General features: G+C 35.1%; 2 protein-coding genes, 1 long non-coding RNA gene and 1 other non-coding gene across 8 annotated transcripts in view; 2 read left to right on the top strand and 2 right to left on the bottom strand.

Moving 5' to 3' along the window:
• Positions 1-20,269: 20,269 nt before the first annotated feature.
• On the bottom strand, positions 20,270-151,817 carry LOC109700680 (aldehyde dehydrogenase 1A1). 5 transcript variants are annotated; one of them, XM_074052047.1, is made up of 15 exons: positions 151,639-151,817; positions 79,443-79,478; positions 75,814-75,893; positions 62,669-62,773; positions 53,335-53,475; positions 51,501-51,630; positions 49,875-49,936; positions 47,967-48,095; positions 46,502-46,615; positions 40,907-41,009; positions 38,917-39,101; positions 33,455-33,619; positions 29,704-29,861; positions 25,456-25,530; positions 20,270-20,866 (listed from the first exon to the last, which is right to left on the bottom strand). In XM_074052047.1, exons 1-15 carry the CDS (start codon positions 151,688-151,690, stop codon positions 20,794-20,796), a joined length of 1,608 nt encoding a protein of 535 aa, XP_073908148.1. In that variant the 5' UTR covers positions 151,691-151,817; the 3' UTR covers positions 20,270-20,793. The 5 variants fall into 5 exon arrangements, with proteins under 5 accessions (XP_073908148.1, XP_073908149.1, XP_020041546.2 ...); XM_074052048.1 differs by lacking the exon at positions 151,639-151,817 and adding an exon at positions 94,109-94,127; XM_020185957.2 differs by lacking the exon at positions 79,443-79,478 and having other exon boundaries at positions 151,639-151,816.
• Positions 151,818-214,133: 62,316 nt separating this feature from the next.
• LOC141415927 (U6 spliceosomal RNA) lies at positions 214,134-214,239 on the top strand. The gene has a single exon (XR_012440877.1). It is a non-coding gene; the product is annotated as a U6 spliceosomal RNA (small nuclear RNA).
• A 5,479-nt stretch (positions 214,240-219,718) lies between these two features.
• LOC141415662 (uncharacterized) lies at positions 219,719-226,958 on the bottom strand. Its single transcript, XR_012440644.1, has 2 exons — positions 226,802-226,958; positions 219,719-220,474 (listed from the first exon to the last, which is right to left on the bottom strand). It is a non-coding gene; the product is annotated as an uncharacterized lncRNA (long non-coding RNA).
• A 61,110-nt stretch (positions 226,959-288,068) lies between these two features.
• Anxa1 (annexin A1) overlaps positions 288,069-288,358 on the top strand; it is a 16,311-nt gene continuing 16,021 nt past the window's right edge. The window contains exon 1 of the mRNA XM_020185956.2: positions 288,069-288,222. The gene's annotated coding sequence lies outside the window, so the exon portion shown is untranslated. The remainder of the gene's footprint in view (positions 288,223-288,358) is intronic.

The following is a 288,358-nucleotide window of genomic DNA, read 5'->3' on the forward strand; positions in this document are numbered from 1 at the left end:
TTCTTCTTACTTTTTCTTTCTTTCTTTTCCTTCCTCCGTCTCCCTCCTTCCCTCCTCCCCACGTACTTTTATGCTTTCTTTAACAAGTATTATTGAGATGCTAGAAATACAACATTGAATAAAACTTTTAAAAAATTCTTGTCTTTCTGTGACTTACATGGAACACAAAGGTAAATAACATTTAAAAGGCAAATGAGCCAGGTGCTGGTGGCTCATGTCTGCAATCCTAGCTACTTATGAGGCTGAGATAAGGAAGATTTGGGTTCAAGGCCAATCCAGGCCAAGAAACAAAGAAAATTAGTGAGATTCCATCTCAACCAATAGCTGAGCACAGTGGCATGTACCTGTTATTCCAAGCTACAAGGGAGGCTGAGATTGGGAGGATTGTGATTCCAGGCCAGCCAGGCAATGGAAAAAAAGCTGAGTGTGGTTGTGTGGCCTGTCATCCCACAATGGAAGGGAATGGAGTTGGTAGTTGGAAGGAAGCCTAAAATAGGAGGATTGAAGTCTTCTGGCCTGGGCAAAGTTTAAGAATCTATGTCCAAAATAACCAGAACAAAAAGTCCTGGAGGTGTGTTTCAAGGAGTAGAAAGCCTGTGTGAAGCCCTGTGTTCAAACCCCAGTATCATTTACTGAGCAATAAAAAGAAAAAAGAAATAGCTTATCAAGTAAAGTGCTAGCTTTCCATCACTGTGACATAGAAGAGGCTTATTTTGGCTCATAGTTTTAAGTTCCAGTCATAGTCACTTGGTCCTGTTGCTTTGGACCTGCAGTAGCATAGTATACCATGGAGGTGATCTGTTCACTTCATGATGGCCAGGATGCAAAGAGTGAGAGGGAAGGACTGGGTTCCCATTCCAATATTCTGTCCAAGGGCACACCCACAATGACCTAACTTTTCTCCACTAGGCCCAAACCACTTAGCGGTTTCACTGCTTCCCAGTAGAGCCATAAGCAAATGACCAAGTATTTATCATATGGGCTTTTGAGGAACATTTAAAATTCAAACCACAAGTATTACAGAAGGTGATAAATCACATGAAGAAAGCCTGAGCAAAGTGAGAGGTATCAGAAGGATGAGGGTAATGTTGTAATTATATTTGGGTTGTCTGAATAGGCTTTACTGAGATGTTGACATTAGAGTAGACTTGAAGGAATTGAAAAATCTCAGTTGTGGATATACTGAGGAAATTGATCCAGGAAAATAAAGCAGTGAGTGCAAAGGTCTTGGGGTGCATTTGTACCTGGCTTTGTTGAGGACCAGCAGGAGGCCTTCATCACTGGAGAAAAATAATCCTGGGAATGTAGTAGGAAAACAAGTGCAGGTGAGAAACTTCAGAGGGTATTGAGGAAAATAGTAACATGATCAAGTTTACATTTTAAGGAGATCATTTTGTTTGCTGAGTTGAGGATAGCCTGGGTGAGGAGGAAGGTAGAGTAGGAATTCCAGGTAAGGGATTATTGCAACTATCCCAAACAGAGATGAAGGTAACTTGACTAAAATACCAATGCTCTTTGACTTATGATAGGTTTACACATAATAAATTGAAAATATCATGAGTTAAGACTGTGTTGAATCTACCAAATCTACCTAATCCACCAAACATCACACCTTAGCAACATAGTATACTATAGAGTATGGATTGTTTTCTTCATGATCATGTAGCTCACTGGGAGCTGCAGCTAGCTTCTGCTGCCAGCAATTACAAGAGAGACCATCCTAGCACATATAGCTAGCCTGGAGAAAGTCCAAAATTCAAAATTCCAAGTACAGTTTCTATTGATTACATATGGATTTTGCACCATTTTAAAGTCAAAAATTTCTAAATGGATGCATTATATGCAAGAGATTGCTGTATCAAAGAGATAAAATAGACTGGATTCTGAAAAAAAACATCTGGAGGTAGATCAAGTTAGCCTTTCTGTTAGAAATCTGAGAAATAAGAGAAAGGGAAGAGTGTACCAATATTGTAGGTCAAATACATATGGAGGCAGGGATGGAAATCAAGAATTGAGTTTGGATATGTTTGATTTCATTCGTCAGAGGTGCTGATTAGGTCTGCAGTGGTCTAGAGTTTAGGTGGTATCAGTCAGCTCAACTTTAAGGTGTCTATTTGCCTGAGAAACTTCAGGATCATTTTTGTATATGTCTTCTCTGAATGTCTCTTCCCATTGGGTTAACTCTCAGGTGAGTTGTCATCCTTTCTGGTGTTTCACTGGACTTATTGGTCTTTATTATAACTATAGAACTATAATAATCATTTACCTTTCTGTTGTGGGTTGAATTGCATCCCATCCTAATATTTAGAGGCTGAAGTCCTAATCTACAGTTCTTCAGAAAGTGACATGACATACAAATAGAGTCATTGAAAATGTAATTGGTTAAGATGAAGTCATTAGGTTGGCATTGGTTCAATACAAATGTGTTCTTAGAAGGCAGAGACTTCTACAAGCCAAGGAAAGCAAAAGATTGCCAATTAAAACCAGAAGCTAGAGGAGGAGTCTCAACGGATTCTCCCTCACAGTCCTCAGAAGGAACTTTGATCTTGGATTTCTGGCCTCTACTTCTATGTGACAATAAATTTATGTTGTTTAGTCCTGTGGTTTGTGCTGTTTTCTTACTGCATGGCTTGAAAATAAATGCAGGGTCAGGTGAGTGTAGCATACTGAGCTACAGAAAGGACTAGGAACTTGGGGTTTCTGGCATGAGGGTAAGTATTGGAGATGTAGGGTAAATAAAGTTTTTCTTGTTGTGGAGACAAAAAGCTTCTTAGGAAATATAAGTTATCTGAATCAGCTCTCAATGTAGGTGGTAGTTTACCTTCTCCTCTGTTATAATCTGATGTAATCTTCCTTGATTGATAAAATTCTCAGGATGAAAATTCATAATAACTGAATTCCCTTTGGAAGGTTTGCCTTAGGCAGCAAGAGGAGTTCAGAGAAAGTCTTTGCCTATGCTAGGGTTTGCATACATCTTCCCCAAAGGTCCTCATTATAAAGACTTTCTTCCCAGAATGGTGCTATTGGGAAATGGTGGAACATTTACCAGTTAGGACATTGTGGTACGTACAGACGTTTTTAGGGACATGACCTCAAAAGACATTCTGGGTCTTCAGTATCTTCCTGTCACTCTCTTCTGTTTCCTTCTTTATTATGAAAGTGGTTTACTCCACTTCATGCTCCTACCATGATGTGCTTTCTTCATTAGAGGACCACAGTAGAATGTTCACAACAAGAAGCCAAACTCACCCCATTCTCTATATGTATCAAGTATTTTTGTAACAGTGGAGGAACGATGGCTAGTGTAGCCTGCACCCACTCTTCCTCAAGAGCCATCAGTTCAAGGTAATCAGCACAAAGCATCACCACATGAACACCTTTACATGGCTGAGTACTTATGCTCTTTTTCCATGGGGTGCTTATTCAGAGATTTTTAGAATAAGTGAGTATGTAAAATAGTTGGAAATTCAGTGAAGATGAGTATAACAGTAGCATTAATGATAATAAAACTTTTGTGAAGTCAATGAAAGAAGCAGTGGATGTTTCTGGCTATTATTCATTAAGAAAATTTTCATGAGGAAGGTCAGACTTGCATAGAGAGTGAAAAACTTAGTATTTAAAGAAAAAACTGATTTTGGTTGCTTTTAAAACCTAAGAGAGTGGCACAATTCATAGGAGTTAGAAGAAACAAATTTTAAAGACCTTGTAAATTCTGCAATGTGAGCTATAAGCTGGGGAGTTCTTTGTTAAACAATGTTCAAAGATATATTAACATAGGTCCAATGCCAATGGTCAAGCCAGAAATCCATACAGTCAATAGATTTGAAGCTCTATTCCTTAAAGCTGCCCATCTAGTAGCTTTATTTGTCTAAGTGTTTCCCTGGCTTTTAAGGAAACTATTGGTCTGGTGACCTTTACGATGATGGTAGTAACTTCCTAGAAAACATCACTTTTTTTTCTAAAGAACAGTAATAACTTCCTCTACATACGGGGGATTTGGATGCTCATAACCCTCTTCCTTCTGAGTGGCTGCATGGCCTGCAGCAGCAAAGCCCATAGTCAAAATCAGTGTAGCCATTTAGTTACAGAGTCATCTTGGAGTCTTATGGCAGCAGATAGAGGAGTGTTCTTTTAATCATCTAGGTTCCTATCTGCCTTTCCTAAAGTGATGTTTCTTTACCCTTTTGCCTTAGTCGTATCATCTTCCTTCTTCCCATTTAAGACCCTGTTACCTTTGACCCTGTTGTAAATTTGTCTCCTTGCCCTTTTAACTCCCCCAGTTTTTAAAACCTAAGAGAGTGACACATACACATATACATGCTTATGATCTAACTCAAAGGCTCCTACCTGACTGGGTCTTAGGATCACCTGGGATGTATTTGAGACCAAAGCTGAGGTCCAGTGGCTATTCACTGATGGTCATTGCTTTCTGTTTATTCTCAGCTATTTCCCTCACACAGGGAAGTTTAGGTCAAGCAGTGCTACTAGCCGGACTAGACCTTGGCTTTCTCAAACATAACTAGTCTTTGCATCAAGGTTACATAGCTAGTCTTTTGCTTTGCACTTATTTTTCTACTGTAGGTTATCATTAATCTATAGTTTTTATTAGCTCAACACAATTGCCTTCAAATTGGCCTTATTATTAACCTTTATATATTACCCAATCAACTCACCCTCCCTTTTTCTATCCAACATATGCACACATGAACAAGCAAATGTCTTATAGTTTTAATATTCCAATTTCTTGCTATACTTCCATGATGGATGTTTAAGACTGAACATGTAGCGCCTATGCTGTCAAAAATTGACCTTTCCTTCCTATTGGTAGGAAGAGGCTCCTTTAGGGGCTATTTGTTGAGTCTTATGAGGGCCCTTTTGGCTCCTAACCTCTAGGGTCTTGGTGTCTCTCAATGGGAAATCAAGTGACTCACTGGAGCTTCTGGGCCCTTCTCTTTTGGAAGGGCCTGTTATCCTTTGAGTCCTGGCTGAACTTACAGCATGTACTTCTGCATATATTCATTTGCCATTTGTCCCTCCTCTTTTGAGAATTACCCATTTAATTCCTGTGTCCATTTCTTCATTAGGATGTTGATTATTTGGGGGTGAGTTTTTCAGTCTCCTGTAGATTCTGGTTATTAGTCCCCTATCTGATAAATGGATGGCAAATACTTTCTCCCATCCCTTGGGCAGTCTCTTAAATCTAGTGAATGTTTTGATGAGAAGAAGCTTTCTAGTTGAATGCAGTCTCAATTGTTCATTCTTTTTCTTAGGTTCTGGGCCTTTTGAGTTCTATTTAGGAAGTCATTCCCTATGCTTACTAAAATTCCAATGAGTTTCTTCACGGAGACAGAAAACTCAGTCTTAAAATTCATATGGAAACACAAAAGACCTTAATTAGCCAAAACAATTCTGAGCAAAATGTTCAGTGCTGGAGATATCACAACTCCCAACTTCAAACTATATTACAGAGCCATAAAAATTCCATTTTTCTTTATGACTGAGTAATATTCCATGGTGTGTGTGAGTGTGTATATAGTATTTATTCATTAGTTCTGACATCTCTGCTGTTTCCACAGTGTCTATTGTGAAGACAGCTGCAGTAAACATAGGTCTTATGGTATCTCTTTTATCTGTTGATTTACACTCTTTTGGATATTTGGTCAAGAGTGGTATGGCAGAGTCATAGGTAAGTCCATTTTTAGCACTTTGAAGAAGCTCCATACTGATTTCCATAGTGGTTGTACTACTTTACATTCCCACCAGGAGTATATGAGAGTTCCTTTTTCTCCCACTCCAGCTCATTTATTAAAACCACAGTTTACATTTCCATTCTGGAACTTCATTCATGTAGCATTACACATACTATTTAGAATTTTAACCCCTTGAAAGACCCAAATATATTGTATTCTGAGAAGCTCAGAGTATTTATGTGTAGTTAAGTTCTACCAGAAACAGACATAATCTGATTGACTAGCAATCTGGACAAATATTTACCAAAAACTTTATATTTTCATTGGCAAAAGATTTCCCATAGTCACATGATCCACAAATTATCTAGGATTATATAATAGTATTAATTTTATGTTAGTGGTTGCTTATGTGCAATCAATAAGAATATGATGATTATAATTTGTGTTCATATATGAAAATAGAATAATGAAACCTGTTGGAATTTTTCTGAGGAGCAGTGGAAAGGAAATAGGGTAGAATGGTGGGTGGGGTGAATCTAATTAAGATATTTTGTAAGTACACATGTAAATATCACAATGTATCTCCCTATACAACTATTACATGCTAATAAAAAAGAAAATAAATACTTTAAAAAATAATAGAAATCCCTGAGAGACTTATACCATGTAGACACACCACATAACATTTTTGGGGTAGTGGGACTCAGGAAAAGCCAGAGGACTTTCCAATCATGGAGAAAACTAAAGCAAAATGTCCAGGAAACTTCTTTTTTTCCCAACCATGGAGAGAGCTTTGTCTGGTAGTCTCATGGGCCCAACAAAAACTCTACATTCAGTATAGATTAACCAAAAGACATTACAGACCTATCTGCCAATATTAAACAAGTCTTATCTACCCTTAAGTTTTTTCTTAAGCATTTGGGACATGTTTGTTTGATAATCAATGAGTGCTTTATTTTCTTAGGCAATGTGATAGCCTGTAAACATACCTACAAACATGCACATGTAGACATATAATTTATACATTATACACTTGCATACATATAAAAACATACTTAAAACAAAAGCTTATTATCCATGGGTGCAGAATATCATAGCAATGTGTAAGGGGATGAGTAGCCAAGCATAAGTAAGCAGTAAGTAAGCACAAGTAAGCAGTCAGAAGTTTATAAACCAAAAAGAACCCAACCTGCTATATTCATGGATATTGGCTAAGCCCAAGCACAGGAGAGAGAGAGAGAGAGAGAGAGAGAGAGAGAGAGAGAGAGAGAGAGAGAGAGAGAGAGAGAGAGAAGAGGGTCTGAGAAAAACTTTTGCTTTATTTTATTTGATGGTAGTGATTTTGAATTTTTTTCTCTTCAATAAGTCTTTCTATTTAGGGGATACATAATTGTTTCTTACTCTTTATTTCCTATTGAAGTCTCTGTGTCACATAAAAGTTAAATAAATATAGATGCATTTCACTTGCCAATTTGTCTTTTGTTATAGGGGCTCCAGTTAGTGAACCTAAGGAGGCAGAAGCACAAAGCAGGTTCTATAGATACTCTTACCTATTTATACTACTTTACATTTCTTTGTTCTTAGCCCTTATCCCCAGTGAAAATATTGGATACTTATTTGTCTACTACTTTATTATCTCTATCCCTCTCCTTTGAGCCTGTGTTCAGTAAGAGCCTGAAACATTTCAGTTTTCTTCTTTACCTAGTATGGTGACTGGCTTGTGCATCTTCATGTGTTATAAGTATTTCACTTGATCACATTGAAATTTCTTGGCCTTTAAATTGGGTATTATCTTTAACTCCACATTACAAACTGGGAGTTTTGGACTTAACTTGGTCAAGTTCATAAAATGACAACTGGTGGAACTAGAATTTGAACTCAAGCCTACTTTGCCATCTTTAGAGTTTTAATTGAAATAAAATCAATCTCTTGATGAGGAAATTTTATCAAGTGACTTGCTGCCAGTTGGTTTTGTCCCATTGTACTGTTTTAAAAGTAGCAATGGTCACAAGTAACTGGGCAGCTGGGTATGGTAGTGTGGGCCTAGAAACCTCATTATTCAGAAGGCTAGGGAGGAATATTCTTTTGAATATAGTGTTTCTGGGTGTGGAGGTTTGACTAAAGATGAGACAACCAGAAGAATGTTAAGAAATAGGGAAAATAATAAGAGAAAAAAGTGGAATTGATAATTTAATAAATAAATAAATACATTAAAGAAATAAGTAAATAGTTGTTGGAGTGACAGCATATAAGCACAGAGGAAATTCAATGTGTCATCCTTAGCAACCTGTCTGCTCTTATTCAGGACTCTGATGAAAGGAGAAGAAAGCTACAAAACTCCTGAGCTCCTGTCCCTCTATTCTCTTTGCTGATTTTGACAAACATTGGCTGGCCCAGATACAGCAAAACAGTGTGTGTGTGTGTGTGTGTATGTGTGTGTGTGTGTGTATGTGTATTTTAAGAGGTATTGGAGTAAGTCTTGGTACATTTTTGAAATCTAGTGAAGGGAGTTCCCTTTGAAGTTATCTAAACCAGGGTTTGAATGTGAGCTTCATAATTATTAGGCTTGTGCCTTGAAATAACTTGTTCTTGAATTTCAGTTTCAATAGCAGAATAGGTGTACCATTGAAGGAAGGTGGGCCTTTGAAAAATTAATAGAACTTGACATTCTATGTACTGAATCATATCTTATAGATACAAAAACTTGCTATTCCCTGAAAGAAAAAATTAGGTTGATGGAAGTTTTCATGAGAAGAGAACTTCTCCCATTTAAGACAGCAGTAACCTTTGGATAATAAAATCTGCCTATGCTCATGTCCCTTATATGACATGCCATAGTTTGGTATTGTACATGCACACATCCTTTCCTATATTTCAACTCATCTCTAGATTACTTATAATAACTAATACAATGTAAGTGACAAATAGTTGCATTGTTTACATAATAATGATGAGATATATTCAGAAGAAAGCAGGAAGTAAAAGAAAAGCTGTGTAATTATATTCTTTAAGTCTCATTGACTTTCTATACTCAACATATTATTATTATTATTATTTTAGCTTTACCAATTGTCTGACTGGATTACCTGGACCACGTGCCTAACACTATAGCAATCCTCAAGGCAAGGAAGGTAAGAACTCTGATTGGCAAGATCTGGTTTAAAGGCCTATCCCTGACATTAGAGGAGGGAACTGATTTTCCCAAAACATAGAGTGAAAATAGAGAAATTTTTGACGTTTTGAACCTTGCTAACTTCACTTAAGATGATGTTCTCCAGTTCCATTCATTTACCGGCAAATGACAAAATTTCATTCTTCTTTATGGCTGAATAAAATTCCATTGTACATGAATATCACATTTTCATTATCTATTCATCAGTAGTGGGGCTTCATGACTACTTCCATAGCTTAGCTGTTGTAATAATTTTGCAATAAATATGGGTGTGCAGATGCCCCTATAGTAACCTGACTTACATTCCTTTGATTACTAGCTAGGTTCAGAAAGCCGAAAGGCCACATATTTTCTGACATACGTGAAATATAGACTGAATACAAATACAAGCAATAGTACAAAAAACAAGTTAAGGGGAGGTCACATACAAGACAGGGAGGGTAAAAGAAGGAAATTAAGAAGGTTAATATGGTTCATGTACTTCCTATACAAGAATGAATATAGAATTTTTAAACCTGGTGGTATCACCATAATAAGGGGACTAAGGTAGAAAGGAGAAAAAAAAATTTGGTTTATAATACATATACACAGGGACGCACCCTGTATAGCCATTTTAAATAAACAAAAATATTGGTTTTTACATGAATGGAGAACAGGAAAGCAAAATAAGTCCTATTTGGGAGATTGGTACCAGTGGAAGGGGGAAGGATGTAAGAAAAGGGTGTAGGAGGGTGAATATGGTGAAAATATTATGTACACAAGTATGTACATGGAAAAATGAGACCTGTTGCAACTATTCCAGGAATGGGGGGGAGGGACGATAAAGGAGAAGGGTAGATGGGACGAATTCCACCAATATATATCGTAAGAACTTTTGTAAATATCACAATATACCCCTAGTGCAACATTAATAAAAAATAAATAAAATAAAACATAGAGAAACTCATGCTAAGCTGATGAAACAGAATGACTACCAATAATGAGGGTACCAGAATTGCTCGACTTGCTTCCACCCTGAAGCTTCATTATTTTATGCTTAGATACTGTGATACCAGGAAAAGTCTCAGTTGATAGTTCAGTGTTCCTAGGTCCTGGTCATGACATTGTCTCTCACTAGCTATGTGAGAGCAGCCACCCAACCTGAACTCTCAAAGCCTCCATATCTATAGAATGATAGGTCTGTCCAAAAACGTGCACTACATATGAATAAATGAAAAAAAAAGGGCACTAAATCTATTTCCATTGTATACCATGTTTGCTCAGAATGATGTTGTGTGTTTCTAGAGAGAGGAGTTTGACTTCATGGTCACTATATTCTGATTTCCTCCATTAGACTATGGCAGACAACTTGTCACAACCAAAAAGTCCTCAAAAGTTCATTGAAATGGAGTTGATTTATAGAAATGCAATCTCAGTGCTTCCCTTTTACCTGCTGGGTATAATTGTATCACAGCTGCCTACATTTCTTTGCTTCTAAAAATGCTTATTGAGCAGGGGAAGATCAGATGGGACTTTAATAAGCCCAGCAAAACCACTTTCTTTAAATTCCACCATCTGCCTTTGGGAAAATCATACCTATTTTTTTTCCCTCTAGAACGTGACTCAAATTGGAGGAAAAAAAAAAGTGATAAAGCAACTTTGAAGAGAATATTCTGCAATCCTTTAATATCCTCTGTACAATCATTTTCTGCCAATTCTTGCACTTTGAGATCACAGGATCCTTGACAACCTAAGAGCACTTAGTGCCAATAAAGTCAGGACTGCCTTTTTGTTTGATGTTGTTTGGAACATGCAATTATTCCACAGACAGGTTGTAGCCAAACATTTTCATTTGCCCCTAGTGCTTTCTGTGTGGGGGCAGGATAGGGCAGACATCTCAGTTTCTGTTATATACAAAAGCCCCAGATCTACCAAGTCAGGAGCTTTAACTTTCAGGATGTTTCATGCTATAAATCTTGTTTGGAAGGCTCTTTATTAATGATTATTTTATTTCCAATATTTGCTTGTATGAAAGAGTCAAAATTTCTATAGCCTTCCACCTCCATCTCCATTCATAGGTTCTTTTAATGCCTTTGTCCATCTGATAAATGACAGAAAAGGATTTGGAGTCAGATTTTCAGGCCCCTATAGGGCACAGGGAACACTAGGATTAATGTACAAGCTGTGCTTTCCAACCTACTCCTTCCTTACATTCTTGTTCTGTCTCTACACTCCCCTGCTCCATGCTCTGCTTAATACTGAAAATGGGAGGAGAACAAACCAGCATGAGTATTTCAAACTATGACCTTTTGAATGGAAAGAAGAACATATAAAAACAGGAAACAGCCAAGATGCCCCAGCACTGACGAATGGATTAAGAAAATGTGGTATCTATACACAATGGAATTTTATGCAGCCATGAAGAAGAACGAAATGTTATCATTCGCTGGTAAATGGATGGAATTGGAGAACATCATTCTGAGTGAGGTTAGCCTGGCTCAAAAGACCAAAAATCGTATGTTCTCCCTCATATGTGGACATTAGATCAAGGGCAAACACAACAAGGGGATTGGACTATGAGCACATGATAAAAGCGAGAGCACACAAGGGAGGGGTGAGGATAGGTAAGACACCTAAAAAACTAGCTAGCATATGTTGCCCTTAATGCAGAGAAACTAAAGCAGATACCTTAAAGCAACTGAGGCCAATAGGAAAAGGGGACCAGGAACTAGAGAAAAGGTTAGATTAAAAAGAATTAACCTAGAAGGTAACACCCACGCACAGGAAATCAATGTGAGTCAATGCCCTGTATAGCTATCCTTATCTCAACCAGCAAAACCCCTTGTTCCTTCCTATTATTGCTTATACTCTCTCTACAACAAAATTAGAGATAAGGGCAAAATAGTTTCTGCTGGGTATTGAGGGGGGGAGCGGGAGGGGGTGGAGTGGGTGGTAAGGGAGGGGGTGGAGTGAGTGGTAAGGGAGGGGGTGGGGGCAGGGGGGAGAAATAAACCAAGCCTTGTATGCACATATGAATAATAAAAGAAAAATGAAAAAAAAATAAAATAAAATAAAAACAGGGCACCCTTTGGGAGTGATGTTGTGTGGTTTTTATTCCAGAAGTAGTGAGAGTGCTATCACTTACCTGCTCCAAGCAACTTCCCTTTGAAATGTCAACTTTCCTCTGTCTGTAAACAACACCTTCGTTCTTCCTTTCTCGAACCTCCATCTCTCGCTTTTCCTGGCATTGAACTGCGGTCTTTGCCATAGATGCTTCTCTGATGCATTCTAACAGCCTGAAGTAGTAAAACTACTGTGCTGAATTATTTATATGCTAAGATAGTTACTTACATTGATTAAATGCTTACATTGATTAAGTCTTATAACCTTCTGAATTTGTCACTTTTATGTCCTCATTTCACTGATGAGAAGGGAAACTATGGTTGTTGTTTTACCCGAGGATTGCCCTTATTAACGACAAAGGAAGACTTGACTCTGCAGCAAGTGTGCATGGTGTCACATCTAGCCCTGTTATGCAATGTCTCTGTGGCATTTCTTCATGATTGACATGCCTCTGCCTGTATTAAGAAAAGTGTGATTCTGATCAGATTGGATTCTTGTCTATCTACAGCCTGTGCAATGATGGGAAAAATGAGAAGTCCAGTGTATCTTGCTGTTCTTAGTCTCCACTCCTTGGTCATTGGCATCCATAATTTTCATTGTCCCTAGATTAAGAGAGTAGGGAAGATCAAATGTCAGAGACATGGCAAATCCAACGAATATATTTTATACATAAAGCAATTTTTGGAAGTGTGACCAAGTGTGTACAAAAAACAGGATGCCAGAGACCAAGATTTAAGAACATAGATTTACTCTGAGTCTTAGGCTCTGTGCAAGATCTAAGATATAAAACCAATTATGTCCTCAAGTCTCAGGTTGTCAATTGTTAATCTAACATATGAGTAACAAAGGACTATAGCTGAAAACAATAAATTCTAAGTGAGTGATTGATAGAGTATGCTACAGGACATGTAAGAGAGCCAATCAACTTAAAGAAGGATAGAGAAAAAGGACGGTCTTTAGTATTAAGGTCACTGTGGACTTGTGTTTTAACCCCCAACAATGTTATTAATATAATTAAATAGATTTCTTCTTCCTTCTTTAGTATAAGTGCTTGCAATCTCCTTATTTTTTCATTTCTTATTTCCCTAAATTCCACCCCGATTTTTCCATTGGATATAATTTAATTATAAAGAAATTATTAAATCTAAGGATTTTCTCTTTTCTTTTATACTTTTGTCCTCAAGATTTGGTTTGCTTGAAAAGTGTTTACTTGTTTACTGGAGGAGATGAATCCAAACAATATCCTTTGATCTTAGGGAGACAGCATAGAGAAGTTAAAGAGTTTGGGATTGCTGTAGAGGCACCATACTCACTTCATTTGGTCTAGGATAAACAATATGCTTGTGAAGATCATTGTTTTCATTGTAGAGGGCACTTGTGTGCTTTTCTGACTGGTATAGCTAATGTCTAAGAGAAATGACAGCTGCCCCATGTGCCCTTTTATGAGAATGAGCATTTAACAGACATGAAAGGACTTCTTTAACAGGACATTTTTGAGGGGTTTACCTCATGACCACTGGCTATGAATCATTTTGTCAGCAAGTGGTCAATAAAGCATTACAGATTTAAGTGAGAGATCTGGACTTAAATATACAAAAGAGAAGAAAAACAAAACATACTCAAAGTCTGAAAAAAATTACTTTTCTTGAAACATCAAAGCAAAGAACAAAATTCAGTTTTACTTGTAATATTCAAGGGGTAATGGTGAGAGGGACAAGGTATTCCATGAACGGGCAGCATGAGAGGGTCACATGATGCTGGAAATGTTCCATAACTTGGCTATAATGATGTCACTGCTTTGGTCATGAAATTCCACTAGTTTTGCAAGATGTTACCATTGGGGAAAACTGGTAAGAGGGTACATAGCTTCCTTTTCTATTATTTCAAATAATGACCATTGTAAATCCATAACTATTTAAGATTTCACCCTCAATAAATTTACTCTTCATTTAAGGTTCCTCTTTGTTTCATTTTATCACCTGATTTTGAATACAAGATTTCCACCAGTATTCCCCAAACTGCCTATCCAGCTTTCTATTCCAGTTAAGTAGGAATTTCATCATATGAACCTGGAGCTTTCCCTCTTTTTCCTCTCATTGCCAGCTTACAATATCCTTCCTGCTTCATCTGTACCTGTTTTAGGTTTATCAGATGCCAAAGGCCAGGCCAAATGCTTCCTATTTCATGAAAATCACTCTAAAGTATTTAGCTCCTTCTAAACAATTGGAAATTTTTTTCAACCAAACTTATGATACTCTGTGCCTTCTGCCTTTTATTACCACAATTTTATATACATTCCTTGTGTTCTCTATTACATAAGCATTTTTAGAGTGGGACTTTTCAGTTATATGTGATGCAAATAACATCTGAATGTCACATACAGCCTTGCTTGCATAGGCCAAAACTTAAAACTCATTTTTTCTTTTGTAGTTCTCAGTTTTATCCACATTATTTTAACTCTTCACTGAATATTAAATACATATAATGGATTTTTATTTTTGAAGTTTAGCTCAATTTTATTTTGTAAATAAATGATCAGGGATACTTTGCAAATAATTTAAAGTAATTTGCATTATTTTAAGGCTTACCTATCAGTTAAGCTTTGCCATTTTTAGGCAAAATTAATATCTCCTAATAAATAAAATATATAAAAATGAAATACAAAAGTAGGCATGTCACACAGTTATGGCTGCTTATGCCTGTTACTTCCGCTATTTAGGAGGCAGTGATTGAAGGGAGCAGGATTCAAGTCCACTACTAATAAAAAACAGTTAGGAAGACCCGTTTCAATGAAAAGCTGATGTTGTGGTCACTCAGGTAGGTGCAACTCCCTGAGTTCAAATCTCACTACCAACTAGAAAAAAAAATGTAGACATTGCATAATTTTTCCTTTTTTTAGACAAAATGAGAAAAATATAATTTAAAAGACACACACAAATAAAATGTACCATGGATGTTGCATATTTAGTCAATTGCCAGTTCAGTGGCTTGTAGCCACTCATGAAACAAAGGCTGTAAAATAGAACTAAGAGTTAGAAAACAAAGGATATTGCCCAGACTCTGCCAGTGGTATTTTAGTGACCTTTAAAGTGTGGCTTGATTTCTCCACGCCTCTGTAAAATGAAGTTACTGGGCTAGAAGAATATCAGGTTCTTTTCCAGCTCTGACATCTGTGGTTACATGAATGCAGGATGACTGCACAGTGGGCACAAATGCTAAGCCATGTGCCTTTCAGTCCCTTAATCCTTCCCATTGAATTCATGTGGGCTGAGTCTCTGAATCAATCAACCAGTGTTCAACATCATTTTGGGTTCCCGTGCTACATTTGAAAGCAGCCTCTTCTATTTTTGGTTCACTTAGCCTGCTGTCTCTGACTATTAGATTAAAGATTAATCATGATGACCAGTAACCTGGTGAAAGGCAGTTGAGTTCATTTAATTAGAACAAACTCTACTTTGGCATTATGTGTATTTACATTTCTAGCTTCACCTCAACTGTTTGGCTCACAGTCTTTTCTACCCTGTTCATTTTTTGATAGTGAATATCAGCCATTATCTGAAGAGGGTGGTTAAAAAGAGTAAAAGATGAAAAGGATGGGCAAAGCATCACAATTATACTGGGGTTTTAACTGATATTAGTCTAATAAGTCAAAGCAAAACTGAAAGAGTATGTACATAAAAACACAAAGTCCAGGAAAAGAAGAGGTGCATACAGGAAATTATGTTTTATGGAAATAAACATCAGGTCAAAATATTCTTTAAGTAGATTGGTAACATGCATTAAGGCACTTGTTATATGGTAGTTATCATTATTAATTTCTTTTTACACATAAATAAATCAGAACTTAGGAAGATGGAGAAATTTATCCCACATCTAAAGGTCAGTGAGTGAAGAACTTGGAACAGAGACCAGATTTCTGGGCTGTAAAGGCCCATGTGATTAACATGGCCTAAAAGTAGAACATTTATTGCTTCCAAAATATCAATAGCCACCATGATCTGCAGAATGATTGCTTTGTGAGAAAGGTTTAATAATTGACTTAAGATCATACCACTAGTGAGAGTAGGAACCAGAATTTATCCTCTGTTTGACATCAAAGATCAACATGTTTTTAGCATAATTATATTTTGAAAGGAAAGATACAATTTCGATGGGACTAAAGAATTTGTAAATGATTATAAGGTGACTCCCCAGACATCATCAGGCAGAAGGTATCCTGTTTTAATAACAGTATTCAATTAAGTATGCTGGAAAATGAAATGAGAAGGGACAATATTCAAGTACATGGAAAGAGCAGACACTATTATCCTCAAAAGAACATACCTGTTTTTTACCTCTACAATTGTCCAAGGGAGAAAGCTCTTTTGTGTGCATATGTGTTTGTGTGTGTGTGTTTTGTTTTGGGGTTTTTTTTTTTTAGTAGTACTAGGGTTTGTTTCAGGGCCTCACACTTGCTAATCAACTGATCTGGAGCCACACCTCCACCCCAAGGAACATTTTTTTTTTAGTTTATATAATGGAATTTGAGATTAAGTCTTTTTGCTTACTGGAGCCACACCTCCAGCTCAAACACATTTTTTTAACCTTATGTAAATATTCTTGTCTGGTTTATCATGAAGAATGATAATTAATAATCCAATATTGAAATGAAGTGTTCTTTTCCTTAAAACCATCAATCCCTTTGGCTGATAATTGTTTACTCAATAACCTTGAGTTTGGCATATTTTCTCTATCTCCATTCCAGGCCAAGACAGTATAACTAATTGTACTGAACGTTTAGTGTAGTTATAAGTTGTATCCCCATTATTAAAGCATAGTAAGACAAAAGAAAAGCATTAATTTTTGGTTCATTGGTTAAAGTATCATAAAGGAGATTTAGTAGGGCAAATAGAGAAGATTGCTAGTATATTGGATATTAGGTGTTAGAATTTTGTCAGTGTTAAATTGCCTGGATTAGATAATTCCAGTATGATTTTGTAAAAGAATGACCTTATTTCTAGAAACCTATATTGAAATATTTGGGGCTAAAAGGACGTGATGTCTAAAAAATGTGTCTCAAGAGGGAAAAATAGATCTATATAGAGAATGGGAGTGATAAAATACAGAGAAGAGAATAGTAAAAATTAGTAAGTAAAGTTTGTATGAAAAAAAACAATTTCCAGCTTAAATCAGTTTTGAGTTTTAATATTCAGGGTATTTGTCCAGTTATAAAGAATATTTAAAAATGACTTGACAAAAACCCTCTAAGGAAAAATCGTAAACTTGAGTGAAATCATTTCAAAGTGGCACCATGTCAAACTTGTATGAAACGTGCATTTTTTTAAAAAGCTAAATTCTTGTGAAAATTTTCAGTGCATTGAGCACTGAATAGTTTCTACACTGTTTCTTTAGTATAAATATTTTATGAGGTGCTATAGCTGACTTTCTAGTGATTTGGGAATTACCCTACGTATTTATGTGCTAAACTATTTTCCTCTGGGATAAACCTGCTACACTGAATCTAAGAACAAGTTAAGAGACATGACCAAGAGCTGTCTCAAGCCTCCACAGAAAATTCTGTGGCCTTTTCTTCATTTCTCTTCAGAGAAAGGGCTTCTGGAATCTTCCACAGGATGCTAGAATGTTGGGGTGATAAGTGAGTGGTTTCTCTTTTAATTTGTGCCATGACTCAGAATTTTTTTTTTTTTTTTTTTTTGCAGAATGCTACAGTCTTTGTATGCTACAATAAAAAACCTCCACTTCCTCTTAGTAGTCACTGAATTTGAGTTTGTAGGGAATTTGACAATCATATCTAATTTTCCTTCCTACGTATTTTTTCATCCTCAAAATGGGAAAGCTCAGATGTATCTCTGAGGGGGTAAAAAAAAAGCCAGGGTAAATTAGCACATAAAGTCTAATGGAAAATTTGTTTCACATGGAAATGTACCCTGGTGAATTTTGTATACTCTGAGAAAGCCATCAGAAGGTATGTATTTTGTTGATGTTACTCATGTACTATTGTACTTTCAAAGGTCCAGGTAACATAAAAAATACATGCAATTCTTAGGGAAAGGGTCTTTTAATTTATCACTTTTTCTTTAATTATGTTAAGAAATGACTATAACTCTCTATCATGAGTTGGTTCTTAGTTGATAGCAAGAATTTAAGAGAAACATTTCCTCCTTATTTTTCCTTGGCTACTTCAAAATAAACCCAGACTTATGTATTCTGAAAAAATATCAAATAAGAAAAAAAAAAGAGAAAGGCAAAAAAAGAGAGGAAAATCCCAGTAGACTAGACGTTTAGAATCTGTATGTGAGAACTAACATTGTCCTTATCTGAAGAGTAAGTTCTAATTTCTATTGTTTAGTTTGATATTTCTTGAAATGAAAATACTTTCTACCATGTGGACAGTTGAGGATAGTGAGATTATATTTATGACTTCAAAATTAAATTATTCATAAAAATTCCTTATACTGGACTAATAAGAAGTCCGTTAACTTTTCCAAGTCTTAAGAATTATTAGCAAAATACCTTTCATACAAATAATGAAATATTATAATATCCAGAAGCTTGGGATGAGCCAATATAAACCAGACATTTTTTCAAATATTTGCACTTGCTTCTGGGTTTTGTCTTTTTCTGTGCTCAGCTCTCCTTGTTATACATTAAAAGATGTTCTGGTGGGATGCCATTACAATATTAACCTGTCTACCTAACAATTTATTTGATCATGATTTTAAACACATATTTTAAAAATGTAGGCACTGTTTGGTTTTAGGACAACTCAACATTTCTCTGTATTTGTATATTTTTCCTTCTCAACATCCAAAGGCCTTCCAGTTATACCTAAGGTTTTAGTTCTTCCAGTTTTCAAAATGCTAATTATGCCCCAAATTATACAAGGCAGCTCAAATTGCAAATCTTATAGGTTCACACAAATTTGAGAAACTCAAAATTGGAGTTGAAATTCTTTCAGGTCTGAGAAGCTAATGGATTTAATTCATTATTACATTGTTATACTTGACTATAGTAGCTAATACAGTGTAATAATACCATTGCCAATATGAGATCTGTCATTATAGAAGGATAAACTAAATTCTTTATATAAAATCTTAATCCTAAATAGCTATCCTAAAGATCACTAAGCTTAAATTTTAAACTGTTGAAATAAGAATATTTTGAATGTGTACAGTAATTAAGTATTCTCTCAATTTTACTTGGGTCCTACATGGGAACATGACAAAAAAAATGAGAAGGTCTTTGTTTTAGGGCATAATGGAAGCATGGTGCAGTTAGTTTTATACACAGGACATTATTCGGCTCCTCCCCTTTGATCTCAGAGTTCTCCTTGGAACACTAAGGACTGCTTCATTGCATAGAACAGCATCTTCCCACACTAGTTTCTTATAAGAAAAATGAATTAGAAAGATAATAAGAACAGGGATTGCTTGCTTGGGTAATTGGTCTTAATTGAGGAGAATTTCAGGAAAAAAAAAAACCTACCTGTTTTTGAGAAAAAGACTATAGTTTATTGTCATATCCTCATTTAAGCTAAGTAATTGATATCCTAAATGATTATCAGGAAATTCATTTTAGTCTAACAAAGCAATCCAGTTCTATGAATAAGTAAATTTTAAGTCAATTCAATATTTTAAATATTAAAATAAAACACAGAATAGCATTGATAAAAAAGATAGTTTTTACCCATCTTTATAATTTTTATATTCTCTTTTCTAGTATTTAATATAGAAAAAGATATTGCCTGCTATGTTATTTTGGTACTTAATAGCTACATTGAAGCATTAAGTATTGCCCTCCTTGCTTTATTCACTGAAAATCCTCTTACCACTAAGGCTGATGTCCCGTCAAATCTCCTTCATGAAATCATTTCCAATTGCCTCAGTCATACTTCTTTACTATCCCTTGGACACATTACGGTATTTAGAAAGTTCATTTTTATTTTATACCCCCTTCTTTTTGGGTGGCGGGGATTGTGTCTCTGTTCTTCAGTAAATTTACAGTTGAAATAACAGAGTAGTCACTATTCGCCTGTTTTCTATACTACCTTTGCCTAAAACTTTGTAGGAACTCAACAGAAGCTTAGGAAGGACTGTTCCTATGTGTCTCAAATGCATGCAATTAATTTCATGAATTGCTTCAGAAAACAAATTTATTCCATGAACCATTTGAAAATAGGTGGATTAAATATTTATTTTTAAATTTATCTCTATGTTTAGTCTAACAGTACTTTTGAGTGACGGAGATAGATGGTAAATTGCCATAGCCACAATGTTCAACGAAAACAATTAAAACCAAACAAGAATCATGCAGGATTGTTTTTATTAAGCTTTTTATGCAGATTACAGCTAAGTATTTCATTTGACAAGCAGACATGACATCCCTGGAAACATTTCACATTTCAGATACATTACAGCTACTGGGGACAGAGCTACTTACTCTGCAATTAGCATGTAAATTAACTACTTTAAGGAGTCATTATGTTTACCTAAAGGGTTACATGACTAATGACCCTCTTCTGTAAAAAGATTATTCTGGATGAGGACCTATTAAAAAGAAAGCAGATAATTCTATGACAGATCTATAGAGATCTTGCATTCAAATCCATCGCTTTTATTTAGCATAGGAATTGGGCTCACATATCAAAAGGTAAATGATTCTTTCAGAGTAAGCTATGTGATTTCTAGGTGTGGTATTAATACTAATGATTAGCTTATGTTTAAAAGCTTAAGAAAAGAAAATTTTTGTATTTAAATACCACTATGTTAGTGACTGTAGGAGATGCTTAGCCATTGAAGAAGAATCTTCTCTCTACTTTGTGGGATGTTTTTAGGAGTTCTTCTGAGAGATTTTCATTGTGACTGTTTTGATCTCTGTGTATTCCTGGAGACCTTCTTCTCCCCTAGAAAGAAGGAAGATCATTACCTATAAACACCATTGCTCACAGCAGTGCAAGTGTACTGCAGTCTGATTTGGTACCTATTTGTTCTTGCTTATCTAGCTAGGGACAATGGAGAACGTTTTCTGTGTGTAGAGGATTTCATACAGTAGCTAGGTGATCATAAATTGTCTAATTGGTTTAAATTTCATTGTGGAAAAAATTCTTAAACTGTCTTTCATTTAAAGTAATTATGTACTCTTAGTTGATTTCTCAGAAATTGTCCATTTTTAACTATACTTTACTTGATTATTAAAGTTCTAACTAGTCAAAAGACAGTTCAGCCAAATAGAGTTCTATCAATTCTGAGTTTGGTAAGTAGCAACACATAATCACTCAAGAGTAAGTAATCGAGCAAATCATGAACTGAAGTGGAACTTATATTTATCTCCATTAGTGGGTAGAAAATTACCACACACTTACACTTTCCTTCTAAGGTGTCCTAAGTTTTTCAGCTGTAGTTTTGACAATGTCACTTTTTTTCTTTTGGTGGGACTGGAATGAGGGATTTTGTGCTAGTACATCAGGAACTCTACTGCTTGAGGCAAACCTCTAGTTCCACAATGTTATTTGATTCTTGGCAATAAAACAAACAAACAAACAAAAAACAACCCTGACCCTTATTGGTAGAGTTTTCTTTCTTTTTGGATTGTTTGTATGTTTTCTTTGGAGGTTCACCTACATTCAGACTTTTGAGATTTTGCAGATGTTGGGTTTTGTCCTTTAAGTGACATCACCTATCCCTCACCACTTGTTTATAACTTGTAAATCCATGCAAATGACCAGCAATTAACATAAGAAAATCTGTTTGCATCCTGATATTTTGTTTTCAGGATTTTACTTCTGACCAGTTTTGGAAACTATGGTTTACTCTTTATTGAAGAGAAAACTAGAAAGATTGGGCTCAGATATCATCTGTATTATTTTGATGAGAAGATCAAATTGCACACATATAAGATTATTCTTAAAATCACAATTCCTATGCACATGGAGGTTTACAGAGAATAAGATCTTGATCCTTTTCTGACCCTAATTTCTTGTGATGTAGACAGGTACACAGAAGACTTTTTCTCCTGAGAAACCTAATCCACTTACACTGATTATTTTCTTGGTCAATTAAGCTTTTGAAAATACCTTTTGAAAGCTTCAATGAGCATGTTCTCCAAATAATTAAAGGTCTAGACTCAGCTGTCTGAAATCCATTAAAAGGTAATATTTAAATAGTATTTTATCTCACAAAGGTAGATAAATTAATCTATGATTTTTCATTAATAGGTTTTCCATTGTGCTTTGGGTCACAAGGGCACTGGACACTCTCAGGAGAGTTTGTCACACTCAGGCTGTAAAAATCTTTACTTTAAGATTTCTGTGCACATGTTATACCTACGATTGAACAGATGAACATCTGCTTACATTTCTCTTTATCTTATTGAGTCTATGAGTTACCAGTTCTGTGCTTCTAAAGTCTTTCCTGTACCAATCATATGGGACCTTTTCCAAGTACTGATTCTGATTCAGAACTTCTAGAGTGAGGTTTGAGACTGCATTTCTAATAAACTTCCACATGGTACTCATGCTTCTCCTTTATCATCCACACTGGAAGTAAAAAGATGCTAGTAACAAGTTATGTCTATTTTTTCCCTTTGTACCTAGAAATTAACCTTGACTTAGTTAAGCAGGCACAGAGAACATATTTGCTGAAATGAATTGGCAAATATAGTCAAACAAAAAATTCATTTGATTTCTTGCTATAAGCTTGTGGTTTACAATTCTTCCTTGCACCCCCTTTTTGAAAGAGACAGGAGAAAAAAAAATCTGAGACATTCCAAGAATCATTTAAATTTGAAATGTCCTATGAGTCAAGTCTCAAGTGACTAAAGTTAACTTCAGTGAAAATGAGTACAAATACACAAAGGGAGTGATTTCTGCCATTTATCCCACTCTAGTGCCAACACTTTGATCAGAGATTCAGAAATCAAGACTCAGGCACTCCAAGTTACCACTGAACACAGTGGAGTCTGCATACCACCAGTTTTTGGCTCTGTCAGTATTCTTCTAATTTCAATTCTGCTTTTCTCACTTTGTGGACAAATTTTAACTTAACTGTTGAGGGAGTTCATTTGAATTTATTGCTTTAATAATGCCCTTCATATTTCTTGCAACAAATGATTTAATTATCCAATTTGGCAAGTTTATTAGGTAGAATGTAACAGTAGCATTCTCAGCTGGAATTTTTGAAGTAAAGATTACAGTATGATATTTTCCTTTGTATTTTAAAGAAGAAAATTATCTATATCCATATTATGGATTTTAAGGGAATTACAAATGGTTGATTCCTGCCTTAGTTCATCTATTCATTTCCTTTGTTTCAACCTTTGACAAAATTTGACAAAATTATACTAAAAATTGACATGTTTTTGTCTACTTTAATTTTTAAAGAACGTTCCCATGGATGCATGTTAGATAACTTAGCCAGCAGTGAATTAACTGGCCTTCAGAGTAATCTAAACTTTGAATAGCTTTCTGTACAAAGTAATTAGTTTTGACAAGGAATTCTCCAGTAACAGGCACTATAAGAAGAAGAAATGAGGGAAGATCAAAACATTTTTGAGTCCTTACTTTGTAAGAGTTAAAATGTTAGAGATAACACTTTGTGTGTCATTTAACTCTCACAACCATCCTAAGAGGGACACTGATATTTCCATTTTAAATACTAGAAATAGGAGCTCAGAAGTCAGATGACTTGAACCAGGCCACATGGCTAGTTAATGGTGGAGTTGGGATTAAGTGCTGGTCAGTCTCACATTGTGTTTTTTCTGCTATCTGTGCACTCTGCATCAGTTGATCTTCCACATCTGTTTATGGCCTCAGCAACATTCTTAAGGTATCTTGGCTTTTCACTATGCCACTAATAAGAGTCCAGTCAATTTTCTTAGATTTAGGACTTCCCAATATGCACTATGTTTAATTTTGAAATAATACTTCTCAATAAACTGTTACCTCTTCAGCACTCCAAGTGTAATGTCCTTTTCAAGAATGTCCAACTTACCAACATCCTACACTAACTTTATGTCTTAGATGAAGTCCTAACCTTTTGTAAGCTTTTCTGTTACTCTGTCAAATGTCATTTAATTTTTATCCACTGAATTCTTACTAGAGTCAGAACCATAGAATCTAAAGCATGAAAAGCATCTCAAAGACCTACTTTCTTCTATTCTTATTCTTATACAAACTTTGACCTTGTTTAGCAGATGAAAATTGTGAGAGTTAAAGAAATGCTGCATTCAGTGACCCACTCTGTTGATACTCAGATTCTCTGTCCTTCAATAATTTGCTCTTCAATCTAACTACTTCCTTTTAACTTCATGAGGCATGAACTCCTACTGTATTACTTCTTATTTCATACTGTAGGTAACTATTTTACACTATATGTCTTTTTTTAAAAAAAATATATTCCTTCTACCAACACAATTATATGGAGGATGAGACACAGTTCTAGGTCTCTGGGACTCCTAGGATGTCATCCATAACAAGTACATAGTGACTATCTATTCAGAAAGTGGATAGAAAATTTTATGTTCCCTCTAGTTCTTTGCCTCTCCAAATATATTCATTTTACTGCAATTTTGCAAATTCATTAAGACAGATGACAAAGCTTATGGCTATATAATGCATCCATAAATTTGGAAACTGAGATTTATTTTACTTGCCATTAACAAAATGGGAAGTTTTTTTATTCCATAATTTGTATATGATATTTCATTTTTCTTAATGAGTTTTTATTTATTAACAAGTGTAAGAAAATTTTAAGACCTGAAATTGTTAAAAATACTAGAAGAAAGTTAACTACATATAGTTAGTTCCCCTACTTTCTGGGTATACATATGTATGCATATATTTTTAAAAGTCTATGTATATATTGGTTTGAAAAACCAAAGACTCATGAAGGCATTTTATATAAATATTCTCAATCTAGTCACAAGTATAAAAACATGTATTCCTCAGTCAAGTTTTTCTCTTAGATTATACTTTAGTACCCAAAATAATTCATTTAGGTAACTTAAAATTTTAGAGTCTACTCAATATATTTCAACAAATCAGAATCATTCACCTTAATGCTAAAGCTGCTTGGGATTAGGACACTAATTTAGTTATTTAAGAGGCATATTCAGATAACTAAAGGGCTCTTACATTTGCATGCTTCATATAGTCTGTAATGTAGAGGTTATACCACCTTTCTGAAAATGATTCCCAGATGAATTACTTTCATAAATACAACAAGGAATCCTAAATGTAGGCAATAATTCAAATACCAATGTATAGTGGTGGTTCCTTATAAGTATTAGGAGCTTAATACATTTTATTTCTCTTTGCTATTACATTTCTGTACTTATGAAGAACATGAAACATTTAATAAGCTATTTGGTGGTATGAATTTCCAAGAAAGAACAGAGGCAGGTTTTATTTAAGGTGGTGAACATAGATTAATTCCCTATAAGTAACAACCACTTTCACCAAAATAAGCATTTAATTTAAGAGAAAGTTATTCTTACAGTTCTCGTCCATTTCCAGACATCTTAAATCCACCAAATGGGGACTGGGCAGATACCAAGCTGTAGCAATTTACCCTGGAAAAAAAAAAGAAATATATCATAGGTAATACTTAGGAAATAACTTATGTCAAGAACTGTGAGTTTTAGAAATTCAGAGAACTCTTTAAGAACTCAATTCATTTCAGTATAATGTAGTCATTGAGATAAAAATTAGCCAATAAATTAGAACACAAAATTATATACATATATTTATACATATACACATAAAATCTAGAAATAGGTAGATGATACAAATCTGTATGGGATAGTCATTTGGGTAGTACAGCGTGTCTCTAAGCAGTAGTATTGAATTATAAAAGAGAGAATAGTCAGAAGGAAAGATATGATTTGCTAGAGATTGAAATTTGCTGTATGGGTATTCTTTAATGCCTATATTTAATAATCTTTGTAAGTTTCTTGAGGTTTATTTACTTATCAGGCTAGAATCAATTGTAATTACAGTGTATATTGTAATATTTGATTCATTTTTCATTAATTGGATCAAAAAATTTATGAAACAAAGGTCTTGGCAAGAATTGTACTTTGTTTATCAGATGTCATAAAGTATTTAAAGATGTTTATCTGTAGAAGTGTAATTAGAAAATGGGAATAAAATTATAGACAACTTTTCACTAGAAGATCAAGACAACAGCAGGGATTAGAATGCAGTTTTCTTTTTTTTTTTAATTTTATTATTCATATGTGCATACAAGGCTTGGGTCATTTCTCCCCCCTGCCCCTACCCCCTCCCTTACCACCTACTCCGCCCCCTCCCTCTCCCCGTCACCCCCTCAATACCCAGCAGAAACTATATTGCCCTTATCTCTAATTTTGTTGAAGAAAGAGTATATAAGCCATAATAGGAAGGAACAAGTGTTTTTGCTGGTTGAGATAAGGATAGCTATACAGGGAGTTGACTCACATTAATTTCCTGTAGAATGCAGTTTTCATGCCATGAATAATTTGTTTAGCTTTAAATTTCCAGTGACTAAAGTTCTCTGCAAAATCTAATTATGTACATAATTCTCATTATATTCCAAAGGAAAATAAAATAAAGGAGAAAATAACACTGTGTTTTTACATTTTTCCTTCTCTACATTCTTTTACAATAGGTAGACTGTAAGGTGACCCCCAGATAAATTGTATTATGCTTGGAAGAGTTTGTTCATACTTTGATTTTTAGGTAACATTCAGATGTTTCCTAAGAGAAAATATTTACTATCTCTATTCCCACTGTTCCCACATTCTCATGAGGCCACACAGTTCTTACCCATGCCTTCCACACTAGAGGGATAGTTCTTTGAATAAATTTATACCTATAGAAGGAAATTTTCTAGGCTTTGTATAACTGTTCTTTCAATTGAAAATAAGATCTCTACTTTGAAATTATAGGTAAAATCTCAGCAACTCTGTAATTCAATAGTTCTCCTTTAAATCCAAAGCAGTTATTAGATCTGAGATGATGCTAGAACATTATTATGCTCTAGAATATAAAGCAATAGGAAGATAGTGATACCCTCTGTTTCAATAATATAGAAATACTTAATAGCATTGTCAAGCACTCAGTCAAATAATGTACCAATGACTTTCTTGTTTGATGTCTTATTAAGCATTGTTTAATTTTCTGTTACTCAAAAATCAAAATCCTAAAACTTCAGTTTGATCAAATGTACAGAAAATAAGTTTTATCTTTTGATTCCACATTGAAAATGACATTGTTTTAGTATACATTAACAGAAAACTGAGAAATAGTCACTCTGTGAGTTAGAATTGTTATCAGGACTGGGTGTGGTGGTACGTGCATGTAATCCTAACCACTAGAGAGGCAGAGATAGGAGGAGCATGCTTGGTTCAGGCAAACCATGAGTCAGTATCTGAAAATTAAATTAAACCAATATGGTCTGGGAGCAAGGTTTAAGTGTTAAAGATTGTGTTTAACAAGGATGAAACCCTGAGTTCAATTCCTGCTTCCCCAAAATACTTTCTAGCCTCTCTAAGTATGTGTTTCCTTACCTGTAAAGTAAAGATGATGATAGTTAGTGGGGTTGTTTCTAGCCTCTGTAAGATGGTGCACAGAATGTGCTTGTTGAAGTTCTCAGTGCATAGTAAGTCTTTAGTAAATGGAGATATTGTATGCAAGGCAAATACTAATATTTTAGTATTTTGTTAATACTTTTATCATAGAAAAATTCTTTATTGACCCCTACATATGCTATTCAAGAACATGAATGATTTCATTTAACAGTCTCTGAAGGAAAGCATCTCATTATAAAAAGAAAGAATCTCTGGTCCTTAGGGGACTGAGGGAACCGAGGAGTTCTGACAGGATAAAAATCGTGGAGAAAACAGTCTAGGAACTGGGGTTAGGCAGGGAACACAAGAATTTGAGAGGCACAGCTTCAGAATTTATATCTTGTAAAGTAAACATAAAAATCAAAGATATAACCTCTGTAAAAAATTAGAGGAACAAACTTCTCAAAATTCAATATGTTCTACTAAGTTATAACAACATCTCTAACAATTCCAGGAAAGTAAGAATCTGATATTACGTTAGCCAGGTTCAGAAAGCAAAAGGTTGCATGTTGTTCTCTCTTATATGTGGAATATGGGCCCAATACAAATGCAAGCTATATTGTATGTACATATAAATACATGCAGAACATGTACCCAAAAGTGGCACTGATAGAGGAGAGGAAGGGAAGAGGAAAAGAAGGAAAGAAAGATAATGAATAATAATAATGACATATCTGTGTAGGAACAAGACAAAACAAAACACACTGAAAGTGTTGAACCACATAGTATGGAGGAAAGGAGTAAGGAAGTGGAAGGGGAGTTAGACTAACTAAAGTACAATACACCTGAAAGTATGATACCAAGACAAAAATCCTACTCAACAATGAATAGACTTCTGTACAATGATGGACAAGAATGTAAAACAGATCATGCCTAAGGGAAGGAAACTAATGGAAGGAGGAAGGTAAATGAAGAAAGTAAACTCCCTGTATAGCTATCCTTATCTCAACTAGCAAAAACCCTTGGTCCTTCCTATTATTACTTAGACTATTTCTTCAACAAAATTAGTGATAAGGGCAAAATAGTTTCTGCCTGGTAGCAAGGGGGTGGAGGGATGAGGGAGGGGGCGGGAGGAAAGGGAGAGGGTGGAGAAATGACCCAAACATTGTATGCATATATGAATAAAAGAAAAAAAAAGAAAGTAAAGAAGATGAATATGGTTGATGTACTTTCTTTACAAGGCTGAATATGGAACGTTCAAAACTGTTGAAATCACCATAAGAAGGGGACTGAGGTAGAAAAGATAATAATGGAGAAGGATGAGCTAATTCTGGGCATAATACACCAGAAATGTTACAATGAAACTCCTGCATAACCATCATAAACATACAAAAATGTCTTTTTTAAAAAATGAAGGTAAAACCCCCTGCCTGGGGCTGTTAGCAGTGGGAAGGGGCTGAGTATAAGGATAGGGTGAAGGAGGAAGAATATGGTGGAAGGAGTATATATACATGTATGAAAATGGAACAAAGACCTGTTGAAGTTGTTCTAAAAAGAGGCAGGGGAATGAAGGAGAAAGATGGAGGGAATGAATCTAATGTATATTTTAAGTATGTTTGTAAGCATCAAAATATAACCCTGGTATAGTTAGAAGTAAGTAAATACATATATGCCTAAATAAATAAAGCAAAGTACACTGTAAACATGTATAATGGAATCTCCTTGCATTGCTAATGTTTGTTATTTCAAAAATAAAATAAAATGTAATAAAGATTTAAAAAAAATTAAATGCTTGCATACATAAGGTTCTCAAATAAATGTTATCATATCTAATTAAACTTGATTAAAATAACTTTTAGCTCCTTTGAACATAGAATAGTGCCAGGTGCCTAGACTTACTAGTAATAGCTATATTGTGTAATTCAAATATCTACAAAATATTTTGGCTAACTAATTTCAAAAGGCTAGATAGAGTTAAAGAAACTTCTTCCAATATAGTAGTTATTTATCATTGGGACTATTTTTTGTTGCTGTTGTTGTTTTACTTTTTAGGCAGCAAATACTTTTTCTTTTTTTTTTTTTTTAAATGAGGTCACGAAATTTCATCAAAAAATTCGAGGCCAGAAAAGTTCAAGAGAAGTTAAACTATTGATGTGGCTCACATCCAGAGGCATCTATACCTTCAGTTTCACTTACCACACTGTTCCAGCCTGCAGAGCAGCGGAGACTGTCACAGCTTTGTCAAGGTCTCTGGTAAAGACTCCTGCTGCTAAGCCATAAGTAGTATTGTTTGCTCTCTTGATCACTTCATCTAAAGATTTGAACTTCATGATTTGCTGCACTGGTCCAAATATCTATACAATAAGAAATGAATGAAATAAATAAAAATAGGCCAATACTGAACATATTGAATGTTATTGTAGATCTTCCCCCCATAGACTTTTCTAAATTGGTTAAGATTTTATTCACAGCTCAGGCCTACATGTAAGAATTAAACTATGTAGCTGTAGAAAACAAATGGTGAAAACAGTAATGGTCATATGTTCTCTTTGAAATAAGAGAATATACCAGTAAATAAGGAGATACTTATTTTCTAGCTGTGAGAATTAAGATTCCAAGAACTTATGATTGTACATCAAATCATTAACTTCACAATTTCTTAGAAACATTTGAAAATTTCTTCTTAGCTATCCTCATCTTCCAAGTACCTACATAAAGCAATGCTTTACTGGATAGACAAGTAAGCAATGACTAATATTTATGTTTTAATTATCTGTGTTCCGTTGATTGAAATATCAACTCTGGTACTGTACTGATATCTTTTTATAATTAGCCAAGTTAGGTAAAATAACAATGGAGTTTTATTCAGATTTTACTTTGTAGACCAACCTTATATAACTTACATATGCCAACAGAATAACTTCTTATTGGAAGAGTTTAATTCTGAACCATACTATATTAACCAAAGCGTGAGTTCACCAGCAATGGCTATAATCACAGGACAAGAAACAAAATTCACAAATTGCTTATTCTAATGGAAGCCACTGTCACTCTTGCCAGACTCTAGTTATTATAGCCTGAACTCAACTCATTCTGTTTTTCACCCTAAATAGAAGGAAAAAAACTGGATTTTCTTTTAAAATTAAGCTCCTGTATTTCAATAAACCCTTATTAGAACCAATAAAAGAGATGCTCTTCTGAGTTAACAAAATATTATGGGAAATGTGAATGAAGGTAGGAAAAAATCAGAAATGACAAACATAATTATATTATTTTACTTAACTTGGCTAATTATAAAAATATTCTAGTACAGTAGAAGTGTTGATATTTCAATCAATGGAACCCAGATAATTAAGTTTGCTATTTGTTGTTGTTGATGGTGGTACTGGGGTTTGATCTCAAGGCCTTGCACTTGTTCAGCAGAAACTCTCACTTGAGCCATGCCCCCAGACCTTTTCTTTATTTTTCAGATAGCATTTCATGCTTTTTGCCCTGGACTGTCCCCAGACTATAATCCTTCTACCACTATCTCTCTCCTGGCTGAGATTACAGGCATGTACGATTACACTCATCTTTTATTTGAGGTAGGGTTTCACTAGTATTTTTACCTTGACCAGCCTTGCCTTACAATTCTCTCAGCTCCACCTCCCACATAGCTGGGATTACTGTAAGAATTATAGGAGCACAGTAACGTTTCCTTGAGTTATGATCATTTTCCCCTACTCCTTTCTATCAGGTATTAGTCAAGATGTATAAGAACTGAAGCTCTAACCAAATACAAATTTACCAATAAATGAAAATAATATAATTCAGTAGACTGAATTGATGTAGAGGAACTATGTTGAATATCTACATAAATCAGCTTTTATTTTGTTTTCCTATTTATTTTTTTCTATTTGCAAATCTGAATATGCCTTTTCCCCATGATTTGATGACATTTGGGGGAAAAGAAAATAGCCTCAAGGTTGGTTATTGTGATTGATGCCTGTAACCCCAGCTACTTAGGAGAGAGGATTGTAGTTTGAGGCCAGCTCTGGCAAAAAGTTACCAAGACCCGATCTCAACCAGTAAGTTGGCATGGTAGGTCATATGTGTAATACCAGCTACATAGAAGGTATAGGTAGGATCACAGCCTGAATTCAGACTCAGGCCAAAATGTGAGACCTCATCCACAGATTAATTAATGCAAAAAGGAGTAAGGGTGTGGCTTAAATGGTAGAGTGCCTGCCTAGCAGTTAAAAAGATGAGGTTCTGAGTTCAAACCCAAGCACTGTCAAAATAAAGAACCTGTTGTATTATAGACAAGAAGTACAAGTTTACTGAATGAAATGATTCTGATCCAGTATCTTTAAGCTGTCAGTGTCTCAGTGTCTTATTTTTATTTATGTTTTGGTGGTACTGGGGCTTAAACTCAAGGCCTCACCCTTGCCAGGCAAGCTCTCTACCACTCAAGCCACTCCACAGGCCCTTTTTGTGTTGGGTATTTTTGAGATAATGGCTCATAAACTAATTGTCCAAGTTGGCCTCAAACCATGATCCTCTTGATCTCTGCCTCTTGAGTAGCTAGGATTTCAGGTGTGACACACCAGCACCTGGATTTGAGTGTATATAGCAACTTCACAGAACAAAGCCAGAGCATTGACTTCTGCATTTATTAAAATCCTTCTGCATTTATTAAAATTCTTCAGACGGGTGACGATGGCTCATACCTGTAATCCTAGCTATGCAGGATGCAGAGATCAGGAAGATCACAGTTCAAAGCCAACCCAGGGAAATGGTTTGTGAGACCCTATCTCAAAAAACCCTTCACAAAAACAGGGCTGTTGGAATAGCTCAAAGTGAAGGCCCTGAGTTCAAGCCCCAGTATGGCCAAAAAAAAAGGACTTCTGTGTCCATGAGGTAGAATATTTACTGTGTCTTTATGCACACTGAATCTTCCTAGGTATATGTCATAACTCCATATGACATCTTCCTTAATTTTACTAAGTCTGACCTTACCCATAACAGATGATGTGTTAAAATATAATTCTGTTTATATATTATATATTAAGTATATAAGTAATTCTGTTTAAATATAAATATTCATCTCTTATATCATTCCCCATCCTCCATGTGCTTTGGGTCCCAGATTTTTCCAACTGTTAATTTTATGTAATATTGAATATTTTATATGAATATGTGTGTGTGTATGTGATGTGTACCAAATTTCTATATTGGGATATGGAAAATTAGGAAGTTTAAGTGATGAAAAAATATAGGGTAAAGAACATAGTGTTAGGTTACGAGTGACTTAAGAGATGAATATTATTGTCAAATATATGGGGGATTCTTATGTAGAAAACAGTCACAGGGCAAATATGGCACCCATAATAGGATGTGTATATTTGTTTATTTATTTATTTGCAGTAAAAGAACATAAAATCTACCCTCAGGAATTTTAAGAAGATGATACACTCATTAATTATAATCATCATATTGTACAGTATAGTTCTTGAACTTTGTCTTCCTAAATTTGTTTCCTTTAACCAATATCTCCTCCATCCTCATCTCCACAGAACCTTGGTAGCTTCCATTGCACTCTATGCTCCTATGAGTTTGATGGGTTCCTGTTCTACATATAATTGGAACAGAGGTTCAGTTGTGCCTCTGTGTGCCTGGCATATTTCATGTAGCAAAATGTCTTCATGCTTACCTGTGTTGTCACAAATGGCAAGATACTTTTCTATTACTTTCAGGCTGTGAAAGAAGGAAGCCCCTAAAGATTGTTAAGCATACTGCTTTGTATTTGAGACTTGATCACAAATAACTTAAGCCTTTCTCTACAGCAGAAATGAGGAGTACCATCTACTAAGAAAGATGTTCAAAGAGCTGAGAATGTCAGAGGCACAGCTGGTGCACACAGACAACGCATGGCAGCGAAAGGAACAGAACTGAAGGACACCATTACCTCCTCCTTGGCAATGCGCATCTCATCTGTCACATTGGAGAAGACCGTGGGCTGGACAAAGTAGCCTTTGTTCCCCCAGGGTCCTCCTCCACATTCCAGTGTGGCCCCTTCTTTCTTCCCACTCTCAATGAGATTAAGTATTTTTTCATATTGTTCCTTGTCAATCTATTTTAAAAATATTACATGAAAAAGAAAAAATATTAGTAATTTATAAAGTTGAAGTATTGGGTCTGTTAATGAAGGCCTAAAAATGTTAGGATATTGCTGTTAAATCTAATGATGAATCAAAACAACTGAGAGAGGTTTAGATTCATTCTTGGGGACATTTACTTCTCAGGAATTTTCAGGAAAGAAACCTTGAAAATATTTATATTAAGTAGCTAGTATCATGGAAGAAAATCATATTGGAACTGCAAACACAAATGAACCCTTTGCACAACTGTCATTTATTACTCTGGAAGAAAAGTTCGACAATGGTTTTGCACACTTGCCTGGAAATTATTGTCCTAGCTGAAATAAAATGAGTAAAAGGAGAAAAAGAGACCTTTGACTGTGGTTAAATAACACATGGATATGTTTAGACTTTAAGAAGACTCCATACTTAGCATCCCAGAAGCAACCCCTCTGGTCTGATCTATGTCCTTGGACACCGTATTCTGAAAATGGATCAAGCACATCTTTCTCACTTCAGGTCAGCATGCTTGATTCAGATTTGTAAGCAGTTCTGTTTACTACCTTTCAACCCCATTAAATGGACCACATCTGAACTTATGACAAGTATTGCAGGAGTTAAACATTTTAAATAATATTTTTATAAGGAGGGATAAAAAAGGGTCAGAGTTTTGGTTGGGAATTACCAGGAGCACATACCTCTCCTCCATTACCCTGTAACAAGGGGACTCTGTCTTATCTCAGTTCGTAAAATGGGAGTTTGAATGATTGAGTGGTTGGGTATCATCACTGTGTACTGCCTGTCTCAGGTATAGATTGAAGTAAAAACAGGAGCTCCATGAACTAAGAAGAGGTCTGAGGTTCTTGCCAGTTTAATTTGTCTCCTTCTCATTACTCAAAAAATTGGAATTCTTTATCATTTTCTTAGACTCTGCAAATTTCCCCATCTTTGAGGATGAAGAAAAATCTTCCATAAATTTATTTCTGGCCTCACACAACTCAGATCTTATCTAATTAAATGATTAAATAATATCTGAAATCAGAAATTATTTTACAAAGTTTGGCACAATAATTGGTGCCATGTTTCTCTAGGCCCTTCAGTGCATAATACTCAACAGTACATTCCACAAAGAAAACCTCTTCACTTCCAGCTGTTTAAAGAAGTTGTGCTATTGGTTTAAAAGAAGAAATATTTTTATAACATATTAATATGATCAGACTTAAGGGGTGATGTTAGATAGATTTTGCCTTGTTAAAACATTCTAGAAAATAGTTGAGGGGTTCTTGTACCTCAATGAAAAGTTTCCTTGTCTGGTGCAAGATATTAATCAGACTATAACCTCAAAATCATGATTCTCTGGTTATTTTAAGATATGGCTCCCAAGTCATATTGTTTCCCTATTTGAGACCAGAGTGCACACTGGGGAACAATCTAATCCTTACATGAGTGCTGAAGAAAAAATGCTGAAAAGATTTATATGTTGGAAATGTATATAATCACTGACTTCTAAAAATATGAGACTTTGTATATGATTGCCTTGCTACTGAGAGTGTGCAACTATAGTAAGTAGTTCTGGCATCATCTGGTGGCAAAATGTGCTTCCCAGGTCCCTCCCTAGAACTAAAGAATCCTGGTGTGTTTCAAATGCACAGGAGAGATGAAGAACACCATGCCAGAACATGGGAACACTGACAGAATGTCTCATCCATACTTACGGGCGTGTTTACTTTGACCTGATAATTTTGATTCATTATAAATACTATGGAGGGGATGAACCAATTTGGGTTATAATACATACATACATGGAAATGTCACAATGAAACTGCCTGTATAACTATCTTAAACAAACAAAAATATTTTCTTTCAACAGTGGAGAGCAGGAAGTTAAAACGGGTCCTGTCTGCGGATCGGTACCAGTGGGAGGGAGGAGGATATAAGAAAAGGGTGTAGGAGAGTGAATAAAGTGGAAATATTATGTACTTATGTTTGAAATGGAAAAATGAGACCTGTTGAAACTATTCCAGGAATGGGGGGGAGGGAGGGGTAAAGGACAATGATTGTAAGACCTTTTGCAAATGTGTTAATATACTCCCAAATATACTAAACACTAATACTTAATTTTTCTTGGTAAATTACTTAGTTTGAAATAAATTATTTTCATTCTGATCTCCATTTAATAAAATTTACTTTAGATTAAAAAGGACAAAATTTCAGGTAGATTAAAGATGAACTTGTCTTTCTTTATAGGCCTCAAACCTTGTTCAGTAAAGCTTGCAGGTAGCAGGAGCTCTTTACTACTACATGAGTCACTGGTTCATGGGTTGGTCTTTGAATTATAATGAGTCATGGTGTTGTAGCAGTCTTAAAGTATATATTTTAATGTGAAGATTCTCTGATTCTTTAGGTTTGATGGGTTGGAAATGAAGGTAAATCAAAAAACAAATACCCAGACACAACCAGTTGTATAAACCATAGATCAATAGGAGCCCTGAGAGTAGATTTATAAAGTCATTCATCTATGTAATTGTCACTAAGGTTTAGAGGCATGTAATTTTCATTTACTTCATAAATATTCAGGCATACACATTAAACCAAGAATCCTGATGGATTTATTATATGATTTTACTGCACAAGTAAGATTGATATCACTGTGCTCATTTCAAAGATGGGGAAATATAGTCTGAGGGAGGTTTTGTTTTAAATCTAGCCTATAATTTAAAACCCATCTCTCCATACCATAACAAGATCTTACTCAACTGATGTCAATACATTTATGTGTATATAATCACTTCTTTTTCAAATGAAGATACTGATTTGAAGCCAAATAGGAAAATCACTTCACAAATATGTACATATAAATATACATATAATACAAATATCAATAACATACACATATTAATGTTGCTTTAACACGCAAATAGTTTAAGTTTGCAATCTTTAAAATAAGAAAAAAATGTTTATTTAAAAATTATTTTTCCTATATAAATATTTCAGGCGTTATTCCTCCTGAATAACTGTTTTCTTTGATATTAATGAAGAAGATCCTATAACTACATTTTATAAGCCTGTTAACCATCAGGGGATAAAGCACTAGGCTAAAGCTTAATGAATGAGTATTTCTTTTCTATAAGCTATTCTTATGACAACAGATGAAAAATTGTAAGGTTAGAGAAGCCCTGGGGACTTTTTGGTCTTTTGTTTCTCAGTTCTAAAATACCTATTTATCCTGCTTATTTAGTCCAACCTGTGATAAAAAAAGATATATGCACTTACACAGATTAAAGTCTTACATTAATCTGTTGGATCACTGGATTACTTACTTACTTTAGAATCCTATGAATAGGGAATTTTAAGTCTACTTTAACCTTTTCCTTTTAGGAATAATGTTGCATTTTAGCTCAATTTTTGAGTTTGTGGCTTGATTGTAGATTTTCTAGTGCAGGAAAACATTGGCAAACCAAGTATATTAGATACCTTAGATATTCTCTTCTCTCTCTCTCTCTCTCTCTCTCTCTCTCTCTCTCTGTGTATATATATATATATATATATATATATTATATATAATGAGAAAAATGCTTCAGGTTTATATAGATAAATATTTAGAGAAAGAAATAAAACAAAAAAGTTAGAATTAACATTCTTTTTTTGACTATGAGATCAAGTTAGATTGGAATGGAATATATTTGTTGGTATTTATTTGAGAAGTTACCAAATACAATAAAAACTGGCAACTACTTGTATGTACTCATTAAACTCAAGGACAAATCCAAAATATAATGAGATTAAGATAAAACAATTTATTATTTTATTTGACAATTATATTAGGACTTGTAGGTTTTAATACTTGAAATTGCCAATATCCTGATGTTTTACCACTCGATACTTGGGATGAGCAGGAAAATCCAGGACAGTCTTCTGAATTATCTGGATGGTAAGGTCCATGAATCAGGGTTCATGTCCTCTCTGTTCTTTTTGGCATTGCTGGGTACCTAGGTACCTAGCTGATAGCAGTGTCCACTCAATTTTGGTTAATCTCATTTATTTTTTATTTGACAATTATATTAGGACTTGTAGGTTTTAATTCTTGAAATTGCCAATATCCTGATGTTTTACCACTCGATACTTGGGATGAGCAGGAAAATCCAGGACAGTCTTCTGAATTATCTGGATGGTAAGGTCCATGAATCAGGGTTCATGTCCTCTCTGTTCTTTTTGGCATTGCTGGGTACCTAGGTACCTAGCTGATAGCAGTGTCCACTCAATTTTGGTTAATCTCATTTATTTTTTGTTTAGTGAGCAAGTCAATGAAGTTTGATTTTAAATCAATAACATGGAGCCATATACAAAGTGTAACAGTATGAAAGAATAAAGACTACAAGCTTGATGTCTAGTCTCTACAGCATAAATTCTCAGCAGTGTCTTCCAGACATTTTAGGCCAGTTAATTCTTTGTTATTGGATTTCTCTGTACATTTTGAGGTGCTTAGCAGCATCTGTGGTTTCTATTCATAAGAGACAAGTGTAAACACACCTCTCCACCAACTTGTAACAACTTAAAATTCTCTCAACATGGCCAAATGTCCCTTAGGTAAGGGGAACAAAACTGCCCCTAGTTGAAGGTCACTGCTTTAGAGCAGGATTGAAAGGGCAGGAGGACACTCAGAACCAAAAGTCCCAGAGCTCAAATGATAGGCCATGAACAAGGAACTATGCAAGGCAGAGGGAAAACTATCCTTTGAATAAAAGAGAGACACTCTTATTGATAATTGTTCTAAGTACCCAGAAGAATCCTAGGAGCCCCAGCAGAATGAAAGAGCTTTAACAAATTAATTAAGAAGTTTGTCAGAATCCTGAAAACCAGGACCTCTGAGAATGCTTATCCTACCATTAGAGGGTCCATGAGGACTTTGCAGAGGATTTGGGGTGTTCTTGTTGTCTACACCCTGTGTATTGGCAGTTGAGAGGAAATGACAGAAATGTGCATGAACTTGCTAGTGGACAAAGAGTTGTATGTAGGAATCGAAAGGTGTTCAGATTGAGGAAGACAAAAAATTGATAGTGTTTGTTAATTTTTTTCACTTCTTTAATTCCCAGAATGACTCCTAAACCCTTTCTAACATGAAAAATGCGCAACTCCATGTGCAAGAATAGAATGATATCTTTACCATGGGGAATTAGATGGTTTAAACACCAAATTGGTAAAGTACTGTTAGGAAGATGCACAAATTAGTCCTAAAAAGGATACTTTATTCTTGCCCACTGAAATACTATTCTGTCTGCTACATACTCACCTGAGGGCCTTGAGTTATTCCTGGAGTCAGAGGATTTCCAAGAACATATTTCTTAGCCCGCTCAACACTCCTTCGCACAAATTCATCATAAATCGATTCTTCTACAAAAAGCCTGGATGCAGCCACACAACACTGACCCTGGTGATAGAATAGCCCTTGGTGTGCCAATTCAACAGCATTGTCCACTGCAAGGAAAATATTCTCATTAAAGAAGAAATATTTTCTTTTCTTTTTAAATTTTTTTTCTTATTCAATACTGGGGTTTGAATTTAGAGTCTTCTACTTGCTAAGCATGAATTCCACCACTTGAACCATGCCCCCATCCCAAAAGAAGAAATACTTTTTAAAGCTTATATATTTTATATGTATTTCTCAGAGGCAATTATCATGATATAAAAAATGAATCATATAGTCAGAGATGAGCTCAATATAGGTGATATCTTAAACACCTGATGAGGAATTAATTTTTACAATCCTGTATTTACTGTGGGAATAATAGCAACAAAACTAGCATTTAAAAGTGGTGATTATTATTGCAACTTTAATATGGATATTTCTAAGAATGTGGATTTAATTATAAGACCAACTATCACTTTAATTAATTTTTATAAGCATCTCAATTTGTAGTTAATGGAGGCATTTATATTCCATTAGTCCAAAAACACTTCATATACTTACAACAAATAGATAACTAAACACATATATTTTCTGTACACTGTGTTTCTTTTAGTCCTAAGGTTTTAGTTAGATAACAAAAATCTGAACTCCCCATTTCCTTAATTTTAAAACATTCTTAAATACTTTAACCAAGTGATATTTCTGAAAAAAAAAAAAAACAACAAAATCCAACCACAATATACTAATATATAGAATCACTGGCTTGCCTTATGATCTTATTCTAGGACAGACATTTTCAAATCTATCTAAAACATATGCTGTAGTATTTCATAAGTGCTTATAAAATCTTACTTTAGTTTAGATGACACAGTTTACCTGGGTTGCTTTGTTAGGATCTCATTGATCCCAATGAAGAGTAAAGTTTTCTTTGCATTTTATTTTTCTAGATAGTGAAGATTCCATTCAGCCTTAAAGCAACTGAATATGAATTTGTGAACTAAATATAGCAGTTTAAGTTGTGGAAGCAGTTTATAGATAAGCTAAACAAATTAGGTATTTTGTAATGTTTATAGAATATTCAACCTAGGTAGTATGGTCGAAACTTAAATTAAGGATACAATAGTAAGAGAGGCAAATTGTATGAACCATTTGTGTTTATGCCTCATATCAATAATACAACCATTTAAGAGAGTTAGAGGAATGTTTGGCTATCTGATTCTGATAATGAATTCTGATTTAGGGAGTAATTTTAGGATTATACTTGATAATATAATTGGAATGCATCTATAATATTATATAGAGGGTCTGATCATAATTATGGATGAAATATATGCAAACTCTCAACTACTCTTGACAGGAAATAAAGGAAAATTTTAAGTAGCTTAAATTTTATCATGGTCATCTTACTTAGTATGCACAAGATGCATAATGAAGAAAGATGGAAAATGTGAAGTTACTGTCTCCCACTTAGCTTCAGTTCAACATGTCTGAAGAATGTCATCACAGTAATCACAATTAAAATTAAATACAAGAAATGATTAAAAGTACATATTATGGCCTCTAAATGCAAAATATTAGTGTTTTCTAGGATTTGGATTAGGAAGTAGCAATATATTTTCAGGACAATTTAAAAGATGTTCAACAATAATTACAGGCACAAATCATTCATGGAATTGACCTGCTTTCCCCATTGTGATCTTAACTGATGCTTTCACTTTAGAACATACTACTTTGTTAAACATTTTACAAATATTAGTATTAGTTCCTTACACTCTGAAGTAAACCTGTTTATAAAAATTCAAGCTCACTACATGGCATTATCAGATATCAAACAGGAAGAAGGGGGAAAAGTTAACAAAAGGGTAATACGCACTGTCAGCATCAGCAAACACGATGCAGGGGCTCTTCCCCCCGAGCTCCAGGGTGACTCTCTTCAGATTGCTTTTCCCTGCAGCTTCTTTGATCATTTTGCCAACCTGAAATGGAGCATTGCAAAGGAGGAGGCTTAGTCTGCTCTCATGAAAACACATTCTTTTATTATTTTAAATTTATATGATGTTTGTGCCACTATTAAATTTCATTTGGTGAAAACACTAAATGGCATTTTACCCTACAAAGTATGCAGACATGAGATGTAAGATGCTCTCACAGGCAAGAGAGCAGAGATACAGAACATGATAGCTGTTTTTGTGTGCATAGCTAGACAGGTTATTTATTGTTTTCATCAGAGCATCATCTATGGATTGATCAGACATATCATGACCCAAACACAATTCATCTATCTGACATTTCATCCTTCTATTGATGTCCAGAAAACTCTGTATATGCAAACTGACATACTCTCCTAAATCTCATCTCTCTTCTTGTTATATGCCTCCCTAACCTGAACTATCTCCAGGTCCGGCCCTTATTTGGGTTCCAGCTCATATCTTAGCTCCTCCTTGAATCCATCTTTGATGACTCTGGAGAGAAATGACCCTTTCTTTTCCTGGTGTCCCAGAAAACCACTTGAAAACTCTTTCAGAGTCTTCCTTGCATTGTAACATTTGCATATGTATGATTTCCCCAAACAGATTTGTCACCTCCTTGATAGTATGTCAATGTCCTAAGATTGCATTCATCTCCTCAGTAATTTTATCCCAATGACTGACAGCTCTGTCCCCCTCTCCCTCTCCCTCCCTCCCCCTCTCTCCCTCTCTGTCTCTGTCTGTCTCTGTCTCTGTCTCTCTGTCTCTCTGTCTCTCTCTCTCTCTCTCTCTCTCTCCCTCCCTATACTCTATCTACAATTCTTTAGAACTGTGGAGTAAGAAGAAAGAAATTGGTTCAGAGTTCTGTACTATTACTGCAGTGAGCTGGAATCCTATTGTTCTAGTTTCTTCTTTAATTCTAGTTGTTTCCTTACAGAATAAGACATTGCTTTCATTTTTTTTTCTTTTTGATTACTTCTCATAAACATTATTTTCTATTGAAGTTTTTATTTTTCCAGTTTTAAAACTTGGCTTGTTTTAACAATTATTTCTTCTTTATTATATTTATTAATTCATTAATCCACTAAAATGATCCTTATCTTTTTTTATTAAAGATAATCATTTCATTTTTTCTTTTTCTTTTATTCTCTGGGTTTCTTTTCCTACTCAACATGATGGATTTTGATGAAAACATTTTTATTCCAAATGAAGAAAAAGATGATTTTTAAATTTTATGTGGGTAGTAAGCTAACTGCTGTTGTGCATTCTTTTTTCCCTACCTTCCTTCTTCCATTCCTCCATTTCTTTCTTTCTTTGACATTATCTTTCTGTATAGCCCTAGCTGGCCTCAAATTTATGATCCTCCTGCTTCTGCTGACCAAGTACTGGGATTATAGATGTGTACCATGACACCCAGCCTCTACAAAATATTTTATGACTATTTTCATTTGAGGAGATCAAGAATTTTCAATTTTCTACATAAAGATTTTTTTTTTGTCCTCTACCTTTTGCATTTTCTAGTTTCTTCCTGTGTCTTTTTTTTTTTTTTTTTTTTTTTTTTTTTGCATTTCCTATATTTTAAACTTAGTTTTACTGGAGAAATTCTAGTAAACTAAATAACTTTTGTCTTGGGGAATGAATTAAGTATATTTTTTAGAAGGTAGACGTCAAAAAAAACCCAGGAAAACTGATTAGAAGTATGAGTGAGGAAGATTATATCTCAATTGGTGCAAATTGAGATGGCAAATAAGGGGCTTGCTTGAATCTTATCCAAATCTGGCTAAATCCAAAAAAAGGGGGAACATTAATTTTTATCCCAAGGTTTCATTCCCTTACTCTGTAAATAGCAAAGTTTTATCATTTTTCTCAGAGGTCTGAGATGAAGGTAAAGGTAAGAACAATTAAGACTATGGGTGAACAGTATGTTTCATGCTATTTTATTGCTGTATAGAGCAGAAAGAGCAAATGCTTGTAAAAATGTTTTAACCTATGCAATGTGGTTAGATTCCTATTTTAAAGCAACTTAATGAGACATTAAAATTCTTAACTTGATAGAATGGCTTCACTTTTACAATGACCATGAGGAATGGAATCTGTTGTTTGCCCCTTAAATGGCATTTGGCAAGTTCCCTAATTTAAGCCAAGCAAAAAATTTGAAGCTGAAAGAGAACCAAAAATGAGTTCTTAGGTGCATTTGTGTTTGTACTAAGGCTAGTTTTTTTTTTTTCTGTGTGACTTCTAAAATTATGCTGTTCACATTTACTTCTATAGCATTCATTTAGAGGTAGTTGTACTGACTTCTAAAGTAAGAATGAACAAGCAGCCTTCAAGAACACTCAGTCAAAATGAACCAAGCCTTGTATGCACATATGAATAATAAAAGAAAAATGAAAAAAAAAAAACAAAGAATGATGAGTGATGAGGAGGCTGTATGATTGGTATTATTCTCTGATGTTTCCCCTTATTCTTCTTTTTGGGCAAGGCTGACTTTATTGATTAATTATTTGGGGAGTGAGGCAAAACAAGCTTGTTTATGTGGAAAAACAGAGTTGCTAGTGCTAGAAGCTAATTAACCCCATCATCAGCTTCAAGCCCAGAGGTGGACAACTGAGAAGCTCTGAAGCTGAAACTTCAGGGCCCCTCATTTGCATGGCCCTTTCCTTCAAAAGTTCACCTTCTACCTAAGTTATAGTCCTTTTCCTAATCAGGGCCCACCACAGTTTGTAAACCTGGAGTCTCACAAAATTTGAAGTGACCCTCCTTGAGTTTTGAGTTCAGAAGCATTCCAAGTTCTTTAAGAAGCCAGTGGGAAAGACAGACACAAAAACAAATAATATTAATACATAGAGTTTGGAGCTGTAATAGAGGTATTATAGCTTAATTACCTCATCCCCACCCCAATTCACAAGTCCATGTCCTAACTCCCAAAGTGACTGCATTTGGAGATAGAATTTTTAGGGAAATAGTTAAATTAAATGAGATTTTAAGAATAGGCCCCAATCCAATAGGATGGCTATCCTTAAAGGAAAAGGAAGAGGCACCAGAGATGCAGAATCAGACACAGAAGACCATGTGAGAGCATAGGGAGAAAGTGGCTATCTACAAGCTAGGAAGAGAGTCCTCACCAGAAACTGAATTTGCTGACACTGTGATCATGAACTTTCAGCCCCCAGGACTGTGAGAAAATAAATTTTTGTTTTCTTTTTTTGTATGTGTCATTTTTCGGTGTGTGTATGTGAAACTGGGGTTTGAACTCAAGGCTTTGTGCTTGCCAAGCAAGTACTCTAGCACTTGAACCACACCTCCAAAAAAAAAAAAAAAGAACACTCAGTCAAGGATCTGATGAACTTTCCCAATTATATATGATATATATAAATGGGCATGAACTTTCCCAATTATATATGATATAATATATATCATATATATAGGAACACAGATGGGAAGACTTTAAAATCAGGAGGTTCTTAGAACAGCAGATATAAGGGGCAAGCTAGAAAGGGAACACATGGGAGTCATGCTAGAGTAGCTTCTGGCCATGCATGAGTAAAACGTGGGAAAATAAAAAGATTCATGGAATTATCAAGAGGTGATAGGGCATAGGGATAATGTCTCATTATCTCAATTTTGTATGCAACTAAAATATATAATTACAGTGGATAATAGAATTATAAAATAATCAAATTTCCCTCAACTCACTGTCTAGAATGTTCTTTGTGATTTTTCAATCGCCAAGAAGTTAAACAACAAGCATTCCTTAAAACCCAGAGCAAGTTCTAGCATCCCTCTGGAAATTAGCATTTCTTTTCATGAGCCCCTTCTTAGCACTTGGTATGTATCTTATCACACCCTGCTTTGTTTCTTATTTGCATAGCCAACTTTATACAGTGAAATTATGTTCAGTCCTCATTTTCTATGCTACATACCAAATGAGAGGTATGCATCACCTTTTATTTTAAACATCTAACAATGCCATAACCTCAAGAATGTCTTTGCTTGATAGAGTATTTTATCACTTTTTTTTGGTTTATAATAAAAAAGTCATTCTCTTTCTTCTCTCTCTCTCTCTCTCTCTCTCCCTCCCTCTACCCTCTCTTTCTCCTTCCCTCTCTTTCCTGTTCCTCCTCACAGTGCCCATGGTTAGAGTACTGATTTTTATTTTATTTTATTTTTTTTTTCATTTTTCTTTTATTATTCATATGTACATACAAGGCTTGGTTCATTTCTCCCCTCTGCCCCCACCCCCTCCCTTACCACCCACTCCACCCCCTCCCGCTTCCCCCCTCAATACCCCGCAGAAACTATTTTGCCCTTATCTCTAATTTTGTTGTAGAGAGAGTATAAGCAATAATAGGAAGGAACAAGGGGTTTTGCTGGTTGAGATAAGGATAGCTATACAGGGCATTGACTCACATTGATTTCCTGTGCGTGGGTGTTACCTTCTAGGTTCATTCTTTTTGATCTAACCTTTTCTCTAGTTCCTGGTCCCCTTTTCCTAGTGGCCTCAGTTGCTTTAAGGTATCTGCTTTAGTTTCTCTGCATTAAGGGCAACAAATGCTAGCTAGTTTTTTAGGTGTCTTACCTATCCTCACCCCTCCCTTGTGTGCTCTCGCTTTTATCATGTGCTCATAGTCCAATCCCCTTGTTGTGTTTGCCCTTGATCTAATGTCCACATATGAGGGAGAACATACGATTTTTGGTCTTTTGAGCCAGGCTAACCTCACTCAGAATGATGTTCTCCAATTCCATCCATTTACCAGCAAATGATAACATTTCGTTCTTCTTCATGGCTGCATAAAATTCCATTGTGTATAGATACCACATTTTCTTAATCCATTCGTCAGTGCTGGGGCATCTTGGCTGTTTCCATAACTTGGCTATTGTGAATAGTGCCGCAATAAACATGGATGTGCAGGTGCCTCTGGAGTAACAGTCTTTTGGGTATATCCCCAAGAGTGGTATTGCTGAGAGTACTGATTTTTAACTTTTTGTCTGGCCCAGTTGATCCAGAAAGAACAGTTAGGGGAGACCATCAGTAACACTGAGGGAAGCTGAGGTTCTGGCTCCTTTTCAGGATGTCTAGTGAAAGTGGAGCCCCAAATAAGGAGTTAAGGATGAGGCTCTGATATTTAATTTTTATAATCTATACGATACAGTTGCACTCATTCATACAAATCACTGTGGTCTAATTTATATTTTCCATCATAAACTTTTCCAATCATATGACAGAGATTTAGCAGTTATATTTCTCAAGAGAGAATGCAATGAACACACTAAAAACAGCTCACTCTAATCCTTCTGACTTTGGAGGAAGTATTTCATTTCATCCAAACCACATCTGCTTATGCTGTATAAACATATCTGAAGGGTAGAATAAGGAAGTAATCATTAAGAAGAACTTTTGTTTTAAGGAAGTGTCGGCTTAAAAATAGTTACATAGAACATGCTTCTGATGGTTAGAGATGTCAGCATTCTTAACTGCCAGCCTGAGTCAATGACATTACCTCTGTTGATCCCGTGAAGGCCACTTTGTCAATGTCCATGTGAGAAGAGATGGCTGCCCCTGCAGTCGGCCCATAACCAGGGACGATGTTCACCACGCCAGGAGGAAACCCTGCCTGTAGGTTACAACAGAACTCAAAATTTAATTCAAATAAGAGGAAAGAATGGGATTGAGGCTGCTTCTTTATGCTAGCCTTGAGATTTACTCTAGCAAGAAAAATGTGCCTATGTGTCATTATTCTTTATTGCTTATTATTTCATTTGTTAACCTACATAAAGCCTCACTGCATAATTGAGAGCACATTTTTCCATAAGATTGTGAATAATTGAATCACTGCTCCAGTGATAGCTGCATCAAATTTCATAATAGCAACTAAAAAGATAGTAATAGTGTGGGGGCATGGCTCAAGTAGTACAACACTTGCCTAGCAAGTGTTAGGCCTTGGGTTCAGTCCCTAGTATCCACCAAAAAATATAGTATACATAAAAGTGGTTGGAAAATTGTTTCCAAAGGAGAATGTTAGTGTGTATTATTATTATCAGTAAAAGAAAGAGACTAAAGCCATCTCCCAATATCAGTTTGTGTTTGTTGTTTGCTCAGTGCATAACGACTAAGTTGCAAATCCCAATTGACATTATTCAATCAGTAAAATATCAGGTAAGCAGGGTTATTCTATGTAGAATGGAAGTTCCCAGATTTACATTAATCCAAGGCCCATAAAATTTTATGTTATTTGTATCAAATTGCCTCACTTTCACATCTCTTTTGCCTATTCTTAAGTTGACATGAAAAAAATGTTTACAATATACAGGTTCACAGCTTCTAAATTTTAAGTTTCTAATGATTAACACTTGAGTATTGGTAAGATATGAAAGATAAAAGCAAGGAATTTTTTCCAAGAAAAGATATGTTCATCCAGCTTGGAGAGTTACTGAAATAATTTTCACGTGCTGTTTGCTACTTTGAACACAAGAAAAATGTAGAGAAAACCATAATGGAAAAGTGAATATAAATATATCCACCCATAGAGACTCTGTGTTTAAAAAGACATGGCTCAATATTACAAACAAGCATATTGGCACAATGGCCTCTACCTTCAGATAGATTAAAAATTTCTTTAATTAATTTTAAACAGATTTACAGAAGCCCTCAGTGGCAGTTACAAACCAACTCAATATTTCGACATTTGAAAGAATGCTTCTTCATTTTACTATGAATATATTTTCATGAGAGTTGAACAAAAGAAATAATTGGTCACAAGGTGACTGATCGCAAGACTTTGAGTCTGATGGAGACTCTTTTGAGTTGACTGCCAGAAACCCCAGCCAGCTGTCCTTCTACATGCATCCCCACGACAGGAAGGGCATCATTTGTGGACAACACAGTTTGTAATAGCACTAAATGAAGTCCTCTTATTATAAATTAGGACTCAAATTCATGTGTGTGTTTTGATTTAGGAAACTTACCTCTTTTATTAAAGATGCCACGTGAAGAGCAGTGAGGGGAGTTTGCTCTGCTGGTTTGACAATCACCGTGTTTCCACAGCTAAGAGCAGGCCCTAACTTCCAAATGAGCATAACCAGCGGGAAATTCCACTAGAAAGCAATATTTAATGAGAATCTTTGAATTGCTCCAAGCCACATTTGCTAATGTAAGTTCTACATTTACAAAACCCTCCATCGTAGATGTGAAATATCAATTCTGTAGTTTTCTGAGCTTACCTAGTACATCCCATTTAAGTACATTGCTAAAAGCAATAAGTAAATGATAACAAGCTCTTTGTAACCTAGATAGAAGTGAGCAGAAAAGAGCCTCATATTTAATCAAATGATGCGATTTTGAATTCTTATTCTACCAAGGGGAAAATCACTGTTTGTTTTTGCATACAATTAAGCATAATATATTATTTATGTTCAAAAAGTATGAATAAGCTCCTTTCCCTCTAAGTCATGCATTACATTCACACAACAATATTATTAACAGCATTTGTAGCTATGACACCTTTTTTGTGGCTCTGGGTATTGAACAGAGCCTGGCACTTTGTGTTCTATGTGCCTATGTGCTCTCCCCCTGAGTTACACCCTCAGCCCAGGAATAATCTTGTTAAAGAAAAGATGTCTGCAGAGTCTGGAGGCAAAGTACTTGGGTTCAGAACTCAGCAAAATCACTTGCTGAGTGACTGTGAAGTCAGACAAGTGACTTGTTTTCTGTGCATAATTTCATTATCTGAAAATCCTGGTAATAGTCCTCGCTACCTGAGATGGCTGTCCAGGGTTAATCAAGAAAGCAGGGGCTGGACATAATGCTTTAGAACATGTATCTAGCATGCATAATCCTCTTGGTTTTATCTCTAGCACTGTGCTATGTCTTTTTTTATCTTTTAACATAAAGATTAATTACATTAAAAATGTTGATATTGGTACACTTCAGTCTCATTGGAATAAAAGATATGTCATTTCCTCATTTAAACATTTTAGGGCACTTCACCATGTTTATATTTAAAGTATGTTAGCCATCTTTAGAAAGTAACCTTTTTGTTAAGCTTAAAAGGAAGTATTCACAATTCCATTTAAAAATACCATTTTCTCATGTGGTATCTGTACACAATGGAATTTTATGCAGCCATGAAGAAGAACGAAATGTTATCATTCGCTGGTAAATGAGTGAGGTTAGCCTGGCCCAAAAGACCAAAAATCGTATGTTCTCCCTCATATGCGGACATTAGATCAAGGGCAAACACAACAAGGGGATTGGACTTTGAGCACATGAAATGACCCAAACATTGTATGCACATATGAATAAAATAAAAGTTTTTAAAAAAACACCATTTTCTCACAGAGGAATTTTGTGTATCAGAGCCTGCTAACTAAAGGTACAATATATTCGAAACAATGCTCTAAGTATTTCTGGTATCATTTTTTCCACTATAATTAGCAAATATCTTTCAGGATTTGAAATGTCTAGTTGCTACTGTTGCCCATGGTGAGAAGTCTTAACCAGGAGTCAAAGAATATTGGAGAGTAATAAGTGTTCTGCAGCAGAAGAGATGGTATTGAACATTCTGTCATATTTTTAAAAGAGTATACAATGCAACTTTTCAAAAACAACCCATAGTGTAAAAGGCTAAGATTTGTTGATGCCATAATATTGAAACACTCTTCAAGACATATACCATGGTATAGATGGATTTCTGGACTCCTTAATTTATATCCATGTAGTTGGGTCACAGGAAGACCAGTTTCAATAACACATACATTTTGAAGCTTTCTGCACATATGTAAGCATCCATTTGTGTTGGAGAGAGCTTCATAACCAAATGGAATAGAATTAGAGAATTTTTCCCTCCACTGGAATTATATAGGAGAATAACTTACAGGAATGATTTGGCCACAAACACCAATAGGTTCACGTCTTGTATAAGTGAAAACATCTCCATCTGGAAAATAAAATACAATGCAATCCTATAAAGGCAAATGTGTTTACATTCAAAGGAGGATGGTTTAAAGTTGATGTGAGAGGAATATGGGAACAGTCATTTTTAAAAAAGAGGAAAGAACATATCTCCAACATTTACAAAATAAAAAAATTAAGACCTCAAATACTAGGTTTGAAGTACAGAAACCATAAAACAGAGTTAGGTAAAATTAAAGATTCAAGATTGAATAATAAATGAAAGATAACTCTCTCATTGCTATGAGGACTGTTTGTATACCACTGTTATTCTTAAACTTTTATAGAAAATTAATGAGAAAGAATGTAGGACCATCTCTGGATAAGAGAACAACCACAGTCAAGTGTTGTTCCAGCCACTCAAAGTGCTCTGAGTAACATAATCTTTGTAAAAAGAAAATGTAATTTGAAAATAGTAATATATCACTATGAGCAATAAGCCTAGCTAAGCATTTGTTCTAAAATGCTTTTTTTCTTTTGTCTACCTAACAAAAACCAAACTTTCTAAATCCATGAAAACTAATGCCTACAGTGAAAGACATTTCCTTCTCATCTGGATATGACTGAGTCATTTGCCTCCATTTGATGTGGTCATCCTTAGAGCTTTGTTCTCTGTGTTCCATTCTGTTCTAGTTCCCACAGAAGCTCTATCACAGGAAGAATGCTCTCTCTGAAGATCCTAGGTACTTTAAATGATTTTTTTTACAGGTTGTACGAAGACAAATTATACAACTGCTAAAATAGCCATACTTCTTAATACCACTATTGTCTCATTTTTCTTTTTTTTTTTTTTTAACTTTCTAGCTCTCCCTTCTAACTTACAGGGAGCTCCAATTGTATCAGAAATACATTTCAGGATCACTCCTGAAGTATATTTCTAAAGTAAACACATTTGTAGTAGTTAAAATTTATCCTTACTGTTTGCAAAATTGATATTTTTTCATACAAAATATTTTTCATATGTCTGTTATATAGTGTGCATATCCCACTAAATAATGCATACATAAACATTTATATACAGAGATTCTTAACCCAGGTTATAAACATAGTCTCTTTTTGCTTTGAAGCTATTTGAAACAAATCAATATGAATTAGTTTAATTAGTCTGGTCTATACTGACTTTGAACAGGCACAGATGAGCATAACAGACTCATACTGGAACATGCAAACAGACTTAAATAATTACATTACAGAAAGGGTATAAATGTCACTATGGAAATGAAACCCAAATAAATAATTTCAGAGACCAGCTTTGAAAAGTTTGGGCCTTTAGAGAGACAATTGCCTGGAATCAGTGATTGTAGCTATAAGAACGATTTTACAGTAATATTTTCTAAAATATCCAGGGCTATCACTATATGATTATGCTGGAATAACTTTAAAAATCAGTTGTTGAATCTTGACAGAACTTCCAAGTTCAGGACTGTGTCAAGAAAAGAACAGTTTTGCCTAATTTGGTTAACATCTTTAAAAGAAAGAATTTGAAATTATTCAACTTCATAATCAACTCATGTCTGTACCCACCCTGGTCATTTCCTAAGTCTACTTACCGCTTGGTATGGTGTAGCCATGGACCTTGTCAGCCCAGCCTGCACAGTAGCGTAATGTTTTTATGCACCCTCCTAAATCCATCAGGTATGCATGGGAAAAAAGTTTTCCAGCATTCATTGACTCCATTGTCTGAAAAACAGATCAATCCAAAATCTAAAATTCCACAAAAGTTTGGATTGAAAATATTTACTCAATATTTTGAATAGTCACATGCTAGAGAATTTTGAAAATAGAATTTTAAATCATCATGTCTATTCTCTTCTTCTTCTTTTTTTAAATGAGTCAAAATGACTTGTTTATGGTTACATAATAAGGCCCTAGTGGAATGAGTAGTGAGAGTCATGTGTCTAAACCATGGCATTCTTTCTTTGAGCAGCTGAGTATCTTTCAGCTAACCAATGTCCTAGGAGCTGGTGACAACTGGATATATAACTAGATGGTGAAAATGGTACTTAGTTTCTTTGATCAGACCAGAGTTCCAACAAGATTTCACTTGTAATCTGACTATGGTGAGAATTTAGTGCTAGTGACAAGTAACCTCAATAATCATTTTTAGTTTCATTGTCCAGCTGGATATAACCAATCTATTCATACAATCTTTTATGAACAAATTTTCTTCTGCAGAATTTTCAAGTAGCAACTTCCTAATTTAAGCACTATTACTATAATTATCATTTGAACAATTAAATTGGAAGTTTAACATTTTCTCATCTTGTAGTGCAACAATTGTATAATGACCTTTTTCTTCTTTTCCTTCTTTTCTTATGTACAGCTTTAAAGAACTTTTAGGGTTTAGTATTCTGCTGGGTGGTCACCCAGTGGGACTGAACAGGAGACTAATTACTAAAGCTGTTCCATCTCTATGATACACTGTCCACCATACTTAAATTTAAGCAAACATGATTTTTGTGTAGCTACACTCCCACATAGAATAAGGGTGTTTGTGGGAGGGTGCTGTTTACCAAGATAGTCAACACTGTATGCTCTAAAAATCAGACAAATAAGAGAAGCCAAGTTTTAGTGAAATCTTCTTTCTTCTTATAGGACATTTTTGTTAGTACAGTTTTAGTGCATACAGCTTTTGGTTTTATATTTTCTCATATTTCAAATTATGCTGTGTCTTTGAATAATAAATGGTTCTTTATCCATAATTGCTAATTTTTAAATAAAATGAAGACCTCCTTGTTACTGCCACTCTAAGCTTCTAATGGTAACAAAAATTTATTCTGAAATTCAATTTGAATATTAGCTTTGCTAAATTAGTTTTATTGTAATGCCTGGCTGAGAAGTTTAGGAGGAAATGCTCTCTCCTACCCATGTTATGTGCTGACTTGTCTAGCTGATATCTGCCAAAATTAAAGAAAAAACAGTAAAGATAAGAACAAATTTTCTATGAGTGTAATAGCAGTTGAATTTAATTTCTTTGGCTTTTTCACCTGTGAAACAGACAGACCAGATCATTTAATTATGAACACTGTGAACAGTGAACAGACACATTTCTGGAAAGCAAAAAGTGGCTGTTTGTAGATACTTTGCTAAGCTAAACAAGGGAGAAATGAAACTTATTTTAAAGAAATATTTTGAACACTTTTAACAAACCTAATCAGATTTTCCACTAAAAGAATTCAGGGGTCAAGTAAGTTTGAGAAACCCAGAACATTATTCTAGGAGATCCACACAGCATCTGACTTTGTGGGCAGTTTTGAGAACTTCTAGAGTAGAGGAAGATAATTCATCTTTTTTTGTGCTCATTAGAACCAAATCAACTCGGCAATTCAAACAGTGAATGATTTTGAAAGATCTCTGTATGTATCCAGTTTGGGTAATACTCACTGCTAGCAGCAGACGATCTCTTTCAATTAAGTCAGCCAGCTTAAAGAGCAGGCGTCCCCTCTCTGAAGCATCCATAGTACGCCATGGAGAACCAATCTGGAAAGCCTGTCTTGCAGCCTTCACTGCCTTGTCAACATCTGCCTGTAAGTCACAGGGAACTCAGTTCAGTAGGTCTAACCCATTGGATTGGCAAATACAAAGGCAATAACCCTAGAAAATAAGATTCTATGCATTCCATCATAGTATGTTGGAGTGACTCTTGGGTAATCTTTAGATAAGCACCACACACCTGTCAAATATTTGATTTGCTAGAATATTATCAAATTTAATAGTTGATATTACATCCTACTTCAAAAGGATATATTGAGTTAATTAACCTTATTTCAAGTAATGTTTTAAAACTTTACACATATCTATGTCTCAATAATCTAATGGGTCAAGTATGTCTCCCATTTTACAGATAAATAAACTGAAACAAGAGAGTGAGGGGATTGATCTAAGGTTAATAACCTAAGAATGGCTGAACTGAGTTTAAAATGGAGCAGGTCTGAATATAGATCCATGCCCTCCTTTACACATTCTACTCCTCTGGTGATTGGGTGACAGTACTTCTATGCAAAGTTCAACATCACAGATAGTGACTACTTTCTGTGGTCTCTGGAGACTCTACAATCTGTCCACTCTCATGAAGAGCTTATTGAAGACTGACTAAGAACTTTTCTTTGTTGTTGAAGGATAAGCATTATAAGCATGCACTCATTCCTTATGTATAGAGGGAAAATGCCATAAAGGTAGTGAGTAGAACTAATCTACAGAAAGTCTGCATGCAATAAGCCATCTTTTCCCAAATGGAGGCAAAATTGTTTTTCAACCCTTGATTAGGTAACAGAGCCATTTTCTTCTATTAATGCGATTATATTTAAAACTCCAGTGATTTAAGCAAAGGTCCAATAATAGAGTAAATTTACACTCACATTAATGTGTAGCGTCTTTGGTTTTAATTCTTCTCTGTGTTTTCTAAACCAGGCAGTCTTTAGTTCTTTCCTAATTTACCCAGTTTCCAGACTCTGTCCTGGCAACTCCACTCTCCTATAGATCTTTGTTAAGACTCTTCTCATCTTCTACAGAATGTATCTACTACAAGTATCACCACTTCTTTCATTACGACTTCACATGGTATTATTTTCCCCATTAAGTCAGTTGTAAATATCTTAAAGGTAAATAACATTAGAATATTTTCTTTATACATAGGACTGACCATTGCATGGAACTCCATAAATCATAATGACATCAAAGGACGTCAGGTTGCAACTTCTTTAAGGACACATAATTACCTTTGAGAATTAGGGAAGGAGGAAGGAAATTACCCTAATGTTTTGATGTTGCTCACAATTAGGCTGAAACCCAACCAAGGAAGATATATCCTCAATTGATATCTTCCTCTTCAGAGTGCATTCAATTAAGAAGACCCAAACTTGTAAGTCTGTGAATTAAAATGCTAATAAATACGTTGCTTTTATAGTACAGATGCTCCTAGATTTATGACAGGATTACATTCTGATAAACCCTTGATAAGTTGAAAATGTATTTAATACACTTGACTCATCAAACAACATGATTTAGCCTAGCCTGTCTTACTTGTGTTCAGAACACTAAAAACCTATTTTGTAATAAAGTGCTTGCTATCTCATTTAATTTGTTGATTACAGTACTTTGTGGAGTACAGGATCCGTTTTTTTATCCATGTGATTGTGTGACTGTTTAGAAACCTTGCCCAGCATCACAGGAGAATACAGTGCTGCATATTCTGTCCTCAGTAATGACCGAAACTCAGTATAGTTTCTACTGAATGTGTATTGCTTTTGTGTCTTATTAATGTTGGGAAATTATAAGTTCAAGTATAGTAAATCAGGAACAATCTGTATTTATCACCAAACAAATATTAACTGGTGCAAGAAGGGTTTTTCGGAAGTATAATCTGACCTGATTTAGTGGTAATGTTTACAGATTTTGAGCAAGATTCATTCACTACAATATATCACATACTGGTTTATTTAACTGTCAAACTTTTGGGAGAATGATGGGTGTATACAATATGTGCACTTATTTCTTGCTTTCATGAGAATTACACATATAATACATATTTTGGACATTCAGTTAATCACATACATTGCTTATATTTGAACACTGTTTTATGCCACAAGTTGTAACCTTTTCCAAAATAAATTCAGAGAGCACTGTTTGAGAATAAAAAGCGAACCACAAGAATCTGAGATTGCCAGCAGGGTCTGTGGATACCATGGCTTATAAAATAAATGCAGCTCTGTGTTTAAACAGATGTGTGTGAAACAGCTTTCATTTGGATCCTTCTGCTCAGTGTTCTGCCATTGGCCTTAGCCAAATATGGGCTAATATAGGCATCCTGACCTCCCAAAGGGATGTGGAAAAACTGGCTTGAAGACAAGTAACTCTGCCATATGAAAAACACATCTCTAGAGAATGTTGCTATAAACAAAGATGTTCTGGTTATGTCTTTTGGATCCTCTCCTTTTTATGTTTAATTTTGCAGGAGCAGAAATAGTGCAATGATAGTTAATTTATAGTTTTGGAACAAAACAACTCAGATTTGAATTCATATTCCTCTTTGTTAGCTATGTAAGCTTTGAAGCATCCAACCATCCATCCATTTATCTAAAGATTTCATACATACTCCTCTGTACAGCATTCTCTTATCATGAGTCTGCTAGTGATAGAATAGTGAAATATTCAATTAAATGGGTAGGGCATAAACGAAATCATCACTCCATTATATTACAAACTGAAAACCACATTCAGCCCTCAGTATCTAAGAGGAACTAATTTCAGGATGCCCTTGTAGGAAGCCTAATCTTATGAATGTGCAACTCTTTTATACAAATTCACACATAATTTGTATATAACCTCCACACATCTCTCCATATGCTTTGAATCATCTCTAGATTACTTATAATACTTAGTGCTCTGTAAATGTTAGGTAAATAATTGTTATAATGTATTGTTTAGGGAATAATAACAAGAAAAAATATCTGCACATTCAGTATACATACAAACTAATTATATAGTCTATATGAACCACAACCTAGCATTTTTGACCCCTTGTTGGTTGAAGCCACATACGTGGAACTCATGGGTATAGAGGGCCTATGCATTCTAAAGTGACATATTTATGTTGTGTCACAATTTCTTTAAGGTTCAGTTTGCTGATATCTAAAATCAGAGTAAGCTGCCTCCAGTGATGTATTTAAGACTAAATACAGTAACCCTTGACACACAATTTCTATGTGACAGACATCATGTTAAGTACACATTAGATGAAGACAACTATTGTTGTCCTAGAAGACTAAACAATGTTGAAATAACTCTGAGTAATTCTGTATTTTAACACTTTCTTTCAGTTTTCACAGCCTTCTACTATTGCAAGCCCTCATTATTTCATAGAGTCAACAGGCTTCCAAGTTCGTGCTCTTCCTCCCCAACTGTTCTTCCTATTGCTAACAGGTTAATCTTCCTCATACAGTTTTATCTTATCTGTTTCCCTTTTAATGTTCAACTCTTGTACATAGTTTTCAAGGTCTAACACTTTTGGGCCCCACCTGCCAAAACTTTATATTCACAATTTTTCTGCTCCCTCTAACCCCACATTTCCCACCTTAGCTCCTATAATTCTCTTTGCAGAGAATATTATATCAGCACACCCCTTTACCTTCAAAACACTACGCATTTTATAAGATTCGGCTCAAGGATCACAGTCTACTTAAATACAAGCTAGATGATAGCTACTAGTTAAGAGCCTTCAAAACCTCAGCCAACTGATAGCTACTAGATAAGAGCCTTCAACACCCCAGCCAACAAGATGAGTTATTTAAAGCTCCAAGTAACTACTATATGAGCCTTGTTTTACAGATGAGTAGGTCTCACATATGTAAAGCTTCTGAGCTAGAAGAACCAGAATTTAATCCCACATTTGACCTTCAAATTTACTTCATATAGATCTGCAAGGATGTCCTAATAATGGTTTTTTTTTGCAATGAATATTTTCTGTTATCTGTATTGTAAGCTATAATATTTCTTTTTAACTTTTTTATTTTTTATTATTGTGTTGGGAGTACATTGTGACATTACAAAAGTTCTTACAATATATCAAATATATCATACTTGAATTCACCCCATCCATCATTCTCCTTTATCCCCAAATCCTCCATACCTGTAGTAGTTTCAACAGGTCTCATTTTTCCATTTACGTACATGTGTATACAGTGTTTGCACCATATTCAACCTCTTCCACTCTTTACCCAAATCTTTCCCCTTCCCACTAGTACCAACCCCCCAGACAGGGCCTGTTCTGTCCTCTTCTTCTCTGATTTTGTGAGAGAAAAATAAATGACATTTTTGTTTAAAATATCTACATAGGGAGTTTCTTTGTGACATTTCCATGTATGTATGTATTATAACCTGGATTAGTTCATCTCTTCTATTTTTCTCCTTTCTACTTTAGTCCCTTTCTATGGTGATTTCAACAGATTTAAAAATCTATATTCATTCTTGTAAGAAAGTAGATCAGCTGTATTCACCTTCTTAACTTCTTTTACTCTCCTTCTCTCATAAGTGATCTCCCTTTAGCATTATTTGTTTTTTATAACATTGCTTATACATGTATTCTTGCCTATAATAGGCAACTAATAAAAATTTAATAATTCCATTAGATAGTGCCATATATAATTTACTTATATTGTGTAATCAGTCATATTTAACTGATTCCATCAGGTAATAAAACTTTTACATTCCTCAAAATTATTAGGCACATGAAAGTATTCTTTTTTTTGTTTAATTTTAAGATTATCATTACTTAGATTTTCATTCAAAGACTGACATTTCCAGTGATATAATTTTTTAATTAATCAGAAAACAATTTGCTTCTTTTGCTACCATCAATAGTTCTGTGGCCTATGGCATTTAAAGTGTTCCTGTTTTGAAGTAAAGGCCCACAAGCTGAATATCTGAAGAAATTTGAATGATGATAAAATATCTAATGCCTCTTAAGCCTATTAAGGAAGGACTGAACTTTTTAGTCATTTCCAGATGGTACATTTCCATATTAAATTCATTTAATGAATGAATGGAGAAATAGCTATCAGACCAGTTTTATTTTACACCTGTCATAAGCATTTACTTTAATGGACATTTACTTTTATCCCTACCAATTATTTGTTAGGTCATGCTTTAGTATTAAAAGCAGTTTCAGGATTAGTCAATAGAGTCTAAAAGAGCCACTCAAGTGAAAAGAAAACAGTTCCCACCCACATCTGTGCTTTGCTTTGTAACCTCTATTTGTTCTTGCCCCTCCCCCTTTCTTTATGATACCACTGAAAGGCAGGATACAGCCCATTGTTAGTTACATTCTACTCAAAAATTAAATCTCTAAAACCTTTTGGCTCATTATCTAAAGAGTCAGTTCCAGCATATTAGGTTTACTGTAACTATGTAATTGACTAGATTTGTACCTTTCAATACGCAATGTTAGTTTACTCTACGTTTGTCTGTTGGGAAAATTCTTTGAACAGCAATTCTTTAAAGACAAAGGTTTTTGCATAACTCTCCAACAGAACATAACTATAGGAATGCTGGATGTTAAATAAACCATTGATTACCATGGACAGTTTTATATCACCAACAACTTAGAGTGATCAAATGTCCAGCCAACTTTATGATCACTGTACCTTGCTTGACGTACAGCTTTGATTTCTTCTATGGGCAGGAGTAATTGCCATAAGCACAGAGCAATCAATGAAAAACATTTCTAAAGCTTCTGGTATGATCACCAGCTTTCCTTTACTGCACTTTCAGAAGAGGATAAATCTCATACCTATACCAAGAAAAGTCCTCAGGTTGTCTGACAAACTTTCAACTGGAACCCAGGCATATAGATTTGTTTAAATCTGATGAAATAATCCCACTGGCAAAGCAAGATGCTCACCTAGGAAATTAAAGAAAAGCTCAATATTCAAGTTTCTAAAGCTAAAACATCATGAATATATTTTTCTTTTGTTAATTGCTGACTACAAACAGATCTGCAGTCCTCTTTTTCAGTGGCACTTATTTCTATGTAGAGAAAGAGTAGGTAGCTCTCAGGGGCTTAGCTTACTTTGTCACACCTAAGTCTTTATTGTGTGTGTGGCTTGCTAGAACCACTCAAGTAAGTAGAGGGCCATTTGAGGTAAAGTAATGTTATGTGGTATCTGGAAGCCTCTGATAAGAGGTATTCATTCCTCTTTTTTGAATGTAAGAACACATTTTTCTCTTATTTCTGGGAATACCTCTTAGAACACAGGCTTCTGTGTCCCTATAGCACTTTGATAGGGATGATCAGTATTTTTCTGCCCAAGTTTGGCCTTCTAACAATTCATGAAAGTACAGAGTGATTGTCACAGCAGTTTCCAATCAAAAACTATTTAGCTGTTAAAAATCCATGGCTCTCATCACACGTGTACAGCTAACTGATTTTTGACAAAGCCATCAAAAACAGACATTGAAGAAAAGACAGCCTTTTCAATAAATGATGCTGGGAAAACTGACTATCTACATGCAGAAGAATAAAACTAGAACCCTACCTTCTACTATACTCAAAAACATCTTAAATGGATCAAAGATCTAAATGAAAAACCTCAAATTACTAGATTAAAACAGAATAGAATTTTTAAGACATTGGTTTAGGTAATTTTTTTGTTTGATAAAACCTGAAGAGCACAAGCAGGAAAAAGAAGTAAGTTTATATCAAACTAATAACCTGTGCAATAAATTGGTGAAGAGATAGCTTACAGAATGGGAGAACATTTTTGCAGACTATTCATATGATAAGGAATTAGCATATATGATAGATAAGAAACTGAAACAACAGCAAAAAAGCACAATCCAATTAAGAATAGGTAAATTAGAGCCAGCTGTGTTTATATACCTCTGTGGTCCCTACAACTATGGAAATGGAGATAGGAGAAGTGTGGTCTGAGACTGATAAGAGTAAAAGCCTGAAAAACAAACTGAAAGTAGGTTCAAGTGGTAAAGCACTTGCCTAGCAATCACATGACTCTGAGTTCAATCCCCAGTACTTCCAAAAAAAAAAAAAAGGTAAATGATCTGAATAGACATTTCTTAAAAGAAAGTAATGCAAATGGAAACAGTATATGAAAAATTTGTTTAGTGCCACCGGGTATCAGAAAAAATACAAATCAAAACTACATTTGATTAATGTTTCACCTCATTAGTCCAAATGGTTATTATCAAAAAAGAAAAACATAACAAATGCTGATGAAGATGTGGAGAAAAAGTAACACTTAAACTCTTTTGGTGAAAATGTAAATTAGTTTTTATGGAGAGTAGCACAAAATTTCCTCAAAAAGCTGAAAAGACAACCAGCATGTAACCCAGTGATCTCATTTTTGAGTATATAAACCAAGGAAATGAAATCAGGTAATCAAAGAGACACCTGCACAGAACTATTTGCATTAGCAATATATAGAATCAACCAAGGTGTCTATCAGAAAATTACCTAATAAAGACAATATGGTACATGTGCACAATGGAATGTGACTGAGAATGAAAGTCTGTCATTTGAAACTGGAGGATACTGTGTTAAATGAAATAACACAGACACTGAAAGACAAACACTGCATAAGTGGAAGTAAAAGTTTGAATCTCAAATAAGAAAGTATAATAGTGAAGACTAGAGGGTAGGAAGTGGAGAAGAAAGGGATAATGGAGGGAGGTTAAGTATTAAGCATTTTATGAAAAACTAGAAGAGAGAAATCCATGGACGCTAAACATAAAGAACTAAGGAATGTGTGAAGAGATGGAAATTCTAATCACCATGATCTGACCATTCGAAATTGTATACATATATTGAATTATCACATTTTATCCCATAAAATCCATTCCTTGAAGGAATGGATAGTGGACAGGAACATGTGTTTGTTACAATTAGCTAAAACATCTTGTCATGAATGGTTTCAGTTGTGAATTTTGCTGACTTCCTCTTCCAACAATAGTCTTTTTCTTTTTTTTACTTTTTACATTGTTCAATTATTTTATTTTATATTTTTTATTCTTATTCATTTATTCACATGTGCCTACATTATTTGGGTCATTTCTCCCCACTGCCCTCCTCCCCCATTCTCTCCCCCCTCCCCTCCTCACTTCCAGGCAGAACCTGTCCTGCCCTTATCTTTAATTTTGTTGAAGAAAAGACATAAGCATAATAAGGAAGACATAGCATTTTTGCTAGTTGAGTTAAGGACAGCTATACAGAGAGATCCCTAGCATTGCTTTCATGTACAAATGTGTTACTACAATCTTTTTGATGTAGCAAAAATGTTTTATGTCTTTATATCTTACAATGCTGAGATTTAAAGCAATAAAGAGCAGAAAAATTATTTCAAATTAGACTTGGAAATACAAACATATTATTACATATAGTTCAGATCAAAGTTCTGAAGCCTTTTGTTCTCCTCACCTCAGGCTATTTAATACCACCCTGTCTAACTTTTATAATAATCACTAGATGAAGTAATAACCCTGCCAGTTTCAGGCTTTGTCTAGGGTTAGGAGAATGACATTTCAATGCTGATTTCATGACTTATTAACAATATCAATTTGAATAAATTACTCAACCTTCTATATTTTCATTTTATTGTCATTTATAAATACAACTAAAAATAGTATCATCTTCATATAGTTGCCTTAAGTATTAAATTAAAACAGCATTTACACAAATTTGGCTTTCATTTTTGTTATTATTAGCAAGAGTGTATCAACTTTCAATTAGATATTCAATTTAAGTCATTTTAAAACTCAATTTTAAAGGTATTGATTCAGTGATTTTTAATTAAACAACTTGGTAGTACATTATTTTTAAAGTCTTATATTGACTTATAATTTATTGTAACCACATAAAAAGGCAATTTTATTTAAGCAAAGGCTTTGTTCCTTTTTAAATCTGTGATCAATTCCTTCTCACACAGATTATTGATATAATAAATCAAGACATTATTTAAATTGAAAAACAATCAAGGAAAATACTATGAAAAGATAACCACATCACTAGAGACAGGCTCATTTTCATCACATGGCTACTTGGTGTGCATGACCAAGGATGAATTAGAAAATTTTCTCAGCCTGCCTGAGGAGCCATATTTTCATGACATGTCTTCTTGAACTTAGAGTGGAGATTGAGAGCTCAGAATGATGAGATCCAAAGAACATGCAAAGAACATGCATGACAGGGAAGCAGCATTTAGAAATTCACCTTATCCCCTTCTTCTATCTGGCAGATTTCCTCCTCAGTGGCAGGATTGAGGACAGGGAACTTCTTGCCGCTCACTGAATTGTGCCATTCGTTATTTATGAAGATCTGTAGGGAAAGAGAGAGTAGATAATAAAAGTATTTAAGCACGCAAAAAATTTTGGAAATTACTATAAACTTGCACTGAAGAATTATACAACATGTCTAAATGTTTCATGTCCTTACCTCTCAAAATCATTTGGCTGTTTCTGAACATTTTACATATAAACACACACATATACACACAAGCACAAGTACACAGAACCCTATAAAAGCAGGATGTTTATTTTGTCATGAAGATATGCAGTCATTTCAATACAAGAAAATTTAGCCTGTTGATAAAACTGTTTTCTTCTTCAAACAGCTGTGAATTTGGGTCAAGAGCAGAGAGGCTTTGGTAGGTTCGATCTTTATAAATTATTGCTCACATTTTCCACCATGGATCTGAACATGTTTATTTGTGGTTACTGGTGATTGGGCATCACAACTGATTAATTTCTGATGCTTTGTTTTACTCGTGTAAGGAAGGCTTTGGTTAGGATTATAAAAGAAGCCTGATTAGGAAAATTGGCTCCTGGCATGTTTTTCATTGCTGACTTAAAGGCATGCAGTTCATTTTTCTTTTAGAAAAAGGATCTCATAGTTTATCTTCAATGAGATCAATTACTAGATTTCTTAGGGAAACCTATGAGAAAGAGATGCATCTAAAGAGACATGGAGGGTCCAGAAAATTTGGAATTTTGTTCTGTGTGCAGTAGAAAGGAACAGAAAAATTTAAAAACCATCAGTGTCATTTATAAAGTCTCAGTTTCAACTTTCAGAGTCTTGAATATGCATTTCATTAAGAAACCAAGATTTGAAATTCAGTTACTTTTTACTAAGAAAAAGATTTTACAAAACCAAATTTAAAAGTATTCCATTTAATTGTTACATGTATGAAAATCTATTGACTAAGAGGATGAAATCTGATGTTTTGCTTTTACTCTTACTGTTTTTTAAACAAATGGCTTTATACATCTTAAGTTATTTCCCATTTTCTAAAAAAAAGAAATATCCTTTTTATGATGAATACAACTATCCTCTGTTTATTATTTCTTTATTATTTAGTCTTTGTTCTTCTTTTTCTTTTTTATTGAAGTATGGAAATAATCTTAAATATACATTCTGTTGTATATATTGCAAATTTTTGTTTGTTAGGCTTTTGATAATGTGAAGTAATTTGTTTAATTTTGAATCATAGGGACTTGTGTCTGCTAGGCAGGCACTTACTCCTTGAGCCATACCTCTAACCATTTTGCTTTAGTTATTTTGGGATAGGGTCTTGTGTCTTTGTCTGGGCTTGCCTGAACCGCATTCCTACTATTTGTGTTTCCCACATAGCTAGGATGACAGGCCCATGCCACCATTCCCAGCTATTGTTTGAGATGGAGTCTCACAAACTTTTTGTGTGGAATGGCCTCAAACTGCAACCCTCCTGATCTCTATCTCCTGAGTAGATAGAATTGTAGGTGTGAGCCACTGCCCCCACCCACTACATATAGTTTAAAAGAAAGGGTGACTTATGCTCTGGATTTGTACCATGTATCTTTATTCAGATACCTCCTCCTCACTTGATTTTTAAGAATAACTTATTAATAGATTAATCCTGGGGGAGAATTTATTCAAACACCACTCCCTACAGTTTACCTTCATTGTTATGCTAAATGCAAATCACTTGGCAATTAAAAATTCCCCAGTGATGGCTATCAGGATTATATATTCTGCACAAGTACACTATGATATTTGATATTTGATGTAAAACGGGTAAAGGACAAGCCTCCTTGTTTGTCTATTCACACTAATATGATTACTCATACAAGAACAGCATCATTCTCTGTATGCTAAAGAGTTAAAAACAATTGTAGTGCTATCCTAGAATTGATAGAAAAAAGATGTAGATAGGAGTAAAGAAAGGAAGAAAGGTTCCAAAGGAGTTCAGATGCAGAGACCAGATGTGGAAAGGTACATATATGGGGGTAAAAGAAAAATGGAATTCCTAGAAAATCTTTGTTTCTCTAGTAAAGCAATTGAACACAGATGAAGATCATAAAATTTATCAAGTTATTCCCCCAGAGGAAAAAAACATTGGCACTTTAGTTTAATTTTAAGAAAGATAAATTCAGATGAAAGTATTGACTTGTCCAATATCTCTTAGAGTGAATCCTCACACCATGATCAGAAGCACACTTTGAAGAATCCCATATTTATTCTTAAAGAATCCCATATTTATTCTTGAAGAATATTTTCTTTTATGCAACATAAAAGCCTTTAATGCTTAGTATTTTTGTTCCCTAAGGATGGTTGGGAAATAGTTTAATCATTGTGCCCCAAACTCAGATCACTGTCATCTTTAGCTTTCTGCTGCTCTCACCCCAAACTAAAACTCTAAAAACTTGCTCATCAAATCCTCCCTCCTTCTGTGTCTCTTGTCTCTTTCTTTGCCTTTCAGTAATCTCTCTCACAAGCACACACACACACACACACACACACACACACACACACACATTTTCTCTTTTCTGTTAATGACACATGTAATCCCTAGCTGCCTTTTCTGGGACACTTTGTTCTTTACTACTATAAAAAATTTCTCCCTGTTTTCTCTGCTTTCTACCTTCGGCTAATTAAAATTAATTTTCATCCTGCTACTGGAATCTCCCTTAACCACCCAAGTTCAGCTGTTGTCTACACCTACCTCTCCTTCAGACACTTTATGCTTCTCCTTTGTCAAATTCCATGGCACTTGAGATGGTTTCTAATCTGGCTCCAACAAGCTTTCCAACCTCTGGTCCTAGAGTTCTGCTATTTTGGCCTTACTCTACTTCTTCAAATACCATGCTCTTCTCTGCTCCAAACGTTTGTTTATACCATTCCTCAAACTAGAGTTTCCTTATTTTCTTCTTATACTTCAAACTCTAGCTTAATATGTCATCTCCTCATGATGATTTCACTAGTTGCTCCATTTCTATGTAATTTCTTTTTTCCAAAACATGCTACTATTCTATTAAATTATTTATTATATTGTACATTGTGTCAAAAGTAGATTATTATACATCAGCCCATGAAAATTCAAACAAATAAGCAATGACAAAACTAAAGAAATGGTATCTGCCCTATATCATTCAATCAGCCTGTGAAAACTTGCATCAGATTTACTCACATTTATTACTGTCTACCCTCTCTTCAAACTCTAAAGACTGACTGTATTACCTCTCAAATTTCTACCCCCCCATACTAAAGAGTATAAGTCTCATCATGCCAGAGATATAATAGTTTAATTTAATAATTTATTCAATTTAATAATTTAATTTAAAATATCAAATAAATACACCACTCCAAATTGATTGTGTTTTACTAGGCTTGTAGCGAGACTTTTCAGCTTCTGCCTAAGTCCTCTTATCCTTAGGTTTGTGATAATTTGTGGCTTTAAGTTCTCAGTAATATGGCCTTAATAGATAATAGTTTATTTTACTTCTTCATATACAATTCTTTTGGTGAAAGAATCATTGCAGTATGTATGCACCATTTCATTTTACTATCAGGAGCATGCATTTGAACTATACAGAAAACTTTTCCTATAGATTAAAGTCAGTGAATATTTTGTAAATGATAATTAACTAAAATAATAATATGAATTCATCTGGCAGCCTACAGGCAACTGAAGAGATCAGCTATAGATAATCCCAAATCACCAGCCGCTGCTCTGCATCATTCAATTTTATCCTTTAATAACACTGTGAATCCACCTTTTATTTGAATTTCTGCTGATGTTTATATAATCTAGAATGGTCAGTTTTGCCTCATTGGAAATTTTTTATCAAATAATGCATACTCTGAAGATACTGTGGAAAAACAAGAGATGAGTTTACCATGGTCCTGCTCGTGAGAGTTTATAATTTAAGAAAAGAGTGTATTCGTATTAAGATCAGCCAGTGCTCACTAAAGTTCTAGAATCCAATAGCCAAAGCATTGCTTTATTCAATATGTTACATAGTAAGACTCATGGAATGGAAATATATGATCAAGAAGAATGTACCCTGGAAGGATGGGATTTCTAAAAACAAGCTAAAAAGGATAGATCAATCTTGAGGTATTTGTAACACAGTAAAGAGATTAGCTCCAAATTGAGAGTTCCAGTGGAAATGACATGTGGTGGATCTTGAAATTCAGTGAGAAGTTTGAGCTATGTCCTGGATCAAATTTAAGAATGGCAATGAAAGTATCAAAAATTGACTTATGAAGAAAAATCCAGGAGAATAACAAAGAGAGTAACACAGAGACTTAATTAGTAGGCCAGGAATGAAGTTACAAGGTTTAGAGTAGGTACCAGTATCTATTGAAAAGAAAGGCACTGAAGTCTTTAAGTTATGAATTAAATACATTATCACAAAAAGACCGTTTAGAATTAAGACAGAACTCAGCATAGGTAATATGATTACTGAGGTAACCCTAAGAGTCAGGTATTGTACCACCCCTTTCTTTCCCTTAAGTATTAAGAATTTATTAGTAAGAACTACCTTAATTATCTTCTTTTACTAATGTAATTTTCTTAGATTTACATCTGGTATTTGCCTTCTAGCTACCAGTGTGACTAAATGAATTTAAATAATCACCCTTCTGTAATTACATTAAATGGTTATATGGAGAGATCTAGCTCAATGAATGTTTATTATAGTAATTATTAACTCTGTTTTAGGCCTACTGAAATGATCTGTCACAAAGACAACCACATTTTCCCATTTACCACTTGCCTTTAGCAAGTTTAGAGGAAACGTATGATGTTATTAAAATAAAATATTCTTGGGTCCCATCAGCTATTACATCAACTATATTCTAACTGTGAATCTTAGACTCAGGATACTTTTGAGTAATATATATGTACGGTAAATATTAACTTTAAGTTCACAATATTGATTGGAAATTATAGCTGTGTTTACATAATTCAAGCACTTGAAATTCAAGTACTTTTTATATGAGGAAATAATCAATGGAAATGTTAAAGCATTTCAAAAATTTATAGATATGTCATAAATTTGTAGATATGTCATATTTAAAGAGATGCACCATGTTACCTTTGATAAACAAGTAACTGTTTCCTGGATGCGGTCTAGTGTCCATGTCATAAATTGCCTTTCCAGAGAAAAAGTTATTATATCTTAATGTATTTGGTATAAAGCTATAATTCCAAATAAATAATTTCTTCAAAATACTTCTGGCTTAAATCAAGTTGTATTTTACTCATTAGCAAAATAAAAACCAATTAGCCTTATCTGCTAACATGGATTTGGAGCCTGTTGGCTAAAACAGAGAATCCCTTACTCCCTCCAACAAGATCCCCTAAATTATTTCAGCTCTACAGGCAGCAACTGGACTTGCAGCCCTTGAGTCTTATGAGGGAAATCAATACTTTCTTGATGGCAGAGAGCTTTTGGATCACATTTTCAAAGCCCAAAGGATTTCTTTTAAAATATTCCAAGAAATAAAGACAGTGATGATTTGTCCCTACTTTATGTCATGTGTGTGGATTTCCAACCTTGAAAGTCAAGCTCAAGCATGGAGAACAGTGAGTGATTGTACAAATGTGTAAGGACTGCTATGTATTTTAAGTGTGTACATTTTTGCTCAGCCTTAGGAATCTACAAAAGTACTAAAGGGCATGGGAAATGGGAGAGGGTGAAGAAAGAGCTGAAAGAAAGGAATGAAGAAGTGGTAAGAGAGAGATTGAACACAAGTCAGGTCAGGTGTTAAACATATAAAAGAATCAAAACTGGACCTCTGAGAACTACTTTTCAACCCAAACCCTGAGGCAGCAAAGCAAAATGTTGAGACTCATGGTAGAAATATATAAAAGGAAATTAAGGAGGAAATAACAGATGGGAGAAAAATATTTAACTGTAGTCAAAGCAATAAAAATAAAATGAGTTAACAAAACAAAAATAGAAGAAATAAAATTTTCCTCCCATTTCTCTTTTATATTGCAATGTGACTTTAGTAGTATGAGAGTATACTCTTTTTCTTATTAAAAAATCTCATAAGCCTTTTCAATTGATTCAGGGAAAAAGAAGAGACATCACAACAACTTCTGTGTATCATATGTGCCCTGTATGAAAGAGTTAGACTAAATAAGCACTAGTAAATTCTGTATTTTGTTAATATTTAACATTATCAAGACCCAGTTATACAATAGCTTGCTTTTAAGCCCCCTTAAACCACAATTCATTTGTTATCTGTATTCCTTTGACTTCTAAAAATGTATAGGGCCTGTGGAAATAGTCTGATGATGAGACCTGGGAGAGAAGTATCAATTCAGGCAAAGTTTTGAGAACTGTGATATTTGTATGGATCTCCAGGGAACATATTCCTTTAAAAGTTCTAACATCATAATAAATCCAGTACAGATATTATAATATCAGAAGACCAAATATTAGCAACATTTTACCTCTCTCCCAAGCAATGTTATTCAGTTTGTGGGAACATAAACACACACACATAAACACATTCAAAAAATAATAATGTCATGAAATCCAGGGTTATACAAATGCCTCCTTATTTGCAGGGGGAAGGTTCCAAGACTCCAAATGAATTCCTAAAGTCACTTGTAGTATTGAATACTATATATACTATGTTTTCCCCATACATACATACATATGATAAACTTTAATTTATAAATTAAGTAAAGGAACAGATTAACAATAATAATAAAATGGAACAATAACACTACACTATAATTAGTTATATGAATATATTCTCTCAAAGAGAGAGAGAAAATATCCTGTTTTCACCTTTTATTTAAATGACTCACATTTTTACTTTTCTTTTGTATATACAAATTATTAGCATCATTACTCTTTCACTTTGTGACCATTATAAGGGTTACTTGAACACAAGCATTGGGGCACTGCAATTGTCTATCTTTTAACCTAGGTGGCTCTTAAGTGACTGAGGGGCAGGAGGCTATACAGCATGGATAGCTCAACAAGGAGACAACTCACTTCTCAGGCGGGACAAGATAGAATTATGCAGGATTTCTTCACACTATTCTGAATGTAGTAGTTTTAAATTAAAACATGAATTTTTTATTTTTCCATATTTTCTGACATTAGTTGACCTCAGGTAACTGAAACTGTGGAAGTGAAAACTGGGGCTCAGAGGGGCACACTGTATTTAACTTCTTGTTTTTTTGTTATATTTTATGAAAATATGCTTAATTATGATGCAATCATTATTCACATTCTTTTAGACATGGTTCTGTTCATGTTCCCTCTTCTGTCTGGTAAATGTGTAATGTCCCCTCATCACAATTGTGATAGAGTCATGCAAATGTGAACCACCAGCACTACCACCTCAAGTAGTGCTGTATAAGATAAATGCATCTCCATTTTTATCAATATGTGATCTCCAAAGCATTCCTTTTTGCTGATTAGTATTAAATCATTCTATAAATTATCTGTGTCACTTCAGAGGCATCACTTCAACATTGGGTTATTCTTCAAATGAGTTATTTCTCACAATCCTGAGGGCGTTTCTCACTCAGCCTCTCGTTGTGGCAAGCAGTTAGAGAAAAATTCAGTAGAGAAGTCCAGGTTTTAAAAGTTATGTGAACACATAACACATTTTAGTCCTTATGATAATGAGACTAATAAGTTCTCTTAGAATGTTTGTTATTTACTTTAGGATTTCTGTTAATTAGGTTTTTAGGTGTGAGATTAGAGAAATATCATTTTTAGTAGTTAGAAGAAAAATGATATTGCATGGAAAAGTGACAGATCTGAAATGACAAGACTCAGTATCCAGTCCATTCTGCTTTTGCTCCTTAAAAGCTGAATGAACTTGAGCAAATCAGGTTCCTGAACTTTGGAATATTACCATACTAACATCTTTTCTGGCTGCTTATCATGGGTTAATTATGAACCTCAAATGAGATAAATAGATGGTATCAGTGTTGAACTGTGTCAAGTAGTACAAGTATAAATTTCACTCACATTGAGAACTGAATCATGTTGTAATTCTAGGAACCATCTTGAGAAAAAGAGTTCAAGAAGGGACCACATAGTCACTGAGTACTAGTACAAATTACCTCAAATATCCCTGTGAGTTCATTTTCAAAATCATTTCATAAGGTAGTGGCTATTATTCCAAATTTACAGTTAGGGTAACTCAAATTCAGGAAGATTAGAAGCTTGGCCAAGGTCATATTTTTAAGCAAGTATAAAAACTTCAAGTATAAAACTTGAATCAAGTTGATCTTGTTAAAACTACTGTACCTTGCAGGTATTCAGCTATTCCTTCAACTGTTTCTAAGCCCCATAAAAACAAAATATTACTTTAGTCAGAAGTTAAAAATATTTCTCAAATGAAAACAGTACTATAGCACAATCAACTTGAACTTGATCACAAGTGCTGCCCTGTTTTAAGCACCCCTCAGTGGCTTCCTTCAAATAAACTCCATCAGCCAATGTGTTCTCACTGTGTCTCTAGTCTAATCTACACATTATTTCTCTTATTTATTTTACTCCAATCATGGTAGACTTCTGACAGTCTTTGAACACAACAAGCTCTTGTCACAGGGTCTTTGTCTGTATTGTTATCTCTTGATCTTTGTTCTTACCCAGTCTATATGGTTATCTTCTTCTGTGTATCTCTCAGGCTTACCTCAAATGTCCTTTACCTAAATGGATTCTTCCTAATACTCTCATCAAAAGTAAGCACTTCACAAAGTTTTCAGCTATCAATTTCTTTTCTTTCACACCTATCATAATTTCTGATTATTTTCTGATTGCTTTTGTTCTGCCCTCCCCATCCCCCCCCCCCCACACACATTCTCTAGGAATACAATCTCCATGAGACAGGGCTCAGACTAGCCTTTGTGCATGATTTAGCACAGAACAATCACTCAATAACTTTATTAAATAAATGAAAAGGAAAAAGTAGGGGAAAGGGAAAGTTAAGTGAAGGGAGGGTATTTGAAAATGAATGTGGCCTAAATTTGCCTGATGTAAGAATTTAAAAAGAGGTAATGCTATGGAAAACAAAGTAAAATAAAACAAAGAAACAAACGAAAAACCCTCAATACTGCAATGTGTGTCTTGTATATCCAGTGATTCATAACTCTGCTTTATTGAAAATATATTTTAACACGGAAAGTTTAAAAAAATCAGAAATGCAGGGAAGCAATTGCCTCCTCTAATCAAAATGCAATCCGTAGATGTTGAACAAATGTAGTTCACATGGAAACTGTGCACTTAAATCAGTCTTATGCCTCAACAGCCTCTCCCAACACAAACAAATCTTCCTTTTTTTGTTTTCAGTATTGGGATTTGACATCAGGGTCTTATGCTTGCTAAGCAAGTGCTCTACCATTTGAGCCACACTTAGTCCACCCCATCTTTCATTCAAAGCAGAAAGACTTCATTCCAACCTTCCCTATCCTTCTCCTTTTTTCTCTAAATTGATGGCAGACATTCTTCTGTTGGCCTAGAGACAACTGAGCAGCAACTGGAAAGAGTCATGGTCATGTACCCTCCAGTAATCAGAAATGGGCAAATGGAAGTCAGAATAGAAATTGTCACAACACTCTGATTTTATGTCCCAATGTAATAATGTTGACCTTAAGCAAGTTACTTGTTCATATGAGGATTCAGCCTGCTAGCATTAAAATCTAATTTTGTCACTTACTAACTGTGTAACCTCAGGCAAGTTTTTTTAGCCACTCTGTTCCTCAGTTCCCTCATCCTTAAAATGGAAATAGTCACCTCCTCACAGGGTTATTGTAAGTGAGTGAATTAAATAATTGTGAAGAACTTAAAGCAGTCACTGGTAGAATAAATTCAGTAAATTTTAGCTACAAATATTTCCTGTGTTTGTGTATGCAAATATGCAAAATATATATATATGTGTGTATAAAATGTCATTAGCTATGAAATTTTTGGCAAGAACAAACTATTATTTAATAATCAAGTGAAACATTTTGAGATTTGAACCCTATCTGAGAAAGCTTCTCTGATTAAATTTCCTAGTTGTCTTTTTTTTAAGGTATGTGAAAAGAAAATGGAAAATAAAGTTACCAAATCCTGTAAGAGAAAATTCTTGATCCCTGAAATCCTGGATAAACCCTTAGAACTTCACTCCAGTGCAGTCTTTGTCAGGTGGGACATGACTGTGCAAGACAGAGGGAAAGAAAATCTAGGGGAAGAAAATGAGGTGAGAGGCACCCTTGTGGGAAACAGGTTTAGGAAAGGTCAGGTAAAAGGAAAACTTCTGGGGAAACTGGAAAAGATTCAGATAAACAAATAGGACCAGGATAGCTAATGTTAGTCAATCACTTCCCCTATGCTAGGCAGTTTCAAGCACTTATGGCCATTAAATTCATTTAATATTTCTACCCACCTTAGGAAATGAGTACCTTGATAATCCCCACTTTATTTGTGAGGAAAGAGAGGTAGATCTTGGTAGTATAGTTTGCCAAATGGTCATATAACTTTCAAAGAGCTCTTCATGTAAAGACTCAATACAAAGGATGAGTTGGCAGATGTGGGATTCATTTATAATTGGAAAGGGGAATAATGAGGATAGGGATGGGATCCAAGTTCATGTGGATTTATGATGTTATTGAAGTTTTAAATACCAAAAGCTTTTGTATCATTTTATAAAACATTTCTTAAACTCTAATCTCGGTTTCATCTACCTCAACAAAGAAATAAACTGAGTGTATTAGAAAGTACGTTATAAAAAGATACGCATCAATGAGTTCTTTTGTTTGGATGAAAAGCATTCTCAAGTTTAAGAGTGTGTAGCTCTTCTATTGTAGTTGTACTTTTTTGTTTCCTCATTCACCCCTGCTTGTCTCTTCCCTCTCTCTTGTTCCAATGATCAATATTCTTCTAGCATTGGTAAAGAAGGGCATTAAAACAGTAGGAAAACTACTAAGTTTAGGAGCTGGTCAGCAAAGGTAATTCCTCAGACTGCTATAAAACCTTTACTTATTTAGTGTTCAACCAGAAAACTTAGTTAATAACCATGATTTTTTTCAAATCCTTTTACAAGTGAGAATCCAATACAATCCTTCATTGGGACACAGTAAAAACAAAATGCAAAGGCATTTAGAAAAGTTCACCCATTTAGATTTAATTACATACATAACTGGTGTCCTCCCAAGTGTGAAAATGTTGTAACCAGTAAGTCAGACAATCAAATGCTGTCTTAGCAGAACAGATTAATATGGAAGATGCAAGAGAAATCAAAATTTGCTGAGTTGCATTGCTTATTTTTACCTGGAAAAGTGAATATGCAAAGACCAAATGCCTGTTCTTTGAATCTTTTCTTCTTTAAAATACAGGTCATTCATTTTCCCTAGAAAGGTGTTCTTGGGCAATGAGTGAAGTGAACAGATTTCAATCATAAAAATAGCTTTCTGTATTAGTGGATACTAGTTATGTGCTTGCGTTGAGATTTTAAGGAACATCTCATTTGTCTGGTACTGTTACTTACGTGTTTACTAAATAACTTAATAAAATTTAATTCAGTAGAAAGACTATTTCACATTAAAGTCTCGTTGAAATATGCATTGGAAGAAAGACTTTGCAAATTGCCACAAAGTCAAGTTAAAGAAAGGGTGAGGGGGCTTCTGGATTACCAAAATATTTTCCAAGGTAGTATCATAGAAAAATAAACCCTTTCTAATAATTATAATGAAATGATCTAAGCATTGTCAATTATGTTGATCTACATAAAGTATATTTTTAAATTTACCTACATTGAAATGAAATTTCTTGAAAATGGCAAATTGGAATAAGAAAGTAGGGGAGATTGGGATTTGTGATCTTTTGATCATGCCTTAGCCAAATGTAAATAGTTTGAGAATAGGGACTCATCACATTTTTCATGTTTGAGTTTGAAAAAAAATGGTAAAGTATTTTCCTTCTAGTACAGCTTTGTGAAATAATACCTTATTAGACTTCAAACCCTTTGATAACCATGTTAAAGGCAAAATTTCATCTCTGCTCACACTGTCCTAAGGAAAGCAGCCAATCGGCTGAGCAGCTTCCTCATTTATTGTACTTAGGAAAATGCAACTGGCCTTAGGATTTAAAAAACATTCACAGTTATTGTAAGAAAAATATATGCAACACAGAGAACTTGTACTCAGTTTAATGCTCTTGTTTTTTCATTGGTTAATTCAGAAAGCAAAATGACTCTCTCTTGAGTTGCAATAGCTCATTTTTTACTTTATTACTCTTCTGCAAAATACTTTAAGACTAAATTTAAGTGGTTTCAGTTAGACTGTTTCTGTTTGTTTTAGTTTTTGTTTTGGAGTTCTGGGGTGTGTGAGGAAAAAGGCACTTAACTATGAAATAGGCCAAGTTCAGAGAAACTCTCACAACAACGGCACCAGGATCCATTTCCTACTTCTCCTTAGCTGCTGATTTTGAAGTCCAGGACTGGCTTTTGTTCTTATTGCTCTAAATATTTATCAGTTGACAATTAATTACACTCCTGCTCTCATAGCAAAAAATTGGCTGAAGAAATAAATATGCATGGTTTATTTTCCAAAAAATGCAAAATAATACAAGTCCATTGAAGTTTTATGAAATAGCTTTCATCCAATTATAATACTTAAGTCCTCTGATGTTAACACACATTTTATTAAAAATATAAGAAAGTTTTATTTCAGTGTTCTATTTTTCTCCTTTAAAAAATATCCCATTTGTTTGACTCTTTCTAGTAAGTTCCTCCAGTGAATATTTGCTTCAATTTCACATAGGCTGGCTGTACTGAAGTTAATAGAACTTCTTACCAAAGTCCACTGACTTCTGGTAGGTGGACCTTTCACACCGAACAGAACTCCTTTCACTTGGAGATATTTTAAAGAAATAAATTTATGAAAAGTTGTCTGATACGATATAGAATTTACTATTTGATCAGCACACTAAACTCAGACCTGCATTTTACAAACCTTTTATTTTTGTATTTACAAAGTGCTCTTTACAGAGTTTAATTAATTTGACATTTTATGCTTTAAATAAATGTTCTCTTCACAAACCCGAGGCAAAGCAAGACATACAAATTATACTAACCTTAGTATATTGAATCTTCAAATTGGTGAGTGGGGTAGGTAAGTCTGGCTTTCCAGAGGACAGCATTTCTGATTCGGTTCCTGGAACACAGGTGACAGGCTCAGCAATTTGGTTCTGATAGAGCACTTGGCTTTATTTGTTCCTTTTTATCTGCACAGGGCTAAAGTTTATTTGCATATTGGGATATGATTGGCTGAACAGACTTGGAGCAGAACAGAAAAGACACTACTTATTTGTAACACCTAGGGCAGGAAGCCTTTGCCTTTAAACTTAAATCCTTAAGAATCCAGCACTCCAGCACTGAAGTTGCATCTGGAGACAGTGCACTATTTACAGATGAATTAATTTACAAAGCCAAAACCTGTGATAAGGATATACTGCACAGCTGTTCTGGCCACTAAAGCCAGTTATTATTTTTTTTGGCTTTTTATACTTTTTATGCTACTATGTAACTTTCAGTTCTCTGACAGACTTGGAATCAGAGAATTTGAGAATTAAAAAAAAAAAAAATGTCTGTAAGAGCACTTGTTCTCAGTAGCTGCTGGGGAGAAGACCCTAGTCAGGATGTCCTTAGGATATGGTTGTCAGAAAATCAATCTCCCAGAAAATCAGGGAGAAAATCTGCTGCTAGCAGAAGAAGGGCCATCTATCTATATCATACTCTAAATCAACTATAAGAAATTCGATCAGGTGTATTTTCTCTGCTGGGTAAGTAAGCATAATACGAATACAGCAGCCCTAACCTGTATTTTTTATACGGGAGCAGAAAAGTCAGCAAGTCTTTGAGGGACTCAGAGTACACTGTCATACACAGCCACCACAACTAGCTCTGTGGCAAAGTCATCTGTGAAAATTCATCTAAAATGAAAGTAACCGTTGGTTTTGGAAAGTGATGGTATTTATCAGTCATTATTATAGACAATTGTACAAAGAAAGAATTAAAAGAGCACCCCAGATAACTTAAATTCTTAATGTTTCAAGCTGGAAAATTTCATAAAGAACAATTTTAAGCTGTAGGACTCCCATTTTCAGTACAATGATTTATTGTGTTGAAGCTGCAGCAAAAGCTACAAAAAGAACAAGATAAAATTCTTTGGATGCTCTGATTAACAATAACAATTTCTTCCTAATGAAATGGCCAGCTCCCTGAATATGGGACTCAGATGGTGAAACTAAGAATCTGGTGTTGGATCCTCAGTTTCTCTTTCTACACTTACCTGGTATTCCCATTTTATAAACATGGGGAGGGTAAGCAGCTTGCTTAGCATCACAGAGCTAATAAGTAAAAGGCCAAACATCTCATTTCAGGACAGTCTGCCTCTAAAATCTGAGCTCTTTTTTTTCCCTCTCTGCCCTCTTCTTCATAAGAGGATTCCCAGATATGTTCAAGAATCAGCTTCTCTAGTTCTCGAAGTAAACAGTGACTCACACAGACATTTAAGCTTAACCTTTTATTCGTCTAAGTCAGGGATTGGCAAACTTTTCTGTAAAGGACAGATAATAAATATTTTCATCTTTCTGGGCCAGATGGTTTCTGTTGTAACTTACACTACTTTGCTTAAAGAAACTATAGACAATAGGTAAATCACTGAGTGTATGTGGTTTTCAATAAAATTTCATTTGCAAAAACCAGGAGGCAGGGAAGTTCTGGCAAGAATCTGACCTCTAGATTTTAAAGCAATACCATTCAAGCATACTTGGCCACACTGCATCTCTTGTTTGAAGACCAGATAGAAAGTCCTGTGCTCTTTCAACGTTTCTCTCTCTCAATTCCTTTCTTTTTAGAACATCTAATTGTTTCTCTTTCACAAATGTGTTTTGAGTTAAATGCACAATTACACAAGAGCTGTTACATAACATGCAGAGCTGTGTTCTGGCCATGTCCAAACAGCTGTGTTTTGTTGCTTTCTTCTGCTCCCAGCTACACAGTTTGTGGACTCAAACACTGGTTTATTTGATGTCACAGCAATGAAAGCACAAGGCTTCGTAGCACGCTTGGTATGTCATCTCATTATTTGGAGGAGCCCATCCTTGATTGGATTTTGTTGGAGAATTATGTAAGAATGGTCTCTTTAAACCAGGCATTACTGAATGTAAAGGAAACAGCTTTAGAGACAGGTTACCACACCTGCCCGTTTAATTTCAACAAATATTTACTGAGTATCATTTGTGTATTAATCATTCTTCAGCCTTTACTTCACTTGAAGGACAGACCTTTTCTGTGCAGAAACCACAAGGACCAAGATGTATATTTCAGAGGTATCAGCTGGTCCCACAGATTATTGTATATAATAGTAGATTGCTGGGAATGAGTGAAAGACTTTTTTCCATACTTCCCTTATAGTGGGAAAAATAACTTTGGTGATAACAAGGGGGTTGTGGAGGCACACTTCACAACTGAACCTGGAGTTGTGTGTTTTTAATTGTATGTCAGGCTTATGCAGCAGGGGAGGGTTGGGGCTGGTACTCTAACTTGGACTCTTTGACAAAGGATATTTAATCTTCTTTTCCTTCTTAGGGAAAAGCTAAATTTCACAAACACACATGAGGGAGAAATAAGAAACATAATAGTTTATTCAACTCTTGAATGTGACTTCTTCCAACACTTTGTGAGATCTGTCATTATAGCAAAAAATATATAGAACATAGCTTCATGGCTTCTACCACTACTGAAACCACTCTCATTGTGTGACAAACCTCTCTAGAACTCCTGACTAGATAAGTCTCAGTTCCTGACTAGATAAAAGGAACCTAATTTCCTACTCACATGAGCAACTGAAAAATTTAAATGATCAAATTTCTCTTGAAAACTTGATTGAATGATGAAATAAAAGTAGCCTCTACAATGGAATTAATGCTACCTTCCCTCAAAATGCCTCCAATGTGTTGGTATAAAGATAGGACCTTGGCATGTAGTATATCATGAAGGTAGAGCCTTCATGAATAGGACCCCAGAAAGTTCTCTTGCCATTTTCTGCACATGAAGACACAAGGAGAAGACAGCAATCTACAATGCTTAGGAGGGCCCTCACTGAACAGGACCATGTTGGTACCCTGATGTTCCACTCTCCAGAACTGTGACAAATACATTTCTGTTCTTTAAGCCATGTATCTAGTCTCTGGAATTTTTGTCAAAGCAGCCCAAATGGACTAAGATGTTTTCTCTCACATTTTCTGATTTCAAAGTCTTTGACAATTCGCTGAAGCTGAGTTTCATGTGTAGCCACAGCCCACATCCTGTTGACCCTTCTCTGTTGCCTTAAGCATGGCTGATGAGTCTGCCTGATATTTAATCCAGCAGTGTACATGTCTCTATATTTTTGATGACTATACTTTTATCAGGTACCATATCATTCTTATAAAAACTGAGTTTTAATACTGACTATCAGGTTTTAATATTTTGGAAAAAGTAGAACTTGTTTGTGGTGAGATAACCTGTGCTTGATTGATAAACTGATTTTAAAAACAGAAGTAGAAATTTAATGTGTGTGTGTATGTGTTAGTGAGCTAATTTCTGTCCATCTTCCACTCTTCTCAACTTACCAAATTTCACCAACTCTTATTCCCCCTGTTTCTCACATATCCTATCATCGCTTTATGTTATTGAGATATGGTAGAGCCTTTCTTACCTGATACAATCAGGACACTTGATTTTAGTGAGGTATCTAAAAGAAAGAGTATATTTAAGTTTCTGTAAGATAATAGTTTTTCGTTTAAGTATGTTTTTCTAAACCTTGCGGGTGATATCAGCCAGTGAGTCTGGCTCTAAAATTTTAAGAGAATAACTGTGTATATTTTAGACCACCAAGCTTAAAATAACTGTTGTAGTGACCTCAGGAAACTAATACAATAAAGCTCAAGTTCAGAGATGTGCAAAATTACATTCTGTCGTTGGTCATGTACAGGTCATTCTGCATATATTTAGATTTATTATTAATGTGTAAGTATTATGTTCAAATAAATATAAGCTTCCAGTTTGTAACTTGGAATTAAAACAAAAAACCCTAAAGTGCTTTGTATACAGATTTACTTGCACGAAAAATGAGTATTATATTGCAAAAAATACAATAATTAATGATGTTTGTGAATGATACTAGTTTTTTTAATACATATTTTTACTTGGACAATATCAAACTTTTGGTTTGCATTTGCTTGCTTGAATTTGTTCCCACATTTGACAGTTTTACAGACCCAGAACTGTGGCCACAATTCAAATTTTTCCAGGTTCTGTCTTTACATTTTAGCTGCTTGTTGGATCCATAAGTTAAATGTCACACCTACTCTTGTAGCTGGGTTTGCGAACTTTCAAGCTATTATTTTTTTTTTATGGAAACAGTACAGTGCTATACAAATTAAAACATGCATGCAAAAACCCAGATTTTTAATTTCTTTAACATGAGAAGACCTGAAGAATGATGTTAACTTTTTAACTGACTGGATTCACACAGTGAATTTAAAACAACTAAATAGAGATTCTGATTCAATAAAGCAGGTTTGAGCCCCATTACAGGTATGGATCTGCAGCTTCTCAGGTAACTGTAAAGTGTGGTCTGCTGTCATCTGCGTTCCTGAGACTGAGGAGTAGAAGGAGGTTCTCAAGTCTGGAGTAACATCCACAACACTTGGAAGTGTTTTAGAAATACAGAGCCTCAGGCCCCACCTTACACCTACTGGATCAGAAACTGTTGTGGGCTCAGCCACCTGTGGAATAGTCAAGTACACTGGTTCTTGACCAAGTTTGAGAACTACTGTAGTACCACACAGACCCCTTCCCAGCTCTTATTTATTCTAGCTTTCTTTCACTCAATTAAACTATGTACCTTATCCTTTACTTTACATTTTATGATTGTATAAATGAATTCATTATTATTTTTCCAAACTTAATCTTTTTCTTGAATTTCCTGCTTCTGATTATGACAAGACAACACCAACCAAACTCAAGAACTGGCAATTTTTTGCTGCTTTTCCTGTGAAACTGTTAATTTTATTTAATGAAACAGCAGTTACTTTTAAACTTTCAGTGTCCTGATATTTTAGGTCTGGGTTTTAAAGAGCATAAAACTGAAGTGTTTTTTAATTCTATCTAGGTTGTTTCACCTTTAACATGCATTTATGTTTAATGTGTATTTAACATATATGCATATTTCATTCTTTATGTCTATTTATGTCCATTGTGATTAGAGAGGTACTTTGTGCTTTGTGTTTGTCCTAATGTCAGTTAGGGTTAGGTTTGGTTGCCCATGATGGAAAACCCAAAGCAAATATTCCAGGTGGAGATGTATTTCTTTCTCAGATAAAGAAGGATTTTAAGTCGATCATCCAGGGCAGACAGGGTGTCAGGGAGGAGATACACAGAGGCTTCTTCCAGCTCACTCCTCCAGTGACTCTTGGCCTCTTTGTAAGAGAAGGTTGCTACATTTCAATGCCTCACACTCAAATTCCAGGATGCAGAATGGAGAAAGGGGGAGAAAAATGACAAAGAACTAGGTACCATTACATTTTGAGAAGCCTTCCTTGAAGAGTAGAATTCCTTGAACAGAGGTTAGTCACAACTTCACACTTACCTGTAAGGGAAAATAAAGATTTAAAACTTTTCGTAAGCATTTGGGCTAGTATATTAAGTCATAGCTAGTATGTAAGGGAGGGCAGGAAGGAAGCTTCTTGGTCCTTCTTCCTCTTGCCTATCTCCTATTCCATTGGTCGTGACTTCTTTATTCCTCCTTTTTCACCTCTTACTGTTTGGAAGAAATACTGTACGTGTTTGCTTATTGTCCTCATTTTCTTTAACCCAGTCACGAATATGTTTCAATTTCATCACTGTCTTTTCTCTTAAGAAGAACCCTTCAGCATAGATTCTTTTGTTCTGCTCTCATGGTGTAATTGTCCATTATACAATTTTGTTCCATCTTGATTGATGTCCCCAAATTAGTCACAAAGCATACCATTATTATTTTATTCAGTCAATTTTTATTTTACTATACCTATTTAAGAAATTTGTCTATTATTTAATATTTGCCCTCAGTCCTCCCTTCTGGATTGAATTTTCTTCTTTGAGAGGGTGTTGCAAGCTCATATTATCAGTAATTTTTTAAAAATTTTTTATTTGGTTCAGGTGATATAATTTACTTTTATCTTTTCTTTTTTTCAGGTATATTGAGGAATACTTGACAAAATTTGTATGTATTTAAGATGTACATTATACTTTGATATAACATACATCATGAAATTACTACAATGAAAATAATTAGCATGTTTTTATTATTTTATTTCTTTGCTTTGTGTATTAGCTTGGGAATTATACATGGTCCTTATTATTTTTAATGATTATTTTAGAAATGTCATGCATTTTTTCACTTATTGAAGTCTAAAATTAATGAGTACTTTAATTCTTTTCTTTGGCTAATCTGAATATTTCAGCACATTTTAAATATCATTTACATTCTTCCCACAGCTTCCTCATCCTGCATAACTGAATCTGTGTACCTTCGACCAAATTTCTCCATTTCTCCCAGTTACCAGCCTCTGGCAACCAATATTCTACTCTCTGAATTTATGTATTCAATTTTATTAGATTCCACAAATGAGTGAGGTCATACATTATTTATTTGTCTTTGTGTTTCAAGCTTATTTCACTTTGCCTAATGTCTTCCAGATTTATCCATGTGTTTGCAAATGGCAAGGCTCCTATCTTCTTAAAGGCTGAGTGATATTCCATTATGTAATGGAATATATATCATATTTACATTATATATATATCATATTTTCTTTATTTCCTCAACTGTTGAGAGACACTTAGATTTTTGTCCTCTCTGGGCTATTGTGAATAGTGCTGCAATGAACATGAGAGTGCAGGTGTCTCTTCAGTATACTGACTTTATTCCCTTTGGAGGTACTCAGAAGAGGCATTGCTAGATCAAATGGTAGCTGTCAGTAATATTTGTAAAGGTTTTGTGCTTGAACTTTGGCAATATCTATCCATAAGTATTTCATACTTTTCATGCTACCATAAATGACACTTTTAATTTCAATTTTATATTGCTTGTTTAAAGTAAATGTGATCACTCAATTTTTGTACATTGATCTTATGTCCTGAAATCTTCCCAAAGTCACTTATTTAACTTGGGATTTTTTAACAACTATTCCTACATTAATAAGCATAATTAGAAAATGGAAACTGTTTTATTCTTTCCTGTCTAATCTGAGTGCCTAAATTTCATTTTCTTTCCTGATCACATTGTCTAGACTCTTCAATACAATGTTGAATGTGATTGGTGAGAGGTAAATATCCTTGTCTTGTTTCTGAACATAGAAAAAAGCCTTAATCTCACTATTGTAATGTTGATTATTGATTTTTCCCTTACATTCCCTTTATCAGGTAGAGGATATTCTCATTCATAATTTGCTAAGGTACTTTTGTTGTTCAAAAATGGGGGGTAAATTTTGCCATTTTTTTCCTTATGAATTGAGATAATTGAGATAATCATATGGTGAATTGCAATGATTTTCAAAAACTAAATCAACTTTCCGTTTCTGGGATGAATTACACTTGATCATGAAGTAGTATCCTTTTGTATATGTTCTGGATTTGATTGTGATTTTTTTTTTTTTAGCCAGTGTCTTGCTATGTAGCTAGAATATCCTGCAACTTACTATATAGCTCAGGCAAGCACTGAACTCACCATTCTCCTGCTTCAGTCTCCTGAGCACTGGGATTGCAGGTGTGTACCACTGTACCTGGCTCTTGATTGCTAAGATTTTGTTAGGAATTTTTGCATCTTGTTCCAGAAGTTTTGTAGTTTTCTTGTCTTTTCTTTTTGTCTTGCTTTTATTCAACTTTTCCTTACATTCTTTCTTTCTTTTTAAAAACATCATGACAATCTAGGTTTCAGAGAATGAATTCAAAGAATTCCTTTCACTTTAATTTTCTTGAGGAATTTGGGTAGAATTGGTTGCTAGAACTTCATATACTTTGTATCTGAAATGTCCTCTTGAAGAGCCATGTGCTGAAGCTTGACACTAGAAACTTTAACAATACGATCTAGTGGGAGATCTTAGGTCACTGGGAGTATGCCCACAAAGAGGAGTGTGAGATATTGGACTCTTCCTCTTCTTGCCTTTCTTTTACTTTCTGCCTCATGAGATGAACTGGTTTCTTTGCACTGCATGACCATCGTGATGTATTGTTGCTAATACAGGCCCAAGGCAATGGGACCAACCAACCATGATCATGAATCACCAAAACTGTGAACCCAAATAAACTTTTTCTTCTTTTAACTCAATTATCTCAGCTATTTTGTTCCAGTAATTGAAACCTAATTAATACACACTGGAAGGCAAATATTGTCTATTTTGACTTGGAAGTAGAAATAAGTTGTTTTATTTTCCTTTAAATGAATTTGCTATTACAATACTCCTACTATCTCAAGCTTTTCCAGACTACTGTGAGCCCTTGGGTTCTAGGATCACAGTAGGAGTTTCTCTTCATAACCACTGTCCCCTCTGTATGCTGTGGTACTACAGGGTTGTAGACATGCAGCACAGCAGCATTACAGATTCTCAGTTTTACCTTCTGTGGTCAGGAAGGTTGCCCAATAATGGGATTCTTTTTCAGTACCTCTTTCTAGCCTAGAATCTGGCCAAATAGTGCCTCACTGTCAAGATTTTAAGAGACTTGTTTATATAAACATTTTGTCCAGTTATTCTAGCTGTTCTTTAATGGAGACTCCAGTCCAAATTATTTGTTCTGCCATCACTAAAATCAGAAGTTGCGAAAACATTACTGTTTTATTCTGAAATTTTTTTGATTAAATATTTAGATTAAGTGGCAATTGTATATTATCACATTGCTTGTCTTAGTCATTTATAAGTGTTCTCCATGACTTTTCATGGTATTAGCATTTTTACTGTAATATATGTACTGTGATTTTTATTCTTTTTTGGGATACATTATGATACAGAAATCTGGATTTTGCAATCTTTATTAGTTTTGCAATTGCTTTTTCTTTAGCTCCATTAAACATATAGTGGACTTTCTTACTCTAACCTCCATGTTCTTGAGTCTATTTCAAAATTCCTGCATCTTAGTGTTTTGCACTCTAACCTAGATACATTTCTCAAATCTGTACTTAGTTACTTGTTTTCAATTCAGCTATTTTAATCTGCTTCTTAGATCATCCATTGCATTTTAAATTTCAATGACTTCTTTTCTAGAGCCTTATTTTATCTTAAAAAATTATGTTTTACTCACTGTTGTCTTAATCAGTGATTTAAGTTAAACAAACAGTTTCAAGTCATTGTTCAACTAAAAAATTCAAGATAATTATGAGTTGTATTAGATCTTTGTGCATAAATGATAAGAAGAAAGTCTAAAGTTCTTGAGATGAATATTAATGAAATCTCATACTAACTTATCTATTTAAACAGTTTGACTCTGGAAGTCTCTTCCCCCATTTCCTGCATGGGGAGCATGAAATGTTTCTCTTTTTTTTCATATCTCTCCACTTTTGCCCTGTCATACTAAATTCATCTCTTAATAAAATTTATTATTTTTAATACAAAAATAAATAAATAGTATTACTTAGCAAAACATATACAAGTTCATTTGAAAGAAGATTCTTTTCACAAAACACAGCAATAGTCTCCAAAGTATGATTGTCTTAAAACCCTCATTTGTTTAAATAGCATTTCCAAGAATGTGTTAGAGAATTGAGCAAGATTACACATTTTAATACAGATTTCTGTATGAGAAAGGAGAATCATGGTGAGATTTTCTAAATGTTCTTTACTTACTATGTTATCAGAACTAAATGTAAGATATGAAATTATGTCTGTTAACTTCTTACTGTGCAATGAAGAAGTATTTTTTATTCCTATTTTTCTGACAGCCCTTTCATGGTCATGTGGGAGGAGCTGTCCTTTAAAGTCTAAGTTCTGGAACACTGACAATAAGTATTAGCCTTGTTTATGAAATCTCAATGAAAGAAGAATGTTTTTCCTCCCAGAAACTAGGGTGAGGATATGACCAGGCTGCTTCCCTATCCAGTCATTTGGAGCACAAATTTTTCTAACACATTCCTTAGTGGGCATAAGTCATTAAAAGGTATAGGGTCTTAGCTCCCACCTGCTCTTCAAGCAACCTAGAGTGCTCTTTTTACTTGACTGTTAAAATCTTTATCTATCAAGGCTAAAAATTCTCAAGGGTAGGAAGAGTTTGTTTACCTCTGAATTTTTAGTTTCCTCTTTGTTCTTTTGTCTTCTGGAGATTTCTATTCATTTCTTATGGGAAAGCATTTGATATCTATTTACGCATACATCATATGCATTGGATAACTACTTATGATATTTTTACCTTGCATTTTTAGTTATGTTGTAGGAGAAGAATTCTCACGTAATCTACCCTGTCATACTGAATTAAATGGAGATTATTTTTTTGATCAGAAAAGCAAAAACAAAAACCTTGATTGGTTCATTAAAGTACTAGATATTTATGATTTGTTCATTTTTAGTTTTATAAACTTTTTCTTATGAATAGCAATCAATAGCTGAAGATGTTCTTAGTATCTTACATTAGAGTTATTTTGCTTAATTATTGCTTACATGCATAGATGAATGTTTGTTGAAACATCTATGTAGATTTGAGTTTGTTCCCTTTCAGCTGTTTCCTTTCATGGATATTCTTTGGTTTTTGGGTTTTTTTTTTGTTTTTTTTGTGGCACCAAGGTTTGAATTCAGGATCTCACACTTGCTAGACAGGTGCTCTACCATTTGAGCCACTCCACTATCCCTTTTTTGCATTGAGTATTTTCAAGATAGGGTCTTCTGAACTATTCTCCTGGACTGCCTTCTAACCTCAGTCCACCTGATTACAGGTGGACTTGTGAGTAGCTAGGATTATAGGCATGAGCCACCAGTGCTTGGCTTCATGGATACTATTGGTCAATTCAATATTAAAAGTTTCAAAAATCATGTGTTTGTTATTGCTTCAATATGAAGTGTGATACTAGCATTTAAGGTTATAAGTTAAGCCTAATTCAAGTTCAAGTTCAAATTTACTAGTATTCAAACATTTTTGGTTATGTCTAGAGATAATTTCACATTGCCTATTGGAAGTACTTTTAAGGAGGGGTTAGCATTTTCTTGAGAATGACATTTTCTAAGTGACAATAACAGCAATATAGTGAAATTGGGCTTCTGACAATGCTTTGTCAGAAATGAAGTACAGTCTAATCACAACTGGCCAATTGTTATTGAGTTCATTCCTCATCCAGTGCCCCCTCCCCCAAACATTGTCTCTGATCATAATGGTAGGACATGAATAGGCTGAAAATAATTAATGAAAAAGTCCTTAATTAATGAAAAGTCACTCTTCTGTCAGGCGTCAGTGGCTCACGCCTGTAATCCTGGCTACTCAGGAGACAGAGATCAGGAGGATCATGGTTCGAAGGCAGCCTGGACAAATAGTTGGCGAGAACCTATGTAGAAAATACCTGACACAAAAAGGGCTGGAGTAATGGCTCAAGGTGTTGACCCTGAGTTCAAGTCCCAGTACCACACACACAAAAAAAAGAACAGTCATTCTTCCACATACACAGAAAGAATTTGAGAAGTTTTCTATTTATCTTTGCTACCCATATGGTAAAGAAAAATGAAAAGGGAAAAGACAGAAAGTCTTGCCACAGTGACTTAAGGAAATGAAAAAACACAGAAAGAACTTTATCACTGGTGTATTTCAAAAAGAAAGAGAAATAGGGACCACAGAAATGCCTGGAAACAGTAACCAGGGAGAGAATGTAGCAGCCAGGATGCAGAGATATTGGCAGCATAGTGGCCACCAAGAGAGGCTGTGGGATCAACTTAAAGATACTGTAAATGGCAGAGGTGAGGTGCTGTCAGAGGATCTTATGGACAGCAAAAGCCCTTGTAAGAATTCTCACTAAAAGGGATGGATCAGGAAAGCAGAAGCAGATGGAGCATAATGCAAATTGTTAGTTGCCAGGTCCACCAAAGCCAAGGAGGGCATTGAGAGAAACCATTTCTTAGGAAAGCATCTGGGAGCTGGGTAAGAGTGGGGCTGTGACACATGGTGGATGTACCAAATGCTCTTGAATAATTTACTTTTAAGTAGTTCATTTTATAATTAATTATAATTTTATGGTTTTATGCTATGTGAACTTCACCTCAATGACCATTTGTAACAACCTGAGGTCTATCCTAAATAAGGGATGATTCTGTGATGGTGCTGTAGACCTTGCAACACCAAGAATGTAAAAGGCCTAATAGATATAGTTGAGTTCTTTTTATTGTTTTGTTTTGATTTTGGTTTGAACTCAAGGTTTCTCATTTGCTAGGCAGGCACACTACCACTTGACCATGTCCCCCAGAACTTTTGAACTTATTTAGTTATTGTTCAGATAAGATCTCACACTTTTTGTCTGAGACCAGCCATGGACAGGATGGCCCTACCTATGCCTCCCTCACAACTGGAATTACAGGTATGAGGCACCACTCCCAGCTGATCCTTTGAGATAAGTGCTCCCAAACATTTTCCCTGGACAAGTCTCCAACCGTAATCTTCCATATAGCTCCCTCCAGAGTAGCTGGGAGTATAGACATGTGCCACTATGCCCCACCAAGACATGGTTTTATTATTTTGAAGCTGACCTAGGAATAAATAAATGCCCTGGGGAAATATGAATTTCGTAACACTTAAGATGTCTTACTCCCATCCACTATAGTTTCAGTTGTAGTTCTTAGATACTGTGACAACATAAATAACTATTAGCATTTATTAGATAGCACTCCAAGAGTAATTGTAAAAAGGCAACTTTTGTATATTTTTCAGACTGCTTCTGAATATTTTTTTGAAAAATAAGAGAAAACTCATGTTTTCCCTTTTTCAAAGACGAAAGCAAAAGTTGGTACTACTTCAAAATATTAGTAAATTGTCCTGATTAGTTCTATAAAGGGTTTAGACAGCATTCTGAGAATCCAGAATTCATTTCCCTCTAAAGTAAAACTACTGCGGGTTTTCAGTACGGAATAGTAATTTATCAAGTAGAGTTTAAACATTTCAAAAACAAATGGTGTGTGAACATAGGAAATAGCTTATTTCTGGCTATAATATCATGGTTCATCCTGGACCCAGATTTCAAAGACTGCTTTTAACCTACTGGAAGACAGTTCTGCAAGAATATAACCTGCCTAGCCAGAAAATCAATGGCATATTGTTTTTCCTTATATTACTGTACGAAGACCAATTTCTCAAATACGTGGTCATAAACTCTACAAACACACGTAAGTTCCTAACAGTATCTGTGGGCAGTCCTTGTTTGTACAAGGAAATCAGATTCAATAGTTCAAAGTCCTGGATGAACTCTGGAAAGTTCATTTAGTATTAAGTAGTTTTTGTTTTCCAAGAGATTTTTTTTGAAATATGAAATTAGGCCTGCAATTTAATCCCTTTAAACTGCAAAATTCTAGGAAATACTTAGGTAATGTCAAAAATATTTTTTCAGACTTTAATCATTATGTACATAGATTCTCCTCTGCTCTATAAAACTGTGGATTATCTCTTCCTCATCACTTGACTCAAATGTACCACTTCAGGGGAATTGAAATTGACATTATGTAACCATCTTCCTTCAGCTACTATTTGAGTAGATTTAAAAAACTGACTCTAGTAGAAGTAGTTTTTATGTGCTCAATATCTGTGCTATCATTGGTAGTGTGCATGGAAAAATTATTTTACCCCAGTTGTCACACAGACAGAAGCTCTGGGAGTTTTCCCTTCAGAAGAAAAAACAGGAAATTGAGAAAATTGGGTAAATAGAATCATTGTTTCTAAATAAAGAATCAAGGTCCTAGAAACCTCAACCCTTCACAGTTCCTTTCAAGCTTCTGGCTTAGAAAGGCATTTCTCTTAATAAATCTGTGCTAAATCCTGCTGTGTTCTGGACTCATCCAACAGTGAAGATTCTAGTTCATCTGCCAGGCATTAGGCATGCCTTCATTTTCAACTGTTGCAATACTGTCATTACTCAAATTCAGATGTTCAAAGCATTATGTTGACCACCACAAAACTGAAACAATAGCACTGAGAGATATTTATAGCTATTATAAGCAGAATTCTGCTCTAGGAGCTTTAAAAATCTAGGTGGAAAGTACAAGACTTTCCCTACTATACAGATGAGAATACTAATGTTTGGTGAGGTCAATAATATCCTCAGTGTCCTACTGCTTTCCTAACCCCTTCTAACTATTCCATTTAGTCCCTACTTTTTTGAGCTTGTCATCTGTGATAGAAGTTTCTAAATTTTATCTTGATAAATCTCTTAATCCAGTTCCCACATTTGTTATTGCTCATCCTTCCAGAAGCCTCTAAATTGAAGGAATACCCTATCTTGCCCAGCTTAGTGCCAAATGTGGTAGAAAGAGAATTTTTTTACACATCATAGACTCTTCCATACTTATTTTTAAATTCTGTGAAATATTGACATTGATGCTAAAAGGAAGAAACAAACTTTGAGTATAGACCACCCAGTATCTATTTGATGGTGTGCAAAGGATTTATTGCTTCCTGAACCTTGGTTCAACCCGAGTTGGCAGAGATAGAATGCCCCCATTATACTTAAGAACTAGGACCTACAAGTAGCACACCTGGCTCAAAGAATGTTTAAAAAGTCATTAATTAGCATCAAAGTTTTTCATTTGGAAAAAGGGATAAATGCTTAATAAGAGACTAGATAGAGGTTTTTGGCTAATATTCAATGGTACCTCCCACAAAGATTCATATTTATTTGTCCTGTGAGGCAAGGAGAGATGACCTTCCTTCATGATAGTATTTTTAACTTGAGAAAGTTTTGTCTCAAATTTTTAATTTGAAGTTAAATTATACTATTATCACATCATCATTCTGCCAACTTTGTTCTCATATTCCAGATAATTACATACATAGAGGTTTAATGATTGGAAAAAATTTACACTTGCTCCTCTTATCTTCTAGCAAAATGGGGAAAAACATCTCTGCATATCTCTCATAATTCAGTCTAAATGTAGAAAGCCCTGAATATATTTTATGGACTTTTCTTCCAAGCACCAACCATTAATATGTCACTCTGTTATCTCCACTGTCAGAATTACATTCTTTTTGTCTCTTTGTAGTGTGGATGAGATTGGCATCGTTCTGTCAGATAGAGAACTATTATTCCACATGAGGGAGAGATTTCCATTTTACATCAAAACCTGACACCTTCATTTCTCATAGCTTCAGTAGGGAGGATGACACATGACTGCTCAGCAAATGTTTCTGGAAGTGTAGTGTGCCATTTCTTGGTGGCACTGCAGGTACTGACTGCACCGCTTCTAGATTTTCTTTCTTTTTCCCACTAGCAGGAAGCATGATGAAGTAGGAATTTAGTTCTATCCCACAAAGAGAGTTTCTAGGGAACGATAATGGTGTGGCAAGAATCTGGTCTATGAATGATTCCCATGAGTAGGACTTCCTTGCAAATGTGAAGTGAACTTATAGGGACTTTCATAGGTTACAGGTATAGATGCCTTTTATCATTTAGTCACTGGATGTGTGGACATCACGTAGAATAGTTTAGTCTGATCCTTACAAATCCACCTATGCTGTGAGTAGGTGCCTCAGTTAAACTACGTCATAGTTATAGGACACATGAGGCAGTAAACATGTGACAATTGCAGGCATGTCCACATTTGGCACAATGTTGTCTTCTCGTTTAACTACAATTTAGCATGTATGAATTCTTTCATTCCTCCCTATGATGGTGGTCAAGTATCTTTTTATTATTTAATTCATATGTATGCATATACCTACATGTATCCATATATTCATTATTAGTATCTAAATATCTATATCTTACACAAACATAAACACACAATATAATTTCAACAAGACTTCTGATGTATTGTTTTTTGCTCTCCTTAATATTTTAGTGTAGAGATTAGCAAACTTTTTCTGTTGGGGTGAGGTAGGAAATGTTTTCAGATTGTTGTGAACCACATGATCTCTGTTGGAGTGTTGATATTGTAGAGGAAAAGTAACCTCTATAAATTAGAAGTTTATACATGAATGAATGTAAAACTTTATTTGAAAGAACATCTTTGAGATTGGATTTGATTCAGAGGTTGCCGTTTGTCAAATCATGACTTAGTTTATACACTAATGTGGATATCATGGATAATTATTTCAGTTCACTTCTCTCTGTGCTCAAGAACTTTCTGCCTCATCTGTTGTGACAATCTATTTATTGTTGTTGTCATTGTTATTATTATTATTCCTCAATTAATCTGGTTTCTTCATTTTTGGCACCAGTTGTTAAGTACACTTGGAAAAATTAGGCTGATTGGTAGCATTTCACATTTTTATTTGAATATCACTGGACCAATATTCATTTCTGTGTTCATCCCTAGTCAATCCTCTATATCTTCATTCCTCTTCAAAATCTTTCAGTTAGATGATGACAAACTGTTCTCCAGAACGGTGACTAAGATTCCACTTATTTCACATCCTTGTTCAGACTTGCTACAGCAGACTTGAATTTCTGCAGGTCAGTGGGAGTGAAACAGGGCAGTGCTTTCCCACCTTCAGGGGAGATGCCACTCATCTCACACGCGAATGGTGCTCCTTTACAGTAAGCAGTATTTGACTTAAGCAACCCTGGTATGAAATATGGCTTTAATTTAAAGTGGCTTGATTATTCATGAATTTGAGAATCTTCAAGTTTTTTTAATCTATAAAGTGTATGTTCATGACTTTTGCCCATGTTTCAACTCTTTATATCATTTGCACACTCTTCCTTTGTAAATTTTGTTTGTTTTAAACATCTCTTTTTAATTTGTGTCTTGAAGTTTAATGCTTCTTAGGGTGTCCCTTGATAAATTCCTTATTTTTATGAGAGCAATTATGTAACTTTTCTTTTATGGTAAATACCTTTTATTGTATTTTGAAATTTAAATATATTACTATTTGTTCTGAGAGCAGAAAAACTTGCTTTAAGTTGTCTTCTAAAATTTTCACAGGTTTACCATTCACATTTAAGTTTTTTATACACCTAGAATTGACTTTGTCTTTTTGTTATCCAAGCAGTGTTTATGCACTAAATCCTTTTTTTTTTCTCCTCTATTCTTAAACATAAATTAATATTCAATGCATACATAAATTCGTTCAGCTTTTTTATTAGATTCAACTTCATCTTTGCCAAAATGTGTACATTTAGAACACATAACACGTAAACATGTTTGTATACAGATTCTTTTATTTCAAGAGTTATCATAACTATTTTCCCTTTTTTTCTTCTTTTTTTTTTGTATGGAACTAGGATTTGAACTCAGTGCAATAGGCTTGCTAGGTGGGTGATCTGTCACTTGCACAATATCCCCAAGACTTTAGGACTTTTCTGATTTACTTATTTTTCATATAGGATCTGAATTTTTACACGGGGCTGGCCTTGGACCTTGGTCTATCTCTCTATCCATTGCCATATTAAACATATATTTTTTTCTTGTTCTTTTTTTCTGTGCTAAGAATTCCATACAGAGTTTTGTACATGTTAAGCAAGCACTGTACCATCTTATATTTCTTGACTTTTTGAGGTAGGTCTCACTATGTAGCCCAAGTTGGTCTCTAACTCATGAATCTCTTCCCTCATTCTCCAGTACTGGGATTATAGGAATGCTTCAGCACACCTGGATCACCACTTTTATATTGATGTTTTGATGTTTTCATGAAGATTTGAATGAGTTATTCATGTGTTATAGACCTACACTACATGATAAATAGTTGGATTTTTTTCCACAATTGTTCATTTTAAGCCTGTTCTTTTAATTCCATCACAAGAGACAAATCACTCTGGATTAATCTTGAGTATGAGAGTAGAGGTGATGGAGTCATTTTCCAGCTATATTCTGGCATAGAGTTGGCACCATCTCTCTGAAGCCACTACCATTTCATTTATACCTCTGGGAACTGCAGATTGAATTACTACACTGCTTGGAGTTACCACAAAGACAGGCTTCAAAGATGAGGATTTAAGTTTCTATCCCATTCACAGCAGTGGCCAGCAGGGATGCTGAGCACAGAGAATCTCCCTCATCCTGCTGTGACACTGAGCTCAACTGGTGTTTAGATGAAGGAGCAGCACGTGTTATGTGGGCTTCTTACATCAAGCTAGGAACCTGATTCCCGAGTTCTGCAAGGGACACGCAGGGCCTCAGCTTCCTCACATTGATTATTCACCAGAGTGCAATAAACCATAAGATTTTATTTACTCACACATCTTACAAGTCACTGAGTCAGCTCATTTTGCATACATCCTCTCTTGTAGTTGTCTTCTTTCATCTAGAGATGAGTTCCTCTTAGTACAGCTCCCCATCTCCATTCTTATCTGATATTCAACTTCTCTATCCAAATAGTTTCAATTCTAAACACAAAAATTCAGCCCAAATTTTGTTATCAAACAAATTAAAATTGAATTTATTGAATCAATGAGTTACAAAAGAGAATTGACCTCAGACTTAACTCTGGGTTCAAGAGTTCAAATGCCTCCAGGATTCTTCCTCTCCCTTGTTTATTCTTGCCTTTGCTTTCTTCAGCATTGGCCTGGAATTCTTGCCTGTCTTCCTACTCGTGTTTAATAATTGTGATTATGTCTATCCTAGACCCTGAGTAACTCGAGGGCAGGAATCATTTTTTAATCATCTTTACTTTCACCCCTACACTTTGTACTGCTCTGGCTAAAGCTCAAATAAACACATGTTGGTTGATTACATGAGTACATGAAAAACACCCCAGATACTTGTGCTAAAAGATTATTGAAAGTATGGTGTTTCCAACCAACTGAATCTAGTTCCTCAAAGAATAATTTAGGGCAAGGAAATTCATCAAATAATGTGACTCAACAGGGTGGCAGAAATATGTTGGCACAGTAATTTATTTGCAATTCTGAAGACATTCTGTGGTTTGGAAGCATTTTCAAACAGTGGAGTGAAATGTTATATAACAATCTAAGAGATTAGAGACCTGAATAATGTGGTATATTAAAAGTATGTCCTTCTGGGACTTGGATCCCCTGGCTGCTCTGTATTTCTGCCTACTTATATGTGAGCAGTGCTCTAAGACTCAACATCTCAGATAAACTAAGGTATTAAATGTTCTTGAAATAATATGTTTGAAAAGGCATTCTAATCTCTTTCCTGATGTTTTCCTCTCATGAACATCCAGCAAATGGTTATTAACTAACAGAAGATAAAAATTACAATCCATCACATTTAGAACTATCTTACCATGGGGATTTCTTTCTCAGAACAAGTTACCTCTTGACTACTCAAGTCATTACCAAAGTGGTTAATGTCTTCATTTCAAAGTGGACTGTCTTCACCAAGCTCAAGAGTCACAGAATTCTAGATGGCCCAATTCACATATAGGATAAGATAGTCACATGTCATTCACTGTTTGTACTGCGCTTGGGTGCTTACAAGTCAAGCTTGAATTAAAGTTTGGTTCAAACAACACCTATCGCAAAAATGTTCTTCGAGTGTACCACCACAGCAACCAAATATAAACAAGTCTTCAGGTGTATATACGGAGTGCATGCTCTGTTACAAAAGTTCATACATAAGGGCCTCTTGAGTTGTGAAGAGGTACAAGGTTATCAGAATGTCATGGGAAATGGCAGAGGTGAGGATTTTTATTTTATAGGTTATATAACCACAACTGTGGAAATTAGTTTTTGTTCTTAATCGTATCAAATAATGCTGACTCTCTATGCAAGAAATTAAAGGTCAAACCAATCTGTAGATTAAAACCAGAGCAAACTACATTTCCTCAGATTAAAGACACAATCTCTTTCAATAGATATTGTATGAAATCATGTGCACATTTGTGACTTTTGCTTAAAATATTAAATTGGTATCAAGAGGACAGTAGCACACAGGGCTCCATGAGACCAAACTAGTGGTACCATCTATCAGAAATATAGCAGTTCAGATGTGCTCTCTACTTACAGTAAAAGAATCTTCTTTTTCCTAATTATATGTGTATATTCTAAACTAGTGGGTTTATCCTATTTAAAGTTTTCATCACATAAGGGCTTAAGGTACATTGGAGATCATTCAGTTTTCTGTTTCATGAGAGCTGTGGAAACTATTCTAAAATTGGGGGAGGGGGATAAAGGAGAAAGATGGAGAGGGTGAATTTAACCAAGATACATTGTAAGCACTTTTGTAAATGCCACATTGTACTCCCAGCACAACAATAATACAATAATAAAAATTAAATTAAATTATAAAAAACTCCAGCTTGGTAGCTAGGACTTGGGCCAAGTAGAAACATATTAATGTCTTGCCATTAGACTTAGCCTACCTGTAATGATAATTGCACTATAAGTTTGGAACAATTTTCATAAATTCCTTGTTTCTCACTTAGCAATTTTAAATTTCTGTGGTAACTTTATAATTTTCAGAATTGAAGGACAAATAATCAGCAATTTGTAGGTGTTCTAAGTGCCGAGAGTGATGAAACAGTGTGCAAGTAACCAAATAGGATATTTTAGTGACCCACATAACAGGGGTCCACTTTGAACTATGAATTAATGGTTTTTATTTTTCCTTTTCATTTCACTAGAAAGTTGTTTTGCCCATTTTCCTTGCTTCACATCCTGACTAAATCTGAAAGAAGATTCCAATCTACATTTTTTGCTCTTTAATGATTAGATTTCTTGATATAGTCTCAAGAAGTTCTTTGATCTTGTACCGAAGCCTGCTACTCACAGAGGGAGTTATTGTGTATACTGGAGTTGGGGAGAAAGTGGGCTTTGAATAACCCTACTCCTGTTCTGTTACTGCTCAGATCTTTATCTTGCATCCCTTAGTGTTTTGTAAACTTGTTTCAGCCTTTGCCAGCATAGCTGACTGATAGCTTAAATATATGAAGGAGCATGTGTTTATGAATAATGGAGAGTGTCTTTTATGCATCTTTGACTTCTTTGTGATGAACATTTATTAATAGTTAGCCTAACCTGTTTTGAAAGACATGAAAAGATTATAATGAAGGATTAAGAGAACAACAACTCTTAAAACAAAATCTAGACCATTTTAAAAGATATTACTGGAGCAGAGGCTTCACAGAGAAGTTCGTTTTTGAACTCAGTGATAGATTTGCTCTCTCAAGTTCTTCCTGGTAGGAAAGTGGCTCCCTTTGTTTTTTCCTGGCACTTGAAGTTTCTCTCAATATAACAAATTCAGGTTAGTTCTTCAGTGAATCTTACATAGGAAGAGCAAAAGGGAAATAAATATAGAAAACAAGTTATGTTTTTCAGGGGAAATGTATGACTCTCCTTCCAAATTCCTGACATTTGGCACAGTCTTGACCCAGTTACTGTTTCATACAACTTGAATGAAAGATTAAGCTAATGACTAAAGTTTCAGAATGACCTGGATAACAAATACACATGGCTAACATGCAAGGAGGTGCTTTATTTTAATTTGCAAACTCCAGTCCCCAATAAGGCCTAATTTCATAACTATTTTGCTTTACTTCTTTGTTTCCTTGACCAGACCTTTGATGAACTGAAGATATCACCATCTTAAAATGCTCACTCTCCAGCTGCCTCTTGACCCAGTGAGGACACAGGCTCACTGGGTCAAGGCTGATCTGGAGACTCAAACCTGGGATATGTTCACATCCTTTCAAGCCATGCTCTAAGGTACAACCAGAGCAATCTTCTAAAATAGCAAAAGGATCCCTCATTTCTTTGCTTAAAACTTTTCACAACTTTCTACTGTATTTGTAAAGTGAAGTCTTAAATCTCTCACAAAGCCTACAATTTAAAAAATATCTTATATAATTTATTTTTTGGCAGCACTAGGGCTTGAACTCAGGACCTCACACTGGGCAGGTGATCAACCCCAGCGCTGATAATTTTGAAAATATGACTTACATAAACCTTTTTAATTGAAAAATCAAAAAATCAGTTCAAGTATTTATCAAACCAAAGTATAATGATATCAGTCTCGTGGGTGTGACCCACTGAAAGGAACAAACTTCTCAGGAAGAATGCTAGGGCTGTGGTGCGTGCTCTGCTCAGGATTTTTTTTTTCAAATCTGGCAGCCATGACCATGATTGAATAATGAACCATTGGGTTTAAAAGTCTTACAAAGAGAATTTAATAAATAAAATTCTCATCAATGTTGTGATTTCTTAGGAATAGAAGCAGATTCAAAAATCATAAGCCTGTTTCAATTTTCTACTTTCACCTGACATGTAGGAATGAGGCAGAGGATCAACTTTATATATCTTTTTTCCATCTCTGAGGTGTTTGAAAATATACATTTTGCTCTGTGTTTTGAGAGATTGAAACATTATAGTTTATGTGGCTGTTGTGAACTAAATCAAGTTATTAAAAATCTTTGAGAGGGAAAATACTCATCCGTAATTTAGATATCTTCTTTGGATTAGATAATAGCTTAATAGAAACTTTGGAGAATACATTATAGGAATTATAAAGTAATCAAATAATAATTCATTAATCATGACCTCAAGATATAACACATGCATCTGTGAAATTTTATCTAGTTACTGGCATTGGAAGAAAATGGGGGAGGGTTAAAAAAAATCTAATGTCTTCCATAGAGGTCAGTGTTTGCAATAGGTGACCAAAGTAAATTAATTCCTGAGGTATGTTACTTTTTTGTAATTATGGGGAATGTGATTGCTTTCTTGATTTCTTCTTCAACAAGTTCATTATTAGTGTATAAAAATGTTGCTTATTTTTACATGTTGATTTTGTATCCTGTAACTTCACTACATTCATTTTCTAGTTCTATTTTTGTGTGAAGTCTTTAGGTTTTTCTCTAATATTTAAAAATGATACCTGCAAATGGGGAAGTTTTATCTTCCTCCTGTTCTATTTGGATGTCCTTAATTTCTTTCTCTTATCTATTGCTCTGATTAAAACTTCCATTAGTATACTGAACAAGAGTTGTAGAAGTGAACATGCTTCTCTTGTCCTGATCTTACAGGAGAAAAATTCAACTCTTTGCCTATTCCATATAATATTAGCTGTGGTTTTGCCACATATAACCTTTATTGTGTGGAGGTATGTTCCTTCAATGCCTAATTAATTGAGGGTTTTTATTGCTAAGGAATGTTAAATTTTATCAAATGCTTTCTTTTGCATCTAATAAGATGATCATGTTTTTTGCCCTTCACTTACATTTTTGTGAGGTGTTATGTTTAATGATTAGAATAGGCTGAATTGTCATTGCAAGTGATGTTTTTCACAATTCATTAGTAGCAGCAATTCAGAAAATCCTAAAATAAAACAAAAATACTGAACAAAGTTGATAATCCTGATACAAGTCTGGAGTCAGGGTCCCATGTCCAGCCCTCCAAAAGTTAGGAGTCAGGGTCGGAGGTCCAGACCACCAAAAATCAGAAATTTTGGATTAGACAAGAGATGGGCTTTCACTCAAGTCCTCTATGCTTCCAGATATTCAACAAGCTTCAGGCTATATGTGCCTGCTGTGCATGCTTTTCAATATATGATTCTCAAACTGCTTATGAGGTACTTATGTGCCATAAAACATAAAATCCCGACTCTTTCCATTCCCACACCATTTTTAGATAAAATTATTAATTTTGCCCTTGCATTGTTAAAAGCAAAGAAAGCTTTAACTTTCCCTGTAGCAATCCTTGTTTCAAAGTCAAGATTCAGATAACATCATGATTTTTACATGCTGGCAAGGTGAGCAGTTAATTGGCAAATAAATTATTTTTGGTCTTAGGCCTCACAGAAATGGCACTGCATTTTCATGCAGAAGCAGGGAGGGTTGATTACATAATGATGTAATATATGATAACAAGGAATAGCTGCTTAGTGGGGAAAACCTTTCTCCTAAATAACATTGAGAAAAGTCATGTCCAAAGTGCTTTGTCATTGTGTAGTTATTGAGGTTAAGTTTGTTTGATGCTAAAGTTCATAGTTAAAAGTTACTCTTTAAAAAGACTCCCTTCGCAATCCATTTTTGTGCTTTGTGATAAGATGTTATTGATATAAATTAATTTCATAAGGAAAGCTTTTTAGCCTTAAGAGAAAGCTAACAGATATTCAGAAATTTGCTAGAAAGCTACTATTGCTTTTTCTATACTCATACTAGATTATATAATACAAAAGGAAATCAGTCAAAATAATAACTTAATAGGTTTTATTGAGCATTTACAATGCTCTAGATACTGTGCTTAAGAATTATTTATAAGCAAAGAAAATTTTGTAATAACATCTTTGAATATCCCGCGAGCCGTGGCCTTTCTAATCCTTTCTCCACAAAGTCACATAAATCCTTCTGAAACACAAATCTAGTTGTCACATCACTGCTAACACTAAAATCTGCTCAGTGACTCCCACTGCTCTCTGGATAAAATTCAAGTTCCTTAGCATACTATGTTAAACTTGATGTATGTTGTAGGTCTGGCTTACCTCCCAGCCTCATCTCCCTACTTCTTTCCTGAAAATACTAAACTTCATAGTGCTCCTGTATTTCCCTGATTAGAACTTCAAGTCTATGAGAATGTATTTTCCAAATTAGAATATATTTTATCTACCTATAAAGCTCTTCATTGCTATCTTCTCTTTTCTTTTCTGCCATCTTCCTTCTCTTTCCTCATTTATTGTTACTACTTCAGATCTCAGTTTTGATATGTCTTTATTCTAGGAAACCCTCACAATCCCTTAAATCTAGGGTCAATGTGCTTTCTTCAGGCTCCTAATGACTTCCAGCCAAGGAACTTTCCACACATTGGTATCCACAATCCTGTCACAACCATTTAGTGATTATAGAACTGTATCTTGCTAGCACTGTCTGCCCAGAAATCCATATAGTAGGTGTGTTCAATAAATAATTATTGTGAAATATATGAATAATCTGCATCATGGTCCTTGGGAGTGATGCAAGAAACTACTCCTTTGTGTATTTGGTTTGTCATAGATTTTTCAAATTAAGTGTTTATGCATGTATTTCCCTGATTTTAATTTTAACACAAAATTTTTATAATATTGGATGTTTTAAAAAATATCACATGACAGTTTTTTGGGTTCATTTAAGCACAAATAAAATGTGCACATGGACCTTCTACTCATTTTCTTTGTGGTACAGCCTGGTATTGGGATTGGTGACTGTCATCTGGGCTTTTCTTTCCACAGTAACTTATGTTTTTTAAAAATAATATTATTGTTGTACATTGTGACATTTACAAAAGTGCTTATGGTATATCTCAGTCAAATCCATCCTTCCATTATTCTTCTTTATCTCCTCTTCCCACTTAGAATAGTTTCAGCTAATTTTTCCATTCTCATGCATGAGTATATAATATTTCTACCATATTCACCCTCTTTCACCCTTTCCTTCTGTCTGCTCCCCTCTCACTGGTACCAACAGTGAACCAGGTCCAGACAGGTTCTTGTCTGGACCTGTTTTACCTTCTTGTCCTTCATTTTTGAAATAAGACATTTTTGTTTAAGATAGCTATACAGGGAGTTTCATTACATTTCCCAAATTGGTTTATCCTGTCCACTTTTCTTCTTTTTACTTTAATCCCTCTCTTCTGGTGATTTCAACAGGTTTAAATATTCTATGTTAATTCTTGTATAGAAAGTACATCTCATTGCAGGTTTTAAAAATACTTCTTATGAAGTCAGAATACACTAAATGGTTAATTGTCATGATTCAGAAGTCTAAAGAGTTCTCCAAGAGATTTGTGGGCAGGAAAATATAGAATGATTTAGACACTCTCTGGCAGTAGCATTGGAAGTGTGAAGAGATTGTTTAACATAACCAAAGAGTAAATCCTGGTGAGGAGCAGGACTATAAAAAGTAACTGTGCTTCCATTTTTAGGCACCTTCTTTCAGTCCATCCTTGTGTGCCAGGTACATGCTGTCTTTTGCTTTGCAGCCTAGGATAGAGTTACACCCTCTGCCTTGCATTTCATTCCCTTGACTGTTTACATAATCCCTCTGACTGTGCCTATCAATTTACAGGCCAAAAGGATTCCCATCATAAGTGCACTAAGGCATATACTTGGCTGCATCACACAAATGTGCCTTACCTGGATTATGTCTGGCAGTGCAAGCCCCTAATTGATGATAATTTTGTTGTATTATGTAGCAGAAAACTCCTTAGAGACCATGTGGGGGGCGGGAATACCTGCTGTGTAGAGAAGTCAAACCTGTTAAGCAAAATCACCCTTAACATCTGTCTTCTTTCGACAATTTGTTAGTTTAGAAGTGCATGCTCATATAGGATACTTAAAACTTATCTTCAGAAATAAAATATTTCTGGGGCCAGCCCCCTTTGAAACATCATATCTATAATTTGTAAAATACTTTCAGAGGAAAGATTGTTCATTTTTTTCCAGATGATGGAGCTTATTAGATTCCTAAATATTCCTAAGCATAAGAAAGGCTACCATGTTAACTGATTAAAAATGTATCACTTGAAAAGTAATAGAAATTTCCAGAAGCAAAGTGAGAAAGAAGCTATTCTATGAGTAGAAGGAACTGAGTAAATCTTGGCTGCAACAATAAAACAATTGTGATGATGTCATAGTTGGTTTATGCATGTGGAAATTTACCATCTAATAAAAAACAAAGTACTGTTCATTAGAACATCTGAAGGTGCCAAGAGAACTGCTTACTGTTTCATGGGCATTCTTTAGATGAAGTTTTTGATACCAAGAAGAAGAGAAGAATGGTATTTGAGTACATAACTGTGGCTTGGTACATCAACATTGTCCCTCAAGAGAATTTTTACTTCTAAAACAGAAGCACAGATCTGGTCATGAAGATTTTGTTGGGCATTTTTAGTAATCAAATGTGCCCTTTTGTAGGATCCCTGTTGCTGGAAGCAGATATTGCTTTATGAAATCAGAGGGCCACTATTTCCAAAATTACCTTCAAAACCAAGAAATATTTAATAAAATTACAATTACTTACTATACTTTTTTCCATTATTATAATCTGCAATTCCATGCTGTCATTAATTTCTTCTATTTAAGTAAAGTCTTGGAAAAACTGTGTTTTCAAGTATTACCCAAACAAGGGTTCAATTTAGATATAAGATGAGCCTGATATTTACACAAAAGTAGGGTCATGGACAATTGGATGTGGACTAATAGCTGGGACACAAGCATTCTAGACTGGTTCTACCTCTGACTCTGATTTGGAACAATTCTGCATTGCCTTTTACTGTTATGTTGTCGGTTCTCTTACCGAGAATTACCTGGAGGATTTGTTAAAATACAAATTTCTGCTTACCACCCTCATAAGTTCTAATTTAATAGGTTGGGGTAGAGCTGAAGAATTTTGGTTTTGTTAAAAGATATTACTAATCTTCTATATGGGCCATACTTTTAGGAAAGAGGGAAATGCACACATCTTTCAACATATTTCTCTTTGCTTAAGAAGGACGCAAAGGGGTTATAATGGAGTGTAGCAAGGAAGAAGGTGTTATCCTACATTTGCATGACAATGTAGGAGAAGTGTAATTTGAAGGGAAATAGTCAACTTTCATGAAAAGAGGAGGAGGGAGTAAGGGGCATCCTTTTGGACCAAACTCCCAACAATCTCAGTTAATTTTAACAAAAAAAGGAGGTGAGATATGAGTTTCTCCCTAAGCAAAGAATGCAAGGTTGTCCAGAAAAAAAGGAAGAATGAACAGCAACTTCCAAGCATATTCTGTAGCTCTTCTTTCCTTCCCTTGCCAATATTATATCCTAGGTCTCAAAAATCCAAATTAATACATAAATGTAAAAAGGCAAACCTTTTACATTCATGCTGCTGGTAGGACTTATGAAGGTCTTTCCTTACATACAAAGTGACAACACTCATCAGCTTTGTGTTCAGAAAAGGACAAAGTTGGATATGTTACTCAGCCATGAAGAAGAATGAAATCTTATCATTCTCAAGTAAATGGATGGAACTGGAGAACATCATTCTGAGTGAGGTTAGCCAGCCTCAGAAGACCAAAAATCACATGTTCTCCCTCACAGGTGGGCTTTAGATCTAGGGCAAACATAGCAGTGTTGTTGGACTTGGGTCACATGATAAGGGGAGAGCACATATGGGAGGAATGGGGATAAGTAGGGAACCCAAAACTTGAAAGTGTTTGGTGTCCCCACTACAGAGGAGATAATACAGTAACCTTAAGGCAACAGAGGTCAATATGAGAAGGGGATCAGGAACTAGTGAAAAGGTCAGTTAGAGAAGTATCAACTTGGGTTGTAACACATTTGTACATGGAAGCAATGCTAGGAATCTTTCTGTATAGCTATCCTTATCTCAATTAGCAAAAACATTTTGTCTTTCTTATTATTGCTCATATATTCTCTTCAACAAAATTCAAGATAAGGGCAGAACAGGTTCTGCCTGGAAGTGAAGGGGGGGGGGTGGGAGGAGAGGTAAGGGGTGGGGAGGAGGGAGGAGAAATGACCCAAACAATGTTTGCACATGTGAATAAAAAAAAAGTTGGATATGTTTTTTAACTGAGTGAAAGAACTATTGTGCTTTAAACAACAAATTTAACCTCAAACACAAATTAACTTGTTTCTTGTGATCAATATAAACACATACTCACATTCCTGTTGCTAAGTAAGGCATAAACTTATAAAAACATATTTTACAGTATGCACACTGAAACATAAAAATATTTAGTTAGCTCCCAAACTTACAAGAAATACCAAGGTGGAGCTCCCTTTTTTATATTCTAGAGCCCAAATCCCATTGTCACTATTGTCATGAAGAAAAGTACCTGAAACAGTTTTTCTATGCCTTAACTGATGTATTATATATTATAAGCAGCATTATGCACAACAAAAATAGTATAAAGTTATCAGGTGTATCAATAAATATCCTGAAATGGGATTTGTCTTATAAAATCTATTTTCTTTTCAGAGATAAGTCTGCTGCTTCTTAAAATTTGCACATCATTTTCACTGCAAAGGATTGAAATTCCTCTTCATGACATTACCAGAAAGTCCAACATATTTATAGTGGCATGAACTACACTGGTGGAATAAATATTACAATGCCTCCTTATTCAGAGGACAAAATGAGTAGGAACAGAACAAGGCATCTGATGTTTCTGAGTAAAATTGCATGAGCACTCTAATTTTTAACAGGAGGAGAACAATTTGTGAATGTAGAAACATCATTGGCTTATGTCATTTACTCATAAAGTCATTTAAGTTCATGTCAAGTCCAGACATAAAGTAGACCATATAACAGAACAGATTTTGCAATCTGAAGTGATTCAGTAAATGAAGACTTCCAATTTTGGTGATCAATAGACCCCCCATTACTTTAGACAATTCTCACTGATTCATCTTTTGCAGGAAAATTTGTATAAACCACCTAGATGATGAGGAAATTGTAATTTTCTTAAACTACATACTTTTAAAAGAACATAATTTTAAAGGAAAATAATTTTATATGATTTTCTGTTACAAAGATTTTATTTTTCCCCCTCATACCAAAGTGTGAATTGCTTGAAGACATTTTTAGAATAGAAAAAGAAAATTTCAATTAATATAAGCATGAATAATGAAAATATTTAATTTCTCAAACATTATTTCATATAGAATGAATACAAACTTTAAGGCCAATTGAGCAAAAGTACATAAAGAATTTAAATGATATTTATTCATGACTTAGAGAGAAGGAAAGTTCTTATAATTGATTTTGCTTGTTACTTAATGGTGGCTGAAAGCATAATATAATAGTGCAAATCTCCAAGTTATTCCCTTATCAAGACAATAAAGCTTACCTCTAAAGGGTGACCATTCTCCAGAACATTTGGGAAATACATAAAAGTAGAAAATATAATGCAATATAATTTACAATAACTAATTATTTTAATGGTTAGTCTTACTTTGAAACACTTCTGTTATTCCAGGTACTTGGAAAGTGTGTGTTGGAATATGAATATTCAGAGTTGTGTTTATAATTTCATTTTTAAGTTATAACTTAAAATATAGGTACATACACACACGTATATAATATCCAATTCATTTTTCCAAATCCCTTTTTCTCATCAAAAAGTTCCTCTTACTAACAAAGAAATGAACTGACTTTCCCCATTTCTTCCTTAAAAGTAAAAACATTACTAACTTCAGTCAAGTTAGAAGAGGAATCAAAACTATGAATTGATGAAACTATGAAAACTATGTTTCATTTTAATAAGGCAGCATTTCAGTTCTGCATGTTTTAAACCAGAAATTATGAATGTGACTATCATAGATAATAGTCATTTTTAAAAAAGGGTGACAGTCAGAGTAAGTTAATAAACAAGTAGAAGAAGTTACTATTTCAGCAATTTGGTATCTATGAGTATATACAATCTTTTATATAAACCTATGTGTTTTGTTGCAGTCTTACCAGTCACATTTGATAATTAATTTATTTCTTTACCTGAGCATAATTTTTTAAAAGATCATTATATTTTCAGGTAAAATACCTTAAAATTCATAATCATAACTGATAAGTAATAAATATTTGGAAATTTTTATAGTGGCTTTATAATCTAACCATACCATCTGAAACAGTACTCACAGGTCACACATGGGCACTGTATATGTGAAATATTGAAGAACTAATGTTTTAATTTTACTTTAAAAATGTTAAATACACTTGACATAATTTTCCCAACTATAAATTTTATGCACCTTACTTTGATGAATTATTTCCGATAAAAATTTAGTCCTTGGATTGAAATTCGATTTAAGTCTGTGCTAAACACTGGATCTAAACTGCCTTTGGAGGCCACAATGTACAGTTGTAAAGGCTTTTTACTGCAAAAAGGCTTCCTACAAAAAGGTACAGGTGTCCCTACTCATCTGGCCCTGGGCATGGCAAGGGTTTGCATTTGCCCGAAAAAAGGTGCTTCTTTTTTGTTTTTTCTTATTACAGTGTTGTACTGGGGGTACATTGTGACATTTACAAAGGTTACATAATATATCATAGCTGAACTCACCCCCTCCATCATTCTCCTTCTAACAGATATAAAGACAGCACATTAGCTAGTTTACCCTGCATGTTTCTAACGAAATGAAATATCAAACATATGATACTATGAAAACATTCTCAGGATGTTGTTTTTTGCTCATATCACACACTCCAAGTAGAGTGTATTAATCTTTCCAAGTGATATGCAGAGAGAGTTCTCCTGTCACCTTACATTTGCCAAAGGTTTCATTATTCTCCCAACTTTCACATGTGTGTTATCAAAGTTCTCATAGCAATAGTAGGAGATAAGTAAAGCAGGTATTGTCCTCACTTTACAGTCAAGAAACTGGAATTGAATTTCCTCTTTGGATTGGTTGGAAGGCCGAATTATCACATTTTCTCTTGCAAGCAAAGTTACAACTCATAATTTGTGAGGCAGTTCCAAAGACCTGTCAGCACATCTAAAAACAAATGCAACACTTATACGCTAATAAAGGACCCAACAAAATGCTTCACTGAATTTTGGTTTCCAATAAAAAAATTTTTATCATGTGTTATTAACATTTGTTTTAAAAGAACTACAAAATTAATGACAATATAGTGTCTTTCAAAATCTATTTAAATTATTGCTTCTGTATAACTTACTTAAGCAAGACTATCAAAAAAGTTTTCTTTTGAAAATTGTCCTGAAAATACTATCTTTGAGAAGCAATTTTGCTCTATAGTCAATTAAAATCCATTTTTGTCAATAATAAACAATGCTTTTAATGACATTAGTTTTATTTAAAGAGAAGGAAAAACAAGATAGCCCATGCTTTTTTGAATCTAGAAGGCTCTGAGGAGAATATTTTCCACATAAGTCTTTAATATTCCTTTGGGAAGAGTATTAGTAGTTTCTTATTCAATGCAGATTTCTTAAGCAGCTGACATTTATTTTGTTTCCTACCACCTGATCTTGGTGTCTTAAAATCTGTTTTTCATTTGTTTTACATTTATTCATGTTCTAATGGCTTTCAGTGATTTTCAATTAGAATTTTCTTAAGGAGTAGGATTTAAAATCTTTTCTCTTGCACAATGTCTTTTGGAGGTGTCTATGTACTTGAAAAATCCCTGCATTTTCTAAACAATAATGACTCATTTATATTGATTATATGGTTAACAGCTATTCATTTTTCTTTGTTGTGCTAGAAATGGACCCCAGGGTTCCAGGCATGCTAAACAAGTGCTTTACCCCTGAGCTACATTCCTAGCCCACAGCTACCAATTTTTAATCATTAAATTAGAGGGTTAGAGTTCACTTGAATCCATTGAGTGGCAAATATATTTAATTATATTAAATGTTACACTCCTTTTTGAAATTTTTATGAGTAATATCTGTGTATATTAAAATGCAGATCATGCATAACACACATCTATTTTAAAGAATGGAATGTCTTATCTTTATAATAAAAACTGAGTACATCTTCCCTTAAAAATAAAGTTTCATTTTGGGGTGTCAAACCAAATTACAAATGTCAGATTATCAAGGTTTTTGATGTAATAGATCCACAAGTTTTACAACTATTCCATTCTCATATTTTTCAAACTACTGTGGAAGTTATCCGAAGAGATTATTGAGACACACCCTCACTTAGACTTGAAAGGAGATTTTAATAATGCCTGACAAAAGGGGGAATTTAGTTTAAAAGTAAAAAATAAGAGTTCACCCACCACTATCACCCACACCACTCATTCTGTAAATCATGTAATAGACTTTGTCATTTTGACATATAGCACATTTCTCTTCTGCCATCACCTTTGAATTAATCGGATTGTGTGAGGGATGGAAAGAGGAGTGAAGGTTGGACTTCTCACTGGCCCCCATTGCTGTTTGTATCACTGGACATTTTGAAGTCAGGTGGATGTTAACCTAATAAGGGAAGCCCCACTGGTTTCCTGTCTCTTCCAGACAATAAAATGGCATAATTGTGTCTGTGCCTCTCTTTTCAATTATTCCTCTATAAACACAGTTCCGAAACTAAATACAGATTCTAATTAACTTGATTAGACTAATGAGAGAGACGATAAGTACTAGAACATGAAGATTAAGAAATTAATTCTAATTTTAAGTCTCAACGATATTGAGTACAAAGGAAAAAAATGTTAAAAGGACAAAGTGGGCCTCTGCTTCCTATGTGATAAATAAACAGTGGTTTTAGTACCTATGAATGAATGTTCTTGACTTTGTACAAGAATTTCAGCACTAAAAGAGAGTGGCCCAGGTTTCAGTATGTTTTTCAGTCTGCTGAATTGATTCTGTGATTCTGCATTTATTATTGTCTTGGAGACTGGAGGGTGAGGGTCATAGGAACAGGGAATAATTTATTTGAAACTTTGTCCTCAGGGGGAAAAAAGTATTTCACACAACTCTGTATCTGTTAAATTATAGAAGTTTTAGAAAGACCAAGTATTACAGCAAGGTATTAAAGAGTTTATGCTTTATGAAACTGTTATTCTAATTTAATCACTTGAGGATACTGTTTATTAAAAATATGTGCACTAGTCAAATCCCTCATGAACATTCTTATACTATGTTCTCATAATTTACTACTTGTGAAAAACTGATACAATGGGCTCTCAATTTTTATACTGTTTCTATTTTTCACTAATGGCTTGAATTCTCAGTTATTTACTGTGAAATCAAATTTTTAGAGAAAAGGTACCCTTTAAGTTTAGTTGTAAATACGTGTTTATATTTCTAATCTTTGTGATTGCATAAAGGATTTAAGGTAGCAAATAAAATAAAAAGTCATTATTATAATAAAATATAGAGCAACTTTACTATAATTTAAAAATCAAAACCAAGTAAACATCAAACTTAGCTCAAGTTTGTCTGAAACCCAAAGTGAAAATGGAGATAAAGCAGTTATGTGACTCATTATTACAAAAGATGGAATGTCATTTGTTCCTGAAGAAAGCAATATTTTGAAGAAATGTGGTTTTGAAGCCAGTGGAATAGAAATTCATATTGTGGAACACTAAGTAATAATCTCTTCAGGGTTTACAGATTTATAGTATATGTTTGATACATTGATAGAGAAAAGCTGAATTGCTCTTCCAAATGTCATAGAGAAGAGAATTTTGGTGAAATGACATAAACCCATTAACAGTTCCTAATTTCTTTTGGTTGTTTTTCTAATCCCTACCTTTCTCTCCCTTCATTAGAGATCTTTGGGAACTTTAGGATCCCTTTCCAGCACACCAAGAGGGCTGTTACATGAAAGCAAGTTTCTGATACAATTCAGCATATGCAAATTCCTTACCAAGTAAGTACAGCAACATTCAAACAACCTGTTCTTTAAACTTGTTGAAATTCCAGCTATATGCCCTTCACGGATCAACAAGCACTTTGCAAAAAGGTTTCTCAGGAGACCATGTGAGAACAGTCTTGAGGAAGGATCTAGTTATAATTAGAGTTCACTACTGTGCCCATGCCATGGGGGAAGGGCAGGAGTCCTAGAACGGGAGCACAACTTCATCAGGTCCTCACTTGTCTTTACAATTAAAAAAATGTTTCAAACATCTCTCTCTTCCAACCCAGATCAAGATAGTCATTATTTGAAGTTATTGTACTCAAAATTACTTTTAAGTTATGGAGCACTAATTAGGGTTTTTCAAATGCTCCAACAAGTGCTGAGGAGTATGTTGCTAATTCAAATACTTCAAAAGATGACCCATCTTCACATTTATCCGTTCACAGATCATATTGTCTATGCTGAAGTATTTAAGGTAAATTTTAGGCAACATGCAAGAATTGTTTTAATCTCTGTGTGAAAAGACGTGAAGTTTTTCTGCCTCAAATATATGCTATAAAATTTCTTCTTTATTAATATATACAAACTACTTAATTTGTAACAATGAAAACAAATGTTCTTTTGTTCAGTACCTCGATATAGTGTTTTGTCTTTAAAATTATATCTTACATACCATTTAACGTATCCACTGAAACTTTGTAAATTGAAATACCATTGTGACTTGCACTTCCATTATACAAAAGAAGACAGAAGGACCCCCTGGCAAAGTGAAGTGTCCAGAGCCATGCACCCAATCTTGGTAGAATTGGTATTCTTAGCCTTGAAATTTTTCATTGAGTAATTTTTCTACATGATTTTTTTATAAGGGATTCTTTTATGTGTCCAGAAAAATCTAGAAGAAGAACACATTCATATTCTTTTATTTGCTTTTCTTCTAACTTTTTGATAAAATGACTTAAAAACGTTCTCTATGACTGGGTGGGAGCATACTTTTTAAGTCCTTTAGTGACTGACCCCTTAAAAAAGTTCTTTATTACAGAATTTAACTATAATTTGAGTAGTATTTTTATTTAGCAAAATCTGAGTGGTAGCCTGTGCTTCACAAAAATTACAAGATATTCATCACACAATAAACCTACTTTTTAATACAAATGGGAAATCTTGTCCATTTATTTCATACTTGAGATTTAGAAAATGGTACATTTCAAAGAATATTCTTAAACTTATTTTTGGTAGATGATTAGGTTGACGATATTTCATTTCCTAAGGCATTTCTTCTCCACCCTCAATACCATCTTCATAATAGAATTAGTTCCTCCTAAAGAAATAGTATTGCTTCATGAATATGGTACTAAATATGAGTCAGATAGATGAATTTGTTTTGTTCCATGCTTGCCCAATATTTGCTAAATGACTGCCTAGTTTCAGTAAATGCATTAAACATGGATCAAACCATCTGAAAAGAGGCAACTTATGAATGAGACCCTCATAGTTTATTTTTATGAAATATAACATAGGGACAACAAAGTTAAATTCTTTTGTGTTTTGTTTTCCTTATAAAGTCTTCAGTTGTCAAGGCTGTCATCACCTCCTTTGAGCATCCTGTGCTTACACGCACCCTCGTACCCCATCCAATTGGGCACACACTTTTCTGCTTACGTCTGTTGCTACATTTACTGTGTATATCATTTGCCTAATTCTATGCCTCTCTCACAAGACCACAGTCCATGGAGAATAAGAACATTTTATTAGTCTTTGTAGATCCAGTCCAAAAGAGGGGTAGATTTTCAAAGATTTTTCTAAATACGTGAAGGATAGCAACTGAATGAGATTCAATGGAATGGGGGATATATTTACCTATCTATCTTTCAGGGTTGTTGTAAACATCAAAACTGGTTAAGTGCAATAAATTAAATTAAACCTTTCAAGTTATGTGCCATGTACAGTTTCTCTGAGAATGCATAGCTTTAACAAATGATTGGGGATTAACATTAAACAAAAAATTTTTAAAGCTATCTTGAATTTGGACCCAATTATAAGAAGTTTGTAACCTTGTGCAGACTAAATGCAAAGGCCCTCATGTCAAGTCACCCTCCTTGATGTGGCTTTTGCTAAGGTTAATAAGAACTGTGGATATCTCAGGGTGCCAAAACATAAGAAGATATGACAAAAAAACAAACATAAAGTGCTGGCTGCCTTGGGCTCACTGAGATTTGAGTCAAACAAGGCAGACTTGTCGCTGGGCTCTTTGGAGGTGAAATGAAGCGATGAACTGATGCTGGGCACAGAAGGCGCCAGGTCCTGACAGGCTAAGGTGTGACCTGCTGAATCCTAACCATCCCAGACATCTTTAGAACAAGTGGGCTGGGTGATGGCCAAGGGCAGGCAAGGTTGCAAGGGGGGAAGGAGGTATATGCAGAGCCCGCAGAGAGTAGAAAAAGAAAGGGCAAGTGAGATTACTGGTCATCTGGTGTCTTAGATCACATGCAAAGCAAACGCCAAGCACAACAGCAAACACAAGCTTTGAGCATTATTTCTCCAAAGAGTATTTACCTTTTACTCTGTCTGCTTTGATCTCCCAGACTTGGTTAAATATGAATTTGTTAATGTTGTGTTTCTGACATTCTTTTATTTCCTTTTTTGTAATTGTTATTATTATTTCTATTTAAAAAAATTTTTTTTAATACGTTACTTGCTTTGACACTACAACTGACTCTGAGGAAAGAGAAAAGAGTGAGGACAGAAGAGGAATTTGCAGTACAGTTTTAAAAAAGCTTATTTAATAGAAAAAAATAACAAGGTATTTATAAGTACACTATTAAATATAATATGTTATGTATAATGTATTATTAAATATAATATGTAATTTCTTAAATATATTATTAAATATCATACTTGCATATAATCATAAATACTATTTTCCATTTTAGAAACACTTTCTAAGCACTTATTTATAAAAATGACATGTCATTTTTATAAGCCACCTTTTTTTAAAATGAAAAACTACCAGTAGTAACACTAAAATTCATTTTATTTGATGGCTAAGGCATACAAACATATCTAGATATTTAAGTATATCATTGTACATGATTATATTAAGGGGAAGTGAAAAATGCCTTTTTTACTAATTTCTTTACACTTTATACAAATTTTTTGTTTATTTGATTTTTTCCTCAATTAAAATAGGGACTGTAGTTTGTTTCTTCTTAAATTATCAGGACCCAGCAAATGTTTGGGCATAATAGTTTCTTTCTATTTTTACTTTCAGTAGTACTGGTGATTGAACTCAGGACTTTGGGCTTGCTAGGCAGATACTCTACCATGTTAGTCACTCTGACAGCTTTTTTTACTTTGGTTATGTTTGAGATAGGCTCTTGCTTTTATGTACAGGTTGGACCTGGACTGTGATCCTCTTATGTGTGCTTCCCCACATAGCTGAAGTGAGAGCGGCACACCACCCAGCTATTGATTGAGATGGGGTCTCGAAAATGTTTTATCTAGGCTGGCTATCTCCACCTCCTGAGAAGTTAAGGATTACAGGCTTGAACCACTGTTTCTGCCTATAATAGTTTTTTAAATCAAGATGTATAATGAATTAAAAATTTAGAAAGGAATAAAATTAAAGAATCATGTATATCACATTGAAGTACATAATTTTAGGATGATAATTTTAATTTTTAAACATATCACAAGCCTGTCATTTTTCACACACTGAAACTAGTCATAGAAGTATAAAATGCATGAAAAGAAAGATGTTTTTATGTCAATGAACTTTAGTTTTTAGAGCAGTAAACTTTACTTTATAGCAGCAAAATGGATTGGAAACTGCAGAGAGATCCCATGTACCTTATTTCTCTTCACATGTGCAACTTAACTATAAACACCTCACACCACAGTGGTGCGTTTGTTCCATTGATGAAACTGCATTGACATAGCTACCACCATGGTGCATAGTTTATAGCAGGGCTTACTCCTGGTTGTTGTACATTCTGTGGGTTTGGCCAAATGTATAATGACACATATCTACCTTGTAGTAAAATACACATGTTTTCACTGCCTTAAAATTTGGTGTGCTCTGACTATTCTTCCCATCCCCGCAATCACTGACAACCACCTATCTTTTTATTGTCTCCATCATCTTGCCTTTCCAGGATGTCATATGGTTGTAATCAAACAGTATGCATCCTTTTCAAGCTGGCTTCTTTCACTGAGCAATATGTGTTTAAACTTTTTTCCATTTCTTTTAATGGTTTAATAACATTTTTTAGCACTTAATAATATCCTGTTGTCTAGACATATGAAGTTCATCAATTCATGTACTGTTTTTACTTGAAATTCTGTCAGATTTTCCTTTATATATTTTGATTCTCTGTTTTTAAGAGCACACACAGTGATGAATGTATGTGCTCCGGAAGTACTGATCCATTATTATACAATGTTTCTCATTATCCATGATAACTTTCCATGCTCTGAAGTGTGATCTGCCTGAGTTAAATTATCTATTCTTTTTTATTTTAATAAACTGTTCAACCTATTACTTACTTTATTTTCAATTTATATGCCTTTAAATTTAGAATAGATTTCCTGCAGACCATTTGTTTTTAGTATATTCACAGAGTGTGCCCCTATCATAAAAACCTAGCATTAGAAGATTAACATCACTCCACAAAAAAACTACACATAGTAGCACTCACTTTCCATTCCTTCTCTCTCAAGCCCCTGGTGAACACTAATTTATTTTATGTCTCTGTAGATTTGCCTGTTCTAACAGTTCATATAAATGGAGTCATGCAATAAGTAGCTTTTCTTTTCTTTCATATAATAAATTCAATATTCATTCCTTTTAAAATAATTTTTTTTTTGCTAAATAATATCCTACTGTGCGGGCATATTACATTTTCTTACCAAATCTGACCTTCATTCAAATCCAGATTTTGATCTTCATTTCCTTTGTTACCATGAATAAATTTTATGAAAAAATATTAAATTAATTGCCTCACTGCCAATGCAATAGCGTATATACATATATATAATACTCCATGTGCACACATCATATGTTTTAATGGATATTATATATTAAATATATACATGTATATGGATACATATGTATATGCATATACATTAAATTTTACAGGGCTGTTATAAAGATTAAGTATAACAATATGTGCAAGACACAGTATCTGGCCTGTGTGATAAGTACTTATATCAGAAGTTCAGTCAGAAAATCAAAGACTGCAGCAATTATTATTAAAACAGAGAAAATTTAGTATGGGGAATGAGTAAGGTAGTGAAAAAGGAACACTAAGGGAAAAGAGAAATTAAACACAGAAAGCAGCTACACCCACAGTGCTAAGAGAAAACAATAAGTGTTTGTGTGTGTGTGTGTGTGTGTGTGAGTAAGAGGGTAAGGGCAGCCTATAAACTGGAATGAGGGACCACAGATCTGAGATCCAGACTTCTGTGTTTTATGGAGCTGTTTCTCCTGCTGTTGGGGATAAGAGTTATTGATAACACAGATCCTTAAAGTATAGTAAGCACATAGCACAGAGACTATCTTTCTTCCTTACTCCTGACTTCTATTCTCTCTCGCTAGTGCATCCTATTGACAGAACCTAGAAAGACACAATCTTAAAAAGGGGAAATGTCTTCTTCAGTCTGAATGAGGATAAAATGAATGTTTGAGATTGAAAAAAAATAGTTAAATAAACTGACACAGGCCACCCCTTTGACTGTTATATACTACATACAACCCTCTGCATAATTTTGAACTTCCATGAAGTAAAAGTTAAGCTTTTTCCTAAAATGATACCACAATTATCCTTTCTTTTCCCTTTTGTCTAGAATGAAGAAAACATAAAAGTTCCAACTTGTGTCTGTGTCTAGAAAGAATCATGGTATCTACTTCTGGGTGATGTTGATTATTGACCAAATTCTGTCACATTTTCACATCTAGTAAGTCTTATATTAAAAAATAAGAGAAAAAAGAAAAGAGATAAAAATAAAATAGCAGCAGTATATTAATACAAATCCAGTCACCCAACATTAACCACAGAAGATTGCTACCAGGAGTCCGTATGGTTACCAAAATCCACCAATATTCAAGTTCCTTACATAAAGTAGTATAGCATTTGCATATACCCTATGTACATCCTCTTGTGTAGTTAAAAACATCTCTAGATTACTTATAATACTTAATAAAGTATAAGTGTTATATGAATGGTCATTAAACTGTATTATTTAAGGAATAAGAGAAAAGTCTGTACATGTTCAGTACAGATGCATTTTTCTGAATATATTTGATCTATAGTTATTAAATCTGCTGAGAATGAAGCTGCAGAAATAGGGGGCCAATAGGTACCAAGCAAGGAGAAAAGTATGCATAGTTGGTAAAGTCTTCTTTCTGAGAATATTCATGAGGTCATGGTTAACATTTGTAACTTCATTCTTGCTGTACCTATTCCATGAATTTTTCTTCAGCTGACTGGGTTTCTTTACTAGTGGTCTTATCTAAAGACCACTGAAGGGTATGAATCTCCATGACCTAACATTTATAGCTGCTGTGGTATTTTATTAACTTTTATTGTTGCACATGAAAATGTGAATAGGTGCTCAGAGAATCACTGCCTTTCTCACTGTTTAGAAGCTAATCAAGTCTCTTATGAAAACAAATTTCAACTGCCAAGTCCAGACAAAATCTCGGTCAAGTGTTGGTTGAGTGTTGCAGGAGCCATAAAGTGGCCAGACAATAGCTCTACAACTTGAAGTTTAATGGAACCTTTGGTGCCTATGAATGACTTCCTTCCCTGGGGTCTTACTGTATACAAACCAAGCTTAAGTTTTCATTCTGCAGTCATAAGGAATCGCCTTTGATTAAGAGAAAGCAATCAACCAGGAGTAGATGTCAATGAAGACAAAGGCATTGAGCCACCTTCTCATGTGTGTGTCTTAAAAAAATGCTTACTTGATGATTAAATGTTCACCCAAACTTAGGGTTTGATGGGCCCCAGAACATCTAGTCACATGCAGCTGTCCAAGTTGCAAGATTATTATGTCTCATGCAGAAGGGTTCAATGTCTGTAACCATCAAAAGCATGTTAGTAACTTTTTAAAAGAAGGAGAATAATAAATAATCTCAAAAAGAACAGATTTTCTCCCAAATTTGTTCCTCCTACCAGTACTTCCCAGAGATTCCTCCTGGTCATGTGGTGCTCCTGCTTACTACAGACATTTAGGACAATTGTTCAGAACTGCTGCTCTGGATCTTCAAGTGAAAGGGCAGCTTACACTCTGCCTGGACTTGCTGCAGAGCCTTCTCTTCTGTCATCCCCACTCAAATATGGCAGTTTTAGAGAAGACTCAGTACAGTAAATAGAGATGACAGCTGATAATCAGATCTCTAAAAAAGGACAATGACAGCTTTTTGCTAGTAGTATCAGGGGGATGCAGTAAGGTGTGCTCTGACCATGCTGAAGGAAAAGAAGTTCATGAGAGGAAGGAAGGCTGAGGCCAGGTGACTGGCTATTGTTAATGAACCAAAACAAATAGGAAGAGCACATTCCTTCCCTCAGTCTCCCTCTAACACCCAATTGATGGAATTCCATTATACCCAACATTTATAAAAGAATATTAGTCTGGCTTGTTCAACACAAAAATAATACTCCAAAAATATGGAAAATATGAAAAATATGGAAAAGAATGAAATAAAAATTACTTATTATCTGCCAGCTTTTAATTCTGCTATTTCTAATGACCTTATTTTATACAGAAATGCACACACATATACAGCTTCTTATTTGGAAAGAGTGGCATCTTATTTCACATGAAATTTTTGTGGATAGTTTTTATAGTTAATAACCTCATATACTTTTGACATCTTTATTTGTCATTGTATAATCCACAGTCTTAAGGTTAATGTACACATAGGATTTTATTGCATAGGTATACTAAAATGTTTTTAATCATACTCTTATTTTGGAAAGCTTTAAATAGTTTAAGTAACTTACATTAACAGACAATACTGTGATAAATATCTTTATTGGAAATTCTTTACAAACATTTATTGATATGCTAAATTTGGGGAAAATATACATTCAACCCTTATTATATTGCATTTGAATCCTAAGAGATATTTGCTCTCTATATAATCCTCTTGAAAGTAGTGTTTTGTGTATGAAGAAATTCATTGAGTGACAGTTTAGATGCAACCTTCCTCCTTTGCTTGCTCTCTCCTTCCCTCCCTCCCTGCCTCCATCCTTCCCTTTCTTCCTTACTTTCTTTAACATCTCTCTCTCTTTCTCTCTTTCAGGATGTTATGTGTTCACACGAAGACATTACTGATATTATTTCTTCTAGAGAAGAAATTATGACTAAAATGTATGTGGGGAGAGATTTTTTGAGTGTGGGTAGTGATAAGAGCAGCTGGGTTGGAGACTGAAGGAAATGGCAAAGACATTTAACATGGCTATAAATGGAATTTCTCAGTGCAAAAAAAAATCCTTAGAATTTCTAATGCTAGAAGAATAAATTTGAGTTGAATGTATTCTTTCCTTACAGATACAAATTTTAAAACCATCTGTCCTCTTTTGAAACTTTGAAGTTTGAGCTTAGGTAAGTCAAAATGAAAGAGTTTAGGGTACTGTTGTGTTGCCAAACAACATTGCTAATCTAACATCTCCAAATCAAGTGCTGTGAAACATTTGACCACCATAAATATGTTTCCAAAGCAAGTAAGTCAGCATCAACTAGTTCAAGAGGGGTTGTAGGTAGCCCAGAAAAATCCCCAATGAGGATGAAATTATCTTCAGGGTATTTTGCCTTTCTTTTGTAATGCAAACTCCAATACCTCCATTCACGAATCCCCCAATCAGATATAGTCAAGAAGCTAAAATGTGTCCTGTTCCAGCCTATGAAGGTACTCATAATAAATGAGATCATCACCTTAATATTCAGATACTAGGGTCCCTCGTCCTTATTCATAGGGCAGAAGTCCATGGTTGGTGTCAACTAACTGGGAAGCAGGTGTCTCGTGTGGCTCACCACATAAGACTGAAGAGGAAAAAGAAGATGAGAAAGTGTGCCTGTGTTCTTGTTCTTGGAAATGTTCTATTTAAATTTAAGACTTTCTTTTCTTTCTTTTTTCAAATGTCAGTTTCATCTGGAGTGAGGATTTTTTGTTGTTATTTTGGTTTTGTCCCCAAAGAACTGCTTTGAAATGGGGTGGTTGAGAAATAGGTTTAGAAAAAAAACCCATTTTGAAAGCATAAAAAAGTTTAGTACTAAGAATAATATGTTTCATAAAAAAAAAAGACATGGAGTGGTTGAAAAATAAGAACTTGTCATTCTCTATTTAATGAGACTGGCCAAAGTGGAACATCAGAGAATTACAAGGAAATGTTATAAAATTATTAATTGATCCTGTTTTCCGCCTATGAAGATGTATGTTTATTTAAAAGTCAAAACCTTAAGACTTGATTCCCTTTACAGTTAAGAGGGAGGATTGACAAAGACAAATGACTCAGATGAAAGTTTTCTCTGACATGGGACCTGACGAAAGGGAGAGTCTCGGCATGGATAATGATATTTATACATATACATTGATTTATAAATGAACCGTTTGAATGAAGATGTCAGAACCAACTAATTATTGGTCTAGAAAGTTGTTATGGGACTTAGATAAATAAAGAAAGTCTGTTAGCTACCATAAGAATTAAGTTAAATGTGGAAAATACTTTGGGATATAGTCTTTCTGAAGGTAGGACGCTTTAATTGTTATAGTTTGCTTACTGGAATGTCTGTAACCATTTTCTATAATGTATAAATTATATTATTTAAGCTAGTTATAAATATAGGTATGTACATTGCATTTGACATAATAGTCTGATGATTTTTTAGTGAGTAATTGGGGAATATTTGCCATGAAATTTTGAATCTTATAGATTAGAAACATTTCAAGAGAGAAATGAGAGAAATGAGGGCTCTGAAACTTATTTAATGCTAACCTGACTATGAAGTTTGGAAATATAAAGGATATAGCTTTCAGTTCATTTAAGATGTATACTTTTTCAAATTGCTAATTGCCTCAAATAAATAACTATTCTCTAATTTTTGTAGTTGAATTTTGTAACACTGTAATGGTCTAAAAGTAGTACCTAGTGATTGTTTAAAATATGGAATCATTAGAAGCAGTTAAGGAAAAGAAAAATTCTTTGTTCATATAATTTAAAGATGTCAATGGTTAATTTCCTTCCAGTTTTAATGCTATCATTATAAAATAACCTTTTTTCTAGTAATAATTTTTTATATTTCTTATATTCAGACTATCATTACTATATATTTCTATGGAGGAACTATATATTAATAACTATATATAAAATATTATGTATAATATATATTAATACATAAAATACCATATATTTAAAATGCATTTATAACATATGGATAATACTACTCTTTATTTAATTTAAAGGAAGTAATGATTCATTCTTTATACAATTGCAATACTTTGCTAATAGTTCTGTTTGTGATAATTTTGTATGTCACAAATAACAAAGAATCCATTTTGGTGTTTATTATATACTTTTGTCTCATTGTGGACAGGATCACTTAAGAATAACAATCTAAAGATAGTTCGTAGTGATGTAGTACTTGGTTTGATGGTAGTTTTTAATTATGTTTATCGTGCTTAAGCACTCACTTATTTTTCTTTGGAAAATATTATTTTTGTTTTATAATGTAGTTGTCATTAAGAATATGGGCCAAATTCTAAATTTTTTCTTAAAACATGCACTTAATAATCTTTTCTTTTCTTTCAAGATATAGAATTAATACTTTGTAAGAAATTCAAGAACCTTATAGTAGTTCAAAGTAATATGTTTGAAGAGGAATCATAATCTTTTTTAATCAAATAGTCACTCCTGGTTTGGGAAGTTTATTTGGCAACTATGCTTTAAAACATTACAACTGTTCAAATTGTGGTCATTTTTCCTAAGAGCCAATATATATTACTTCAAAATGAGAATACTGGAAAAATAATACAGAACAAATGTAAAACATTACTGTGAGTCTCAAAAAACCACTTAAAATTTGACCTTAACATTGGTAAAAAAAAAAATCAATGTCGTATACGGAAAAATGATAATTTCTGAGCTAAACTGTTTGTTCTACAAATGCACTTCCTACTGCATCTAGTATTCCTCACTATTACTTAGACTTCACTTTTACTTGATTTTTCTGAGAATACTAATCTGGTACCTGAATAGATAAGCATATAAAGAAACAATGCCTACGATCATATCATCCTATAGTGAAACATGCATTCCATTAGAGTTTAATCAATCAAAAGCACTCAGGAGCTCAGCAAAGTGGTTCACTGACAGCATTCAGTCTACTTTTGCTGTTTGTAAGATATGTGATCTTAAGAAAATTACTACACCTCTCTGTGGTTTAATTTCTCATGTATAAAATGGAAATAACAAGAGTATCTACTGTTGCAAGAATTAAATGAGTTTATATATTTAAAACACTAAGAACATTGTCTGGCACATAGTAAGGATTTTATGTTAATTGTAAGTGAATATTCTTGTTGCTACTGACTTAGCACTTTTCTGTGGACTAGGGGCACTTTGAAAACACCTTAACAGTGCTTTAAAAAAAACTTAAAATATAATGAAAGTTATAATAATTACACTTAAGACACAATAGTGAGAAATATAAAGTATTAAGTTAATATTCATCTTTTTTTATGATGATACTTTTATACATATTTCCCATCTTCAATACAGATATGGCCTTCACAACTTCTAATTTACTATCAACAAATCATTGTTAGCTCTGTGGTGTTGGGAAAGTTATTTAACCATTCTTTGACTCATTTTTCTCATGTATAAAATGGAGGAATTGGTGATGGTACTGTAAGGAGTGAATGATCTAATAAATGTTTGGGACTTAGAGCAGTGCTCCATGAGGATTAGCTATTATTGCCAGCATCAGCATCAGCAACTATATTTTATATTTCATTTTAGGCTATGGTCTTTACAACTTCAATTCAGTGACAAAAAATATTCACTGGTGGTCTAAACTCAATGAGACACTACAAGAAAGATTATAAGCTAAAATGATAAAATGGCTTCCATGAACATTCTTAATATTAAGTACCTTCCATTAGCCAGTGTTTACTATTGCAAGGTGTAATAGTAAGGAGAGAGAGAGAATGTTGGTGAAGAAAGACAGACAGAGACAAATATATAGAGAGGAGTCCTATAACAAAGGAACTTGTGTCCTAACAGGGAGGAATCAATCAATTAAGCTAATAACCAATAGGATAACTTATTATGATCGTAATATGGAAAAAATAAAAGATTAAGAGTCACAGCAGAGAAGTTCCCAGCTAGGTTAGACAAATGCTTTCTGCAAAGGTGACATTTGAATTGAGACCTAATTACTAAAAGAAAATATAGATCTCTAAAACATCAGAGATACTGCTAAATATGAACAAAAAATTCATACAAATGTTTACTGCTAAGAGAGTATTAATTGATAAAACTCAAACAAGTGATATCGACTTTAACAATATATAAATGAGTTTTTTCTCACCTACTAAAGTAGATATTTTGATTGGTACACAAAACAAAAAACTGAAGTCCACATTGCATATATGAGATATAGCTTTTAAAAATGATTTAGAAAATTTATAATGAAAGGCTGGATAATATACTACTAAGAACATCTAGCAAGTCTGAAAAGCACTTAAGAAGATTGGAAAGGAAATATTTTAATACTAAATGTTACAAGTCATGGTGTAGATGAAATGGATACCTCAATAAAAAGAACACATCTGATTGTAAGTATACGTGAAAGCATTCACCCAAGTCAGTCTTCTCTTAGACAACAGGAAAAACCTCATTGTGTTATAAAAAGTAGAAATAATTCAAACAATATTCCATGAACACAGCTTAATAAACTAAAAAGGAACAAAATTCTTTCCATTCAGAAATTATTATAATTCTTTCTATTCATAATTATTGAATCGAAGGGGAAATATAAATAAAATAGCAGCACTACAAATCAATAATGAAGATATATATGTCAGAATCTATGAGAACCAGCTAAAGAAATGCTGATCAGATAATTTCACTAACTACAAAGAAAAGATAATAGCAAATTTATATTATAAAACAAATATAAAAATGGTTTCAAAATGAATGATTATACAAAAATGGAAACTATGGTATTATATTATGTATGAATATTGATGTAAAAATCTTAAAGTGTTAGCAAATAGGATCATATAGTGCACATTAAAAAAGTAGTATTTCACAACCAGATGAGGTTAGTTTTTGGAATGCAAGAATGCTTCAAGATTAAGATAATTATAGTTAAATCCAAAGAGCACAATCATATAAAAATTTCTAAAGGAATTGACAATACTAAACACTCACTCCTGAGTAAAGACAGATTCTCAAATAATACAGATGTATGTTATAATTCATACTAAAAGTTAGCAAATATTGCCTACATTATTTTATGACACTCAAAAGACTAATCTATGATCCATCAACACTTTGGCTTTAGCTTCTTATTTATAATATGTTGTGTCTTTCCAAAACTTATGGATTGAAGCCTTAACATCCAATGTAAGTATATTTGGAGACAGAACCTTTAAGAAGATTATTTTGGTTAGCTGAGATCATAAGTGAAGATCTAATTCAACAGGATTGGTGTCCTTTTCGGAAGAGAAAGGCATTTGAGTAGTAATCAGACACAAAAAATATACCATAGAAGAATGTAGCAAGAAGTCTGTTTGTAAGGAGAGAGACTTAACACAAAGCAAACTGCTGGCAACTTGATTTTGGATTTCTACTGTCCAGAGCTGTGTAAGCATAAATTTCTGTTGTTTATGTCGTTTAGTCCATGGTACTCTATTATGACAGACCTAAGCTAATAAACAAAAAATACAAGGATAAGAATAACAAGTTAAATAGCATCACAAGACAGTGATAGACAAATCACTACATGGATAGTGTTGTGCAGGGTGAGTCACCTGGCAATTGCTACACAAAGTGAGTGCTATAGATTGAGAGAAAAGAAATGTGTGGCCCTCAGTAAGATCCTGGTTTGGGCAATGAGTGGTAAGGACGATATGGAGAAGAAATGAGGAATTTTGAGTATGAATTGGGCATTAGATAATATTAAGGATATGTTATTAATTTTGTTAAATGTGGAAAAATTTGTAGAAAATTTTTGCTTAAGGTGAATACTGAGGTACTTATATTTGGGATGTCAAATATTATACTTTAAACATCAAATGTATAAAAGTAGTAAGAATAACAAGGTTACAGAATATTTGATAGCATATTTACACTGGGCAGAAATGTTCGCAAAGCTGGACCTGTTCCTTCCTTCCTATCATAGTCCACTCTCCTTCCAACTTAGCCCCTTCTGAGCATGTTCCACCAGTGCAGATCGCAGAGGCTTTTGTCAACACACTCGGTAGTGACTTTTGGACTTTGGAGCTGTAAAGGAAAATTATGTGGCATATAAATGCAGATTCCAGGAATGTCAAAGAATTCACTCAGTCAAGCTAACCTGTGATAGGCCAACAGAAATTCTCAGGCACTCTTTTACCCCATACCTGTTACAATTCCACAGAAAATAAGCACACAAAAATAAGGAGTTCTCCTTCCAGGAAGATAAGAGTAATGATAAAGAAATGGAACCTTCTACATTTAACAGTTATAAACTTCAGGTAAAATACAAAGCAACTACTGAAGCACTGAAAGTGAAAAAAAACTGGGCAGGTTATGGGCAGCAGGGATATCATTACAGCTTCCATTGTAAAAGTAGGTGCTTAGGCCAGCTAAAACTCCAAGAGAAAGCATGCCAGCTTCCTACCTAGAGGAATGAGGGAGAGATCACTGCAATGACGGTTGTTAGAGAGTGAAAGGAGAATGTAGAAAATCAGCCGGAAGAGGAGAGCCTCAAATTCTATATATAAACTATGCTGAAGTCTCTGGCTGATCCTTGGCTGTGCATACAACAGGGCAGGCTGAAAGGAGGCCTAAGTGAGATCTGAGCTGCTGACCAGCACAGTAAAGACAGAGACTTTAAGGTGATTTTGGTCAGGTTAACTTCCTGATAGAATATAAGCAGCAATATTCTTAAGAGGAACAGAGTAGAATAGAATAAAGTAAAATAGAACAGCACAGCCTACAATTAAACAGAATAAGAGTAGAATAGAATGCAGTAAATAAAATACGGTACAATACAGTTTGCATCTGTGATGCTCTTTTTCTTTAAACTATTGAATTCAGTTCTTCATTTTCAGACCTTCAGAATTCTTCAGAAATGTGAAGAGCATTTCTAGAGCCTTTTGGCAGTTGTTCTACATTTTGCAAAAAATGTTAAGTGTAGAAGGTTCCACTTCTTTTGGAGACACTAAGTGAGTTACATATTGCCAAGGAAAATTCAATATTAGAATGTCTGATTAATTTACTTTACCATCAAAAATGTTTTCTAAAAGACATTTGATGCTTAAAGAACATTTGTGATGTTTTTCTTTGAAACAAGTATCAACACTGCTTTCTTTGAGATAGAAAGCTGTACTTTGCCATGCAAAACCAAAACTGAAATGTTAGTTTCATTCAAGTGGTCTATAAAGCTGCAATACTATGTGCTGTTATAATTATTCTTCTTTAAAGGAACTATGCCTTTCTGACAAAGTGGTTATGACTTCCTTTAATTGCTGGTAAAATTTTAGTTGGCAAAGTAATTCTCCATAATTAAACGTTGCAATAGGTTCTATCCCAGAAATACTGAAATAGAAAACAAACTCTAATTTTTTTAACTGTTTTTAATTTCAAGTCACATATTTTGTTAATCATTTTACTTATTATATTTGAGAGCATAATTTGTCTTTATTCTAATAAACTTGTGTTTTATTTTGTGTTTTTACCTTGGAAATCTCTGGCATGTAAGAAACTAAAATATTATTGACGTGAACAATTTAAGAACATTTAGACTGATGATTCTGGGGCAGGCACAGTGGAGAATCCAGTAATCCTGATATGTAGCCATGAGTTATTTCCCTATATTATGTTGTCTCCTCTAATGATTTGTGTAGACACAAAATTAAAGTTATCTTTGGTTCTTAAATTCAAAAAATATTTTGATTTTCTGAAATAAAAAAACATAGTAAGATAAAATACTCACTAACGCCCCTCACTAAAATACTCACTAAGAGGAAATGTGTAACATCTGGGCACATATTGAAGACAGTGAAGAGAGTCTTGATAGGATAAGTTCTAGAGAGTTAAATACAAACAAAAAATAACTAAGTCCCCTTTGTTTGCTTCCCTAACATGCACCCAATCATTCCAGTCCCCAGTGTTTATTCATCCACTTTACAAATATTTATGGCTCTCCAAAGAGGTCTGAGATGTTGCTCTAGGTTCCAAGTTAATAAGTATTGATGTTTTCTGTCTCTAGTTCAGCTGAATGTGAAGCTAAGAGAACTGTGGGATGCTAGAAGGAAGAGGAAGGAAGAACAACAGATATTATTGGACCATGGATTATCCCCTTCTACTGTTCCCCAAAGTAATAAATTTCCCCTCATTTGTTTTGCTTTAATTATTTTAATTATTTTGGACATTTGCTTTGATTTATGTTTCTCCCTTTATCCTCCCTGTGTCCAAAATTATTCTCTTGAAAATTACTAACAACTATGGTCCATATAATTGGGCTTAAGTATACCAACATGATTTTTTTATACTTGAAATCTTTTATCACTGTGGTTTAAGTCAAGCATCAACATGCCAATATATTTTTTAACTTTGTCATTAGATTTACTGTCTTAAAAATCTAAATTTGATTTAATGTAGAGTTTGCTTACTTCAGAGAGTTTGTTTTTATAAACATGCCGGGTTTTGGTAAGGGAGGGGTTATATCCAAACAAACTTTATTGTCAGCTCCTGCCATCAAGGAATACAGAAAGGAGGAAAATAACAATTGCCTGTCAAAGAGAAGTTACCCTTTCTCCTCACTCTAGGAAGAGTTTGGTAATTCACTTTGATGAGCATGGAAATATATTTGAATGTATGAAGCAACCTAAGTCTTCAAGAAAACTCTCTCTCTCTCTCTCTCTCATTCAAGTTTTCCTTATTTTACAAATAATTACATATATATATTTATGATACAAAATGTTATGGTTTGATATATGTATACATTGTGGAAAGAGTATATGTAGATAATCACCATATCCATCAATAACTACCATATCCATCACCTTATATATTTATATTTTGAAATGTTAACATTAAAATGTAATATTTTAGTGATTTTCAAATATACAATGCATTAACTATGGTCACCTTTGTATGCAATAGATCTTGAAAAATTATTCTTCTGACTGGAACTTTCTACTCTTTGGTGAACTTCTCCCTATGCCCTCTCATTGGCCTTTGGTAGCTGTCATTATATTCTCTACTTTCATGAAAATTTTTAGATTACACATATTAATCATGCAGTACTTGTCTTTCAGTGTCTGGCTTATTTCACTTAGTTTAATTTCCTCCAGGCTCACTCTCTCTCTCTTGCCCTTTCTCCCCCTCCTTCTCTCCCTGTTCCTCCTTCCCTCCCTCTTTTTCTCTGTCTCTGCTCCTCTCTCTTTCTGTTCTTCCTTCTTTCCTTCCTTCCTTCCTTTCTTCCTCTCTTTTCTTTCTCTTAAGGGTCTCACTCAGTATGCATGCTAGCCTCAAGTTTTCTGTTTAGCCCAGACTGGTCTCAAACTAGCAACCCTCCTGCTTCAGTCTCCTGAATGCTTTATCTGTATGTTGTTCTTTGGATATGAAGTATTCTCTCAAACACTCATGTATTAAAGGCTCAGCCTCTAGCTGGGGGGACTATTGAGAAGAAATTGGATCATAAGGGCATTAACCTCATAGCTGAACAAGCTATTAGGAGGTGAAACTTAGTTAGAGGAGTAGATCACTGGGAGCATGCCTTTGAAAGATATATCTTCTTCATGGTCTCTTCCCTTTCCTTTCTCCCCTCTCTCTGTTCCCTTGCTGCCACGAGGTGAACAACTTTCCTCCACTACGCCTTCAGCCAGCCATGGAATGAAACCTCTGAAACTATGAGACAAAATAAATCTTCCCTCGTTGAAGTTTATTTTTGTCACAGTGACAAACCTAACTAATACACTATTCATGTTACACACAATTAGTTTGATTCTGTATCTTGACCATTGTGGATAGAGTGAATAAAGAACATGGGTGTGTAGATATCTCTGAGATACTGATTTCAGTTCTTTTGTATATATACCCAGAAACAGAATTGCTGGGTAAATAGGGTAAAAATACCGTAATTTAATTTTTACTTTTTGTTGACACTTCATACTGTTCTCCATATGGCTATACTCACTTACATTCTAACATGTTGTTTTTGTGGAATTTTGCTAGCTCTTCTATTCCCCAAAAGCATTCCTTTATTAAGTGATAAGCCACTTACTCATTTAGAATGTTGAATATTAGACTTTGTTTTAAAATTATTTTGATATTATTCTAATTGTTTGAAGAGTATCAGATATTATATATTATGTTTTAATGGAAAATTTGTCCATATTAGTCCATATGGCTAATAAGTAAAATTCTTGGATAATTTGATTCAATTATAGGGACTTTCCAAAAAAGAAAGAAAATGGAAAGATCCGTCTTCAAAATATTCTAAACAATTTTCAGCCTGAATGGAAGTTAATATATTTAACTTTAAGTTCACATGAGGCAACAAATATAACTTGACAATGTATATAATAAAGACCTATCACTCTCAAGGTCATAGAAGACCAATAGAAATTACTTCATGAGATTTCAAATTTGGGGGACTATAAAATATTCCTCCTAGAAGTGAATAAAAGACATAAAGCCTGTTCCTGCATCAATGGTAAATATACATAACCTGGTATTCTGGAACATTAACTAGGAAGAATGCATGAATAAGTATGAAACTGTGTTTGTAATGAGTACAGATTGGTAATATCATCAAATTAAGATCAATTATAATCTTTTCAAAATAATCTTATATGACTATTGCTATGATCTGAATGATTGTGTCATTCCAAAATTTATATGCTGAACCCTAACCTGCTACATGATGGTATTAAGAGGTAGGGAGTTTGGGGGAATGATTAGTGTCCTTATAAAAGGGATTGGGGAGAATGGTTTTCTCCTTTAGTGATGTATAAATACAGCTTTCATCTGTTTCATCAGATGCAGCAAGAAGGCACTATCTCTGAAAGACAGCAAACCCTCAACAGACACTTAATCTGCCAATCTCTTGATATTGGATTTTCCAGTCTTCAGAATTATGAGAAATGTATTTCTGTTGCTTATAAGTTACTTGGTGTGAGTTATTTTGTTATAACATCGGGAAAGGGTTAAAGCTACTGAGCTTTCCAAACAATTGCTATTATAAAATTTTCATTGCTCTATTGTGTATATATAAATTTGAGAAAAGACCTGTGACTACTGGTGAGTAAGATATGGAAGAAATGATGCTATGCTAAATGACTTCCAAGATAAAGTCATGCAAAACTTCCACTTTGTTCTGTCTGCCTCAGATGCCTTTGGAACCCAGTCACCATGTTGTGCAGAAGTCTAGACCACATGGAGAGGTCACATGTGAACATTCCGTTTAAGATGCCCAGCTTTGGTTTCAGCTCACAGACATCACCAACCTCCAGACATGGGGGTAAACATGACTTTAGATTACTCCAACTCCCTGCCTTTGAGTATTCCAGCTGGCATGTCAAACACCGCACAAAGGAGACTAGCTATACCCATTGTGTCTTGACCAACTTTTCTGACAAACATAAAACCAAGACACATGACAAATTACTATTATTTTTTTGAGCCACTGAGCAAATTGGAGAAAATCACTATGCAATTTGTAACTTAGATTTAGGGTGAGATCTCAACTGGTTGGTGGTCTGAGTGAAAAGCCTTCCTGAGCATAACTGAAAGAGAGGAAAAATTCATTGGGGTGATTAGTTAATGAGAATTCATACAGGAAGAGCAGTGAGTTTAGGTGACTTAAGAAACCTGTTTTGGAGGAAGATAACATATCTTTACTTCTTATTTCCTAAATAGAAATAACTAGCAAGGGATATAATCATAAGATATTTTGTATAAGAAAATTGATCATGTTATATATTGAAGAGGAAATGTTGAAGGTGTATGTATGTGGGTGTTTATAAGAGAGAGAGAGAGAGAGAGAGAGAGAGATTATGAAAAGATCCCCTGAGAAGGTAGAGAAATGGGGAGTAGAAAGACTACAAATAAAAGCAATTTCTTAACAGTGAGGTCAAATATTTCTAGTAGAAGATCTCTTTGTTGGTACATAAGCTGAGTAGCTATTTCTGATAATTCTACTTTCTTTGTGAAACTTTTATAAGCCTATTTGCTTATAAATAAAAATAAAATTGTAGAAAAGTGTAGAAAAGTGACAAATATTTGTGGAAATGGGATAAGAAACCTGAGATCCTTTAAAAAGGATGAAAAGAAGTGCTGAAGTTTAAGGAGTCTCTGTATTTCTGAGGTCTCAACATAAATTCTTTTATTTCTGAATGACTTTCCCTAGGAGCCACATTTCTAATGGTCTCTCTTTTAGGTTATCCCCCATATGCTAACATTTGCACATCTGTGGCTTATTTTGTTTAATTAAACTAAAAGATTTGCTATCATAGAACTTCATAAAAATGTGGTTGAAATCGTAAATTGATTTAAATTGAATACTTCATCCCCCAACCACGAATTGTATATCCAGTTAATAGCTAAGTGTTTTGTTTCTGCTCAGGTTTGACCTGATGACCTGTCACTGCCTTTGAATAGCTATAAGCAAGATCAAATCCTTCTCCCAGAAAGAGGTACTGAATAGTCTTATGTAAACCTCTATTACTTGTGCTTCACTGATCCCGGAAGAATCTGGGTGTTTTCTGCTCCTCTTGGCCAATGCAAGCTTATGCAATTCCTGTTATCATGTTAATATAAAACCTCAAACTGTACAGAGGGTACCAATCATCGCAGACCTCAGGCTGCAACTTACATTTAGCTTCTTTTGTTTATTATTTTCATATTATTGGTGTACTGGAGTACATTTTGACATTTACAAAAGTTCTTACAATATATCATAATTGAATTCATCCCTTCCATCATTCTCCTTTATCTTTCTGACCCCCATTTTTCCATATCCATAAATGATAAATATATAATATTTCCACTATATTCAATCTCCTACACCCTTTCCTTGTATTCTCCCCACTCTGACTGGTACCAAATCCCCAGATAGGACATGTTTTACCTTTCTGTTCTCTGTTTTCTTTTTTTAAAGGCATTTTTGTTTAAGATAGCTGTACAGAGAGTTTTATTGTAACATTTCCATCTATATATGTATTATAACCTGAATTGTTCATCCCCTCTATTTTTCCATTAGTCCCTTTCGTATAGTGACTTCAGCAGGTTAAAAAATTCTATATTTATTATTGTATAGAAAGTACATCAACCATATTACCTTCTTAACTTCCTTCTATTTTCCTCCCTCTCCTGTTAGTGATCTCCCCTTAGCATTACCTGTTTTTCCTAATACTGCTGGTATTTGTATTATGTCTATCTCCCACATATGAGAAAAAATATGTGAGCTTTGTCTTTCTGAGCCTGGATGACTTCACATTATGTCCTTCAATTTTATCCATTTACCCTCATATCACATGGTTTCATTCTTCCTTATAACTGAATAAAATTCCATATATACATACATATATATATATATAAAAACATTTTCTTAATTCATTCATCAGTTGTAGGGCATCTGGGTTGTTTCCATGGGTTGGCTGTTAATAACAATGCTGCCATTATGCAACCAAAAAGCTTCTGCACAATAAAAGAAGTGGTCACCAGATTGAAGGGGCAGCCCAAAGAATGGGAAAAGATCTTTGGCAGCTATACATCTGATAAGAGATTAATAGGCAGAATATATAGAAAGCTCAAAAACTAAACCCCCAAAAAATCAATGACACAATAAAGAAATGGGCAAATGAACTGAGCAGAGCTTTTCCAAAGGAAGAAGTCCAAATGGCTAAAAAACACATGAAGAAATGCTCAGCACCCTTGGCCATAAAGGAAATGCAAGTCAAAACCACATTAAGATTCACTCCTGTCTGAATGGCTATCATCAAGAACACAAACAACAAATGTTGGCAAGGATGCAGGGGAAAAAGGAACTTTCATGTGCTGTTCGTGGGAATATAAAGTTGTGCAACCACTGTGGAAACAGTATGGAGACTCCTCAAAAACTAAAAATAGAACTGCCATATAATCCAGTTATACCACTCCCAAAGGAATGTAAGTCAGGATGGACTTGGCTTCTTCTCATTAATCTTTTTACATGTTATACTGAACATCAGTGGTTGCTAATAACTAATACTGGTGGACTGGCTCTTTTCTAAAATATAGTTTATTTTTCTTAATTGATCTATATAGATTATCTTGGCAAAATTCCTCCCCTCTAATATTTTTGAGGGCTGTTGTGCTTTCAAATTCTCTCCATGATACAGAATATTAAGCATAGGCCAATGAATGTCATGCATTTTTTAATAAGTAAAGAATTTTATTTATGTAACTTAATGTGACTTTGAAACTAGGACAAAATGAAAAACGGATAAACAAAAATGTTCTTTCTTGAAATTCTATTACACGCTGGCTAGAATTGCCCTGCCCAGAAGCAGACTACCAGGCACAGAATTACGTGCAGACAGCTTCCACGTGGATGACCTTTACAAGCAACCCACGCTTCACTGGGCATACTCACCTCGAAAAGAAGGAAAGCTGTTTCTGAAAGCCAGGGGCTACCCAGTACTGCTATGAGAACTTCACACTGCTAAGTAGCTGGCATGGCAAACACAGGTAGCCCATGGAGTTCTCCTACTGAATATAACTTCAGAAAAAGATTAAACTAGACCCACTCTATGACTTTGAGCATAGCAAAGACAAAGACCTTTTGGTTTCATGTCTTAACCTACAAAAGTAAGGACATTATCCAAACCAAAAAAAGACCAAACAAGATCAGGAAACACTATGCTATCACTAATTATAGCTTTGGTTGTCCTCTAATGTTTTCTCTTGCTTATGTAATAATTATGAACCTGCCCAATCATAGAAGTGTCCTTACTTCCTGATAGCAGCAACCAAGTCAGAATAAATTCACTGCCCTCTTGAAATCTACTCAAAATTTCTAATCATATTCATGAATCTTCAAAGTTCTTTTTTTTGCATGCTTCTGCTGACATGCCCCTGTGGTTTCCCCAACTACATGGTCTCCCTCATTGCAACAAATCAACAAAAGCAATTGTGTTTTAATATATGAATGTTCATAAAAATCTTTGACTGGAAAGATTTGACAAATCAAAAGCACAAAGTTTGCGGTGGGCCAAAGGAAAGAAAGGATATACACCCGAAAAGATAGTCATTTGCAATATTTGCAGAATATTGAGTTAGCGGCACTAGAAATCCTTCTAAGTGCACAGAGGAAGGGTGATATGCAAAGAGAGAGATACATTATCAGAAACACCTTATGAAGAAAAGAGTTGAGAACTGGGGAATATAGCTCAGTGGTAGAGCATTGCCCTACTGTGCATATGATCATGGATTTGATCTCTAGTACCACCAAAGAAAAGGCTTCAGAAAACAGTCACAGACCACAATGGGATATTGGAAGCTGCAAGTGGTGGGAATTGGGATAATTGTCCGTGCATTTATGCATTTTTCCAGTCAGAAGAATTTACTCAGTGTCAGCTATGTTCTGGGCCCTAGGATTGTACTGACAAAAAAAAGAAAGAAAGAAACTGTATCATTATTCATGGATCCCAGTTTAGTATTGCGAGTGGGACTGAAACTTACTCAAATAATTGCAGGGTTCAGACTTGTCACTGTGTCCAGTGCTCTGCAGGAAAGAAAGATCCATAAGGGTATGGGAAATTATATGAAAGAGAGGAAACCACTGATGACTTCCCTGAGTAAGGAGCTTTGGGATAAGATCTGGAGAATAAGTAAGAGCTAACTAGATGAAGAGAAGAATAAGAGTATCCAGGCTGAAAGGACATTTATGAAGATCTTAGTGTAGAAGAGAATAAAATGAGAACAAAAGTATGATGTTGCTGTTTGTTGCTGTTATCTGTAATGGCAGTGGCACTGGGGGTCTTCTGTAGAAGAGAGTGGGAAAGTAAAGAAGGATATAATATGTAGGATACTATAGTGCAGGGGTTGACAAAGTATAGCTCATGAGTCAAAACTGGCCTATCACTTATATTTATTTATGGTTTTTTTGGAATACATATTGCCTGTGGCTGTTTTTTCAAAGCAGTGTTTAATGGTTGTAATAAGTCCTATATGATGCACAAATCCTAATATATTTAACTATCTTTAGAGAAAAAAATTGCTGACCTCTTATATAGGTTATTCTAGGAGTTGTGTCCTCATTGAAAGAGCAATGGAATGCCATCAATGGAAATGATGCATTGAATGGGGTTGGAAACATGTAGATAGACCAATTATGAGGCAGTGGGGCAGGAGACAAGGTGAGAGATGAAAATATTTTAGGTAGTATCTTATTGTGGTTTTCATGTGATTCCCTCATAATTAGTGATGCGGAGCATCTTTTCATGTGAGTATGGTTCATTTATATAGCTTATTTGGAGAAATGTCTATTTGAATACTCTCCTTATGTTATAAATTTGGTTTGTTTTTCTCAATATCGAGTTGTAGGATTTCTTTATGTTCTGGATTTTAACAACTTAACAGATACCATTTGCAAACATTTTCTCCCATTCTGTAATTTGCATTTTCACTCTGTCGGTATTGTCCTTTGCTGCACATGGGTTAAAGTTTATTTATTTTTTTCTTTTGTACTCCAAGCTTTTGGCAACATAGGAAAGAAATGATTGACAAATTCAATCACATGAAGTCCCCCCCCTTTATTTTCTTGTAAAAATTTTATAGTTTTAGCTGTTACATTTGTGTTCTTGGTCTATTTTGGGCGATTCTTTGTATATAGTGTAAAATAAGGAGCCAACATCATTCTTTTGCATGTAGATATGCATTTTCCCAGCAGTGTTTGCTGAAGATTTCAGGCTACTCTTTCCCTCTTTTGGTCTTGTTACACTTGTCTAAAATAATTTGACTCTATATGAGAGTTTATTTCTAGAATACTATTCCACTGGTCTGTATTTCTGTTTTATGCCAGTACAACACTGTTTTGATTATTGTTGCTTTGTAATAAGCTTTGAAAATAGGAACTATGAAATCTCTAAATGTGTTCCTTTACAAAATTGCTTTGTCTACTTGGGTTCCTTGAAATCTCAAATGAATTGTCACTATGAACTTTTCCATTTCTGCAAGTAGAATCATTGGGATTTTGGAAGAGATTGATTTAAACCATTAGATTACTTTGGGTAGTATTGACATATTAGCAATGTTAAATCTTCCAATCCATGAGCAGGGACTGTCTTTCCTTTTATTTGTGTCCTCTTTTATTTCATTCAGGAACATTTTATGGCTTGCAGCACAAAACTCTTTCACTTCACTGACTAGGTTTACTCGAGTATTTTATTCTGTTAGATGCTATTGTAAATAAAGTAGTTTTCATAATAATCTTTTCAGAGTGTTCTTCGTTAATGTAGACCAACACAACTGAGTTTTGCATGTTAATTTTGTATCTTACAACTAGCTAAATTCATTTGATAATCCTAACTGCTTGAAGATGCAAGTTGCAGGATTTACTATATGCAAAATAATATCTTTTAGTAGAGATAATTTTATTTATTTATTTCAAATGAATATGTCTTTTTTTTTCTTTTGCTTGCCTAATTACTCATTAGAATTTCTAGTACTATGTTAAGTAATTGTGACAAAAGTAGGCATTCTTGATTTTGATTTGTATTTCCTTTATGGCTAGAGTTGGTGAGCATTTTTTCATGTATTTTGGCCATTTGAATTTCTTCTTTTGAGAAAGTTCTGCTTAGTTCAGTTGCCCATTTCTTAATTGCTTCATTGATTTTAGGAGAGTTTAGTTTCTTAAGTTCCCTGTATATTCTGCTTATCAGTCCTTTGTCTGATGTATAGCTGGCAGATATTTTCTCCCACTCTGTGGGTGGTCTCCTCAGTTTAGAGACCATTTCTTTTCTTGTGCAGAAGCTTTCTAATTTTATGCAATCTCATTTGTCCATCATTTCTCTTAGTTGCTGAGCTGCTGGGGTTCTATTGAGGAAGTCCTTGCCTATACCTATTGCTTCCAGAATGTTTCCTGCTCCTTCCTGTACTAATTTCAGGGTTTCAGGTCTGATATTAAGGTCCTCGATCCATTTTGAGTTGATACTAGTACAGGGTGATAGACATGGATCTAGTTTCAGTTTCTTGCAGATGGATAACTACTTTTCCCAGCAACATTTGTTGAAAACGCTTTTTTTTCTCCATCGTATATTTTTGGCACCATTGTACAAAATGAGGTGGGTGTAGTTGTGTGGATTCATATCCGGGTCCTCTATTCTGTTCCACTGGTCTTCATGTCTGTTTTTGTGCCAGTACCACACTGTTTTTATTGCTATTGCTTTGTAATATAGTTTGAAGTTGAGTATTGTGATACCTCCAGCATTGCTCTTTTTGCTGAGTATTGCCTTGGCTATTCACGGTCTCTTGTGTTTCCAAGTGAACTTTAGAGTAGATTTTTCAGTCTCTTTGATAAAAGTCATTGGGATTTTGATGGGAATTGCATTAAACATGTAGATTGCTTTTGGTAGTATAGCCATTTTTACTATGTTGATTCTACCAATCAATGAGCATGGGAGATCTCTCCACCTTCTATAGTCTTCCTCGATCTCTTTCTTCAGGGGTTTGTAGTTCTCCTTGTAGAGGTCATTCACATCCTTTGTTAAGTTTACTCCTAAGTATTTGATTTTTTTTTGAGGTTATTGTAAATGGAATTTTTTCCATATATTCCTTCTCAGTTTGTTCATTCCACCTCACCCCTGTTAGAATAGCCATCAACAAAAACACCACCAACAACATGTGTTGGTGAGGATGTGGGGAATAAAGAACCTTCGTATTCTGCTGGTGGGAATGCAAACTGGTGCAACCACTCTGGAAGAAAATTTGGAGGCTTCTTAAAAATCTAAACATAGATCTACCATATGATTCAGTAATCCCACTCCTGGGGATATACCCAAAGGAATGCAACACAGGTAATTCCAAAGGCATCTGCACACCTATGTTTACTGCAGCACTATTCACATAGCCAAGTTATGGAAACAGCCAAGATGCCCCACTACTGGTGAATGGATAAAGAAAATGTGATATTTATATACAATGAAATTTTACTTAGCCATGAAGAAGAATTAAATCTTATCATTTTCAAGTAAGTGGATGGAACTGGAGAACATCATTCTGAGCGAGGTTAGCCAGGCTCAGAAGATCAAAAATCGTATGTTCTCCCTCATATGTGGACTTTAGATCTAAGCAAATACAGCAATGTGGTTGGACTTGGATCACATGACAAGGGGAAAGCACATATGGGAGATATGGGAATAGGCAGAAAACCCAAAACATAAAAGCATTTGATGTCTTGACTCCATAGGAGCTAATACAGAAACCTTAAACCAACAGAGGTCAACATGAGAAGAGGATCAGGAACCAGTGTAAAGACTAGTTGGCGATAAATCAACTTGGATTGTAACACATTTGTACATGAAGTAATGCTAGGAATCTCTCTGTATAGCTATCCTAACTCAACTAGCAAAACCACTTTGTCTTCCTTATTATGCTTATGTCTTTTCTTCAACAAAATTAAAGATAAGGGCAGAACAGGCTCTGCCTGGAAGCAATGGGAGGAGAGGGGAGATGGTGAGGGAGGAGGGGGAAGAGGGTGGGAGAGGGAGGCAGAGGGGAGAGATGACTCAAATAATGTATGCACATGTGAACAAATGAATAATAATAAAAAAAGTAGGCATTCTTGTTTTACTCCTCATTTTGAATGGAAAGCTTTCAGTGTTTTACTAGTGAGTTTGATGATAGCTATGCACTTCTCAAATATGACCTTTAGTTTGTTGAGGTAGCTTTCTTCTATTCCTAATTTCTTGAGAGGTTTTAACATGAAAAGATATTAAACATTGTCAGTATCTTTTTAATACAAAATGATATGATCATGCAGTTTTTGTCCTGCATTTGTTAATGTGGTGTATAATCCTTTTAATGTGCCACTGAGTTTATTTTGTCAGTACTGTGTAGAGGACTTTTACACAAATATTCATCAGGGATATTGGTCTATAGTTTTCTTGTAATACCTTTGTCAGATTTTGATCAGGATAGTTTTGATTGGGTTGGAAGAGCATAAGAAGGACTGTTATGATGGGGTTATCTTTTTCATTTTGGAGACCATGTTTGTTAAATGCCAAATGGTACTGCTAACATGACATATTATTTTATAGTTTTAATTTTTTTGCCTTTGATTCTTTGTAAGCTAAAAAGTTGTGCTTATAAAGAAAACTCAAACATTATTGAGGAAGGAAGGTATGAAGTAGAGGTCTCCCTGAAAGGCATTCACATGTTCCTTTCCCCTTCTATCCAGAGTATCTTGAGTAACAATTTCCACTAAGTAGTTTTATAGAACACATATAAGATTTTAAGTAAATAGAAATTATATAGTATTTTTGTCAATATTTCTATTATTATTTCTTAATTTGTTTTTGCACTATAATGAACAGTAAAAGGCCTATAAGTGAATTTAAGGGTTTTTGTAATAATCAGAGCCCAAAGTAACATTTTGTTAATAATCTTTAGCATAATATTGTCAGACTTGTGAAGAAAATTTAACTATATTTCAGTATTGATATTAAGCTCACAAGAGAAAATGGAGGTTTGTAGAAAGAACATTGAGCCAAAATAAGCTAATGATTTTAAAAATTAGAAGATTTTGGTCCAGATTATTTCTAGTATTCTTATGAAGTATGAAATTGTAAACTTGCACAGCATTGGCACTCCTAATTTTGGTTAAGAATATACACTATTTGGAAAATGCTAAATACCCATTTGTACTCAATTCTTAGGCAAAATAAGGAACAAAAATGGGCACATCAGAATTTCCCTGTAAGTTCATTTCTTGTTTTCCTTTAAAGTATTACTTTTCAACAATAAATAATCTCCAAAAGGTAGTGACACCAGTTTAGATATCTACTTCTTTAAAATAGGAAATTAAGAATCTGTGTAGAAATCATTATGGGAAATACATGCAAAAGAAAAATTAAAGATAGAGAAAACTCATAAGAATAAGCTCATAAGAACAAGCATAAAGGAGAACAAATTATTAGGGTAACAGTTGTAGGGGAATGAAACTGTGGAATCCTTTGGTTTGTGGCAAAGAACTGTTGCTCTTTCTCATGGCAAGTATGGAAAGCTGACATCTGTTAAAGAAAAAATATTTCATCCTGGACCAAAAGAAATACAAGATCTGTTTTTATTATAATAACTTTCAACGGGTGCAATAAGAGGATCTGTGAACAATTCAAGTGATAATGATTTTATCTAATGAAAGGCTCATTGTCACCAAAGGACATGTGGTGCTAGATTATGGCAGAGAATGGCCAAACTCACCTAATTGTCAGTAGATGCTTTCTTAAAACATGTTTCTATGTTGGCCATTTTGTAGACTGAGAAGAGTGTGAAGTACTGAGAATAGTGCAAAGTGACATAACATGGTCTTGTTTTAGAAGTGTGCTGGCTCATCTGAGAAGATAAAAACACAAGCACAAGGAGACAGGTAATCACAATGTCATATATTCTGTGTCACACTGCATGACCGAGAGCTGGGAACTTATTATAATTAGGAAAGAATTCCGAAAGGAGAGTTATTTTTGTTCTGGGACGCATAAGGAAGGGGCACTTCAGATAAGTTTAGAATCAGTCAAGTGGGCGTGAAGGACAGGAAGTTGGCCAATATTGCCAGAATTTTGTAACTTACAGATTAAAGGCAAAAAAAAGAGTTCTTGTCCCAAGATTGAGCAATCTTGAGCTAAGTGCTTTTTAGAGTTTATCCTATTTATTTATTTACTTATTGGGTTACCTATAACCACTTTTTTTTCCTTTATTGTTGTGCTGGATGAGGGTACACTGTGGCATTTACACAGGTTCTTACAATGTATCAAATATATCCTACTTGAATTCACTCCCTCCACCTCTCTCTTTTATTTCCTCCCAAGCTGTTCCTGGAATAGTTTCAACAGTTACCATTTTTGCATTTACATACATGTGTACACATTTTTTGCACTCTGTTCACCCTCCTATCCTCTTTCCCCACCACCTCTCCCTTCCCATCAGATTGTTGAATGTATTAGAATAAAGATAAACCATATTGAGAAGTTTAATCTGGAAAACTATATTCAACAAATTTCACTTAACTGCATGTAAATTTAAATGCTAAAGGGGGGTACATGTGTATTAAAAATTTATACTTCTCAATCTATCATCCACTATTTTTCAAATAATTTAACACTGACTGGTAATATTATATATATTATTTATATGTATGTATGTGTATATATATGTATGTGTATTTATATCACTCACTGGCCATGAGGGTGGAGACTCTTTTGTCTATTGCTATATCCTTAATGCCTAAGACAGGACATTTGACAAATAAGGTGAAGAAATTTGAATCTGTATAAATTAATCTATATCAAAAGACCAGAGGCTTGAGACAAGGGGAACAATTTCACGCAATCAAGATGATAAATCTTGACCTTCCATAGTGCGAGAAGAGGAAAAGGAGAAACATTCAATATTTTGAAGAATAAATACACTAGACATGGTATTTTCCTGAATATGGGGAGGGATTTAAAAGAGGCTCCAAGACTATGTGTATGGCAGGATGATAGTAGCATTCGGCTAGATGACAGGTTAAGCTTTTTGACACAAAGTGTCTGAATTGAGGAACAGTTGGAGGTATGTGATTAGAATTCAGGAGACAGATCAGGGTTGAAAATTTTGCTTTATGGTAGGGATGATAGCTGAAGCTTGAATCTAGATAAATTCTCTGTGGTATAAACTCTAGATGCAAGAAGGAAGAGGACAGAGAACTGAAACTTGTAGTTATTTAAGACATCTTCAAAGTTAGCTTTTTAGGCTGAGGTGTGGCTCAAGTGGTAGAGTACCTGCCTAACAAACACAGGGTCCTGAGTTCAAACCCTAGTATCATCAAATAAATAAATAAGTAAGTAAAATAAAGAAGGGGATAAAGAAAATAGGTACAAAATTAGCTTTTTAAAATTGCCTCCTCAGACTTTTTTTCTGCTTTGATGTCAGATTTTTTTTGTCATTGAGTTGTTTAAGTTTTTTGTAAATTCAGGATAATACTCTCTTATCTACTTTAGACTTTTCAACTATTTTCTCCTGTTATATTGATTGTCTCTGTTATGATGATTATTTCCTTTGCTGAGAAGAGGCTTTTAGTGTGAGGTAATCTCATTTGTCTATTTTTGCCCTTGTTGCCTGAGCTTTTGTGATTTTATTACTAATGTAATATATCCTGTTCTCTGTACATGGGATTTATAATTCCTAAATATAGGACGTTGATTAGAATGTATGGGCCAAGTAAAACAGGTTTGCCTGACATATTTAATTATAGTCATTCTTAGTGTAATCCCGATCAAGAAGAGATTCTTCTGTCCTTATCCCTTCAATTAGTAGATTATACAGTCTCAGTCAGGATGTTATCAGTCCTATGAGAAGAAAGTGAAATAATTTGTTAGAGATGGATGTTTTAGCAAGGTGTTTTATACTAGACCACTCTTATTAGTAAGTTCTTATTTATTCATTTATCGTATCATTACAGAGCCCCTGTTACTGTGTAGGCAATCAATGTAGAATGAGATTAAGCAAATTAAATAAGTCAAAATTTTGAGGGAAATTTTATCAAATAGGAAAGGGCTTAAGATTATCACCAATGAAAGAAGGAACACTAACAGCTAAATGGAAATGTCACAAGGAAATTCCCTCTGTAGTTATCTTAAACAAACAAAAATGTCATTTTTTTTCTTTTACAAAATCAGAGAACAGGAGGACTGAACAGCTCCTGTCTGGGGAGGGGGGGTATGAATGGTACCAGTGGGAGGGGAGTGAGTATTTGGGGAAAGGGTATAGGAGAGTGAATACCGTGTATTGTATGTAAATGAAAAAATAATATCTGTTGAAACTATTTCAGAAATGGAGAAAGGGAGGAAAAAGAATGATGGAGGGGATGAATTAAAGTATAATATATTTGATTTTTTTGATATATTGAAAGTTTTTATTTTTTTAAATTGTTTATTCATTTATTCATACGTGTATACATTTTGGGGGCCATCTCTCTCCCCTGCCCCCCTCCCCCCTCTCCTGTTCCCCCACCTTCCTCACTTCCAGGCAGAACCTGTTCTGCCCTCTTCTCCAATTTTGTTGAAGAGAAAGCATAATGATAGTAAGAAAAACATAGCATTTTTGTTAGCTTGAGATAAAGACAGCCATACAGAGAGGGGCACATTAAACACTTTCAAGTTTTAGGTTTCCTCCTTTCCCTGTTCCCCCCGTATGTGGCCTCCCCTTAGGGTGTGACCCATGCCCAATGATACCACTGCAATTATTTTAGAGCTATAATCTGCATATGAGGGAGAACAAATGATTTTTGGCCTTCTGAACCTCGTTAACTTTGCTTAAGATAACGTTGTCCAGTTCTATCCATTTACTTGCAAATGACAAAATTTCGTTCTTCTTTGTGGCTGAGTAAAATTCCATTGTGTATAAATATCACATTTTCTTAATCCATTCATCAGTAGTGAGGCATTTTGGCTGTTTCCATAACTTGGCTGTTGTGAATAAATGCCACAATGTATTCCTAGCACAATAATAAAAAAAGAAGGAGGCAGGGAAGAAACTAACTAGTATGTTGACTAAAAAAGTGCTTTATTTTTAAAGAGAAGCATAGAGATGGGAGACACTTTGTGGTAGAGTGGTTATTTGTATACATTGACTGGGGAAGGGGAAAAGACATGGCAAATATGACCCTGGAAATATCTAGTATGAATAGTATCTGTTCCATCTCACTCCTATTAGAATAGCTACCATCAAGAACACAAACAACAAATGCTAGTGAGGATGTGGGGGAAAAGGAACCCTAATACAGTGCTGGTGGGAATGTGAACTAGTGCAATCACTATGGAAAAATACTATGAAGCCTCCTCAAAAAACTAAAAATAGATTTGCCGTATGATCCAGCAATACCACTCCTAGGTGTGTAAACAAAGGTATGTGAGTAATGTGAAAACAAAGACATTTCACACCCATGTTAGCTGCAGCATTATTCACAATAGCAAAGCTATGGAAACAACCAAGTTGCCCCCCATTACTGAAAAATGGATTAAGAAAATATGATATTTATATACAATGGAATATTACTCAGCTACAAAGAAGAATGAAATTTTGTCATTCCCAGGTAAATGGATGGAACTGGAAAACATCATATTCAGTGAAGCTAGCCAGGCTCAGAAGGCCAAAAGCCATGTGTTCTCTCTCCTATGTGAAAAATAGAACTAATACAAATGCAGCAATATTAAGAAACACTGGTCACACTAAGGGGAGGTCAACTACGGGAGGTGTAGGGTAAAAGAAGGAAATGAAGAACTTGAATATGGGTGATATATTCTCTATACAAGAATGAATATAAAAATCTTAAACCATTTGAAACCACCATGGACTAGGTAGAATGAAGAAAATTAAAGGAGATAAACCAATTGGAGTTATAATACATTTATACATAGAAGTAGCTACATTTATCTCAAACAAGCAAAAATGTCATTTTTTTCTTTTCTTGTCTATAAAATTGGAGAACAGGAAAGTGGAACAGTTACTGCCTTGTGGGGGGGAGGGGGAATCAGTAGGAGGGAGGAGATGATGGGAAAATGAGGTAGGAGGGTGAATACAGTGCAAAAATGTGTACAAATGTATGTAAATGCAGAAAATGATACCTGTTGAAACTACTCCAGGAATTGTGGGGTTAAAGGAGAGTAATAGAGGGGGTAAATTCAAGTATTATATATTGTAAGCACCTTTGTAAATGCCACAATGTACCCCCACCCAGCACAACAATAAAGGAAAAAAAACAGAAGAAAAGAAAAAATGAATGAGTAATGAAATTTATAGCCTGTTCATCTATAGGAAATAACAGTGAGGAACAGATTTGAAACTAAGATTGATTAGAGCAATGGCTTTCAAACTTTCTTGGTTAGGTCATGGTAAACTATTTTCCTTTTCCATGCTATATACAACAGGAGACATACACTTATGTATGCACAAGCATACACACTGTTAAAAGGCAGAATCACAACAAACCTGTTTTAACATCTGTAAAATCACTTCATGTGTGATTTTAGAATCAAGCAGCTGTCCAGACCACCAATTGTTCAGAATGTCCCACTCTACTAGAGTGGAATGTTATATCTATAGCCAGAGAAATGGATGGGATGTACAGGAAATGGAAGTGAGGTACAGATAGACTGATTGGATATGGATATAACTCTTGTCTATCTTATTTGAATATAACTTGGAAAGTTGACCACTTATGATTGACTGAAACTCAGCTACTTGTTAAATGAGTAGGCTAGAATCTACTTATAGATCAAATTAGGTTAAATATTTTGATCAAACTTATCATACATACAGAGGCAGCTTTAGACCAAACTTAACACACATTTGCTAAAACAAAAGTTTCACATTAATATTTACATTTACCACATATGATGTGTTGATATATTTTCCATTCTGTTTTACTTCATTTTTTTCTAAACTGCTGATGATGGCCTACTAATGAGCTAAACTCACATCTTTGAAAACAGTGGACTAAATAAAATAACCACATGTGATTATCTGTCAGTCTTACTTCTTCTCAATAGACCAAGGGATTTCCAGAACTTGGTACTGAAGTGTACAGTAATATTTGAGATATGTGCATTTCTTAAACTACTGAATTAATAATTAGTTGTACTGAGCAGTACAACTTTGTATTAAGAAGTTATGCTTATTTTCAGGTACTATTTACTTTTAGAAATCAAAATCACAATTTTGAAAAAAGAATATACAAAATGAAAATTTAAAATAAAGGATGTCCTCTATAAATTTATGTTTCTGTTCATAGAACTTATGTTTCTGTTTAAGAATGACCAAAACATCAATGAGAGCTTGTAGTACTGATTATCGCTTTAGGTTTCAGTTTACACGGTAATAGTGACATTAGAAAAATTAGTTCAGCCTGGCGCCGGTGGCTTATGCCTGTAATCCTAGCTACTTAAGAGGCAGAGATCAGAAGGATCACAGCTCTAAGCCAGCCTGGCCAAATAGTACTGCCAGCCCTTATCTCGAAAAACCTTTCACAGAAACAGGGCTAGTGAAATCGTTCAAGGTGAAAGCCCTGAGTTCAAACCCCAGTACTCAAAAAAAAAAAAAAAAAAAGACTCTGACTGAAAAACAAAACAAGATATATAGAGTTTAAAAAACTACAGGTTTATTTCTAGGGCCTTTATTATTAACATTGACTAGTATTGTATTTTTTTTTTCAATCTACTCTGCTAACCTGTTGGATTTTGAAATAATAGGAGTATAGGTTATTATATAGAAGTCACAAATAAATAAGAGTGTAGGTTATTATATAGAAGTTCAGGATGAATTCCTAGAACACATGTATGTTTTGTTATTATGTCTCAATTGTGTTCTTTAGAAAGTGGCTACTGTAAACTGAATGCTATAGAATAAAAGTGATATTTTTATATTCTGTGTAACAAATTCCTGGAGAAAAATAATAAGACAGGAGTCAAAAAATGTAAACTTTAAATTGAAGTGAGGAAACATAAATTAATAACCCAAGACATATAAAATACACTTTAACAGTTTTTCATTAATTCAAATTATTGAATTGTATTTTCTACATAATATCTAATAAACTTGTACTTCCTGTGGTAGGCCTTATATGATGATGACATTTGATTGCCTTGCTCTCAATTCTATTATGTGGCAGAGACCAGAATAAGTCTTCAGTGGCACTTACAAAAACTATTAATCTTTGTTAAAGACAATTTATGAGAATGTTCATCATTATTTGTGAGGTTATGAATGGAAATTTAGAAGGGAGTCTGTGGATTCCTGCTCAAATTTAAAGCCTGGCCCCAAATTTAAGAAGCTGTGTAAATTTGTTAGAGTTATACATCATGTCACCTTCCTAACAAAAATGTATAACCTGAACCTAATAATGAAATAAACCCACATATAATGACAATGTAACAAAAACCACCCTATGTTACTCTAAATTACTGAAGTCATGAAAGACAAGGGAACCTGTAGAGCTGTTGTAGATTGAAAGAGTTTACAGAAATATAACAGCTAAAGGCAATGTGTTTTTGTTCTGATATTATTAACATTATTGAACAATTTGAAGAAGATAATATTATTTTATCAATGACAATGTCCTGATTTTAATGGTCATACTGCAGTTATGTAAGAAAATGCCTTTGTCTTTGGAAATATACTCCAAAATATTTAGAGGTAAGTTTTCAACTTACTTATAAAAGGTTGGAGAAAGAGTATGATGTTATTAAAACCATTACTATTTGAAAAAACGGTTATAAGAATATGAGTTCTTTGTAACAATTTCACAAAAATACCATTGGGCCAAAGGTAACTCATCTAAAAATAAGCATAATTATAAAGATTTCAAAAAGCTCTTCAAAATGATTGAATGAGTTAACTTATTAATGCCATGAGTTCTCCTCAAAAATGGCAGGTATTGGAAAAAATTCTGGAAAAAAAATGAACTAAATTGGTTTCTTCTTTGTAACGGGAGTACTAACAAAAACAAAAATCCCCAAAAAATTTTGACACGGCTAAATCGCCAGTGTCAATCCTACCCTTTGCAGGCTTCAACTGCACGCCTGTTTTCTTCTCTGAGATGTGGCTCAAAGAAGAGCTTCATTGTAAATAGACACCAGTTTCATCAAAATAAAAAAAAATGATCAAAGGTATAGGCTTGTTTTTTTTTTTTTTGGTACTAGGGATTGAACTCAGGGCCTCACGCATGTGAGGCAAGCACTAAACAACTGAGTTATAGCCCCAGATCAGGCACAGGGTTCTTAATCAACCACTTTAAAAATTTTAAAACACAAGAGTAAATTTTTTTGGTGACTCTTCATCCACAGTCTTAGCTTTGCTAATTAGCTAACTGTGTGGAAGTGTAGCAACTAATCAACCACCAAGGAAGTTTGTGGATTTTAGCTTCTTTTTCTTTATGATGTTTTTCTTTAACTGAAAGAAAGTTTACCCTTGCTTACTGCAAAATACTCATATGTTGGGGAAAATTACAAATTGAATGAAATTGAGTTCTTTAAAAAATACAATTCCACTAATAGGTAGGAGCCAATTTCTTTCACAAAAACATTCATTATAGGAAGAGATTATATTATTTCCTAAGTAGGAAAAATAAAAAACATGACTTTTACAAAGTGCACATTTTAAGTATGGGAAATTTGAAGCAGAAATAGTATCATTATAAAATAGAATAGAGGTTTTTTTGTGACTCAGAAAAGTAATTAAAATAATAAAGAGCTATCTTCTGGGAATGGGTGAGTCCTTCCTAAAAGAGAAGAACTAGATATCTTCTTGAGTTCTGTCCAAGCCCTCATCCAAATCATTAAGTGCAGTCACAGTAATTGGTCTGAGGTCAAGTATTCTTTGAAATTGTCTTTAGAATGGAAGAGTGACTTTTAAGAAAATTTCAAATATTCAAACACTGAAAATTTTAACTAAGAGGTAAAAAAAGACCTTTGGATTGCTCAACTCTAAAATGTTTAGAAAAAATACAGAAAGATTAAATTGAAAATACATCTTCTTCAATTAAAAAATAAGAGATATTTGAGAAAGAATGTCGACTTGTTCACTTTTCTAATTATACCAAAGCATCAGGTAAATGAGAAACACGTAGTAAATAAGTTAGAAATACATTATGATGTTATGAACTGAGGAAGAATACCACTGTACTGAAAATTATAGTTTTGTCATTTGAGAATATCAGTTATATTTTTACTATAAGAACATACACATAATATAAAACTTACTTGCTGCCCATTTTTTTAAGTACAGTTCCATGGTTGTGAGTATATCTACAATGTCGTATAGCTACTGCATGTCACCTGGAATTTTTCACCCTCACATACAATTAGGATTTATTTGATAAGCCATAACACATATAGATGAAAATTAGAGAAAAAATTCATTAATGCTGCCTTCACTTTCTTTTGAAAAGTGGTACCCCTGGTATGTTGTTTATTATTTATAAAGTTAATGAACATTTGGTGAACTCCTTGAGGTTTTTAAAGATTTTTGTTTATTGTGCCTTCACTTTTAATGTGTTCACTACTAATTTTTCACACAATATGAAATTTATCAAAATGATAAGTATGTACTTGAAAGAAAATGCTTGTTTTACAGAAATTAAGACTGAGTAAAATGTTTAACACAATGTAGAATATGCTACAAGTGTCGCCTACTTGAAGATACAACTAATTGTGTGATTTCGACAACAGATTGTTAGTTCCTTATGAGTGAAATGTCACATGCTATTAAATTAAAGTTTATATTTCATCACATCAAGTGAAAGATATAAGAAATCATTCTTCCTTTCAAACCAAATCCCAAGTAAAGAAAAGTTGTAAAACTTTGTTGATACTTTATATTTTTAAGAAGTAGATTTCTTTGTGTGTTGTACAATAAAAATACTTTCCACCAATATGAATATTCTATGTTAAATGGCTGCATGGATAAAATTCACCATGTGTGTTTTAAAATTATATTTTTTTTCATTATTACATTTTTAATATAACAACAACATTAATAATAGGAACAAGTATCATAATTAAAAGCCTATTATAAGTCATCACTTGACAGATACTTTTCTAGAAGTTGGAGCAAACTGCAAATGAGAAAGAAAAAGCAGATTTATAGAGGACATGTGAATTATCCAGAGTCACTCGGCTAACATCATCACCTTCTATATCCCTATTTCTTCTTAATGCCAGCATATCTATTACACACATATGGCAAGATATGCTTATTAGTCCTATTTGTAATTTTCTTGTTAATTAGTAAATTCAAGGGCCAAGCCCATATTTTTATGCCTTCTATAGGGACTATTCATATTACAGTGTATCTTACATGCATCAGACCTATTTCCTGGGAAGGATTACATCTCACTTTGTACCTTCAAATAATATTGAGGGTTGTAATACTGACTATCAGAACACAAGTTATATTATAAAGATAGATTAGTAAATAAGTATAGTAAGTATAGAAGTGGGCATGTTGATAAAACCTGATTTATAAAAGCATGATTTGAATATTGAAGTAGATTAATATTTTATTAATATTGTTCTATATGCTTATTATAAAAATTCAGCCATCCCTTCAGAGGTTGGCTACAAGAAATAAATAGTATTAAAAAGTACGTTAAAATGTGTAGTTCTTTGACGCACACAATAAACATTAGGTGCCATGAATGCTATTGTGGAATGGATTTTCCTCTTAACCAACAGGAATGCAGGGCAATTCTCATTACCTTCTCCTAAGAAGGCTTTCAAATCGTACACTTCCAGGCAGTGATCTATGGTCTATAACATGGGTGCTTGCACACATTGTTTGAAGTGGCAGCTTAATGTCAATAAACTAATTCAATACAGGGGTTAGCTATGTTAGAGGAGTTACTTCATAGAAAAACAGTAGGAGTGAAATATTTTTTCAGTAGTTAAACATGACATGATTACATGCCAGTTAGCAAAACTTCATCCAGAGGATCAGAAAATTCCTATGGTCTAACGCCTTTGTCAGATGGTTTGACACATGACTTTCAAAGTTTAGATGTTTAGAAACCTATGGTATTTTTAAAAAACATGACAATATAACACAGGACCTGAAGATAACTGGTTAAGAGACTATTTGGGTTCATTATTATTTTGAAGACTTGCTTTCTTCCCTATATGAGAATGTTCTGCCTACCAAAGATAATTTGGGGGCTCTCACATTAAAAGCTGATTTTGAAACATCAAATAGGCACCAGGTCAAAAATGAAAAAAAAAATTATGTAATAAGTTGCAGACACCCTGACAGGAAGATTGGCAAAAACCCAAGACCCCTGAGTATTTACCTAGTAACATATAAAAAAGCCCACACCATCCAGAGGGAGAGAAATGCTCTTAACAAAGATAGGAATGCTTTCTCAAACTAAGTCATAACTATAATACTACAAATTAACTTCTGGTTGTAGTAATATTGATCTGTCCAGTTGATGAAGTCTCCAGAGGAACTTACCAAACTCATCTGAGTAAGTGGATCCAAATCCCCTTTATTTTTCATTATTTACATCTTCCCTCACATACACTCAGTGCTGTGAGCCCAGAGGGGGTGAGCAATTTCCTGGAGCCAAAGACTTACAGCACTTTCACTATGAAACTCCCAGGAAAGTTACATTCCTGTGCTTCTCCTTCCTCCTCCCTCCTTCCTTCCCTGCTTCTTGCTACATATCACATCTTTCAGTGGTACCTCTGTTTATCACCAGCAATTTAAAAATGATGTTGTCTCATCGTTAAGTGAAGTTAACCAGACTCGGAAGGCCAATAGCTGCATATTCCCTCTCATTTGTGGAATATAGACCTAATACAAATACAGCAATATGAAATACTAGTCACACTAAGGGGAGGTCACATATGAGAAGGGTAGGAAAACTAAGAACTTGAATAGGGTTGATATACTGATTATACAAGAATGAATATAAAATCTTAAACTGACTGAAGCTACCATACAAAAGGGACTAAGATAGAATGAAGAAAATTACAGGAGATGAACCAATCGGGGTTATAATACATACATACATGGAAATATCACAAGGAAACTTCCTGTGTAGCTACCTTTATCTCAAGCTAAAATGTCATGCTTTTCTTTTTATCTTTTCTCTTTTTCCTCTTATAAAATCAAAGAACAGGAGGGCAGAAGAAGTCCTGCCCAGAGGGGAGGGCTGACACCATTGGGTGTGGGGGTGGAGTTGTGGGGGAAAGGAGGTAGGAGGAGGAGTACAGTGAAAAAAATGCATACAGATGTAAGTAAATGCAAAAATGATACATGCTGAAACTACTCCAGGAAACTGTGAAGGGAGATAAAGGAGAATAGTTGAGGAGGTGAATTCATGTGTGATATATTTGATACATTGTAAGAACCTCTGTAAATGCCACAAAGTCCCCCCACCCATCACAATAAGAAGGGGAGAAAAAATGTTATCTTTCTATCTCTCTTCTCTCCCTCTGCTTTACCAATCATCATCAATTATCCTCTTCTTCCTCCTTCACAACACTTTATTCCTGATTTGATTTCATACCTCTCGTTTCACTCCGGAATTTCCCAGCTTCCTCTACTGGTTGCAGAAGCATCTCTGTTCATTTCTCTAGCTCCCAAATGCCTCATATAGCTCAAGACACTCTGCTGGAGTTCTGTGGTCCACCCCTCACCCCACCTTTCAGGGCAGGATGTTCTCTCCTGGCCTTTCCCTCATAGACAGGCTAGGTTCTGGGCCCTGCTGTTGCTATGGCTGGGACAATCCCTGTTTCTTAGGACTCACTTAGCTTGGCCAAAATATTTTTCTGTGTTTATATTCCCCTGCCAGATTCCTCACAATTATAGGCAAGATTTCTGGACACAGGTAAGCCTTCCAAGTTTTGCTGTAATTGAGCTGAGTGGATTTGTTGGGACTGATGGTTAGACTTTCAAGTTGTTTTATCCTAAGTAAGTTTCTCGACCTGGAATGTCTCTCAGTCACATGGAAAAGCTTTTCAAAAGGCAGCTATCACTAGAGGCTTTGATTTAATTGGTCCATGTGGACATGGGTATTGTTTAACAGTTCTCAAGGGAGTTTTAACTGTGTGACTAGTTTTAATAATCAGAACAAAAACTATCAACCTATCTATGCTCTTCTCACCTGGCTCTTTTTTGAAGACATTGGGCTTCCCCTCAACAATGAAGCCTTACATCCCCTGTCCTCAGCCAAATTTCACCCCACAATCACAGAAACTGAGTGTGCCTTCAGAGCTTTCCAAGAAAGTTGCTAAGAAATTTGGCAGCCTGATGAAGCCTAATGAACTACCAAAGAGAATTGGGTGGGGGAGGGACTTTAAGAACTCAGGCTCAAAAAACAAGGTGGGGGGGAAGACAGAAAAAAATAAAATAAATGAATAAAAATGAAAAAAAAAAAAAAAAGAACTCAGGCTCAAAACCAGTCCAAGGTGAATTGTATTGTTCCTGAGGTTTGTGGTTGAGCTGTAAACTATTTCTGGAGACTGGTGAAATAATCTTTTGGGTGAAATTAACCCTGTATGTCATACTATGGTTCTGTTCTAATTTTCCTTCTAGCTTTTATTACAAGAATTGGCAATGATCTTAGAAATCTTCTAGTCTGACATGATGATTTTATATATGAGGAATCTGAAGCTCAGAGAGATTTCTAATTTTTTTTTATGGCATTGGTATTTGAACTCATCTCCCTGAGCTTGATAAGCATGTACTCTACCACTTGAGCCATGGTCCAAGCCCCTTTGTGCTGGACTGCCTTCTAACTACCATTCCTCTTGAGCCTTCAGAGCATTCAGAGTACCTAGGATTATACACACGAAGCACCACTCCCAGCCTGAAAAACTCCTTTTTAGTGGAATTTTCATGGCTGAATCAGGAATGGTAGGAAACACAGTCATCTCATCATTATGAGGATCCAATATCCAGGAACCACATACCCATGTCACCCACTCAGTACTCTTTTTTTAGAAATGATGTTGATCTGTCATTGTGAAAATTGGCAGTTTTTGATGCATGGCCAAGACATTGAATTTCATAAAACAGCCAGAAGTAGAGGTAGATAATTCATATTAAAATTAAAAAACATAGGGAATATATAGAAAAAATGACAAGCTGTCCAAGCATCATCAAAACAGGATAATCTATTATTGGCAAGAGTGTGAGTTGAAGACAGTCAGAATTTGCTTAATGCTATATCTGATACATGGTAAGAGTGAAATAGATTGTAGTAATCATTATTAATGGAAAAGTTCCACTAAATGAGCATGCTACAAAGCATGGTGTACAATAAAGTCCTCACTCCATTCCCCTTCTGAATAGAGAGAAGAAAGAAGTTTTATAAATGATAGTTATTGATACTGATTAGGTACTCATTTTTTTTCTTTTCACTTTAAGTACATATTTGGCTTCTTTTTTTCCATAAAAGAAACTGATACCTCAGTGTTACCTCTAAAGTTTATTCCTTAGAAAACAGTGCCAACTCGGAAGGTGAAGTTTGCCATATTTTACATGTAAACTTAAAATTGCGAAATAATCAGATAACAAAGTGTTTTCTTGCATATTAAAAATGGAAGTAATAGTTCCAAGATAAATATTCCTTTGGTCCCTCATCCTTTTTTTTTTAAGTTTAGAAGCAATCAAGTATTGGTCTTCTCAAAAATCAAAGACAACTGCAAATTTACAATAAGCAATGACTACACCAATGTTATTTGTCTCCGTAAGGAATTAAAGTATGAAGAGTTTTCTTTTAAGGGAGAGAAAGTTTTGTGACCAAACTTGTAGAATATAGGTCTTTGGGGGAAATTTACTACCAAAACAATGGCTGGGCAAAGTGGTACACACATAATCCCGGTTATGAAAGAGGCATAAGTAGGAGGGTCAGAGTTTGAGGCTGGTCTCAGGCAAAAGCAAGACCCTATCTGAAAAAGAACTAAAATCAAAAAGGACAGGGGGTATGATTCACGTGGTAGAGCATCTATCTAGAAGCCCAAGACCCTAGGTTCACCCCAGAACTGACAAAATAAAACAAAACATCCAAATCATAACCGCATATATTTTTTATTTAGGACTTTCTTGGGTGAAGAAACTGAAACCAATTCTAGCTAGTTTAAAGCATTCAGTCTATAGACAAGAGCATCTCTAGGTCTCCTGAAGAAAGCACTAGAAGCAACAAATGTAATGATCATAAAACCTCCTTTTGCCTCTGATTTCTGTTTCTTTGTACCTTACTTATTTTTCAGACCTACTTCCATGGTTGCTTATACTTAACTGGTGGATAAATGACAAACAAGTAATGTTTTCAGAAATTAGATTTTATAGATCCATTTTCCCAAAGGATAATCTTTCATAATCATAATCTTTCTTTCTGAAGAAGATTCAGGTCAGTCCACCTGTGTCTATGTGGAACAGCTCATGGAGCTACAGGGAATCTTTAACAAGTCACTCTACTGAACAGCGTACAAAGTACAAGAACAGAGCAGGTAGGCAAAAAAAAAGATATACATCAAGGTTTGCAATTATCCAAGTACTTTCTCTTTAGTTAATGATCCAAATTGACTCTCAAACAATAACAAATCACTCTGTACCCAATTTTCTTTCAGCACTCCCACTTGTGATCATACTTTTATCTAGTTTCCTCCTTAGTTTATGAACTTTTACCTTCTCTTAATGCTTGACATTGGGAGGAGTTTGGTATTTGTTCAACCTATGATGGATGCTGCAAGGTAGGATACTTGTATGAGAAAATTGGAATGCTCTGAGGTTAATTGGCAGGTCTAAGGTTTCTTACCGAAGAGTGGGAAGTCAGTTTCCAGAGCCTAAATCCCTTTCCAAATCACCAGGCTGCTTTCTTCATTGAATTGTCTTCTGTTTATGGTTAGTGACTTAAATAGCCTAATTTTGGTGTGATGTTTTATAGAAAACTATAAAGAATTGAATCAGGGGTAAAAATGAGATTCAAGGTGTAAGAATTTGACTTCGGCTTCTCAGGGTACCAATTAAGAACAGCTTTCCAGTAACCACAGCAGTCCTCCCTTATTCATTGGTAGATATATTCCAAGACCCCCAGTGGATGTCCAAAAGCTGGGAATTGTACCAATTCTACACAATAAGTGTATATATAACACTTCCTGGCACAACACGTGTTGCCTTCAATCAGATTACACATTCTTTTTAAATCTTCCATTCAGGAAATTAAAGATTTCACATTTTTAACTAAGCACCTGTTACATTTGTGGCTGTCATGTTTACATTTTGAAGTACATCACCAAAATTCTCATGAATTTATTTTTCCTTTTTTACAGTTTAACCAACAGTGAATTCACAGATCTGAACAATATAAACACATGATATTCTTTCTGTTTCCTTAAGTAAAAACCTTTCACTTTTTCACTTAAGGAAAGCTTCTCTTTGCCAGTGTCACTGTTCTTGCATTTTGGGGCCAATATTAAGTAAAGATTTATAAGCATTAAAATTCAATGATAATCAGTCTTATAACCAAAACAGCTACTAGCAACAAAGTAGTAGGTAGAATAGGATATGCTGAACAAATGATGTTTTATGGCTCAAGCAGGAGGGAGCAGGACTATACAAGATTTCATCTTGATAGTCAGAATTGTGTTCAATTTAAAATATATGCATTTGATTTATTATTTTCTGACATTGGTTTTCAGTATATAACTGAAATCTTGGAAATTAAAGCCATGGATAAAGAGAAAATCCTGTACATTTCCTCTAAATGTTTAAAGGTGAAAAGACTATTTAATCTATGCCTAAAACTACAAAAATAAGGTTTACATTTGATACCCATTTTTATAACACTAATTCTGCCAATCAATGAACATAGGAGGTCTTTCCATTTTTCTAGAATCTCTTCAATTTTTTTCTTCAGGGTTTTATAGTTCTCCTTGGCGGTCTTTAACTTCCTTGGCTAGGTGTTCTTAGGTGTTTCCCTCTCCCACTACCAGAGAGGCTATTGTGAATGAGATTGCTTGATGATTTCTTTCTCAGCACATTCATAATTGCTATATAGAAAAGCTACTGATTTTTGCATGTTAATATTTTTCCTGCTACTTTGATGAAAGTGTTTATCAAATCTAAGAGATTTTGGTGGAGTTTTTAGGGTCTTTTAAGTATGAACCAGGTGATCGTCAAATGGGGATAATTTGACTTCTTCCTTCCCTATTTGAACCCTTTTTTATTGTTTATTCATTTATTCATATGTGTATACATTGTTTGGGCCATCTCTCCCCCCTGCCCCCTCCTGCCCCCCTCACTTCCAGGCAGATCCTGTTCTGCCCTCTTCTCCAATTTTGTAGAAGAGAAAACATAAGAGATAATAGGAAAGAAGTAGCATTTTTGCTAGCTTGAGATAAAGATAGCTAGACAGAAAGATTCCTAGCATTGCTTCCATGCACATGTGTATTACAACCCGAATTGATTCATCTCTACCTGACCTCTTCACGACTTTGGGGTCACCTTTCCATAGGGGCCTCTGTCAGTTTAAAATTATGTTATTCACTCCTCTGCAGGGGGCACATCAAACACTTTCAAGTTTTAGGTTTCCTTCCTTTTCCCTATTCTCTTGTAAGGTTCTCCCACTTAGTGTGTGATCCATGTCCAATAGTATTACTGCAACTGTTTTAGTTCTAAAGTCTGCATATGAGGGAGAACATACAATTTGTGGCCTTCTGATCCTGGCTAACTTAACTTAAGATGATTTCTCCAATTCCATCCTTTTACTTGTGAAAGACAAAACTTCATTGTTCTTTGTGGCTGAGTAAAATTCCATTGAGTATAAATCCCAGATTTTCTTAATCCATTTGTTGGTAGTGGGGGCATCTTGGCTGTTTCCATAACTTGGCTATTGTGAATAGTACTGAAATAAACATGGGTGTGCAGTTGGCTTTGGAATAACCTGAGTCACACGGAATCCTTTTTATTTCTTTCTTTCCCTTATTGTTCTGGCTAAGTATCCGAGCATTATGTTGAATAAGACTGGAGTGGGCACTTATGTCTCATTTTTAACTTTAGAGGAAATGCTTTCAATATTTCCCCATTAAAGATGATTTGGGGTATAGGTTTGTTGTGGAAATTTATCCTTTCTTCAGCTCTTGTGTTTGTGACTATCTTCCTTCCTCCTCTGTGCATAGAGTACCTTTAAACATATTTTGCATGGTGGGTTAGTGATCATGAATTGCTTTATTTGTACTTATCTTGGAAGATCTTCATCTCTCCATTATTTTTAGAGTATAACTTTGCTATATTTCACATTCTTTGTTGGCAGATATTTACTCTGAGGAATGAGATATGTCATTCCATGCCTTTATAGCTTTTAGTGTTTCTGCTCAGAGATCTGAGATAAATGTAATCTGTTTTTGTAAGTAAATTCTCATTTCCTCTTAGAGTTTTAATATCATTTCTTTCTTCTATAGTTTTGACATTCTAACTAAAATACTGTGTTAAGAGATTATATATTTGGTGTTCTAAAATTACTCATTGACTCGAATTTCTATGCCTCCCAAGATTTGGGAAATTGTCTCTTATGATTGCATTGAACAGGTTTTCTGTGCTTTTAATTTGTATTTAAGCTCCTTGTACTATCCATGGATTCTTGGGTTTGTTCTGTTGATGGTGTTCCAGAGTTCTTGAATGTTGTGGACATGCTCAATTGGTTTTTTTCTTATTGCTGCCTGAATATAATACTTTCTTGATCTTGCCTTCAATCCTTGATATTCTGTCTTCTGCTTGATTTAATCTATTATTAATGCTTTCTACTGAAGTTTTAATTTGATGTGTGGAGCTTTTAATTTCCAACATTTCCATTTTTTTCCAGAACCTTAATTTCATTGCAGAATTTCTCATCCATGTTTCTGACTTTCTTCTCCAGGTCTTGAATGGATTTCCTTACTTCATTTATCTTTTTGAAGCATTTTGGGGGTCATTCATCATTGTTTAAGGTAAATCTTTGAATTGTTTGGCCTTTCAGCAATTTTAGTATTTTGAGATTTGGTTATCAAGGTGTTATGACCTTTTGGAGGAATCATATTGCCTTGTTTTATATATACATATAGTTTCAATGTTATAATTTGTGAATTTGTTGGGATGGATATTTCTTTCATTTACACTCAGAGAAAATAGTCAGCAATTAAAAAAATCAACAGTTAATAAACAAGCCATATATTTAAATGCAGTAAAAGGCAACTAGGATCATCAACTATAATCCCAAATGAGATTAGAAAGTAGCTAGGATTCTTATAGGAAAAAATTAGGAACTTAAAACTGTTAAAAGCTAAAATTTTTTTTAAAGTATCTGAATAAATAATGAAGTAATGAAAAGAATAGCATTAAGAAAAGGAAAAGAGAGGAAGCAAGATATGGAAGAGGGCAACAGTACATAGGATGAAGATATTAGAATTGCTAGTGAGAGAGAATACACTAAATACTGTATAGAGAAAAACAAAACAATCAGAAAAGAAGATAAAAACACAATAACAGCAGCAAAAAGAGGAATGAGAAACAAAAGAAAAGAAAAGAAATACACCAATCAGTATTTCTTCCTTGTTGAGGAAAAGGTAAGATCCCTCTCCACCTCAGGATTGTCCTTTGCAGTTTACTTTGTGGATGGGCAGTTGTTTTGCTTTCTGCAGTCCAAACTGGTTAGACCAGAAAGGGCTGTTTGGATTGGAATTTAGCTTCAGAACAGAGTGCCCACCCAGAATATTCAATCCTCTGAGCCTGCTCCCCAGCACTGTAAGAATGCAGAAATTTATTTATTAATTTTTAAATTTTTATTGTTGTGCTTGTAGGGGTACATTGTGGTATTTTAAAAAGTTCTTATTCTATATCAAAATATCTTATTTGAATTCACCCCCTCCACCATTCTTCTCCTCCTTTCCCTCCTCCCCTTATTCCTGGAATAGTTTCAACTTATATACTTTTTTCATTTATATTCATGTGTACACTGTATCTGTACCATATTTACATTCCTATACCTCTTCTCTATCTCCTCTCCCTTCCCACTTGTAACATCCCCCCCTCCCAGGCAGTATCTCTTCCACTGTACTGTTCTCTGATTTTATAAAAGAAAAAACAAATGATATTTTTGCTTGTTTAAGATAGCTGCAAAGGGAGTGTCCTTGTGACATTTCTGTGTATATATGTATTATAGCCCAGTTTGCTTCATCTCCTCTATTTTCTCTTTTCTGCTTTAGTCCCTTTCTTATGGTTGTTTCAACCAGTATAAAAATTCTATATTTATTCTTGTATAGAGAGTACATCAACCATATCCATGTTAACTTTCTTCTTTTACCCTACCCCTCTACTATGTGACCTCTTTTAGTATGACCTGTTTTTCATACTATTGCTGCACTGAGCCATATCAATAAAAAACAGTATGGTACTGGCACAACAGCAGAAATGAAGACCAGTGGAACAGAATAGAAGACCCAGATATCATTCCACACAGTTATGTCAACCTGGTTTTTGAGAAAGGCACCAAAAACATATCATGGAGAAAAGACAACCTCTTTAACAAATGCTGCTGGGAAAACTGGATACCTGCATGCAGAAAACTGAAACTAGACCCCATGTCTGTCAATCCATACAAGTATCAACTAAAAGTGGATTGAGGACCTTAATATAATACCTGAAACTTTGAAGCTAGTGCAGGAAAGAGCAGAGAATACACTGGAATTAATAATCATAGGCAATGACTTCCTCAATAGAACTCAAATGGCTCAGCCACTAAGAGAAAAGATTGACAAATGGGACTACATGAAATTAAAAAGTTTCTACACAACAAAAGAAATGGTCTCTAAATTGAAGAGGCTGCCCAAAGAATGGGAGAAAAATCTTTACCAGGTTTACAATGGACAAAGGTTTGATAACCAGAATATATAGGGAGCTCAAAAAAGTAAACTCCCCAAAATTCAGAACCCAATGAAGAAATGGTCAAAAGAACTAACAGAGCTTTCTCAAAGGAAGAAGTCCAAATGGCTAAAAAACACACGAAGAAATGCTCTACATCCCTGGTCATAAAGGAAATGCAAATTAAAATCACATTAAGATTTCACCTCACTCCTGTTAGAATGGCTACCATCAAGAACCCAAACAACAATAAATGTTGGCAAGGTGTGGAGAAAACAAACCTTCATACATTTTTGATGGGAATGTAAATTAGCACAACGAATATGGAAAAGAATATTGAGGCTCCTCAAAAAACTTAAAATAGAACTGCTGGAGTGGACCATCAGTTCCACTCCAGCAGGAAGGAATGTAAGTCAGGCTACAACAAAGGCACCTGCACACCCATGTTTATTGCAGCACTATATATAATATCTAAGTGATAGAATCAGCCCCACTACTGATGAATGGATTAAGAAAATGTGGTACTTACATACACTGGACTTTTATTCAGCCACAAAGAAGAATGAAATTTTGTCATATGCAGGTAAATGGATGGAACTGGAGAACATCATCTTAAGTGAATTTAGCCAGGTTCAGAAGGCCCAAAGCCACTAGTTTTCTCTCATATGTGGAATACAGACCTAATAGAAATGCAGAAATTTATTTTTGCAGGTTAAGCACGGTTTTGTTCCTGGGTCCTGCTGGCTGTCTTATGCCTCCTCTCAGCTGGCTTGCAGACATGACTTGTGGTAATATACCTCACTCAGTCTTCCAGTGATTCATGCTCATACCCAGCTCACTTCTGGCTTCCAGAAAATGCCAAGTCACACTCGCACTTGGTGGCTCATGGTGACTCCAGGACTGTTCAGTGTCTATGTCTTGTGACTGTACTCGCCATCCAAATAGTTCTGTTTCTGTGAATTTGAGTCCTGTTCTTGATTAATTTCCTGGGTCTACACTGATTCTGATGGTGATCTCTTGCTTAGTCAATGAAGGAGAAGGAGGCTTTTGGAGATTGGAGATACAAAATTCTTCCTTTTTGCTTTCCCTATGTGGGAAGTTTATGTGTATGAAACCTCCTGAAATGATTCCTGAGACACCATCCAATGAATTAAGAAGTGCTAGAAGCCCCTTATCCAACATCTGCTTTCTGTGCATGATGTCAATTTACCATCTTAAATTTTATTTTTTCTTTTTGCAGACTTCGGGTTTGTATACTTATAGGCTCTCCAGAGAAGGTTTTCCTTTTCTCTTTTGCTTACATCTTTGTTGGTAGAATTCTCCATCTTTTAAAATATTTTACTTAGAATTTTATGTTAAAATTAGAGATAAGAGCAAAATAGTTTCTGCTGGGTATTGAGGGGGGTTAGCGGGAGGGGGTGGAGTGGGTGGTAAGGGAGGGGGTGGGGGCAGGGGGGAGAAATGAACCAAGCCTTGTATGCACATATGAATAATAAAAGAAAAATGAAAAAAAAATCGCTGTAATTCTGGGGGTTGAGGGTGAGGCACAGTGGTATAGTGTGTGCTGAGCATGCATGAGGTCCTGGATTCAATCCACACACACATACAAAATTGTTATAATTCTGTATTGATAAGCTCTAAATGCCCTGTTTTGTTCACACCAAAATAGGTTGCATTGGTCAATGTCATTCACATATTTATAAATAGGCAAGCATGACCCAATAAGCAATTTATGTAAATGTTGGGCAAAACTGAGTCCACTCAAGTTAAATGTGAGAGGCTGGTGGCTATGCATCTCAAACTAGTGCCTTTGAACTGTAACTGTGTATACATAGTTACCCTGCAAGCTTAATTTTAGCTAGAAGAACTATCAGAAATGTTAGCAGTCTGTTTTGGGATTTCTTCTGCTCTTTCTGCTAAATACAGACTTTAGAAGTACAGAATCTTTAGTTTTATATGTTTCTTTAAACACAACTACAACTATTTTATCACTGAATATTCATCTAAATGTGAATTTTTAAGCTTTTGCAGCAACAATTATTTTCAAATTGATTGGTTTATCTTGAAATAACATATCTACAAATACTCTTTATTTGTGAGCTATAGGTAAACAGTGAGTGTGTGTGTGCATGTGTGTGTGATGTGTGGGGAGAGAGAGAGAGAGAGAGAGAGAGAATAGATTTCAGCAGGATGTTTCTATGTTATTTCTTTTTACTGTGTTATTGTCACTATAAAAAGTAATCTTTAGAAATTCAAAAAAAAAAGAATTTTATGTTAAAGGTCATTGTTTAATTTATAAATCTCAAATTCAGTATTTCTGGATTTCTCTGGTCTCTAATTATCTAGTTTTGCTGTTGCCTTTCCTTCATTTCCACGCTATCCACTTCACTCTGCAATCACACACCTGAGAGGGTGCTTCAAATTCATGGAAATATCAGAAAGTACTAAGTGTCTCTAGTACACCATCTTGTTCTCTCTCTGATATTTTTAAAATTTATTACATAAATTTTAAAAAGACATAGGTACTTTTTATTTTTCAAAAGAAATTCCAAGGAGAAAATTGAGTTTAGTAGCTTGTTTTTTATTCTATACTCCTTTAAGATTAAGCATTATCATTGACATGTAAAAATGGTTGCAAGGTATAAAATTATATATCTATATTCCTTATATTCCTAAACTAGTTTGGCACTTCAAGTTGCATGGGGAAATGGCTTTGCCTGTATGGAATTCAAATTTAATATGAAACTTAGATAAGGATAAATGTTCATGCTGACTTTTGTTACCTAAGGACAATATCTGAGACATCACTGATGTGCCATTCAATACATGCCACAATAAATATGCAGTTATGTAGACAGCCTCTTTAAATGACAATGAAATCATTTGCAACATGAAAGATGCCTCTGGAGATGTTATGAATATTTCTCAATATTCAAGACAAATACATGTAAATTCTCAAAAGAATGAGTGCAAATTCTTGTTATCCACTGTTTGTCATTTAGCCTAGTTCCCCTTTTCGTATGTTGGCTATTTTATATAGTTGATATCTCTGCAAAAATAATTTAATAATGTGCCTTCTCATGTCATTCAGAAAACTTTATTTTGATTTTAGGGGTAGACCCTTGTGTTAAAAATAATCGCCAGTTCATGGTGCATGACATTATTGTCTTGTTTGTTTATTGTTATCCTTATTTCCAGTCTCTTCTCCCAAACTATTGACATATATTCTTGATCTGTTTAAAGTGTTATGGTTTTTATTTTACACATTCTCACAAAATAAGTTTCATATATGATCATGTATTCTTGTATTATTGTGTACTTTAATTACATCTAGATCTGTTTCTTACATTTTCATGAAGTCCCATGCTTTTAAGGTCTAACCCCAGTTGTTAGCTTTGTTTCTAATTTGCTGCAGCTGAAGGTCACATAATGCTTTATGATGTAAACTCCCTACACATTTTGATGACCCCCAGATGCTTATAAATCCTGGCTTCCACAGTAAAAAAAGATAGTGAATACTATGCCAATACTATGATGACTATTGCATGACTTGCCTTATTTTCAAATACAATTTAGGCTAAGAACCACAATTTCTCTAATATAGATATTGCTTAGTTTTGATACATATTGCCAAATTCCCTTTCATGCTGAGTATGTCAATTTATTCTACTACTATATTACTTTCCTTAAATTTCATAGTTGTTTCTTCAAAATCTTTTTTTACCTAGCATGTTTATTATAATTCCTGAGAGAAAATAGGTGCAAGCAGCAAATTTTCTGAGTGTAATAAAAACTAAAACACAAAAAAATGCTTTAGTAGTTTTTTCCATTCTTCTTTATACCATCTTTATTGGTAACATTGGTAATTGGGTTCCCTTCTTTCTTGTATCTATGCATGTGTGTTCCTTGTTTGCAAAAATTATTACTTAATTTATGATCAACATTATTACCACAGTGTTCTAGCTTGATTCTTAAATCCCCAAAAACATTTGGTAAAAACATAGTCTACAAACTGGCACTATTAGGAACTGGTGGAACAACTAAGAGTTGGGGACCACTGAGAAGTCTTTACATTTGTAGCTTTCCCTCAAAGAGAATTTTGGAGCCACAGCAGACTCTTCATATTTTTCTCCTTTGCTCCCTAGTTCCTTTGCCATAAAGTGAGCTTTTATTCCACCACATGTTCTACACCATGATATGCTACCTTGCCACAGACTCAGAGCACTATTCATCATGAGCTAAAACCTCTAAAACTGTTAGCCAAAACAAACCTTTCCCTTTCTCTTTATCTCAGGTATTTGCCATGGTAACGGAAATTTGACAAACCAACACTAATAGTGTTTATGTAATTCAAAGTTTCCAGTGTTTTCAATTCTAAATAGCATGTTTACATGCATTTTCATTTTGTTTTAACTGTAATTATAAATACATAACATTAAATTTATCATTTTAACACTACTTGGCCAGTTCAATACCATTGGATATATTAATATTGTTGTGCAGCATATTTTTAGAACTTTCTCATCTTGCAAAACTGAAGTTTCGTGCCTTTTTATACTGGCTTTTCCTTTCCCTGGTCCTTGTTAGTCTTCTTCCTCTTTCTATAACTTTGACTGTTTTTGATTCTTCATGTAAGTGGAATCATAAAATATTTGTCTTTTGTGTGGCTGCTGGATTTTACTCAACTTAGTGTCCTTGAGGTTTATCCACATTGTAGCCCCTGATTGTTTCCACTTCTTTTAGACTTTAATGTGTGTATACCCTACAATTTCTTTCTCCATCCATGCATCAAAGGACATTTAGGTTCCTTCCACTTTTCAGTGAATCATGTTGCAGTGAACATGGATATACCAATATCCCCTTGAGATATTGCTTTAAATAATTTGGGATACTAGTTGCACATGACAAGACCCAAAAAACTCTACCCAAATACTCCTAGACACCATAAACAGCTATAGCAAGGTGGCAGGATACAAAATCAACTTATAAAAATCATTATCTTTTCTATATACCAATAATGAACAAACAGAAAAAATATATGGAAAAAATTCCATTCACAATAGCCTCAAAAAAGAAATCAAATACCTAGGAGTAAACTTAACAAAGGATATGAATGACCTCTACAAGGAGAAGTACAAACTCCAGAAGAAAGAGATTGAAGTGCTCAACTGCTCCCACTTCTCCCTGCACAGCCGGCATCCCCACCCAGCAGGTTGAGGTTTCTGGTCCTTCCATCCTCTAGTCTGGGATGATATTTTCTGCCAGTCCTGCCTGGTAGGGCAATGGGTCAGCATGGAAAAAGTGAAAGACTCTGTGGCCCAGGGCTGTCTGGCACCATGGATACCCCAATCTTCTTGGTGGTCAAGCCCCTCACAGGAAAACCCTGAGAAACAAATTTAAAAGAAATTTTGTATGGCCGACACCCGCTGGCCCACCAGGCAGCCACCCGCTGCCAGCCACAGGAGGGCACCAGGACCACCAGACTCCAGCTCCAAACCTACCTAGGAGACTCAGACAAACAAGACTGGATGCTAAAGGAGTAACACCAGAACTTTAAAGACTGAAATTCTACTGTTCCTGAATGGGGGATTTTTTTTTCTCTTTTTTCTTTTCTTTAAGTGTTTGTTTGTCTTGTTCACTGTTTGATAGTCCATCATCTCTGCATGTTGATTTCTCTGGTTCTCCATTTTTTTCTCTTTCTCTTTCTTTTTCTTTTTTCACCTTCTTTATTGGCTTTGTTAGTCTTATTATTGTAAGTTAGCTAATACTAAATTACACATAGACCAGGGACAGAAAGAGTACCAAGTGGAATGATATGAAAACAAAAAAGGTATGGAAATCATTCTCCCCCACAAAATAAATTATTACAGGAGTCAGAGGGAAATGAGGAAAACGGATACCCAGTTCCAGACTCCAACAAAACAAAGATAAACTATACCAAAGAACCCAATGAAGTCCATAAGAACAATCTGAAAGAAGAACTTCTGCAAGTAATCAGTGAAAATTTCATAGAGATGTTACTAGACATGGTCAACCAAAACATACAGGAGGCACTCAAGAAATTCCAAGACAACAAAAATAAAGAATATGAGAAAACACAAAACTAAATAAATGAAATCATAGGAGCCCTAAATAAACATCAAAGTGAAACAGAAAACACCATATATAAAGAGATAAATGAATTAAGGTTGAAAAATGACAATATTAAAGAGGAAGTGACCCATTATATGAAAAACCTCAGAAAAAATGAATAAAACGGAAATACAAAACAAAATGGAAGGCCGCTCCAGCAGACTAGACCAAGCAGAAGACAGAATCTCAGAACTTGAAGATGAAATGGCAAGTAAAAGAAAAACTGAAGAACTAGTAGTCAGACAACTCAAGTCCTGTGAAAGGAATATGCAAGAACTCACTGATTCCATCAAAAGACCAAACCTGGGAATCACGAGCATTGAAGAAGGAGAAGAGGTGCAAACAAAAGGAATGTGTAAAAAATTCAACAAAATAATAACAGAAAATTTCCCAAATCTAGAGAAAAGTATTCACATCAAGTACAGGAAGCCTCCAGGACACCAAACAGACTTGACCAAATTAGAAGTATCCCACAACATATTATCATTAAAACAACAAGCACAGAGAATAGAGAAAGAATACTGAAGGCTGTAAGAGAGAACAAACAAATAACATACAAAAGTAAGCCCATCAAAATCACAGCAGATTTCTCAATGGAAACCATAAAAGCAAGAAGAACATGGAGGTCTTCCAGGCACTGAATAAAAATAACTTCAACCCTAGGATACTCTACCCAGCAAAACTATCATCCAAAATAGATGGAGCAATAAAAGTCTTCCATGATAAGCAGAAACTAAAACAATATGTGACCACAAAGCCACCAGTACAAAAGATTGTTCAAGGAATTCTGCACACATAAAGTGAAAGCAAATTAAACCATGAAAGGGCAGGCAGTACCAAACCACAGGAGAAGAAAAAGCAAGAAAGTAGAGTAACATTGATTCAGCTGCACACAATCAAACCCTTAAGCAACTAAGACAACTAAATGGCAGGAATCACCACATACCTACCAATATTAACACTGAATGTTCATGGACTTAATTCCCCCATCAAAAGACACTGAATAGCAAACTGGATTAAAAAGGAAAATCCAACAATCTGCTGCTTAATGGAGAGACCCATCTCATCAACAGAAACAAGCACTGGCTGAGGATGAAAGGCTGGAAGAGGATTTACCAAGCGAATGGACCCTGAAAACAGGCAGGGGTAGCAATATTTATCTCAGACAAAGTAGACTTCAAACTTACATGGATCAAATGAGATAAAGAAGGACACTCCATACTAATAAAAGGGGAAATACACCAAAAGGAAATAACAAGTATCGACCTATACACACACAATGTCAATGCACATCAAACATACTCTGAAGGACCTAAATACATATACAGACTCCAACATAGTGGTAGTGGGAGACTTTAGTACCCCCCATCACCAATAGATAGGTCATCCAAACAAAAAATCAATGAAGAAATTCTAGAACTAAATCACACCATAGATCAAATGGACCTAGCTGATGTCTACAGAATATTTCATCCAACTTATGCACAATATAAATTCTTCTTAGCAGCTCATGGAAATGCCTCCAAAATTGACATACCTTAGGGCACAAAGTAAGCCTCACCAAACATAAGAAAATAGAAATAATCCCATGCATTCTATTTGATCACAATGCATTAAAACTAGACATCAACAACAAAAACAGCAATAAAAAACATGTGAACAATTCAAAGCTGAACAACACATTGCTCAATGATCAATGGGTCAGTGATGAAATAGAAGAGAAAATTAAGAGATCCTGGAAGTTAATTAAAATGAAAACACAACCTACGGGAACCTACGGGGCACAGCAAAGGCAGTCCTAAAAGGAACGTTTATAGTCATGAGTGCATATATTAAAAGGTCAGAAAGATCAAATCAATGACCTAATGCTATATCTCAAACTTCTAGAAAAACAAGAAAAAGCAAATCCCAAAACAGGCAGAGGGAGAAAAATAATAAAAATAAAGGCTGAAATCAATGAAATAGAAACAACAACAACAAAAAAAAATACAAAGAATTAATGAAACAAAAAGTTGGTTCTTGGAAAAAATAAATAAGACTGACAGACCTTGGCAAACCTGACTAAAATGAGGAGAGAAAAAACCCAAATCAGTAAAATCAGAAATGCAAAAGGGGAGATAACAACAAACACCATGGAAATTCGGGAAATCATCAGAGACTACTTTGAGAACCTACATTCTAATAAATTTAAAAATCATGAAGAAATGGACAGATTTCTAGATACTTACAACCATCCAAAACTGAACCAAGAGGATATTAATCACCAGAGTAGATGTATAACACAAAATGAAATTGAAGCAGCAATAAAGAGTCTCCCAGGAAAGAAAAGTCCAGAACCTGATGGATTCTCTGATGAATTCTATCATACATTTAAAGGAGAATTAATACCAACCCTCCTTAAATTGTTCAATGAAATAGAAAGGGAAGGAACACTCCCTAACTCATTTTACGAAGCCAAAATTACTCTCATCCCAAAACCAGACTAAGACACCTCCAAAAAGTAGAACTGCAGGCCAATTTCTTTAATGGATATCAATGCAAAAATCCTTAATAAAATAATGGCAAACTAAATCCAATAACACAACAGAAAGATCATCCACCATGACCAATTCGGCTTCATTCCAGGGATGCATGGGTGGTTCAACATATGCAAATCTATAAATGTAATACAGCACATCAATAGAAGCAAAGAAAAAAACCACTTGATCATCTCAATAGATACAGAAAAAGCCTTTGACAAGATCCAACACCACTTCATGATAAAAGCTCTAAGATAACTAAGAATAGAAGGAACATACCTCAACATTGTAAAGGCTATATAACAAACCTATAGCCAACATCATACTTAATGGTGAAAAACTGAAACCATTTCCCCTAAAATCAGGAATGAGAAAAGCATGCCCACTAATCCCACTCCTATTCAACATAGTACTGGAATTCCTAGCCAGAGCAATTAGGCAAGAAAAACAAATAGAAGGAGCACAAATAAGTAAAGAAATTGTCAAATTATACCTATTTGCAGATGATATGATCTTATACTTTAAAGACCCAAAAACTCTACCCAAAAACTCCTAGACACCATAAACAGCTATAGAAACATGTCAGGATACAAAAATCATTAGTTTTTCTATATACCAACAACAAACAAACTGAGAAGGAATATATGGAAACAATTCCATTCACAATAGCTTCAAAAGCAATCAAATACCTAGGAGTAAACTTAACAAAGGATGTGAATGACCTCTACAAGGAGAACTACAAACACCTGAAGAAAGAGATGGAGGAAGACTACAGAAGGTGGAAAGATCTCCCATGCTCATGCACTGGTTGAATCAACATAGTAAAAATGGCTATCCTACCAAAAGCATTCTACATGTTTAATGCAATTCCCATCAAAATCCCTATGACATTCATCACAGAGATTGAAACATCTACCCTAAAGTTCATTTGGAAACACAAAAGACTGTGAATAATCAAGGCAATACTCAGCAAAAAGAGCAATGCTGGAGGTATCACAATACTGGACTTCAAAGTATTTTACAAAGCAATAACAATAAAAACAGTATGGTACTGGCACAAAAATAGATACGAAGAACAGTGGAAGAGAATAGAGGACCCAGATATAAATCCACACAGTTATGCCCACCTCATTTTTGACAAAGGTGCTGAAAACATGTGATAGAGAAAAGAAAGCCTCTTCAACAAATGTTGCTGGGAAAAAGTTATTATTTGCCTGCAGAAACTGAAACTAGATCCATGTTTATGACCCTGTGCTAGTATCAACTCAAAATGGATCAAGGACCTTAATATTCAGACATGAAACTCTGAAGTTAGCACAGGCAAGAGCAGGGAACACTTTGGAAGCAATAAGTATAGGCAAGGATTTCCTCAATAGAACCCCAGCAGCTCAGCAGCTTAGAGAAAGGAAGGACAAATGGGATTACATAAAACTAAAAAGTTTCTGCACAACAAAAGAAATGGTCTCTAAACTGAAGAGACCACCCACAGAGTGGAGAAAATATTTGCCAGCTACACATCAGACAAAGGACTGATAACCAGAATATACAGAGAGCTCAAAAAACTATAAACTTCCCCAACATCAATGAACCAATAATGAAATGGGTAACTGAACTAAACAGAACTTTTTCAAAAGAAGAAATTCAAATGGCCAAAAAACACATGAAAAAATGGTCACCATCCCTGGCCGTAAAGGAAATGCAAATCAAAACCACACTAAAATTCCACCTCACCCCTGTTAGAATAGCTATCATCAAAAACACCACCACCAACAACAAATGTTGGTGAGGACGTGGGGAAAAAGGAACACTGCTGGTGGGAATGGAAGCTAGTTCAACAACACTGGAAAACAATATGGAATCTTCTTAAAAACTAAACATAGATCTGCCATATGATCCAACAATCCCATTCCTAGGGATATACCCAAAGGAATATGACTCAGGTTACTCCAGAGGAACCTGCACACCCATGTTTATTGCAGCGCTATTCACAATAGCCAAGTTATGGAAACAACCAAGATGCCCCACTACTGATGAATGGATTAAGAAAATGTTGCATTTATTCACTATGGAATCTTACTCAGCCATGAAGAACAATGAAATCTTAACATTTGCAAGTAAATGGATGGAACTGGAGAACATTCATCTTAAGTGAAGTTAACGAGGCTCAAAAAACCAAAACTTGTATATTCTCCCCCATATGCTAACTTTAGATCTAAAAAAAATGTAGTAATATTATTAGACTTGGGGGTCCCACGCTACGGGGAGAACACATACAGGAAGACTAGGGAAAGGTAGGAAACTCAAAACTTGAAATTGTTTGATGTCCCCACTGCAGAGGAGCTAATACAGTAACCTTAAAATGACAGAGGTCAATATGGGAAGGTGACCGGGAAGTAGTGAAGAGGTCTGTTAGAGATGACTCAATTCAGGTTGTAATACACTTGTGCATGGAAGCAATGCTAGGAATCTCTCTGTATAGTTATCCTTATCTCAACTAGCAAAAGTGCTGTGTCTTTCTTATTATGGCTTATGTCTACTCTTCAACAAAATTAGACAACAGGGCAGAACAGGTTCTGCCTGGAAGTGAGGGAGGTGATGGGGAGAGGAAGGGGGCCGGGGGCAATGGAGAGAAATGACCCAAACAATGTATGCACATATGAATAAATGAATTAAGAAAAATAAATAAATACATGAATTCTTTGGGATAAAAACCAAGAAGAAAAATTGCTGGATCATGTTGTAATTTTAAATTTTTTGAGTGGCCTCCACACTGTCTTCTATAGTAGCCATACCATTTTATACTCCCACCAACAGCATGTAAGTGTTTTAATTTCTTTCCATCCTCACCTATACTTGTTTTCTGCTTGTATAATGACTATTCCAATGGTTAATGTCAGCTTTAACATATAGCAATTATTTTATTGTGATTTGATTGATTCATAGCTACATTTAAACCCCTTTCTCCTAATTGTTACCATTCAAATATGAAGGAAATTGGCCACACCAGTTTTGCTAAAAACTGTACATGATATTGTATTTATTGTTTTATTTTCAGGGTATTAAACCAAAATTCCCATGTCTCTGTTAGACACACTACTGAGAAATTCAAACAAAACTCAAGGAAAAATTAGTAAAATGCTTTCAGTTGAAGATTATGATTCTTTTAATGATAATTTATTAAATTTAAAAATTTTTGTTTACATTGAACTGAAATTACACAGATTTGAAGACAGAAAAATATTCTCACATGCCTCCTTCCTTTCTTTTTATAGCATGTGATTCTCCTTTGCAGCAGAAACAAATGGTGGTGTTGGAGAAATGAGGAATCTCAGACACTTAAGATACTTTAAATCTATACAGTATTTGTTATTTGTTTACTATTACTTTAAATTTTGTTTCATGTAAATCTCTCTAATGGAATTTTGTAAAGGCATATTATGTAAATATTTTTCGTAGCTAAACTATAGTACCATTGGCTTTCTTCTTATAGATATTAATCATGTTTATATAAGGATATGGAGATTCTAAACAACAGATAATCCAACTATAATGTATATTTGGATATAAAATGCTATGCAGACTCACAGGACTTTGATAACTGGCCTTAGCTTCTTGCTGGCAAGGCTTCATTTTCAGTACCCTACAATTTTTCTGGGTAATAATCTAAGGAAGTCAATATTGTCACAAACAAATTAAACAGAATACTGATTTAAAGATATTTGAGTGTTTACTGAGCCATATGCCAGAATCTCCCACACTGAAATAGATACCAGCCTAGATTAAATAGAGTCTTCATATGGAGAACAAAAACTATACCTTTTTTAGTGGAATTCCCCGTACTTTTCCTCTTCCCTCCTTCTAAATAGTGGAAATATGTCTCTCCCCAGAAAGCAGTTATGATCATTCAGTAATTGGCACAGAAATATATGGTACTTTCGGCTGATATGTTCCAAAGGACCAAACCACATTTAAAGAAGCAACCCTTCTGACCAAATGACTTACTTTGTTTTTTGTTTTTTGTTTTTTTTACCTTTTCTATTGACATTCATCAGGTAACTTTCGGTGTTTCATAAAGCATCATGATCTGCATCCACTAAATAATCAGGAACAGAAAGGTCTTCCCAAGTTTATGAGCATCATTTGGAATGAGCAATCATCTACTTGGGGTGCTGAAAACTCACCCACAAGTCTAATTGCTAGAGACAATCATACATTAAGATGTAAGTATTCATTGTATTGGTAGAAGTAAAGAAGTAACTTTAAATGATAGTAAAAGAGAAAATGCATTGGGTATTGATTGTAGAGTGACACAAACCAAGAATTTTTGTGCAAGAAAAGGCATCTTATTTACATTGTTTTGGACCCATCTTTCTACTATACCTGGACATTTGTGGTTTACCATTTAAAAGGAAAGTATATCAAGAGACAGAGAATACCTTAAAATGAAATATGTTAAAATATATTAAGTGAAACAAAATAAGGTAAAATTTGCAAAAGTTTTGCTATTATATATAATATATGTACACACACCCGTACAAACACACACACAAAATCATTAGAATAACCAAAGAGAAGGGTAATAAATGCTTATTGCATATGTGTTCCTTAAAAGTTGTGTGGAAAAGCACTGTGATACACAAACTTGTATATGTAGAGAAAGAAGCCCTACAATTGATCCATTTGTATATTGAATTCTCCTTTAGAAAAAAAATTTAGTGAAGTAAATTTGACATGCAACTTCTTATATAGAATAATAGCTGAGAAGATGAATCTATAGAGAGAGCTATGAATAGGAATGTGTTGAGATAGGCAAGTGGTTATGCTTTGGAGGAGGTAATTCTTCCAAACACTAGGTCCATTACTTGTTTCACCTTCCTTCTTGTTGGGTTTTACGGACACCCAAAAAATAATATCCATACTAATTGCCAATGTAAGTACCTGCTGCAAAATGGACATAAATCAAACAGATACAAGAATATTCTCTTCTGTGATGCTCAAAGCTAATTGCACAATATGTCTTTGAGCTAAACTGAGTAGGTTTTCTTGTACTTCTCTCCTAAATTAAACATAACTCATTCCCTGTGTTTTGCTAAAGTGGAAAACTTCAGGTGTCCTGTGGAAGTTCAAAACATACACTAACCTCAGCTTGTATAGCTAATCTGAAGAGAGAATCCAGAAATGGCTGAGGCAAATGTGCCCAGTGCCTACTTTCCAACTCACAAATGAAAATGCCACACTTCTCCTTTGGGGTGGAGTGAGTGTGAAGGCAATCTAGTGAGTCAAGAAGTACCAAGGAAGATAAAATTATTTAATATAATCCATGCAAAATTACCGAGGCTTAAAAGGGAAAGGAGTACAGTTTTGATTATGTGTTTAGAAGAGAATATTAGCTGTAGAGGCAAAATGGAGATTGCTCAATACAACCAGCAACTTCATTTATAGGTCCTAAGTGAAATCACAAAGCAGCTAAAAGATTTTCTTAATATCTCCCTGAGAGCAGTATTTAGAGTTCAGATTTCTTTGTTCTAATTCCATTGCTCCTTCTGCCAAATGCTAAAAGATGTGACATTTTGTTTTTCTAACCTATTAACAAAGCCCACAACATATTGAGTATACACAAAGTACTTACTAATTCTCTTAATAGCTCCCTGGCATAATATGACAGATATATTTATGAGCAACTTTGTCATAGAAATATTGAGGGTTTTTTTACTGAGATTTCAGCTTATAGAAATGTTTTGACTATATTAAATGTACAATATATTTAACACATACAAGAAAATTAATAAATTATTAATTTAAGGATAGGTATAAATTGTTTCAAAAAATGAAAGAATATCAATTAATTAGAATACACTATTATAGTTTTAAAAAGGCAAAATAACCTGTGAGATATGGGAGGCAGCCTAGGGATGGATAACCTGAATTTTCAGGATGTGCTAAATGATGAATTTTGCTTTCTCAATACTACAGCAGACTATACTCTGCATGGATATTTTATCCCTAGGAAAACTTCCACCTTTATTAACATGTATCATAATGAGTCGGTTACCACAGTTAACCTTGGATAAAATTTGTTTGCTTACTATTTATTAATCTTGTAGGTTTACATTCTTTTTAACAAAACTGTACTCTTCTTTCTCTTGAAGGAAATTTAAAAGTTCAGCTTTCTGTCCTCAATTATAATGAGAAGAGTGATACCTTCATATAAGTTCAGGGAAATCCAGTTCAGAGTAATTCCAATTTGAAAATTGACTTTATTTTACTTTGTGTATTCCTATGACAACATATCTGAGACCAGATATGTTTATTTTTATAAACAAAAGAGGTTTATTTAGCACACAGTTTTGGAGGCAGAAACCAAATATTATGCAGTCTCATCTGCTTTTCATCTGGCAAGGGACCCTGCTATGTCACAACAAGAAAGTGGGGAGAATCACATAGCTGGAGTATGTGCAAAAGCAGTAAGTAGCATATGTGGTGGCCTTGCACATATGATATAATAACCCACTTTCAAGACAACTAATCCACTCTCGAGAGTCCTAACCCACTGCTGCAAGATAAGCATTAATCCCTTCTAAATGTGAGAACATTAGTGTCCTAATCATCTCCTCTACATATCCCCTTTAAAAGGTTTTGCCACTGCCCAGTACCATTACTGTTTTTTACATCACTACTTCATTCTGTCCTAACACTAACTTGCTCACCCTTCTATTGCCTCACTTTCTTTTCTCTGCTTCAATTTCTCTGTCTCTTCTCTTTTCATCTTCACTCCCTTTCTTTCTCCTCCTTACCTTCCTCTCCTCCCTCTCCCTCTTTCCCCACTACCTTGACCACCTCAATATGCACCACCTACTGAATAGTCTAACATTACATGTTACCCCACCCTTCGTATCCATCAGCAATTCTTGACAATAGCACCCTCTTCTACAACTACTGTACTTCATTTCAACACACACTAGGGTTGTACCTTAGAATCCACTTGCCTCACACCCCTCCCTCATTTCTCTTTTCTGCCCCTTCATCCAGTGCCAGCTATTTCAATACCAAAGTAGCCACCTCTATCCAAACAACTATTATCCTTTCAATTTTCATGGCTTATAGATACTATCATCAAGAAGCTCCCTACAGATTTTTTAAATAAGTGGTCCAGCATTGAATCAGTGAATTTGCTATTGCTAATTTATACTACCAGGTCAAGGGACAGAAGAAAAACATCAACCTAACTAATGACTAAGCCAGTCATAGCACAGTAATTGAGTCATCAGGAAGATAACAGTTGATTAAAATCCCCAAAGAGTCACTCAACAACATAGTAATACAGCACAACACAGAAGCATGAGAAGAAAAAGGCAAAACAATTCAATAGAGGATTTAGTGGGAAATGAAGAAAATGAATACCCAATTCTTGAACCCAACAGAACCATGATAAATATGACCAGTGAGCTCAATGACATCCATAAAATAAATCTCTCAAAGAGGAAATAATGAATGAGTTTATTGAGATAGTCATGGAGAAGCTACAAAAGATGGCTAAACAGAATGTACAGGATGAACTCAATATCAAGACACCATAAACAAAATTCTCGAGGAGATACAGAAACAGCTAAATAAACAGCTAGCACTTCAACAAACTCCAAAGTGGAATAAAGGAGACTATTAAAAAAACAGATATATGAAATAAAAAGACAACACAAGATTATGAAAGATGACTTAAACAAAGATATGGAAAACCTCAGAAAGGAGAACCCTGGAAGTGAAAAGTTCTTTAATCAAAAAAAAAAAAAAAAAAAGAAGAAGAAATGGGGAAAGCCACTCCAGTAGACTACAGTGGAAGACAGAATCTTAGGGCTCAAAGACAAAACAGATATTAAAGAATAAACAGAACTCTTAGACAAAAGATTCAAGATCTATGAAAGGAATACGCAAGGATTCAATGACTCCAAAAAAGACCAAATTTGTGAATAATGGGCATTGAAGAAGAAGAGGTCAATGTCAAAAGAATGCACAATATATTCACAAAGTAATAGCAGAAAATTTCTCAAATTTCAAGAAGGAGTTGTGCAGTCAGGGACAGGAAGCCACCAGGACACCAAACAGAAGTGACCAAAATAGAATCTGTCCATGGCATATTATCATTCAAACAACTAGCACAAGAACAGAGAATAGAGAGAATGTTGAAGGCTGTAAGAGAGAAAAAACAAATAACATATAAAGGTAAACCCATAAAAACAATAGCAGATTTCTCAACAGAAACCTTAAAAGCAAGAAAGGCATGAAATGAGGTACTATGAACAATGAAAGTAAACAATTTCAGTCCTAGGATACTCTACCTAGCAAAGCTATCATTCAAAATTAATGGAATAATGAAAATCTTCCATGATAAGCAGAAACAAAAACAATATGTGACCACCAAGCCACCACTACAGAAGATTCTGAATGGAATACTACACACAGAAGACAGAAACAAACATAGCCGTGAAAGTACAGGAAGTAGTAAACCTCATGAGAAGGACAGACAAGCAATCAGAGAGTAGCATTTAATTGACTGTACATACACAAATCCTTAAACAGCAGAAACAAGTTAATGGCAAGAATCACCACATACCTATCAATACCAACACTGAATGTTAATGAACTCAACTTCTCCACCAAAAGACACAATTTGGGAAACCGGATTAGAAAAGAAGACTGACAATCTGCTGTTTACAAGAGACCCACCTATGGACAGAAACAAACACTGGCTTAGAATGAAAGGCCGGAAGATTTACCAAGTCAATGGACCCCAAAACAGGCAGAAATAGCAATATTTGTATCAGATAAATTGGACTTCAAAATTAAATTAGTCAAAAGAGACAAAGAAGGTCACTTCATACTAATAAAAGGAGAAATATATCAAGCAGAAATCACAATTATCAACTTACATACACCCGTTTTCTGTGCACCTGACTTCATTAAATACTTAAGAAAAGATTTTAAAGCCACATATAGAACCCAAAACAGTGGTAGTGGGCAGCTTTAATACTCCTGTACCATCAATAGATAGGTCATCCAGAATAAAGATCAACAAAGAAATACTAGAACTAAATGACAACGTAGATCTAATAGAATGGACAGATGTCTACAGAGTATTCCATCCTGCAACAGCAAAATATACATGCTTCTCATTAGCCCATGGAACTTTCTTTCTCCAAAATAGACATATTTTAGGGCACAAAGGAAGTCTCAACAAATACAAGAAAGTTGAAACAACCCCTGCATACTATCTGATCACAATGCAATAAAACCATAACTCAAAACAAAAGCAGCAGCAGAAAATATGCTGCTGGGTAGTGAGGGGTAATGGGGGGTAAGGGAAGGAGTGGGGGTTGGTAGGGGAGAGGGTTGGGGGGAAGGGGGGGGAAATGACCCAAACATTGTATGCACATATGAATAAAATAAAAATTAAAAAAAGAAAAAGAAAATATGAAACAATTGGATCTGAACAACACATTGCTAAATGATCAGTGGGGCATGAAGGAAATAAGGGAGAAAATCAAAAAGTTCTGGAATTTAATGAAAATGAAAACACAACCTATCAGTCCTAAGAGGAAAGTTTATAGGCATGATTGCTTATATTAAAAATACAGAAAGAGTTCTACAAAAAGAGTTCAAATAAATGACCTAATGCTACATCTCAAACTCCTAGAAAAACAAAAATAAGCTAAACCCAAAACAAGTGGGAGAGAAATTATTTAAATAAGGACCAAAATAAGTGAAAAAGAGACAAAAATTATGGACTATCAAGGAAACAAAAAACTGGTTCTTTGAGAAAAAAAAAAGATTCACAAACCACTGGCAAGTCTAACTAAAATGAAGAGGGAAAAGACACAAACTAGTGAAAGAAATGAAAAGGGGAAGATAACAACAAACACCAAGGAAAGCCAGGGAATCTTCAGGGACTATGAGAACCTATATTCAAATAAATTGGAAAACCCAGAAGAAATGGACAAACTTCTAGATATATATGATCATCCAAAATTGAGCCAAGAGATATTAATCACCTAAATAGATCTATAACATGTGATGAAATTGAAGCAGCAATAAAGAGTCTCCCAAAAAAAAATCCAGGACCTAATGGATTCACCACTGAATTCTACCAGACCTTTAAAGAAGAAATAGTACCAGCATGCCTTAAACTTTCCCACAAAATAGAAAGGAAAGGAACACTGCCCAATTTATTCTATGAAGCCAGTATTACACTCATCCCAAAATGAGACAATGACACAACAAAAAAATATAACAACAGGCCAATCCCTTTAATAAATGTAGGTGAAAAATCCTCAATAAAATAATGGCAAACAGAATTCAATAGCATATCAATAAGATCATACACCATGACCAACTTGGCTTCATCCCAGGGATGCAGGGATGGTTACAGTATTGTATATAGGCAAAAACCACTCAATCTATCTCAATAGATGCAGCAAAAGCCTTCAACAAAATTCAACGCCATTTCATGATAAAAGTTCTGATGAAACTAGGAGTAGAAGGAATGTGACTCAACACATTTCTGCTGGGTATTGAGGGGGGGAGCGGGAGGGGGTGGAGTGGGTGGTAAGGGAGGGGGTGGGGGCAGGGGGGAGAAATAAACCAAGCCTTGTATGCACATATGAATAATAAAAGAAAAATGAAAAAAAAAAAAAAAAAAAGAATTAACCTAAAAGTTAACACACACGCACAGGAAATCAATGTGAGTCAATGCCCTGTATAGCTATCCTTATCTCAACCAGCAAAAACCCTTGTTCCTGCCTATTATTGCTTATACTCTCTCTACAACAAAATTAGAAATAAGGGCAAAATAGTTTCTGCTGGGTATTGAGGGGGTAGGGGGGAGAGGGAGGGAGTGGAGTGGGTGGTAAGGGAGGGGGTGGGGGCAGGGGGGAGAAATGAACCAAGCCTTCTATGCACATATGAATAATAAAAGAAAAATGAAAAAAAAAATAAAGGCTATATATTAAAAACTTATACTTAATGAGGAAAAACTGAAACAATTTCCCCTAAAGTCAGGAACGAGAAAAGGGTGCCCTCTCTCGCTACTCCTATTCAACATACTCAGTCTTGGAATTCTTAGACAGGGAAATAAGGCAGAAAGAAGAAATAAAAGGAACACAAGAAATCAAACTATCCCTATTTACAGATGACATTATCTTATACCTGAAAAACCCAAAAAACTCCTAGATAACATATTAAACAGCTTCAGCAAAGTAGCAGAATACAAAATCAACTTACAAAAATCAGTAGCTTTTTTATACACCAACAATGAACAGATTGAGAAAGAACAGAGGAAAACAATTCCATTTACAATAGCCTCAAAAAAAATCAAATACCTAGAAATAAACTTAATAAATGATGTTAATGACCTCTAAAAAGAAAACTAAAACCCCTGAAGAAAGAGATGGAGGAAGACTACAGAAGGTGGAAAGATCTCCCATGCTCATGCATTGGTAGAATCAACATAGTAAAAATGGCTACACTACCAAAAGCAAGCTACATGTTTAATGTAATTCCCATCAAAATCCCAATGTCTTTCATCACAGAGATTGAAACATCTACCCTAGAGTTATTTGAAAACACAAGAGACTGTGAATAGCCAAGGCAATACTCAGCAAAAAGAGCAATGCTGGAGGTATCACAATACTGGACTTCAAAGTATTTTACAAAGCAACAATAAAAACAGCATGGTACTGGCACAAAAATAGATATGAAGAACAGTGGAAGAGAATAGAGGACCTGGATATAAATCCACAGTTATGCCCAACTCATTTTTGACAAAGGTGCTGAAAACATATGATAGAGAAAAGAAAGCCTCTTCAACAATTGTTGCTGGGAAAAGTTATTATTTGCCTGCAGAAACTGAAACTAGATCCATGTTTATGACCCTGTGCTAGTATCAACTCAAAATAGATCAAGGACCTTAATATTCAGACATGAAACTCTGAAGTTAGCACAGGCAAGAGCAGGGAACACTTTGGAAGCAATAAGTATAGGCAAGGATTTCCTCAATAGAACCCCAGCAGCTCAGCAGTTTAGAGAAAGGAAGGATAAATGGGATTACATAAAACTAAAAAGTTTCTGCACAACAAAAGAAATGGTCTCTAAACTGAAGAGACCACCCACAGAGTGGGAGAAAATATTTGCCACATCAGACAAAGGACTGATAATCAGAATATACAGAGAGCTCAAAAAACTATAAATCCCCCAACATCAATGAACCAATAATGAAATGGGCAACTGAACTAAACAGAACTTTTTCAAAAGAAAAATTCAAATGGCCAAAAAACACATGAAAAAATGGTCACCATCCCTGGCTGTACAGGAAATGCAAATCAAAACCACACTAAGATTCCACCTCACCCCTGTTAGAATAGCTATCATCAAAAACACCACCAACAACAAATGTTGGTGAGCATGTGGGGAAAAAGGAACCTTCATACACTGCTGGTGGAATGTAAGCTAGTACAACCACTACGGAAAACAGTATGGAGGCTCCTTAAAATACTAAAAATAGATTTTTCCATATGATCCAGCAATACCACTCCTAGGGATATACCCAAAGGAATATGACTCAGGTTACTCCAGTGGCACCTGCACACCCATGTTTATTGCAGCACTATTCACAATAGCTAAGCTATGGACATAGCCAAGATGCCCCACTACTGATGAATGGATTAAGAAATACGGTATTTCTTCACAATGGAACTTTACTCAGCCACAAGGAAGAATGAAATTTTGTCACTTGCAGGTAAGTGGTTGGAAGTGGAGAACATCATCTTAAGTGAAGTTAGCCAGGTTCAGAGGCCAAAAGCTACATCTTCTCCCTCATATGCAAATTATAGACTTAAAACAAATGCAGTGATATTATTGGACATGGGTCACACACTAGGGGGAGACCATGCACGGGAGGGATAGGGCAAGGGAAGGAAACTAAAAGGTTGAATATGGTTGATCTGCTCACTGTACAGATGTGAATATAGAAATCTTTTTTTATTGTTTTGCTGTGTGTGGGTTCATTGGAGTATTTACAAAGGTTCTTACAAGGTATCAAATATATCATACTTGAATTCACCCCTTCCACTGTTCTCTTTCATTCTTCCTCTCCTGATTCCTGAAACAGTTTCAGTAGGTATCATTTTGGCATTTATTTATGTATGTATACATTGTTTGCTCCATATTCATCCTTCTACCCCTTTTCCCTGGCCTGGCCACCATGGGAAGTGGATGAAGGAGGAGTGAAGATGACTGAAAGAGATGAGCCAGTTGGGGTTGTAATACATGTATGCATGGAAATAACACAAGGAAACTCCCTGTGTAGCTATCTTTGTCTCAAACTAGTAAAAAAAGTCATGTTTCTTTTTGTATCTTTTATGTCTTTTCTTCTACAAAATTGGAGAACAGGAGGGCAGAACAGGTTCTGCCTGGGTCTAGGGGTTGTTGGCACTGGTGGTGGGGGGGGTAGCTGTGAAAAAGGTAGGAGCATGAATGTAGTGCAAATAATGTATACACATGTTTGTAAAAGCAAAAAGGATACCTGTTGAAACTGGTCCAGGAATCAGGGGAGAGGGGCTGAAGGAGAACAGTGCAGGGGGATGAATTCAAGTGTGAATACACCAGTGTACCCACACCCAGCACAAATTTAAAAATAAATTTTAAAAGAATTTAATTTCAAGGAAAATGGTTATTTTTACAATGCTGTTCATTTCTTTGGGTACCTAAATATACATGTGCATTAGTTTGCTAAGATTCCATTACAAACAAAATACTGGAGACTAGGTAGCTTAAACAATAGAAATTTATTTTCTAACAGTTCTGGAGGTTGCAAGTCCTAAGTCAAGATGCTAGCAAGGTGCTTTCTTTGGAGGTCTCTTTTCTTGATTTGCAAATGGGTGCCATCTTCACATGGTCTTTTCTTGTGGTTCTCCTTCCTATAACAACCCTAGTCCTACTGAATTAGGATCCTTCTTTTAACTTAATCACCTTTCTAAAAAACCTCCAAACAGTTCAGTCACATTCTGAGGTACTAGGGGTTGGGAACTGGGTATATGAATTTTGAGGGAGTAAAATAATTCTGTTCAGATTACATGATATGAAGAAAACAAAGAAGGTGTTGATTGAAAAAAATATTTTTAAGTCAAATATGTGCTTCTTTAATTGAATTTGTTAATGAGCTAAGGCACATAAATGAATTTTAAGTCGACAGTGAAAAACAAGTATTTTGGGCAGTTTTAATGAAGACTTGGCTTCTAACAGACTTAGAATCCTAGCTGGGGAGAAGAGAGAGGGAGGTGTAACTCTCCAGGTAATGATGATACTGGCTACAATATGACAATGGAAGTAGGAAAGCTAAGCAATTCACAGATAGTGAGGAATAAAATCAGGACTTTTTTTCCCCCAAATATAGCAAAAGTCAACATTTTCCTTGAGAACAAACAAATTGAGTTGCCTATGCTTTTCTATTAAATCTTTGGAAATTATTTATATTATCCCCCACAAAAATGTGCCAAAATGAAACTATTTACATACTTTTTTTGTAATAAATCTGTCATATTTTTGTATGCTTAACAATAATGGGGATGACTGGATCACTATGGAAATCTTGATATCTGCTTATGTAGTATTTTCTTTAAAGAATTGTATTTTCCCAACCATTATTTTGTTAAGCAAGCAAAACCATTTCTAAACTTTTAACCCATATTCAATTCTGTTCTCCTAAAGCATAATTAAATAATGTAGTATTGGGCTTTTGGTATAATTCATGTTTTACTTTAGACATTTTTCAAAACAAGAATAAAAATAAAAGAGAAAATATAAATGAAACATAGGAAAAAATTTTAGTTGTCATTTAATGCATAAAATGAGTTAACTTTAATATATGTATTGTATTTTTACCCATTCTGAAATAATAATTTATTTTGTGAAATAATCAGAAGCATCACAATGTCACAAAGTATATTTTTTAAAACTTACATTAGCATAAACACTTTAAATAATCAATGGGAAACTATGCACAGAATTCATGATGACTGTGAAATACCTGAGAATCTATGTACCTATGCATTAGTTGACAATCTAAGATGAATAAAGTATTTAAACTTCATGCAAAGCACAAAGGCAGAGTTGTTGGAATTTCATATTCCTACTACACCGAGTTAAACGTATAATTCAAATGTGATACTAACCCCCATAATATGAGAAAAATCAGAAACATTTTAAGTGAGGCATAAAGGTTCTTTGGGGGCTTCTCCTATTTACATAATTATTACTTAGGCTGTATAATCTGCTGATGATTCCATAGCTCCAGATGTGTGGATACACAATTGATGTTTCAGATTCATGAGGGACCTCCCTCAAATCCAGGAGTCATACTTTTAAACAAAGAAGCACTGTGTGTTGTACACCTTAAAACACAAATAGCTAAATGGAATTATTTTATGACTTACCAGACCATAAAAAAAAAAATTCCCTGTGAGGAACATGTCTATTGACCTCTTTAAGCATAAAATGCAGGATGCAGGCAACAGGTAACCATGCAGAGTTACATTGGGAGAGACAAAATAAGTAAAATGGATAAAAGTCTTTGGGTCTTCTTTCCTTCAAGTTGTTTGCACAGAATAGTATACCTCAATTCAGTATGACCAGCAGGCCCCACCCAGAGTAAATAATACCCTGGTCTTTTTCTGCTAACCCTGTGTACTGAAGCATTTTTCAAGTAAGTGATGTGGCCAAGTTCTAAAATGTTTGTTTGAATGGCTCATAATGGAAGTCTGCTTGAATTCTGATGTTTTATTGTTTTTTAATCTTTTTATTATTATTGTTGTACTGGGGTATGTTGTGACATTTACCAAAGTTCTTACAATATATCATAGTTGAATTCACTCCCTCCATCATTCTCCTTTATGTCCCCTCCCTGCATTCCTGGAACAATTTCAACAGTTCTCCATTTTTCTATTTTCATACCTGAGTACATATTTCCACCCTTTTCATACTCCTATACCCTTTCCTACACCCTTCTCCTCCCCCTCATGCCAACCCCAGACAGGACATGTTTTATCTTCCTGTTTGGTTTTTGAAAAAAGATATTTTTTGTTTATATAAAGTAAATATACAGAGAGTTTCACTGTGATAATTCCATGTATATATGTATTGTAACCCATGTATATGTGTATTATAATTGGTTCATCCCTCTGTTTTTCTCCTTTTTACCTTTGTCCCCTTCTTATGGTGATTTCAACACATTTAAAAATTCTATGCTCATTCTTATATAGAAATTTTGTATTCATTCTTATATAGAAAGTACATCAACCATATTTACCTTCTTAACTTCCTTTTTTACCCTCCCTCTCCCATTAGTGATATCCCTGAATTCTGATGCATTAAAATTCATTTTTTAGATATGAGTTTCTCTTTTCCAGACTTACATTGACACTTGTTTTTATTAGGGGCTGAGCTGGGCTGTGATCATTTGGTGCTCTCTTGGTCACATCCTCCATCTCTTCACCACCACTAACTTCAATTCATTGACAGTCTCCTTTATGACTCTGCAGGCTCCACTAGTGTAGGAGGCCACGTCTGTTTTTCATTCTATTGTACACCCAACATCTAGCACTATTTCAGGTCCATAGTACATGTTCAAAAATGAAAATTCAAATCATTCATCTGCAGCTTTTACAGGCTAATTAATAATTATGTAGACAGCAAAATCCCCAACAATTCCAGATGGATATGCACTGAATAATGGAATGTTTAATAATGAAATGAATAGGTCCACTGATGAGCAGGGAAAGATTAGCTAGAAGAAAGTGTTTGGTATTGTCCAATATTTCTGACATTGCCTCTTATATTTTAATGTTCACTTGCGTTGCTACATACCCTCAGCTAAAAATGTATTCATTCTTCTCATGCTCATTTAATATGTAAAATAAATATTTTACCAAGTGAGTCCTTATTTCTTTTTTAACTTAATTTTGGCACTGCATTTTATGGTACATTTTTACAGAATTAGCTCCTCATATCTTTACCCAGACCTAGACCACAATTAATGTGTCCCAGGTTTTTAGGAAAATTTCCACACATCTCAAGTGTGTTCCAAAATATCACTGCTTCCCCCACTCTGACCTCTGCATCTTGGCAATACAAATGCATTGGCAAGTGACTGTGCCATTCATTCCATCAGATAAATCTGTTGTCTAATGGCATTTGTCACTTCTGTCCACTCTGAGGGAGAGAAAGAGTCAGCACTCAGACCCTGTGCAGTTTAAACCCAAGAATGAGTGTTGAGTTACACCTATTTTGCAATAGCATAACTGAGATTTAGCTATAATTTTGGAAACTTACTTGATGACTTGAGCTGTTGGAAGAGATGACTCCAGAAAAAAGACCTAGTCCTATCACCAAGTACCTAACACCAAACTATTCCCAGGGCCTCGTTCTGGGCCTGTTCTCCCAGTCTCTTTGGTCACTGTGGATAGGCAGGATTTCCTCAATTTTCTTTCTCACTAATTCCTATTAGAACTGTTCACTCCAGCTTGTAAACAATGCTGAAACTGGAGAGTAAAGAAGCAGATCAGCCCTTTTTCAGCCCTCAGGAAAGATACCATCTAACACACATCCCAGGTGTAACTCTTGAATTTTCAGTTTCTAACCTAGAACCTATGGAGGGGAAAACTGATTGTATATACTTTCAATTTCCAGTGCCTGGGATATTTATTCTTACTTATCACCATCAAGTTATGTGAAGCTAGAGAAACACTTATTCACCTTGATTTGTTCTGGTTTACTCAAGCTAGTGCTGTTTCCTTTCACTCACAAGGGTAAAGTCCTAACAGTATTTGGAAATCTTCTGTGTGCCAAGTAATTTAGTAGATATTTCTAAATTATTAATTTTAACACAGACTATAGCACAGGTATTATAGTAACTTTTCACAGAAAAGAAAAAGAAGTTCAGAAATACTAAGCAATGTGTCCAAGATCATTCTGCTGATAAGGTTTAGTGTAAGATTAAAATTTATATCAAATTCAATTCAAGGCTTGTATAGTTTTTATAATGGCAGTGATTTTAAGAGTACATGCCATAACTTGAAGGAAATGTTGGCATTATCTCAACATGTAAACTTGTTTTTCTAGTTCAGATAGAATGAAGAATATAGAACTTTGCCTTTATGTCTGTGATTCTACCACCATATACACCAGTAAGTAGTCCAGGGGTAATATACATCAATTGCATATATCTAGGAAAATTGGCAATGTACATAAAAAGTTATTGAACTACAAATTACATCATTCAGAAAAATTATTTCAGATAGATTATAAAGACCTGACTGAGAAAAGCTGAACTTTCAAATGTTTAGAACATTTGTGAGGGTTAGAAAATACTTCTTTTTAAAGATATTTTACTTTTTAATTAGCAAACATTTACCAGTGTATGAGGTTTCATTGTGGTAAGTCCACAGATGCATATAGTGTGCTTTGAAAATATTTCTTAAGCAACATACACAAAACACAACCCATAAGAAAATGGTTAATCCATTTGCTTCATTGAAATTTGAAATTTGTGCTCAACCAAAGTTATAATAAACAATCAAAAATAAAAAAAACAAGCCATGAAGTGGAAAAAGGTATTTGGAAATCATATATAACCAACAGAGAGGAGTAGTATCAGGAATTAAAAGTAATTTGTTCAAATCAATAAGAAAAATATAGTCATCAATACCTCCAAAGTTTATGAATAGACAGAAATGTGAATAGCCAAAAAATATGAAAGTGTTCCTGCCTCAGTAATAGTCATTGACTGCTAATTTTGGATTGCCTTCTCTGAAATTCATCTTGAAATTTAATCCAAATGATCTATGAATGGGTGGGACAAGGTAGGACCTGTGTAAAGTGATTAAGCTCTGTCCTCAAATGGATTGTCACATCCATTCAATTAATGGATTCATGGGTTAGTGGGTTACTGTGAGAGTGGGTCTGCTGTGAAAAACCAGTTTGACTAGGTCTCACACACTCTCTGTCTCACTACTTTATGCTTGGTGCTTCCTTGAACCTCTGCCAACAAGACCATCTCCAGATCAAACCCTTCAACCTTAGACCAAGAGTGTGAGCCAGAATAAACCTCTTTTCTTTATACCAGTCTGCGTATTACTGTGTTATCAGCAATAAAAAACACACTAACATGATGTCAAACATAATAAGGGACCTAAGATACCAATTTATAAGGATTGGACTAAAATAATTTGCAAGTAGGAAAATATAAATAATTATGAGTATGTGGAGAAATGAGAACTCTCAGTCTTTTTAGTTGTGTAAATTATACAATCAATATGAAGAACCATTTGGAAAATTTTAATGCACTTAAAAGTGTGCATACTTGAGATCCATCAGTTTCATTAGAGAAAGTCTCACATTCAAAAGAAGTCATGCGTTACCCATTGCAGCTTTCTGTCCTTTTTTTTTTGGAAGTACTTCAGATTGAACTCAGGACTTGACACTTGCTAGGCAAGTGCTCTACCATTTTTTAAATAATAATACAAATCTAAAAACATCTTTCTGTTCATAAATAAAATGCTAAATGTATATAGTTTATGTTGTAGTCATATAATATAACTCACAACAGTAGTGTAAACAAGAATACAAATGTTACATAAATTACCATGGATATGTCTCTAAAACATTCAAGAAAAGGGTAAATTGCAGAACTGTACACAGAATAAGGTACTATTTACATAATTATTTTTATACATGAAGTGTAATGTCTATATTGCATATATATACTTTCATGTACAGTAGAGTAAATGGAGATAATAAACACAAAATTCAGTACCTTTCACAGCAGGGATTTAAAAATAGGAAGGGTATCATGGTGTTTCAATGGTGTGTTATTCTATTTCTCAGTGAATTGAATGCTGTTTCTCACTCTAGCTTTTTGCACGTAACAAAGTGTAATACATTCTTGAAAATGATTAATAAATATCTCTAGTTATTTAATTGTTATAAAGTATGCTTATTGAGTTTATGATATATTCAAAATAGGAAATGTGAAATATTGTATTTTCTTTTTATTGATTTTGTTAAAAATACATGTACACTTAAGGAAAAGAGAAAGATATGACAACATGTTATAAATAGAGTTCTCACAAATATATAATTTTTTTCCACATTATTTTAAGCTTATGGTCTAAATATGCAATTGCACTTATTCAAGATTATGAATACACATAAATCATAGGTATTTGATCTAGAAAGAGGGCAAATCCTTGCCCTCTAATTGTAAACAACAGAACTACTAGAGTTCCACTCGAGGTTACAGAAATACTGCCATCAATTAAATTAAAACAAAAAATGGTGACTGAAAACAAAAGAGAGGCAAAAAACTGAGACTAAAGCTTTAGATGTCTGGAATTATTCATTGATCATGCAAGAAAATTCTCAGACCTACACCACATTTTATTTAGTGATAATGGGTGTTTTCAGGTACCTGCTCTCAGCTAGGCACTTTAGGTACCAGGCATTTAAAAAAGTAACTAGAATATGACCCTTATCTGTCAAAGCTCTTTAGGGTAGAGGAAAATGGTAATACAATTAAGTATGCATACATAGGCCACATACATATATAATTTGCATATAAATACATATGTAGAATATGTGTTTGTGCCTGTATTATATAGCTGTATATACATATTTTAGTCCTTTCTGAGATGGTCATAAAACTTCAAGATTTCTTATAACTTCCTCACACATATAAGTCAATGTGCATTTCGAAATTCCTTTGTAATATTCTCTTTTTGTAAAAAGATTGGCAGTTGTCCTTTGTTGGCCAAATATACTCGTATAGCTCTACTAATTTGTCTGTGTGAACAGCTGGTCACTCTTCTAAAGAACCCTGTTCTGTGATTTCTCTGTGCCACTGTGGCCTACACTATCCTATTTCCTAGCATTCTGTCTTTAGTGGTTCTCACTTGGCTTCAGCATGCCTCTTGCTATTCTGTGTGGCATTTTGACTATCATCCATTTAGCATTGTTTTTGAGCTTAGGACATCTCAGAGTAGGTGAGACAGGGTGGTTAGATACAGTAAGGTAGGAAGAGAATTTAACACCTTTGGAAGGTAAAACAAGTCACCTAATGTCTTAGCTTTGTGTAACTAAGTGACTAAAGTGTAAAGTCATTCAATATAGACTCAGGTAATCCATTCCCAAAGGATTTTTTTCTTTTTTTTTTTATTATTGCTGTTCTGGGGGTACATAGTGACATTTACAAAAGTTCTTATAATACATCACAGTTGAATTCACCCCCTTCATCTTTCTCCTTTATCCCTCCTCACCCCATCCCTGGAATAGTTGCAACATGTCTCGTCTTTTCATTTACATACATATGTACGTAACATTTCCACCGTATTCAACCTCCTACACCCTTTACTTAGTGGCAATCCATTTCACTGGTCCTTTGTGGGTCATAGAATTCTGTGAAAAGGCCGTACCAGGTGAAAGGTGCTGTGAACAGTGAAGTGATAACAAGATATCTCTTGAGTTGACAATTTTCTTACTGCCTATATTTTAGAAAGTTGGAAATTGAGTCATGTATATGAAAACTATTCTTTGGATCGGTAGCAATAACATCCTCTGGTTTTGAGATAAAAAGCAAAGCTGTTGTTTTTCCCAGGCTATTTGACAAAATGAACATGAAGCCCATTAATCTATAAGTGGAAAGTTGTATAGATTTTTGGTTAGAATTATAAATTATGTTTTCCACTCAAAGAAAGTTAATTCACTTCTTACTGCTTCTTGCTCCTCCTAAAAACATACATTTGGCGAGAAACATTTTATTAAAATATAATGGGCCTACAGAAAACTGCCTAACTCTTGAGTTGAAAACTTGATGAATTCTTGCAAACTGAGTACCACTACAACCCAAGCCCCCCAATTTTCCTGCCCCTTCTAGCCTCAACTGTCTATGCCTCAAGGATCATCATGCTTCTAACAGCCAATGCCATACATTATTTTGTCTATTCTTAAATTGTATATAAAGGGATATGAGCATCATATATTCTTATGTGCCTGACTTCTTTTGTACAATGTGTTTGCAAGATTTATTCATGTTTTCCCAGCATTTTCCCATGTTGTATGTGGATGAATTTCACTAATTCTCATTGCTATAGAGTGCTCCTTTAAGCCAATATATCACAATTTGTGAATTTATTCTGCTGATAAAAACTATTTCAGCATTTTCTAGTCTGTATCTCTTGTGACAAGTGCAACTGTGAACATTTTTGTGCATGTTCTTTGGTGAACATTCTTGCACATTTCTGTTGACCAGAAACAGAACTGCCGAGTCATAAACATTCATTGTACAACTGTAGAATTGCAGCCAGATTTTCAGCATGGTTATAATAATTTGCATTCCCACCAGCAGAATGAAAGAGCTCTCTAGTTGCTCCACATCTAAAATATTTTGTATTTTCAGTAATTGTCATTTCAGCCAGTTTGATGGCAAATACAATAACCTTGCTAAAGAAGCATATCATCAAACACATCCCCTGACCTGTTACCTTAAGTGAACTTGATTTTGGCAAAGTTAGCTAATTTATTCTTTCTTAATGACATGTATCTGGGACAGATCGAGTGCACCCACAGAAACCTTCAATAGTGAATGATCTAACACTCTCCTCTTCACCCCTCCCCAAGAATAGATGATCCTTAGCTCACAGTTGCCATGGTCTCCCAAAAGAGCAGTTTTGCTGTGACTTATTTCCTCATTTCCTTTGGTAGATATGCTACAAGATTTTCTCAATTAGAACAGGCTCTGTTTTAAAACTATATTTCCATAGCTATAATGTTTATATTTTATTCATACTTTAGAGATAGTCTAGAGCTGGTTATTTCTGACATGGTTCTTTCATATTTTTCAGAGTTATGTTTTTCATTGCACTGGTGGATACTGAAAAACAAGATGTTTTCTCTACTGATTCACATTTCTAGAATTCCTTCTTGGTCAAAAGTGCAAGTCTGTTGACGCAAATTTTTTGTGTTTTTGACAAGAAAATCCAGGAGGAAACATGTTGAGATCTTATTAACTATTTTCCATTGCATTTGTGTTCCTTTTGCTCTATTCCCTTCTTATCTTTTCCAACTATTAGCATTCTTTTTGTTAATGTTTTAAAACAAGTAGAGTAGTTGTTACATTTATTTCATTAGAAATGTATTTCTGAATAATAAAAGGTTAGATTTTAATTGGGAGATTCTTCCTGTGGCTTTCTTGAAAAGGCCTGAATTATTTTTTCTCTCTGTTGTACATAAAGTAAGGCAATCCTAACAATTCTACATGTGGATTTTATATGCAATGATCTTTTAGTTACTTGTTCTAAGTAAAATGGTATCTTTCCACAGTTAATTTATTCTTTCTTTATTGTGTTTTTCTTATCTTTTGCTATATAAAAATCTGTAATTTTAAAATAGCCAAATGTATCTAGCTTTTCTTTATAGTTTTGGAGATTCCTGTCATGAGGAGAATCTTCTGCTCCCCAAATTCAAACAACCTCCTAGATTTTATTCCAATATTTTCCTTAAAAAAGAAGTAAGGATACCACTCTACATGGAAAAAAAAGGAAGCAATTCTGCTTCCTTCTAGATTGAAAATCATATGGAAAAATCCATTTATCGGATTATTAATTTAATTAATGAATTAACTAGCTAATTTTTAAATTGTTCAGTTTTTTTCTCACTGAGTTATATTTAAGTCTTCTGTGAATGCTCTGTCACATCTATTCCTGTGCCAATACCATATATTGTTGATTATAGTGGGTTTCTATTTAAGTATCATGTCATTTAGTATTTGTAAATTTCATGGTTACTCTTAGAGATTTATTCTTCCATATTGTATCAATAAGGATTGTCCAGAGGAACAGAACCAATGGAGTATATATATGTATATACTCCATATATATACATATATATATATATACTCCATTATATATATATATATATATAAAATTATAAAATTAGAAAATTTTATATATATATATAAAATTATAAAAATTATAAAATTAGAAGCTTCTCAGTTCAAGAATCTGGAAACCTCGAACAAGAAAAAATGACAGCACCATTCATAGACTGAACGCTTAGAAATTCCCTAGTCACTGGGGTAGATCCATGTTTAAAGACTGAAGAATCTGATGTCTGATGTCTATGGCTGATGAAGGGAGCATAACAATAAATAAATAATCAAAACAAACTAAAGGCACCCATTTAAAAAGAACTACACTGGGTGTGGTGGTGCCCACCAATAATACCAGCACTTAGGAAACTGAGGCAGAGGCAGGAAAACCATGCTTTCAACACCAGTCTGGACTGCATAGAAAGATCTAGGCTAGCTTGGGCTACATAGCAAGAACATGTCTTAGGAAAAAAAAATAGAACAACAGCAAAACCAAAAGTATACCCAAAACAAACAAGAGAAAAGAATGGGCTTCCTCAAGTTTCGTCCTTGTCTTTTTCATTCCATCAAGTCTTCAACCTGCTTGACAGTGTCACTCACATTTTAAAGTGGGTCTCCTACCCCTGAATTCACTGACTGACATACCCATCATCTTTGGAAACACTCTTAATCTAGTCAAGTTAACTGCAAAGATTAATCACCACACATGTAGATTCTGTAATCATTTTATCTATAGTTCCATAGAAACGTCACTGAGATTATAATTTGAGTTACAAAACATTTATATATTAGTTTTGGAAATACTGACATCTATTCTCATCAGTAAAGTTATTTTATTGACTTTAGATTTTTATCAATTAGCTTTGATATATACTACTATTGCTTTATTTAGAGTGAAGAATTGTTGTATTTTGTCCCAATTATAAATAGTTATTTCTTTTATTTTGATTTCTGACCTAGTTATGGCTAGGTCAGAGAAAAAGCTACTGAGTTTCCGATCAGAGTTAATCATTGGGCTCCTGGTAAGAGATAACCTTTGTTCCCAAAACTGAAGTTTTGGTAAACTTCTCAACTCAATGTGGTAGGAAACAGAATCTACAGATACAGACATAGAAGGTCTTGGAACTATTGTTTGAACAGCTGGAACAAGCCATGTCTAAAGTTATCATCGATTGTCTTTTTCAGTGGCCTGAGCCAATAAATTTCTTCTATTTTTATTTGCTTAACCAAGGTCTTATTTTTCTTCATTTTGAAATGATTTGGTTATGAGCATTTGCTTTTGGCTCTCCCAGATGATTCTCATGTGATGTTCAGAAAAACAACAAGTTATTCTTTAACATCATGAGGATATAATTTTTTAAAAAATTTAATAAGATAGAGTTCAACATAAGAAGGTTGCTGAAATGTTGCCAAAGAAAAATATGATAAATCTGATATTACTTTATTTATGAGTGGAGTTTTAAGAGATACAATAAAAAACATGAAGTGTTCCAAATACAAAATTCTACAAATAAAGCATATGAGTGAAAGGATGATGATAATCACTTATTCTGTTGATTAAATAATGTAAATTTAATATAGTGATATTTTCCTTTCAATTGAGTACTTAGAAAGTTGTTAGTAGATGATCATTATTTAATTCAAGACAATTTTATTAATCAAAAATCAAATATCAATACTATAATTTTGCTCTTTGACTCAGAGAAAATATAGCTTGAACACATTATTATATTCTGACATTTTATGTTCTTTGTTTATCCAGCTGACTTGTTTCTTCATAATTGATTTCCTGAGAAATTATTATACATCTCTGATTTTATTTGTTTTTAAGCTTTAAAGTTACACTGAGCCCAATAGGCATCTTTCAAACAGTTGATTGTATTTGAGTTTGTATTTAAAAAACTCCTTTGCTTCCTGTTAAAAATTGTGTGGGACTCAAATAGGATTAGTTCTGACCATTTATTACTCAAGGTTCCAGGCATAATTTCTGTGGCATGTAGCAATCCTTATTTGTTCTTTCATTTCCTTCACACGTTTTTATTTGGCAGATATTATGGTGCAGGCATTTTATAGATATAGCTGATACATTACTGGAGAAAATAGATAAAATTCTTGGTTTCACTGAATTTAGAAAACAAATCTATAAACAAATATAATACATTTCAGGTGCATAAATAATTTCAAGTCATGGTAAGTATATGGTAATGTGAAATAGAGTAATGAAGAAAAAGAGTGATAGTGTGGAAAGGAGTATGGATACACTTTTATGTGATAGACAGGAAACTTCCCACAGATAAGGTGACCTTTATGAAGGTACTTGTAGTAAGAAGGGATCAAATGGATACCTTGGAGACGTGCATTCCAGGCCAGTGAAATGACACTAAGACAAGAATATGCTACACACATTCAAGGAATGGCTAGAAGGCCTGAAGGTTGGAGTGCAGTGAGAATCCAGAAGGGTTAACAGACCTGTGGTGAAGGTCTAAGTCATGAAATATATGAGTTTTAAAAATTTGCTAGGTCCTTGTGATGATAGAAGTGTTAGTATAAAGAGCTAGTAGACACTTGCAAGATGATTAGTGAAAAATGACATTTGGTTTAGTTTGGCATTATGGATCATGGGTTAGAAGGGTAGAGCATGAACCTAGAGAGACAAATAGAAAATATTCAGGATGATACTACAGATTTGGCTTACAGCTAGAATTACATGAAGAGTGTGTGTGTGTGTGTGTGTGTGTGTGTGTGTGTGTGTAAAGGAAGTACATTGAAAGAAATTAAAAGTCAATTTCACACAACACAAATTGTGAACCTAACTGCAGTTGGAGACTTAATAGTAGATATATATATATAGACTCAGGAGTATAACTTCTCCTTTCAACTCGGGAGAAGTTGAAAATGAGGATATAATCTTAGAATTTAACTATGTAGTTGTTATTCAAATTCTTTGACCAGGATGAAGTCATGCATACAATGATTATAGATAAAGAGCAATTTATGAAATTAAAGAATGGTCAGCAGAGGTGAGCAAGGATCTTTTTTTCTGAAAGAAGTGAGCCATTGGTTATGTCAAAAGCAGTTAATCTTTGAAGAAGGGTGATTAGTGAGAAGTGATACAAAATTTTTCAGTATAGAGGTCATTAATGACATTAACAAGGTAAATTTATGAAAAAGAAATTCTGCACTTCAACAGGAAATTAAACATTGTCTTACAACCCTTATGGATTATCAGATTCTAGCCCCCTTATTTTCTTTGAGCTATTTTATTTCTCTTTGTAAATAGTATATAAATGATAGACACATTCTGACCTGTCAGATACTTATTTAATTCACCTTCTATACCCAGTTTGTTGGTGATTTAACTGAGTGTAGGAAATCAATTTTATATCCACTGACTATTCATTTCAATATTCCTTTACTCCATGTAAATTTGTGCTGTTTGATGTTTTCTTTGAATATATGCCTGGTTCTCTAATATTATGTGAGTGAAATAAATTATTTAATGCATGTTATTTTTTATATCTGCACAAGAGTCATAATCTTACTGTTCGAAAATTCTGGTTTAATATTAACTCTAGTGGGCACAGATGTATTTTGTGGAAAATGGGGTCAAGAAAGCTGTTATGATACTCAGGAAAAACTTTTTTTTTTTGGTAAAGTACATTGAAAAACATCTCAACACAACTTAAAAACTTTTTAAAGCACACTAGGAAGGTAAGAGAATCTAGAGGTGTGGTATAAGAAAGCAATGTAGAGGGGTGAGTGAGTCATGGATCTGCTGACTTAAATTGGCACTAGCACCTGGGACAACAAGCAAATCACTGGAGTAGAGCTGAAGCAGGAACCCTTAGCACAATGTTGGGATTCATCAAAAGGCAAAATCTTTAGGGAAAAACCTGTCTGTCCTTTAAAGTGGGAAATTTATGAAGTGCTTGTTTGCTCTGGATCTATCTCTAAGTTAAGCAGAACAAAAGATGAAAAATAACAAGCTGTGAATTCTTACCAACAAGCTGGCACACACTTTGTTTGTTTGAAGAACTGAACTAAGGCAGGTGTGGAAAGAACACAGTGAACCAAAGGAATCATGGTGTGACTCAAGATAGGTCATGTCTGCCACCTCCTTATTATCCTACCATAGAATGTTTCAAAGAGTACTTCTTGATTTCACTGGGTACCTCAGCTATCTGGGTTTTTTTTAATTCCTGTCATGAAAGCCCAAACCAGATTTTTTGTCACCATACACAAAAAAACTCCAAACAACAGCAGAAAGATCTCAATAAGAATGCTAAATTCTTCAAATTCCACCCCTTTCCTATTTCCATCTCACAAAAATTAGTTGATTACATGGCAATGATTTTCACTCAGGTTTTCATTCAATCAGAAATTAAGCTTAATATAAGTCTTAGAGAAAATCTCAGGAACAATTTAATTTTAATATAAACTTAATCATATTATTTAGCTGCTCTTTTACTCACATTCATCTTACAAAAAAAAAGTTCCTTTTGGGGGAAAGCTTCATCTTTTATCCATTTGGTTACCATTCAGATACTATGCCTAAATTCACAGGGCTTTGGTTCCATCAAGAAGTCCAGTAGACTTCACAAAAGCAATGAACCTAAGCCTAGACTCCAGTGCTTCAAGCAAAACATGCAGCCAGCTATCCCCTAGCTAACCAAAAACCCCTCTGGCCTCTAGGTAAAGGACCAGCAATGGCCCCATCTGGGACTCTGAAGATCTTCCTCTCCACCTTTCATGTCTCATTGTGGCTCCTTACCAATCTTCTCTTTACCATAAGGCACTTTTCTATATCTTCCCAGGTATAATTCCTTTGAGGAATGCTAAGAAGACAAACTGTTGCAGGTCAATTAGTCTTTCAGTCCTATAGAATAATTTCTCATGAAGTAAAAAGCACGGAAGTGCCTCTTTGAAGTGAGTATGAATGAGAAAATATGCATTAAGGGCATTTAACATGTTAATCAATTATGATAGTTCACAACTTTTACTGTAATATTTTCTCCTCATCACCCAAAATGCAGGATAAAGAAGAGCAGCTCCATCACTAGCATATGGTCGAATTTGTGGGTAACTTAAGGTATGTACTAAACCTCCACCAGCATCTAAACCATTATAACTTTATAGTCACTGTCATATTATTTCTGAAATCTGGAACCTGAAGAGGACAAAAAGGTACATTTCAAGTGTCATTGCTCATTGACTTAAAATGTACCTTGTTTTACATATTCAGATGTTTCCTGTTCTCTCTTTACAAATCCTTTGCACTATCTATAGCCTTCAGGATTTTTTTGTTGTTTTAGGTGAAAAATTAATTTTTTATTCGTATTTCAAATTAAATTTTTTTCTCTGATTTTGTTGAAGAGAAAACATGGGAGATAATAAGACATATTGTTTTTGCTACTTTGCGATAAAGGTAGCTATACAGAGAGATTCCTAGCATTGCTTTCATGCGCTGTGTATTGCAACACACGTTGGTTGATCTCTAACAGACCTCTTCACTACTCTGGTCTCCTTCCCATAGTGGCCTATGCCAATTTAAGATTACAGTGAGCACATCAACCACATTCAAGTTTTAGGTTTCCTTTCCTTTCCCTCTTTCTCCCATGGACATTCTCCCCTTAGTGTGTGACTGATGTCCAATACTATTACTGTATTTGTTTTGTGTCTATAATCCACATATGAGGGAGAACATGTGATTTTTGGCCTTCTGAGTCTGGATAACTGCTTAAGATGATATTCTCTACTCCATGCATTTATTTGTGAATGAGAAAATTTCATTCTTCTTTGAGGCTCAGTAAAATTCCATTGTGTATAAATACCACATTTTCTTGATCCATTTGTTGGTAGGGAGCATGTTGGCTGTTTCCATAGCTTGGCTATTGTGAATAGTGCTGCAATAAACATGAGTGGGCAGGTAATAACTTAAGTCGCATTCCTTCAGTCTCATTCCTTCAGGGATATCCCTAGGAGAGGAATTGATGGATCATATGGCAGATCTATGCTTATTCTTTTAAGGAGCCTCCATATTGTTTTCCAAAGTGGTTGTACTAACTTGCATTCCCAGCAACAGTGTATAAGGGTTCCTTTTTCCCTGCATCCTTGCCAACATTTGTTATTGGTGGTGCTCTTGATGCTAGCTATTCTAACAGGGGTGAGGTGGAATCTAAGGTGGTTTTGATTTGTATTTCTTTTATGGATAGGGATGGTGAGCATTATTTCATGTGTTTTTAGGCCATTTGGATTTCTCCTTTGAAAAAGTTCTGATCGTTCAGTTGCCCCGTTCTTTGGTGGGTCATGGATTTTTAGGGAGTTTAATTTTTTGAGCTCCATGTATATTCTGATTCAGTCCTTTGTCTGATATATAGCTAACAAATATTTTCTACCAAATCTCTTCAATTTAGAGACCATTTCTTTAGTTGTGCAGAAGCTTTTTAATTTCATGCAGTTCCATTTGTCCATCCTCTTTCTTAGCTGCTGGGCTGCTGGAGTTCTACTGAGGAAGTCCTTGCCTGTACCTTTTGTTTCCAGAATATTCCCTGCTGTTTGGTGTACTAACTTCAAGGTTTCTATCTGATATTAAGCTCCTTAATCCACTTATGGTTGATACTAGTAGAGGGTGACAGGCATGGATCTAGTTTCGGTTTTCTGCAGGCAGATAGAAATTTTTCCCAGCAACATTTGTTGAAAAGGCTCTCTTTTCTTCATCGTATGTTTTTGGCAACTTTGTCAAAAATAAGGTGACCATAGCTTTGTGGATTCACATATGGGTCCTCTATTCTGTTCCACTGGTCTTCATATCTGTTTTTCTGCCAGTACCATACTATTTTTATTGCTGTGGCTCTGTAGTATACTTTGAAGTTGGATATTGTGACACCTCCAGCGTTGCTCCTTTTGCTCAGTATTGCCTCTGTTGTTCATGATCTTTTGTGTTTCCAAATGAACTTTAGGGTAGATTTTTCAATCTCTGTGATGAATGTCATTGGGATTTTGATGGGAATTGCGTTGGACATATAGATTGCTTTTGGTAGTATATCCATTTTTACTATGTTGATTCTGTCAATCCATGAGCATGAGAGATCTTTCCATCTTCTGTAGTCTTCCTTGATCTCTTTCTTCAGTGGTTTGTAGTTATCCTTGTAGAGGTCATTTACATCCTTCATTAAGTTTACTCCTAGGTATTTGGTTTTTTTGAGGCTATTATAAATGGAATTGTTTCCTATATTCTTTCTCAGTTTGTTCACTGTTAGTGTATAGAAAGGCTACTGATTTTTTTAAGTTGATTTTGTATCCTGCTATATTGCTGAAGCTGTTTATGATGTCTAGAAGTTTTAGGTAGAGTTTTTGTGTCTTTGAGGTATAAGGTTATTTTGTCTACAAATACTTATATTTTTACTATTTCTTTACCTATTTGTATTGCTTTTATTTCTTCTTGCCTATTGCTTTGGCTAGGAATTCCAGGAATATATTCCATGAATAGAGTGGCGAAGAGTGGGCACCCTTGTCTCGTTCCTGAGTTTAGGGGAAATGGTTTCAGTTTTTCCTCATTAAGTATAATGTTGGCCATAGGTTTGTCATATATAGCCCATTTATAATGTTGAGGTACATTCCTTCTTTTCCTAGTTTCCTTAGAGCTTTTATCATGAAGTTGTGTTGAATCTTATCAAAAGATTTTTCTGCTCTATTGAGATGATCAAGTGGTTTTTGTCTTTGCTTCTATTAATGTGCTGTACTACATTTATTGATTTACATATGTTGAACCATCTCTGCATCTGTTGGTTGAAGCCGACTTTATTGATCTTTCTGATATGCTGTTGGATTCTGTTTGCCATTATTTTATTGAGGACATTTGCACCAATGTTTATTAAGGAGATTGGCCTATAGTTCTTTTTGGATGTGTCCTTGTGTGGTTTTGGGATGAGTGTAATACTTGCTTCATAGAATAAATAAGATAGTGCTCCTTTCCCTTCTATTTTGTGGAAAAATTTAAGGAGTGTTGGTTTTAGTTCTGCTTTGAAGGTCTGGTAGACTTCAGCTAAGAATCCATCAAGTCCTAGACTTTTCTTTTTTGGGAGACTCTTTATTGCTGCTTCAATTTCATTACATGTTACAGATCTGTTTAGGTGGGTAATGTCCTTTGGTTCAGTTTTGGATGGTTATAAGTACCTAGAAATTTGTCCATTTCTTCAAGATTTTCCAATGTATTGGAATATAGGTTCTCAAAGTAGTCTCAGATGATTCCCTGGATTTCTTAGGTGTTTGTTGTTCTCTTCCTTTTTTGTTTCTGATTTTACTAATTTGGGTCTTTTCCCTCCTCATTTTGTCAGATTTTCCAGGATCTTATAAATCTTGTTTACTTTTTCAAAGAACTAGCTTTCCTTCTTTTTTTTTTTTTTTTTTTTTTGCCATTTTGCAGCTTTGATTTGGATAAACTTTATGAGAATCCACAGACTAGGGATCTGAGTCCTCTATTCTTCTGATAATTTTAATTTATGCTGCATACTTTTAATTTCTTTAAAAGTTTTTATTGATTCTATACCCTCTACAGCAAGTTAATTCAACCAAGTAAAGAACGAGCTTTTTGCTTCTTTCATTCTTTGTATGGTATTTTTAAAATCTCTATTTCATTAATTTTGGCCCTTATTTTTATTATTTCTCTCCTTCTGCTTGTTTTGGGTTTTGCTTGCTCTTGTTTTTCCAGGATTTTGAGATGTAGCATTAGGTGGTTCACTTGGTATCTTTCTGTCCTTTTAATATATGCACTCATGGCTATGAACTTTCCTCTTACAACTGCCTTTACTGGGCCCTATATGTTCTGATAGGTTGTGTTTTCATTTTCATTAGCTTTTAGGAAACTTTTGATTTCCTCTCTTATTTCTTCTATGATCCACTGATTGTTAGGCAATGTGTTATTCAGCCTCCAATTATTTTCATGTTTTTTGCTTTTGTTTTGTTGTTGAACTCTAGTTTTAATGCATTGTGATTAGATAGAATGCAGGGTGTTATTTCTGTTTTCTTATATTTGCTGAGACTTGCTTTGTGCCCTAAGATATGATTTACTTTGAAGAAAGTTCCACGGATGCTGAGAAGAATGCATATTTTGTTGTTGTTAGATTAAATATTCTGTAGATATCAGTTAGTTCCATTTGTTCTATGGTGTTATTTAGTTCTAGGATTTCTTTGTTGATTTTTTTGTTTGGATGACTTATCGATTGGTAGTAGAGGGGTAATAAAGTCTCCCACTACCACTATGTTGGAATCTATATGTGCTTTTAAGTCCTTTAGTGAATGTTTTATGAAAGTGGGTGCACTGACATTGTGTGCATATAGATTGATAATTGTTATTTCTCTTTAATCTGTTGCACATTTTATTAGTATGAAGTGTCCTTCTTTATCTCATTTGACCAATGTAAGTTTGACATCTACTTTATCTGATATAAGTATTGCTAGTCCTACCTGTTTTCAGGAACTTTTGGCTTGGTAAATTTTCTTCCAGCCTTTCACCCTAAGCCAGTGTTTATTTCTATCAATAAGATGGGTCTCTGTAAATAACTGATTACTGCTCTTCCTTTCTTAATCCAGTTTGCCCTTTTGATGGAGGAGTTGAGTCTACTGACATTCAGTGTTAATATTGATAGGTATTGATTCCTGCCATTTAGTTGTTTTCGTTTTTTAAGGATTTGATTGTGTGCAGTTGAATCAATGCTACTCTCAGACTACTCATCGTTTCTTCTCCTGTGGTTTGATGCTTTCCGTCCTATCATGGTTTTGCTTGCTTTCATCTTCTATGTGCAGAATTCCTTGTAGAATGTTCTTTAGTGGTGGCTTGGTGGTCATGTAATGTTTTATTTTCTGTCTATCATTGAAGATTTTTATTGCTGTATTAATTTTGAATAATAGTTTTGCTATGTAGAGTATCTTAGGGATGAAGTTTTTTCATTCAGTGCCTGAAATACCTCATTCCATTCCCTTCTTGCTTTTAAGGTTTCTGTTGAGAAATCTGCTATTGTTTTGATAACAAATTCACAGGTTCAATGCCAGACAAGTTGTTTACATATTATGTAGAAAACCCCTTGATGATAATATCTATAAACAGTCAGAGTAGGTGGGGTAATGGTTATTAGGCTAGTTATAGGCTTTGGGGAATTGGTAAAGGTGGCACTAAAAGGGGGAGTGGGAAAAGGAGTAGGTCAATGGGGGAAGAGGTATGGAGGCTGCTGGGTTTTGTTGCCCTGTGTGTATTTGGGTGTATTTCTGTTGTAGTGGAGGGTGTTTGTGTCAGGGATTGCAGGGGTCTAGGGTTGTTGTGTACAGATGGTACAGTAGGCTAGTCACCAAGCGGTGAGTGTGAGGAGGGAGAATTAGTGTGGTGACAGATTGGGGGAGGATAGAAGGATGAAGCGAAGACAGGCAAAAGAGTGGATGAGAAGGGGCAGAAAGAGTAGATGGGAGGGAGAATAATGGATTGTAGTACAAGAGAAGAAGGGAAAGTGAATAGGGTAAGAATAGGGATAAGAGAATAGTGGCAAAGTTAATAATACAGAGCTTTTACCAGGCAACTGTGTTGCCCTTCATCTGCAGCTCTGTTTGGTCAGTTCTTCCCCCAGCAAGTTGGGGCACTTCAGCTTTGGATGCTGCCCTCTGTCTGGGAGATCAGCTCCAGGATCCACCTCTTGCCCTGTTTTGTGAGGTTGGCTTGTTACCCCACTCCCACTATCAGCCTTTGGGCTTTTCCTGATCTTTGCTGAATGCTGTCAGCTCCAATGGGAGGTTAATTTTTCACCCTACTCCCTCTCTCAGCTTTTATGCTTCTCCCAATCTCTGCTGGGTGCCAGTGGCTCCTCTGAGTGGTTGGCTTGTAGCCCTGCCCCCACTCTCAGACTTTGCTGCTTTATGCATGTGTCATTGAGAGTTAGGTGCCTAGAGTTCAGCTCCTTACCCCACCCTCCATTCTCCAGGGAAGATTCAGCGTTGTTCCACCCCTACCTCTGCTGTCAGTGTTAGATTGCAGTTTTCTGTTTATGTTTTTCAGTTTTGCTGGGGGATTCAGTCTGCCCAGGGGCTGCACTGAATTATTTTTCCAGGGGAGTGGTTAGGGGAGTTGAGCATGGTGCATGAAGCTCACCTGTTCCTTCTGCAATTTCATGCAGGCAGTTTTAGAGCCTGCTTGCAGGGAGAAATGATGCCACTGTTTTCAGTGCAACGCAACATAGGGAGGCTTTCCATGGGCTAGGGGTCCAGGATATTGCAGAGTTTGATTCTGATTGATGCTCTGTCTTCTGCTTATTGGGAGGAGAAGAAGAAAAAAAGAGAGAGAAGTGGCCAGAAGCTTTTTGTCCCAGGGGCTGAAGGCCAGACATGTCTTGCTGACTGTGCTTGGTGGGATTTTTATGGCTGTTAGGTGCAATTAAAGGCTGATTTGAGGGTCTGTCTTTGAATTTTTTCTGCACCTAATGTGATGGCAGTTATTATTTTGGCTAGGAGCAATCAGAGTTACCCAAGTGTAGCTCCAACCTCTCAGAGTTTTCTGGTGTCATGGAGCTTAGGAGTTTAGATTCCCTACCTTAGCCACCATCTTGGATCCCTTCAACCTTCACGATGTTAAAGAAATAATATCTTTTCTTGACTCTCATGGGGAGAATAAATCTCAGGAGGAAAGATGTTGCTAGTAATAAGCTGATGAATGTTGCTTTTGATAAAATGTCAATGGTAATGCAACTGTTTTTATATATCTCTTGTCACTGCTTAATTTATAATTAAATTCATATATTTTTGGAGTAAAAATAATGACTAATCATTCATCAGAATTCCAAAAGTATGTCTTGGTGTATCCAGGTGCCACAGAGATATCATACTTTACTGTGTTTGGGGACACTAGCTCAGGCTGTAATAAAATGACTATGTTATTCCCCAGTTTTTTGGGTATGTACACCTGTGTATTATTTTGCTGAGAAATTAAAAGCCTGCATCATCAGTGTGTTTTAAGCCAAAATCTTATTATAATAACACGTTGCTGTTTTTACTCTTTTCTTTAATCTGATAAAATGGTTGAAGTAAATCTCTTAAAATATACATATATATATATATACATTTTTTTTTTACATTGGCTCTTGCTATATAACCCAAGCTGGTTTGGAACCCACTGTGTAACCCAAGCTGGACTTGTATTCATATTCCTCCAGTCTTAGCCTCCCAAGTACTTTGCAAATGCCTTTTTCTATTATATTTTATTATGTGAAACTGAGACCATCTAAAACTCTTTTTACTTTTACTTACTAACTAGCCATGGAAAACATTTCTTGTGAATACTGAAAAGAGAGAGAGAGAGGAAGGAAGGATGCAGGAAGAAAGAAGGAAGGAAGGAAGGAAGGAAGAAAGAAAGGAAGGGAGGAAGGAAGGAAGGAAGAAAGGAAGGAAAGAAAGACAGAAGGAAGAAAGGAAGGAAGGAAGGAAGGAAGGAAGGAAGGAAGGAAGGAAGAAAGGAAGGAAGGAAAGAAAGAAGGAAGGAAGGAAGGAAGGAAGGAAGGAAGAAAGGAAGGAAGGAAAAGTACTGAAGAAATGATTTCAGTACATACTGGCCTTCCAGCATTCCTTAACAACCATGTTACATTTCAGTCTCTTTTTTTTCATAACATGGCTGAAAGTGTAATTTACTTTAAAGTCAGGAATACAAAAATCTAATCTGTCATTGATTAATTGTCAACAATGGATGATTGGTTGTGGATTTTTAAAACTTATTTAATTTTGCATTTGGGGAGGAAAGGAACCAAGCCAGCTTTCTACATGTTGGAAGATGTACCTCTGGCACCATCTACTGAGAGAAAGTTTATAGTGCCTCAAAACAAGCTCAACTGATTCTCCAAACTTTTTGTTAATTTTCCTATCTTTTCTTCTTCTGCCATCCTTTTCTCTTCTGTTGCTTCTTTATTAGTTTTTCTTTATTTTGCTTTCCATATTAGAAATTATGTGGCTCTTTTAATAAAATTCCCATGTACTATCATCATATGAACAGATTGGAGATATAGAAGAACAGGTTAATTTTAGGTCATATATCTTTACATTAAAATTATAACTCATGAGTAATTGAAAGCATAATTGCATTATTTTGGGTTAACCATCAATAGTCAACACAAATATTTAATATCACTAAGTCCAGAATCCCTGAATCATGATTTTCCACTAAAAGTCTATAGGAATTCCCTATGTCTCTGCCTTCTCACTTGAAAAAAAAAATAAAAAGCAATGTTAATATCACCTACTTCATAGGACTCCCATGAGAACACAATGATATACAATATATCAAATTATTTGGCAGATGTCATTTCACTGAGTAAATATGTGATAAATATTTTCTATTATTATTACCCTTCTGAAATCAAATTTTCTTTTTTCTTATTCATCTCTATAATCCTATGGTGCATAGCAGAGGTTTTAACCATTTTCTACTATGTCTTAATTCATACCAGAAAATGGACTATGTAAGTATAGAATAAATGATTTAGAAAACACACTATCATTAGCCAACCATCTGCAATCATTTTGTAAATATTATTTCACTTGCTGGACAGAAGATCCAGAATTTTGATTTTCTACTGTCATGTTTATTACTAAATTTCTAGGTAAAATTTGTGTACCACTCCCTAGAGTTTAGTTTTCTTAAGAGCAGAGTGGGCTATACTCTCTCATATTTCTTATTACAATTCTATGGTCTTGTAAATTAGGTTTGAAATGCTGTAATTCAGCATTTACACTGACTGCCTTTCTATTTCTCTTTCCAATTCAAAATGAAAGGAACAAGTGATAGAAGTATAGAAAATTGGAACTGTGTGATGAGATGTCTTCCAGCCAACATCCCCTTACAATCAGTAAAACAAACAAGACAAAGAGGAAGCATTCTGCCCCAAATCATAACAATAGATGCAGCAACATTAAGAGATGAATCCAGAAGATTTGGAAGTGGTGACAGATCTGGCTTCTGTATATTTTAGCTTCTCCAGGCTAGGAACAAAGGACAATGCAGTATGGGGGAAGGTCATTTGTGTTGGTCTTAAATGTGACTGTGTACATTCTTAGATTGCCACTTGAGAGCTATAGACCCAAACGAATCTAAAAAGGCCAAAGCCATTGAGCATATACAGTGCATCTTCAAAACTCAGGGCTTTGCACTTGCTAGGCAAGTGCTGTACCACTTGAGCCATCCCACTAGTTGTGGAAAATTTTGAAAGGATACAATAAAGTTACCTGTAATTACATGATTCTGAGAAAACTCTTTCATATTCAAAATATTTCATACTTTCTCTTTCTTTCTTTTTTATGGTGGTACAGGGGCTTGAACTATGGGCCTCACACTTGTAGGCAGGTGCTCTACCACTTGAGTCATTCAGCCAGCCCTGTTTTATACTTTTTCTATGAATACATGTATTATCATAATCATATTCTATTATTTGATTATGGTTTTGTTGTATTATTACATCATCTATATAAGCATCAAATGCTGGCAAATTTTTTCTCTCAAATGAGCATGTCATGATTTATGCAATATCCACCAATAGCACTGAGCATTATATAGAATTGGTTTTTATAAAATTTTATTAGAATATATTCACTATATGTGGGGATTCAAAGTGACAATTTCAATCAAACTTATATTGCCAATTATTTACATTTCCCCCTGTCTCTCCCACTCACCCTCCTTCCCTTTCCACCCAAAGCAATTGGAAGAGGTTTTTTAGTTCTGTTTCACATTGGTATATGAAGTCCATTAGCCATATACCATCACCTTAATCTCCTTCCTTCACCCTCCCCATCCCACAAGTATCACAAGTGCCTATTTTACAGTCCTGGTTTTCATTATTAATACTTAAGTTGATGTAAGTTGATGTTCAAAGTGGTGTCCCAATGTATGCCCACTGTGGCTGTACTTTACTTCGGGCTGTTTAATCCCTTTGATTGCTCTCCCTTACCACTTTACCTCCCATCCCCCCATTTTTCAACACATTTTAATACACATCCTTATATTCTCTACCTTCACATCTTATGTTATGTGATATTACTAATGCTCCAGCATTCTCTTTTCCTTTCCCTCTTTCCCAGGGTTCGATAGAGTAGTTCCACTGTTGCAAACATGTTTTACTTCTGAGTTTGTATATGATCGTGCTTGTTTTTGTGTATATGTTTATCATTGGGTCGATCTTCCACTTTTGAGAGAAAAATATGAGGCTTTTGTGTTTCTGATCCTGGCTTACTTCAATTAATGTGATGTCCTTCAATTGCATCCATTTACCCTCAAACAGCGTCATATTTCTTGTTCCTGAGTAATACTCCATTGTGTATGTATACCACTATTTCTTGATCCATTCATCAATTGTAGGGCATCTGGGTTGTTTATTGTGAATAAAATTCTTAAAAGGATTTTAAATAATGCTCTGTATTCATAGCTTTATTTTTTGTGTCCTTCTATTAAATAAACTATCAGAATGACAATTTGCTTTGTCAACTTACCAAATTGCTTTCTTCCAAACCTTACAACATTTAATAATGCTACCATTAATACAAAATGAGAAAAAAATTGTTCTCTCAAATGCAGTGGGAAGGAAGATGTTTATTTATATTTATTTTCCACACATATTTAGATTCATTTGATCAATTTATTTTGTGTTTTTCTATGTTTGTTCACTCTTCCCTTTATTTGTCTTGCTTTAAATTAATGTTTTTTGTAATTCTACGCTTTTCATTATTGCTTTGGTAGTAATGTACTTGACTTTTTTGCTACCTAAACTTTTAATTTAAATTCAAGTGCATACATAACTTGAAATGCATGATTAATTAATACCTCTGCTATTCTACAAAACAACACAAAAAACCAAACATATAAATTCCAGTCAGTTGTCTTCTGACATAAATCAGTATCATCCAGTATTTAATCTCATTATTGTTCTTCAGATCCAATAATTTATAATTATTTTATATATTCCATGTTTACTTGAATTTGTTTATAGATTTACCAATTTCTTGATTTCTTCCCTGAATTTCAGTTTTTCCTTTTTTTTTTTTTTTCATTTTTCTTTTATTATTCATATGTGCATACAAGGCTTGGTTTATTTCTCCCCCCTGCCCCCACCCCTTCCCTTACCAACCACTCCACCCCCTCCCGCTCCCCCCCTCAATACCCAGCAGAAACTATTTTGCCCTTATCTCTAATTTTGTTGTAGAGAGAGTATAAGCAATAATAGGAAGGAACAAGGGGTTTTGCTGGTTGAGATAAGGATAGCTATACAGGGCATTGACTCACATTGATTTCCTGTGCGTGGGTGTTACCTTCTAGGTTAATTCTTTTTAATCTAACCTTTTCTCTAGTTCCTGGTCCCCTTTTCCTATTGGCCTCAGTTGCTTTAAGGTATCTGCTTTAGTTTCTCTGCATTAAGGGCAACAAATGCTAGCTAGTTTTTTAGGTGTCTTACCTATCCTCACCCCTCCCTTGTGTGCTCTCGCTTTTATCATGTGCTCAAAGTCCAATCCCCTTGTTGTGTTTGCCCTTGATCTAATGTCCACATATGAGGGAGAACATACGATTTTTGGTCTTTTGAGCCAGGCTAACCTCACTCAGAATGATGTTCTCCAATTCCATCCATTTACCAGCGAATGATAACATTTCGTTCTTCTTCATGGCTGCATAAAATTCCATTGTGTATAGATACCACATTTTCTTAATCCATTCGTCAGTGCTGGGGCATCTTGGCTGTTTCCATAACTTGGCTATTGTGAATAGTGCCGCAATAAACATGGATGTGCAGGTGCCTCTGGAGTAACCTGTGTCACAGTCTTTTCGGTATATCCCCAAGAGTGGTATTGCTGGATCAAATGGTAGATCGATATCCAGCTTTTTAAGTAGCCTCTAAATTTTTTTCCAGAGTGGTTGTACTAGTCTACATTCCCACCAACAGTGTAAGAGGGTTCCTTTTTCCCCGCATCCTCGCCAACACCTGTTGTTGGTGGTGTTGCTGATGATGGCTATTCTAACAGGGGTGAGGTGGAATCTTAGTGTGGTTTTAATTTGCATTTCCTTTATTGCTAGAGATGGTGAGCATTTTTTCATGTGTTTTCTGGCCATTTGAATTTCTTCTTTTGAGAAAGTTCTGTTTAGTTCATCTGCCCATTTCTTTATTGGTTCATTAGTTTTGGGAGAATTTAGTTTTTTAAGTTCCCTATATATTCTGGTTATCAGTCCTTTGTCTGATGTACAGTTGGCAAATATTTTCTCCCACTCTGTGGGTGTTCTCTTCAGTTTAGAGACCATTTCTTTTGATGAACAGAAGCTTTTTAGTTTTATGAGGTCCCATTTATCTATGCTATCTCTTAGTTGCTGTGCTGCTGGGGTTTCATTGAGAAAGTTCTTACCTATACCTACTAACTCCAGAGTATTTCCTACTCTTTCTTGTATCAACTTAAGAGTTTGGGGTCTGATATTAAGATCCTTGATCCATTTTGAGTTAATCTTGGTATAGGGTGATATACATGGATCTAGTTTCAGTTTTTTGCAGACTGCTAACCAGCTTTCCCAGCAGTTTTTGTTGAAGAGGCTGCTATTTCTCCATCGTATATATTTAGCTCCTTTGTCAAAGATAAGTTGCTTATAGTTGTGTGGCTTCATATCTGGATCCTCTATTCTGTTCCACTGGTCTTCATGTCTGTTTTTGTGCCAGTACCATGCTGTTTTTATTATTATTGCTTTGTAATATAGTTTGAAGTCAGGTATTGTGATACCTCCTGCATTGTTCTTTTGACTGAGTATTGCCTTGGCTATTTGTGGCCTCTTGTGTTTCCATATAAATTTAACAGTAGATTTTTCAATCTCTTTGATGAATGTCATTGGAATTTTGATGGGAATTGCATTAAACATGTAGATTACTTTTGGGAGTATAGACATTTTTACTATGTTGATTCTACCAATCCATGAGCATGGGAGATCTCTCCACTTTCTATAGTCTTCCTCAATCTCTTTCTTCAGAAGTGTATAGTTTTCCTTGTAGAGGTCTTTCACATCTTTTGTTAGGTTTACACCTAGGTATTTGATTTTTTTTGAGGCTATTGTAAATGGAATTGTTTTCATACATTCTTTTTCCGTTTGCTCATTGTTAGTGTATAGAAATGCTAATGATTTTTCTATGTTGATTTTATATCCTGCTACCTTGCTATAGCTATTGATGATGTCTAGAAGCTTCTGAGTAGAGTTTTTTGGGTCTTTAAGGTATAGGATCATGTCGTCTGCAAATAGGGATATTTTGACAGTTTCTTTACCTATTTGTATTCCTTTTATTCCTTCTTCTTGCCTAATTGCTCTGGCTAGGAATTCCAGTACTATGTTGAATAGGAGTGGAGATAGTGGGCATCCTTGTCTGGTTCCTGATTTTAGAGGGAATGGTTTTAATTTTTCTCCGTTAAGTATAATGCTGGCTGTAGGTTTGTCATATATAGCTTTTATAATGTTGAGGAACTTTCCTTCTATTCCTAGTTTTCTTAGAGCTTTTATCATGAAATGATGTTGGATCTTATCAAAGGCTTTTTCTGCATCTATTGAGATGATCAAGTGGTTTTTGTCTTTGCTTCTGTTAATGTGGTTTATTACGTTTATTGATTTTCGTATGTTGAACCACCCCTGCATCCCTGGGATGAAGCCTACCTGGTCGTGGTGAATAATCTTTTTGATGTGTTGCTGAATTCGATTTGCCATTATTTTGTTGAGGATTTTTGCATCAATGTTCATTAAGGAGATTGGCCTATAGTTCTCCTTTTTGGAGGTGTCTTTGCCTGGTTTTGGGATAAGTGTAATAGTGGCTTCATAAAATGTGTTTGGCAGTTTTCCTTCCCTTTCTATTTCGTGGAACAGTTTAAGGAGGGTTGGTATCAGTTCTTCTTTAAAGGTCTGATAGAATTCAGCAGAGAATCCATCAGGTCCTGGACTTTTCTTTTTGGGGAGACTCTTGATTGCTGCTTCAATTTCATTTTGTGTTATAGGTCTATTCAGGTGATTAATTTCCTCTTGGTTCAGTTTTGGATGATCATATGTATCTAGAAATCTGTCCATTTCTTTTAGATTTTCAAATTTATTTGAATATAGGTTCTCAAAGTAGTCTCTGATGATTTCCTGGACTTCCATGGTGTTTGTTGTTATCTCCCCTTTTGCATTCCTGATTCTACTAATTTGGGTTTTTTCTCTCCTCATTTTAGTCAGGTTTGCCAGGGGTCTATCGATCTTGTTTATTTTTTCAAAGAACCAACTTTTTTGTTTCATTAATTCTTTGTATGGTTTTTTTGGTTTCTATTTCGTTGATTTCAGCTCTTATTTTTATTATTTCTCTCCTTCTATTTGTTTTGGGATTTGCTTGTTCTTGTTTTTCTAGGAGTTTGAGATGTATCATTAGGTCATTGATTTGGGATCTTTCAATCTTTTTAATATATGCACTCATGGCTATAAACTTTCCTCTCAAGACTGCCTTAGCTGTGTCCCATAGGTTCTGGTAGGTTGTGTTTTCATTTTCATTGACTTCTAGGAACTTTTTAATTTCCTCTTTTATTGCATCGATGATCCATTCTTCATTAAGTAATGAGTTATTTAGTTTCCAGCTGTTTGCATGTTTTTTGTCTTTACTTTTGTTGTTGAGTTCTACTTTTACTGCATTGTGGTCAGATAGTATGCATGGTATTATTTCTATTTTCTTATATTTGCTGAGGCTTGCTTTGTGCCCTAGGATATGATCTATTTTGGAGAAGGTTCCATGGGCTGCTGAGAAGAATGTATATTGTGTAGAGGTTGGATGAAATGTTCTGTAGACATCTACTAGGTCCACTTGATCTATTGCATATTTTAGATCTTGGATTTCTTTATTGAGTTTTTGTTTGGATGACCTATCTACTGATGATAATGGAGTGTTAAAGTCTCCCACAACCACTGTGTTGGTGTTTATATATGCTTTTAGGTCTTTCAGGGTATGTTTGATGAAATTGGGTGCGTTGACATTGGGTGCGTACAGATTGATGATTATTATTTCCTTTTGGTCTATTTCCCCTTTTAATAGTATGGAGTGTCCTTCTTTATCTTGTTTGATCAATGTAGGTTTGAAGTCTACTTTGTCAGAGATAAGTATTGCTACTCCTGCTTGTTTTCGGGGGCCATTGGCTTGGTAAATCTTCTTCCAGCCTTTCATCCTAAGCATATGCTTATTTCTGTCGGTGAGATGAGTCTCCTGTAAGCAACAAATTGTTGGATCTTCTTTTTTAATCCATTTTGTCAAACGGTGTCTTTTGATGGGTGAATTAAGTCCATTAACATTAAGTGTTAGTACTGATAGGTATGTGGTGATTCCTGCCATTTAGTTATCTTAGTTGTTTGAAGGTTTGATTGTGTGTACCTAACTTGATGTTACTCTCTACTGTCTTGCTTTTTCTTATCCTGTGGTTTGGTGCTGCCTGCCTTTTCATGGTTAAGTTGGGTGTCACTTTCTGTGTGCAGGATCCCTTGCAGAATCTTTTGTAATGGTGGCTTTGTGGTCACATATTGTTTTAGTTTCTGCTTATCATGGAAGACTTTTATTGCTCCATCTATTTTGAATGATAGCTTTGCTGGGTAGAGTATCCTGGGGTTGAAGTTATTTTCATTCAGTGCCCGGAAGATCTCACCCCACGCTCTTCTTGCTTTTAATGTTTCTGTTGAGAAGTCTGCTGTGATTTTGATGGGTTTACCTTTCAGTTTTTCCTTTTAGTTCAGATTCTTTTTCCTGAAGTATACCCTTCAGACTTTGTGTTAGTGAGGTATTTATACTTAAGCCCTTTACTTTTCATTTTCTTGAAATATCTTTATTGTGTCCTCACTTTGACTATTGTATCATGGCTCTTCTGTTGATAAATTTACCCTTTCAGAGAGATTTCATCTTTTGAAATTCTGAAGTCTGATTCTATTTTAACATATATACAATATGTGATATGCAATTTGTCATGTTTAATGTAGTGGTACATACACAGATTTATAGATATGTATAATACAGATACAGATATGGTTAATTCCTCCTTCAATACATGTATTATAATCTTGTTTTGAATTTGTTTGATTTGTGGATCTAAGGTTTCATGTTATTCATAAATTCTGGTAATATTTCAGTCATTACAGCTTTTAATGAAGACTTTCACCTGCTCTCTTTTTCTTAGAAATTTCGTGCATACTCACACTCCATTCCATCCTACCCTATTTTCCACATTCTTTATCCTCTCTTTTATACTTTGTATACCTTTATCTTTCTGTAGTCCATATAATTCCTTCAGCTCTACATTTAAGTATACCAATTCTACTCAGTAGTATGTAATCTGCTGCTTTTTTTTTTTAGGAGAAAATGTGTTTTTTTCATTTCTAGAATTTGTACTTTCATTTCCTTCATATCTTCCTTCACTCAAACTAGCACTCCCAACAGCTACTGGTAACCCCTAAGAAGCAGGAATCCTTTGGTAGGAAAAGTAATGCCTGTCATATTCTGCAAAAACTGTGTCCTTGTGCTTGCTTCAGCAGCATATATGCTGAAATTGGAATGATGCAGATAAGATGAGCATGGCCCTGTGCAAGAATGACTTACAAATTTGTGAAGCACTCCATATCTTTGTAAAAGTCTCCTTTCCCCCTTTCTTAATTTCAATATAAGATGATATTTTTCCATTTAATAAATTTCATAAAGGATATTAATTTTTATAAATATATAAGTTAAGTAATTAATGAATTTTTAATAAATTATCATTAAAATCCAAAAACATAATACATTTATTAAGAAAGATAATTAAGGGTCATGAACACATGAAGACATTTTTTCCAGCTCTGAAAACATAATAAAAGCCAACATTTGACAATTCTCAGAGTGTTTTAAATATGGATCCAAGTTTATACTTTGAAAATAATGATGATACAACTAAGAAGTAAAGGCTTGCTATCTCTCAGCTAGGGAACTCCCCTGTGATCTCTCCATGTACCATTTTTAACAACTATGTGATATAGGTACTTTTGTATCTTCATTCTAAGATGAAACATTTGTAGCACTTTTTACACTCTTCAATGATTTTTAGCACAGAAAATTTTAAAGTAGCATTTCTTTTGATTTTGAAGATTTCAGGAACCTTACACTTTTTAAAAAAAAATGATGCCTCTGAAACAATCCTGGGCCTTTGTTATGAAGTAGGGCTTTGAAATTCATAGTAGTGTCTTGAATTTCTTGCTTTTTTTTTGGTGAAATGGCCACATCCTCTTCTTTCCCTTTAGCTCTTGCTTACTCAGCACTTCTCTAAGGAAGTCAGTTTTCACAAAATCAAATCAGGTTGTTCAAAATAACATAGTTCAGTTATAAGAGTAACTATGAAGAAATTATTAATTGGAGTGAAACGTTTTCACTTTTTTTCTTGAAACTATTATTTGGTGTCAGGTAACGTTTGAGGCTCTTACCTCATTCTCTTTCACACAGTATTTGAAGCATATCCCCAAACTGCAAAGGGCCATGATAGTAAAGAAGCAAGTGCTTGGTATGGTTCAGAAATCTAACTTAAAGGGTTAGCACAGCATTTATGATTCTTTGACTAGATTTAAGAGGCTTTCCAATCTACCAATGTGCAAAAAATTTCTCTGGATTAATTGTATTTCTTGAATCCATTGGAGATGGATTAGACATCCTTTATGATTTATATCCTTTATCAAATGATATTAAAGATTTTGGTTGTGAACTAAAACAGCTTACCTCCTTCCAAATTAAGAAGAGCACATCCTGGTTTATACCTATCTATATCTATGTCAGCTAGAGAGAGAGAGAGAGAGAGAGAGAAATTTCATTGTTGAATAATCCTTCAAGTTTTCTTTTAGCTCCTCTGCTACTTCTGCAGTCTATGGAACATCCAGAGTGAGCGGTGTCTTTTGATATTTGTTCCATGCTAAAGGAGGGAGATATTATTAATGGAGTAAATGCCTGAGAATGAATTTAGACTCTCATTAATAACTTTTGGATAACAATCTGAAAGGAACAAACCCCAAATCAAAGAAATCTAATACTATAAAATATTGTTGCTTGCAAATTACTAATTTTTTGGGTTTTTTTAAGGCATTTACTTTAAGGTGGCTGTTCTGAAGTTATTAAAGTGGGCAACCTGTAGAACAAGGACATATGCAGCATGGCTATTCCAGGGCAAAGTAAGTTACATCTTTTTCTGAGTGGGAACATTACCATTCTGTTTTGTTCAGCTCAAAAATGTAAACAATCAAATTAAGAGAAGTTGTGGAGAGACTTGAGTAAGCAAAACTGAGTGAATTCAATGTATTTCCCTAGTAAGTCAGAATTGTGTTTTGACCCCCTCCCAGGTACCTGACCTTTGCTGTCTATGTCCTGTATGATATAGACATAGACATATGTCTTCTTGATTATGGGCAGAACTGTGATTCTGATAGGTATAGCTTTCATGATTATATTACATTTTAGGGCAATGGAGTTTTTCAGATATAATTATACCCCAATAAAGCTGATTAACAAAACCAGTACCTAGTAAATCAATAAATATTTGTGAATGAGAAAAACTTTATTAAAGTCTATTTTATTCTTTAAATTATTTGTAAATTTACCAAAAGTAATTAAATTTTCCATAGTAGCCCTTGTAGATCAGGATGTAAACAAAAGGTTATAGAGCACAAATTACAGACTGAACATATAAAAGGGACATCATGAATTATATTTCTCACCTGTCTGTGGTGGTGGGTTACCTGCAATAATTAATTTGGAGAGTTTTCTACTTGTAATGCAATCTAGTACTATTTGCTCTGAGTCTTTTTTTTTTCCCTTTTTTTGTTATAATATTTTTTCCCTTTTTTTTTCTTTTATTATTCATATGTGGATACAAGGCTTGGGTCATTTCTCCCCCCTGCCCCCACCCCCTCCCTTACAACCCACTTCGCCCCCTTCCTCTCCCCCACACCCCCTCAATACCCAGCAGAAACTATTTTGCCCTTATTTCTAATTTTGTTGTAGAGAGAGTATAAGTAATAATAGGAAGGAACAAGGGTTTTTGCTGGTTGAGATAAGGATAGCTATACAGGGCATTGACTCATATTAATTTCCTGTGCGTGTGTGTTACCTTCTAGGTTAATTCTTTTTGATCTAACCTTTTCTCTAGTTCCTGGTCCCCTTCTCTTATTGGCCTCAGTTGCTTTTAAGGTATCTGCTTTAGTTTCTCTGCGTTAAGGGCAACAAATGCTAGTTAATTTTTTAGGTGTCTTACCTATCCTCACACTTGTGTGCTCTCGCTTTTATCATGTGCTCAAAGTCCAATCCCCTTGTTGTGTTTGCCCTTGATCTAATGTCCACATATGAGGGAGAACATAAGATTTTTGGTCTTTTGGGCCAGGCTAACCTCACTCAGAATGATGTTCTCCAATTCCATCCATTTACCAGCGAATGATAACATTTCGTTCTTCTTCATGGCTGCATAAAATTCCATTGTGTATAGATACCACATTTTCTTAATCCATTCGTCAGTGGTGGGGCATCTTGGCTGTTTCCATAACTTGGCTATTGTGAATACTGCCGCAATAAACATGGGTGTGCAGGTGCCTCTGGAGTAACCTGTGTCACAGTCTTTTCGGTATATCCCCAAGAGTGGTATTGCTGGATCAAATGGTAGATCAATCTCTAGCTTTTTAAGTAGCCTCCAAATTTTTTTGCAGAGTGGTTGTACTAGTTTACATTCCCACCAACAGTGTAAGAGGGTTCCTTTTTCCCCGCATCCTCGCCAACACCTGTTGTTGGTGGTGTTGCTAATGATGGCTATTCTAACAGGGGTCAGGTGGAATCTTAGTGTGGTTTTAATTTGCATTTCCTTTATTGCTAGAGATGGTGAGCATTTTTTCATGTGTTTTTTGACCATTTGAATTTCTTCTTTTGAGAAAGTTCTGTTTAGTTCACTTGCCCATTTCTTTATTGGTTCATTAGTTTTGGGAGAATTTAGTTTTTTAAGTTCCCTATATATTCTGGTTATCAGTCCTTTGTCTGATGTATAGCTGGCAAATATTTTCTCCCACTCTGTGGGTGTTCTCTTCAGTTTAGAGACCATTTCTTTTGATGAACAGAAGCTTTTTAGTTTTATGAGGTCCCATTTATCTATGCTATCTCTTAGTTGCTGTGCTGCTGGGGTTTCGTTGAGAAAGTTCTTACCTATACCTACTAACTCCAGAGTATTTCCTACTCTTTCCTGATATTAAGATCCTTGATCCATTTTGAGTTAATCTTGGTATAGGGTGATATACGTGGATCTAGTTTCAGTTTTTTGCAGACTGCTAACCAGTTTTCCCAACAGTTTTTGTTGAAGAGGCTGCTATTTCTCCATCATATATTTTTAGCTCTTTTGTCAAAGACAAGTTGGTTATAGTTGTGTGGCTTCATATCTGGGTCCTCTATTCTGTTCCACTGGTCTTCATGTCTGTTTTTGTGCCAGTACCATGCTGTTTTTATTGTTATTGCTTTGTAATATAGTTTGAAGTCAGGTATCGTGATACCTCCAGCATTGTTCTTTTGACTGAGTATTGCCTTGGCTATTCGTGGCCTCTTGTGTTTCCATATAAATTTAACGGTAGATTTTTCAATCTCTTTAATGAATGTCATTGGAATTTTGATGGCAATTGCATTAAATATGTACATTACTTTTGGGAGTATCGACATTTTAAGTCTTGATAGTTAAAATGAGTGCTGGTCATTAAAGGACTTCTGAAAAAAATTATCACAAAATGATCAACAGCATAGTTTAGAAAGTTCCTAAGATGTTAGTAGTGAAAATGGATACATTTGGATATTGGAGCAAGTGCATTCTGGGCATCAGGTAATGTAATGTGTTAAACAAAATGTTTCGGAAAGGTTTGAGTCTAATTATTTCTTAGGAAATAACACTTCCATGTCTTTAGATATACAATGATAAGCCAATTCTTTTAGTAGTCATGAGTTTAAATTGCAAATTTTTAAAAATAAAATCATAGCATCAAGAAAGTTAATATTTACAAAGGATCAAACTAAATAAATTAGAATATGCTACAGGAAATTTGTCCATGCATATAAATAGGTAGAGGAATATAACTCAAGCCTCAAAATATTATTTCTCTTCTTGTTTTACTTTCAAATATGTTATTAAATTTTCTCTTCTTTATGAAAATCCTCAACAAAGTAGGATCAGTTGAACGCAATGACTTTATATAAAAATCAATGGTTTTATTTACTAGTGAATGATAAAAAAATAAGTCCAAGTATTCTGTTTCTAGCAGTTTATAACTCATTAAAGTACCTTTGCAAATTCTCTGGTATAGCATTATAGAATGCTTCATATTGCAAAGTGTTTGCCTTTATGTGATTATCTGCTTTCTTGAGACCAGACCTATTGATATTATTTCTTGTGAGCAGCTGATGGATTCTTTGCTGTGCAGCTGGAATGTCATGGTATATAATATGGACCTGATAAAAGTTAAGATTAGATCATTTCACTGACAGAGACTTTGAACTCTACTCTACTATTCTATTACACTATTAGAAATATTTTGGCAAGTACTAAAGTATTTGGCTGGGAAATATTGAGAAAGATTCAAGAATCAGGAGTCATTGGATTAGACATCATTTACAGATTATTGTAGCTTGAAATCTTATCATCCTCCAATCCAATGTACATGCAAAACAGACTAATTGCATTTTATTTATATAAACCTTAAACCTGGAATTGTAAATTTTTAAATAAATCCAAACAAATGACTTGAAATCATGTTTGATGCATCTCTTTGTGCTATAGAAATTTCAGGTTATATAATTTCAATCCATGTAACTTTAGGGAACTACTTTGTTTTCTTCTGATTTAGTTATGCAGTATTGGAACACAATTTTTATTTCCATGACATTTTTCAGCTAAATATTCACACTTTGTAAATGTCAAATTCTTTTCTAAAATTTAACTTTTTCTTATGTGGGATGTCAAAAACTTTGTTTTTTGTATTAAAACTGCACTATACTTTTTCTGTTGTCACACATTGGACAATTTTTGAAAATACATATAGACATACCATATTTTAGCAAATAATTCATTGATTTTATTTTACAATATTTTTATTGTTGAGATTTTTGAAATAAATGTCATTTTGACCATATGGGAAATTGTGGGACCCTGGTTCACTGTTCACAAATTATATGGCTGCAGCTAATGTCACATTAACTCTTTGTTCTTCCTGGACCACGTGAGAAATTTGCAGAGTACTGGAAGTGTTGGTTTGTCGAGGAGTTTTCAATCATTTCTCTCTTCTGGAGCTCAAATTGTTCTAACCCTGTAGAAACAAGGCATCTGAGTTTTTCAATACTAGCTTTGTTTCAATGTGTTTTATATTTTGAGTTTTAGAGAAAAGATTTTGTTTGAAGATAGAAGCCTCTAACTTATTTTTAAAAAATGCTTGAAAACCACTGGTGTTGATTCATAGCACAGCATTCTTTTAGTTAAAATTTGTCTGTTCTGGTTTATTCTAGTTTGGTGAGTCATTTGACCCTGTAAACAGGATGAGGCAACAAAAACAATGAACAGATAAAAATTCTTGCCTCTCCTGTCCTTAATTACCAAAGATTGATTTGGAATATTTTCTTGATTTTTCCTGTGCTTACTAAAATTTTCAGCAATTGATTCATTGTTTCTTGGGAGCTGTTCAATCTCCTTGGATCATTTTCAATTTGTAAAATCTCTGTAACAGCTCTGTCTCCTTTAGACAAGGCCTGGGACATTTTGTCCAGTATAACTAAGGCCTCTTCTATATGTTGCTCAAGTACTGTGTTCTTCCCTTCTGCCACTGTGGTAAAAGTCTGGAAAAGAAAAATAAAAGTTTAGTTTTAATTTCTGGCTGATAATATTTTGTCTTTTAATCTACAAAGTTAAGCAAAAGTATTGTTCTACAAAGCAGTAGTAAAATGCACTTATAAAAAGTATATCATGTAAAAATGCTACATAAACAAATTTTGACACGTGTTTTGTACTTTTTTCATGAACTGCTCCAAAAATGCTGCAGAAAATGGTTTGTCATTACAAGTTGAAGGGTATGCTGCTATCGTACGTTAATCTTTTCAAGCAAACAGGTACTAATTTGAGGGGAGGAAGTATCTTTAAGAATTAAGTTAGAAGATACCGTACATAGATTTTCCTTTTGTTTGGTGGTGGTACTGGGTTTTGTTCTCCCTTTTTGGTTGTTGCTGTGCTGGGTGGGGGTACACTGTAGCATTTACAAAAATTTTAAAAATACGTCACAGCTGAATTATCCCCCTCCATCATTCTCCTTTATCTCCATTCCCTCATTTCTGGAGTAGTTTCAACAGACACCATTTTTCCATTTATATACATGTTTACACAGTATGTCCACTATATTCATACTCTTACACCCTTCTCTACATCCTTGGGTACTTAACTTTTGAGCCCAGGACCTTGAGTTTGCTAGCTATTGCTCTACCACTTGAGCCACAGCCCGGTCACCCCAAACAGAATTTTAAAAGTTATTTGGAAATATGCTTCAGAGAAAAATTCTACTTGAATTCTAAATGGGCAAAATGTAAAAGGAGGTAAACAAAAACAAACATTAGCTAAAATGTACATAAGGAATACACAAGATTAGCTTAGTAAATAAATATATATTAAGTGGATACCTAAGCACATCTTTCTTACTCCAATTTGTGCAGTTACAACACAATACTTGAGACCAGATAATTTGTAATGAATACAAATTATTTTCTTATAGTTCTTGAGCTGCGAAGTCCAAGATCTAGGGACCAGCACCTGGAGACAGTTGTTTGACTATGTCATCCCATGTTAGAGGACAGAGGAGCAAGAGAGAGACCCCATTCCTGAAAATCCTTTTATTAAGGTGTTAAATCCATCCATAATGGTGGAGCCTTTGTAACTGAATTACCTCATGAAATTCACACTTCTTAATACTGTTGCAGTGGCAATCAAATCTCAAGTATTTTAAATCTTGAAAGTGGTTTTGAAGATTTTTCATTTTCAATAATTTTAAGACACTTACTCCTTTAGTTTCCTATGTCTTGGCAATCAATAAATATTCTGAAAACAAAATACCATCTGATCTACTATTGAATTAGTCATGTCTCCTAAAATGAAATTATTCTCCCCAAAAGAACACAAGAACAATTATTTTAATTAATGGGCCAAATGTTTGAGGATGATTGTTGTATCCTGGTAGATTTTTCATAGACTGTTAATAAATTTTGTATTAGTAGATTAGTAACTTCTATATTAGTAGGATTTTCAGTAATTTATTTTAAAACCAATGGGAGCCATATTCTTTTTTTTTAGTGAGACTATGTAACAAATTTCATTCATTTAGTTAATCAATGCAGAAACATACACAGATATACTAAATTAAGATGGCATAACTTAAATACACTCCATTTTAACTTTCATAAGAAATTTGGCCATATAAACACATTACTGATAAGGAAAAAGTAAATTATTTTCCCTGGCAGCGTATAATATCAGACTAGACTTAGTTGACCTTCTCTGTTGTGTACACAAACATGCTCAGGAAAGCATAAAAAATAGAGAATGGTCCAGATCTCAGTATGAAAATCCCAAAACTAACAGCCAAATTTCCATGTGACAGGATGTGCTAGGATCACAGCATAAGGCATGTTCATACATATTTTTGAAGTTGACAAAAAACATACAAAGGAAATATCCACTCATGTGTATTTTTAAAATATGTTGATACAAGCTTCTATCAACATATTTTAATTTGTAAGAAATTAGTAATTTCTGTGAGGAAATATTGGAAAGAAATGTAATTATCAAGGACTCAGGAAAGGGATCCATTACAAATAGGTTATAGAAAAGAAGGAATAAATTTTAAATTGCATAAAAATTCACTGACATATGCTTTAATAATTATTTTTTAGAAGATGTGAATACCTAGATAAAACATGCTCTAGGATCTGATTAAAATGAAACCACCATTTCTAAAAGCAAAAAATGAGTGCTGTAGATGACATTGTCATAATCTGACATGAAATGACAGTTCACACGAGAATGACTATGACATATTTGAATTTGAGGAAATCAGAGAAATAACAAGGAACTCTCCCAAGAAGCTGAGGTCATGTTCCATGCGTCATGATGGGCTTGGCTTAGGACACTCAATTTTTACCCAAGTGTAGATAAAAATGTACTGAAAAAGATTAAAGAAAAAAATAATTTCTGGTTTTAAGCAATAAATTATACTGTGAAGAATGAATTAAAACTCTGATTATTAGAATGGAGCAATAGTACATCGTGAACTGTGCATGAGAATGCTGAAATTATAATTGCAAAATTGCTTCGTGAAACAAAGAAAAATGGCAAAAGATACATACTTTAACATTTTTGTGCACATACCAGAATAATCTTGGAGGAAATATAACATGTACATGTAGATATATAATTCTGGAACTTTTAAGAATCCAATATCAACTCAAAATGCTGTAGAATTCTAGAAATTGACACATGAAATACATTGCATGGAAGCGGTAAGTTTTCAGAAGTGTTTCAGCTAGCTAGCTACTAAGCACTGAGTATAAAGGTGACTGGGAGAACATACTATTTTGAAGAAGTTTTGATAACACAATGACAAAGAAAAACAAGATGGCCACAGGTTACTTAAACAAGGGATCACCCACTTATCTAAGCAAAATTTACAAAAAGTGATATTTAAATTTAGTGTATAATATTTTAAAATATGTCTCACTATTTTTAAAAATTTATGGTCTTCAAATAGCTGAAAATGGAAATTATGAAGTGTCAAAAAAACACTATATATGTCAGACAAAAATAGAAATTTTATAATGCATTTTGAGGGATAAAAGAAAAACACCCAACACTAACTCAAGACCAGAATGCATACTAAAATGCCCCACATATCATAACATAATCTAAATAAGGGGAGCCATATTCTTCATAATTCCTTCAGTTACATGTACTTTTACAGGTGACACTTTATTTCGGTCCAGTGATTTTTTTTTAGCCACTTGTTCTTAGTTGCACTTGCTGCTATGAAATGCCAGTGTTCAAATGAACGGTGGAACTAGAGCATAGAAATGGGGAATAAAGTCTGTTAAATTAAAATTCATATTTAATATTGCTTATTTTTTTCATTTGATTTTTTTAATAAAACTAATTCTCTTACAAAGTTGGAAAAGTCAAAAGATAAGTGCTTTGCAGAATATTTGCATAAGTTTCTTTAGCTTTATTAACTCATTAATTTGCAAGTCATTTTGAAATATTTCCTACGTGGTAACTTATCAGCTATTTCAGTGCTTAAAAACATAAATATTTAATTCATTCGAAAATTCATTTGTAGAACAAATATCATACCAGCAGCTTTAATGTGATTATTTTCACAAACTTTTACCTTGTATTTTATGTTTGTGCTTATATTAGAGATAAATCTCTATATTCAGCTCACATTTCCAGCCTGGGAAACATTCTCATAAGAGCTATTATAAGCCCAGTCATTCACTACTGTAAGTCATGGGAACAGAACTGTTGAGGTTATAACTAAGACATTGCTTACAGATGATAATCTTATAAGCAAGAATGTAAATTTAAGAAGACTGTGATAACAAGTACAATTATTACTTATTATATTGAAACAAATTTTAAAACTTAATTATAGCATGGGAATTAATGGTAAATTTTAGAAAGTAATAATTACATTTCATCAGTAAAGGCCAAGATTATATAAGTAATGGAAGATCAATTGTAATATTAATGATTAAAGGAAAACATATCCAAAGAAGAAGAGAATGTAGCTGAAATGTCCTACTAGGTTTTCAGGACTTTTAAAGAATAACTTTGATATAGGAGGTTACTGCCTCTGGCTTCACCAACTGCATCATTCTGACTTTGTCTTGTGCAACTGGGAATAAAAATAATTCTCTCTCTCTCTCTCTCTTTCTCTCTCTCTCTCTCTCTCCTCTCTCTCTCTTTCTCTCTTACTCTCTCTCTCATCAAATGCAGCTTCTTGTTTTTGAACAGATCATCTCATTAAGTTAAAAGGTTTTTTTTTAATTCTGAAATGATCTGTTCTAAATATATATTTCTTACTTACATATAATTTTTACCAACTATTTTCCAAATTTAAAAAGTGAGAGAAAATCGCTCTTATAGGTCTAAGAAATATTTTGTTCTACCATGAAATGTAGTCTATATTTATATTCTGTAGTGATGAGACAAGTGGGACAACATGCCTGAGCCACCAACTGTGCCTTCTTCACCTACTATGTATTTGACTCTAAGCAGCTGAAAAAAAAAGGAAAACAACCTAGGGTATTTAGGATGTAAAAGTAGGAGGATTGCAGTTCTAGGAAAGCCCAGGTAAAAGTAAGATACAGTATTTGAAAAACAAAACTAAAAACAAACAACCACTCAAAAGGACTAGGGTGCAGCTTAAGAGGTAGAGCTTGACAGGTAGAATTTGAGGTTCTTAGTTCAGCCCTGAGTTCAGTCCCCAGGGTCACAAACAAAAGCCAAGAAACCAAAACAAATAAAAGACAGAAAAATAAAAAATATACTTGTAGGAACCTGAGTCCTTATCTCCTATCTAAAAAAGTATGTGCGTATGTATTTTGTGTATATATGTGTATGTGCATGTATGTGTGTGTGTAGATGTGGACTTGGGTGTGGGTGTTCAGGGGAGTGGGCCATGGAAAGGGATTAGTTCAACCCAGAACTGAGAATTGCTTGTCAAGACCAGTGTCTCACCCTTAAGGAAATAATGTCCTAAAAGCCAAAGACTGGGGTTCGTGAGTAGAGTTGGACCAACCAGGTGTATCTCTGCTTCGGGGTGGGTCAATCCTAGGTAAAAGCCAACACAGTGCACTTGGACATGAATCTTGAGCAGGAGTCGAGCAGAGGAGCAATAAGGAGTGAGTCACATAGCAGCAGAAAAAGCCCTGTGTGTTTCTGGAGCTTGGTTTTGCTCCCCATGGCCAGCTGTGCCAGCTATAGCATGGTATAGAAGTTAGCCATTTAAAGAATCCAAAATACCTCGTAGCTTATTTAAGAGCACATACATGTGTGATACGTGGCTAGGAGACAGCCCCTACAAAGTAATATGATTGTTAACATACACATGTATCTTCGTATGTACACACATATTTACATATTACATACTATAATTTATAATATATATATTTTAGGCTTCAAAACTTGGGCTGTGAAAATGATACTCAAAGTTTATAATATAGACAATGATAACCTTTTTTCTTTTAATCTATTATTTCTCTGCTGTTTTACACAGGATTAGCTCTAATCATTACTACCCAAGATGATGTTTTGACTTAGTCACAGTAAGTGATTCTTTAAAACTCCTAATTGAAATATACACGTCTGACCATTTTCTTCAAAATTCAAAGAGAATAGAGCTCCCCTTTCAAAGATATAGCATCAAACTTTGGCTGTTGGCTCACATTTATAATCCTAGCTACTTGAGAGGCTGAGATCAGGGGGATAGCCGTTCAAGGCTGACCTGAACAAAAAAGTTGTGAGACCCCCCCCATCTTAACCAACAGCTGGGCATAGTTGGTGCATGTCTGTCATCCCAGCTATGGCAGGAAACATAAAAAGGAGTATTGTTTAGGCTGGCTCAGGCATATTTCAATAATAACCAGAACAAAAAGGACTGGGGGCATGGCTCAAGTAGCAGAGCTCCTGACTAGCAATCGTGAACCCCTGAGTTCAAACGCCATACTGCCAAAAATAATAAAGGAAGAAGAAGAAGAAATAGCATCTATAATTTTGAGGATTTTCAAGCTCTGAGGCAATATGAGTTTAATGAATTATTTATCTAGACAGTGTGTTTTATCTAACAGCCAGAACCTACATCTCAGCATGACATTGTGCAGGTACCTTTTTAAAGATCTTTTTGAGGGAACAAATAGACCTATGAAAGAAAATTATATATATGGATTTGGATATTGACCAAATAAACACCTTCAAAACAATCCATATGAATGTCAAGCAACATTATGGTTTCAATTTTTTATGGACTGCCTCATATTACCAACTCAAAACTAAGGAAAGTATTCAGTTAGAGGATGACTAATGTTTTTAAAAACAATGATAGTTATTCTAAAGCCATGAGAAAAGATTACTTTTCCAAGTTTGTTTTCTCTCTCTTGTTCTGTTTCTACATCCAAATCCCAGAACATCATCTTCTCAGGGGACCCTGTTGCCTTTTGATGGCCATATGCAAGTTTTAAATGTTCCTGGACTTCTTCCAGATCCACTATGATTTCCTGCAGTTCTTGGGTGTCTGGAAGAAGAAAAGGAATAGAAATGATCTTTACAATTAGTTGTCATACTTCTGATTCCTTTTCATACTTTTTTTTTATCTTAACTGTTATTCCTCTCTCTCTCTCGCTCTCTCTCTCTCTCTCTCACCAGCAACTAAAAGAAGAAAACATTTAATAATAATAATAATAATAATAGCTGCTCTAAAACCCTTGTCTTTTCATTCCCACATTTGGCTCATCTGTGAACTGATTGTATTTTGTAAGAATACATTGTTTATCTTGTTCTTTAGATGTCCTGTTCATTGGGAATATTGTGTTTTTTTTAATTTCTTTTATTCATATGTGCCTACAATGTTTGGGTCATTTCTCCCCCCTTTCCTCCGCACCCCCCTTCCCCCTCACTTCCCAGCAGAAACTGTTTTGCCCTTATCTCTAATTTTGTTGAAGAGAGAGTATAAACACTAATAAAGAGGACCAAGGGTTTTTGCTAGTTGAGATAAGGATAGCTATACAGGAGATTCCTCGCATTGCTTTCCTGTACATATGTGTTACATTCTAAATTGATTCTTCTTGAACTAACCTTTTCTCTTTTCCTGGTCCCCTTCTCCTATTGCCCTCTGTTGCTTTAAATCTTATATTTCCCGGAAGAGTTTTGACTTTATCCTTTAAAAATCAATTAAGTTAATTAAAGTTAAATTGCCAGACGAGGAAGCCACATCTCCATTCAGCAGCCCTCTGCATCTTTACAAAGGCATTTGGAGTCTCTTGGGCAAAATTTGAACACAGAATTGGATTTCCCTGCTCTTGACTTCTCCCTTCTGGAATTTCCACCTCATTTTTTACTTGCCAGAGGCATCTTGGTCTCTCTTCTCTGTTTCCTCGAGCCACACAAATGGTGAGATTTCTAGATGGATTTAGTTGCCCAGAGCCTTGCTACAACTGGGGTCTCCCACAGGTCTAAGCAGCAAAAATGGAAATCTCATTTTTTTTGAAGTACTCTTCAAAATATTTTTGCTTTCTTTTACTCTCCAGAGCCTTCAAACAGATCCTTGCTCATTTGGTTGTTTATTATTATTTATTTATTTCAGTCTTTATAGCTATCATTCATGAGGTGATTACTCTGATACACTAGTCACATTTAAAAGTCTTTACTTCCTAGTGGATCTGATGGGTATGATAGTAAAGCAAGGCTTTTATGACCATGTGTGTGCCTGTGGGTGAGCATGTGTATGTGCTTCTATGCAAATGAAAAGAGGATATTTTTCAGATAGAAGTAATTTAACACCTTTCTAGATATTCAGGGAAGAGGACTCTGGTCTTTTATATAAGGCTGATTATATATCTCTGCAGAGAAATACAGAAGGAATACCAGAAACACCACGAATAAGTAAGCCCACTGGTAATAATAATACTACATCATCGGGGTGATAAATTACTTACTTAGAGAATGATGGCTGTGTAGAAAATTCATTTTCTGGGTAAAAGTTTCCAGAAGCCAAGTCTGCAACATACATATTTCTAAATAATGATGTCATAGCATGTCACTATTTTTTTTCCAAACAGAATTAATGATTCTTAACCAATTTAAATTTAAGGAGGTAAAATTCAGTTTTCAAAGATTCTTAACACAGCTCTATCATATTTGTGGTCTCTGTTCATGCTTCTTCTAGACTTGGCTTTCCTGCTATAATCTACCCACAGTCTCACTCCTACTTTCTTTGATTTGGTACTCAGCCCAGGCGTCTATGTGCTAAGAAATTATTCCTCAATCTGTCATTTTGTGTGTGTGTGTTTCTTCTCCAGGATGAGTTTGATGTCTTAATAGCCCAGAAATATCTCTCAAGATTATTCCTTTATTGCACTGAAATTGTACATTCTTATGCCTTCATCCTGTATTATTTCTCATTATAGCCCCCAAAATCCAGCACTTTGGTTTATAAACTATTGTTGAAGAATGGGAGACTAGAAATGAAACTTTGCACAGTGATAGAGGAAAACAGCAACAACAAAAGCAACAAAAACAGACAACAAAAAGAGATCTCTGCCAGGCCTAAACTCTGACTAGTAAAGCACATGTTTAGCCTACCTTTTCTCTCTCCCATTTCTCATTTTCTTGGTCTGCTTGGTGAAGGAGGTTTCTGTTTTCTTCCACAAGTTCCTCATTTCTCTTCTTCAGAGCCTAAAGGCATGAGACGATGGTATAGGAACAAGGGCAGAAAAATAAAATTTTCACTATTCAAATATTGCTTTTATCATAATGTGAACTTGTTCTTACGATAGTAAAAGATTATTTAAATCAATTGTGGCCTCAAAATTTAAAAGTGAATTTCTGTGGAATGTTAAAAATTATGTTTGATTGAATGAGTATTGATAAAAAGGTGACCTATTCGGCTGTAGCATTTGATCAAATTAGTGAGTTGCCAAAATAAACAATTTATTCACTCCATAATCTAAAGGCAAATTTCAGTTTTAACTGAAGTTTTTCTATATGGATCCATAAACTGACCTTATTCATTTAAGTACTTCTCATCCATGGTCTCTGTTATAGGCAGAGTAATGCCCCAAGGTGGTCCCCTGTTGTGTCTTGATTGCTAGAACCTGGTCTACAGAACTTGGTCTCTTTTTAATTTTATGATTAAATATGTAATTGTGTTAGGTTACATGGCAAGGGAGAGCAAAATTTTAGGCAGAATTAATATTGTTAATCAGCTGACCTTAAGTTAGAGAATTGACCTGCATCATAAGTGTTAGTTAACTTAATGTGATCATTATAGCCAAGTTATGGAAACAGCCAAGATGCCCCACTACTGACAGATAGATTAAGAAAATGTGGTATTTATACACAATGGAATTTTATGCAGCCATGAAGAAGAAATGAAATCTTATCATTTGCAAGTAAATGGTTGGAACTGGAGAACATCATCCTGAGCGAGGTTAGCCAGGCCCAGAAGACCAAAAATCATATGTTCTCCCTCATATGTGGACTTTAGATCAAGGACAAACACAACAAGGGATGGGACTTTGATCACATGATAAGGCAAGTACACACAAGGGAGGTATGAGGATAGGTAGGTAACCCTCCTCCAAATAATAAAAAGATAGCATTTGATGTCTTCAATGCAAAAGAACTAATGCAGAAACTTTAAAGCAACAGAGGCCAATAGGAGAAGGGGACTAGGAACTAGAGAAAAGGTTAGTTCGAAAAGAATCAATTTAGAAAGTAACACATATGTACATGGAAGCAATACTAGAAATCTCCTTATATAGCTATCCTTACCTCATTTAGCAAAAAACCCTGGTCCTCCTTATTAATGTTTACACTCTCTCTTCAACAAAATTAGAGATAAGGGCAAAACAGTTTCTGCTTGGAAGAGAGGGTGTGGGGGGAAGAGAGAGCTGGTGGGGAGAAAGGGAGGGGATGGGGGGAGGGGGAAGTAATGACCCAATCATTGTATGCACATATGAATAAGGAAATTTTAAAAAAGAAGACAGTTGAAGGAGTTGTGGCCACAGAAGCAGGTCAGAGATGTGCTGTGTTGAAGGTGAAGGAAGAGGGCCATAAACCAGTAAGTAAGGGCAGCTTTACAAGGTGGAAAAGACAGGGAAATGGATTCTCTCTGAGAGCTTCCAGAAAGGAATGTCACCCTACTGACACCTTGATTTTTGTCAAGTAAGACTGCTTTTGGACTTTTGACCTGCAGAAGTCTAACATAATACTTTTGTGTTATAAGTTTGTGTGAATTTGTTATAGAAGCAATGGGCCAAAGTAAAGTTTGAAAGGCAACTCAAGAGAAAACTTGCCAAGTTTGTAGTTCTAAAAGAAGTATTTTAAATTAAAATTTTAATTAAGAAGTACCAGTCATTTTATCATGATGACTGATAGGAGATTATCAAGAACTAGCAAAGCTGATTTTCCCCAGACCAAGTTTGTCTGATTCTTCCCATCTACTGCTTTTGTGGGCATCATATGCCTTACAACATGTTACTGGCACAGAGTGGGAGGTTTCAAGAGTGACTTTCTGTTATGAAAGGTCTTTTCTTTTCCAGAGGCCCAAGTATCATTGTTGACACTAGAAAAGATACAGAATTCTATCAATTATCTCCAACTCCTGTTTTAGACTCCTCTTAAAAATATAAAGTTAAAACAGTGGTTTTCTTCAAACAAGAAAAAAAAATTTAGTGCAATTGCATGGCATTCATATGAAACATTCATTAGTAATGGGTTGAGAAGTTTGAAAGCCAAGAGAATTTGTCCACTGTAAATACTGACTCACTTTGAAGAAATTTGTTGCAAATTGTTTGGAATTATTTCTCTTCAAATGAAAATAGCAGAAGGAAAAAGAGAAGAAATATGTGGATAATGCAGCAGTAATGAAGTTTAAGATTAAAAGGGAACTATTTGTTTTCCCATACTGGCTGTAATCATCTCTGTGGGCCTATTTAATTGTTTATACAGAATTACCTATCTAGGAGATAGTTTACATTTCAACCTTACCTTCACTATACCTTGCCAGTGTTTGTTCTTCTGTACTACTTGGTCATTATATGCTTCAAATATTCTCTTGAGTGTCTTTATTTTCCTCTCATAGTCACTCTATATATAGAGAAGAATAGTTCAGAGTATCCTTAGCTAATCAAAAATCTCTGTTCCTTACTGTCTGGAACATTCCATACGATGAAACCTCAAGAAACCCCTAATTGGAACAAAAAAGTCACTATCAAGGCCACCTATTTCTCAGTGTGCTGTACCAGGAACAAAAAGAGCAGCTGGTGACTATGGAACTCATGCCCCTTGTGTTCTTGGGCATAGGTGTTCACTTTTCAGCCCTATTGTAATAAACAAAAGCTTCAAATGGAATGGTAACAAAACCGTGTTCTGTGGAGAGATCTTGATTTAGTAAATACAAGCTCAAAAGTCTTGGAAAGGTTACCTTATGTCTTCAAAAATCTAATCTGAGTAGCTTAAAAACTGAGCTGTAACAGAAGGTAACCTTAAACACAAGCCCCTGCCAGAGACTGTACACAGGCATTTTTGTTTTGATGATCTTTCTTGCTCTTTCTAAGCCTATGGGGATTTTACAGATCATACTGTATTTAGTATTTCTCTATAATTCTTTGTAAATGAAGAGAATGATAAATTCAGTGATAGAAATAACTCATATTTTGGTAACTAGAAAAGGATCTATGTTTTTGAAATAGCAGTAAGTCCTTCATGTAGGTGTAGCTCCTGCTGACTCCTGTATGATAAATACCAGTGATTTTTTAAATATTTTTTGTATCACATCTGATCTTCACAATATTTCTTCATATTAGTATTTTATAATCATTTTAAAAAATTAGGAGAAATAAGAAACAGAGCCACAGATTTGTTAAGAAATAGGCCAAATTTAGTGTATAAACAATGTATGTTACAAATGCAGAAACTCACACTTCCAAATGACGTTCAGGAGGTGACCGGATGTACTGCTAATTATTTGACATGTTTTACATATTGAATATTTCAGAGGATAAGTTTGAATTAATGTCAACGTTTATCTCTCCCCACTGGAATATTACCTCAATGAAGACAGGAATTTTGTGTGGTTGATTCATTGCTATATACACAGCATTTGGCATACTGCCTAGCCTAGAGAAGACAACTACTAAATATTGATCTAGTAGCTCAAGAAATTAGGAAAATCTGACAGATTAAAAAAATATCATTTGCACTTAAACTTAATGTAGATGGTATTCTTTTAAGCTTTGTAACTTGATGAAATTAAAAAACAATGGCAGAGTTTGGGATCAATCTTTATGTGGATATTTAATGCCTACTGGAATTATACTATTGCTATATGCAAGGAAAGGGTATTTTTAAATGTATCATTTTGCCTTTAGCATTTGTTAAGCCTATGTATCTGGAACAGGAGTGAGTATGTGGATAAACAGGTAGTGTGTGTGTGTGTGTGTGTGTGTGTGTGTGTGTGTGTGTGTGTGCCTAGATGTTTTCCCAACAACAGATCCACAATGGGTATGTGTGATAAAATATGCAATTTCCTATACACTGTTGGCCAGAAGAGGGAGCTGTCACATGGCACTACAGAATGACAAGGTGTATACCATGACCCACACTTCAATTGTGGTATATACTTGGACAAAAAATATAGATTTTGATTGTTAAATATTCTAATAGGCCATTGTAACATAATACCCATTATGACATACACTACAATTTTTAACAGTAATGCTAGATAATAATTGAGTCAATAGTGAATTATTGCCATTTGTGTATGAAAAAATTATTATAGGAGAAACTGTTCATCATGAATCACCTTCTTTTTGTTTCTCATAAAATCTATTTGCTCAACTATTTGTTGGTGCTTAAGTTGCATTTGTGCATGTCCTTTGTCATCTGAAAAATATATGAGAAAAATAAAAAATGGAGAAAAACCCAAATTACTATATAAACAAAATTATTATAGAATAACACAACATTTTCAAGATTAATCTAAAAAATATTTTGTGGAGGTGTGTCTGGGGTTTGATCCAGGGTCTTGTGCATAATTACCCAACTTGTCTACCAATGAGATACATCAACCCCACATCAAGCTTTTTATCATCTAGTATGTATAGGGCTTGTAATAAACATTTGTAATATATTACCTTATTTAATTTTTTTAAAAACTATCTTGACAACTGATTATATTAGTCTAATTTTGCAACTGAGGGAATCACTACTTAGAGAATTGAAGACTTCTTTAGTATCAAACTACCAATAAGAGGTTAACTTGACACTTAAATCTTGGTCTTTTGACTGGAATTCCCATGCAATTTTCTGGCTTCTTAAATTCCTCCTCTGATCAGCTGTTCACCTAATCTCTGATGCATGCCAAGTATATGGAATCATTAGAGTCAGCAGTTGAGAAAAATTCTTCCTCTATTTTGTATCAAATACTGTGTGATAAGGGTATTGATGTATTTCAAAAACTCTGTTATCATTATGTTAGGAAGTCTAAGAAAAGCCCTCTGTTCTGTTTGAACCATTCTGGTCATTTCGTAACACAATGTTCTGGAAGTCTGAGGTGATCCGTCAAATTCTCACCTCTCTGAAAGTTTAGAAACCCAAGGAGGCTAAGAGGTTTGTTCATCAAAAGGCTGACAAAAAATTATTTTTTAAATCTGCCCAATATATATATCACCATCGTGTCCTCGGTAATACTGATTCTGCCCTTAACTAAAATGACAAGCACAATTAAAGTGCCTCATGGCTGCATTTTTGAGTCATGAGGAAAGACATCTTAAATCCAAGGACTTTAAGAGTATCATCCCATATGTATTATTCAACAGCTAAGTTGAGTCTCTTTGAGTCAATCTTGTATTATCAAAATAGAGGATGAGAGTGGGGTGTGGTACACTCTGAAATCCCAGCTACTTGGGAGGCAGAAATTAGGAGGACTGAGATTCAAGGCTAGGACTAGCAAAAAATTACTGAGACCCCCATCTCAACAAACAAGCCTGGTATGATCATACACATCAGTAATCCCAGCAGTATGGGAGGTCTAGGTAAGATTAGTGCAGTCAGAGGCCAGTCCCAGGCAAAAGTGAGACCATATCTGAAAGACAAACTAAAACAAAATGGGTTGATAGTGTGACTAAAGTGGTAGAGTGCTTGCCTAGCAAATGCAAGACCCTAAATTCAAGCCCCAGTACCACAATAAATAAATAAATAAATAAATACAAAATGAGTTACTTGATAATTTTCTTTAATTCTGGGAAATGGCACACAAATACATTATAATAAGAAACGTATACAGCAGAAGTATAAACTCTGTTTAGATGGGACCATTTTTCAAATGTATTTTCTCTGTGTTATTTGCATAATTGACAAAGACATCATTCTATAATGAACAAATCTTTAAAACAGTAATATACATACCAAAAATGATTACACTCAATTTTGTTTAGTGTAGGTATGTTTCAGTCTAGTTATATTTAATCTCCAAATTAATAATATGCTGATGTTGCTCAACGAATCTTGCTTAACCTGACCCATGCCACATCAAATAGGTTAAAAAACAGCTAAACAATATATTAATTTTTGTTTGCTTAAAAATACAAAATCTCCTTGCCTTTATACTCTTGTCCCCTTTGACTGGTGATATAATACAGAACAGCCAAGAATGTGATCCTGGAACTTAAACTAAGGAGAATTTAGTCTATCACATTTTCTTCACACTGCTTTTGAGTTCCCAGTATGGCTTGAATGGGATAATTCCAAAAATTCCCAAGATCATGCAGAGACAGCATAGCATGTTGCTTTAGAGCACAGAAACCAGAGCCAGATGCATGGATCCAAACTTCATTTCTAATACATACTAGCTGTGTTGCGTTGGGCAGGCAAGCCTCTGCTTGACTATGAAATGAGAATAAACACAGCGCCCATGTCTGGCATTAAAGCGTAAATTGTTAATATGAACAGGGCACCTCGAAGTTGGCTTGACGCAGCATAGGAGCTAGATTTTAACCTGATGGTATTATTTAAATTGATCCCAATATTTAGATCTTTGTAAAATCCTAAATAGTTCAGAAATTTATTCAACATTTGTCTCTTCAGCCTCTATTAAAGGCCAAGTTTTGATGAGAAACAAAAACTATTCCATGAACGAAATGTATAGAAATGTCTGTCTAAAGTGTTACTATTCTTCCTATAATTATGTACTAATTGTAACCTTCTAAAAGCTCCAATTTACAAAAAATTCCTATTCCAAAATTTATGCCTTTGAAATCTCAGTTACTGATGTATCTAGTTGTGTAACTGGTTTACTTTGACCTCTAAACCCAATTATCTTTATTGCTCATCTTACTATTTTTAATTTTTATATCTAATGTAGTATCTACAGCATACTGAAAACTTAGTTACATATTTCCAGTGTTAAAAATATAGTGTAAAGATTTACATTAAATGTTTAGATCAATGGTATGATGCATCACAAATTTCAAAAAATTTAAAATGTCAAAGAAAAAAAAAGCACCTCAGTATTGAGAAAACTAATATTACTATTTTTTTGTAAAAGATTATATGATTAGCTGAGCACAGTGGCTCATGTCTATAATCCTAGCTACTTGGGAGGCTAGGATTGGGAGACAGCAATTTGAGGCCAGCCTGGACAAAAAGCTCATGAAATCCCATCTCAGCCAATAAAATTCTGGATGTGATGATGTATGCCTGTCTAGGAGGATAACCATTCAGGCCCATCCAGGCATAAACGTGAGATCCTACTCAAAAAATACCTAAAATTAAAAGGGATGGGGAATGACTCAAATGTTAAGTGCCTGCCTATAAGTACAAGTCACTAAGTTCAAACCTAGTATCACCAAAAAAAAAAAAAAAAAAAGATTCAACCTGGTCTAATGATAACCTCTCACAGTGAAGCCAAAGCAAATGATTTGTTACCATCTATAATCACAGTCCTTCAACACTACAATTAAGATATAAGATTTATTTTAGCCATTTAAATTAAATTGTAAAAGAAGTGTCTGATTTTATTTGTATGTACATTTCAAGGGATTATTGGGTATTCTAGTTTCTATATTTTTAAGTGATCACAGAAGTATGGGCTAGTTACAAAGTTGATACGTATGACAAAATTTGAAGGTGTTTAGTTAGATCAACTGGCTTCTAAGTCATGTTCTTGTTAATATTTGTTCCCAGTTTTTCCTTACAAACAAGTATTATATATATTAATTCTAGAAAATTCAGTTAATCTTACATTTAACATCAGAAATGCCTCCAATTTCACTGATCTAGGGCATAAGCACATACTGTGACAAGATGACTCAAACTGACTTGCGAAATTATTGCTACTTTGAATGAGAAAGAATCCTATGTCAATCACCAAAACATATATTTTTGAAAATACTTGTGTTGAATATGAAGTTACCTGGCAACAATGCCCGGCATAGATATGAGGCAACAGAGAGACTACTGATGTGGTCCCCAACTATCTTGAACAAAAATATGTGTTACAACTGATCTAGGGCTTCATTCTGCACATGTGATTCAACGGCAATATCTCAATGTAAATAGCTCAATGACTATGATGTTATGGAGGTGGAAAAGTCATTAATCATTAAAGAATATGAATAAGAAGTCATAGTGGAAAATGCTCGCACCCCAATCACTATTCAATGATTTTCAGATACATCCTTGATTATTCTGAAATTTAAGAAACCGAGATGGGATATTAATATAAAGTATATTCAAGTTTATTGGAAGACTGAAAAATATCTTTACATTTAGAGAAGGGATTTGCCAGGTTGGAGAAAGTTTTTTATCTTTCCCACATGGTATTTCAGGGATATTTCAATTTTCATATCATGATTTTGGCCTGCATCTATCAAAGGAGCATTATAATGTGCCTTTGTTTTTCAGCTGTTTTTTTCAAATATACCAAATATTTGTGAGTGTGTACTATTGTTTCTATTATTTGCAGGGGTTAATAGGACAAATTTTACATTGTTTAGGTAGATGTAACTTCATTGAACATGCAAATATTAAACAATTGCCTATATTCCTCAAAGATCTGTATACATTTCTCTACATTTCTGTCTACACAAATCAGCAAAAGCAAACGTAGACAATACATTTGCTTGAACTATTTGTTTCACAAAGAGCATATTTACCTGGGAGATGTATGATACAGCTAAAGCGTATGGAACATAGGGCTGCTTTGTTGGAAAAACTTTCAGCTCAATCATCTGCTGTTTATTTTTATCAGTTATTCCCAGGGTCTTTCCACTAATCATTGTTGACATAAAGTCAGATTAAAGTAAACATAAAAATAACATCTTACATTATAGTTCATGGGTTTGAGAACCAAATGTGAAAGGAAAAATATATTGTAGAAACATTTACATAACTGTAAACTTTTAAACATTCACAAATCACATTAACTTTTTCCCTTTTGTGACTAGAAGAGTATAAAATTCCCAACACATAAAAATGACTGATTGTTGAAAAAATGGAAAGAATTATTACCCTGATTTGATTATAGACATTGTATACATGTATTTCATTACCACAATGCATTCCATAAAGATGTACAAATTTAAAGACTGAAAACTTAGAAAAGATTTCCATTTTAGTTTTTTCTCTTCTTCAAGATTTCTATCAGTTATTGCTTACAAAAGTAATACCTACATGTGATTGCCATGTTCACAAAGTGTTTGCTCCATTTCCTTTCATGTAATTATTCTTATCATGTTTAATACCATGGTCACACTGTCAAGTTTAATATCATGGTCATATTGTCCTCATGAAATGAGTTGGAATGTGTTTCATCTTTTCTAATCCATGGAAGAATTTTGGAAAATTATGGGTCTTTGTTTCTTCAAATATGCTTATTGTTCTCATTATTTCTTATTGCTATGGATCAGATGTTTTTCATACATATAGCCTTCTTCCATTTAACATCCTACCAAAAATATTTTTACTTTATTGATGCAGCCTTTCCAAATTTTAATCACTTCAATTTTTCTATTATAAATAATGCTTTAATAAACAGAGACATATGCTTTTTGTGCCTTTTGCCTCTTACGATATATTCAAAAAGTTGAAAAGTAAAAATTACTCATAGTTAACCCAGCCTGATGGTACACATCTGTAATCCTAGCACTAGGGAAGCTGACTTAGGACAACTGTGAGTTGTAGACTGCTCTTGACTACATTGTGAGAACTTATCTTGAAAAAAATTAAAAGTAGGTTAAAAAATAGGCTTTGAAGTATTGAAGCCCTGAATTTGAGCCCTAGAGCTATGACATTCAATCAGCTGGATCTTAGATCAATGATTACCCAGCATTAATAAACTGGTGAATATGGTACCTGCTACTTAGACCTGTTGTAAAATTAACTGTTATTTAAGACACTAAGGATTTATCAAGGCATCCTGTAGAAAGCAGCTATAATTATTTTATTATCATACTTATCATTATTATCACCATAAATAAAAGCATATATATGTTCGTACGAAAGTTTATTTTGGTGGGTTAATGTATGAGTTAGACACCTGTTTCTTAAGATTTATTTTGATTTGTACCAGCTTTAAATTATGTCAATTCTTACCCCTTCTTGATTTTATCAACATAGCACAAAAGAAAACTTGCCTTTTGAATACTCTATTATAAGGATATTGAAGTATATCCTTTAATTGTGTTAGATTTAGAAGGAAGAATAAGTTATTTGTGTTATCTATCTTGGTTTAGGGTGTGTTTTATCAAACTTGTTCTACAATTTTGAAAACATTTGCATGTTGTGTAATAAAATACCTTTTTCTGCGGTTGTATTGTTTCCTTTCCATCCGATGAATCACTTGAAAAAACTTAGCTTTCTGTTGATGCCAAATCTACCTATCGAAGGCACTCCCGGTTCTTCACCGTCAAAAGAGACAGGTTAACTTGGGTGAAAAAACATTCAGAGGAATGTATCTGGAAGGGATATACGTCTAACCTGAAACCAACCTCAGGTGAGAGGTGTGGCAATAACTCTCACACCGGAAGGAAGATAAAAATGCTCTTCTAATTAGGGTTCAGAATGTTGATGTCACTGATGAAAGACACTTATGTCCATTGACGGGAACAGATTTGAGTCCGCAGAGCAAAACATCATGCTGCACTAAGTTAAAGATACTAGAAGATAACTTTGTGCTATTATTTTAAGCATGCCTGAAGCAGCATAGTTGATGCTTTTTGTTTATGTTTTTGTTGAGATGACCCTCTCAAGCTTTCCGATCTCTAATATCCAGGTAGAAACAGAAAAGATTTGAGCCTTGTCCTAAACAAAGCTCAACCTGTGTTTATAGTACGCCCATTTTTGATGCTGTTAGGGATAGTAGGATTATAAAATACACTGGCCACTTCCTATTGTGAAGAAAATCCTTGATGATACACCTTTCCTCTATGTTTCTATACAGGCGACACTACATGGCCTATTTTTTTTCAGTGGTACAAATATATGTCAAATTGCTTGTATCAATACTGTTCTGCAAAATGAGTTTTATTTGTGGAAGAGAGTAGATGGAACAGATACATTGTGTCTCAGGGCCCAGATACATACTTCCTCACTAACTCTGGTTTCAATGTAGTATTGACCTGGTTAATTGGCAACATTTGAGCATTTAGTATATTAACATAAGAATTATAAAAACCTCTAAAAATGAGCACTTTGTACAACAGCCCTAGACATCCTACTCAAATACTGAATTACACAAGCTTTTTACTGTTTTTTCTGGGTTTATTTCTCAGGGCTGCTATGCTTTTCCTGTGTCAGAACCAGTAAGGACCAAGTTCATTTTTCTCAGATCTCAAGGATCTGTCATTGTAACATAGTAGACACTTTTCAATCACAAAAGGCAAAGACAGTAACAAAGATACTAGACCTGACAACATTGAGCTTCTGAACATAGGCCAACAGTGTTCTGTTTTTATATGTCTGGCTACATAAGAAAAGCATCTCTCTGGGCTGGAGGTAGAGGGATAGAGCACCTGCATAGCAAGCACAAGGCCCTGAGTTCAAATCCCAGTACTGCCAAAAAGAAAAGGAAACTATTCCTCTTCCTCTTTTGTTCAAATGTATCAGACATATTTTTTGTTATTTGTAAATGGAGGTGTTTATTGACTCTAACTTGTTATTTTGAGACTTTTCATTAACACTGACCATTTTAATCTACCATTATTTGGTGTTTTCCTACTGGCTTTGAAAACCATAATGACATGTGATTAGTTACACTTTTCTAGAAAAATAAAATACTTTATGAGAAAATGACAAAAACTTCTAAAGTTGTTCACTCTTTGGCACATTTCAGAATTTGATTACTTTTACAAAAACATTTCTTATTAGGAAGGAGAGAAGTTCTTTCAATTTAACTGAATTTTCTACAAAAGATTTCCATTCACAAGAAGAAATGGTCTCTAAACTGAAGAGAACACCTACAGAGTGGGAGAAAATATTTGCCAGCTATACATCAGACAAAGAACTGATAACCAGAATATATAGGGAACTTAAAAAACTAAATTCTCCCAAAACTAATGAACCAATAAAGAAATGGGCAAGTGAACTAAACAGAACTTTCTCAAAAGAAGAAATTCAAATGGCCAAAAAACACATGAAAAAATGCTCACCATCTCTAGCAATAAAGGAAATGCAAATTAAAACCACACTAAGATTCCACCTGACCCCTGTTAGAATAGCCATCATTAGCAACACCACCAACAACAGGTGTTGGCGAGGATGCGGGGAAAAAGGAACCCTCTTAACTGTTGGTGGGAATGTAAACTAGTACAACCACTCTGGAAAAAAATTTGGAGGCTACTTAAAAAGCTAAACATTGATCTACCATTTGATCCAGCAATACCACTCTTGGGGATATACTGAAAAGACTGTGACACAGGTTACTCCAGAGGCACCTGCACACCCATGTTTATTGCAGCACTATTCACAATAGCCAAGTTATGGAAACAGCCAAGATGCCCCACTACTGATGAATGGATTAAAAAAATGTGGTATCTATACACAATGGAATTTTATGAAGCTATGAAGAAGAACGAAATGTTATCATTCGCTGGTAAATGGATGGAATTGGAGAACATCATTCTGAGTGAGGTTAGTCTGGCCCAAAAGACCAAAAATCATATGTTCTCTCTCATATGTGGACATTAGATCAAGGGCAAACACAACAAGGGGATTGAACTATGAGCACATGATAAAAGTGAGAGCACACAAGGGAGGGGTGAGGATAGGTAAGACACCTAAAAAACTAGCTAGCATTTGTTGCCCTTAACACAGAGAAACTAAAGCAGATACCTTAAAAGCAACTGAGGCCAATAGGAAAAGGGGACCAGGAACTAGAGAAAAGGTTAGATCAAAAAGAATTAACCTAGAAGGTAACACCCACGCACAGGAAATCAATGTGAGTCAATGCCCTGTATAGCTATCCTTATCTCAACCAGCAAAAACACTTGTTCCTTCCTATTATTGCTTATACTTTCTCTACAACAAAATTAGAAATAAGGGCAAAATAGTTTCTGCTGGGTTGAGGGGGGGGAGGGTGGGGGGGGTGGATGGTAAGGGAGGGGGTGAGGGCAGGGGGGAGAAATGACACAAGCCTTGTATGCACATATGAATAATAAAAGAAAAAAAAAGAAGTAATCAATACTAAAAATTCTCTTTACCCATCCTTCAGTCTCCCCCACCAAACCACTCTTTACAGCATGGCTGCTTCGTTCCCTTATCTCCTTCGATTTCTAAAATCTTCCTGCGTCTCGTCTTCAACCCTGTCCAGTCTCTTGCCTCCCTTGTCTCTGCCTTTTCACCCTTTCGTTTGTACAAATAACTCCAAGCAAAGATCAGTGAAAACCAACCAGATGGATTTCAGCTTGCAGATCTCATCATTTCTATCCTTACTCATTACTCTAGGAGACAAGAAAAAATTCTCCTTGCATTTGAGAAATGTAAGAGATTCTGAGTATTTATCATTTTTATAACAGTTACATAAAAAAGAGTAACATGTTTGAAAGACTGATATATTTAAAAGCAATAACCAAAGGAGAAATATCTTACTGTCAATCACATTATAATGTGAGTTTTTTTTAAGCCATATTCTTCTGTAAAGAGATACCTTAAAGCTTATGTTGCTTTAGGTGTTGAAAAGTGGTTGGTTTGCTGCAGTCCTATAAATTTAAAGTGGCACTCATACATTTTGTCTCCTGCTACTTTTTTAAAGGAGTGTATTTGATGGTTCAGCAGTTCTGTCTTTGCTATGCTTAGCCCTAGGTGACTACCCAATTCCCTTGAGTCATCACATGAGAGGGAAAAACTAACTCTCTTACTCAAAAATATGACTTCATACATCTTGACTGAAACTAAAGGATTCAAGACTCAAAGCAAAATTATAGATGCACACTCATGGCATCTCTTGCTGTACTTTTCCCAATCGGATGGCTCAGCCCTCCCAGAGGCAAGGATATTCATTTCCCACTAAGTAATTTAAATCTATGTGCAACTTATGTTGAAATTAAAATCAGCCAGGTGATTAAAAATAGTTTTTGAGCCTTGTTTCTACTGTCAATATCTAAAATGAATTGTTACCAATTTTGGAGATGACCAGGTCATTTTTCTTTATGAATATATAAAAACACATCGGAAGCAAATACACTAAAATATTAAATGTCCTTGTTTACAAGGTGAGACTCTGAATCAACAATTAGAATGATCTATATCTTATCAATTTAAAAATACTTGAAATTCCTTTCTCTACTGTAAAACAAACAATTGAGAAGACCTTATCTTAATAAAAGAATCATTTGTGTAAAAGTATATTATTAACTATATAATATACTTATTATAGGCTTATTAGGAAACTTCTGTTGAGGCCAGGGTTTAAAACAATGTCAGTAGCATTATTATAGATCCTGAAAGAAAAGTGAATAAGCTTGATCTTAAGAGAATTAGCTGTTAAGTATGAAATGTATTGCTGCTTCTCAACTGGATATATTTTCCTGTTACTGAAGTTGTAATTCCTGTATGTCAAAATTTAGAAAACTTAGATCCTCAGAACCCCTCTGTAGGAAAACATAGTTCAGAACCTCTCTCATCTTTACTTTGAGGTCATAAAAACAGACCAGGATCATGTTTAAGGCTTAGTGTATATAGCTTTATTCTTCTCTTGCCCATAAAAAGTCTTTTGTGGGTCTGGTAGTTTTCTAGACAGCTCCTTTCAACAAGCCACTTGGGGATCCAGGTTCCTTTGTTCCCCTTTAATTCTAGCTTCACCATTTATAACTGTAGTCACCATAGCAGTTGGAGAGAACATTTGGAGTCAGCCTTGCTCTTAAATGTCTCATCTCTGAGGAGATATGTATGCCTGTGCTTTTCATAGCCCATTGGCCAGAAGCCCGGGACTCAGGAAAGTGCATGGACTCTAGACTATTTGGTGAATTCTAAGGTCTAAGCCTCAGTTCATTTTCCACTTAGAAGCCTCATTAGTGAAGAGTCCAGCCACAGTTGCTTGCTCTCTCTTCTCTTAACACAGAGACCAAGACTACCAATGGCGAATACACAAGAGAGAAAAATCCTGGAAGCCTGTGATACCATTGGGAAGAGAGCTGCTTTAGGGAGTTAAAAAGTCACAAACTTTTGGCAAACAAGAAATAAAGTTTCACACATCAAGCTGGTGATATTTCAGGATTATTATATTATTTGAATAATGGAATTGAATGGGAAAAGTTTTCTGCTTTGTGATGCAAGTTTTGCTGCACATGCAACCACTTGCATCATCCAATCATCCCTTAGATCTTTCATAAACTGTTGCTACAATTTTCATTCTGTGCTAATTCACAGCTTTGTCTTGGTGCTTCTGGGTTCAATGCTCTTTTGTATTTTATTTGTAGATACATATTTTCCCATTGCTAAGGAAAAACAAGAAAATAGCATATAGGCAACTCTAAATAAGCAGAAAAAATAGAATTAGATTTCACTAAAATTGTTCATACTAGATAAATATAACAATGTGGTAAAACTTATATTTTATGTTAGAGTTTCTTCTCACTATGTGATTAAGCATGGCTTACCCTGTTCATATTCTTCATCATAGTATATTTAGTCATCCAGGGTGGAGGAGTGTGAGTTTCATCAGGTACAATTCCAGGCAAGGGAGAATCAGGGATCATGATTTCCTGTGACATGACTCTGATGACAAGCCTTTTTAGGTAATCTTCAGTTACTGGACAGATTCACAGTACTTCTTGAACACTCCAAGATTCTGTAAACATAGTGTGTTTTTGTTATGTGAAAAGAAAACCCAATGCTTAAATTTGAAAACGCTCTTAGAAATAGTCAGTATGGCTTAATCTTCTTTTGACTATCTTGCATTCAATTCAATTAGAAGTCCTAATATGTCCAAATCATTATGTTATGCCCTTTGGAGATTGAAAAGTTTATGGTAGTAAATGAAGTCTTTCCCTTCGTGTACTAGAATTTTTAAACTTTATTTAAACATACAGTTACAGTTGTAAGATCACTTCAGAACAAATAAGTAAGGCAATAGAACTTATATCAAAAAGGGAGAAAGTTTAAGTGAACATTACCCTCAATTCAGTAGACTGCATAGGTTGTACGCATTATGTTTTCATTGGGATATAATGCAATATTGCCTTCCCACATTTTCTCATGAATCAGTCATGTAACATAAACTTTCCCCTAGTCTTCTGGTTTCAGGTCAGGCTAAGGATGCCCTTCCTCTCACACTCTGGAAACAATTTAAGGTTTGTAGCAGCACTTTAGTTTGACGACTTTCTCAAAATGGCCTAGGGGATAGACGGTTAGAGAGACTAACACATACCCTAGCTAATTCTCAACTTGAATTACTCCAATACTTCGTTTCTGAGAATAACTGCTTAAGAAAATATTTTTTTTTCTCAAAAGTTCTCAACCTCATAATATGAGCCTCAACATCTTGATAAATTCAAAGTGGATGTAATAGCATCTTCCTGTATTAAACCAAAATTGTATCACTTAAGTTTTCACTTTAATGTAACAGAACTCAGAGACAGTGTTATTAATTGGAACTCACTTGTTTCAATCCATCCCTACACAGTTAGTACTCTGATAAAATTGCTGGATTTCTTTATCATACCAATATACATCAGAGTAATATTTTACCTATATTATAAGATTTATTGCCTTTAATGGCCCTCCACTGTCCCTGATTTTCTCTTCAAGTATCTATTTATATAAATAAGACTTATTCAGTAAAAAAGACTAAACTCTAAGATGATATCACAAATTTACAGGTGGGGTAGATGTATTATAATTAAGGCCAAATAAACAATGATGTAGAAGAATAGCTATTAGCATTCTTTCATAGTTGAAACAAAACGCATGTCTGAATGATTGTCTGATTCATAAATATACTAATTAGAAATTGCTTTAATAAGAAGATTAAGCTGCATGAGCTATGATTTAGTTTAATTGGAGTATTAGCCAGAATTGTGGCAGATAAGACATGGTATACTCAAACTGGATAATTCTGATTTGAGTAGAAATAATTTTATTTTAAAAGGCATAGGTTTGGGTGTTAGAAAAACAGTGAGAGATAGTACTAAATATTCATAACAGCAAGAGCAAAGAGCTCTTGCTACCCCTAAGAAAGAGAAATAGGGGAAACAACAATTATCAGAATCCAGAAGAGGAGTAGCTATATGGAGAAATCCTTCAAATAGGAACCTCCATATTTCCTTTGTTTGGCCAAACTCAAAAGGAGGTTAGAAGGAAGGGAATAAAAGTAGCCTCTAAATATCAACTTCCTAGAACACACAGCAGGTAAAAATGTATGGAGAGCAAATGTGACAAAGAAACAAGAGAGAAATGCCTAGCACAATTAGCACATAATTAAAAATATGAATGTAAATGGCATTGTTGAATTTTGGCTGACTAAGCTGGATTCTCTATGTCCCTCCCTACATCACACAACACTTACTCTTCTCTTATTTTCCCATAACCTCATACATCCTAAATTGCATTTACTGATACATTTGAGTACTTTTTTGTTCTCTAGGGAAAGAAAAACATACTTTGGTGGTTGACAGTTGGTCCTTAGTGGATAAAACAAATCAGAGGAGGTTTGGGATAATATCTATCTCCTACTGGTTTTGTTGAATTCATTTTGAGACTCTATTAGGAAGTTGATAAGATAGTCTGAGAAACCATGAGAAAACTAGGAGTCTTTAGAACCTGTGTATCAGAATGAATAGATGAGATAGGTTATACTACCTATCTCTGAATGCAATCCAGGAATGTCCTGGCAACTCCAAAACTGAAAGCTATTAAAACATCAGGAATCAATGCCATTGGGCTCAACCACTGAACTCATGATGATGAGAGGCAATGGTGGAGCTTCTTCTAATGGTTTGGTTTACAGTAGCAATCAACCACATTGAAAACAGCTATAAAAAGAAGATCAGGTCAGCCCTGGTGCTGTGCTGGTAATATTTAACATTCAGCTCTCTTGGAAAGAGAAACGCTGGCATGCAATGCTTTCCACCACTTACAATTTCAAGTTACCAATGACAATTGAACGTGGATTTGGGAAGAGATGTGCACAATGGATACTGGTGAGATGATAAACAACCCTTACAACATAGTACTGGCCACAATCCCAACTCCCCTATGTGACTGAAAGCTAACCTGAAGTGCGTAAGAAATACATATTCATTGATCTCACATTTTCACAGACATTACTTCTTATCAGTGAAGAGGAAGTTTTGTTGCTATCATGATTTAAGAATAATTTCTCAATGGTTTCAGTTTAGTCAGATCTGAGATGTCTGGGCAGCATGATTGTGTCATAATTATCATAATTCCTGATGGCCCTTCTGCCTGGGACAAACAGGAATACAAATGAGATTCAACAAAAGATCCTGAAGGCTTTATTTATCCATTTCCATTGCTACTTTGCAACTTCCAGTGTTTCTTTTGGTTTAACTTGGGTTGTTTCCCTTTTGTGTCTTTTTTAGTGACTCTCTTCCCAATTTAACATAATCATTTCCTGAACATCTTTGGATTTTCCCAAGATACTGGGTAACACCTAATGCCAAGTTTGACTCAGCAGTGGCTTCTGAATTTGTATAGGTGAAGCAATTTAAATTGTTAGAGTTCCATCTTCTATTTCCTGGATTTGTCATTTCCAGCTTCAAACAGAATCATGACTGCCTTTATACCTCTTCAAATTATCTTCAGATTAATCTATACTTCTGACTCTGCTCCCTGGCAGATTCTGGGAACTTGCTAGTTTTCTGTCTCATGTTAGTAAATTACACAGGTAATTAAAAAACAGAACCATCCATTTGGGAAGTTGGATGTAGGCAAAGTGTGTCTTTCACATAATTCTACATCCACCTTCAGTGTCATTTTACTATTTCTTTTTAATTTTATGTTCAATAATATCTAAAATAACTTTATTTAGTAAGTTCATGTCTCTCAAAACTAATGTGACAAAACCATCATCAAGAAAATGAGGAATGGTAAGAATCTCACCAAACAACAGATAGACATCTAAAAAGTAAAGGACAAGAATGAAAAATAGGTCACACTAAGGGGAGGTCACTGACAGGACCAGGAAGGTAAAAGAAGAAAAGTAAAGAAGGTGAATATGGTTGATGTACTTTCTATACAAGAATGAATACAGAATATTTAAATCTGTTGAAATTACCATAAGAAGGGGACTAAGGTAGAAAGGAGAAAAATGTAGAAGATGAACCAATTCAGGATGTGATACATGGAAATGCCGTAATGGAACTCCCTGTATGGATATTTCAAATAGACAAAAGTTGTTTTTTCAAAAACAAAGGACAGGAAGGCAAAACACATCCTGTCTGGGGGGGTGGCACCAGAGGGAGGAGAAATATATAAGGAAAGGGAGTAGGAGGGTGAATATGGTGGAAATATGGTGGAAATATTACGTACTCACGTAAGAAATGAAAAGATGAAACCTGCTGAAACTATTCTGGGCATGGGGGGAAGAGGATAAAGGAGAATAATGAAGGAGGTGAATTTAACTAAACATAAGTATAAGCACTTTTGGAAATGTCACAGTGTACCCCCAGTGCAATAATAATAAGATAATAAAAATTTTTGAAAAGAAAATGAGGAATAATCAACTTTTAGTACTTTCTACTGGTAAGATATCAGAGATTTAGAGAATTAGTGCAGGGAAGTGTTAGTCTCCTGTAATCTCCATAAATCACACCACAAACAAAGTCAACACTTCCCTGTTGCCAAAATCACCCTTCTAATTAAATATTATTTTATTTGATATTTAACAGTATCACTTTTCTGAAAGATTGCAAAAGTTAATCCATCCATTTAGTCAATAAATGTTTACTCACTGCAGATACTTTGGAAGTAAAAAATTTGAACCAGATATGTATTTTACCACCAAGGACCTACATTGTGCTAAGAGAGGTAAGGCAGGTACACAAATAATGATGCTAGAAGCTAGAAGGTAGAATGTGATAAGGGCTGTGAGAAAAGTAACCATGAAAAGAAGAGGAAGAAGAAAGTTTCCTTTTAGTTGAAATGATTCTCAGAGACATAGCTGAGAGGATTGTTAGAAGTTGATATTTGGAGGATGGGAGTATTACTGTGTTTTCTTTGGGGGTGAGGCAGTGAAGTAGACAGGAATTATTGAGATATTTAAAACAGTAGCAAACAAGTTGCTTTACATGGGACCATAATAGGAAGAATTAAAATTAAAAAGGGTAAATGGACCTAGGCCCTACTGCATCTTGAATAATTAAGTTGTGAGCTCATGAAAAGTATTAATCAAAAATCCAAGTGGTCCAGAGTTATTTATCATGACATTTAATTTGGTGATGACATGTTTTATATAGAATGGGGGAAGGGTTGTATTAGAAAATCTATTGGATAGCTATTAAAAATATTGCAAGGCAAAAGCAATATGATTCTAAACTACCATGAGTCAAGAAAGTGTAGAAAAGGAGTCAGTTAATAATAGTAATTAATGTTCATTGAGTATTTACTATGTTCAAAGTACCATGTAGAGTTCACAACAAACTTTTGAAGTAATGTGGAAGAAGGAAAGCTACTCATTACATTTAGAATCATAAAATAAAGTTCAATATAAGCAAAGTATGACTTCTATATAATTCTACCTCCACCTTCTGCCCTTTATACTAGAATGAGATGGTTTTACTATGAGAACTCCTTTTCTTTCCTATAATAGGTTTAAGATTGGTTGGAATATTATATATATAAAAGAAAAGAAAAAACAACTCTGAGTTTATTCATAAACCTAAGTGATTAAAGACAAAATATATGAACTAATGTCATTTCATGCCATAGACTGTTAAAATTTCAACACCTTAAAAAAACAATGATCTATAACTTTTGGAGTTGACATAAAATGATGGTCTCTTCAGTAAAATGGTTTGATTATGTTAAATAGTCTTTATCATCTTTACATAGAATGTCAAGGAAGATACAGAAAGAAACTATATGTAACTAACGATAAAGAAGAGAGCATGTCCTAATTTATTTTTTCTTTTATCTGATAATGACAACAAAAAGGCAATTCACAGTAAAAATCTGAGTAAAGTATGTATTGAATTCCATGAGTTTTATTTCTGTCTATATAAGACTCCTTGTCCAGTCTAAGCTTGACTTATAACACCTTTTAATGAAGAAAAATTTTCATTTCAAGGAAGGAAATCATATATAACATTTATAACATGTTCTTTCATATATATTCATATATCATGCCTAACTATAATAAACATCAGGCCCATTTGACAGATTAAAAATATTCTGAAATTTCATAAGCTAACTTATTCAAGGTTGCACAATAAGTAGAGACTCAGGACTTTAGGATCATTATTTATTTATCTTTTAATTTATATCTCTCATGCCAATTAAAATATCAACATGATGAAGACAGGAATGTAGACTGACATTCAGCACATAAAATACTACGTGGATCAATTGATACTGATTTTAGGAGTTAGGGTGAGGTTCTGTGGATTAGAGGAAAGTAAGAATAGGTAAGTAAACACATAAATATTGATTTGTATGTTCTCACCATGTTTGTGTGATGGGTTTGAAACTTGTCCAAGTATGCAAAAATTGTGCAATTTTTGTTTCTTCCTCAAAATAAGCTAAAGATCTGTAAGCATGGAGATATTCCATTAAAAATTTAATCAACTTTTTCCTTCATGTATTCACTGGAGGTTGGCTGAATTAGAAAGATAATATTTTTTGTCTGTATTTCGTTTCCAGGTTCTGAATACTAACTCAGCTATTCTCCCAGGAAGAAAATTATCTCTTATTGTATTATAAAATAATATTCCTCTGTTCCTTTTATTAATTTTAAAAGTTAATTAATATGAGGTGTGAGTTGAACAATTGTGAGGCTAGCATCAAAATAACATTTGGTATGGAACACAATTTTCAATGTAAGATTTATTTAGATGCTTATTCTAGCTCTGAAAAACTGTTGAATTATGTCTGGAGTGTTTTCCATCTTATGGATATAAATATTGCCTCCAAATAGATTCAGTCCTGCAGATAACTTACAGCTCATTTTGCATTAATTTTTCATATTATGTATTGGGTCCCATGCAAAAATTCAACTGCCATTACTGAGAATATTACTAAGAGATTTCATATTCATTCTTGTGTTCTACAGATTAAAATGTAATTATCTGAATTTTATACATAGTTACACAAATCATTCTTAATAGGAAAAACTGAAAACCATCACTACATCACATTTATCATTTTTCTCATTTTTCTGAAATAAGAACTGCATTCATCTGGTTTATTCTTAGTAGCCTAAGAGCCGAATCACTATTACTGCAATAATTTTATTTAAGTGTATTAGAAATATATTTGTTATTATAGTTTGTGAGTTAAAGACCTATTGCAAATCTTTTCTGTAGGGGAGGAATATGTAAAATCATAACCCTAAGTAAAGATAATAAATAATATAAACAATAGTTAATAGTAATAGGAGTGACTAAGCTAAATTCAGCTTTAATACTGCATTATATAACAGAATACTATTTCAATGAGACATTATACTAATTAGATTTGGAAATACAAAAGCTTATGCAACCAGACATAACCAAACAGATTACAATATGGGTCTTATTGTTAATTCTCTATGGTACTAAGTAAGTTCTACAATTTCTGTATTTGTTTAGAATATATGTTACACCAACAGACAAATCCCCAAACTTGGTTATCAATTTTATTTTTAGGACAGAGGTGCAAATTCTTTGTGTTTGCATATAAGAAAACAGAATTCAATAATACTGATCTAAGCAGAATCTTTATAGGAGTCAATCAACTAAGGGTTCTTCACTTTCTTCCACTAGCTGTTGCGGTTCTCCTTGTCTTGGGTAACATTGCACCCATTCTGGACGAATCACTCTGTGGAGTAACACAGTTCCTCCACCTTGAAGGGCCTGTACACTCAGTACCTTCTCTTCATCCTTTGGCAGAGGCTGCATTTACCCGTTAACTGCTACCATCAGATATAGAAACATCAAAATGTATCCAAATAAATCTCCCATTGTCTAAGCATATTTACTTCTGCCTCTATTATGTAAAAGCAGTCTTGGGTAAATTTTTCAGTGCTCACATTGGCAAAATATGAGTTACAACTTCAAATTCCAGTAGAATTTTTGTTATAAGCTTTCTGGAAAGTAGAATGTCTAATGAAACACAGGCTAAAGTTTTGGTGACAGGAATCACACATTCTGCAAATGATTCACTGCGATCAAAAGATTAGGGTCAGAGCAGACCACCTCAAATTCCTTTCTCTTCTCCATGCACACAGTGTGTTTCTCATTTCCATGACCCGGCACCTGATGCTTGCCAGTGCTTGTCTGGTATGGTAACTCTTTTCCCTTAATGGTCCTACTCAAAATATAGTCATTTTCTGATCTACTGAAGGTTAGGGCTTCAACATATGAATTAAGGGATTGGTGCACAGTTTGACCCATTAAGAGATACCTTCAGATTGCCATAAACACTTTTCCTGAACAAAGGGGAAATGCCTGATGATCTATATTTTATCACTCGTAGTTCAAAATCAATGACTGATGTGTACAGAGGGAAAAACAATCAAGCTTCTTTGCCTTTGATACCCAACTCAGAGATGTGACCTACAGTGTTCCCAGAACCTCAAGGCCAGGTTAAACAAGTTATCCACAGTCGGACCTTGCTTAATAATGCACCCTTTATTGCTTTTCTTCTGGGAACAATTCCATCTCTCCACTCTGTAATCTCCTCTTGAGAATATATTCTAGTAAACTCCTTACACGCAAATTCGGCTCATACAATCTTTTATTTATCTTTAGGACACTGTTATGTGTTACATCGTGTCCCCCCAAAAGATATTCCTAACATATAATTGTGACAATGTTTGAAAATAGTGTCTTTGTACATGATTCAATCTGAGATTAGATCATACTCTATTAGGACAGGCCCCCAATCCAATGTAACCAGTGTTCTTGTAAGAATAGGGAAAGTTGGATTCAAAGACAGAGACACACAAAGAGAATGTCATGTAATCAAAAAGGCACAAAGGAAAGAAATGTAAAATATGGCCAGTAAATCATCCAAAGCTAGGAAAGATACATGAATCAGATGTTCCCTCAGAATACCTGGGTGTAAACATACCTGTCATCACTTTCATTTGGGATTTCTAGACTCCAGAAGTATAGCACACTAACTTTCAGTTATTTTATGCCATCAAGTTGTAATATTTTCTTATAGTATCCCTGGGAAACTAATGAAGTAATGAAAAATGAGTAATTTTGAAGTGGTCTGAGGAAGCACACTCTTAGGAAAGGATTCTTGAATTAGATCACTCTCCATCATGATAGCAATCGGATCTCACTTTTGGAGATACACTGTTAAAAACTTCCTTCAAACTCTAGCATTTGCTACCCATTACTTTAATGGGTGGTGAGTTGGAATGGGACTCGGGGGGAAGGAATGCACAACCTTTTGCATGCTAGGCCAAGCATTTCAGAGATGGGGAAAATACTGTAATTCTACGGACAGTGAGGCAGTTAGTTGTTACTATGTGCTGTTGTTGTGCTGAAGAAAATTGCCAAGCTCAAGATTGTGAATAACAAACTAGGGTATGTTGTGAAAGTTAGACCTCCAGGACAGCATTCAGGGAGAACTATAATTTTTGTAGCCAAAAGGCAGACTGAACACAAGACTGGATGAAGAGTGTATTGTAAGAACAACTATAAGAAAGGCAGAATTCTCACTTTTTCACAAGTTTTTGTTTGTTTGTTTGTTTGTTTTTGCTATTTACTTACTAGGTAGGCATTCTACTGCTTGAGTCAAATCCCGGCCCTTTTTGCTGTAGGTATTTTTTCCAATAGGGTTTTGCATTGATGCCCAGTCCAGTCTGGACCATAATACCCTATTTAAGCTTATTGTGTAGCTGGGATGACAGGCACACACCACTGTACACAGCTTTTTATAGGTTGAGATGGAGTTCTCACTAGCTTTTTGCCTGGGCTTACCTCAAACTGTTTTCTGTCTGATCTCAGCCTCCTGAGTACCTAGGATTACAGGCATGAGCCCCTGTGCCTGGCAAAAGACACTGGATATGTTTTTAATTTTTAGGCAATATACTGGGGTTTGAACTTAGGGCCCTGTGGTTGCTAAGCAGGAGTTCTATCACTTGAGTCACACCTCCAGCTATCACAAGTCTTTTATGCTCAGCAAAAACCCTGATAGAGAAGGAGTTGATCTCTAAGACATTGAATGGGAATTTAGGTGGATATGCTCAAGGATATTGGACTTCCAGCTTCTTCTGAATCCCTGGGCTTATAGGAGTATCCTAATTTGTTCTGCTTAAAGAGAGTAGTCTTTTCTTGCCTGACAACCACACCAAAACCTCAACTCAGATGGATGCTTTGGAATACAATATTTATTTCTTCAATATCTGGCCTACTTCTATTGTAACTGGGGTTAAGGCTTGGTCTCGTAACTAGGTTCAAGCCTTGGTACGGACAAACCAGGGAAGGAAAAAGAAGGAATTACTCACCCAAGGAACTTTAGGACAAAACTAATTTGTGCTAAGGGGAATCAGAATAGCATGCCATAAAGTAGATGTTGATAGGTTTGGACTGAAGTGAGGTTTGGGGATGGTGGAAGATAGTGATAAAGGAGAATTTGTCAATTTAGTCTATGACTGAAAACTCTCTGGCATGAGCACATGGAAATCATTCTACTATATTTCTTGGATGGTTTCTGCAAGCTTGTGGTGGGATAAGGGAAAATCTCATATTAAATTAAGCAGAAATGACAGAAGTGCCTTAGCATAGTTTTGAGGAAGGAATAAAAGGCTCAGAGAAGTAAGCATGCTACAATGTTTCTATTGTGTGATAGTGGAGAGCCAGCCAGATGACTATCTTCATTGGAAGGGCCAGAAAACATTCTCATTCCTAAATTGACAGAGAATGTGCTAGGGATGATGGGTTGGGCATTTTTAAGAAGCTCAGTGGTGGCTGTATTAAGGTTAATGGTAGGCAATATTGGTAGAGAACCAGTCTTAACTATTGTCAGTGGGAATATAGGAACCCAGACTAAAATAGCAGAGGTCAAATGGCATTACTCATCTGTTAGGGACCTATGGTAATGAATGTTCACCAAGGCCTCTTTCTTTTTTCTTTCTTTCTCTCTTTTTTGGTTGCATTGGGGTTTAAACTCAGGGCTTTACATTTGCTAAGCAGGTACTCCACCAGCTGAGCCATGCCTCCAGCTCTAAGGTATTTCTAAAGAGAAAATAGATGGACAAGTGGTAAGAGAATGGCTTGACATAAACTGTCAAAAAATGTTTAAAACTCATTTAATAGTACCTCATTTTATCAGTATCTATGTAATATGACTTTTTCACCCTGTTAAAAAATCTGAGCCAGTTTTCAGACCCACAGGAAGAACCTGGAATGCTATAAGTATATATAGTAGAAAATTTTGTACAAAACTATATATTTTACATAAAATTCACTTATAATTTAAAATTATAATCAGCAAGTATACTATGTACATTCTGTCTTCATCTTGGATAATTATGCTTCTCATTTCTGCAACAGCATTTATATCTTCCTCCAATGTGAATGCTAATGAAGGCTCCTCTGGTAAATTCTATCTCTTGGCAGTCACCCTTTCTAACAGCTATCCCATTTATTTAACATTCACTACATTCAGTCTTGAATGGTTGTTGCAAATACATATATATATGTATTATATATTATATTATGTATATATTATATATATATATTATATGGTTGTTGCAAATATATATATTATATATATATATTATTTATATATATGTTATATATAGAGAGAGTCAGTTTTTCCAAATTTTTTTAGACCCTGTAAAGAGATGTACTTATTTAATTTTTATGGTAGTAGAATTTGAATTCAGGACTTCCTAGGTAGGTGCTCTACATTCAAACCATACCACCATACATTTTATGCTTTAGTTATTTTTGGAGAGGGTCTTGTGGTTTTTCCAGGGCTAACCTCAGTCTGTGATCCTCCTACCTATACCTCCCACATAGCTGGAATCACAGGTATGTACCATCACACCCACCATAAACCTTAGAATTTATTGCAATGCTCTATGCATAACAAAATCTTAGAGTTTTCTACTCAGCATTTTGAATTCTTTCCATTAATTATCTTTGATATATACCCATTTATCACTGATTATCAAAATATAAACATTATTCCACCCATACATTTATCTTACATCCTTAATTGGCTGAACTACTTATAAGCCTTGAGATAAGCTTAAGTAGAGAGGAGATTTAATATAGAACTTGGAGTTTTATATATATATGATATGTATATCATATATATATTAAAATCAGTTGTTTTTCTAAATCTGGAATTTTAAGTCTTTAATACTAGATAAATGAAAGGAAAATCAGTGACCAATGTATAACATATATTCACTCTGCAATTAGACTCCTTTGTAGTATCTTTGTTTTCTATAAGTTCATAATGGCTAAAAAGCAGTACCTTCCATAAGTCACCATAGAAAAATGGGAAATGTGACTAGATCTTTCCTATGAAAATTATCAACGTATATTGTTGTGAACAAGCTCTGTCAGAAACCTAGAACATACTCATGTCTTTCCACAGTTTCAGAATTTAATAATTTAAATAAAATTAAATAAATAATTTAATAAATTAAATTTAATAATTTAATGTTATTAAATAACATTAAATTCACAAGCTAAGTCAATTTTTTTGGCTAATTCAGTAACTACTACTGATTTCACTTGGTATTTGTTGCTGTTGACAATCACAGGTTATTTTATTTCCATTTTAATTATTAATATTAACTGTCAGACTACACATGACATTTCACACAATTTCATATATACATACATATATATATATATATGTTACAGGTTGACTATGAAATGGTTAAAGAGGCTTCAGGGTTCACAGAGACTGATCTGAAATTAGAGGGAGAAAGCTAATACAAGCACAAGGAAAAGTCTCTGTAGGGTACCAGATAAGAAGCCATAGGCACCAAGCTGTTTGGAGTGAAAAGTTGTGAACTATGGGTCTGGGTGGCAGAGGATTTCAAGTGTCAGTTTGAAGTGAGCTGTATACCATCAGCTGAATAAATTGCATTCAGGCTCAAGCCTGGGGACAAGTCAGAGGTCCTTCAGTGTGGCAATTTTCCCGAACAAGGTTTGTGACAAGTGACCAGGTGGCAGGTCAGTGTGCCTGCCACATCTCAGCATTGCTGTGCTCCTTCTCTTATAGTCCCAGGTGATGGGGTACATCTGGTATGATTGATAAGTTCATGGACCCTGGTTTTTCTGATGTGGTTTTTTATACACCCAGGTGTCCATATGTTCCTGATAGAATTTGATAAGTTCATGAGTGTTAATATTTTATTTACATAAATAAGTTATTTTCAGTCTGTGCCTCATGTTTTGTGCTGGTGGTTATTTATTGGCACAAACAAGATGTGGAGTCATTTTGCCTCATGGTTTGTGCTCAAAATGGAGAAAACTGCTGTTTTATAAAATGGAGTCACCCTGGGCAAGGCACAGACAAAAAGGTATCTATCTCTCTATCTCTATATATAAAGATACATAGAAAGATATAAAATATATAAGCATATATATATATATATTCATGTATACATATGAACAATCTCACAAGGAAAAAAAATAAAAAGAAAGAGAGAAAGTCAATATGGTGTTAGCTAAAATATCTTTGAATTTCTGAGTTTTTCAAGTTTTTTATCTCCCAAGACACTACAAACAAAAAAAGTTTAATGGGTGATAATCACCCCTTCAAAGACATACTTAACCTGTTTCTTCATTGTTATCAGATGTTCATTCCCTTGACAAAGGCCTTTACTTCCTGTTTTCTTTAACATTTGCTGATTATTCTAAGGCCTGGAGCAGAGAGCCCTCATCTGACAATTTTGTTGTGGTGAAGTATAATACTTAGTTGAATAATGAAACCCTTACTACCGAATCTTCAATTTAAACAATCATGCTTTGTTTTTAACTTATCTTATTTTTAATTCTAAGGCTATTAAAGCAAACACACAAAGATAACAACATTCCTGCTTTAACATCCATATGCTTCTGATCCTCAGAATCAGTATAATTATTTCTACAGCAACCAGCAGAGGAAGTTCCCTCACAGCATTTACTCAAAAGAATACTATGTTAGTTCAGCCACAGAACTCTGTAGCTTCTCCAATTTCCAGCATTCCACGCTCAGTTGAAGGAGCCCTTACCTTCTTGGTTTCTAATATTAGTATTTCCGAACTTACAGTATCTTTTTTTCAGATAATCTTGTTTCCTCTCCAGTGATTTTTTTTTAGGAACATTGCTCTCATTCCTGTTTTACAACACATACGGTTGGTCCTCTATATCTTTAGGTTCAACATCCATGGGTTCAATTAACTGTGGATAAAAATACTTAGAAAAAGAAAACTGCAGCAGTACTGAAGCTTCTTGTACAGATTTCTTTTCTTGTCATTTCCTAAAGAATACAGCATATAACAATGATTTACATAGTGCTTATATGATATTAGGTACACATAATCTAGAGACAATTTAAAGCAGGAAGGTGGGTGTGAGTGGGTTCTATGACAATTTAATGAAGGACTTGAGCATCCTCAGATTTTGGTTCATGCTGGGGTCCTGGAACTAAACCCCCATAGATACCAAAGTAAAGCTGTAGTCTTCTGACAAGAAAATGATAAACATTTTGCTTGCTATTAATGGAAACTTGCAAATAAAATTAGGAGTGGGATAATAAATAATTCTCTTGTTTTCTTTCAATTTCTGAAAGTGTTAAATCATATGTCATTAAAAAATAGAACAAACATTAATGAAGTACAAAAATCATTCTCTTCCCCAAATAACTCTATTTTCATCATGAAAAATGCAAAATGGTAAAATAACCATATCCAAAAAAAACCCCTAAACTGGTTTAGTATGAAAATTCACCCTTATTTTGGGAAAAATACTTTTCCTGACTATGGTCTAATTAGGGACCAGTTTTATTCATATTTTAAAGAGTTTGAATCTGCTTCATTTATTTTGAGCAAATAAAAACAAATCTTTATTGAGATGTGCTTATGTACTATATACAGCATGCTACGCTTTTACAAAGACTTTCCTACATAATCTATTACCAACTATATGTTATGCTTACTGTTTTACATACTTACAGCTGGGGTACTGAGGCATAGAGAGATGGAAAAAAACTTGTTAAAAGTTAGATAGCTAATAGGTTGTGAATTAGATTTGTTCTTCAGTAATTAGATTCTATAAATTCTGTTATTAGCTCTTATGTTATATTGTTTCACATCATTTTACCATCCCTATGCTACATCTCACCCTTTTCATATTTTCCCATGGATACAAAAAAGATAGCAATACTGTCTTTTTTTATACATAAGAGAACCAATATAAGCCACTTACTCAACAACTTCTGTCTTACATGGTCAAATACAACATCAAAGAACCAAATAACCTGTGTATGTGTGTGTGTGTGTGTGTGTGTGTGTGTGTGTGTGTGTGTGTGTGTGTGTGAAGCCTACAGTTTTACTCTGGTTTAATTCACTTTCTCATGTTTCAAAATAAAAGCTCACCTAACACTAAACTGTATTTCAGTTTAAATAAAATAGCTCTATAAAAATTTCTGTTACTTATAGGGTAGTTTTTCAGAGCATAGTCTGTAGAGACTAACTGCTCTGGATTGAAGATTTATTTCTCTCACTTACTGTGAGAGCTTCAAAAGATATTAATTATTTAATATTTAATGAGGCCTGGTGAAATATAGGAATAATGATGGTACCCTGTTCACAGAACTGTGAAAAGAATTCTTCAATAATAAATGCTATGAACCTTTGTAAAATGCCCTTGGTGTGTATGGGAACAATAAAGATCATCTTTTCCTTCATTATTTAAGATGGGCTAAAGCAAATATGAAATATAGGAAAAAACATGAAAATTACATGGAGCTAAACATTTCTCTTTCAGGTGGAAAAAAGAGTGAAAAATTGATGGATATGATCGGGAGCAGTTTAAGTTTACCTTTAAATCTTCATCCAATGCCTTTGCTTTGTTCTACAACCTGTAGACTTACTTTGTAATACCTTATTCTGTAAAATTGGATTATGATTGGCTGTTAAGGATTCTTTCTGTTTAAATAACTATTTCTAAATTTTATCTAATGTTTTAAATTATTTTTAATTTTAAAAAGACGATGTAGCTCAAGGTTTCATTGCATGGAGTTGTTCAGGTGAAGTTAGTGTCTGGATGAAGGAGCTCTTCTTTTCATTCCTATAAACAAAATAGTAAAGGGGCAGAGTAGCTTTTATACACAAAAATCTATGGGCAATGCAGAAAACTGACATAGTGCTAATAATAATGAGCTACCCTGATAAGCACTCATGATTTACATTGTTCGCACCACATCTAGTCAGGGCATTTTTTCCTTGTAAGATATTCAGGCCTCTGGCCGGATATTTGAATTTTATGTATGATGTAGATGTTCCTTGGTTGACAATTATGGCCCCACCCTGATGAGGTAGTTATAACAAGCCCCACCTTCTGTACCTAGAATATGTTCTCACCAAAGCAGTCTTTGGTAATCATGACACCTGAGGTGGATGTGTACTTTCTAGCTCCTATCAGAAGGTACATTCAGACTGGCACTCCCTGTTTTCATGTACGTTCTGCCATATGGTCAGAGAGGAGTCACACCTTAGCATCTGCCATTTGTCATGTCACATGGCATGGGATATTTCCTGAAACATTTCTTTTTTTTTTTTATGTTCTGAGTTTTAACATGATTTCATTAAAACAAACTAGAAAAAATAACTCATTACAAAAAACACAAAATAATATCTACTACACTGTAGGCACACACAACCAGACATAGGAATACATGTATATACACAGATATATATCCCACTAAAATAAAGAAGTGGAATTAATATCTCCCAATCATTATTGAAAATACAAAACTACATATTTTATTAAATCAGAATGTTTTTCAAGTCTTATTATAAGGCCCAACAAATGATATATAAGCTTAAACAGTTACATATCAAATCTGAAAAAAAACAGGGAAAGTAAATTATCAAATACCAAGTTAAAATAATAAATCAAGAATATTACTTGGTAAAACTTCATCCATGGAATATTTTAAACTAAACTGGATGTCTACAATTTGTAAAATTCCTATATCAAACCAATTGCTCCCATTGTTTGAAATTAAAAGAATAGAAAAGCGATGCTTTCTTTAAAAGCACAGAAAAGGGCATAGTAGTGATAAACTAAAACTACTACTCTTAAAATAGAATCATTAGTTGGGAACAAAAACATTTCTTAATTGCACTTTACCTTTACTTGAAGCTGCTGAAAGACAAACCAGGGATCACATTTAGGGATTAAAAAAAAGTACTGATGGCCTATTAGAGTTTTTTTAAATCTTCTCTGATTTGAAAGTGTTGAATTTAGGGAAAATTTTTCTGTTTTTTTCTTACCTTACATATATTTCTTTGAGGAGGAATACAGTATATACTAAACTGCTTTTGTTGTGTTCTTTTTTAAAAAATTTTTCCTGTAGTTCTTCTTACAATATTTTTTTCCTTTTGAGACTGTCATGTTGATGATATTTTTAAATCTAAGACTGTTAGCTTGAGAAAGATGACAATCAAATAATTTAGTTTTTGTTCTCCAACAACTAATAAGACCCTTAAAGTAGAATTAATACTTCCTCAAATTTATATCATTCTTGTCATTGATGTAAACAAAGCATTTTATACCATATAATTTTCTAAATTTCTAGAAAGACGAATAATACATGACTTCCAATCACTACAGCATTCAATTAGTTGAATATGCTTTAAATACAAAATAGCAGAGTGTTTAGAAGTTCATTGAATTTGGTCACTCTCTAAAACACATGAGATCAGAATAAACTATCTATACAGCTGACTTAATCAATGTTTTAAAATTTTTCTAGTTGATTTGCTTTAAAGATAGAATAAAGGTATCTTAAATTATGTTTGCTGCAAATAATAGAACTTATGTATGGCAATTGTCAGGGACCAATAACCTATTTGAAACAAAAATACAAAGAAAACTACAGAGTCAACTTATTTATTTATTTTTCTGAAGAATTCTATAAGAAAATTGGAATTTAAGCATTTATTTTTAGACAAGGACTTTGATGAGTAGAAGTAAAGAAAGAATGAAAGAAGATTTTTGACATTATAACTCAAGGGTAATTCAAGGAATGAAGGAACTTCAGAAATTAATTCAAAGAAAATTATAAAAAACAGTAGAGTTAAAGAACAAGAACAATCAACGCAGAGAAAAGATCTTAAATGGACCAAACTATCTTTGCTTAGTGCCTTTGCCTTGCAGTTGCATTCCTCTCATTAAACAGACAATGAAAAAATGAAACTGTCTCATTATTTCATCACCTGGCTTTGTTTCAACTTTCAGGTATGTGAAATTACTGAGAAGAATAAAAGTTTCCAAAAAGAGAGAAACTTTTGAAAAGTGTGAACACATTACGAGTGTTAACTCTAGAGTAGCTGGTTTTTCAAGAATTGTAAAGGAAATTAAGTGATGACATAGAAGTTAGAAGGAAAAATGTACTTTTAAGGTTGTCACACCCTCCTAAAGAAGGGATCAATGTGGAGGCCTGTGGTTCCAGATACTATGAGAATGAGACTACAGGTATGAGGGTTCACCTGGTTATTTTTCCTAATTTAAAGGTACCCATGTATAGGCTAATAGTCACTAAAACCCTTGTATTTTGGTCTCTCTTTTTGGTTTTATTGTCAATCTATAATTTTCCTTTCTAGTAAAAGCTTTAGATAACTCTATGTCTTCAAATGTCTAAGCCTAAGGTATGTACCACGTTCTAGGTAAAGAACTATAAATTTGATGGTCCAAGAACTGTATTCAAGTTGTGACTTCCTTATTTATACTACTCTCTTTAGTTAAATCCCAACTTCCTTGGGCTTCAGTTTTGAAATATGCACAATGATCATCTCATCAGTTCTATTTTTCCTAATTATACAATTGTGTAGATGGATAAATGTAAGTAAAGGAGCATGTAAATAATAAAATATAAAACAAAAGAAAGGTTCACCTTGGACTGATGTAGCAGATAAGATTTCACTACTTTCTTTTTTATTTAAAAGGCTTTGTACTTATGCGTTTGATAAAATGTAGGCTCTTAGCTATGCGTTCTCAGAGTGATTTTGTAGTAGCTCAGGAATCAGCTAGTTACAGGATAGTTTTACGTGATCAATAATAGACTTCATTGACACTATGACGTAATTCTTCGCATGAAGACACTTTCTATACTCAAAATAAGTACACATTCATAAATATATTTCATTTGAAAGACAAAGTATTTTTAGCTGTCTTTATTAGAGACATCTTATAAACGTAATGAATTATTAGTAAATACTTGTTTGTATTTCTAGTAAGTACAATTTTAATGTGGTATTGCCCCAAAAAACAATGATTGGCATGACATTCCTGAATCAACATTTGCCTTATTATTCTTGGAAGCATGTATTCAATTCAGGCACTGGTGGTTCATGTCTGTAATCCTATCTATTCAGGAGGCAGAGATCAGGAAGATTGTGGTTCAAAGCCAGCAAGGGCAAATAGTGCGCAAGACCCTATCTCGTAAAAACCCATCACCAAAAAATGCTAGTGGAGTGGCTCAAGGTATAGGCCTTGAGTTCAAACCCCAGTACCACACCCCTTCTAAAAAAAGGAATCAGTAAAATGAGTAAACACAATGTAATAGCTGTGGTCCCTGGGATCCAGATCAGCCCACCACTCCAGTGTGTATTTAAACTTTTTTCAAATTAGATGCTGACAGTTATCACGTGGTCAAATATACTAAAGAATTTAAAATATTGCTAACTAGGAACTTTGGTGTTGAGAAAATTTTGAATATATACAGATACACATATTCATATTATTTGTTCTAAGGTAGAACAGAACTTACATAAGCAAACATATCTACAGGAGTTCAGTGAATCACTCACTCAGTGTAAGCCCCTCAGAGAATGAGAGCTACTTACACCCTCCAAGTTACCGATTTGGAGCTTCTGAGTCTCTACCCAATTGTGTTTCAATTTGCCCTTTCCACAGAAGTTCAAGCTTACCCGAGGATCTCAATATGTGTGTGAGTCTGCACTGGGGTGGAATCTGTTGAGTTTCAGTCTTAAACCACAAAGAATGCAGCTAGTCAAACATAAACAAACACTATCACATCATTACCTTGAAACCTGCCCACCTGGGCACAATGCCCTGGTAAGTTTTATGTTTCAGAGTCATGGGTTCATAAAGACTGTTGATTCATAGTATTTTATATGAGCAAGAGAATTAAAGAAACAAAGAGAGTTAATTCAGGTTAACCAGGAAGATTGAATTTCTTCCTCACTCATTTAATGTCAAATAGCTCTGTACTGGCCCCATGCTAAGTCTTTACTTAGGAACCAGTCCAAGCCAGGCAGGTTCCTAACTAACAGAGCTTCTTTCATCTTTGATTCTCTAACTTTGTTCCTTACTCCACCCTTCTATCTTCTAGTCAGTTTTAAAAAATATACCCAAGTGATATTTACTTTTCCTTACAGTGAGATCATTCTAAATACCATTGCAGTCACTCCAAAGATTGTTTGTTAATAACATGTCTATAACAGGTTATTAAACAAGAAAGCCACTCTTCATCATTGTCATCAGACCATTAACAGTGAAGGATTTTATTTTCAGATGAGAAAAGGGGAGAAAGAAAAATGTTAGCGTGTAGAAACTGAAACTAGAATCGATTTCACTGATATAAATTTTCCATATTTGTAGTTCAATCATGGGACTTGTGTTAAATTACGGTACAGGTCAGTTTCGGCTCACCTTTATCCTATCCAACAGTCTTAGCAGATTTCCTTTCAGGAAATTATCGGTTTCCTAGAAGTAGAGGATAAACTAGATTCTCCTCTCTGATTATTTATTATTAATGAAGTCCTTGTCCAAATGAGCTCATTCTGATAGAGAGGCATGCCGTCATTCATTATTTAATAAGATTTTTTTATTTTTGAGACAGTGTCTCATTATGTCGCCAAAGCTGGCCTTTGAACCTGAGATCCTTCTGTTTCAGCTTCCCAAGTAGCTGAGAGTACAGGTGTGTGCTGTAGCACCTAGCATTGGTAAGTATTAATTGCATACTGAAGTAGGAAATGGAACAAACAGGAAATAAAGGAACTTACAGTATGTTTGGGAAGATAGAAATCAAACACAGTATAACACAGATAACCACACAGGTAGCTATACATTAATACTAATTCATTAAATAGAACTTCAGCACAATCCCCATCTTAAGTTAAAGTTACATGTTTAAATTAATTTTTTGAATTCTGACCAGGATGCATATTTAACAATTAATTAAAATACTTATTACACATTGAACCCAATGGCAGGTTGCTGTGTCATTTGTAGTGACAAGCTGGCCCAAGTTCACATACTGTCACTTAACTGGCTTTTCTTTAGGGAAAAAAGTCCCTGAAATTCTGTGTTTTAGTTTGTTTTCATCATCAGAAAAAAGGAAATGATACCTTCTAACATGGTGTTTCAGAGGTTTAAATAAAAGGAGCATTAACAACAGTGGATGCACTGAAGAAGTTTTCCAAGAATATGGAAGCATGACATGTGACTACAAACTAGAGTAAGATCGATCACTGTAATGACCGAAACAGAAATTTAGGGAGTATATATGTGCGTGACAGCTGGGCTTTTAAAACTGCAAAGATTTATAGAAAATTGAGGTGAGTATCTTTCCTGAGAACAGAATGAACAAATGTTCACAAACAGAAACTAAAAATATTTAGAAAACTATAGAGAAATTTATGTCACTAGAATGAGGACATATGTGGAGCTGGGAACATAGAACGGGAGAGGAAAAGGAAGGTATTACCAGTAGCTCTTAGTTAAGAGGTTGAGAAAGGAAGAGGGGAAGGAAAGAAAAGAGTATTGACCTTATCTATTAGCTTCCCATTGTCAGGTCTTTTTAAGTATTAAGTGAAGAGATAAAACTCATATTCTCATTTTATAAATTTTGTGTTCTATGTTCTTCCTCAGAAATAAAATTGAGAAGAAGAATTTCCCTCTGAACCTACAAAATTGGATTTCATTTAGGACAAGTACAGAATCAGGGCAGCAGGCTTGTAATGAACATGGTGGTTGCTTAATATGAAGAATTCAAAATGGATGATTTTATTGTTTTACCACACTTATTTTCACCTGCATTCTCACATTGATGGAATATACCGCACACATGAAAACACACGTATTTCCTCTCAGAGTACTACTGGATCTAAATGTTTGCTTATGTCATTGTGATGGATGCAGGTAAAGGAAGACCACTACTTCTGGAAATAAAGTAATATGAAAAATGAAGATTTTAATGGGGGGGTTGGCTAACAGCCTCAGTAATATACAGAAATAAGTGACTACAAAGTACTAGACTTCATAGAAGGAACACATTATTTTTAATGGAAAAATGTCTTCCTGGTTTCTTAAAACAAACAAAAGACTTTGCTCTACATTGTGTACCCCTGAAAAAGGGTATACAAATGTGATATTGAATATCGGTCTTCCAAGACTTTGGGCAATTGTTCCCTATTTTTTGTATCTAGATCAAACCTTTTGGAGTCATCAATAACATAAATTGTCTACAGCTATAACCATAAAGTGGTTTTGTAAATATGCAATTGATTTAAATGTGTATACTAATAAATCAACTAAACTTAAAACTAGATTCCACATGAGAAGTGGTCCTTTTCCTAAGTATGAAACAATGGATACTCTGTGTCTATCATCAGTGTGAACCTCTTAGAACTTTGGTGACATTATAAACCTTAGTTGGACACTTCTCATCCCCTCTAACCATAAATGTACCTTTAAGCTAAGCAATAAACTAACAAAGGTTGGGGGAATCCTCAAAACCAGTTAAAGATAATTAATTTTAGTTGGAAGCTTTTGATCAATTTGAATCCTTTCAGAAAACAAAACTGGAGATAACTGAGAAAGATAGTGATTCTACTTCTAAAAGGGTATTATACACATACATTATTTTAGCTGAGAAGAATTCTTCCTTGACATTGTGAAAACCCCATCTTCTCTAGGCAAAACTAACTTCCTATTGAGGTCATTTAATCAAGGAACCTCAACTCTCTGTCCAGAGTGAATTGTTTTAGGTATAGCCCACTGACTCAAGCTAGGCTATTTCTAAGACCTCTAAGGAATTTTCATTTGTATCTCCTCAAATAGGAGACTCTGAGATAGAAGAACAAGAATGCTGGCTGCCATATTTGCTTCACGTGAGGTCAAAAACAGTCTGATAAATGCAGAGATGAGAGAAAGACAAAGAAACTTCTAACAACATTCAAATTCCTGGTCCCAAAGAAGTCTGAGGGTCAGGTCTAAACTTTGAGTTATGAAACATATCCCAATAATTTTCTAGAACAGTTTTCCTATATCTGTAGTAAAACAGCTTCTGTACTTGCAATACGGAGTAATCGAGATACAAATAATACCACGGAAACTCTTTGTATTATGGAAAGCATAATTAAAATTATTTTAAAAAGTTGTGACAAGCTAGTGGTAATTTTGCTCTTGCTTAATGTTCTTTTCTCCTGGGAAGTTGCTGGGACTTATATGTTGAGTAACTTGTAAGACCTTCCATCTACTTCTTGAACATATTTCATCACCCCCTTCCCTAGTCAAGACTATTTGCCAGTTCCCAGTCCACTGTGTGAGCTCAATAAATATTAGTATTTAATCATTACCATTCATCACATCCCAGTCCTTTATTTGGAATGTAAAGACGGGGTGTTGAGTGCTACCACATTTAGACTTAAGTGACTCATTTTCTATTCCCTTCCTCAATGCCCCTGCTTTTATTGGCCTCATAGGATGACTTAACTCTCCTCAATTTGACTTTCATTCTTGGACACAATACTGATAATGGCTTTTTCCATTTTTAAGGATGGGTGGATGTGGTATCTTCACAGCATGATCACAAGAATCAGAAAATTTGGACTTGAATGTCTTCAAAGACCTAATTATTATTGCCTTTATATTATTAATCTACAGGTATTTTTAGATAAAAATATTGACTATGCTTATAAGTAGATGAGCTAAGCCATGAGACAGTCTTCAATTTATGATCTGTTGGCTGCAGTTACCTACCTTCTAAGGCAAAAGTACAATTTCAAAGGCTGCACTATTTAGGAACAGACTATGAAAACCCCATAGGGAGGAAAAAGTAAGTTTACTTTTCTGACATAATCCAATAAACTGTATTAGTATGTAAGGTTCGTAGGGGTAGCAGCAGCAGTTTTTGTTTTGCTTATCACAGAGTGCTAATTGACTCAAACAGCACTTGGAATATGTGATTGAAAATAATTCTGGAAAGATAACATACAGTTACTGGATAGAGTTGAATCACATTGCTAAATAATTGAATAAGTGTTGAGTATTTTTGTGCACCTACAATGTACAAAGCACTGTGAATAACTTGGACATGAATAAGAATGAATTCTAAAGAAAGTTAAGTCTAGGAAGAAAGAGAAACAATAAAAAGATACCTATAAATTCCAGTTAAATGATTCTGTATTCAAGATACAACCTATTTGTTTTGTTTGGTTTCAAGAGAAGCAGCACCTCTTCCTATAGAGATTTGAAAAATTATGCTGTAGAGGACTGGCTTTTGAGCTAGGTCTTAAAATATGAAAAGGATTTCAACAAAGATAGCTCCAAATCAGAAGATGCATTGCCTTAGAAATAGATTTTAAAGTTTCCTCTGAGCCTCTGTAAGACTAGCAGAAATGAAAAATACTGTGTCTCAATAGTAGAAATAATTTTACTGTCATTCATGAAATAAACACTGCAGCTTCTTCAAGACACAAGTACTTTAAACAATTCTGAGTGACCTTTCTTGGGGAAAAATGTGGCTTTAACTACTTCAAGTGAAATGAGTAATTTAAAAAAAAATTTTTTTAAAGTGCTTTAAATATCTGCCATACTAAAGTTGAACTGCCTATTAAAGAAATGTACAGCTATTTCAAGAAAAGGGATGGCATGTTTTTCCCATTACTTATGTTCAAATAAAACTATGTGATCCCCGAAAAACCTCCCTCCTCTATGTCCTTACCTGTCGACAAATTTTAAAGTCATGATTCACCAAACCACAGACAAATTTTGCAACTCCTTCTATGATGCAAGTTTGTTCACAAAATGGATTCTTCATTAGTTTCCTCAGAAAATATCTTTAATGATAGTAGCATTCACTACATAATAATTCTCTTCAATAATGTATTTGTTTTCAACCAAAACCTGTCTATAGAGTTTTAAAAATATTCCATGGTTACATTCAACATAGTGCCCTCAAACTGCATAGAAATGTAACTTAGATGTTTCAGTTTAACAGAAGTTACAAGACCTTGAGATTTAAGAAATTCACAAGGCAGTTTTTCTGGTCTGCCTTTCATTTCCATATCGCAAATATCAAATGTTATAAAGAATATTTGCCTAACCCATCATTTCTAATCTCAATGAGTTTTTTTTTGTACTCCCTCTTTACCCAACTAAGCCTTTATTCTCTTTGCACTTAGAGTACTTTAAGCAAATTTACCTGTGTCCACAGCAAATAAGCCTCATCCCCAGACAGCTGACTTCTTGTTCACCAGCTGGAAATTAAACTTCAATGTGCATATTGCACACACCTGCCACAGCCTCTTAAAAATGCAAAACCCTAACCAGGCAACAGGATACAGTTTCAGTAGGAAGAAGAGCTTCTCATGAAGACTAAAGATCTTTAATTCTCTGGATTGCCTACCGTAAACCCATTTGTCAAATTTGAATTTCTTGGGGTTCTTCTGAACCTGGCTATATAGGTGGAATTTAGAATTGCTTCTTTTTCATATTTTGCTTATTTTTAGTCTTTCCAAAACGGCTACTGGCTGTGTATCAGATTTAGGGAAAATGTTAGAATTTGCATGTTTGACTTTGAGATTAAAGATAATCATAGTTATAAAAGTATATATAGGTACCTATCCCCTTCTTATGTTAGGACACTTATTTTATGGCCGTTTCATGATCTTCCATATTTAAATGGTATATAAAAATATAAATACCTGAAAAAGTAAAGAGAATGAATTCTCTATGCTGGCTAGTTACATAGCAGTCATTGCTAATAAGTCCATACAATTATTATGATACTGTAAGATATTTAGAGTTAGCCAGTTATTAAAATTTATTTTTGTCCCCTCACATTATTACAGTTGTTGAAAATACTGTGGTGTGTTGTTGCAAAAACTCAAACATATCTGTTTCCTTTAAACTACACTTGCATCTGACTTGCAACATGAAAGTGAAGTAAGTTGCTTAAGGGCCTTGTCAAAAATCAGAGTTAGGCCAGGTGTTGTGGTTTACTCTGTAATCCCAGGTTCTTGGGAGGCAGAGGCTGGAGGATCGCAAGTGAGAGAAATGAGTGAGAAACATTTGGTTTTCAGCTACTAACAGTTTGGGACCTCCACATTCCTGGAGGTGCACACCAAGAGACAAGGTGATGATCTTTAGTAATAGTTCTGCAGGCTTGGAGAGGCAGTTGCCTCCTAGAGGAGAATTTCTGACCTATCATTGCCTCCCCTAAGACTGTGAGAGACTCTATCCCCAACTCCCCAACTTGGCATAGTCTGGGTGTCTCCTAGTGCTGGAGGCTGAAAGTTCAAGATCAAGGAGCCTGCAGCATTAGTACCTTCTGGGGTACTAATTCTGGGTACTAAGTAAGGGAAGGATCTGTGCTTGGTTTGTTCGATAGCTGTCTTCTCTCTGGCCTTTCCCATCATCTTTTCTTTGAAAATTCTTGTGAGTGCTATATCTCTATCTCTGCTCCTCAATATGACATTTGTCTCATGAAAGCACAAGGTGTTCTTCTCTTTCCTCCCATCAACTCTTCAACCGGAAAAAGAGGTTATAAAGAGATCCACAGTGGAAGAGATACCCTCATCTTTAAAGACAACAGCTGTTTCTCTGTATTAGATCTTCTGTCCTCCCAAGTCCCTGCAGCATATTCCACCAACTACACTGATTTTTTCCCCCTGGTACTTTCACTCTCTTACTTTAATAACTCCTAATTCCCTGCAGGAAAACTTTCAGCCTTCCCTACATTTACCCTCAATTAGTGCCTCTTTGCCCTCATTTGTTTTCTCCTTGCTTAGCGAAAATGTATGTGTATCTAAGGTTTGCCAACACTGAGCTTCACATCCTCAGCTCCCTTACTGTTCTTGAACTCCTTTCTCTTCATTCTGCTTCCAAAACTCTCATTCTTAAGGCTCCACCTTCTTAATTTCCAAGTTCACAGCCCATTCTGAAATCTCTTTCTAAATTGTGGCCTTTTACAATGTTTTGCACATGTTCCTTCCTGAGGCTTTTGCTATTGCTTCTTTTGTGTTGTTGCTCCTACAGGGTTACTTAATCATTCTCTTCTGTGTGGATTTTATTTTTTAGTTATTATCAAATTGCTTTCAAATAGATAAATGAGCACAGGGTTGAACCCAGTGGTGCTAAGGATTGAACCCAGAGCTTTATCCATACTGGGCAAGCACTCAACCATTGGACTAAATGACCCAACCTTTACAGCACCCTTTTCTACTAGTGTCATCAGTAAAGGTGGTAAAGAAAGTTTAAATCATCACCAGCCTGATGGTGTTTATCCATAACCTACTGTTTCTTTAAATAGGATTTCCATTACTATTACAAATTTTAACAAATTTCCTTTTTGTTTGGATTTGCATCTCTGAATATTCAGTTTTGTTCATGTTTGTGGTTGAATTGCTTTTTTTTTTCTTTTGCCTCAACAATTTGTAAGAACCCATGGTATATTGTATCAGGCTTTTGTTAATGCATGAAAAGAACCATTGACATTTTTTAAAGAATCTACTGATTTTGTTTACTTGAATTTTTCCACATGAAGATTTTAATTTTTCTGTAGCAAGAGCACACAAGGGAGGGGTGAGGATAGGTAAGACACCTAAAAAATTAGCTAGCATTTGTTGCCCTTAACACAGAGAAACTAAAGCAGATACCTTCAAAGCAACTGAGGCCAATAGGAAAAGGGGACTAGGAACTAGAGAAAAGGGTAGATCAAAAAGAATTAACCTGGAAGGTAACACACATGCACAGGAAATTAATGTGAGTCAACTCCCTGTATAGCTATCCTTATCTCAACCAGGAACACTTGTTCCTTCCTATTATTGCCTATACTCTCTCTTCAACAAAATTAGAGATAAGGGCAAAATAGTTTCTGCTGGGTATTGAGGGGGTGGGGGGAGGGGGAGGCAGAGTGGGTGGTAAGGGAGGGGGTGGGGGCAGGGAGGAGTGTTGGGGCCTTTAACTGGCAGCCCACCTAGCCTAGAAATCAGCTATAACTGGCATGACCCTTGGGTAACCTCGTGAAGAGGAAGATAGCCTTGAAACAGGGTTGTAAAACATGGTAAACTGTCAATTAAAAGCTGTAACCTTGGACAGAGCTGTGAGGAATTGCTCATTAGAGCCATGCAAAAGTTCGGGACCCAGATGAAAGACACCATGCAGAGATAAGCACCAATTCCTGCCTTTCTTTGTCTCCACTTGTAAATAAACTTTCCAAAGCAGGACTCCCTGCTGTTCTTATCTAAACCTTAGGTTTCTATTCCACTGCTAGCCCCTAATTTATGGGAGAACACATTCCTTGTAACCTGATAAGTAAGCCTCTGGTGTTTCCCCAGTTCCCAATAAATAATATCACCCCACCACCAGGATGTGGGCAAGATCAGGATGTGGGCAAGATCAGGAAAATGTGACCCCAGGGGCATGAGGAATTCCTATGTGACGATGATTGATGCTTTAAAGAGTATAAGATCTGCTTAAACTTTTCTCTCAGGGTCCTTGTTAAAACCTGCTGTGTCAGGTGGATGCTGGGACCCTAGCCGGCTAGAAATAAACCTCGCCGTGTGACCTCCTTTGTCTCGAGTGTCCTTTGTCCTCTCAGAAGGTGGTCAGCCTCGTACCCTAACAGCTGGAGTCCCCAGCGAGATCAGCCCCTCCCTGAGAGGAACAAATGTCCTCCGATACTGAGGTTTAATTGGGAAAGACCACGGAAGGAGGATTGGCCACCTCCGTTTGGAGGGACTTAGAGTCCCCATCTGAATTTGGTTGAGAATTCTCATTGAGTGGAAGGAAGGGGTTGCAGCCTTGGAGGCTCCACTATTGGAAGTCGTGGGAGACATCCCCGATGGTCAGGAACCGCACCGACGTCCTCAGTGGATGCCGTTTGGGCGGTCTTTGGGTAAGGATCCTGAATCTGGTGTGAATGGAATTGTGCCTGTGAGAGTAGTCTGGTTGACCAGCCGGTACTTGTGTATGTTGGACAGTCCTGTGCGAATTTGTTTGTCTGCTGGAATTGTCTCCTTTGTTCTTTGTTGTCTCCTTTGTCCATCTCTTCTGATCATCATGGGACAGGCTCAGGTAACTCCTAAGACCCTTCTTCTGAGTCATTTTTCAGAAATCCGTGCTAAGGGACGCAATTATGGTGTGGAAATTAAGAAAAGTAAGTTTGATGCCCTTTGCTCAGTGAAATGGCCAACCTTTAATGTAGGCTGGCCCCCTCAGGGTACCTTCTCCTTGGACATAATTAAGAAAGTCCATGATGCCATTAATAAACCTGGTCTTCATGGCCACCCTGATCAATATCCCTACATCCTTATGTGGCAGACCTTAGTAGAGGACCCCTGCTCCTGGCTGCGGCCATTTACCCATGAGGCACCTACAGACCAGCCCACGATACTGGCTGTGTTGGGGAATGCCCCCACTCCTGTTAATTCCCCTAAGAAGCCTGTTCTGCAGGAAGAACCAACTTCCCATCCGTCCTTGATAGACTTAGATTCTGAGGCAAGTCCCCTGCCATATGCTGCTGCTGTGCCGCTTCAGCCAGAGGCAGCTGCCCCCGCTGAACTTCCCCATTTATCAGCCTCCCTGTCTGCATCCCCCACCCCGGTCTCTGGACCGGCGAGGGGACTCAGGCCCCGTAGGCAGTGAGAGGAAATTCCAGAGGAGGAGCACTCCTCCACTTCTACTGCCTCCTCCATCCTCCCGGTGTGGGCTCTGGGCAATGCTGGTCCTGATGGGGGACGCATCTATCAGTATTGGCCCTTTTCAAGTAGTGACCTGTACAACTGGAAAGCCCAGAATCCTCCTTTTTCTGAGGATCCTAGAGGCCTGACCAATCTTTTCGAGTCCATTTTACATACTCACAGTCCTACATGGGATGACTGTCAGCAGCTCCTTAAGACTCTATTCACCACTGAGGAATGGGAGCAGATTCTCACTGAAGCCAGAAAGAATGTCCCCGGCGATGACGGGCAACCGACTACCCTGCCAAACCTGATTGATGACCGTTTTCCCTTAAACAGACCCGATTGGGACTATGGGAACGCAGAAGGTAGGGAGCGTCTCCGGGTCTACCGCCAGACTCTTATGGCAGGCCTCTGGGTGGCAGCTCACCGCCCTACCAATCTGGCTAAGGTAAGACAGTAATGCAGGGGGAGATTGAAAGCCCGGCCACATTCCTTGAGTGCCTTTACAATGCATACAGACAGTATACCCCCCTAGATCCACTAGCGGAGGTGAATCAGTCAGCCTTGATAATGTCCTTCATAAATCAGGCTGCCCCTGATATTAGGAAGAAACTATATAAGCAGGAAGGACTTGGGGAATGACTATCCGGGATCTGATGAAAGTAGCCGAAAAAGTTTTTAACACCCAAGAAACCCCGGAAGAGCGAGAGGATAGAATCAGGAAAGAAAATCAGGAACTACAAGAAAAGATTTGGAGGGAGGACAGGGAACACCAGAGTAAGGAAAACAAGAAACAGCAGAAGGAAATGGCTAAAATATTGCTAGCAGGGGTCCAAGGTTTGGCTGGACCAGGCTCTGGGTGGACTGGCCCCCCTCCCATCCCCAAAGAGATCAGCCCCAGTTAGGACAGGGAAAATGTGCCTATTGTAAGGAATACAGGGAAAATGTGCCTATTGTAAGGAATACAGACACTGGAAGAGAGAATGTCCCAAGCTCCAGGGTTGCTTGAGGCTAAATAGCAGGCCCAGCAATGACACCTGGGTTCTGTTAACTGAATTGGACAATGACTAGAGGGGACGGGACTCAGAACCCCTCCCTGAGTCTTGGGTAACCATATATGTGGAGGGGAAGCCCATGAGATGCATGGTGGACACAGGGGCTCAATATTCAGTTCTAAATAAACCTACCGGGCCACTGTCTCAGAAAATTAGTCTCATGCAAAGAGCCACTGGATCCAAGACATATCAATGGACTAGCAAGTGTCAGGTGGATTTGGGCCAACATCAGGTGACCCATTCCTTTTTGGTCATTCCTGAATGCCCTGCCCCCCTTCTGGGATAAGATCTGCTAACTAAGGTGAGGGCTCACATTCACTTTGAGCTGGATGGTATCAAAGTGATGGATGGACGAGGACAGCCCCTCCAAGTCTTGACTGTGTCTCTCGAGGATAAGCATCGCTTGTTCTCCTTGTGGGACCCTCCCCTGAAACCTATTGAGTGGTCCCCTGAATGACTTATTGGATTCAAACCTTCCCCAGGCTTGGGCAGAAATAACAGGTGTGGGGCTGGCGAAACATTGAGCACCAGTAATGGTAGAAATCAAGGCTTCGGCTCAGCCCATCCGAGTCCATCAGTATCCCATGTCTTCCGAGGTGTGGAGGGGGATTGCCCCTCACATTAACTGCCTCCTGGAGGCCGTAATATTACGGCCCTGCCATTCTGCTTGGAACACTCCACTCCTCCCCATTAAGTAACCCGGGGGAAAAGACTATAGCCCAGTCCAAAATTTAAGGGAAGTAAATAAGAGGGTCGAGGACATCCACCCCACAGTCCCCAACCCCTATACCTTGCTGAGCCATTTGCCCCCTTCCCATGTTTGGTATGCCACTTTGGACTTGAAAGATGCTTTTTGTTAGCATAGCCCTGGCACCCAACAGTCAACACATTTTTGCCTTCGAATGGCTTGATGAAAATATGGGAACCCCCAGACAGTTAACATGGACTAGACTCCCATGTTAACTCCTCTACTCTGTTCAACGAGGCTCTTAATCAGGATCTGGACTCATATCGCCAGAGCCACAGTTCCGTCACACTTTTGCAGTATGTATATGACTTGCTTCTGGCAGCTACATCTGAAGCTGAATGCCGGCAAGCCACTGGAGACCTCCTCCAGGAGCTGGGGAAATTGGGCTATTGGGCCAGTGCAAAAAAGGCCCAAATTTGTAGACAAACAGCCACCTATCTGGGATATGAACTAAAAGAGAGAACCAGATGGTTAACAAATGCCATGAAAGAAACTATTCTCAGACTCCCTGTCTCCACCTCAGCTCGAGAAGTTTGTGAGTTCCTGAGGATGGTGGGCTACTGCCGGCTGTGGATATTGGGGTATTCTGAACTGGCAAAACCCTTATATGAGGCAACTAAAGATAAGGTCCCATGGGCCTGGGGCCAGATCAACAGAAGGCCTTTGAGGAGCTCAAGACCACCCTCCTAAGAGCTTCCAGTCCTGGCGCTGCCAGACCCTCTAAAGCCCTTCACCCTCTTTGTAGATGAAAGGAGGGGAATAGCAAAAGGGGTACTAATGCAGCGCCTAGGGCCCTGGAAGCGTCCAGTTGCTTATCTATCCAAAAGGTTGGACCCAGTTGCAGCAGGCTGGCCCCCATGCCTGCGGATCATAGCGGCAGTTGCCCTAATGGTAAAGGACGCAGATAAGCTCACTTTTGGGCAACATCTGAAGGTGGTAACCCCCCATGCAGTAGAGGGGGTCCTAAAGCACCCTCCAGGTAGATGGATGACCAGTGCCCGACTGACTCATTACCAAGGGCTCTTGCTGGATGCCCCCCATATCCTCTTCTCCAAACCAGTCTCTCTGAACCCAGCCACCTTGCTGCCAAATCTGGACCTGGAAGCCCCCCTACATGACTGTCAAGAGATCATAGCTGAAATCACCCAAGTGCGCCCCGATCTTCAGGACCTAGCCCTACCCAACAGCGAGCTGGTATGGTATACAGATGGGAATGGCTTCATCTCGGATGGGATGTGTAAGGCTGGGGCAGTGGTGGTGGACCAAGGTGGGAACATAATTTGGAGTGCCCCGTTGCCCCCGGGAACCTCAGCCCAGAAGGCCAAACTGATCACGCTGGCAGAGGCACTTGAGCGGGCTGAGGGAAAACGAGTGACTGTTTATACCAACAGCTGCTACGCTTTCGGCACCGTCCATGTACATGGCGCCATCTACCGGGAAAGAGGTTTCATTACAGTGGAAGGAAAGAAGCTACGTAACCTCCCGGAGATCCAGAGATTACTGATAGCGGTGCAGAAGCCTCAGGCTGCGGTGATAGTACACGTTCCTGGTCACCAGTCTTCCCAGACTCCGGAAGCTATGGGGAACCAGCGAGCGGATGAAGTGGCCCGAAACGCTGCTTTGGCCTTCATGACCCTAGCGCTGACTTTACCCGTGCCTAAGCTTCCGTGCTTGCCACCGCGACCCAAGTACACCTCAGAAGACAGACAGTGGTCACCAATGCCCGGAGTCCAACCAGCAAGGCTGGTATCATGATGAGGAAGGGTGACTGATCCTTCCTGAAAAGTTAGGACTATTTCTCCTCTTCAACCTACATCGAGCCAACCATTTAGGCAAGAAAAAACTACTCACCCTCCTCGAGTCGGCCTGCCTCCGGTTCCCACACCAAACAGCCCAGATTCAAAGGATTGTGGACCAATGTGCCAGGTGCCAGGCTATGAAACCCAGCAAAAAGGGACTCCTACATACAGGTACACGGGTATGGGGGAGGGTGCCAGGACGGAGCTGGGAAGTGGATTTCACTGAGGTGAAGCCAGGAAGGTATGGGTATAAGTATTTGTTGGTTCTGATAGACACCTTCTCAGGCTGGGTGGAGGCCTTTCCTACAAAACAAGAGACTGCCCAGGTTGTAGCTAAGGTTTTGCTGGAGGAAATCATACCCAGATATGGCATCCCTAAAACTCTAGGCTCTGATAACAGTCCGGCTTTCATCAGTAATGTCCTACAAGGGCTGGCCCGGGCAGTGGGGGCTAATTGGAAACTGCATTGTGAATATAACCCCCAGAACTCAGGGCAGGTAGAAAGAATGAATCGGACCCTGAAGGAGACCTTATCTAAATTAGCCATCGAGACTGGCGGAGACTGGGTGGCCCTCCTACCCTATGCCATCTTCCGGGTTCGAAATTCACCATATGTACATGGATTGACACCTTTTGAAATTCTATATGGGGCTCTGCCCCCCATTGTTGTCCAAACTCTACCGGACCAAGACCCCAGTATGGCCCCAAATTACTTGACTAGCTTAAAGGCCCTACAGGAGGTCCAACAAGAGATCTGGCCCTTAGTGTGCTCCTTGTATGAGACCAAAGATGCATCAAACCCAGAACATGGCATCGTCCCAGGGGATTGGGTATGGGTAAAGAGACACAGAGACCACACTTTAGAAGAATGATGGAAGGGCCCTTACATGGTCATTCTGGTTACCCCCACTGCTCTTAAGGTTGATGGTGTCAGGCCTTGGGTCCATCACTCCCACATGCGTCAAGCCAGTCAGCAAGAACAGGAAGAGGCTAAAGAGTGGATCGCACGGCAACACCCCAATAACCCATTAAAGCTGAAGCTCATCCAGCCTAGGAGATGTACAGAGCAACTCTCCATGTGACTTTCAATGCCCCCATGCAGTGACCTCTGGACCAGGGCGGATCCCAAGATCCATTAGCCAGCAAGATGATAAAATTCCTCCTATGCATTCTAAGCCTTCTATCTCTATGCTGGGTGGGACCTGCCCAGAACCCTAATCCACCAGCCCTACCACCTCACCTGGGTGGTCATAGATACATCCACAGGGGAGATTCTCACTCAGACCTCCAAGGTGACCCCCTCCCAATGTCTGGTTCCCTGATTTAACTTTTGATCTGGCAAAACTCATGGCCCATGCAGGGATTCTGAAGGATAACTTTTACGTCTGTCCAGGATGCCTAAAAGGTAAAAGTGATAGTAAACAGTGAGGGGGGGCATCGAATTATTTTTGTGCTTCATGGTCCTGTGTGTCCACTGGCAACATCTGGTGGCCTCCCCATGAAAAAACAGACCTAATTACCGTGTCTAAGGGCCGTATTACAGAACAAAAAAGCCGCTTGAGGCCTCGCTGTGACCTTGTAAAAATCAAATTTACAGAAAAAGTTAAAGCAGACACTCGATGGATATCAGGCCTCATCTGGGGGATTCGCCGCTATGACCCGATGAGGCTCGGGACCCAAGACCAGGGAGCCCTATTTACCATCCAGCTCACACAGCGACCCGCCCCTACTTGGGCAATAGGCCCCAATAAAGTACTTAAGCCGCCCTATGTGGAGCTGCCTCCCCAACCTTGCACAACCCCAGTCCCTTCCCGACCTAACTCAAATGCTAGTATTACAACTCCAGGACCTCTAGGAACTGGCACTTCCCTGGGAAAGCCCAGCCCCATGACCGGGTCTATGGACCCCCTTTGGAATTTGGTAAATGCTGCATTCCTAACATTGAACCACACCAGCCCTAATATGACTACCTCCTGCTGGCTGTGCTATGATGTGAGGCCTCCATTCTATGAGGCAATAGGACTAAATGCCACCTACAATGTCTGAGGAAACCATAAGAGAGATCTGACCATACAACAAATGAGTAGCCAAGGAACCTGCTTAGGGAAGGTGCCGGTGGGAAAACAGGACCTATGTGCTGTTGTAGGTATCAACCCCACCTGGGGCGACAGTATTAAATGGGTAATTCCAAAAGACAATGGATGGTGGATATGCTCACAGTCTGGGCTCACCCCTTGCCTATTGACTAATGTCTAACGGCTCCAGGGAATTCTGTGTCCTAGTGGCTGTGCTGTCCCGCATCATCTATCATTCTGAGGAGAGCCTATATTCATACTGGAATACAGGAACAGGTGAGAGGAAAAAGAGAGAGCCTATTTCTGCATTAACCATTGCTATCCTACGTAGCCTAGGAGTGGCCGGAGCAGGAACTGGCATAGCATCCCTGGCTGCTCAACATAGTGGGATGTCCTCACTGTGCATAGCCATAGACGAGGACCTAGAGAGAATAGAAGCCTCCATTAGTCACCTAGAAAAATCCCTTACGTCCCTATCTGAGGTAGTACTCCAGAACAGACGGGGGCTAGACTTATTGTTCCTTCAGCAGGGGGGAATATGTGCTGCCTTAGGGGAGGAATGTTGTTTCTATGCTGATCATTAGGGAGTAGTTAGGGAGTCTATGTCTAAAGTGAGGGAAGGACTGGCAAAAAGAAAGCAGGAAAGAGAAGCCCAAGAAGGTTGGTTTGACACTTGGTTCAATAGGTCCGCCTGGTTTACTACCTTGGTCTCCACCCTGGTGGGTCCCTTGGTTATACTGCTGTTTATCCTAACTTTCGGCCCATGCATTCTGAATAAGCTGGTGACCTTTGTAAAGGATCGAGTTAGTACAATCCAACTCATGGTCCTGAGACAGCACTGGACCTGCTTCAAGTCCCAAGACCCTGACATTTGGTGGTGACTTCTATCATAATGTGAAGGCAGCTTCTGATGGCAGGAAGGCATGTGAGCAGATTCCAGTGCACTGTTTTCTAGAGAACCCAGAGTACCTGCCCTCCTCCTAGGCCAGGACTGGGTCACCTCTTTAGATCGGGTCATTTACTCTGTGTGTGTGGCTCTACATGCATGGGCATGTGCATGTGTAAGTATGTGTGTATAAGCAAATTTATTTCAAAAGGAATTCATGTCATTACCATAAATAGAAAATCAATATCACTTTCTATAAATAGAAAGTATTAAATAATAATGCAGTGAAAATTCCTCTAAAATGATCTTGCCTACTGTGAAACTTTATCCAGTTTTTCTTACTTTTCTTTTAGATATCAACTGTATTGAGGGCTAGAATACAGAAAATAAGGTCTAAAGATCATAACTGCACAAATGACCAATGAGTGAATTTCCACAAAATGAGTATGGTCATGTGAGTAGCACTTATATTAAAAACCAGAATGTTATTTGAGCCACAGAGTTACTTTCGTGTCAACAGGAGTAATTTCTACCTTTCTTTCTTTTAAACTTTTTATTATTCATTTATTCACTTTTGTGTACATTGTTTGAGTCATTTCTCCCCCCGCCTCCCTCCCCCATCTTCTGCCCCCCTCCCCCCTTCACTTCCAAGCAGAACTTATTCTGCCCTTATCTCTAATTTTGTTGAAGAGAAGACATAAGTATCATAAGGAAGACAAAGCATTTTTGCTAGTTGAGTTAAGGATACCTATACAGAGAGATTTCTAGCATTGCTTTCATGTATAAATGTGTTAGAACCCAAGTTGATTCATCTCTAACTGATCTTTACGCTAGTTCCTGATCCCCTTCTCATGTTAACCTCTGTTGCTCTAAGGTTTCTGTATTAGTTCCTCTGGAGTGGGGACATCAAATGCTTTCATGTTTTGGGTTTTCTACCTATTCCTGTATCTCTCATATGTGCTCTCCCCTTGTCATGTGATCCAAGTTAAACCACATTGCTGCATTTGTCCTAGATCTAAAGTCTGCATATGATGGAGAGCATACGATTTTTGGTCTTCTGAGCTTGGCTAACCTCACTCAAAATGATGTTCTCCAGTTCCATCCATTTACCTGCAAATGATAAGATTTCATTCTTCTTCATGGCTGAGTAAAATTCCACTGTGTATAAATATCACATTTTCTTAATCCATTCATCAGTAGTGGGGCATTTTGGTTGTTTCCATAACTTGGCTATTGTGAATAGTGCCACAATAAACATGGGTGTGCAGATGCCTTTGGAGTAACCTGTGTTGCATTCCTTTGGGTATATCCCCAGGAGTGGGATTGTTGGATTATATGGCAGGTCTATGTTTAGATTTTTAAGAAGCCTCCAAATTTTTTTCCAGAGTGTTTGCACCAGCTTGCATTCCCACCAGCAGTGTGCAAGGATTCCTTTTTCCCCACATCCTCGCCAACACATGTTGTTTCGACCTTTAATTCTAACAGATAGATAAATATTATCTCTTTGTGAACATTGCATAAAGAATCTACAACATTTTAATAACTTAAATAATTCATACTAAAATGCATCAAAAACTTGAACACAGAAATTTAAGAAAGGGCATATTCATTGACCAATATTCATTGAAAAGATGCTTAACTTCATTAGTCATTGGACAAAGGCATATTAAAACAATAATGTAATACTACTTTACAACACAAGAATTGCTAAGGTGAAAGAGACTAAGCTAAGGAATAAGCAGATTTTTCATTTATTTCTCTCTGGGAGTATAATTCGGAACAGCAGTTTTGGAACACTATGTGTATTAACTAAAATTGAATCTGTGAGTGCATAACCAACCACTTCACACAAGCACCAAAGATATGTACAAGAACTTAATAGTAGCACAACTTATAACAGACAGAAAATGAAAATATGCCAATATTTGATTAAGGAAAATGGATGAATAAATTGGAATATCTTTACTTCTTCAATGTAATACCATAGAGAAATGAGAAATATAAAGATATTTATATTATTGTATATTATATGTACACAATAATAAAGTACACACAATATATGTACAGTATCGTATTCTAGCAAGCATATTGCATAAAAATGTCAGATACAATGTCTGGTTCCATCATCAAACATAATTTTGAATTCTTAAGCATACAGAAAGCTACAGAGAAGGGTACAATAAATGGTTTTATATCTAACACACGAGTTGAACAAACTTGCTTATCTCAGAATAATTATTAGAAAGAAACAAAAATATATAGGATTGTTGAAAACTCTATCCCCCTAAACTATTCCCTTCTTTTCTTCTCAGGTTCACCTCTGCCCAGAGTTGGTAAATATCCTTCCCAATAATTCTGTGATAATATTTCATATTCTAACATTTCTGAAGTACATAATTTTGTTTTGATGTTTTAAAATTCTTCTTAAATAATATCAATATTATCCTTTGCCAGAAGCTCTTTGTTAGTCAGCATGTGTCTTCAGAAATTATTCATATTGATAGATTTAGCTAATTCATATTATATTAATTTTTACTCATTTACTTATTGAGCGATAATGAGGATATTTTCAATTACTGATAATGCAACATAATATTGAAATTTGAATGAATACATGACTCCTTATAATTGTATTCTCTGGATTATATTTTAAGAAGTACACAGTCAAATTCTCTTGGATATATTCACTTTTAAGTCATTTTTCACCTTTTTAATTTTTTTTCACTAAAGGAAATGACTATGTTCTTCACCAAGATTTAGCAATAAGTTAGCAGCAATGACAGAACAGTAGATGTCAGTTATCAAGGGAAATGGTTCTAAGAGAAACCTACATTGGAGTGTGGAGTCCTGAGTCAATCTTGAGTAGTAGGAACACACCAAAATTTCGGACCACAGTGATCATGTAGGTGAGTACAAATACCACAGAAAGTGCACACTATAATTCTGACGAGCTTTCAGTCGTGGGTGAACAATTTCAGTCAGTGTTGTAGGCTGGCTTGTGACTGTTTTACAGAATGGACAACATAATAGCTGGAATGAGAAAAAGAACATTGAATTTAATGGTATAGAAATTGAAGTAATTTAAAAATGTTTTGACTTAATTAAAAATATTTTCTCAGATTAAAAAAAAAACAGAAAAATAACATAATTCACAATCTCCTGTAAGATTACTTAAATGATATCTGAGAATATGTATATTACAACTCTTTCCTTCCTTCCTTCCTTCCTTCCTTTGTTCCTTTCTTCCTTCCTTCCTTCCTTCCTTCTTTCCTTCCTTCCATCCTTCCTTCCTTCATTCCTTCTTTCCTTCCTTCCTTCCCTCTCTCTCTCTCTCTCTCTCTTTCTCTCTCGTTTTCTTTTTAGGCAAGTTCTCACTATGTAGCCCAGGCTGCACTTGCTCTCTTGATCTTCCTGCTTCCTGACAGCTGGTATTTCAGGTATGCATCACCAAAACCAGAAACTCATTATTTTCCTATTTAATTAAAGAAGAATTGATTCTTTTAGTGTACTCACAATTTTATTTATCAATGAATTTGTGTATGTGTTTGTGTTCATCTATCATATACTCATACACATAAACATATATAACATTGTAAACAAAAGTTTCAAAGCATAATTCTTATAAAACTCTTGACAGTTTCTATTTCTTTCTGTTTTATGTTTTTAAATATTTGTGATTGTATGGCCACTATTGATTTTGACATGAAGGTTGAAACATATTGTTCTAGATGAATCTCAGCCTTCAAATACCAGTGTTTTCCAGGGGTTGCATCTAATGATAAGCTTCTATTTTCCTTCCAAAGTACATGAGGATAAGGAAATTCCAGTCTCAGGCACTTCAAATTCTGACTCATTTTGTTGGGGACAGGGTAATGCCCTTCATTCTTTCTTTTTAACCATATCAGAAAAAGAAAGATAATTTGCAAAGGGTTAATTTGTCAGATTTTTAACTGGTTAACTTGTACAGCAGTTGTGCTTAAGAAAATGAAGTTCCTTTCTTCAACTTGTTTGCATACATATATTTTGCCTTTTTTATTTTATTGAATAAGATTCAACAAAGGTGTAGCCCTTTGGCCTTACCCATCGATGTGACTACTTCATTAGCTTGAGATGATAAATTTTTTTTTAGTTTCTCTCACATGTAATGTTACTAATAAGTGAATAACATTAATGATGGTGATGATAATAATAAGCACCTCACTCACTATGTGATAGAGAGCTAACCCAAGACAGAAAACAGAAACAGAGACAAAAAAAGAGTCAGAGACATATCTAAAGGTAAGGTGAGAACTATTTAGAGCACTACTTCTCAAGTTGTTTTCATTGAGAACACATTTGAAACTGAAGTAATGATTTTCACTGGCCATAAATAGTGGGTGAGATTTGGGGATTTCAGTGAAATGATGTTCTTCTTTTATAAGAACAATAAATCTTAGATAGGATTTAAAAATAGAGGGCAAGGAGCTAGTGGAGTGGCTCAAGTGGTGGAGCTCCTGTCTCGCAAGTGGAGGCCCTGAGTTCAAACTCTAGTGCTGTCAAACCATCAAAAAGAAACAAATGAAAGGATGAAGGGACCCCTTACTAAGCTGAGATATTTTGTTAAACTCTTACACAATTTTTTTTTGCTCTATTGTGTTAGGATATGTATGTAAAAGACAATATTCTGGCATGCTCTTTTGTTTCTCTACACTAGCAGATTTTGCACTAAAGAAGTAGAAATTAATATGCTGTGAAAATGTAACATACACTCATTGTTCTTAACTGTTGTTTTTTTCTTGTTTTCTCTTCCTTTATGTTTTCTAGCTGTTGGTGAAGCAGTGGAGGTGATGAATCATAGTGGTGAGTCACATCTCTGGAGCTATAATACATGGCACTTCACTCACAGCAGTTAACTGACTATCTCCCTTAGCTGTTAGTGGTAACATGTCTTATGTGTTCTTTTATTTTCACAAATCCACTCAAAATTATCATTTTGTGAGGAAAAATACAGATCTCAACTGATTATTCAAAATAATATTCTTACATAAGTGACTCCCTTTTTCTTTTTATATTTGGGAGTTTCCCTTGCCTTTAGAGTTACGACTGAAAGTTAATTTTGGAAAAGGGTTTTTAAACTTTTTTTTTCTTAATTCTATCACAAGTACCGTGTTTGTTTTTTCTAGTATACGTTTGCCAAAGCATTACAAATCCAAATATATTAAGTAGTTCAATTTATTTATAGTATGGATATCAACAAAAACAAAACAAAATGAGACTATATATTTCTTTTAGATGATTAGATTTTACTTTAAAAACAGATATTTTTCATTTCACAAGTATGTCACTGTGCAGCCATACACCAACACTTCCATAATCAAAGTAAGGAGTACATATGCAAACAGAAAAAAAAGAAATTCAACCAGAATTTATATAATTATCATTTCCCTTCTTGACTGTCACCATAAATAAGGTATTAAGAAACTAGTTTACATCTGTCAAGATCAATTTGCAGTGATATCAGTCAAATTAATTGGTTTGTAGCTGACTAATTAGCTAATTCTTAGTTTCAATACATACATGTATCAGGTGGCAGAAATATAGACTGACATTTTCTTAAATATTCAGATTAGATGACCATCCTACTTAAGGATATATTAGCTTCATTGAAATTTGCATTGAGAATTTAGAATGTGCTATAAATATTGACAATCTTGTGAAAGTATTTTTGGTGATATTTATAAACCTGAAGTGTGGAATTTCATGATCTACCTATGAGTAAAAGAGGGAAAAAAAAAATACTAAAGTGAAACATAAATAGAACCCTAATGTGAGAGAGTTCACACTTTACATATTTTTGTTTCTTTGTCTTTTGGTAGTACTAGGGTTTAAGCACCAAGCTTCACTCTTGCTAGGCAGGTATTCTACCTCTTGAGCCATACCTCCAGCCCTTTTTGTTCTGGTTGTTTTGTTTTGGCAATACTGGGGTTTGAACTCAGGGCCTCCTGCTTTCTATGGTTATTTTGAAGGTAGTGTTTAACTTTTGGCCCAGCCTGTACTGTGATTCCTCCTATTTTATGCTTCCTGCTGTAGATGGGATGATAGGTACAGGCCACCATGCCCAACTTTTTTTTTTTTCCCTGGAAATGGGGTTTTGCAGATTTTTTTCTTTTTTGCCTGGGATGACCTGAAACAACAATAATCCTCCCAATCTTAGCCTCCCAAGTAGCTTAGAATGACAGGTGCATACTATCTGCCCTAACTATTAGTTGAGATGGGGTCTCCTTAAATTTTTTTCCCAGGTTGACCTTAAATCATGTTCCTACAGATCTCAGCCTCCGAAGTAGTTAGAATAACAGACATGTGCCACTGATATCTGGATATGCATAATTTAGTGGACACATCATTTACTCTTTTGTAAGTCCTCATGAATAAAAATGAATCACTTTGGAGATTATGAAAACAAATTTCCCTTCCTTATATCAAGTGGGAAATTTCTTATGAAACCCGTTCTGTGATAATTGCTAATCCATTAATCCTTTTTAGTTCCAGTTCCTTGTATTATTGTTTAATTACGCTACATTGTCAAGGATCTCTTTGTACCAAAGTTTATGTATAGCTGGTTCTATTCAAAAAAGTTAAAGTAAATAGGCCATGGTCTAATGCCAATGCCTTTATTGAATGTCACATGATCAAATTTTTAACATTTAACTTTGTTCAAAATTTGAATCAATATGGAGTTTTCTTTTCTTTTATGTTTCTTATTTACATGTTGGTAAATAAGGCAGGAAAATTGCTGGTGAGATAAACAAAATTATTCATCACTGCATAATGTTACAATTTATATGTTGTTACTCAAATGTCAGAAGAATTCTAGTGAGTATGTAGATAGGGGTTGTATTACCCCTATGAACAAAATTAGTAACAGGTTCACAGAAATTAAAATATATCCCCAAGGTCACATAGTAGTAGTACTTAATACTTATTACTTATTCAGTAAGCATTCAAGCCCCAGTGTGTTTTTCTGAGTTTTTAGTTTTGAGGTCAATTTACTTTTTAATTTTAGATTCTACTTAACTTAAAAAAGAGTGCCAGTAGTTGCATTGGGGTGGGGCACCGTACTGCATACTTGAAACTCAACTGCATTCTGTACCTTCTTGGAAAAAAAAAATTCAGAAGAGGGGAGAAAGAAATCTGTCCTTCCTTTTAGTTCCTTTGTGCTGTCAGCTGAGCACTGGCTGAGTTGGTTTGTGAGTAATTTTGCAAGACTGTTTCACATTGTTTCTGGCCCAAGCTGAGCCTTGTTACTTCAAACAAAAGGCAGCCAATTACTAACTTCTGGTTGCTAGGTGTGGCCTCTGTTCAAATCCTATAAAATCAGGAGTCCAAGGCTGCAGTCTAGACTAAACCTTCAGAGAAAAGCCTCTCTGCTTCTTTGGAAGAAGGTTAAAAAAAGGTAAGCCTAGGTTTTTCTTTTTGCTAGTTTTGGTTCTTTGGAAAACTTTCCCAACACCAGTAAAACCTCTTCTTGGGATATGATGCTTTGTGTTTTTTTAAAGAAGTTTTATGACTATTAAATGAAACTGTTTCTA

Source organism: Castor canadensis, chromosome 13 (genome assembly GCF_047511655.1).
Source record: "Castor canadensis chromosome 13, mCasCan1.hap1v2, whole genome shotgun sequence".
Classification (NCBI taxonomy): domain Eukaryota; kingdom Metazoa; phylum Chordata; class Mammalia; order Rodentia; family Castoridae; genus Castor; species Castor canadensis.

Bases quoted from the DNA above. Each gene is read 5' to 3' on its own strand.
- LOC109700680 (XM_074052047.1), bottom strand. From the start codon at position 151,690: ATGCTTCTGCAACCAGTAGAGGAAGCTGGGAAATTCCGGAGTGAAACG. The intron at 62,774-75,813 runs GTTAGTATAATT...CTTTCCCTACAG, and splicing joins TGAAGATTCAATATACTAAG to ATCTTCATAAATAACGAATG. The intron at 39,102-40,906 runs GTGCGTATTACC...TTTTCCTTGCAG, and splicing joins CGTGTTTGCTGATGCTGACA to TGGACAATGCTGTTGAATTG.